The 250,042-nt window shown below is 32.8% G+C and overlaps 6 protein-coding genes and 1 long non-coding RNA gene across 10 annotated transcripts; 3 read left to right on the top strand and 4 right to left on the bottom strand.

Annotated features, from left to right (window-relative positions):
• Positions 1-10,219: 10,219 nt before the first annotated feature.
• Positions 10,220-32,874, bottom strand: LOC127728537 (oxidoreductase NAD-binding domain-containing protein 1-like). Its single transcript, XM_052235984.1, has 7 exons — positions 32,760-32,874; positions 28,284-28,353; positions 25,604-25,710; positions 17,593-17,734; positions 16,441-16,692; positions 14,311-14,398; positions 10,220-10,916 (listed from the first exon to the last, which is right to left on the bottom strand). The coding sequence occupies exons 1-7, from the start codon at positions 32,840-32,842 to the stop codon at positions 10,732-10,734; spliced, it is 927 nt and encodes a 308-aa protein (XP_052091944.1). The 5' UTR covers positions 32,843-32,874; the 3' UTR covers positions 10,220-10,731.
• A 9-nt stretch (positions 32,875-32,883) lies between these two features.
• Positions 32,884-56,152, top strand: LOC127728516 (corepressor interacting with RBPJ 1-like). 2 transcript variants are annotated; one of them, XM_052235926.1, is made up of 12 exons: positions 32,885-33,043; positions 39,519-39,613; positions 40,262-40,343; positions 40,990-41,054; positions 41,707-41,858; positions 44,584-44,690; positions 46,080-46,165; positions 49,097-49,185; positions 49,728-49,838; positions 53,464-53,791; positions 53,885-54,240; positions 55,480-56,152. In XM_052235926.1, the coding sequence occupies exons 1-12, from the start codon at positions 32,972-32,974 to the stop codon at positions 56,049-56,051; spliced, it is 2,115 nt and encodes a 704-aa protein (XP_052091886.1). In that variant the 5' UTR covers positions 32,885-32,971; the 3' UTR covers positions 56,052-56,152. The 2 variants fall into 2 exon arrangements, with proteins under 2 accessions (XP_052091887.1, XP_052091886.1); XM_052235927.1 differs by having other exon boundaries at positions 32,884-33,043; positions 53,464-54,240.
• Positions 56,153-59,327: 3,175 nt separating this feature from the next.
• On the top strand, positions 59,328-232,893 carry LOC127728560 (uncharacterized). Its single transcript, XR_007994180.1, has 2 exons — positions 59,328-59,497; positions 232,559-232,893. It is a non-coding gene; the product is annotated as an uncharacterized LOC127728560 (long non-coding RNA).
• LOC127728507 (splicing factor 3B subunit 1-like) lies at positions 65,312-115,705 on the bottom strand. Of its 2 annotated transcripts, XM_052235892.1 has the most exons (20): positions 115,670-115,705; positions 106,086-106,267; positions 105,687-105,776; positions 105,130-105,247; positions 102,177-102,250; positions 100,664-101,078; positions 90,857-91,317; positions 90,415-90,615; positions 90,031-90,132; positions 89,372-89,638; positions 88,169-88,439; positions 87,047-87,192; positions 85,622-85,768; positions 77,205-77,552; positions 71,786-71,968; positions 70,852-71,030; positions 70,116-70,301; positions 68,294-68,566; positions 67,493-67,709; positions 65,312-66,758 (listed from the first exon to the last, which is right to left on the bottom strand). In XM_052235892.1, exons 1-20 carry the CDS (start codon positions 115,689-115,691, stop codon positions 66,600-66,602), a joined length of 4,041 nt encoding a protein of 1,346 aa, XP_052091852.1. In that variant the 5' UTR covers positions 115,692-115,705; the 3' UTR covers positions 65,312-66,599. The 2 variants fall into 2 exon arrangements, with proteins under 2 accessions (XP_052091852.1, XP_052091853.1); XM_052235893.1 differs by lacking the exons at positions 105,130-105,247; positions 105,687-105,776; positions 106,086-106,267; positions 115,670-115,705 and adding an exon at positions 103,175-105,093.
• LOC127728542 (coenzyme Q-binding protein COQ10 homolog A, mitochondrial-like) lies at positions 122,551-149,863 on the top strand. The gene is made up of 5 exons (XM_052235989.1): positions 122,551-122,668; positions 131,727-131,876; positions 133,958-134,150; positions 143,554-143,655; positions 148,121-149,863. Exons 1-5 carry the CDS (start codon positions 122,583-122,585, stop codon positions 148,283-148,285), a joined length of 696 nt encoding a protein of 231 aa, XP_052091949.1. The 5' UTR covers positions 122,551-122,582; the 3' UTR covers positions 148,286-149,863.
• On the bottom strand, positions 158,129-191,315 carry LOC127728540 (gem-associated protein 2-like). The gene is made up of 8 exons (XM_052235988.1): positions 191,091-191,315; positions 183,720-183,807; positions 181,724-181,816; positions 178,596-178,655; positions 166,968-167,126; positions 164,169-164,237; positions 160,699-160,809; positions 158,129-158,399 (listed from the first exon to the last, which is right to left on the bottom strand). The coding sequence occupies exons 1-8, from the start codon at positions 191,219-191,221 to the stop codon at positions 158,301-158,303; spliced, it is 810 nt and encodes a 269-aa protein (XP_052091948.1). The 5' UTR covers positions 191,222-191,315; the 3' UTR covers positions 158,129-158,300.
• Positions 210,081-241,446, bottom strand: LOC127728543 (ras-related protein Ral-A-like). 2 transcript variants are annotated; one of them, XM_052235991.1, is made up of 5 exons: positions 241,310-241,446; positions 235,296-235,437; positions 231,732-231,940; positions 220,150-220,342; positions 210,081-211,369 (listed from the first exon to the last, which is right to left on the bottom strand). In XM_052235991.1, the coding sequence occupies exons 2-5, from the start codon at positions 235,401-235,403 to the stop codon at positions 211,256-211,258; spliced, it is 624 nt and encodes a 207-aa protein (XP_052091951.1). In that variant the 5' UTR covers positions 235,404-235,437; positions 241,310-241,446; the 3' UTR covers positions 210,081-211,255. The 2 variants fall into 2 exon arrangements, with proteins under 2 accessions (XP_052091951.1, XP_052091950.1); XM_052235990.1 differs by lacking the exon at positions 210,081-211,369 and adding an exon at positions 214,837-215,140.
• Positions 241,447-250,042: the final 8,596 nt, after the last annotated feature.

The following is a 250,042-nucleotide window of genomic DNA, read 5'->3' as shown; positions in this document are numbered from 1 at the left end:
AGGATTGGTTGCTATAAGTATATACAACTTTTGTCTTGCATATGCCTTTATCTTATTCACACCTTCCAAAGATCTGGATAAGTCTTCAAGTTGAGATTTGTTCTTCATTATCTAAACATGATAGATCAATAATACTTGGTATTTGTTGGAAGGAGTATATTTCCATCCAACATATTTCCTATGACTTTGGCCTCAACATACCAATTAATAACACCAACAATCAATCAACAGACCAAATAAGTTTTCAGAACAATGTCTGTTCCTCAGTAACTACTGGTATACATGATAGGTCAACAACTTGGTATGTGGATTTGTTTCAAGAATTATATACTGTAAACCAACCTATTTTTCGCGCATACTTTATTTCGTGTTATCTTTCTAGCCATCTTCACGGTGATTTATTTTTTCGCGATCTACTTATTTCGTTATCATATAAGAGAAGATCCAAGTTTCATATATTCACGACGATTTAAATCTGCATTATTATTCTACTTGCGAAAATAAATCGCTCGCGAAAATTAGTTGGTTTACAGTATTTTTTGGACATTTCTCATTTTCATTCTCCTGAAGTTGGGTTAATTTTTTGGACTTTATGTTCCTCATAACCATAAATTTTAGGTCAACAATGCTATGACCATTACCTGATTTAAGGACAAGGACTTTTCCTCAATAACTACCGGTATACAGTAAATCAACATATGGCATGTGATTGGTTTGAAGTAGTGACCTTCTATCTGTCAAAATACATTGACCTCATGTCCAGTGATCACTCAAGTTTTTGGATTAGGTATAATAAAAAATGTGGTCCATGCCAGCAACCTAATGAAACAAAGATGGCAATATCTAGGGGTAAACAATAGACAAATTTATGTAGAAAAATATGTTTAGCTCTAAATCACCATGAGTCCAGAAAAGTTGTAAATATATTCAAAAGAGACTATGGAATACGCAATTGTCACTGGGCAAACAACCCCTCAACAGATTCCTTAGTTCAAAGACTCATAACTCCTACAAAAATCAACTGATAAAAATTTCTCATGGATATGCACATCTATATACTATGTCCTTATTACCGGTACCTAAAAAGTTTCATAAAATTCTGTTTTGTGGTTTTAAAGGAGTTGCAATAACAAACTGTTGCAGTAGTATTTTTGGCCAAAATTCTAAGTTCAAAGGAGCATAACTCCTGGAAAAAAAAATGAATCAAAATTTCCTGTTGATATGCACATCTACATAGTATGTCCTTATTATCTACAAAGTTTCATGAAATTCTGTTGTGAGATTTCAGAGGAGTTGCGCTGACAAACCGTCGCAGTAGTACATTTAGGCCAAAATTCGAAGTTCAAAGTGGCCACACTCATAAAAAAAAAATTGAATCATATCCTAGTCTCCTGGATTTTCGTCCTATTTAGAATGCATTGTGACGTCAAAATTTCCATTGAAAAAGCATGCATAGTACGAATTCATATGACGTAGAAAACATATGATCTGACCCTAATTTCCTGTCGATATGCACATCTACATACTATGTCCTTATTATCTACAAAGTTTCATGAAATTCTATTGTGAGATTTCATAGGAGTTGCACTGACAAACTGTTGCAGTAGTATATTTAGGCCAAACTTATAAGTTCAAAGGGCATAACTCCTAGAAAAAAGTTGAATCATAATTTCCTGTAGATAAGCTAATCTACATAGTATGTCCTTATTATATACAAAGTTTCATGATATTATGTTGTGTGGTTTTAGAGGAGTTGCAATGACAAGAACAGGAATGACGGACAGATGGATGGGTCAAAAACACATTATGATTGACCATGGAATCATAATTGGGGATCAATTTTTATACGACCGCAAAAAAAAAATTTTGCGGTCGTATATTGGTATGACGTTGGCGTCGTAGTCGTCGTCCGAAGACACATTGGTTTTCGCACTCTAACTTTAGTTTAAGTGAATGGATCTCTATGAAATTTTACCATAAGGTTCAATACCACAAAAGGAAGGTGGGGATTGATTTTGGGGGTAATTGCCCCAAATGTTTAGGAATAAGGGGCCAAAAATAAGCATTTTTGTAACTTCCAGACATAACTTGTGTGTTAGTGTATGGATCTCTCTGGCATTGTACCACAAGGTTCCATATCACAAAGGGAATGCTGGGATTGATTTTGGGAGTAATTGCCTCCAAATTTTAGGAATTAGGGGCCAAAAAGGGGCAAAAAACAAGCATTTTTCTAGTTTCATGACAATAACTTGTGTGTAAGTGTATGGATCTCTCTGACATAGTACCACAAGGTTCCATATATCAAAGGGAAAGCTGGGTTTGAGTTTGGGGGTAATTGCCATAATCGTTTAGGAATTTGGGACCAAAAAGGGCCAAAAAACAAGCATTTTTCTAGTTTCCACACAATAACTTGTGTTCAAGTGTATGGATCTTTATGAAATTGTACAAGGTTCCATATCACAAAGGGAAAGCTGGAATTGAGTTTGGGGGTAATTGCCCAAAATGTTTAGGAATAAGGGGCCAAAAAGGGGCCAAAAATAAGCATTTTTCTAGTTTCCAGACAATAACTTGTGTTCAAGTATATGGATCTCTCTGAAATTGTACTGGAAGGTACCATACCACAAAGGGAATTGATTTTGGGGGTAATTGCCTCAAAATTTTAGGTTTAGCGGCCATAAAGGGGCAAAAAAACAAGCATTTTTCTAGTTTCAGGACAATAACTTGTGTGTAAGTGTATGGATCTTTATGAAATTTTCCATTTTAAATTGGTTATTTCTGATTTATATATAAAAGCAAATAATAATGATATGGTTTGAATAGGAATATTAAAAATTTTTAAGTTCTTAGACCACATTCATGCTGTGTCAGAAACCTATGCTGTGTCAAATATTTAATTACAATCCAAATTCAGTGCTGTATCAAGCTTGAATGTTGTGTCCATACTTGCCCCAACTGTTCAGGGTTCGACCTCTGCGGTCGTATCGAGCTGCGCCCCAGCAGAGCATTTTATTATGTATTTCATAGGTGTAGGTGAATTATGAACTCAAATGACAAATTTCCAATGCAGAATTTGTCGAAATTAATATTTTTTTTTAAGATGTCTTCCATGGAGTCTACCCATCCCCTTTTATCAGGATCAGTGGAATAACAAAAGGTGCATTAAATTTTTTTTATAAAATTCAGTTCAGAAAAAGAACTTGCCTTTAATACCAGCATAAAAATAACAAAAACAATAATACCATATCAAGGAATTAATACATTTTATAATACTGAAATAACCTCAAAGTACCAGTACTAATCCTGCTGAAAACAAATCTGCCATCCTACTCTGTAATATCTGTGGATGTGTTTCTGAGTAGGTTTCATGCAGCAACAAAATCATAGATGTTAACTTAAACTGCCCAATTATTCAACAATAACAGTATAATTATAACCTTAATCTATGAATCTATCAAACCAAAAAGAAAGAATTACAGGACAATTCCTATTCTTTTTTTGCTCTCTTACTGTTACATGCTGAGTGTGAGATACCACTAATTACTAAATTCCTAGCAGTAAAATAAAAAAAATCCTCAATAAATAAAATACTAAAAGCTTTCTAAATAATTTGATAGTTACAAGCTGGTGTGAGATACCACCTTTTATTAAGTTCCTGCAGGTAGAACAATAAACTGTATAAGAATCTCTAGATTTGTGATGAAATTTAGTAAAAGTATTCACCAACTATGATATATATTTTACGTTAATTAAAATCTGGCATGCCACTGCAAACATTCCTACATCTTTTTGCAAGATTTATCACAAAAAAGGAAAAGTTCTCCACAGTGTTTGTCATTATTATGTTTTATTTGGAGAATTTGGTGTTAATGACACAATTGTTTAAAATTTAATCTGTTTTTAAACTTTTTAGGAGCTTAACATATTCTATAAACACATGTTTATTTATGAAGACTTAATGTTGCCCTCTAGATGGCAATTAGTTTTGTTGTTGGGTTGCTGTTTATGTGTGTTCACGTTTCTCTAAAATTTGATGTCTACAGGTAAATAATTTCTTGTTGGAGAAACGTGATTTTTGACATATGTATACATATAGAGTAATATCACCAATGTACATAGGACAGTTTCACTTAATTATAAAATTAACAATCTCTGCAAGGGTTGACATTTATCTACCCTGTAATACTGACCTTATGTTTTATTCAAAATGTCACCAATTATAGAATGTTCTTACTGTAAATCATTAATGTATAGTATTAAGGCGATTAAGATTAACTGCAATTCCTAAATAAGTTCATCAATTTTATATTTGATTCCAGATACAAATGGATCTCCACTATATTTTCTGCAATTTTTAACTGAATTTTCATCAAGTTGTCTAATATTGATTCCTTATTTTAGTGGTTACCATTTTTCATGGATTGATAAAAACTTGCATTTTTGTGGTTATTTAGTTCATGGTTTTCCCAAAGTCTGTAAACAAGCCTACAAAAAATTTACAATTCTTGTAGTTCATATGCAACGACGAAATCCACAAAAATTGGTTTCCCACAGATAATAATGAATCCTGAGTATTTTAAGTGACAGTGTTAATCATGTTTGGTGGTTATTGGGATCATCAGCTGTAATTCATAAAGGTGATTATAAAAGAACCCCAAAAGTTCAGAGTCAACTCATCTGTTCTGTAACTGATTTTGTGCTTTGTGTCTATTGTTTTCAAGTTAGTTGTTTTTGTGCCTCGTACCGATCTTTTGAGCTAAGCCAATTGCTAATGATTTTTATACGTCGTTTACGGGACGTATTATGGTATAGCGTTGTCCATCCGTCGTCAACATGTCGGACAATAACTCAAAAACGCTTTAACCATTTTGCATGAAACTTTGGTGAATTGTTTATATCTATTGACGTGTGCTCCCTTTCAATTTTTATAATTTTTAGGTTTTACATATCCGAGTTATGGGTTTTATTCATTAACAAACAGCTGCGCCATGAGCTCATGATACGCCCGTCGCTTTTTCAAAGATTAAAGTTCAATAACTTCTCAATGTCATATCAGAAATTTATGAAAAAATAAAGGGAGGTTATCTTGATATATATAAACCAGTCAACAAAGTTTCATGAAAACTTCTCAAAGCACTTTAAAGATATTGTCTGAAAACTGGAAAATCACCCATTCTTTATGAATAAATTCCCATAACTCAGACGTAAATATTAGAATTTATAAAAATCGAAAGGGAGCTTACGTCAATAGATATAAACATTTCACCAAATTTTTATGAAAACTGCTGAAAGCATTTTTGAGTTATTGTCCGAAAACTGGAAAAATCCCCTGTTTTTAATGAATAAAACCCCATAACTCGGAAACTTAAAATCTAAAATTTATAAAAAATAAATGGGGAATGTGTCCATGGGACACAGATGATGCCCCCGCTTGCATTTAATGTTATAAAGAGACATAACTCAAAAACTGTACAAGTGAAGCTACCCAAATTTGTACTTGATCTGAGTTTTGTGGTAATAAGCATTGTGTATAAGTTTCATAACATTTGGTTGAGGCAAACTAAAGTTAGAGAACAGAAACGAAAAATTCAGCAATTTTTCCATTTGTAAAGGGCATAACTCTAGAACGGTTAAAGTGACGCCACCAAAATTCAAACTTGATATGTGTTTTGTGGTAATAAGCATTGTGTATAAGTTTCATAACATTTGGTTGAGGCTAACTTAATTTAGCAACCGGAAACGAAAAATTCAGCATTTTTTCTGTTTGTAAAGGGGTATAACTCTAGAACGGTCTAAGTGAAGTCACCAAAATTCAAACTTGATCTGTGTTTTGCGGTAATAAGCATTGTGTATAAGTTTAATAGCATTTGGTTGAGGCAAACTAAAGTTAGAGAACAGAAACGAAAAATTCAGCAATTTTTCCATTCGTAAAGAGGCATAACTCTAGAACAGTTAAAGTGATGCCACCAAAATTCAAACTTGATCTGTGTTTTGTGGTAAAAAGCATTGTGTATAAGTTTCATAACATTTGGCTGAGGCAAACTAAAGTTAGAGAACAGAAATGAAAAATTCAGCAATTTTTCCATTTGTAAAGAGGCATAACTCTAGAACAGTTAAAGTGATGCCACCAAAATTCAAACTTGATCTGTGTTTTGTGGTAAAAAGCATTGTGTATAAGTTTCATAACATTTGGCTGAGGCAAACTAAAGTTAGAGAACGGAAACCAATTTTGGGACGTACGTACGGACGGACAAGGGTAAACTTAATGCCCCTTTAAACAGGCGTATAAAAAAGGGGGAATTTCCAGTTTTCGGACAATAACTCAAAAATGCTTTCAGCAGTTTTCATGAAACTTTGGTGAATTGTTTATATCTATTGACGTAAGCTCCCTTTAGATTTTTATAAATTTTAGATTTTACATTTACGAGTTATGGGATTTTATTCCCAAAAAAGGATGAATTTCCAGTTTTTGAACAATAACTCAAAAGTGCTTTGAGCAGATTTCATGAAACTTTGGTGACTGCTTTATATCTATTAAATAAACCTCCCTTTAGTTTTTTTATAAAGTTCTGATAAGACATTGAGGAGTTATGGATCTTTATTCTTTGAAAAAGTGACTGGCGTATCATGCGCTCATGGCGCTGCTCTTTATCATTGTTTGTTCTTATGTTGTACTGTTACAACACTGTCCCAGGTTAGGGGGAGAGTTGAGCGCTCACATACATGGTTAACCCTGTCAAATTCTTTATGTGCCTGTCCTAAGTCAGGAGCCTGTAGTTCAGTGGTTGTCGTTGGTTCTTGTCTGCCATTTTTTTTAGTAAATTGTTTTGTTAAAAATTAGGCTGTTAGTTTTGTTGTTTGAATTGTTTCACATTTGTTGTCGGTTGCCTATAATTGCTTACATCCACTTCATTTGGACTATGGTGGATAATTGTCTCATTCGCAATCATACAACATCACCTTATTTCTATATTTTGCAGAATTTTTCTCCTTTTTTTTTCTTCAGTTGTTTACAATTTCTCTTTATCCACCAGTATTTTCTCGAAAACTGCAAAAATTGGTAAAAATAATCATTAAACCAAGCAATATCTTGTATAAAGAGTCGACCAAGTAATAACTCCTACAAAGAGTCGACCAAAGATTTCAGCAATATCGACTGATCTGTAGATCTTGTCTTGTGGCTCATTCTTGCTTTTATTGTGAACCAAATGTAAGTTTTCCACATTGTCATCTTCTCTTGGTCAAGGTATTTAAACTTTTGTCAGTTCACTTGTCCCATTGAATAAATACAATAGCTCTTGTTCACTTTGTAGTTTCTTCACTGGGACCTTTTAATTTCTTCTAAGAGAAATCCATTATTCATTGATTAATTTATCTGACCAAAAAACTTATCTTCTTAGTAGATGAAAATACATGTACCACTTCACAAAACTGCATGTGATGTTGTATTTATTCAATATCAATAATATATTTTCAATCTGTTCAATATAAACACTGATCTTATTATAAAAAGTTGATTTCTGACAAAAATTTTAGCATTGTTCCAATCAAATTTGCATTTTTTGTGTATGTGTAGTTATAGAAAACATTTTAGAAGGCCTTAAATTAAACATAGTCACTTTCCTTTTTTTATTTGTCAAAATCCCCCAAAAAAACAAAGTTTAATAGGTACATTATTGAAAATTTTGTCAGAAATCAACTTTTAATGTTTGAATCAGTGTTTATATTGAACAAATTGAAAATTTATTATTGATATTGAATAGATACAATATCACATGCAGTTTTGTGTGTCCTTATTTAGTATTGGTACATGCATTTTCATTATTGAAAGTTAAATTTTTTGTTCAGGTAAATTAATCAATGAGTGATGGATTTCTCTTTAAAGAACTTTAAAGGTCCCAGTGAATAGATTCTAAAGACAACAATAGCTATTGTATTTATTTGATGGGACAAAAGAACTTACAAAAGTTTAAATCGACAGGTTACCTTCAAGTGAATCTGTGGAAAAGTATTTCTTTCGCAATAACAGTTTATCTCTATCTAATGTTGTTTCAAAATAATAGGCAATAACTAAAACAAATCGTTAAAAATCATTATTTGAGGGCAATAACTCCTATAAAAAAACCAACTGACCATTTTGGCCATGTTGTCATATTTGTAAACCTTGTCTTGCTGATCATTAAGTAAGGCGTCGACTGATGATTTCAACCATGCTGACTTATTTGTAGATCTTCTCTTCCTTATAATTTTAGCTATATGAAGATTATATCTATCTATAACAGTTATCAAGATAATAGGCAAAAACGCAAAAAGAAATGGTGAAAATTGTCATTTAAAATAAGGAGTTGACTGGCAATTTGACCATGCTGACTTATTTGTAGATCTCGTCTTGCTGATCATTTGTACTATTAAAAGTTTCTCTCTATCTATTCTAATTTTCAAGACAATAGGCAATAAACTGTTGACACAGAGATATGTCTCACATTTTGTAATTTTGATAGTAAGATTCAAATGCTGAAATTAAAATGGCAATATTTAAACATGTAAACTATGCAAATGATTCAAAGTCAATGAACCATGACAGAAGGTGCAACGCCAAATAAACTCCATGGAAAAAGAAATGCCAATGCTTATAAAACTGCATACCAAATACCATTGACTTATCATAAGTCGTTCCCTTATAACAAACCTTACCACAAACTTTAACTTGTAAACTATTTAAAAATGTTCAAAGTCAATGAACCATGATGAAGGGATGGGGCCATATAATCTTCACCCAAATGAGACTTGCAAATGCCAATACATCTGCATACCTATCATTGACTTAATATTAGTGGTTCATCTTAAACTGTTCTAATCACAATTAAATTTTGACATGTAAACTATGCAAAACAACCAGAGTCAATAGACCATGACTGCAGGTTAGGGGCCAAATAATCTCAATGGAAATGAGATGTGCTAAGGCTGATTAATCAGCATACAGAATATCATTGATTTAACAATAATGGTTCCCCTTAAACTGACCTAATAACAAACTTATACATGTAAACTGAGCAAAAGTTTAAAGTCAATAGACCATGACTGTAGGGAAGGACCAAATAATCTCCATGGAAATGAGATGTGCTGATGCTAATACATCTGCATACAAAATATCATTTACCTACCAATAAAGTTTTCCTTTAAACTGACCTCATCACTAACTTATACATGTAAACTAAGCAAAAGTTCAAGGTCAATAGACCATGACAGAGGGGGTGGGACTAAATAATCTCCATGGAAATGACATGTGCCAATGCTTATACAACTGCATACCAAATATCATTGACTTACCACTAATGGTTCCCCTTAAACTGACCTAAACATAACCTTATCCATGTAAACTAAGCAAACGTTCAAAGTCAATAGACCTAATCACAAACTACTTCATTGTCGATGCTGCAGCTGTTGGAAAAAGCATGCTTGAGTCCTGCTTTTTCGACTTTGTCGACACGTGACAAAAATGGCAGAAATGGTTAAATTTCATCATTTGAGGGCAATAATTCCTTAAAGAAGTCGTCTGACAGTTTTGATTTAAATGAATAGTGGATAGATCTCAACAGTCTGACCATTTCTGCTCAGTAAGATTTTCTATAGCGGTTTTCCAGATAATAGACATAACTTTCATTTTACCACCATGTTCTATTTTTAGCCTTGTCGACCATATTGTATGGCAGACCTGGTCAACAGAGACAATTTATAAACTAGATACCACAATGATGATTGTGGCCAAGTTCGGTTCCAATTGGCCCAGTAGTTTCAGAGAAGATTTTTGTAGAAGTTAATGTAGGACAAAGATTTTTGTAAAAGTTAATGTAGGACAGAGGACAGTTGAGGGACGATGGAAGCCAAATGATGAGAATAACTCACTAAGCCCTTTAAGCCAGGAGAGCTAAAAAGGGTGATTTTTTATTTATTGAGAAATAATTTATCTTAATTGTATAATTAAAGTGGCAGTAATACTTGCTGGTTCATTGGCATAATGTCATTACCTAAAAAATGACCCTTTATTGATGGGTCCCACTAAGCTTTTAACTCTGGAAAATTTCAAGTGAAACCAGTAAAATTATGTTGTGGTCAATAACATTCCATTAAAATTTCATTCAATTTGGTTCAACTGTACACTCTTTAACATCTGGAAATCCCAAAATTAACTCTTTTTTTTTAAAGAAAATAAAGGACCATCACTATAGAACGCTTTATTCAAAATCAGCCAAAACCAATATAAATCTATATTTTGATTTATAATTCAATTCATTTAGTTCATTGGTACTTTCTGTGTCACCAAGAAAACAGAAAATGAACTATATTTAAAAATTAAATGGGCCATAACACAGAAACACTTTATGCGTAATTAACAAAAATAAAAAACTACAATTAGTCATCCATAACATTCAAGCAAGTTTGAATAAACTGGTCAAATGATTTTCTTTAAATCATTCATACTAGCAGACCAACCAACATTTAGTTTGACATGTGGACAACAGTATACCATTATTCATGTTATACATCAATCTCTGCATGGCCTATAGATATGATTTTACTGAGGTCATATAAAATATCTCAATTAAGCCTAGGCATTGGCTGTAAGTTCAAGAACGTGACTAACTTGGGTATCTCATTGACTTAAATTATTTGAAACTTTCATATTTATTCATATATTATGTAACTGCATAAATCCTATATATAAGTTGACAGTTAGGCTGTTTCAGCCGGAATCCACCACTTTTCATATAGTATCGTTTTTTTGTCTAATCCTTGTCCTATCAAAAGTTTTTCCATGTCAGTTATCATTGGTGATGGTCCACATATGTAAGTCTTTGTCTGATGTTCTTTCAACCAATTAAATGATTCTTTTATATCTTCTTTACCAATTCTTCCAGCTGAAATTATTTTCAGATCATAAATTTAAACCATTATCACCTACACTAAAAAAATTACATTGTGCATATGGTCCGAATACACAGTTATCGTCCTTTGATTTTCGTTGTCCACAAATATAGTCCCTAGTGTGGACAGTGTGCTACTTGCCAATTTTTTTTATACCCCTTCCAAATTTATTTCTCCATGTTTTATGCCTCAAATAGCAAGTAGGGGGATGAAATTACAATGTAATAAAATGCTTCGCAGGGCGCAGCTTGATACAACCGCAGAGGTCGAACTCTGAACAGTTGGGGCAAGTATGGACACAACATTCAAGCTTGATACAGCTCTGAATTTGGATTGTGATTAAATATTTGACAAAGCATAGGTTTCTGACACAGAATGAATGTGGTCTAAGAACTTAAAAATTTTAAATTGGACATTCACCTATTATGGTCCAATATCCAAAATCTAAATACATGGTTAGATTCAGCATATCAAAGAACCCCAAGAATTCAATTTTTGATGAAATCAAACAAAGTTTAATTTTGGACCCTTTTGACCTCAATGTGGACAAAGTTGATAATGGGTCCCAAAAATCAAAAATCTAAATACATGGTTAGATTCAGCATATCAAAGAACCCCATATATTCAATTTTTGTTGAAATCAAACAAAGTTTAATTTTGGACCCCGATTTGGACCAACTTGAAAACTGGGCCCATAATCAAAAATCTAAATACATGTTTAGATTCAGCATATCAAAGAATCCTAAGAATTCAATTTTTGTTAAAATCAAACTAAGTTTAATTTTGGACCCTTTGGACCTCAATGTGGACAAAGTTGATAATGGGTCCCAAAAATCAAAAATCTAAATACATGGTTAGATTCAGCATATCAAAGAACCCCATATATTCAATTTTTGTTGAAATCAAACAAAGTTTAATTTTGGACCCCGATTTGGACCAACTTGAAAACTGGGCCCATAATCAAAAATCTAAATACATGTTTAGATTCAGCATATCAAAGAACCCTAAGAATTCAATTTTTGTTAAAATCAAACTAAGTTTAATTTTGGACCCTTTGGACCTTAATGTAGACCAATTTGAAAACGGAACCAAAAATTAAGAATCTAAAAACACGGTTAGATTCAGCATATCAAAGAACCCCAATAATTCAATTTTTGATGAAATCAAACAAAGTTTAATTTTGGACCCTTTGGACCTCAATGTGGACCAATTTAAAAACGGGGCCCAAAATCCAAAAACTTAATACATGGTTAGAATCAGCATATTAAAGAACCCCAAGAATTCAAGAATAAAACCCCATTGAAATTGGTCAAGAAATAAGCAATTTATACGAAGTATCTTCTTTTGCACAATACTGAGCAATTGAATATTTTTTGCTATTGCGCAATACTGTACAGTTGACAATTTCTTGCTATTGCGCAATATTGTGCTATTGGATATTTCTTGTTATTGCACAATACTGTGCACTTGAAGATTTCTTGCTATTGCGCAATACTGTGCAATTGAAGATTTCTTGCTATTGTGCAATACTGTGCAATTGAAAATTTCTTGCTATTGCTCAATACTTATTATATAATAATTTACACATCCTGTTTGGTGTGTATCTCCTACCATATCATTATTATTTGCTTTTAAATATAAAACAGAAATAACCAACTTAAAATGGAAAATTTTAAAAGAAAAAAAAAAAGGAAAAAAAGAAAAAAAAGGAAAAAAAAAAAAATCCCCCCCCCCCAAATTTTGTGAACCCCCTTATCATTCATCACCCCCAAACTCAATCCCAGCCTTCCCTTTGTGGTATGGTACCTTGCAGTACAATTTCAGAGAGATCTATACACTTGAACACAAGTTATTGTCTGGAAACTAGAAAAATGCTTATTTTTGGCCCCTTTTTGGCACCTAATTCCTTAACGTTTTGGGCAATTACCCCCAAACTCAATTCCAGCTTTCCCTTTGTAATATGGAACCTTGAAGTACAATTTCAGAAAGATCCATACACTTACACACAAGTTATTATCATGAAACTAGAAAAATGCTTGTTTTTTGCCCCTTTTTTGGCCCCTAATTCCTAATATTGTGAGGCAATTACCCCCAAAATCAATCCCAGCATTCCCTGTGTGATATGGAACCTTGTGGTACAATATCAGAGAGATCCATACACTTGAACACAAGTTATTGTCTGGAAACTAGAAAAATGCTTATTTTTGGCCCCTTTTTGGCCCCTTATTCCTAAACGTTTTGGGCAATTACCCCCAAACTCAATTCCAGCTTTTCCTTTGTGAAATGGAACCTTGTAGTACAATTTCAGAAAGATCCATACACTTACACACAAGTTATTGTCATGAAACTAGAAAAATGCTTGTTTTTTTCCCCTTTTTTGGCCCCTAATTCCTAATATTTTGAGGCAATTATGCCCAAAATCAATCCCAGCATTCCCTGTGTGATATGGAACCTTGTGGTACAATGTCAGAGAGATCCATACACTAACACACAAGTTATGTCTGGAAGTTACAAAAATGCTTATTTTTGGCCCCTTTTTGGCCCCTAATTCCTTAACTGTTGGTACCATAACCCCCAAAATCAATCCCAACCTTCCTTTTGTGGTATTGAACCTTATGGTAAAATTTCATAGAGATCAATTCACTTAAACTAAAGTTAGAGTGTGAAAACCAATGTGTCTTCGGACGACGCCGGACGACGCCAGATGACGACAACGACGACGACGACGCCAACGTCATACCAATATACGACGGCAAAAATTTTTTGCGGTCGTATAAAAAAAATTGGGTCATGAATTTTAAAGTAAAGTAGTGATTTGGTCCAGCTGAAAAAGGTTAAAAATAAGCACTAAGGAAGCTGTCAAAAGATTTCAAGACCCCCTAAACATAAAATTGTCCATATTTTGAGTTAGAGCCGATGAAGTTTTCTATAATTTTGATATAATATGTCCCAAAAGTAGTACAACACACTGTAAAAATATTATTGAGAAAGCGCAGGTGGGATTTTTTTAATTTTCATTTATTGTCTAAAAGAAATGCACTACGAAATAACTGTGTACTCGGACCATATAGTTCGATGTACATAACTACATTACATCCCATTTTGCTGTAAGGAAATAAGGAGTGAGAGAACACAAGCTCTTTTATTTGTATGTTATATAGCTAAGTCATAAATTATAACTTTTTGAACAAACTTACAGCAAAAGGGGGAATAATTCATTAATTTTGTGTAGGTAATTTAGATGTTTGAGTAATGTACATTTATTGGCTGACTTGTAATGGTGAAGGAAATTAATTGACATCAACTTTACTGAACTAAATAGTAAATGATGCCTTAACAGTCTGCATAATTTAAGAAAAAGTTCAAAAGTCTCCAAGTAAAACTTACCCTTTAAACCATTACTAGACTCTGCCTGAGTCACAAAAAATTTACATTTGATCTCATCATTTGCAGATACTATCTTTTCTATTTGATTCTAAAATAAATATGAAAACAATTTTTTTTACATGTTCTATGAAGAAAACAATCAGACCTAAATCAAAATTTGATAAAAAAAAATACTGTACAATTATACTAGTGAAAATATAGCTTTGGTTATTTTAAAAATGTAAGGACAAGATCTCCAAAAAATCTGTTTTTCCCTTTCATTCTTGTCAGGAATTACTGTGTTAAATTTCGTAAGGTCTGGTCCACTAGTAACAAAGGTTAATGCATGAAAATAAGTGTGCTTATAGAATCAAGATAACAAGGGATCCCAATAAAAAACAATGGTTGTGGAATGAAAACTCAGTACAACAGGACGTCCTGGTCATAAATACATAATATCATATACAAATCTTCCAGAAGATACATTTTACCATCAAAGAAAAGTAACAATGACAAAGTGAGTTCTAATTGGCTTGCCAATTCTGGTTTCAAACAGGCATAATTTTGGATGCACTAAAACAATAAAAATAATGATATTTGCACAACTGACTTGTTTTTCTACAAGCTAAAGAAATTAATTCAAATCAACAAGCTAATTCTTTATAACCCAAACGTTGTTAAACACAGGAGGTATATAAACTGGGCTTTTTGAGAAAGACTATGGCCATTGATAATTTCTGTAAATAAAACTTTTCAAGCTTTACTCTGCAAGTCATGATTTTATAGGGTTGAAAAACTTACTGTTGAATAGCATTAAATTTTGACATAATGTAAAGATACCTGACTTTTGTTGAAGAATGTATGTTGACCTCTAGATGTCTTTTGGTTTTTAATTTTGTTGGGTTGCTGAACTTGCTTTGTCATTTACGTTGTATACCCCATATTCAAATTAATACAACTTAATGAAATAAAATTTTGATGGAATTGAAAATTAATACTTCATTTCATCTAAAGACTTTTATGAAATTAAATTAATAAATCCATGAACATTTATTAACCATTCAGTGCTATCTTAATTTAATCCAGATTGTAACGATTATTGTAACAGATATTATTTTCAACATTGTTCAGGAGAAACAACTGCTACAGGTAACATGACTTTATATATCCTTGATTTCCAACAGAGTAATTTAGGTTTCAACAACTATTTTTTTTAAAACAGCTCTTCATTAAACATAGAATAGATCTCTTGCAAGAAAATTGGCAAACACATTATGGTTTTCAGTTTTAAAGATAATCATTAATGTATAAGTACAAAACAATTCTAAAGTGAAATCTTTCTTTTCAATATGTTCTACAGTTGAGCTAATTTATTGATTATATATATAGATTCTACTAATGCATTAAGTGCGATACGATATTTCTTCACTCAAATTGTTATCTGCAAAAGGATGTGTTTTAAATATCTTTAAATTAAATTGTTGAGAGTGGAGAAATGATGTAATGCACAAGATTCAGTGGTAAAATCTGTTTCTTTAATGATTTTAAGATGATATGTAAAAAATCTTATCGTTCTTTTTCAATGATCTGCATAAAGATGTGTTCTTTCTATGTGACAGTCTGACGTCATCAGGCATGGTTTTCTTTTTATCTTGATGTCATAAAAAGCAAATTCAGAGGAAAGCAAGAAAATGTGAGCTGACAATTGAATTTTGATCAATGAAGAACTTAGATCAAAGGAACCACATGTTGATATATAAAAATAATCAATCAAAAAGTATAAATTTTGCGAAGAATTAGAGAAATATATATATATTTTATTCTTAACTGATTTTAACTTTTCTAGACCAGTTGATTATCATTTTTTATTATCAAGGTTTATTTCAATTGTTCTCAGTTCTTCAATTATTAATTATGTCCTTGCCTTCATGTGACATCACAAAAAAAGTGTCCATGCCTGATGAAATCACATTTTAGAATAATCATTGAAAAGGGATGTAAAAGTTTGCTTACAAATCATCTAAATCTTAACAGAAATAGACTGCACCAAAGCATCTTGTACAGTGCAATCTTTATAATCTAAACAATTAAATTTCAAATATTTAAAACAAAGGTGTTATTCAAAACAATTAAATCTTTTGCAATACATACCTTGCAAATAAGTTCATCTTGTTTAGCGGCACTGTACAACAATAAAACTTTCTGTGGTATCAATTTGTCGCCTTCAAGATTTCCTTTTTTCTTTAAGGTTATTAAATCTCTGACATGGTACAATATACTTAATAGAGGGTTGATACCAATGCCACCAGCAATCAACAAGAGATCATGGGGTGGCTCTGAGACACCAGGGTCATAGTAAATATCTCCACCAACTCTTATATATACTTTGGTTCCTTCATTACACTGAAATAAGTACAATGTAGTATATATATACTAATGCACAACGAGTGCATGATAAGCATGTCCTGATTATTATAAAATATTGATACATATTTGAAAAATATCAATTTTTTCTAAAAGTAAAATCAAATATTACTACATAATACCTGAAGAGGGATATGCATTTGTTAAATATCTGAGTTGAAAAATTCAGGAAGTGAGTAGTAATTTTCCCAAAAGTGAAAATCAACAGACAAATGCTTAAGTTACAACTCTATAGATATTACCTTACATGTTCACCCTTCATTTTGAATATTGACATGATGTGTCACATCTACATGAGAAGTATTGGGAATAATATTTCAATATATGTAGACGAAGTGGCTATCACGGCTACATCTAGATGGACTGACAGACAAAGTGCAATCTTAAAGTTCCCTTTGGCTTTGCTGTTTAGGTATTAAAAAAGTAAACATGCCCTCACATCATCATTTTTTTATAAATCGGTAAAGTTTGAGGTAATTTGCAAAATTCTTATTTGAGTTATAATAGTGCCTGACATGTTAAAGATTGTTATGTTTTTTTTTCAGATTAAAGTCCCATAACTCAGGAAAAAATTGAAAATTGGTAAAAAATATACAGACTCTCAGACCATGAAACTTCCTTTGTTGATGGGTGTTTAAAAATGAACTTAGAATTAATTGTGTGAGTTCATCAAAACAGCAAGCAATAAAGACTAACTGCATTCACATTATGTAAAGATTTGGAATCACGCTGTTCCTACCACTCTCCAAAAATCCATTCAAACATTTGCAACATTCAGTTGCATTTCTTATAAACATAAGTACACTTATAAGTGCAAAACACTTGTGCCAAGGTTTGTTTCTCTCCTAGATACAATGTTGAAATTGAAGTGTGAATTACCTTTGTATGTACCCATAATGCTGGTGGGTGTGTACTGTACTTAACAGCTAAATCAATAGTGCCCTCTCTCTGTAACTGTTCTGGTGATGAATACATAGAAAAACCACCAACAATGTCAACTTCAGGCATAAACATATCAACCCTGTAATTCAAATAACAATTTTACGTTAACAAATGATATGCTGCTCACATATGAAAGGACACAAGTTAATTTGCTATTGCCCATTATTTTATACCTTTGATGGTTGCATGATTTAAAAAAAAATCTCTTGTGAGTGAAATTTAAATGTATATTTTTTTGCATTTACAGTAGATTAAGTAATATAAACCATTATATCTTATTTTAGAAAATTCTCTACATCATAACTGCTAAACACAAACTCAATAATGATGAAACCAAAGCAGTAAAGCTTAGGAAATTAAAAAGTGTAAGATTGAATAAATGAACAATTTAACTTTTTTTAATTTCATTTTAATTTTTGCTATCTTTTACTTTTCTACCCTTTAAACAAGTATTCCCCATTCCAAACTAAAAGACAAATAGAAAGAATCGTCCTGCTTTGTTTCATAAAAAAGAATGGCCAAGGTAGATTTCCAGAGTTCCAAGTGATGAATTTGAAGTCATCAGTTCGAAATTTTTACAAACACCATCACGATTTGATTGACCGTTATGGAATATCTGTTTTACAGATGAAGAAGGATATGTTTCAATTGTCGTAACCACAATAATTTCCTCTTTTCCTTGGATGTGACCTACTGAATTAGACTAAACCCGGATTTGTACTCACATAAGCAACACAACAGGTGCCACATGTGGAGCAGAATCTGCTTACCCTTCTGGAGCACCTGAGATCACCCACGGTTTTTTGGTGGGGTTAATGATGATCAGTTTTTAGTTTTCTATATTGTGTCTTGTAGTTTGTCATTTTTCTTTTTTGCCATAGCATTGTCAGTTCGTTTTCAACTTATGAGTTTGACAACCCTTTTGGTTTCTTCAGTCTCTCTTATATTAAACTTAAGAAAGTAAAAATAAAAATACACATTTCACATTATTTTAAGGGTACAGATATATAATCACGTTAGAGTTTTCAAGAAACTTGACAGTAAAACTATTAGCACCATTAATGCATAAAGGAAACTACATTCTTTAAGCTGAATTGATGACCTCCATTACATACTATGGATTCATTATTTTCATTTGGTACAATTTTCATGGATTTTATAGGAATAGATGAACCCTGAACTTAAATATCTAATTATAAGTTTGCTATATGCTTGTATGCAAACTTTGGCAAAACATAAAAAAAAAAACAGTATCCCCGAAATTACAATTTTTTCTTTAAACCACAAAAATTGGTTCCCACAGAAATAAATTAATCCACAGTATACACTTCAAACAAGAGGCTCTCAAGAGCCTGAATCGCTCACCTGTAATTTTTTACTTAAATCTTTCATCAATGATTATTTTTGCTTTTCAATATATATTAATGAATGGCTTAAAACTTCCATTGATTTCTTCAAAATCAATGAAATGCATTTTACCCCTATGTTTCATTTTAGCCATAGTGGCTTTCTTTCTTGACGTACAAGAAAATAAAATACAAAATTTATACTAGATACTCTGAAACTCATTCAGCCTAAGTTTGGCTGAAATTGATTCATCAGTTTAAAAGGAGAAGATTTTTTAAAGTAAGCAAACTAAATGAACAAATTGTGAAAAATTGATTTTAAAGGGCAATAACTCCTTAAGGGGACAATTGACAATTTTGGTCATCTTATTTGTAGATCTTAATTTGCTGAACATTTTTGCTGTTTACAGTTTATCGTTATCATTAATAATATTCAAGATAATAACCAAAATCTGTAAAAAATTTCCTTAAAATTACCAATTAAGTGGCAGCAATCCAACAATGGGTTGTTAGATTCATCTGAAATTTTAGGGCTGACAGAGCTTGGCCTAATAAACATTTTTACCTCTCATCAGATTAGCTCTTAATGCTTTGGTTTTTGAGATATAAGCTAAAAATTGCATTTTACCCCTACATTCTATTTTTAGCCATGGCGGCCATGTTTTTTTACGAAACAGATAAAACACAAACTTTATTCTAGATACCCTTAGAATCATTCAGCTTAAGTTTGGTTGGAATTGGTTCAGTAGTTTCAGAGAAGATTTTTTAAAGTTAGAAAACATGATAAACAAATTGTGTAAAATTGTCCTTAAAGGGCAATAACTCCTTTAAGGGGACAATTGACAATTTTGATCATATGAACTTATTTGTAGATCTTACCTTGCTGAACATTTTTGCTGTTCACAGTTTATCTTTATCATTAATGATATTCAAGATAATAACCAAAAACTGCAAAATTTCCTTAAAATTACCAATTTAGTGGCAGCAACCCAACAATGGGTTATCAGATTCAACTGAAAATTTCAGGGCTTATAGAACTTCACCTAATGAACACTTTAACCCCATGTCAGATTTGCTCTAAATGCTTTTGTTTTTGAGATATAAGCCAAAAACTGCATTTTACCTCTATGTTCTATTTTTAGCCATGGCGGCCATGTTATTTGACGAAACAGTATATAAAACACAAACTTTATTCTAGATACCCTAAGCATCATTCAGCTTAAGTTTGTTTGGAATTGGTTCAGTAATTTCAGAGGAGAAGATGTTTGAAATAGTTTACACCAGACGGACGACGATGACAGACGACGACGGACGCCAAGTGAAGGCAAAAGCTAAAAACATATGTTAATATCTACTGGGTTATTTTAACTAAATAGCTTTCAACAATATTTTGTATGGGCACTGAAACAATTATTTGGCATTTTGAATAGGCACCAACCTCTTACAATATAGAGCAGGTCAGCAAAACAAGAGGCTCTCAAGAGCCTGAATCGCTCGCCTGTATTTCAGAGGAGAAGATTTTTAAATGTTAGCAAACTTGATGAACAAATAGTGTAAAATTGTCTTTAAAGGGCAATAACTCCTTAAGGGGTCAATTGACAATTTTGGTCATATTAACTTTTTTGTAGATCTTACTTTGCTGAACATTATTGCTGCTTACAGTTTATATATATATCTATAATAACATTCAAAATAATAACAAAAAATAGCAAAATTTTGTTAAAACTACCAATTCGGTGGCAGCAACCCAACAATGGGTAGTTCGATTCGTCTGATAATTTCAGGGCCGATAGATCTTGACCAATTAAACAATTTTACCCCATGTCACATTTGCTCTAAAAGATTTAGTTTTTGAGATATAAGCCAAAAACTGCATTTGACCCTTATGTTCTATTTTAAGCCATGGCGGCCATGTTTGTCGATGGATACAAATTTCGGATACAATTTATAAACAAGATACCCTAAGGAACATTTAGTTAAAGTTTGAAGGTAATTGGCCCAGTAGTTTCAGAGGAGAAGATTTTTAAATGTTGGCAAACTTGATGAACAAATTGTTTAAAATTGTTTTTAAAGGGCAATAACTCCTTAAGGGGTCAATTGACAATTATGGTCATATTAACTTTTTTGTAGATCTTACTTTGCTGAACATTATTGCTTCTTACAGTTTATATATATCTATAATAATATTCAAAATAATAACAAAAAACTGCAAAATTTTGTTAAAACTACCAATTCAGTGGCAGCAACCCAACAATGGGTTGTTCGATTCGTCTGAAAATTTCAGAGCTGATAGATCTTGACCAATTGAACAATTTAAACCCATGTCAGATTTGCTCTAAAAGCTTTAGTTTTTGAGATATAAGCCAAAAACTGCATTTGACCCCTATGTTCTATTTTTAGCCATGGCGGCCATGTTTGTCGATGGATCAAAACTTCGGATACAATTTATAAACTAGATACCCTAAGGAACATTTAGTTAAAGTTTGAAGGTATTTGGCCTAGTAGTTTCAGAGGAGAAGATTTTTGAAATAGTTTACGACAACAGACGACGGACGCCAAGTGATGGCATAAGCTCACATGGGGCCCTTTGGGCCCCGGTGAGCTAAAAAACTAAAAAAAAACGGACAACCAATGTATTAACTCTAAGGGATTAAAAATTGAAACTTTAAAGTAAATTTCCAATTGACACCATGCCTCCCCTCACATTATCATATTTCAAAGTTCTGTGAACTGTGAAATCTGGGTCAAAACCCTAAATTGGCATAATTTAAAAAGTGCATATCATTATAAAATTGTGTACCAAGTTTTAAGTTGATGTGACCAAAACTTAATATTAAACAACCTTCAAAGATAAATCCGATATACCTTAATTCTTATATGGTCTATTAAATCAAAAACTAAGTTTAAGAATGTAAAAAGAGTTGACAATAATAAATTTTTAATTAAAGAACCTTAGTGAGTGCGCTCACATACCCCACGTCCCAAAATTGTCACTGGAGAAATAAAATAACTGTAAGAAAAAAAAATTGTATAAGAAAAAAAAATTGAATCATAATTTCCTGTCGATATGCACATCTACATAGTATGTCCTTATTATCTACAAAGTTTCATGAAATTCTGTTGTGTGGTTTCAGAGGAGTTGCGATGACAAACTGTTGCAGAGGTATATTGAAGCAAATAAGTTCAAAGGGGCGTAACTCCTAGAAAAAAAATTGAATCCTAATATCCTGTCGATATGCACATCTACGTAGTATGTCCTTATTATCTGAAAAGGTTTCATGAAATTCTATTGTGTGGTTTGAGAGATTTGCGATGACAAAAGGTTAACGTAGTATATTGGGCAAATAAGTTCAATGGGGCGTAACTCCTGGAAAAAAAATTGAATCGTAATTTCCTGTCGATATGCACATCTACGTAGTATGTCCTTATTATCTACTAAGTTTCATGAAATTTTGTTGTGTGGTTTCAGAGGAGTTGAGATGACAAACTGTTGCAGTAGTACTAGTACATTAAAGTAAATAAGTTCAAAGGGGCGTAACTCCTGGAAAAAAAATTGAATCATAATTTCCTGTCGATATGCACATCTACGTAGTATGTCCTTATTATCTACAAAGTTTCATGAAATTCTGTTGTGTGGTTTCAGAGGAGTAGCAATGACAAACTGTTGCAGAGGTATATTGAAGCAAATAAGTTCAAAGGGGCGTAACTCCTAGAAAAAAAATTGAATCGTAATTTCCTGTCGATATGCACATCTACGTAGTATGTCCTTATTATCTGAAAAGGTTTCATGAAATTCTATTGTGTGGTTTGAGAGGAGTTGCGATGACAAAAGGTTGCAGTAGTATATTGGGCAAATAAGTTCAAAGGGGCGTAACTCCTGGAAAAAAAATTGAATCGTAATTTCCTGTCGATATGCACATCTACGTAGTATGTCCTTATTATCTACAAAGTTTCATGAAATTTTGTTGTGTGGTTTCAGAGGAGTTGAGATGACAAACTGTTGCAGTAGTACATTAAAGTAAATAAGTTCAAAGGGGCGTAACTCCTAGAAAAAAAATTGAATCGTAATTTCCTGTCGATATGCACAACTACATAGTATGTCCTTATTATCTAAAAAGGTTCGTGAAATTCTGTTGTGTGGTTTGAGAGGAGTTGCGATGACAAGAAACAGGACTGACGGACGGACGGACAGACGGACGGACGGACAGACGGACAGACAGACGGACAGACAGACGGGTCAAAAACATTATACCCTCCGCAACTCGTTGCGTGGGGTATAATTAATTCCCCAATAAACCAAATTAAATGATTTAGAGTTCAACATGTGGTAAAGACACTTGTCTATTGTTAAAGGGGCATTAGCTGTCAAATTCATGTTCACCTATTTGACTCAAATTCTCATATTTGATTTATAACATACTAAAACATATATCCAAGTTATAATAAAATGCTCCGCTGGGGTGCAGCTTGATACGACCGCAGAGGTCGAACCCTGAACAGTTGGGCCAAGTATGGACACAACATTCAAGCTTGATACAGCACTGAATTTGGATTGTAATTAAATATTTGACACAGCATAGGTTTCTGACACAGAATGAAATTGGTCTAAGAACTTAAAAAATTTTAATTTACCTATTCAAACCATATCATTATTATTTGTTTTTATATATAAATCAGAAATAACCAATTCAAAATGGAAAATTTTAAAGAAAATAAAGGAAACCCCCCCCCCCCAAATTTTTTGAACCCCCTTATGATTCATCACCCCAAAACTCAATCCCAGCCTTCCCTTTGTGGTATGGTACCTTGCAGTACAATTTCAGAGAGATCCATACACTTCAACACAAGTTATTGTCTGGAAACTAGAAAAATGCTTGTTTTTTGGCCCCTTTTTGGCCCCAAATTCCTAAAAGTTCAGAGCAATTACCCCCAAACTCAAACCCAGCTTTCCCTTTGTGATATGGAACCTTGCAGTACAATTTCATAAAGATCCATACACTTACACACAAGTTATTGTCCTGAAACTAGAAAAATGCTTGTTTTTTTGCCCTTTTATGGCCCCTAATTACTAAAATTTTGAGGGAACTACCCCCAAAATCAATCCCAGCCTTTCCTTTGTGGTATGGTACCTTGCAGTACAATTTCAGAGAGATCCATACACTTGAACACAAGTTATTGTCTGGAAACTAGAAAAATGCTTATTTTTGGCCCCTTGTTGGCCCCTTATTCCTAAACTTTTTGGGCAATTACCCCCAAACTCAATTCCAGCTTTCCCTTTGTGATATGGAACCTTATAGTACAATTTCATAAAGATCCATACACTTACACACATGTTATACTTATTGTCATGAAACTAGAAAAATGCTTGTTTTTGCCCCTTTTTGGCCCCTAATTCCTAAAATTTGGAGGCAATTACCCCCAAAAACAATCCCAGCATTCCCTTTGTGATATGGAACCTTGTGATACAATGTCAGAGAGATCCATAGACCTACACACAAGTTATTGTCATGAAACTAGAAAAATGCTTGTTTTTGGCCCCTTTTTGGCCCCTAATTCCTAAAATTTGGAGGCAATTACCCCCAAAATCAAATCCCAGCATTCCCTTTGTGATATGGAACCTTGTGGTACAATGTCAGAGAGATCCATACACTTACACACAAGTTATGTCTGGAAGTTAAAAAAATGCTTATTTTTGGCCCCTAATTCCTTAACTGTTGGTACCATAACCCCCAAAATCAATCCCCACCTTCCTTTTGTGGTATTGAACCTTATGGTAAAATTTCATTGAGATCCATTCACTTAAACTAAAGTTAGAGTGCGAAAACTAATGTGTCTTCGGACGATGACGACGACGCCAACGTCATACCAATATACGACCACAAAAATTTTTTTGCAGTCGTATAAAAAGTCTAAAATAAACAATTTGCAATACATGGGCTCGATAATATGTATCAGCATTTCGTGTGCATTTTAGTCTAGACACATCTAGTCAACCAACAAGGTGACCTCCAAAGACTGCCGACGGTCATATAACCCGAAGTAAACATAATTATAGATATAAATAGATAGCAAACTTGTGCAATTGGATTTTTCTAGGTCTGTTTGATTTCATATTATAGGTTACAAATATAAGTTAATCATCGTGTTTACCTGTATAAGAATGATTTTCTGTGGAACGAATCAGTCAATCAAATGGTTTACCCTTGGAATTGTTTCACTTTTAATGTTGACATTCTTTTCCTTTTAATAACTGAACACGCCTAATTCAAGCATAACCCCCCACTCTAGCTAAGGGGTTAAAAAGAAGTCCACATGAATACAGATTCAATGAGGTTGAATAATTCATCAGGGATGTCTCTTTGCTTATTTTGATAAAATGGAACCAAACTTGCTGCTAAAAGCAAATTATTATTTCACTATTTCACTTTCATTAAAGATTGAACAAAAAAAAAATCATACTTTATTTTTTTTATATCTCATAGCTAATGCCCCTTTAAAGACAGTATGTTTCCTTCTATGTGTCATTTCCAGTTTTATTGTTTATGGGTTGTTGTCTCATTAATATACACTAATGGCCTCTTTTACTTCATTTTTAACCTTACCACTGTCCTGCCTTGAATATTAGCCTTTCATCATGAATTTTTAACCTCAGACTTTTTACTGTTGTTGACTCTTGTCTCAGTCCTATGACCGTTGCCAAGGAGGTTATCTGCAAAGAACAATAATGATGTTCAGACTAATGTTCATTTAAAGGTCTACAAATTACATGTAGTTTGTGGTCTATTATATTTTTTTAGTTGTATTCAGGGGTATAAAACCCCCCAAAAAAAACATGATTACTTCCATTCCTACATCGGTTGTCTCTCTTGAAATCTTTATATTGAAATGGGACTCTGCTTATTGTTGAATACCATGTAGTAATTTGTAGATTGTTACATTCTGGTATTTTTGGTTGTTGTGGATTAAATTAATGTATTATGTCACATCGCCTTTTTTGTCTTAAAATTAAATGCATAATAAAATGCTTCCCTGGGCGCAGCTTGATACGACCGCAGAGGTCGAACCCTGAACAGTTGGGGCAAGTATGGACACAACATTCAAGCTTGATACAGCTCTGAATTTGGATTGTGATTAAATATTTGACACAGCATAGGTTTCTGACACAGAAAGAATGTGGTCTAAGAACTTGAATTTTTTTAATTTAACTATTATGGTCCAATGTCCAAAATCAAAATACATGGTTAGATTCAGCATATCAAAGAACCCCATATATTCAATTTTTGTTGAAATCAAACAAAATTTAATTTTGGACCCCAACTTGGACAAACTTGAAAACTGGGCCCATAATCAAAAATCTAAACACATGTTTAGATTCAGCATATCAAAGAACCCCAAGAATTCAATTTTTGTTAAAATCAAACTAAGTTTAATTTTGGACCCTTTGGACCTTAATGTAGACCAATTTAAAAAACAGGACCCAAAATTAAAAATCTAAATACACGTTTAGATTTGGCATATCAAAGAACCCCAATAATTCAATTTTTGATAAAATCAAACAAAGTTTAATTTTGGACCCTTTTGACCTCAATATGAACCAATTTGATAGCGGGGCCCACAAATAAAAAAATTAAATACATGGTTAGATTCAGCATATCAAAGAACCCCATATATTCAATTTTTGTTGAAATCAAACAAAGTTTAATTTTGGACCCCAACTTGGACCAACTTGAAAACTGGGCCCATAATCAAAAATCTAAACACATGTTTAGATTCAGCATATCAAAGAACCCCAAGAATTCAATTTTTGTTAAAATCAAACAAAGACCCTTTGGACCTTAATGTAGACCAATTTGAAAACTGGACCCAAAATTAAAAATCTAAATGCACGGTTAGATTCGGCCTAACAAATAAATAAATGTGGTCAAAGATTTTACAAATCTAATGCGCCATACTGTGCAATTTAAGATTACTTCTTGAAATTTTTCCCCCAAAAAATTCTTTCCCTCAAGATATGGTCAAAATCTCAATTCAAATTTCCAATGGAGTTGGCAACCATAATTACCCATATAAATTTACCATAGTGCTAACTTAATCTATTTTATAATAGAATTTAAAATATAGTGTCAAATCTTTCATATGGATTTTTTTGTAAAAAAAAAAGATGCAACATTTGGAGATATTTTTACTGGTCTTCCTTTTTAAATATGCATTTCTTTAAACATAATTTAAAAGCAGTGTAAGGGAAGTAACCAAAACGTTGTATTTGGATTACCTCCCTTACACTGTTTTAAATTATCTTAATTGTTCATTAACCATTACTTTATACATAATTTAAAAGCAGTGTAAGGGAGGTAATTTCAATGATGTATTTGATTTATCTCCCTTACACTGCTTTAAATTATGTTTTGTACTAAAGTATTTGTCCATTAACCAGAACAACCTTGTTTTCCCCCTTTTTTGCCCCTAATTCCTAAACCGTTTGAGCCATAACCCCACAAAGCAAATCCTAACCATCCCTTTGTGGTATGGAAACTTGTAGTATAATTTCAGAGATTCATACACCGTTCCACAGTTATTGTCTGGAAACTAGAAAATGCTTATTTTTTGCCCCTTTTTGGCCCCTAATTCCTTAACTGTTGGTACCATAACCCCCAAAATCAATCACAACCTTCCTTTTGTGGTATTTAACCTTATGGTAAAATTTCAAAGAGATCCATTCACTTAAACTAAAGTTAGAGTGCGAAAACCAATGTGTCTTCAGACGACGACGCCGGACGACGACAACAAAATTTTTTGCGGTCGTATAAAAATCTGATAATTAATAAAAACTTCATCAAAACTAGTTAAATATTTGTTGGTACATTTTTGTTTTTGGGAGAGGGACCCAAAGCTTTGAGTTTCTTTCAAACAAGAGAATGACTAGAATAAAACAAAACAATCCTTCTTTTTGTGTCATTTAAGGAACATTATGTTAAAAATAATTGGAGTTGTTTAGTTAACACAAATGTAATAAAAATATCAATACATGCATCATAATGCAACCATTTAGTACTGCTGTCATATAAATAAAAAACAAAGCATTTCCAAAAGGAAAAATGGAATAGGAATAGATTATCTGGTCGCCTCATTACTTTATAAACTGTAAAGTCATAATAAAGAACCAATGAGCACAAACTATCAAATACCAAATGGAACATCTATATGCTGATAAGAGAACACTAAGTTATACACCAAAGATGCCTCTAGAATTGTCATTTGATTGATCATGGAACAGAAGTTTACATTATTTCTTCCACTTTCTGCAGTTCTCTCCAAATGGTTGCTCACATCTGTCATTTTTCTTCCAAAATTTCTGAAAAAAATTAATCAGAAAATATATTAGGCATCTTGCAATTGTAAATGTATAGATTGATCTCTTAGATTGGATTCACCCTCCATGTGTTCATTGTACGTGTGAACAACTCCTAGGGTATGGGGTGAGGTTTTTTTTTGCAATTGCATCTAAATCTAAACATGTATAAATTCAGAATCATGAAAGCATCATCTCTCCTTTTACAGAAATGACTATTTTTGCTAGGTGTGTAAAAGACTCAAATCTCAAATTAATTATTCCAAAGATATAGTCATCATTGTCATGATCATCCCATAAATGTCTTAGTTCAACAAAATGAAAATCTGAACTTCAAGTTACAAAAATACAAACCAATAAAATAAACCTGCAGTGATCAGATCATATACAATTATGGCCCGTTGAAAAGGTGAATATCCAAAATTGTCAACACGAGAAGGTTATTTCACTGAGGGTGCAGCCCGAAGTGAAATAACTTTTAAGGGTTGACAATTTGGAATATTCATCGCTTCTAAGGGGCCACAATTGTTTTATTATACCGAACTAACAGTGGAAGGGCATTTTGAATCATTGTAAAAGCACTTACCCTTACTTGAGTCAGTAACTAATACAAGTTGACTTTCAAAAATACATGTAATTTGTGTCTTAGAATTCTCGTATGTACAACAAAGGTAGATTCTTTTTGTAAAATATTGATGGCCCTGAAAAGGACCGTTTTAGAGATATCATCGGCACAAGATGCATGTCAAAAGCCTTATTTCCTCTTCTCTCGATCAATGGGCTTCCTGTAACTTGAACGTTGCCATTTTGTTTATTTACGTCTGTGACGTCATTTTCATGAGTTCAAATCAACAAACTAAAAAGGTTATTCGCCGGTGAATAATAGGGTTATTCAACGCTGGTGTAAATTTTTAGGGTTATTCGTTCTTCCTTGCAATTGAATGAAAATTAACTGAATTATTCCATGTCACGTGATAACGTTTTACCCAATAGAATTGTTTGAAATATATGTAAGGTATAATAATATTACTTATTGCATGACCTGTAGAAGATTAGACCATGGTATTGCTTGAAATCAACCTCATTCTTAGCATTGATGGTTCCTAAAGAAGTTTTAAGAGTTTTAAAACTTGACAGCATTCTTGTTCTACCAGCAATTAACTCTTCCTTTGGAGTAAGTTCCATTTTCAAGGAGGTCATGTGATAGTTTTGGACCTGTTAATATAACTGTTGCTACGTGATGAAATTTATCAATTTATTGGCCCTGTTATAGATTTGAGCTTAGCTGTATTTGCCCTGAGACTGCGCAATACTGTGCAATTGAAGATTTCTTGCTAATACGCAATACTGTGCAATTGAAGATTTCTTGCTATTGCCCAATACTCATTATACTGTGGTATTGTATAATACTGTGCTATTGCGCAATACTGTGCAATTGAAGATTTCATGCTACTGCGCAATATTGGCAATTGAAGATTTCTTACTATTGCGCAATACTGTGCAATTGAAGATTTCATGCTACTGCGCAATATTGGCAATTGAAGATTTCTTACTATTGCGCAATACTGTGCAATTGAAGATTTCTTGCTATTGTGCAATACTGTGCAATTGAAGATTTCTTGCTATTGCACAATACCCAATTTATGGAACCTTGTAGTACAATTTTAGGGAGATCCATACACTTAAACACAAGTTATTGTCTGGAAACTAGAAAAACGCTTGTTTTTGGCCCCTTTTTGGTCACAATAGAAAATGTCAAACACCACAGAGGAAAAAAGCTTGTTATATGATATCACTAGTTCAAGTGTCGCAGATTCTCAGGTCAAGTGTCGCAGACATCCAAATAGCGATAAGATCTATTTTTGGAAAATTTTAGTAAGATTCTGTTGACCTATAGAGATGACTTTTATAGGCCCTAAAGCAATTTTGCTAGCCTGAGCTGCTGGGCCTATGGCTTAGGGTGAAGACTGGTTAGAGTGCGGAAACTGAAATGGGACAGACCGACAGACAGACGGAGAGACAGACGAAAGGATGGTTAAGGGTAACACTCAATGCCGCTGTTGCGTATGGTGGTGGTTAGGGGGGGGGGGGACAAAAACAACTCGACATTGGTTTATAAGTTTCATAACATTTGGTTAGAGTGCAGAAACAGCAAATTTCGCAATTTTCCATTTATAATTATAAAGGGAATAGTGTGCCACCCAAATTCGAACTCAATTTGTGTTTGGTTCATTTTTGTATTCTTCAACATATTGAAGTTCAGATGTATTATGTAGATGTAATAACTATAAGCATTGTATGTATACGTTTCATAACTTCTTCTTCTTCCTTGCTATGGACTGGATTCCTATTAGAATGTTATAAGTCTACTAGACAGAGAATGAGACAGCAATTCTCCTGTAACTATTTACAGATAAAATGTTCCGAAATATATACAATTAAAACTATGTACACTTGGCTGCTGTGTATGGTGTTGATTTCTGAGGTGCACTATTGTTGGATAGTGCACTCTGGAACCCCTCTATTGTTAGAGCTTCTGTTGTAGCTGTTGGGAGGTGGTTCTACTCTTGTATAGTCCGAGGGAAGTATGAGTACTTATATACTCTGTGGTTTGCTGGTGGTTGGTATAGACGTTGTTTGCCTCTAGCATGTCTAGTACATCCATCGTTTGGTCGTAAGATGGAACTGGCATCAATGTCCACTAGCTCATGCTGGATCTTGTAAAGCATAACGAGTCGATGGTTTACTTCGTTTGTTAGCTAGTGGTTCCCATCCTAGTATCTTGATCATAGTTGTAACACATCCTGGTGTTTTGTTAGTGTAGTTATTTGTTACAAACCTAGCGGCCCTCCTTTGTACTTGTTCTAGTTGATTTATGTCCTCAGTGGTATGAGGGTCCCATGCTGCACTTGCATATTCTAGAGTTGGTCTGACCAGAGAGATATAGGATGCATATTTTACTTTCTTACTGCATTCTCTTATGTTACGTCTAAGGAATCCGATGGATTTGAATGCTTTTTTGGCAGTGACGTCTACATGATGTTTCCATTGTAAGTCCTCGCTGAAATTAACTCCTAGATATTTGCTGGTTGGTACAGTTTCGAGATTGTGGCCATGTAATTTTTACATCTAGAAATTGACAATGAGGGTCGGTTGAAAACACAACTTTACGACAAAAGAGATGATTTCAGCTTCCCAATTGTGAACTTTCCATTTCTATGTAGCAACATTCCAGCAGCACCTGCATACGGAGTATATATCTTCCAATTGATATGATATTCCTGGGCTTGTATTTCCTATCATGATTTCCTTGATAGAGGATTGCTGCTCACAAGGAAGCTATTAAAGCAGGAGTTCCAAATGGTGAAGTTGAAATCATCCCTTCGTAAATTTTACGGACGCCATCACAAGTTGTGGTTGACCGTTATGGAATAACCGTTTCACAGATGATATCAGATATGTTCCTTATGTCGTAACTACAATACCCTTCCCTTTTCCTGAATGTGACCTACCGAATTAGACTATTTACCGGATTTGTAATAACATATGCAACACAACGGGTGCCACATGTGGAGCAGGATCTGCTTACCCTTCCGGAACACCTGAGATCACCCCCAGTTTTTGGTGGGGTTCGTGTTGCTTAGTCTTTAGTTTTCTATGTTGTTTCATCTGTACTATTATTTGTCTGTTTGTCTTTTTATTTTTGAAATTGGCGTTGTCAGTTTGTTTTCGATCTATGAGTTTGACTGTCCCTCTTTTGTAGTGTGTCTCTTTTTTAAATTTAATGCTGGTGCTTATGCGAATGACGGTGCATATTTCTGGATGGAATTTCATCTGCCATTTGGTTTCCCAGTCTCCTAGTGCTGAAAGGTCCTGTTGTAATTTGGCTTTTTCCTGGGAATTCTTGATGTGATGGAAAAGAAGGCAGTCGTCGGCGAATAGTTTGACAGTCGAATGTTGAACTGATTCTGGTAAGTCATTTATGAATACTAGGAAGAGTAAGGGGCCTAACACAGTGCCTTGTGGAACCCCTGACAGTACATCTCCCAGTGATGACTTACAGCCCTCAACCAACACTTCACTTGTTGTTTCCGGTTTTCTAAGAAGGAGGTTTTCGTCTCTAATGCCATAGTGGTTCAGTTTGTTAAGTAATCTGCAGTGTGGGACTTTGTCAAAAGCCTTTGCAAAATCGAGTAAGATTACGTCCACTTCAGGCACTTGATCTTTCCCTGATTTCAGTTGTTTGGCAAAATTTTGATTTTTCCCGTTGATATCAGTTGTGTCTCACAAGATCTACGAGCTCTAAATCCATGCTGATTGTCTGTCAAGATGTTATTTTGTTCCAGAAATGTGATGACTGAACTGTGTCTGTGTACTGACAAACGGACATACAGTACAAACTGACCAACCTGTTAAAATGCAATGCTTTCTTTCTTTTCAGGACAAAGGACAGACAGGATGGGATGACTTTGCTAAGTTTGCAGCTGGTCATGACCACATTTGAATAGCAGACGATTTCGTAACACCGGAAGTTTCATTATTTACTTCGGATTCAGTGCAAATCCACTTCCTGTTATCCCCCAAACGTAGCAGAGAAAGGTTTTCGAAAAAAAAAACAGCCATGGGGAAGGGTTTCAATAATTATATGACCAAGAAATTTTTTCATCCATCAAGCAAGGAAAATATCAAAAGGGTAAGATGTTAATAAGTTCACACATACAGTCTTCACACAAAACTTTTTGACATGCAACTTGTTTTTCATAAAATTTCTCTAGATAATATTTTATGACTTGTGCGGCATCTTTTCAGTAAAATGATACTGGTCTTCGCCGTAAGGTTTGTGATTAATCGTGAAAACTGACTATGTTTTATTGTTTTTTTATCAGCTCATGCTGTTGGGTGTTTTGGGGTTGTCAGAATCCCAATTCCTTTTGAAACAATAAAAAAGAAATATTTATAGCGATACACTAACCAAAACATGATTAAGATTTTATCAACACATAAAAAAACATTGTCAGAATCTCACTTTATTTAGAAACAATGAAAAAAAATAATTTATATATATATATATACAAATGTATATATAGAAACTATAACACAAATTTCCAACGTTGTCAGATTCGCACTTTATTTACTAGAAACAATGAAAAAAAATATTTATAACAATACACTAACCATAACATGATTAAAAATTATTCAACACAAAAATAAAATACTGGTCGTCAGAATCTCACTTTATTTAAAAACAATGAAAAAAAAAATATTTATAGCAATACATTTACCATGACACAAAAAAACCTTGTCAGAATCTCACTTTATTTAGAAACAATGAAAAAATATATATTTATAGCAATACACTTACCAAAACTCGTTTACAAATTATTAAACACAAAACCAATAAAAATTGGGCACGAACATGTAGGGTGCGAACGTGTAGGGTGCGAAAGCGAAAGAGAAGCGAACGTGATTGGGCACGAAAGGACCCGGATTCCACTACTGGCACTGCGCAGCAAAAACTTGAGTGCTGTGAGACAGTGCAAGTCCATAACATGATAAATTTACCCCAAATTTATCATGTTATGGACTTGCACTGTCTCACAGCACTCAAGTTTTTGCTGCGCAGTGCCAGTAGTGGAATCCGGGTCCTTTCGTGCCCAATCACGTTCGCTTCTCTTTCGCTTTCGCACCCTACATGTTCGTGCCCAATTTTTATTGGTTTTGTGTTTAATAATTTGTAAACGAGTTTTGGTAAGTGTATTGCTATAAATATATATTTTTTCATTGTTTCTAAATAAAGTGAGATTCTGACAAGGTATTTGTGTCATGGTAAATGTATTGCTATAAATATTTTTTTTTTCATTGTTTTTAAATAAAGTGAGATTCTGACGACCAGTATTTTATTTTTGTGTTGAATAATTTTTAATCATGTTATGGTTAGTGTATTGTTATAAATATTTTTTTTCATTGTTTCTAGTAAATAAAGTGCGAATCTGACAACGTTGGAAATTTGTGTTATAGTTTCTATATATACATTTGTATATATATATATATAAATTATTTTTTTTCATTGTTTCTAAATAAAGTGAGATTCTGACAATGTTTTTTTATGTGTTGATAAAATCTTAATCATGTTTTGGTTAGTGTATCGCTATAAATATTTCTTTTTTATTGTTTCAAAAGGAATTGGGATTCTGACAACGTTTTTTTTCATGTGTTGAATAATTCGTAATCATGTTTTGGATAGTGTATTGCTATAAATATTTTTATTCATTGTTTATGGTCAATTATGGACAAAGTGAGATTCTGACAACGTTTTTTTTTGTGTGTGTTGAATACATCTTATAGCAGTTTTGATCCAGGGCATTTATTTCCATATTAGCAGTAATCATACATAATTAACATTTAATAATTAATCATCAAATCAATTTAAAACAATATTTTATTTAAAAATTCCCGAATTTTTATTTATGAAAATAAAAATATTTTGATATAAACATCTACAAAACATCTAAAAATTTATCAGGTTTTTGAATAAAAAAAAGGGTGCGAACATATGCTGATTTTTTGCCAAAATTACGGGATTTGGACTTTAAAAATTTCATGAAAATAGCAGTTATACAGACTTTCAATCTCAAATTTCCACTCCTGAAAAATGGCTTCAAGCTTATTTCTGAGCGGGGCCATTCGTATCTAGTTTTTATGATTGAACTGTTTTTATTTTGGCCTAATAAAAAAATACTTGTGTTTCCACTAAACCTACAATGTACATACCCTAAATTTTACTGTCTGTCCTTCAGAACACTAAGTCTCACAGGGATCCTCAAAATGGATGCTAGCCATTAAGATTTGTGTGTCTTGAAGACTTATTGAAAATCAACCTTTACAGGACAATATTTAATAGTATTTTATGATGAAATTATGTGCGACTGAGTGGATACTTTTTCACAGCATCTGACACATTTAAATATACCTTTTCTGTGGAAAAGTGGACACTTTTTCACAGGACACTTTTATGGCTCACATAATTACTCCAAGCCTTCATTTCTTCAATAAAAGATATTTATATAAAAAGTTTTAAAGAACAAAAACATTTAGTGATTGCCCTTGGACAAATAAAATATGCACAACATGACAAGGACACTGGAACTCTGTTATTTTATTTTAAGGATAATGATTATATATGTAGGACTCTGAACCGTGATGGTGACACTGAAGTGCGTTTTTGATCACGCTGAAATGCGATGGTGGCATTTTTACGCTATCTTGTTGATAGCTACACCGATGTACGATGGTGATTACGCTGAAGTGCGATGGGTTACATAAACTATATTTTTAGTGTTTTTCATGTTCACATGTGGATTAAGAAGTAAATATGTTTGCTAGAAGCAGCTTTCTTGTTTATTAAGTAAATCATCGTGAATATTTACTGTCATAATTGTAACGTTGTAGCTAGTTTACTTTGGACAAAAAGAAGTCAACATTCATACAATCGTTCCAGCCGCTACATGCAAAGATTTTCTTTCCATTGAAACCAGTGCTTCTTTCAATTACTGAAAATGTGATAGCAGTTTAAAATGCAATATAATAAGTGCCTAATGAACTTATCACCGTATGTGGTTTTTACTGCAACTAAAGAAAATATGGAATGTTTTTGTATATCCAACATGAATACAAGTAAATAAATTCCTAATACTACCAGTAAAGTGAAATAATTAATAAACAGGGGAAATTTAGCCACTCTGTAGCAGATACTTTTTCCAAATATACAGAAGTTATGTTTTTTACGTACTATGGTGCTTGGAAATCTCTAACTACATACGGGTCCGCAGACAGGCTCTCCGTCTTAGGATATTACGGTAAAAGTAGAACTGAGAGCTGAGATCACTATAACACATATAGTAATCACAGATGAGGGGAACACAGTAAAGATAAACTGTTAACGCAGAATGGTGTTCTCATGCAGCAAACTTAAAGTTAGTAAAACTCATTGAGTATGAAACTATAACTAAGGACATATATAGACCATCGCACTTCAGTGTCCCCATTGTACCTCCGAGTCCTACATATATTCCATTGTCATTACTCATTTAGTAACCTTCATAATTTTTTAACACAGGACAAGTAAGAAAAGAATAGATATTCTCAAGAAAAAAAATGTCTTTGTTGATTAAAATTGAACATTGCTTGACAATTACATTCATAATCATTGCAACCCTGTCAATTGAGTCTTAAGAGGATTCTAAGAAATAACAATATAGTTTTTTATTAATTTTTATACGACCGCAAAAAAATTTTGTGGTCGTATATTGGTATGACATTGTCGTCGTCGTCGTCGTCCGGCGTCGTCGTCCGAATACATATTGGTTTTCGCACTCTAACTTTGGTTTAAGTGAATGGATCTTTTTGAAATTTGACCATAAGGTTAAATACCACAAAAGGAAGGTTGGGATTGATTTTGGGGGTTATGGTACCAACAGTTAAGGAATTAGGGGCCAAAAAGGGGCCAAAAATGAGCATTTTCTAGTTTCCAGACAATAACTGTGGAACAGTGTATGGATCTCTCTGAAATTATACTACAAGTTTCCATACCACAAAGGGATGGTTAGGATTTGCTTTGGGGGGTTATGGCTCAAACCGTTTAGGAATTAGGGGCAAAAAAGGGGGAAAAACAAGGTTGTCCTGGTTAATGGACAAATACTTTAGTACAAAACATAATTTAAAGCAGTGTAAGGGAGATAAATCAAATACATCATTGAAATTATCTCCCTTACACTGCTTTTAAATTATGTATAAAGTAATGGTTAATGAACAATAAAGATAATCTAAAACAGTGTAAGGGAGGTAATCCAAATACAACGTTTTGGTTACTTCCCTTACACTGCTTTTAAATTATGTTTAAAGAAATGCATATTTATAAAGGAAGACCAGTAAAAATATCTGCAAATGTTTTCATCTTTTTTTTTTACAAAAAAATCCATATGAAAGATTTGACACTATATTTTTATTAATTCTATTATAAAATAGATTAAGTTAGCACTATGGTAAATTTAAATGGGTAATTATGGTTGCCAACTCCATTGGAAATTTGAATTGAGATTATGACCATATCTTGAGGGAAAGAATTTTTTTGGGGGAAAAAGGGGGGGGGGGATAAAAAGAAATTGTGGGGGGCCAATTTTTTCTCATTTCAGATTTCAGAAATTAAAAAGAATTTTTCTTCAAATATTATTTTTTTTTCAAATTTCAAATATTGAAAAATTTCAAGAAGTAATCTTTAATTGCACAGTATGGCGCATTAGATTTGTAAAATCTTTGATCACATTTATTTATTTGTTATGCCGAATCTAACAGTGTATTTAGATTTTTAATTTTGGGTCCAGTTTTCAAATTGGTCTACATTAATGTCCAAAGGGTCCAAAATTAAACTTTGTTTGATTTTAGCAAAAATTGAATATATGAGGTTCTTTGATATGCTGAATCTAAACATGTATTTAGATTTTTGATTTTTGGCCCAGTTTTCAAGTTGGTCCAAATTGGGGTCCAAAATTAAACTTTGTTTGATTTCAACAAAAATTGAATATATGGGGTTCTTTGATATGCTGAATCTAACCATGTATTTAGATTTTTTATTTGTGGACCCCGTTATCTAATTGGTTCATATTGAGGTCAAAAGGGTCCAAAATTAAACTTTGTTTGATTTCATCTAAAATTGAATTATTGGGGTTCTTTGATATTCCAAATCTAACCGTGTATTTAGGTTTTTAATTTTGGGTCCTGTTTTTTAAATTGGTCTACATTGAGGTCCAAAGGGTCCAAATTAAACTTAGTTTGATTTTAACAAAAATTGAATTCTTGGGGTTCTTTGATATGCTGAATCTAAACATGTGTTTAGATTTTTGATTATGGGCCCAGTTTTCAAGTTGGTCCAAGATAGGGTCCAGTATTTAAACTTTGTTTGATTTCAACAAAAATTGAATATATGGGGTTCTTTGATATGCTGAATCTAAACATGTATTTAGATTTTTGATTATGGGCCCAGTTTTCAAGTTGGTCAAAATTGGGGTCCAAAATTAAACTTTGTTTGATTTCAACAAAAATTGAATATATGAGGTTCTTTGATATGCTGAATCTAACCATGTATTTAGATTTTTTATTTGTAGGCCCCGCTATCAAATTGGTTCATATTGAGGTCAAAAGGGTCCAAAATTAAACTTTGTTTGATTTCATCGAAAATTGAATTATTGGGGTTCTTTGATATTCCAAATCTAACCGTGTTTTTAGATTTTTAATTTGGGTCCCGTTTTTTAAATTGGTCTTCATTGAGGTCCAAAGGGTCCAAAATTAAACTTAGTTTGATTTTAACAAAAATTGAATTCTTGGGGTTGTTTGATATGCTGAATCTAAACATGTGTTTAGATTTTTGATTATGGGCCCAGTTTTCAAGTTGGTCCAAGTTGGGGTCCAAAATTATACTTTTTTTTATTTCAACAAAAATTGAATATATGAGGTTCTTTGATATGCTGAATCTAACCATGAATTTAGAAATTTTATTTGTGGGCCCCGCTATCAAATTGGTTCATATTGAGGTCAAAAGGGTCCAAAATTAAACTTTGTTTGATTTCATCAAAAATTGAATTATTGGGGTTCTTTGATATTCCAAATCTAACCGTGTATTTAGATTTTTAATTTTAAGTCCCGTTTTTTAAATTGGTCTACATTAAGGTCCAAAGGGTCCAAAATTAAACTTAGTTTGATTTTAGCAAAAATTGAATTCTTGGGGTTCTTTGATATGCTGAATCTAAACATGTGTTTAGATTTTTGATTATGGGCCCAGTTTTCAAGTTTGTCCAAGTTGGGGTCCAAAATTAAACTTTGTTTGATTTTAACAAAAATTGAATATATGGGGTTCTTTGATATGCTGAATCTAACCATGTATTTTGATTTTGGACATTGGACCATAATAGGTAAATTAAAAAAATTCAAGTTCTTAGACCACATTCTTTCTGTGTCAGAAACCTATGCTGTGTCAAATATTTAATAACAATCCAAATTCAGAGCTGTATCAAGCTTGAATGTTGTGTCCATACTTGCCCCAACTGTTCAGGGTTCGACCTCTGCGGTCGTATCAAGCTGCGCCCCAGCGAAGCATTTTATTTTTTTTAATATAGGTATGGATGGCTCAACAGAAAACAGAATTTGAAAAGAAGAAACAGGAAGATTTACTTAATCAGTATCAGAAAGAACAAGAAACATATCAAAATAGGTAAAATAACTGCTGTTTAAATATAATAGTATTCATGGGTCTGTCATTCAGGATATTATTTTCAAAGTCAAAAAAGGAAAGAAATTTTTTGTAGAATAATGCAAACTAATTTTTTCAGGCTATTCCAACTGTTAGAAACAAGATGGTGTTTTATTTTACTGTTAATGATGTTTTACCCTAAATCCATTTGATAATCTACATGATATACCCTTCATGTACAATGTATATACTTTTTATCAGTTTAACTTGGATTTCATACATCCCAAATTCTTAATCCCAATAATTTCGAGTGCTCGTACAGTTACATTGCAGAAATGCTTTGTTTCTATTGATATTTCTTTAGATATTGGCATGCTAAGCATAAATCTGATGATTTACCGGTACATGTAGATCAATTTCAGTTGATTTTATACAATAGCAAAAATTACTAAAGTTTTAGGCTGAGGTCAAAATCTTGTCACTATTTAACATTACTTTTGATAAGTTTGTTTCTACTGTTACTTGGCAAATAGATGATGAAGTTTTGTTTGTTTCAGGACCTTTATAATTTCCCTAAAAAACTTTGATTATCAATGATTTAAAAGTGTTTCAAAGGTTTTCTTGATGATGAAAAATTTGCCCTAACAATTTTGTATTTATTTTTGTTAGGGCTTTACTTGGTGATGAAAAGGCAAAGCTTGGTTTAAGTTTTATGTATGATGCCCCACCTGGACTGAAGAAAAAGGAAGATGTAAGAGTTTTTTACACAGTTTTTAAAATGTCCTATTTTATACCATTTTACACTACAAATTATTGAGGTTTATCTTAGCTTGTCAGCATTTTTAAAAGTAGTTTTGACTGAAAGTGTAAACAAACATGAACATCAGACATGAACATATAGGTACATGCAAAAATAGACAATTCAGCAATGTCATGAATGTAGTCAATTTAGATCCATTTGCATATCGGTTTTCCCCAACACCCTTCAAACTATTAACATCACCTTTAAAAAAACATTGAAGAAGATGCTGAAATAGACAATTCAGCAATGTAGTCAATTTAGATCCATTTGCATATCGGTTTTCCCCAACACCCTTCAAACTATATATACATCACCTTTAAAAAAACATTGACCAATGTTTCAGTTAAAAAAAATAGAAAAAATATGACAAAACAATTTATGTATTAAATATATTCATGATTGCCTGTATTATAAGAATGGTTAATGTTTACAACCAGCACCTCAGCTGAGATATTCATGAAATATTTCCTACTTGACATTAAACAAACAAAAATCAAACAACATCAAAGTTACAAGATCATGAAGGCACATTTCATACAAAATTTCAATTTGATCTACCATGAACAAGTTTTCAATGATAAATTTGAATTCACAGGAAAAAGATGTTGAAACAGAGGTTAAGTTTGAATGGCAGAGAAAATATAATGCTCCAAGAGAACAGTAAGTTATTATTTATTGTGTATTTAAATGGTAAACATTAATTTGCTGATTTATTGTCTTGCCTCTAGGAAGTCACAGAGGCAAGACAAAGACTTGTGGTTAATGGCATTACCCTCAACAATTTGTTAAAGCTTGTGATGAGGTCAATCTTTAGGGGAAACCACTAGTGGTGATTCAATGATATTTGTTATGCAGTTGATTTAGCATTGGTACATCTCATTTCCATGGAGATTATTTCACCCCACCCCCTCAGTCATGGTGTATTGACTTTGTGCATTTTATATGTTAAAGTGTGTGGTTAGGTCAGTTTTAAGTGATAATTCAATTGGTATTTAGTATGCAGTTGTATTTGTGTATACCTAAAGTGGAGATATCATCCGTGTTGCTTTTTGATCCTCTGATTTCATTTTCCTGAAATTAGTTGTCTGGCTTCATGTGAACATACTCATTTTCACGTTAATCACTCTTCAACTTCTTATTTACTGTATACTGATTTTGTTTTATATATTATATGATTGTTCATTTTCTTGATAGAATAATGCTAACACAACCAGAATTAATTGATATTAGCTCTTTAATCCATAGGCTGTCAGTGCTGCAACTTTTGTACTTTGTATTCTTTTCAGTACTTACACAAGATTTATTATTACAGGTATGCCAAAAATGATGATGAAATACGTGACCAGCCTTTTGGTATTGAGGTTCGTAATGTTCGCTGTATCAAATGTAGAAAATGGGGCCATGTTAATACAGACAAAATATGTCCACTATTTAATAGAGATTTGACAGCAGAACCACCTCAACGTAAGTTTATTTTGAACTCACTTGGTCCTGAGATGAGCTACTGCCATTACTCGCTATAATCTGTTGTCCAATATTGATTTAATTGTTATCCTTAGAGAGTATATTTGATTGTTATCCTTAGAGCAAGGCTTCCAAAACGGTCATATATTCCGGACATTTGTATAATGTCCGGTAAAAGTCCGGCTGGGCAAAGCATGAAACGGTCATCTACTTTTTAGTTTCAAGGCTTTCTTAAGAGACAGTCATTTTAACATAATTCGCGATCTTTTTGACCCAACCTTTTGCCTTTAACAGCCACACATTTCCAGTCATAAAAGTGACATGATCATTAAGTACTATCAAAACAACCCCTACTTAAATACCTTCTCATTTCAATCAAGGCTAATTAGTTGTCGAACAGCTGAAATTTACCTGTTCAGGTGACAGGTAAACTATTTTGAACCGGACATTGATCGGTCTATTCAAAGTTATTTTCTTACATTTCAGCGGTTTGCATCTAATTAATTTAGTCAAAAAGATTTAAATTATCAGAAATACATTTACAAATATGATTTGATGAAAAAAATAAAAAGGTGAAAATGAAAAATCGTCATAACCACGTTGTTTGAACCAAAGACATGTCTCTGTTTGAACTAGTACACGCAGGTGTGAAATTTAATTATGCATCCTAATTTCTTCAAAAAATGTTAAAATTGTCATTGATACCTTTATCTCACGTTTATTTCGAATATTTTCTTGAAGAAATAACGTAGCAAAGAGAGTATATTTAATTGTTATCCTTAGAGAGTATATTTATTTAATTGTATGTGATACTTCCACTGCAGTCTTTAGTGTAAATAGATGTTAGGGTTGATATTAATTTGTTTAACAGTATGCTACCTATGGTGATCTTTTTAATGTTTTTATCTACATTTACATATATGTTGCTTCTAAGGTGTGGAGGTACTTTGATTTAGCAAGAATGAATGAAATATCATGTTTCCAATAAACATTTAAATTGTCAAACCTGTAATTTCATGTATTTAACTATTAAGAATTTTTCAGTAACAATATTGAAATATAAAATTTGAAAGTTGCATATACTTTTTTGCAATTTTTCATGTCTGGAAAAGTTTTAATTTTACAATTACCAGTACTTTGGTTTTTTATAACCCTGCCTTCTTTCTGAAGTCGTATATAGTGATGGACGAGTTTGTCTGTTCATCCTTCTGTCCCCCTTTTGTATATGCAAATGCTCCTTAGCCTCTTGACCAAATTTAAGGAAACTTTTTATATGATGTTTTTTGCATATCCATTTTTATTTCTTGATCTGAATGTTTTTTGGGGGTACTTGATGTGGACTTAGTCATATTTGCACACTATAATTCACTTTGGTATCAGCTTTTCCTCCTAAACCTTTGAACAGAATTTTATAGAACTTTCTCAGAATCTTAACCAATATGATGCCATTTTGTACCTCCTTATTTATTTGGATATACCCTAGCAAATCATGGACTTTGTGATTGCTTTATGTAGTTGGTTTAAGGGGGGAGGGGTAACATTTTGTTAGCGTTGCTCACAGTACCTCTAGTTTATCCATTGTACTACTATCCCTTAACATCTGTTAATCCTGCTTAAAATCCAAATGGTAATAGAACATAGTTTTTACAGGATATCCAATTACATTTAGATATATCATGATGTAATATGATGTAATATCTGTCCATTCTTGTACAACAGATTTTTTGAAAAATGACTTTTATTTGGTAGTCTTCCAGTAACCTAAATCACTTTTAATTGCTAATCTCCTAGGAGCCTGAATCATTCACCTGTCTAAACTACCCCTTTATAGCTGAAAAGAGTATTAACTTAAGACTTTGATTGAAGTAACAAAATGGTACTCCCTCAAACCCAATTAAATCGCTAACTGTTTCAATTGGTTCACTAGTTTTCCATGGCCTCACTGGCTTTTTTATATGGAGATATTTAAAATTCTTGACCAAGCTGACCCTTTTTTGGCCTCTTAGAGCAACATTGGACTTATCATCAGGATCAAAGTAACAACACACAGTAAATACTTTCTAAAGGACAATCCTGCATGCATACAATAAATTAAGTTTGCTTTTACTGACTTTCGTTAAAAGTAACATGAAGATTATTGGAAGAAAGCTCCCTTTAAGTTTTCACAATTGTCTGAATTGTCATTTTAAAAGTCATGGGACTTAAGTTTTAGAAACAGGGGTGAATACAATTTTACTCTTTATACATGCTTTGAACAATTATTGTCATAATATTTTGATTTGTCTCAAACATTTAAAAAAGTAGTGATTGATATATGATATATAACTCCATAATGTTTAACACAAAAGACATGAAATTTGTAAGTAATATCAAACCAGTTAAGGTAGCCTCTTTTTTTCGTTTTGATGATTTTCCAATTTCTTTTTTCCAGAGTTGTGATTTCAACCATAATGCAACAATGGTGACATGCATATTATTTGCTCATTGCACATTGTTTATTGCAGAATTTTGGACCATTCCTTTATTATGACAATGTTCATTAATCTACTGAGTCTTGTCTCCGTGTCTCAAGGTTTTAGTTTGTCTAATTTTGGAACAACGATTGTTGATTTACTCTTAAAATTGTCTAGTATCTGCTGAAGATATTTGGTTTAAGTATCCTATAAGCTGTATTTGCTTTTGGAATAAAGTTTTATGAATTAGTAATTTAATTATGTTTTTACAGCATCAACAAGTGCAGCAGCTTTAGTAGAAGGGATGAAGGAGGATGGATTTAAATTAAAGCAAAGCATCCTGGGAAGAATGGCTGAAGATCCATCTGCAGAACATGAGGTAATGATAGTAATATTGCATAGTTGATATTTTGGGATGTATCCATCATGACCATGTACATATCAGTTACATGCATACTTACCTGGTAATAGAATATTGTGTAGTAGATAGCTATTATATGTGTGCATGTATATAAAGTATATAGGGCTTTTTTCACAAATATTTTTGATTTGCTTTGTTTGTGGCAAAGCACATTAATTTGACTCAGTGGAAAATGCTATGGTCTGAGAGAAACTGGTCTGGGCATGGCAGTCTAAAGAAGGACTTTCACAATTTTTTTCTGATTTTTTTTTACTTCACTTGCGAGGTAGTCGATATTAAGGCATACTTTAGATTTAAAACACTGTCAGTATCTATATGAGTTGGTTTCCACTTTTTTTGGAAGAATCAGATTTCTACTGAAGAAGGGAAGCCCACCCACCCAGAATTGCCATTTCTCTCTAATTTCAATTTTCTTTCAAAAGTTCGAATTTGGACTCAGATGCACCTTGTACCTGATGAACATAACAGTAAATACATGTAGCCTCAGTTTGATAGGACATGCATGAATTTTGAAATCAATTTCAAACATCTAACCTCTAAAGGTATGGATATGAAATGGAGCCAAAAACAAGATTTGGGGAAGACATCATTATATCACCTCCCCACATAGTAAGGGTCAATAGTTTAAAGACTTCATTTGAACCAATGTTTGAAGACCCTCTAAAAATTCTGTTTTACTTAATTTAAATGATTTCCTTAAATTTATCTTCAAATGATCAAATCTCCAATTAATAATGTATAGTTTTTATTCATAAAAATTGACATGTGTTGATACTTTATTTGAAATTCAAGGAGCCAAAGTTGTATGCAATTTTTTGTTAAAATATGTGACATAGACCATTTACTGCACCTTGACCTTAAACTTGAATGTAAACTCAAAAGTACAGTAATGCATCATCTATTTTATGTCATGATGGCTTTGGCATAGGGGCTGATGTGATGTATTCAAGTCTTGTTTGTACCTTCCTTTAACTACATGTAGTTAAATTTGGATAAATTCTTTTAATTTAATTGTAAGTTTTGCATTTCTGTTGTTTTCTTTTTCAATTTCAGATATTTTCTAAAATGTGGACTTAGTCTATAAACTGTATTTACCTATTATCATACAATTTTCAAAGATATGTCATATTCAAACTGTAAATGAATATTTGAGTGTCTAGTACTACTAATAATCAATTTTATTTACACAATTTAAGAAGATGTATTATTTCTCACAGAAAAGTGATTGTTAAACCAATTACTGTAAAAAAAACATTATACATTGGTATATTTTGTAGATAAAACATTATATATTGGTTATATATTTTGTAGACAAAAAACTTTACATATTGGTTATATATTTTGTAGAAACTGTTAGAAAGTGGAGATGAAGATGACCCTGAGGTTAAGTTTCTGAAGTCACTCAGTGCTAAACAGAAAAAAAAGTTACTTAAGTAAGCATTAATATTGAATAAGGCTTTACAGGTGTTTTGCTAGATATTAAAACTCTCTAATAGAGTTCAGTACAGTTCATTGATAATTTATTAGCATGACCTATATTTAATGCTTAAATTTTTTTTAACCATAGTAGCAAAGCAAACTAAATCACAATCATAATTTTCTTAAAGACAACGCCCAAAAATGAATCAATATTTTGTACTAACATATATTATTTCTAAAATAGACAAAACCTCATTTGTCTGCCATATACCATTCCTACTCGCTTATTAGTCAGAAAATTGGGAGTAAAATTCATAATCCAGAGAGGGGGACCGACTAATAGACGAGATCTAGCGACCAGAGGAAAAATCCAAGCTTGAGAAAAGTGGTCAGGAGTGAATTTCCTGGTCAAAACTACGTTTTTGATTGCCAAACCTACATAAATCAATAAATAAAAAGTTTTTGTTGAAAATAAATGACTACAATACTGTCTTTGTGTTTTATTTGTTCTTTGGTAAACATTTTCTGCAAATTCGTGTTGAAATTCTACTGTTTCCGGTTTGTGTATTGATTTTCATGGTCACATGGTTTTCCTATAAACCCAAAAGAAGAGCCAAGAACCAAAAATGAAAAGGAGATAACAATGTACCAAATATGTGAAAGGATGTTTTCAGCGGAGTTATTGTGATATCATGATATCAATTCAATGCTTATAAATCATATAATAATCAAAAAATAATTTTAAGATTCATTCACAAAATCAAAATATTATTCATTAAAGTGTCTCAGGTAAACAAAAATTACAAAATTGATTGACAAGCCAATATAATCCATTGATAACCCCAATTAAGAGACAAAGAGTTGTATTTACTAAAGGTGTGAAAACTATCAGTGATAGGTAAACAGATGACACTAATGAGTTGGAGTTAGTTATTTTAATATATTGATTAGCTTCACTTAATTTTTTTAATCCTTTAATCATCACAATATAATAAGAATTATGAAGTGTACATGCTCATTTAACACCAAGTTATGTATGCTGTGAAAAATATTTTCATCAAGTGTTGATTGACTTTAAATTTTTCAGGTTCATATTGGTTTATATTCGCTTTTCTCAAACAATAGGTTATTAGTCATACCCTACAAAATCATTGATGCATTATGTAAACAACACATGGCTAATCTAACATTTGAACAGTGAACAAAACAAGAGAAACGAATACATCTTTATTATTAACAGCAATATAAATTATCATGATCAGCATCAACTAAATTCAAACCAAACAAACATTAATGCAGAAATGAATATTATTCCTGGATTTGCATTGGTTTTACCGGCGTTCAGTTACTGTCAGCTGAAAAAAAAATGCCCAAATTTTGTCCGACTTATACGAGGGTCAAGACTAAATCCTTAGAATTTGGAGCTGAAAAGGGCCCCCGACTTATAGTAGGATCGACTATTAGGCGAGTATCTACGGTAGTCTGTATAGTAATGTATCACAAAAAAGTCGCAATCCAGTATTAGAAAACATGTTATTTTCTTAAATTTTCTGTTTAATGTTATTTTTAATGTTGTCACATAATTCCTTGCCTTGGGACTTCTAGTGGTTGTTTTGAATGACATAAATGTATAATGTATTCAACACTTGATTTGAACGACTTTAATCTAAAAGAAAAGACTTGAAACTGTCCTAACACTAAAATCAAAATGAGGAACTTATTATGTTCCTGGCTTCAATTTCATTCTTTGTTAGGAAATCAGAAAAGATTTTTCAAATGCTTTAAGTCAAAAGAAAAAAATTGTACTATGATTTTGATAAAAAAAAATAGGGTGCTCTCTACTTCTTCATGTTCTTCAAGAAAAACACATTTCTGGAAAAAGTAGTCAAAAACTGTGGAATTGACATTTTCTCCTATTTTTTGCTGTTGTGTAATATCCTTAAACCTGCCTGGCCATTTGAATATTTCTACAAAAAAATGGATTATACATGCCAGAATTTCGTAGTTAGTGCATTTTGGTCTTGCATATATTATATAGTTTTTGATTTCATTTAAACATGCTACTTTACCATGGGAATAATTTCAAGTTTTCATTTAATTTGCTGACATCTGTGTATTTTGCATGAATTTTGGTTGCTTGTTTTGTTCAAAATTATGAAAATAATATATATATAATCATGTCGCAATAAGTTGTCTTTGCAACGCATTAATATGTCCTGAAGTACTACATTTTCATATTTGTACACCAAGTCAACAGGGACCTGGTTCTTTTCACAGATAAATTACTGAACGACACCAATTTAATCACTAGGGGCATAATTATACCCCCGCTTTAAAAAAGTGGGGGTATACTGTTTTACCTCTGTCTGTCCGTCCATCCGTCAGTCTGTCCGTCCGTCCCATGATTATTTTTCGTCGCATCTTTCTCAGGAACTTCATTACAAGGAATTCTGAAATTTGATTTCAGGGTTTATATGAGTCAGCTTTACCGTGTGATGTGTTTTCAGATTCATCACTCACCAACTTCCTGTTTACCGAACACTTACATCATTTTACACATGACATCCAAGTTGAAAATTTAAGCACATTTTTCTCAGGAACTACATTACAAGGATTTCTAAAATTTGGTTTCAGGGTTTATATAAGTCAGCTATACGGTGTGATGCGTTTTCAGATTCATCACTCAACAAATTCCTGTTTACCGTCAAGTATTTGGGCGGGGGTATCATCAGTGAGCAGTAGCTCGCAGTTTCACTTGTTTCATTCTGAGTATGAATGAATGGAGATGTTAGATATGCATCAATAAGACACACATTTTCAACTTAGTTTATAGCACCATCAATTACCATAAAGGATTGATTAACTTTTGTTTAAAACGTGAGTGATCTATTTAACGTTTCTGTATTTTGTGGTTTTTGTTCACCTACATAAGATTTTATTTATAGGAAACTGAACAAACTTCAAGAAGGGAAAGAAAAGAAGTCGAAGAAAGACAAAAAGCAGAAAAAGAAAAAGAAGCATAGGTCTTCATCAGGTAATAAAGCAGTCAGTTGCAGAATCACAGCTTAGTTATTTATGTATTCTGTCAGTAAAATGCTGCTGCTTGTGTTTTTTCTAGCAAAAGAATTTAAATAGAATAATGAAACAGAATTTGCAAATGCCATAATTTAAGACTGGGATAAATGAAATTATGTTTAGTCACAATATTTTTCCACAGTTCTCAACCTGTTTTTAAATTCACTTGTGTTGCAATTCAAACAAATTCAACATTCTTGTCTACTTGCTGTCAACAAATGCTCAATTCATTTTGCTGCAGTGTTTCATGCTACAAATTTGTATATCATCAGGTTTAAGCATTTATACATTGTCAAAAGTCAATCAATTTTTATTAGCCAAACAAGTTATCTAGCTTTTGTTTTGCTGTAAAAATTAAATTTAGAATGACCATAACTGTTAATTGGTAAGTGGTCACTCTTCTATTATAAGATACTTAAATATATTGCTTAAAATTGTATGAATATTGATTAGAAAAAATTGAAATAAAATCAGCAAAAAATACCTTATACTCTTCTTTAGGTTCTGAAGATGAAAGCTCAAGAAGAAAAAAGAAGAAACGAAATGAAGAAACTGACAGTGAAAGTAGTAGTGAAGATTCAATGAAGAAAAGAAGAGACCATTCTAGTTCAAGTAAATTTTAAATAAAAAAACTTCAGATAATTTAAATCTTTGTGTTTAGGCTTTTTTGACATATTTTTTGGTAAATTTGAAAATGAGATCTTTACAAATTCACTAAAATTGAAGTAATCTATCAATGAAAGGAGATTTATTGTAGTCATCCATGAGACCAAGCAACCACAATTTTGTTTTTAAAAGCATAAAGTGTCCAACTTAAGTTCCCAAAATACACAAGTCTGTATACCATATTACAATTTTGTCCTGGAAAGAATGTTTAGGCACCCACCAAGGCTATGCCCTTTTAAAGATAGATAAGATTTTTTTTTAAAAATATGACAAAAAAATTTATCTGTAAAAATTTTAAAAAGCAAGCAAGTGGAGTCTTTTAATACGACCGCAAACAAATTTTTGTGGTCGTATATTGGTATGACGTTGGCGTCGTCGTCGATGTCCGAAGACACATTAGTTTTCGCACTCTAACTTGAGTTTAAGTGAATGGATCTCAATGAAATTTTACCATAAGGTTCAATACCACAAAAGGAAGGTAGGGATTGATTTTGGGGGTTATGGTACCAACAGTTAAGGAATTAGGGGCAAAAGGGGGCAAAAATAAGCATTTTTGTAACTTCCAGACATAACTTGTGTGTAAGTGTATGGATCTCTCTGACATTGTACCACAAGGTCCCATATCACAAATGGAATGCTAGGATTGATTTTGGGGGTAATTGCCTCCAAATTTTAGGAATAAGGGGCCAAAAAGGGGCAAAAATAACCATTTTTCTAGTTTCATGACAATAACTTGTGTGTAAGTGTATGGATCTCTCTGACATTTTATCACAAGGTTCCATATCACAAAGGGAATGCTGGGATTGATTTTGGGGGTAATTGCCTCCAAATTTTAGGAATTAGGGGCCAAAAAGGGGCAAAAAACAAGCATTTTTCTAGTTTCATGACAATAACTTGTGTGTAAGTGTATGGATCTTTATGAAATTGTACTACAAGGTTCCATATCACAAAGGGAAAGCTGGAATTGAGTTTGGGGTAATTGCCCAAAAAGTTTAGCAAAAAGGGGCCAAAAATAAGCATTTTTCTAGTTTTCAGACAATAACTTGTGTTCAAGTGTATGGATCTCTCTGAAATTGTACTGCAAGGTACGATACCACAAAGGGAAGGCTTGGATTGATTTAGGGGGTAATTCCCTCAAAATTTTAGTAATTAGGGGCCATAAAAGGGCAAAAAAACAAGCAATTTTCTAGTTTCCAGACAGTAACTTGTGTTCAAGTGTATGGATCTCTCTGAAATTGTACTGCAAGGTACCATACCACAAAGGGAAGGCTGGGATTGAGTTTGGGGGTGATGAATCATAAGGGGGTTCGAAAAATTTCGGGGGGGATTTTTTTTTCTTTAAAATTTTCCATTTTAAATTGGTTATTTCTGATTTATATATAAAAGCAAATAATAATGATATGGTTTGAATAGGTAAATTAAAATTTTTTAAGTTCTTAGACCACTTTCATTCTGTGTCAGAAACCTATGCTGTGTCAAATATTTAATAACAATCCAAATTCAGTGCTGTATCAAGCTTGAATATTGTGTCCATACTTGCCCCAACTGTTCAGGGTTCGACCTCTGCGGTCGTATCAAGCTGCGCCCCAGCGGAGCATTTTATTTACTTGTAAAATCAGTGTCATAATCATCTGTAACTGATCAATAATTTTGGTTACAATAAACAGTGTTTCACTAAAATCAATTAACAAAATTGAATAACTCTGACCTAAGAAAACAGGAGTAACATTTGTGTGTGTTCATTCCCCAATGTATTGCTTTTCAATTGTAAAAGGTATTTGTGTATTTCGGGGTAGGAAATATATTTTTATCCTAATTTTTGTTGTGTCTTTCTTTCTTCAAATCAAAATTCAATAATTTAAAAAAACACTACACTATCCTTTAAAACTTCCTTTTGCCTTCCATATAAAAATCATTAATGACAAATGTTTATAGTGTAAAAGTGTAATGTTGACTCTAAAAAGTAAGTCCATTTATCAGTACAATACAAAAAATATTTTTTTTAAATCAAACTTTTTTCTTCTGATTGATATTGAAGATTAGCTTCTGTCCAAGTTTCATAACAATCCATGAAGGTTTACAAATTTATCGAGTTAAAAATATTTAATCCAAATCTGTATGTAAATGTTAATTGAAAAAAATATAAGTCCATCAAGTTTTATAAAATACTATGAAGGTTTGACAAAGTAATTGATGTCTAACACACTTTAACATCAAACTGTGTCAATATGTAAATTGCAACAAAAAAACTATGTCCTGTTATTCAGTAAAATAGGACACAGCAGACAACAATATAAGGTAGGATCACTATGTCTTTCTACTTCGACATTTTATGTAGCAGGCTCAACAACAAAAAAATCGGTGCACCTTCCAAAATTGAAATATTAAAAGAATATCCCATAAATTGAAATGTTACAAATAAAAACTTTTCAGTAAGAATATTGAAATTGAAATACTATTAATTCAGAAATTATTTTAAAAAATTGTGAATTATGTGACAGGGTGAGTATTGCAAAAATAAGAACTTGCATTGTGACATCTGATACACATATAAGTATGCAGATTTTTCTGAAATCACATTATTTAATCTCACTTTTGCTCTGACATTTTATGTACTGAAAATGTGCTTATCTTTCAAAAAAACTGCAGAAATGCAACTATGCAATATTGCTATATCAAGTTTATGTCGTCCATCACCATACCTCAATGGAATACTTAAGTGAAAAATGCACAAATCTTTCCAACAGTGGTTTTGATCACTCTGATTCAGTTAGAAGGTTGATATTTAATTCATGTTTGTTTCTTCTTTGTTTTTTTGGCTTATGAGTAAGTGAAATATTTTTCAGTTTAAAAAAATTGTTAGACATATCAAATGTATTATCAGTTGTTAAGCTTTGAATATAAATACTCAATGCTAATAAATAACAGATTTTTGTGATTGAGTGAATAAACTCATTATTTAATTAAGACAAATATTTAGATTTAACATTGCTCTGAGTAATGATATAAGTCTTCAGGGAATTGACCTTTGCATTAAGTAATACTGCAAGCTTCCATTCAATTATTTTTTGTTTGAAAAACTGCAAGCTTTTAGTTGACATTATATGGTGTAAATAATTTTTGTGATAGGATTAAAAAGCAGGTTGGGTGGGTTTTAAAAGAATAGTTTTAACATTTTTGATATTATGTAAGTTTTTGTTCTTAATATTGACAGAAGGAATTTCTTTTATTGTTCTTTCTAATCAATTTATATTCCCTTTTCCACATATTTTTAGTTGAGTTTAATTTAAAGGTAAAAAGGATGTACAATAAAAAAAAATTCTGCTATATATGAAACATAATATTTAGTTTAGCTGTTTTTCAGCCTTTGCATAAAAATATAATCTGCATTAGACATTTTACACATATTGATTATAAAAAAATCTTTCATTCTCCTTATTTTGTAAATATCAGTTTTATTTTATGCTAAACAAGAACTTACCAAATACAATGTTTGTTCATTTTACCTAGAAGTGGAAATAAATTGTGATTTTTTTTTTTGGCATCTCAGCAAATTTTGAATTTTCTTCAGACATAAATTTGAAGTCTAAAAGAAGAGATAAAGGCAAAGGAAAGATGAGAAGATACAGCTCCAGTCCTGACAAAAGGTCATCAAGAGAGAGACAAAGAAATTACAAGGACTACAAACAGAACAGTTATAAAAGTTCTAGTGACTCAGACTCAAGTAGTAACACAGGAAGTGATTTTTATGAGCAAAAGTATAATAAACAGCCACATGATTCTAGAAAGAAAGATAGAAGAAATAGATCACCTGATGATAGAACAGATTCAAGAGATAGAGTCAGAGATTCTAAATCAAGTAGAATATCTAAAGAGCAATCACATCATAGATATACAAGGTCAAGAAGTAGGACACCATCCAAAAGTAAATCTAGGAGGAACAGATCTATGTCTAATGAAAGAAGAGAGCAATCACATTATAGATATACAAGGTCAAAAAGTAGGTCACCAGATGAAAATAAGTCTAGGAGAAATAGAGCTATGTCAAATGAAAAAAGAGACCAATCCCATCATAGATATACAAAGTCAAGAAGTAGGTCACCAGATGAAAATAAGTCTAGGAGAAATAGATCTAGGTCAGATGAGAGAAGGTCCTATTCTCGAGAAAGATATGAGTCAAGATCGAAGTACAAAAATGGAGGTCAAAGAAGTAGTTCAAGATCTCCAGATCGTCAACATTCAAGATACAGCACGTATGGTGGAAGGTCATCAGTCAACACCCCACCAGTAAAAGGCTGGTTCTCAACTGCCGAATTAACACCAGGAGCTAAGGATAAAAGATCAAGAAGTAAGACAATTAATAAATAAATTAATGTTTTGAGTTCAATATAGTGTAACATTTCAACAAAAATATTTCAAATGTTCTGTTGAAATAATAAGGGATGATTCTTCTTTATGATCTAAAGTGTTTAAGTACTTAAAGGTCACTACACCACATACACATGTGAAAAATTACAGAATTTAAATTGAAATTTTGAAAACTGAAAACCCATTGTTAAAATGTTAGTTTCATATGAGTGAATCAGTTAAATTAAACTTAAAGTAAGTAATTGAAGGTGAAATTTGGATTATAGAATTCAAAGGAAACTTGATATTTTCTTATTACTACTTTAAGTAAAAAGAAATTCTGTATTTTAGAATGTTTGTATGTTTGTTCTTAAATATAAAGTATCATAATGTTTAAGTAATTCAAATTTCTATGAACTTCCTAATTGTTATTTCCGTCATGTTCTATGTGACATTTAGATGTGTCAATTTATGTGTATTTTACTAACATCTTCATATATATATTATTTACTAATGTTAATGGGGATGGCAGGATAATGTAGTGGTATTTTATGTTTTTTTTCAACTAACAAATGTACAGAGTTCAATAGAATATGAAAATTACTATTGGGTTCACGCCATACTCGGTTAGCTATCAATGATCCTAACTGTGTAAAATGTAAGTCTTATTCAAGTCGGTAACAGAAAGCATAAAGGTAAATAAAATGACGACAGTTGCAGACTTTAGACAAACATGTATGTATATGTAAGCTTGTTTTGGATTTTAATATATAAAAACACCACTCTTATAAAGGTCGGGCACCATTGCATTTACCTTGTCTGTCTATTTTCTCAGGTACTACCTAACAGAATCACTTCATATTTTGCCAGCTTCAGAAATCTTCAGAGTGAGTTGTAAAGTGTGGGTGCTTTTTATGCGGTCGTATAATTTGTATTTGTCAGACACTTTCTTCCTATTTTTGATACTTAAATTATAAGGTGGGGTATGCTTAGCACAAAAATGCTTGCCACTTCTTGCTTGTGATTGCTTAACTCTCACGCTAATGGACAACACTCATTAAAAGCAAATCTGTGCAACTAACTGTAAAAATAAACTCAAATGGACTTTACTCATCAGATTCTAAATCATAAAAAACTACCAAAGAAATAACATGCACAAAAAAAGGTAATCTATAAGAACATACTGAAATCAAGTTTAAAATCCATTTGTACATTAATCATTTTACTATTCTGTTTTCAGCTTCAGTATGGATAGTTGGATCATCTATTGTTTACTGGGCTCATAAGAGGGCATCTCAGCTGAGAGACATCAACCTGGGTGTAAAAACCTCAGAAGCCTGTGTAGAATGGTATGGAACACGAGGAATGAGATGGAATGCACTGTTGCCAAAGTTGATGGAACTTGTACAGTCAAAACCACCCCCAGATGTATTAATATTATATGTTGGTTCAAACGATGTTGGCTATGTCAAACCAATGGACTTGGTCAAAATGATTAAGAATGATTTAGGTACCATTAAAGAAATGTGCCCTGATACTCAGTTGATTTATAATGAAATCCTGTCCAGAATCAACTGGAGAGGTGCTCCAAATAATGAGGATGGCGAGCAACAAAGATTGACTATAAATAAATATGTCAAACCTGCAGTGGAATCCATGGGTGGATTTATGATTCATCATCCAGATATAAGAAATGTAAATCTCGCACTGTACCGTGACGATGGGGTCCATCTCAATGATGTTGGTTATGATATATTTAATGGTAATGTTGCCGACACAGTCAGAGCAGCCCTGTTGAAAATTAAACTTTAAATTAAACAATCATATTATTTATTCAAATATTTTATTTTGAACTTGTGTATTATTATTTTTAGAAAAAAAATGTTTAATGCAATAAAATGAATAGATGTAAAGTTTATAATTTATTGTCTGGCCTGCTGCTAAGCGACACTTAGAAAATCTGTCTCTGTTGTAGACAGTGTCAACAATTGATAAAAGTTGTGATTATTCATGGTCTATTGACTCTGAAAGTTTTGCATAGTTTAAATTTCAGCATGTGCGTTATACTATAGAAATTATATTTAGGCAGTACATGACTGTCAAGAGAAATTATATTCAGACAGGCCATGACTGTGTCAAGTTCATTCTAACGGTTTAAGATGGTCATATTATTGAATACTATTGTCTGTTAGTCTGTCCATCTGTCTGGGCATTTTCTTGATCTTTCCTCAAATTTTCACACTAGCTTTTTACCATGAAGACATTTAGTCATTACCAAGTCCTAAAAAAATTTATCAAGGTAGAAGAGCTAAATAATTGGTATCTTGTATACAGATGGATTCTGCCTGGCATATTTGTTGTCTTTGAAGTAATTTTCTTGGTTCAATCCACCAGAGTCCAAATACCTTTTGGGTCACTGTACGGCCTTCAACACTGAGCAAAACCCATGTATAATCTGCTATAAAAGGTCTAACATGACAATATATATACTATTCAGATGAGATGAGTGCACACACTGAAATGTCTTCCCTGCTTTACTTATGATTTAATTTATGTTGAAAGTCCGTAATATGAAGGTTTTATTTAAAGTATCACATAAACTTAACATTATCAATGATCCATGTAAATGAGGTCAAGGTCAGATGAACCCTGCCAGACAGACATGTACACCTAACTATCATACCATAAACCCCATATAGTTAGCCTATTGCTTATAGTATCTGAGAAACAAACCCAATTACAAAAATAAAATTGAACATTGACCATGAAACTATGAAAATGATGTCAAGGTCAAATGAACCTTGACAGATAACATGTACACCATACAATTAATCCATACACCAAATATAGTTGACATATTGCTTATAGTATCTGAGAAACAGACATAACCATGAAAAATTAACATTGACCAATGAAACATGAAATTGAGATCAAGGTCAGAAGAAACCTGCCAGACAGACGTGTACAATACAACTTACAATCATTTCATATACCAAATATTGTGGCCCTTTTGCATATAGTATCTAAAGAAATAGACTAAAGTCAGATAAAAATATATACATTAACCAATGAGCAATGAAATGAGGTCAATGTCAAATGAAACCCATTCCATATGCAAATAAGATTGACCTTTTGCTTATAGTAACTGTGATAAGAACTTGACTACCTAAACTTAACCTTGATCACTGATCCATGAATTGAGGTAGGATTCAGGTGGACCCTGTCAGACAGACATATATCCTTACAAGGATCCAATATACCAAAAATATATAGATATCCTATTACTCATAAGTGAGTATTTCACATGACAAAAAAAAAAAGTATAATTTTTATTAAAGCAGTCGCTGAACCATCAAAATGAGTTCAAGGACAATGGACATTTGACAGAAGGAAAGTTTGTAACATAAGACATCTGCATACAAGGTATGAAGCATCCAGTCTTCTACCTTCTGAATAACAAATAGTACAAATAGTTTACACCACCATATAGTAATCCCTATGTCTTGCATTCTGCGAAAACCAACACACCTGTGCCAAATAGACATTTCTAAACAAAACTTTTATATATACATATACACTTTACCAAAAGTACCAGTACCTTACAACATCAAGTATGGTTGACAATTAACGTAATTATGAAAACTGGTCAGTTATGTTTATGGTTGACATGGCTTCCTAATGTGGAATTTATAGGTAAGTTATATGGATCTGAGCATTCTATTACTTCTTTTTTAAATAACCTGATGTACATAAAGTATCAATGTATTTGACAAATGATACGAGTTCAAAGCTAGATGACATGCAATACATGTAATTAATATTCATTGCATTGTGTGCTTCTACTTTATATGGAGCTGAGAAGATATATTTACTTATCTTGATTTAAAACCCTTTGCAAGGGAAAAAGTGAAAGATACCATATACATGTATTAAGGGAGCTGCCATTTGATTTTTATTGGGGGCTAGGATGAAAAATTTTGTCCTGTATTTTTTTCTAGTTGTAATCTCTGTCCTGCCTTTTTATTTTTCACTCTATTCGGTCCTGCCTTTTTTTTTTAGTTTATCCTGACTTTTTTTTACATAAATTGTCATCCTGCCTTTTTTTTTTTGCAAAGTGTCTCATCCTGCCTTTTTTTTTACTCAAAACTCCTGTCCTGCCTATTTTTTTCAAATTTCATCCTAGTCCCCCCCCCCCCCCATAAAAATCAAATGGTAGCTCCCTAATTAAAATAAGATCTTGATCTCCATGTATTACCAGAAAAAGGAAAAAGGACAGAACTAAATTTCTACTATTATACATGTATACCAGTGGTATGTCTATTTGTACCACCATTATATTCTCATACATTTGTATTAATATACAGTGATCACTGAGGTTGTGAAATCGAGAAATCAAAACCCAGTTTGTGGCAAGGTGTGTTTGACTCAAATCTTATTTGACAAGAATTGCCAGTTTTCCTGCAGAAGGTTGGTGGTTTACTTCAGGTACTCTGGCTGCCTCCAATAAAAACTTGCTGCCATTATATAGACCAGGCCCTGCTGTCATAAAAATTTCAAGCACGATTATTATAATCAAGACTCAGAAATCAACCAATGAAAATACTGGATTTGATGTTTCAAGTACAAATTTTGTACTCCCAGTACTGATTTAAGTTTTATGACCGACGGCGCTGGTAGATGAAATTGGCATTAAATCCAACCAACTCTTTTTTTTTAAATAAGACATCCTAAGGATGATTGTGATCCAAAGTTGCCTTCCCTTGATTCTGTGATTTCAAAGTAGAAAGAATTTAAAGAAATTGATGGAAATATGCTAATTGACAGTGATAGCTCAGTCTGGCTATTTGGCTTTGGGCCAGATGAGCAAAAAATTTTGGAAATTTTATGTTCATTTCCAAAGAATACTGTAGGCAATCCAATAGACAATTTTACTAATCACTTTATTTAAGGCATGTATGTTTGGTGTAAATTTTGAGGTTTTTCAATGTGTCACTTGCAAAAAGAAGAAATTTTGACTTTAAATGTTGTATCATGAACTAACAGAGTTATGTTTTGGTAAACATATGTTGATTTAAAAAAATTGTGTGTTTTTCCTTTTTTTTATCAGTTTAGATCTTAAAGTTGATGTTTGTCAGACAAAATGGCACAACTGACACCTTATAGGCTATCTGTTTTTTACTACTATGGTTATTGAGTTCTTTGCCATTGTAAAAATGAATAAATTGCTTCACCGAGCGCAGCTGGATACGACCGCAGAGGTCAAACCCTGAACAGTTGGGGCAAGTATGGACACAACATTCAAGCTTGATACAGCACTGAATTTGAATTTTCTTTGGATAAAGAAAAAAAAAGGAAAAATAGGAAAAAAAAATCCCCCCCCCCCAAATTTTTGAACCCCCTTATGATTCATCACCCCCAAACTCAATCCCACCCTTCCTTTTGTGGTATGGCAACTTGCAGTACAATTTCAGAGAGATCCATACACTTGAACACAAATTATTGTCTGGAAACTAGAAAAATGCTTGTTTTTAGGCCCCTTTTTGGCCCCAAATTCCTAATCGTTTACGGCAATTACCCCCAAACTCAAACCCAGCTTTCCCTTTGAACCCTGTAGTACAATTTCATAAAGATCCATACCCTTACACACAAGTTATTGTCCTGAAACTAGAAAAATGCTTGTTTTTTGCCCCTTTTTTGCCCCTAATTCCTCAAATTTTAAGACAATTACCCCCAAAATCAATCCCAGCCTTCCCTTTGTGGTATGGTACCTTGCAGTACAATTTCAGAGAGATCCATACACTTGAACACAAGTTATTGTCCTAAAACTAGAAAAATGCTCCTTTTTTGCCCCTAATTCCTAAAATTTTGAGGCAATTACCCCCAAACTCAATTCCAGCTTTCCCTTTGTGATATGGAACCTTGTAGTACAATTTCATAAAGATCCATACACTTACACACAAGTTATTGTCCTGAAACTAGAAAAATGCTTGTTTTTTTGCCGCTTTTTTGGCCCCTAATTCTTAAAATTTTGAGGCAATTACCCCCAAAATCAATCCCAGCATTCCCTTTGTGATATGGAACCTTGTGGTACAATGTCAGAGAGATCCATACACTAACACACAAGTTATGAATGGTCGTATAAAAATGCTTATTTTTGGCCCCTAATTCCTTAACTGTTGGTACCATAACCCCTAAAATCAATCCCAACCTTCCTTTTGTGGTATTGAACCTTATGGTAAAATTTCATAGTGATCCATTCACTTAAACTAAAGTTAGAGTGCGAAAACCAATGTGTCTTCGGACGACGACGCCTGACAACGACGACGAGGACGACGTCAACGTTATAACCAAAAATGTTTTTGCGGTCGTATAAAAAGTATGAGCCTTTTCAAAATTCAAAATATCCCTAAAGGAAGAGAACTCAATGGTTTGAAATAAAATTTTGAATTTAGATGCAGAAAATTATTAATTAACACCATTTTGATGTTCTTTATTAGAAGTTTTGGAAATTTAGTTGGCATGTCTACTTATTTGTAAAATTAGATATCTAACTTTTTAAGTCACAGCTCCTTTGATATATCAATTTTTTTATTATTTCTAATAAATCAAAATGTAATTTTCTTAAAGGGGCATTAGCTGTCAAAATCTTGTTCACCGATTTGACTCAAATTCTTATATTTGATTTATAACATACTAAAACGTATATCCAAATTACAATAAGTCTGAAATAAACAGTTAAGAATGCATGTGGACTCGATAATATTTATCAGAATTTCATGTGTATTTTAGTCTAGACACCATCTAATTGACTATCAAGATGACCTCCAAAGACTGTCGATGATCACATAAACCCGATATAAACATAAATATAAATAGATAGCTACCTCGTGCAATTGGATTTTTCTATGTCTGTTTGATTTCATGTTATAGGTTAAATAAAATGCTTCGCTGGGCGCAGCTTGATACGACCGCAGAGGTTGAACCCTGAACAGTTGGGGCAAGTATGGACACAACATTCAAGCTTGATACAGCTCTGAATTTGGATTGTGATTAAATATTTGACACAGCATAGGTTTCTGACACAGAAAGAATGTGGTCTAAGAACTTGAATTTTTTTAATTTACCTATTATGGTCCAATGTCCAAAATCAAAATACATGGTTAGATTCAGCATATCAAAGAACCCCATATATTCAATTTTTGTTGAAATCAAACAAAGTTTAATTTTGGACCCCAACTTGGACAAACTTGAAAACTGGTCCCATAATCAAATATCTAAACACATGTTTAGATTCAGCATATGAAAGAACCCCAAGAATTCAATTTTTGTTAAAATCAAACTAAGTTTAATTTTGGACCCTTTGGACCTTAATGTAGACCAATTTAAAAAAACGGGACCCAAAATTAAAAATCTAAAAACACGGTTAGATTTGGCATATCAAAGAACCCCAATAATTCAATTTTTGATGTAATCAAACAAAGTTTAATTTTGGACCCTTTTGACCTCAATATGAACCAATTTGATAGCGAGCCCACAAATAAATAAACTGCTTCGCTGAGTGCAGCTAGATACGCCCGCAGAGGTCCAACCTTGAACAGTTGGGGCAAAAATGGACATAATATTCAAGCTTGATTCAGGTCTGAATATGGATTGTGATTAAATATTTGACATATTATAGGTTTCTGAATAAATGTAGTCAATGATCTTGAAATTGGTTATATGAATTGAATTTATATTCAATTAAAGATTTCTTGCTGTTGTGCAATACTTAGTAAATCTGTTGTCAGACTATAAACAAATAAAGTTCAATTAATTCTCAATGTCATATTAGAAATTTATGAAAATAAAAAGGGAGCTTACATCAATAGATATAAACAATTCACCAAAGTTTCATGAGAATTGATGACAGCATTTTTGAGTTATTGTCTGAAAACTGGAAAATCACCCCTATTTTAATGAATAAAACCCCATAACTCAGAAATGTAAAATGTAAAATTTATAAAATTCTAAAGGGAGATTACATCAAAACATACAAACAATTCACCAAAGTTTCATAAGAATTGCTGAAAGCATTTTTGAGTTTTTGTCCAAAAACTGGAAAATCCCCCCTTTTTTATGAATAAAACCCTGTAACTCGGAAACGTAATATCTAAAATTTATAAAAAATCGAAAGGGAGCTCATGTCAATGGATATAAACATTTCACCACAATTTCTTGCAAGTTGGTGAAAGCATTCTTAACTTATTGTCCGAAAACTAGAAAATCCCCCTTTTTTTAATGAATAAAACCCCATAACTCGGAAACGTGAAATCTAAATTTTATAAAAAAACAAAAGGGAGCTCACGTCAATAGATATAAACAATTCACCAAAGTTTTATGCAAATTGGTTAAAGCATTTTTGAGTTAATGTCCGACATGTTGACAACATACAGACCAACGGACAGACGGACGGACGGACAGATGGACAACGGTATACCATAATACGTCCCGTAAACGGGCGTATAAAAATCTAAATACATGGTAAGATTCAATATATCAAAGAACCCCATATATTCAATTTTTGTTGAAATCAAACCAAGTTTAATTTTGGACCCCAATTTGGACCAACTTGAAAACTGGGCCAAAAATCTGAAATCTAAATACATGTTTAGATTCAGCATATCAAAGAACCCCATATATTCAATTTTTGTTGAAATCAAACAAAGTTTAATTTTGGACCCCAACTTGGACCAACTTTAAAACTGGGCCCATAATCAAAAATCTAAACACATGTTTAGATTCAGCATATCAAAGAACCCCAAAAATTCAATTTTTGTTAAAATCAAACTAAGTTTAATTTTGGACCCTTTGGACCTTAATGTAGACCAATTTAAAAAAGGGACCCAAAATTAAAAATCTAAATACACGGTTAGATTTGGCATATCAAAGAACCCCAATAATTAAATTTTGATGAAATCAAACAAAGTTTAATTTTGGACCCTTTTGACCTCAATATGAACCAATTTGATAGTGGGCCCACAAATAAAAAATCTAAATACATGGTAAGATTCAGCATATCAAAGAACCCCATATATTCAATTTTTGTTGAAATCAAACAAAGTTTAATTTTGGACCCCAATTTGGACCAACTTGAAAACTGGGCCAAAAATCTAAAATCTAACTACATGTTTAGATTTAGCATATCAAAGAACCCAATATATTCAATTTTTGTTGAAATCAAACAAAGTTTAATTTTGGACCCCAACTTGGATCAACTTGAAAACTGGGCCCATAATCAAAAATCTAAACACATGTTTAGATTCAGCATATCAAAGAACCCCAAGAATTCAATTTTTTTTAAAATCAAACTAAGTTTAATTTTGGACCCTTTGGACCTTAATGTAGACCAATTTAAAATACGGGACCCAAAATTAAAAATCTAAATACACAGTTAGATTCAGCATATCAAAGAACCCCAATAATTCAATTTTTGATGAAATCAAACAAAGTTTAATTTTGGACCCTTTTGACCTCAATAAGAACCAATTTGATAGAGGGCCCACAAATAAAAAATCTAAATACATGGTAAGATTCAGCATATCAAAGAACCCCATATATTCAATTTTTGTTGAAATCAAACAAAGTATAATTTTGGACCCCAATTTGGACCAACTTGAAAACTGGGCCAAAAATCAAAAATCTTAATACATGTTTAGATTCAGCATATCAAAGAACCCCATATATTCAATTTTTGTTGAAATCAAACAAAGTTTAATTTTGGACCCTTTGGACCTTAATGTAGACTAATTTGAAAACTGGACCCAAAATTAAAAATCTAAATACATGGTTAGATTCGGCATAACAAATAAATAAATGTGGTCAAAGATTTTACAAATCTAATGCGCCATACTGGTCTTCCTTTATAAATATGCATTTCTTTAAACATAATTTAAAAGCAGTGTAAGGGAAGTAACCAAAACGTTGTATTTGGATTACCTCCCTTACACTGTTTTAAATTATCTTAATTGTTCATTAACCATTACTTCATACATAATTTAAAAGCAGTGTAAGGGAGATAATTTCAATGATGTATTTGATTTATCTCCCTTACACTGCTTTAAGTTATGTTTTGTACTAAAGTATTTGTCCCCCTTTTTTGCCCCTAATTCTTAAACGGTTTGAGCAATAACCCCCAAAGCAAATCCTAACCATCCCTTTGTGGTATGCAAACTTGTAGTATAATTTCAGAGAGATCCATCACCGTTCCACAGTTATTGTCTGGAAACTAGAAAATGCTTATTTTTGGTCCCTTTTTGGCCCCTAATTCCTTAACTGTTGGTACCATAACCCCCAAAATCAATCCCCACCTTCGTTTTGTGGTATTGAACCTTATGGTAAAGTTTCATAGAGATCCATTCACTTAAACTAAAGTTAGAGTGCGAAAACTAATGCGTCTTTGGACGACGACGCCGGACGACGACGCCAACGTCATACCAATATACGACCACAAAAATTTTTTTGCGGTTGTATAAAAAATAAGTTAATTATTGTTTTTACCTGTATAAGAATGATTTTTTGTGGATAGAATCAGTCAACAAAATGGTTCACCTTTGTTTTACTTTCAATGTTGACATTCTTCTCCTTTTAATGGCTGAACACGACTAAAACATGCACAACCAATCTCTAACTAATGGGTTAAATTGAAGATCACATGAATATGGATTAAATGAGGTCAAATTATTTTGACAAAATTGAACCAAATCGCCTGCTAAAAGCGAATTATTATTTCTTTATCTAAATCATATTCTATTTTTTTCATATCTCGTAGCTAATGCCCCTTTAAGATAAAATAATATAAAAACTTTTAATTTAAATGACAGTAGCACAAATAAAATTCGTTTCTGTATCAAAATTTCTTATTTCAGTAAAAAAATATTTGTCATGAATATGTATAAGATTTTTTCCATTGGATAGAAAGAAACAATCAATAAGTTAAATAAAAACCAATCATTTGCAGATAACATTTTTACTATTTTAACATTTTCCACCAACAAGAGACATCTTTGTTAAGAAGTGAGAGATACAACTACGTGCATGTTTTACTTTTTATTTCATGTTACAAAACATGGAATACATATTCTTCATCACATTTCAAAAGACAAAGATAATAAACAGATTACAATGATTTTTAATTATCTTATGATTTTGAACTATAACAGCTTGTTTCTGTATCTGTTGATACTTTCCTCATGACACTGACATGATGGTGATACATGATATGATATTGTAATAGGATACATATGATGAAATTGAACAAGCATCAAAGGTAACAACATGGTCCTTGTAACAGGACATACCTTTTAGTGCCATTAAATCAACAATTGGATGAAATTTATATCAGACAAGATAAAGGTATAATGCAATGACACTGTTACTAAATAAATACAATGTACAATAACACTGTTACTAAATATATACAATGTAGTACAATGACACTGTTACCAAATACATATGCAGTACAATGACAGTGTTGTTAATTATTATTACAAAGTACACAGTACATGGACATTGTACCAAATGTGAACACCATACAATGACAGTGTTATTTAATGTATACACAGTGCAATCACACTGTTACAAAATATATACACATGGCTTACTTCCATATTCTTTTTTTAATAGTTGCCACAAACATTGATGATTTCAGTCCTTTACTGAATTTCATGATAAAATTATTTCCAAATCAAAATAAACTTCAAACTATATGTACTGAAATAATGTCTGATATACATTTATTTTAGCTAATGATTGTTTTGAAAACAGAATGTTTCACATTTCCTTTGAAACAATTTCCAGTTTAATTAATCAAATTATAAATGTTTCACCAGAAAACATCAATAATCTTTCACAAAAATCTATACATGTACACTGGCAAATGTGGTGAAAGAATATTTAAACCTGACCTTGTTTTTGGTCAAATTATCAATGAAAATGTGGAGTGCGTGTGCAAGGAAAGGTTACTTATGTTTGTATTGGTTTTTTTTATGAAAGAAATATGTAAAAATTCATCATTTTGTAAAGAAAGAGAATAAACTGACACAAAACTCTCATCATCTTGCAGTAAAACTGACTTCTAATTTAACGTTTTTGAAAATGAGACCAGATGAAATAAATATTGTAGTTATGCAGAATGTTTACTCAGCACTACAAGGAACTGAGAAGATGAAATATTTATCAAGGTCACACAGAAAAACGATGATTTCTCAGCACTAAATATTTGGTGATATTTAACCTTTCAAATGATGATTTTTAAAGAAGCACGAGCATTACAATATGATAAAACAATTTTACAAGACAGACCACGATAAAAATCTTGTTTGACTATAACACATAATCCAGCTCATATCTGACATAACTGTTTTTCACATCATTAGGTATTCGTGGATAGGATGGAATCATACTGTCCTGTGCACCAATATAAACTGTATTGTACACTTTCCAATAAACATCTCGTACTTTTCTGGCAGGATGAAATAAGCCCTGGAAATAAACAAGAGAAAAAAAAATTGATTATTTTCTTCCCATTATGATGTCTTACTCGTAACAAAGGATATTGTGCTATCAAGACAAAACCAAATACCTTCAGTGAACAATTTACATCCTACACTATGTATAATTCAATGATAGCTTTTACATTTTTACAGGTTACATTTGTTGCTGGGTCTGGCTGATATTTTACATTTATCACAGAAAACTTTGTAATCTGTGTAACTATTTAAGAGTTTCCTTGATATTATTGTGCTACCATGTTTTGCAAGTTTATTTTGAAAACTTTCCGTCAAATTATCAACACAACATCAAATGGTTTGAAGATAGCATTTGACCTAATCACTAAACCTTAACATGTGAGATCAAAATGAGATGGACCCTGTGAGACGGACATGTATCCCTTGCAAAGATTCTATAAACCAAATATAGTTCTATTACTCAAAATATCTGAGAGAAAAAAAATAAGGCATCTATATACAGATGAAACTTATCAAGTGCTACTTACCTCTGAAATATAAAACTTTTTTAATTTATTCTTTTAGTACATATATTTTAAGAAAATAAATAATCCCTACATCAATACTGAAACTCAAAAGCAAATCATCCTGAATATGCATGAAATAATTGTAACTGGATGTTAAGCAAGCAATTATCAATCAATCAAAAGTAAGCATGAACTTCCATTCAAGAAATGTCATCATATTCTAGATATAAACAATAATTACCTGAAGAGCATATTGCAGTATTTTTGCAGCCCCCATTCCTACTCTAAATCCTTCAATGGCTCCCATGAAGGCCTGGACCACATGGGGTGATGTTTCAAATATATTTGGCCATACATAGTTCAATAAATGTACCAAAGCATCCTCACAACCAAACCCATATACACCTAAAGCCATGTGTTGTATGGTAGACATTGTTGTCTGTCTGTGTACCAGATCTCTGCAAAGAGGAAACAGATTATTTTTAAATCATTTCACCCATAGCATTTTTATTTTATTAAATCACATCACTTCCACGGACAGTGATAAAATATTCATCTTAGTGCATTTTGACACATGATTTCCATGATTTGGGAAAATCTAATATTACTTTAAAATAAATGGACTACAAAGATCAATCCAAAAAGGATTTACACTGCCATATTTACTTTGAATATTATTTTTTATCAGATAGTCAACTTAACACTTAACACTTTAATGATTGAAATGTTACAACAGATAACAGGTTTGTAATTTTTCAAATTTGTATATGGTGCATGAAATTAAATTTGGTATCTTGTAATTTTGTATTACCAAGATATTATTATTTTATGAATCTAATTATTTATATATTGATGGAGACATTTTTTCTATTCTCGGCCAAATAGTCTTGACTCTCAATTTTTGAATGCCATTTAATAAACCACTGATATGCAAGTTACCATTATACATGTCAAACCAGAACTTTAAAGTATTTTTTGAGAATATGCTAACCATAATACCTTTCATCAAGGAAATAAAGCAATAATCATCGTATACTCTTACCTGTCCATTAAAGCATCCTCCAACAGGGGTGCAATAGCATAAATATAATCTTTTCCCATCTCGCCAATATATTCAAACATAAATGATAATGATTTTAATACACCATTTTGTACATTGAGTTCAGGTACACGATATTCGTTCATTAGGGCTGGTATAACAGTAAAAGGAGAACATGTCTCTGCTACAATAGCTATAGCCACTGTGGTACACACACGATTCTGTCTTTCCTGTACTTTGAGATTGTTGAGTAATGTGGCCAATACGTCATGAGGACTGAAAAAATAAAGATATAGTAACATTTAAATGAATGAAAGAACCTTAGTGAGCGCGATCACATACCCCACGTCCCCACATTGTCATTGGAGAAATAAAATAAGTGTAGGAAAAAAAAATTGTATCAGAAAAAAAAATTGAATCATAATTTCCTGTCAATATGCACATCTACATAGTATGTCCTTATTATCTACACAGTTTCATGAAATTCTGTTGTGTGGTTTGAGAGGAGTTGCGATGACAAAAGGTTGCAGTAGTATAATGGGCAAATAAGTTCAAAGGGGTGTAACTCCTGGAAAAAAAATTGAATCGTAATTTCCTGTCGATATGCACATCTACATAGTATGTCCTTATTATCTGAAAAGGTTTCATGAAATTCTGTTGTGTGGTTTGAGAGGAGTCGCGATGACAAAAGGTTGCAGTAGTATATTGGGCAAATAAGTTCAAAGGGGTGTAACTCCTGGAAAAAAAATTGAATCGTAATTTCCTGTCGATATGCACATCTACGTAGTATGTCCTTATTATCTGAAAAGGTTTAATGAAATTCTGTTGTGTGGTTTGAGAGGAGTTGCGATGATAAACTGTTGCAGTAGTACATTAAAGTAAATAAGTTCAAAGGGGCGTAACTCCTAGAAAAAGAATTGAATCGTAATTTCCTGTCGATATGCACAACTACATAGTATGTCCTTATTATCTAAAAAGGTTTCGTGAAATTCTGTTGTGTGGTTTGAGAGTTGTGATGACAAGAAACAGGACTGACGGACTGACAGACTGACGGACAGACGGACGGACGGGTCAAAAACATTATACCCTCCGCAACTCGTTGCGTGGGGTATAATTAAGTTGGTTTTCTTTATAGCAATGCTGCAGTGTTCTTCTCCTGACCTTGTATCATCATGGCCTGCAGTGTTTTCCTGATTGTGATCTTTATATAAAGTATTTTATAAACAAAACCTTTTTTATAATCAGTGCAAATTTTCCAGCTGGCCCCATTTTTTTTATATCAATAATGTAATTTTTGCACTGGATTTCCTCCTTAAAATGTGCTCTATATAAATCATTTCAATATGAAAATTATCTTAACAATTATTCCCTTCAAATTTGTATTTATCTTGTTTCTTTTTTGGTTATTTTCTTTGAAATAACCACTCAGGTGAATACTGAAGAAACCAAAACAATGATCTTAACAATAATCAGTTCACAAATGAGAACTCACTTTTTGAACTTCCAAGTACCACCTATAATTAATTTATTGTTCTATTCAATGATAAAAGTGGCTGAATTCCACAGGAAAGAAAAAATTCAGCCGTTCTGATTCACATGTGTTGAAATCATGTTTCTATATGTCAACTGTTTGTGAAGTGAAGGTGACAACTTTTCTTTTATGTCCCCATATAAAGCCCTAAAATTTTACCTAGGTCACAAAAATATCCACATATATTTATATTTTGGTGATCTATTATGTGTGTATTTGATGTAACCTGACCTATTACATAATGCCTAGTTTAAAATAAAATTTTGTTGGTTTTTTAATTCTAAAAGAACCTACCCAATAGCTTTAGCTATGTAACCAAATGTATTGACTGTTGCTCTCCTGATAGCTTTCTTGTGTGCTTTCAGTAATTCCAGTAACTCAAAACAAATCCTCATCCATTCCCTGGCTGATACATATTCTGCTCCTCTATCAGCTATTCTACCTACTAAGTCAATACAATTCTCTTGTACCTTTTCATGTCTGTAATAAAAATGTTCTAATTTAAGAAAGGCTTTCAACAAGGTTGCAGTTAAATATATAAATCTCAAATCATATTATCATGTACATTCTGGGTTTTATTTGGCCCTATTAATTGACTTAATATAACAAAATTGGATGATACTAATACTTCTTCCATTTTTTTTACCTCCTGATATAGGCTCTACAAAAATGTGATAGAATTGGGTAAGTTCTGATGAATCCATTTCATTGTGTCAGATGTCATTTTGAAGTGACTCTATAGTGACATATTTTCAATGTTTTTAAAATTCTAAATCTTTTAGAAAATTTGCTATACAATTTATTTAAGAGTCAATCCAGACCCAAATCTGATATCTTTGAAATGATAATATGAAACAAAACTTATTGTACTTCTTTAACAGACAGTGAAAAATTTTTTATATGAGAAGAATCGTATGAATGGAATATTAACATAAAATTTTCAAGTTTAAGTCTCAATCTGTAAGTTATTAAATGAACTCTTACACAAAATTTTCAAACATAAAATAATCCATTCTAGTTTAAAGTTTACCTGTTTTTCAGAATAGGTGTAAGTCTTGGTAAGAGATCTTTGATGGGTGGTGTCATCTTTGTCATACCAATGACATTGACAATGCCTTTCAGAGCCCCCAGGATACTTCCTAATACCTCTGGATATTCCTCTCCCAAGTATTCATACAATACAACACCTAAATGTCCCATCAATCTTTCCTGTAAAAAAAAAAAGTATTTCATTGATTAAAGTAGTTATACAGATTGTATTTGCTTGACAAAGAATATACTCCTGAAGTTTAACATTTTGCAAAGAAGAATATAAAAGTTACACATTGTTGGCCTCTTAAATAAAAAGTATAGAAACACTTGTATGAACTTAATGTTTCAAATAATTGCCTTCAGATGTTCATGAGGAATGAGTCTCTCAGACTTCTTTAATGTTGCCTTTAACATTTTCTTCAAGGCTATAGATATTGATTTCCTCCTTTTTAGATATAAAGATTTGTAGATATTTCCATTAATATTTAGGTACAAACAACAACTTCATATAAACAGAAATATATTTTGCAAAAGGTTGATGCAAGTTAAATGTTGTTAATTACATTTCTCTACTAAAGTGTCAAGACTATATCATCTTATTCATTTACCAAAAAAAACAAACTTGGATGGACTGAACAGGCAAATAATGGCCTTCATCATATCTCCTCCTTTCTTTTATCTTATTCATGAAAGGAAATACTTAGGAATAATTCTTTAACCAAATAGAAGTACATAAAAAAATATTCAAATAACAAAATGCATGTTCTAATGAAAAGAAGTATATTGTTTATATAAAAGTAAATATTTTTTTTATTTTCTATTAAACAGAACCCTATTTAACTTTACTTCTGTTTTAAGTGATCGTCATCTATAAATTATGAATAGGATCACTGTGTTTTAATTATATTCAATAAATAAATCAAAGTTCTCACCTCCTGACAAGTTTTCATGACTATTGCAATTCTTGAGATGAGATCTGCAGCCTGTTGTCGTACTTTGGCAGACTTGTTGTTAAGACGCCACAGGATTGTACCACAGATCTGAGGGAGATATGGCTTTACACGCTTCCCAAGGGCATTAACCACTGTACCAAACCCATTCAACATCACTACATCCTGTTTGTCAACAACAAAAAAGAAAAATACAGGGTTATTAATTTTATTTATATAAAATATCAAAATACAATTATAAATCAAATATAAAAATAAACTCAAAATAAACCAATTTTCAACAAATGTAAAATCTCCGACAATTAACAAGAAAAAAATGGATCAAAAACTCAAAATGGCTGGGTTGCACAAAATGTCTATAAAATTTACTACACTCCATACTGGGGAGTGTGCTACTTCAATATATGGAGTAAATTCCTTTATTTCATAACAGATCATGCATAACATCAATATATTACATCAATATATAGTTTAAAGAATCTGGGTTTACAGTAGGAAGAGTTCATTACACTAAAAAGATACCAAATTTAACTGCTCAACATCACCATCCTTTAAGTCAGTTTTCTTCGTGCAACCCAGCTTACACATCGCAATAACTTACACAATTTCTTAGTACAATATGAATTCAGTAGTTTATCAAATTTGGTACATCCAAATGAAACAGTAGAGAAATTTCCTACAGGAGAAAATTTAATTGAAAAAAACATGGTTAAGAAGTTTAATTTGTATATTAATAAGGAGGAAATCAGTTGAAAAACATTGTTAAGTAGTTTAATTTGTGAATTATTTAAAATGTACTGACGAGGTAGCACCAATTAAATTTTTAGTTCTTTTATTGCTTTGGTACCAGTTTTTGACAGATAATTTTTCTTTAAAAAAAAATAGTTTTATCATATCCCACAGACAAAATACAAGCATAGCAATTGATTGTATTGCACCCTTAGTTAAATCAAATATAAATATGTTTAACCGTTCAACAATAAAATAAATTTTCTTTAAAAAACTTTAAATCCTGCATTAGATTGATAGTTCTTACTTTTAAAATGTTTTCAAGAAAAAATATAACAATGTAATTTTTCTTGCTCACAACTCTTGTTTCCCTAATTCCTAAAGAACTATAATGTTACATTTTATATACCAAAAGAAATTTTATCTGATAAAAATCACTCTACACCCATTCTCAGTTCTATAGTATGATCTTGATTTCACAACTTTCTGAATTTCTCCATTCTTAAGCTTGAAATATATATTACGTTTACTAGTCCACATATATTTCACATTTAAAATGTCACTTTGTATTGTCTTTTGGATAAATTTATTGATAACACAGAAAATGTTGAGAAGGTGAAAATTTACCTGTAATTAAAAATAAAATGCTTCGCTGGGGCGCAGCTTGATACGACCGCAGAGGTCGAACCCTGAACAGTTGGGGCAAGTATGGACACAAAATTCAAGCTTGATACAGCTATGACTTTGGATTGTCATTAAATATTTGACACAGCATAGGTTTCTGACACAGGATGAATGTGGTGTAAGAACTGGAAAAAATTTAATTTACCTATTATGGTGGAATCTCCATAAACTAAATTGTTTGTTAATTTCAATATATCAAAGAATATGTAGAATTCAATGTTTGATGTAATGTAATAAAGTTGAAATTTGGACCGTTTTTGTTCAATGTGGACCAATTTGGTAACATGTATAAATAATCAAAAATCTAAATACATGGGAGCCCATTTAAATACATCATAAAGGTATTAAAATAGAAAGTGACATCATAGTCATGGCTAAAAATAAACAAAAATCCTTAATCAGCAACATTTAAAGTAATATCTAAAAATAAAATTCCTTTGTAACCATAAAAGCCCATTTAAATACATCATAAAGATATTAAAATAGAAAATGACATCATAGTCATGGCTAAACATAGCAAAAAACCCTTAATCAGCATCATTTAACAGTAATATCTAAAAATGGAAATTACATCATAAAGGTATTAAAATAGAAAATGACATCATAGTCATGGCTAAAAATAAACAAAATCCTTAATCAGCATCAGCAACATTTTATAGTAATATCTAAAAATAAAATTCCTTTGTAACCATAAAAGCCCATTTAAATACATCATAACAGATATTAAAATAGAAAATGACATCATAGTCATGGCTAAACATAGCAAAAACCTTAATCAGCATCATTTAACAGTAATATCTAAAAATAAAAATTTCTTTGCAACCATAAAAGTAAAATAGAAAATGACATCATAATCATAGCTAAAAATAAACAAAAATTTTTTTTATTGGCAAATTTTAAATGGAGTTTATTATACTAAAACAATAAATTTGCAACCATAAACATGATAAAACCCCATTTAAACACATCATAAAAGTATTAAATAATTCAACTACATCATAAGGCTATAAAAATAGAAAATGACTTCATAGTCAAGGCTAAAGGTAAACAAAAAACCTTCATCAGCAAAATTTTATATTGGCAAATTTCCAATGAAGTTTATTACACTAAAATTGTTGGCAAATTTCCAATGCATTTATTAACAATAAAGTTATTGGCAAATTTCCAATTTACATAATTTAAAAGCAGTGTAGATGAGATATTTAAATGAGTTTGAATTACCAACCTTACACTGCTTTTAAATAATGTTCTTTACTCAATTATTTGTCTATTAAAATGGAAACCCTTGTTTTTTAACCTTTTTTCCCCTTATTCCTTAAACATTAGAGCACACTAAAAAAATCCTTATTTTCCACCAATATTTGGCCCCTTATTCATAAATGTTTGAGCAATTAACCCCAAAACTCAATTCCTACTTTCTCTTCGTGATAAAAAATAACTAACTTAAAATGTAAATTTTAAACAAAAAAAAAAGGAAAAAAAAAATTACCCCTTTTTTGACCCCCGCCCCCCTTATGATTCATCACCCCCACCCCCCTTTCCCCCCAAACCAAGCTCAATAACAGCCTTGCCTTTGTGGTATGGTACCTTGTAATACAATTTTAGAGAGATCCATACACTTGAACACAAGTTATCGTCTAGAAACTAAAAAATGCTTATTTTAAACCCCTTTTTAGGCCCCTTATTACTAAACGTTTTGGGCAATTACCACAACACTCAATTCCAGCTTTCCCTTTGTGAAATGGAACCTTGTAGTAAAATTTCAGAAAGATCCATACACTTACACACAAGTAATTGTCATGAAACTAGAAAAATGCTTGTTTTTTGCCCCCTTTTGGCCCCTTATTCCTAAAATTTTGAGGCAATTAACCCCAAAATCAATCCCAGCATTGACCCTTTGTGATATGGAATCTTGTGGTACAATGTCAAAGAGATCCATATGCTAACACACAAGTTATGTCTGGAAGTTACAAAAATGCTTATTTTCGGCCCCTTTTTGGCCCCTAATTCCTTAACTGTTGGTACCATAACCCCCAAAATCAATCCCCACCTTCCTATTGTGGTATTGAACCTTATGGTAAAATTTCATAGAGATCCATTCACTTAAACTAAAGTTAGAGTGCGAAAACCATTGTGTATTCGGACGACGACGCCAGACGACGACGACGACGACGCCAACGTCATACCAATATACGACCTCAAAATTTTTTTGCGGTCGTATAAAAAGCATGCATTACTTGCTATAAGACAATGTATTAAATGTAAAAGTAAAACAAATGGATACACATTTACCCTTTTTGTAAACTTCATATACATTACTGAAGGGTTAATGAGTAAAGAATTTTTCACTTTTTGTGTATGGTAGTGTGTTTTCCAGTTTTTATTTTTAGATGTTGCATTCCAAATAAATGTGGATAGTGTCCACATGTGGACACAGATGATGCCCCCGCTTGCACATCACATAGTTATAAAGGGACATAACTGAAGAACGGTAAAGTGACGCTACCCAAATTTGAACTTGATCTGAGTTTTGTGGTAATTAGTATTGTGTGTAAGTCTCATAACATTTGGTTGAGGCTATCTTAAAAAGAGAACAGAAACTAAAAATTCAGCAAATTTTCTGTTTGTAAACACGCATAACTCTAGAACTGTTGTGTATAAGTTTTATAACATTTGGTTGAGACAAACTAAAGTTAGAGAAAACGAAAAATTAAGCAATTTTTATGTTTATAAAGGGACATAACTCAAGAATGGTAAATGGGTCGCCACCAAATTTCGTACTTAATCTGTATTATGTAGTAATAAGCATTGTGTATAAGTTTCATAACATTTGGTTGAGGCAAACTAAAGTTAGAAAACGGAAACAAATTAATTTATCAGTAGGAAGTAAAATTGAATATTGCATCGTATAAAGCATTCGTTGTAGTTGATTCAACTACCATTATGCACAAAGAAAGATAACTCCAATTTTCAAAGAAGACTTTTGAATATTTTTAGAAATGAACGGTAAAAATTGCTTTAATTTATCAGGGGAAGGCAAAATTAAACATTGCATTGTATAAAGCATTGATTGTAGCTGATTCAACTATAATCATGGACAAAGGAAGATAACTCCAATTTTAATATAAAATGACTTGATATTTAGAAATTATTTTTTTTTTAAATTTAACAATTTTTCCATTTGTAAAGGGCATAACTCTAGAACAGTAGAAGTGACAGCACCAAAATTCGAACTTGATCTGTATATTGTGGTAATAAGCATTGTGTATAAGTTTCATAACATTTGGTTGAGGCAAACTTAAGTTAGAGAACGGAAACGAAAAATTTAGCAATTTTTCCATTTGTAAAGGAGCACAACTCTAGAACGGTAAAAGTGACGCCACCAAAATTCAAACTTGATCTGTATTTAGTGGTAATAAGCAATGTGTATAAGTTTCATAACATTTGGTTGAGGCAAACTAAAGTTAGAGATCGGAAACCAACTTTGGGACGTACGGACGGACGTACAGACGGACAAGGGTAAAACTTAATGCCCCCTCCTCTACGGCGGAGGCATAAAAAATGAATGCAAATATTCTAATAATTTCAGCACAATTCTTCCTCAAACAGTATACTTTTCCATTTTAACTATGATTTTGTCAACCTACTTCTGAATAAAGCTATAATGGAATTAAAGACAGCAAAGGGGTGTTTGGGTACCTTTAAACCTGGTTACCCAAACACAGTTTGTAGTTTTATAAATTCAGCTTAATGTTTCTTATAAGTTTCTGAAGGTTAATGTGGTGAACCATATTTTTTGTGAAACTCCTTTTTGAAATACCATTAGATAAATTTCAGAGACCTCCAAATATGTGAACATGAATTAAATGTTGCAAAGGTGTGAGGAAACATTCAACAGTACGCAAAGTTGTTTTGAAATGTAGACATATATTGGGTCTATTTCAGTACAATTTCTATTCTGGTTTTCTATCAATAAATAATTACATACCTCAGTTGTCTGTTCCTGGAAGGCATACAATATACCATCAATCAACTGTTCTTCTAGACGTGAATCAATATCAGCAGCTCCCAGGTTAGCCATGATTTTTTCAATTGTTTCCATTACCATCTTTCTGTATTGTTCAGCTTCATCTTTTAGGTCGTCTACAACACGACCAACAATTTCTGCTGCTCCAACCTTGTTAGCTATTTCTACTGTGGTATCTACAAGCTGTCTGTAATTCCTTCTATCCAGAGCCATTCTCTGATTCCAAAAATGTTTGAAGAATGGTGGCAGGATTTCTTCTTTAATATACTGTGGTTCTACACCATCAGTTGCACAACACTGTTTCACTACCTATAAATTCAAAACATTTATGACTTATGACAAATAAATGTGGATAGTGTCCACATGTGGACACAGATGATGCCCCCGCTTGCATAGCATATAGTTATAAAGGGACATAACTGAAGAACGGTAAAAGTGACGCTACCCAAATTTGAACTTGATCTGAGTTTTGTGGTAATAAGCATTGTGTGTAAGTCTCATAACATTTGGTTGAGGCTAACTTAAGTAGAGAACAGAAACTAATAAAATGCTCCGCAGGGCGCAGCTTGATACGACCGCAGAGGTCGAACCCTGAACAGTTGGGGCAAGTATGGACACAACATTCAAGCTTGATACAGCTTTGCATTTGGATTGTGATTAAATATTTGACACAGCATAGGTTTCTGACACAGAATGAATGTGGTCTAAGAACTTAATAATTTTTAATTGGACATTCACCTATTATGGTCCAATATCCAAAATCTAAATACATGGTTAGATTCAGCATATCAAAGAACCCCAAGAATTCAATTTTTGATGAAATCAAACAAAGTTTAATTTTGGACCCTTTTGACCTCAATGTGGACAAAGTTGATAACGGGGCCCAAAAATCAAAAATCTAAATACATGGTTAGATTCAGCATATCAAAGAACCCCATATATTCAATTTTTGTTGAAATCAAACAAAGTTTAATTTTGGACCCCGATTTGGACCAACTTGAAAACTGGGCCCATAATCAAAAATCTAAATACATGTTTAGATTCAGCATATCAAAGAACCCTAAGAATTCAATTTTTGTTAAAATCAAACTAAGTTTAATTTTGGACCCTTTGGACCTTAATGTAGACCAATTTGAAAACGGAACCAAAATTTAAGAATCTAAATACACAGTTAGATTCGGCATATCAAAGAACCCCAATAATTCAATTTTTGATGAAATCAAACAAAGTTTAATTTTGGACCCTTTGGACCTCAATGTGGACCAATTTAAAAACGGGGCCCAAAATCCAAAAACTAAATACACGGTTAGATTCAGCATATTAAAAAACCCCATGAAATCAAGAATAAAACCCCATTGAAATTGGTCAAGAAATAAGCAATTTATAGGAAGTATCTTCTTTTGCACAATCCTGTGCTATTAAATATTTCTTGCTATTGCGCAATACTGTACAATTGACAATTTCTTGCTATTGCGCAATATTGTGCTATTGGATATTTCTTGCTATTGCGCAATACTGTGCAATTGAAGATTTCTTGCTATTGCGCAATACTGTGCAATTGAAGATTTCTTGCTATTGTGCAATACTGTGCAATTGAAAATTTCTTGCTATTGCACAATACTTATTATATAATAATTTACACATCCTGTTTGGTGTGTATCTCCTACCATATCATTATTATTTGATTTTAAATATAAATCAGAAATAACCAACTTAAAATGGAAAATTTTAAAAGAAACAAAAAAGGAAAAAAAGAAAAAAAAGGAAAAAAAAATAAATCCCCCCCCAAATTTTTTTGAACCCCCATTATGATTCATCACCCCCAAACTCAATCCCAGCCTTCCCTTTGTGGTATGGTACCTTGCAGTACAATTTCAGAGAGATCCATACACTTGAACACAAGTTATTGTCTGGAAACTAGAAAAAAATGTGTTTTTTGGCCCCTTTTTGGCCCCAAATTCCTAAACATTTAGGGCAATTACCCCCAAACTCAAACCCAGCTTTCCCTTTGTGATATGGAACCTTGTAGTACAATTTCAGAAAGATCCATACACTTACACACAAGTTATTGTCATGAAACTAGAAAAATGCTTGTTTTTTGCCCCTTTTTTGGCCCCTAATTCCTAAAATTTGGAGGCAATTACCCCCAAAATCAATACCAGCATTCCTTTAGTGATATGGAACCTTGTGGTACAATGTCAGAGAGATCCATACACTAACACACAAGTTATGTCTGGAAGTTACAAAAATGCTTATTTTTGGCCCCTTTTTGGCCCCTAATTCCTTTACTGTTATTACCATAACCCCCAAAATCAATCCCAACCTTCCTTTTGTGGTATTGAACCTTGTGGTAAAATTTCATAAAGATCCATTCACTTAAACTAAAGTTAGAGTGCGAAAACCAATGTGTCTTCGGACGACGCCGGACGACGACGATGACGACGACGACGACGCCAACGTCATACCAATATACGACCACAAAAATTTTTTTGCGGTCGTATAAAAATTCAGCAATTTTTCTATTTGTAAACACGCATAACTCTAGAATGGTTGTGTATAAGTTTTATAACATTTGGTTGAGACAAACTAAAGTTAGAGAACGGAAACGAAAAATTCAGCAATTTTTATGTTTATAAAGGGACATAACTCAAGAATGGTTAAAGTGTTCTCACCAAATTTCGTACTTAATCTGTATAATGTAGTAATAAGCATTGTGTTTAAGTTTCATAACATTTGGTTGAGGCCAGGGATGGGCACGATTACTGACAAATGTAATCGATTAATAATCGATTACATGGAGGATTTTTGTGTAATCAATTAATAATCGATTACTTTGATTTTTGTATGTAATCGATTGCAATCGATTACTTTATCAAAAGTAATTACATTACTTTTCGATAACTGTCAATTACATGCTACAAAATTACAAAAAAATAATAAAGTAAGTTAAACACAATATTGTTGCTCAACGTTTGTATAGTGGAAATTTAGAACTTTACCAAAAACAGCATTTAAAGCATTGTTTCCAAATTTTAAGTTGACAGTTGTTTTCTAGATGGATTCTCTTACTGAGGATTAGAAATATTCAAAAATTCTTGAAATTTTGGCTTTCAACATGAATGAGAGATGACATCGCATTGCATCAAACACTTATCTATATTGTAGATTTTTTTCATAAATTTTGCTACCATACTGACTTAAGTTAGCTTTTTGTTTTTTACTAATTAAAAACAGGTATATTTTAACATAGTTAATTACAATGTTGGAATTTTCCTCTGAAAAAAAATGTAAAAAAGGTAGAATAATTAATTAGTTCAGCTAATTTTAAAGATCGAAATTTATAATTATAATGACATGCATGAATTAATCCTTTTGTTTGGATAACCACCCTAATTACAGGTTATAAAACTGCCAATGGAGTACACTTTATAACCTGGGGCAAAATAATGTAAATCTCCTTCTTAATTAGAAATAATTGAAAAGAAAACAAAGTCTGCATCTTATTGATTAGAAGTCTTTGATCATCTGATTAGTAAAGACAAGAAGTTTGTTTAGATTTTTTTAATTCTCTATTCAATTTGTAAACAATATATATTTATAGTGTCAAAATGGGATACATGTATCTATTTCTGAAAAAGAATTTCAATGCATAGCCATTGGTTCATTGTTGTAAGGATTTTGTGTACTTTCTTAATTTTTGTATCATAACATTATAAGGAATCAACTGTGTATCTATTCTAAGCTAAAATTTCAACTCTTATTGAAAATTATGCTTTAAGGAATTTAAATACAAGTAAACTTACTACTTTAATGTAGTACAGAACTTAACTTAAGACTCATTTCTTATTTTAAATCTATTTTCTTATTTCAAATCTATTTTCTTATTTTAATAAAAAAGGTCTTGAATTATTGACAAGCACATAAATTCATTTGTTTCAAAAGCTAGATATAAAGTAAAATTTGGTAGGGGTTCTGGTTGATCATATTGCAGCTTGAGACAAAAGATAGAAATAAGGCAGTTGATAAACTCTTCAGTCATTTTAATACATTCTACTTTTATCTGTACTATACCGTGATGAAAACATACATATTTTCATTTAATATATGTAATATTTCATCAAACTGTTTTACTAAAGTAATCGAAATGTAATCGAAAAGTAATCGATGATTACATCATAATTTTTGCTGTAATCGATTAAATTACGATTACATGTAATCGAAGATGTCTTCAATTACAGATTACTGTCGATTACTGGAAAAAATGTAATCAATTACAATCGATTACAATTACAGATTACGATTACCCCATCCCTGGTTGAGGCAAACTAAAGTTAGAAAACGGACACAAAAAATTTGTACTTGATCTTAGTTTTGTGGTAATGAATATAGTGTTTAGGTTTCATAATGTTTGGTTGGGGCAAACTTAAGTTACAGAATGGAAACTAAAAATTTTGGCAATCTTTCCATTTATAAAGGGGCATAACTCAATAATGGTTAAAGTGACACTACCCAAATTCAACTTGATCTGTGTTTTATCAGTGGAAGTCAAAATTAAACATTGCATTGTATAAAGCATTGATTGTAGTTGATTCAACTATAATCATAGACAAAGGAAGATAACTCCAATTTTAATAAAATGCTCCGCAGGGCGCATCTTGATACGACCGCAGAGGTCGAACCCTGAACAGTTGGTGCAAGTATGGACACAACATTCAAGCTTGATACAGCTTTGCATTTGGATTGTGATTAAATATTTGACACAGCATAGGTTTCTGACACAGAATGAATGTGGTCTAAGAACTTAAAAATTTTAAATTGGACATTCACCTATTATGGTCCAATATCCAAAATCTTAATACATGGTTACATTCAGCATATCAAAGAACCCCAAGAATTCAATTTTTGATGAAATCAAACAAAGTTTAATTTTGGACCCTTCTGACCTCAATGTGGACAAAGTTGATAACGGGGCCCAAAAATCAAAAATCTAAATACATGGTTAGATTCAGCATATCAAAGAACCCCATATATTCAATTTTTGTTGAAATCAAACAAAGTTTAATTTTGGACCCCGATTTGGACCAACTTGAAAACTGGGCCCATAATCAAAAATCTAAATACATGTTTAGATTCAGCATATCAAAGAACCCTAAGAATTCAATTTTTGTTAAAATCAAACTAAGTTTAATTTTAGACCAATTTGAAAACAGAATCAAAAATTAAGAATCTAAATACATGGTTAGATTCGGCATATCAAAGAACCCCAATAATTCAATTTTTGATGAAATCAAACAAAGTTTAATTTTGGACCCTTTGGACCTCAATGTGGACCAATTTAAAAACGGGGCCCAAAATCCAAAAACTAAATACACGGTTAGATTCAGCATATTAAAGAACCCCAAGAATTCAAGAATAAAACCCCATTGAAATTGGTCAAGAAATAAGCAATTTATACGAAGTATCTTCTTTTGCACAATACTGTGCAATTAAATATTTCTTGCTATTGCGCAATACTGTACAATTGACAATTTCTTGCTATTGCGCAATATTGTGCTATTGGATATTTCTTGCTATTGCGCAATACTGTGCAATTGAAGATTTCTTGCTATTGCACAATACTGTGCAATTGAAGATTTCTTGCTATTGTGCAATACTGTGCAATTGAAAATTTCTTGCTATTGCACAATACTTATTATATAATAATTTACACATCCTGTTTGGTGTGCATCTCCTACCATATCATTATTATTTGCTTTTAAATATAAATCAGTAATAACCAACTAAAAATGGAAAATTTTAAAAGAAAAAAAAAAAAAACCCCCCCCCCCCCCCCCCCAATTTTTTGAACCCCCTTATCATTCATCACCCCCAAACTCAATCCCAGCCTTCCCTTTGTGGTATGGTACCTTGCAGTACAATTTCAGAGAGATCCATACACTTGAACACAAGTTATTGTCTGGAAACTAGAAAAATGTGTTTTTTGGCCCCTTTTTGGCCCCAAATTCCTAAACGTTTAGGGCAATAACCCCCAAACTCAAACCCAGCTTTCCCTTTGGGATATGGAACCTTGTAGTACAATTTCAGAAAGATCCATACACTTACACACAAGTAATTGTCCTGAAACTAGAAAAATGCTTGTTTTTTGCCCCTTTTTGGCCCCTAATTCCTAAAATATTGGGGCAATTACCCCCATCATCAATCCCAGCCTTCCCTTTGTGGTATGGTACCTTGCAGTACAATTTCAGAGAGATCCATACACTTGAACACAAGTTATTGTCTGGAAACTAGAAAAATGCTTATTTTTGGCCCCTTTTTGGCACCCAATTCCTAAACGTTTCTGAAATTACCCCCAAACTCAATTCCAGCTTTCCCTTTGTGATATGGAACCTTGTAGTACAATTTCAGAAAGATCCATACACTTACACACAAGTTATTGTCATGAAACTAGAAAAATGCTTGTTTTTTGCCCCTTTTTGGCCCGTAATTCCTAAAATATTGAGGCAATTACCCCCATCATCAATCCCAGCCTTCCCTTTGTGGTATGGTACCTTGCAGTACAATTTCAGAGAGATCCATACACTTGAACACAAGTTATTGTCTGGAAACTAGAAAAATGCTTATTTTTGGCCCCTTTTTGGCCCCCAATTCCTAAACGTTTCGGAAATTACCCCCAAACTCAATTCCAGCTTTCCCTTTGTGATATGGAACCTTGTAGTACAATTTCAGAAAGATCCATACACTTACACACAAGTTATTGTCATGAAACTAGAAAAATGCTTGTTTTTTGCCCCTTTTTTTGCCCCTAATTCCCAAAATTTTGAGGCAATTACCCCCAAAATCAATACCAGCATTCCTTTTGTGATATGGAACCTTGTGGTACAATGTCAGAGAGATCCATACACTAACACACAAGTTATGTCTGGAAGTTACAAAAATGCTTATTTTTGGCCCCTTTTTGGCCCCTTATTCCCTTACAGTTGGTACCATAACCCCTAAAATCAATCCCAACCTTCCTTTTGTGGTATTGAACCTTGTGGTAAAATTTCATAGAGATCCATTCACTTAAACTAAAGTTAGAGTGTGAAAACCAATGTGTCTTCGGATGACGACGACAACGACGACGACGCCGCCAACGTCATACCAATATACGACCACAAAAATTTTTTTGCGGTCGTATAAAAATTACTTGATATTTACAAGAAAATAAAAATTTTGCAATTGTTCCATTTATAAAGGGGCATAACTCTATAACGGTTAAAGTGAGGCCACCAAAATTCAAACTTCATCTGTGTTTTGTGGTAATAAGCATTGTGTATAAGTTTCATATCATTTGGTTGAGGCAAACTTAAGTAAGAGAACCAGAAACTAAAAATTTTGCAATTTTTCCATTTATAAAGGGGCATAACTCTATAACGGTTAAAGTGACGCCACCAAAATTCAAACTTGATCTGTGTTTTGTGGTAATAAGCATTGTGTATAAGTTTCATAACATTTGGTTGAGGCAAACTTAAGTTAGAGATCGGAAACCAAGTTTGGGAGGTATGTACGTACATACGGACAAGGGTAAAACTTAATGCCCCCACCGCTACGGCGGGAGCATAATAAAAAACAGAATAAATAGTACAAAATTTTTTTCAAATTATTCAGGCCTTATAAAAAGTATCAAAATTTATACTTATACATCAATTTCTAGGTCCTAAGAAAGAAGATACAAAAAATGCAGACATTGATATTTCTATGGAGTTGTTTTTCAGTTTCAGCCATAGACAATATGTATATTTAAGAATTGAATGATTCTTTTTATAGTCTTATTGGGATGTAAAAGCATTATCCTAGGCACATTTTGTTTGAAGCATGAAGCGCTTCATTCTAAAAATGTGCACACGATCAACCTTTTACAACCCTATAAAACCATAAAAAGAAGCATTCAATTCTTATAATTACATTTTAATGCTACAACCATGAAATTAAGAGTTATATCAAGCTTTTTGTTTGTTTTCTATGCATTGTTTTAAGATTGTCATGGATAGCATGTGCTGTCATAGCTGTTGTATTTCATTTGGAAATACAATTTGATATTGGAGTGCTTAACAATTGTTGTCAGCCAATCAAAAATTATGGATTCCAATGAAACAAACATGTAATTATTCAATAATAAGGTGAGTATTCATTTTTCTGTCATCTTCATACATTATAATATGTTTGTATGCAGGGAATATTCACCTTTTTCAGAAAAATGTCCATTGTGAAGTGTCTCTTATCAAGAATATACTTTAAAATGTTACAAATCTAAACACATTATATAATATTGAAAAACAGTTTTCTAAAGCTATTCTTGATATTTGCCTGCATTTTACAACTTTCTATTGATGACCTACCTTTAATACAATCTTTTTCATTTCTTCATCAGGAGACTGGAACTCTCTAATCAAGATCAACATCACTTCTCTGGTATAGTAGTTAGCATACTCAGCATCCATTAAGGGGATTAAATATCCAATAGCCTTCAGGAAAGCAGCCAAACCCTACAAATACATGTATGTGATATAACGTGATAAACTGCTAACATAACTGGTACATACAGTTCAAAGGCCTTAGGGACCTGACACAACTATGTACCTTTATTTCAGGTCTGGTCTTCTGAGGTCGATAAGTTTCACCAGGGATTTTTAATTTGTTGGTTTACAGAATTTTAATCTAAAATGTTAAGGGAGGTCTTTTGAGGGAGAAATAGGGGGGAAAACTGATCTTATAAAACACAACATTGAATAAGTTTACATTGTATTTCATCTTTATCTACTTATATTTTGTAATGTTCTGTAACTTTAACAGCCTATGAGAAAGAGTCTGTTTCACCATTGATGACGACATACATTGTGTGTTTGAAACTGCTGATCAAATATGTTTTGAACTAAAATCTTATGGAATGATGTCTGTATAAAATAGCGCATAATTTGAAAATGGGGCATTTTGTGCAAATATATCTGTTAATCAATAAATTAGAAAACTCTCCCTGTGCATCATGTTTTGGGATTTGATTTTTTAGCAAAGTATTTCTAATCAAACATACTTTTCCATTTCATCTGCACCAATAACTTTTTTATAATAAATTACGAGAAACAAAAATTCACAAATGTTTACAATTGTTATTGTATAGAATAAAGAGATGTGGTATGTTTGCCAATGAGACAAATATCCACCAGAGACCAAATGAAGTAGATGTTAGCAACTATGATTGCTGTACAAGAAAATTGATGGGCATAGTATGAATATTTTACTACATATTTTGAACTTCAATGTTTTTTTTCAAAATGTTTTTAGGACTTAGAAATTAATCTTTTAACGCATAAAGGTTAATTCATGTTCATTTTTCTTTGAGGGGATTTCAAAATATACCCAGTAAACCAAAATTAAAAAAAAAATACGATTCATTGGAGTTAAAAATGTATTAAAGAAATGAGATTTTAACAGAACTAATAAAATACTTCTACTTAATTTTTCCTGAAGCCTTGAAAATCGGTACCCAACAAATTAAATTAATATGCAGTATACGTGATATATATTCTTTTTCCTTCAAGATATTTTTCTTCAGTGTTTTCTTCCTTGTCACAATAATCTGTTACATATGTTTTCAAATAAACAGTGTTCTAGTAAATGAACTTTCATTTTCATTTCAGTATAAACAAATGATCCTCAGAAATTGAAATTCAATTAAACAAAGAAACATTTCTTCTTTTCATCTTTGTTAAATCTGATTCTTTACTTCCTCCCTGGCCGGGCTATATATATATCCTGATACTAACCTTTCCTCTGTGTTGCCTGATACCCTTCCACAATGGTTTCAGTACACTATCAAAGGATTCAATACCATAAGGAGTGGCCGCCTCTGCAAGAGCAGCTAAAGCCAAAGCTGTAATGGTTCTCACTTTCTGCTGTTCATCCACTAGACCTAAATATAGTTAAAAAAAAAAAATAATATGAATAATCAAATTACAAATTGTTGGCAACAAAAGTATACATTTTTTTTTATAAAATACTCATCTTAAAAGATTTTTACTTAACAAAAATACAATTCTATTGAGATTTATTCTTGTTTGTTAGAGTGTAAATATAATGACAGTCTAGAACGGTAAACAACACAAGATGTCAAACAATTCCACCATGTCTGAAAGTTTCATGAAATTAAAAATACGAAAAGGACTAAAAAGAACAAATGTCAGCGGAACATAAGAAAAAGTGTAATATGGACCTATTTTACTAGTAATTTTTGGGGCCCTTTATAGCTTGCTGTTCGGTGTGAGCCAAGGCTCCATGTTGAAGACCGTACTTTGACCTATAATGGTTTACTTTTATAAATTTTGACTTGGATGGAGAGTTGTCTCATTGGCACACATATCACATCTTCTTATATCTATTTGACTGTAATCTGACCTACTCCTTAAAGTGCACTGCAATGCCTGTTAAGATGATCAAATATCTTATACTAAAAAAGATAAAAATTTCTGTGTATACTTGAACAAGTGCCATTGAAGCATAAAAAGTAAGTCAAATAGCCATATGCCTGCTTGTTGACCTCCCGAAAGTCAACCATCTTGGTCCATTAGAGAAGGGGTATAATTATATAACTTTCCCTCTTTCTGAGAAATTGGTCTGAATGAACATGCCCTAGTGCACAAAGGCACATGGCAAATGCACTTCATTAGAGCCCAACAATTCAAAGTGGACAAACTACAAAATACAGAAAATTTAATGTTCACTTGTCTATGCCCCTAAAATACACATGTACTGCATGTTCACTTGTCTATGCCCCTAAAATACACATGTACTGCATGTTCACATTCTTCACCTTTATTTTTCAGTATGTAGCACCTTAACGTAATTTGGGGCTCACATGGAGTTAAATAATATATAAAGATTAACCTCACCATGTTCAATAATTTCTACTAAATTTTTTAAGTGTGGCAATATAGCACAACCCATCAAGATGGCAATCTGTTGTACAATTTTAATTCCGGTATGTCTAGCTTGCCAACTCTTCTTACTCTTACATACAGCCTTCAAGAATGGCAGGAGTGATGGTATTCCTAAAGCTGAAGCGACAACAGCAAAGGCTCTAGCTGTGGTATTACGGACATACTCATCCATATTGTCAATATCAGGTCTCATTGTAGAAATCATAGTAGCCAAACCAGCAGCCTGTAAAACACGGTACATTTATTAAAAGTTGACATATCTAAACATTACCATACACTGATCAGTACGATTTTATGTTGTTTTTTTATGTAATGATTAATTTTATGGGCTGTTTTATACAAAATTTATCTTTGAAAAGTCTGGTCCTTGTAATTGAACCAGTTCAGACATGTTACTCCAGTTTTTCATAATCTCAACCTATAAGTAGATTTGGCTAAGTCCATATTTTGATATGAGAATCCACAAAAATCACTCAGATCAAAAGGTCAAATAGCAAAAAGCAACAATGTCCCAAAGATGATTTATCTTAGCAAATTTAGTTGTAATCTGTCAAGCTGTTTTAAAGGAGTTGCAGATAAACAAAGTCTGACACAGACTGCAACATGGACAACACTAGACAACAAGAGATATCTCTGTGTTACTACAGCTTTGCTATGAGGAAACACAACAATACTAGAAGCCCATTCTAATACATACTGGATTCATGGCAAATAAAACAGTTCACATCCAATGTAAGGATACAAAAAGCAAAACAGCAATACTGTAGCACAAAAACATTGCTGATATATTTTCATTTCAGTTTCAAAATGAGGTCATGTTTGGCAATGATTTTGAAGTAATATGAGCCTTGATACATTTGACATATGAAATTTTTACCTTGAAATAACACAAAAGAAACATGCGGAATGAACCTGAACCAAAAACCTTATCAGTTCCTCAATCATATAATATTGGTATAAATAAATCAACATGTTGTGGATCAAAGCTATACAGTATTGTAAGACAGTAGAGGTGAATATATGCTATTGGAATCCTAGTACCATCATGATTTCTTAGTAACAAATTTATAGACACTAAAATATGTGAAAAAAATTGACACAAGTATGGCCAAGAAACTAAGTGGCAATGTATAAAATGTTTTTTTTTGTACCAACCTTTGCTAAATTAGATATGATTTCTCTGCCCTCAACTCTGGCATAATAGTCTTCATCAATCAACAAGGGTTCAATAACAACAAGAATCTTGTGAACATATGGTCTCACCAAATCATCAAGTTTGTACAGGATACGATCAATGACCTTTACCAACAAATGTCTCTCCTGGTCCTCCAATGTAGGAGACATAAGTAAAGGTAATATTTGATTGAACAGGGGACCAGCTCCAAATTCTCTGGCTTTGTCTGTAATCTGTCTTAAAGCAGCCTACAAAATAAAGAACTGTGTAAGTCATAAAACAATATATTTTGGAAACACTTGTCTGAGTCTGAGTATGATAATCGTATTCGAACGTTTTATGACCGTAAGCCCAGATCTGCTTAACCACAGAAAAACTTTACATTATGGAAACATCATATTTTTAAGTTTCTACTAATCAATTTTCTTTATTACATTTTGTATTACCAATTATCATAATGAACACCATACTACTTCATCAAATTATACAGCTATAGCAATGTTTTCTATAATCACTCAAATCATACAGCTATAACAATGATTTCTATAATCACTCAAATTATACAGCTATAACAATGATTTCTATAATCACTCAAATTATACAGCTATAACAATGTTTTCTATAATCTTTGAGTACTAACCTTTCTCATGGGAGGTGTTCCATTTTTTATTTTCAGTAACAGTTTCATGATCTTCCTTTCTTTCTGTTCCTCTGGACTCAGTGTTTCTTCATCAATATCAACCTGTTATGACAAGTACTAATATCAACACATCCATAAATACAATAAATTGCATGCCATTCATAAAAAGATTTTTTGTATTAAGAAACATTTTTGTAACTTGAATAATGACTGATTAATAATGTTATATACCGATGACCATGAATTTCTTTAGTCAGGACAACCTATAACTGGCTATCATACTATTCAGTGCAAAGTTAATAGAATAAACAAGTAAAATATAATGCCTCCTTTCGTTTAAGGGAAGACTTAATTAGGTTTTAATAATAAAGCTATTACACTTACCAGAAGTTTATCAAAGTACTGCATATCATCAGGTTTCATCATAGGCAGGTTACCCTTAGGCTGCATGTCTACAATTTGGACCTTGTTGTCTGGAGTCTGGATACGAAAACCTGTTGGGGTACCTGCTATAGGTGTGGGTGTGGCTAATAACCTTCTGGCTGGAGTTCTGATTGGTACATATCCTGCTGGTGGTTGCAAAACCTACAGTGTAAAAATATACTCAAATTAAATAATATTCACAATTGAAAATAATTATGCAACAAAAGATATTTTCAAAACAATGTCACTTATTATGCTTATTAAAGTTTAAATTTAAATAGATTTATATTATTGAGGATCACCAATAATAAATCATAATATAATTTATGTGTTGCTTTCTTTCGACAGCTGAGCCATCTACTTCAAATTTTCCTGAGAACCCTATTTATACCAATATTTTTACCTTGTATCCTGGTGGCAAAATGGAATCTAATTCATCATCTCCAAGTGGTCTGTTCCTTTCATCTATTTCTCTCTGCCAAGTGAAGGCTTGTAGCTGTTCAGGTGTCATGGACATCAACTGTCCAGGAGAAGGTGTGGCCATGGCCATAGCTTTAGCCCCTATAGGAGTGGCGCCACTGGGAGTGAAACCTGCTGGTGTCTGTCCTCCTGGAGTAAATCCGCTAGGAGTTGATCCACCTGGTGTTGTTCCCCCTGGTGTCATACTAGGAGTAAGTCCACCTGGGGTGTGTCCACCACTTGGAGTGGCACCACCTCCACCACCACCACTTGGTGTGGCACCAGGTGTTTCATCCCAACGAGATCGTCTTTTGCTTGCCCCTGGAGTGGGTGTGTCCTGTATTAAATCTCCACCTCTATCTGTTTTAGGTGTTTCTGCCCATCCACTACCATGTCCAGGGGTTTCTACAAGAAGCAACAATGATTGAATTGTAGAAAAGTTCAGTACATGCCCAAGTCTCACTTCTGCAACTTTGTTGCACACAAGACAAAAACTCACATTTTTACCCTCAAGTTGCAAAAAATATACAGATTAAACTAGGAGAAAATAAAAAATAAGCTGTCACTTGAAAAATCAATTTGGCTATGACATACATGTATATTCTTTTGACATCATAAAGATAAAATGCCAGATTTAAGTAAAAATAGTATAATTTCAATTACATTTTAACTAAATCAATATAAAACACAAGCATCCGTCAGAGGTATTTTTGCAAGTAGGGTAATAATTACAAAGCTGATTTCCTGCTAGAATATCTGTTTGAATAAATTTTGTTTTAAATATTAATAAAAGAACAGAGTTCTTATGTCCCCCATGTTGCACATACTTTATCTGTCCAAGGGCTATAACTAAAAAACTTCTTTTTTTATTCTTTAAAACTTTTTATAAATATTTTAGAGAAAAGAAGGCTTGAGAGCAAATTCATTGCAATTTCCAATAAAATTAATATTCCCAAGGGGCATAACTTTTTTTTAAATATTAAATCAGCACTGATTTTCAAAATTTTCCCAGACATTGCTGATATAAACCTTTGATAATAGATTTGACAACAAGAATGTGTCCATAGTATACAGATGCCCCACTCACACTATCATTTTCTATGTTCAGTGGACTGTGAAATTGGGGTCAAAACTCTAATTTGGCATTAAAATTAGAAAGATCATATCATAGGGAACATCTGTACTAAGTTTCAAGTTGGTGGGACTTCAACTTCATCAAAAACTACCTTGACCAAAAACTTTAACCTGAAGCAGGACAGACGGATGGACGGACGGATGCACAGACCGAAAAGCATAATGCCTCTAGGTGGGGAATAAAAATCAGGCCAAAATTGTACACGAGAGCGCTAACAATGTAATTTTCCATATAATTATTATTTCCTAGGGGTATAACTCTTTTAAAAATAGTTGATCGGCACTGATTTTCGAACTTGTCCATTGAAGACTTGAAGACATTGCTGATATAAACCTATGATATAAGTTTCATAAAAATCTAGAAAGAATTGTACACATGAGAGCGCTAACAATGCAGTTCTCCATATAATTAAAATTTCCAAGGGGCATAAAAATAGTTGCTAGACACTGATTTTTAAATTTGTCCGAGACATTGCTTATATAAACCTATGATATGAGTTTTATACAAATCTGGCTAGAATCGAACACGTGAGAGCGCTAACAAGACCGGACGGACAGATGCACATATAGACGGATGACTGTTTTTCTACGTCCCTGCAACAGTCGCGTGGGGAAAAAAACAACTACTGCAGTGACTTTCAATGATAACTGACAACTTTCAAAACATAAAATTTTAGAAGAACAAGAAATGATTGTAACAGGATGCTGTTACGAAGTCTCCCAAACGAAGCTCCCATAATTCGTAATTCCCAGGGTCGCCTGACATTGGGCAACGTCCAGTGAAAATTGGTTTGGTCCAGTCTAGTTATATGCATTAGTGATGCCTGGGGACTAACCCTGTATACCATTCAAATCATCTTGGCATGACAAACCAGAATATATATGGTTTAGGGTGGGGATCTCGACCATTTACAAGATACTAGAACATTGGGGGTGGGGGGAACACCTGGGGACTGACCCTAAACGTCATTCAAATGTTCGTTACATGACGAACAGGAATATATATGGTTTAGGGGTGGGGATCTCAACCATTTACAAGATATTAGAACATTGGGGGTGGGGGGAACCCCTGGGGACTGACCGTTTACGTCATTCAAATGTTCGAGACATGACAAATAGGAATATATATGGTTTAGGGGTGGGGATCTCAACCATTTACAAGATATTAGAACTTTCTCAAATGGCAGGGGGTCGGGATGACCCCTGGGGACTAACCCTGTATATCATTCAAACCATCTTAGCATGACAAACCAGAATATATATGGTTTAGGGGTGGGGTTTTGACCACTTACAAGATATTAGAACTTTCTTAAATGGCAGGGGGTGGGGGGTGACCCCTGGGGACTCACCCTGTATTTCATTTGATGTGCTCTATCGTGACAAACCAGAATATATATGGTTTAGGGGTGGGGATCTCGACCATTTACAAGATATTAGAACTTTCTCAAATGGCAGGGGGTCGGGATGACCCCTGGGGACTAACCGTGTATATCATTCAAACCATCTTAGCATGACAAACCAGAATATATATGGTTTAGGGGTGGGGATCTTGACCACTTACAAGATATTAGAACTTTTTTAAATGGCATGGGGTGGGGTGCCCCCTGGGGTCTAACCCTGTATTTCATTTGATGTGCTTTATAATGACAAACCAGAATATATATGGTTTAGGGGTGGGGATCTCGACCATTTACAAGATATTAGAACTTTCTCAAATGGCAGGGGGTCTGGATGACCCCTGGGGACTAACCCTGTATATCATTCAAACCATCTTACCATGACAAACCAAAATATATATGGTTTAGGGGTGGGGATCTTGACCACTTACAAGGTATTAGAACTTTCTTAAATGGCAGGGGGTGGGGGTGACCCCTAGGGACTAACCCTGTATTTCATTTAATGGGCTTTATCATTTAGAACATTTTCAATTAAAAAGATTGTGTTTATCACAAACGGTTTTCAATTTATAATCATTTGAAAATTTTAAAAAATAAAATCCCATAGGGTTCTATAGTAAAACCCTCTTTTCTTTTTGCCCCTCAAAGTACCCCTTTATAAACCCCATTGCACAAACAAAACCCTGATTGCACAACTAGACATGTTAGTCTAACATATTGTGAAACCCTAAGTTAAATCTGACAAGCGGTTTTGGAGAACGGGTGCGGACAAGTTCAAATTTAAAAGCGGCGGAAGAGGAAGAAGAAGAAGAAGAAGAATAATAATAATAATAAGAACTGAGCAAAAACAAAAAGTAATCTCAAACTTCGTTTGGGAGACTTAATAAAACTTATTTGAAAGAAACAGAAACAAACAACCATAATATCATATTTCTGAAACACCATTACAGTATCACAAGTGAGTGTATTCTTTTTGAAACAGGTATTTTTTAATGGAACTTTGTCCTGGAATTATCTTACAGTGTTCACTTTCAAGTACTGCTACACTTATACCCAAATTTCAACTGTTTCAACAGTTGGTGTTCATGAAAACAATTGATCAAATTGAATCTTTTTCAAATTTTTTTTTAAAACACATCCAAATAGAATAAAATGCTCCGCAGGGCACAGCTTGATACGACCGCAGAGGTCGAACCCTGAACAGTTGGGGCAAGTATGGACACAACATTCAAGCTTGATACAGCTCTGAATTTGGATTGTGATTAAATATTTGACACAGCATAGCTTTCTGACACAGAATGAATGTGGTCTAAGAACTTAAAAATTTTAAATTGGACATTCACCTATTATGGTCCAATATCCAAAATCTAAATACATGGTTAGATTCAGCATATCAAAGAACCCCAAGAATTCAATTTTTGATGAAATCAAACAAAGTTTAATTTTGGACCCTTTTGACCTCAATGTGGACAAAGTTGATAACGGGGCCCAAAAATCAAAAATCTAAATACATGGTTAGATTCAGCATATCAAAGAACCCCATATATTCAATTTTTGTTGAAATCAAATAAAGTTTAATTTTGGACCCCGATTTGGACCAACTTGAAAACTGGGCCCATAATCAATCAAAGCACTGTAAGCGCTGTAGGCAGTTAACCAAAAACCAAGGCAAACATAATTATGAAAACTGTGGCTATGTTGCTTCATTTTTTTTAAGATTTAAAAGAACAAACATTAAACATTCATATATTGTGCATTTATGTTCATTTAATGAATTAATTATTAAGGCAAATAATTCATATTTTATCAAGGTTTTCAAAAGCAACGCATATATCAAGTATATTTTTAATGGTCATGTGTCTGCAGTGGTACAAGTTCGAAATGATTGCAGTTGTTCTAGTTGATAGTTAACGTTGGTATTAGTTGACTGTTAGTAGTTCAAGTTGACTTAGTACGAGCTTGTAATAGTATGCATGGACTTGCTTCCCTGGAAAGAAAACTGAGTTTGCGTTCTACAGTGCAAAAGTTATGAGACACAAATCAGACAAATGTTTACTACTACGGGGATCAAAGGTGAGGTCTGACTGACCTGCCCATAGTAAATGTAAATGACCCCCGCCTTCACCCCAAGTCCATGATGTCTAAGTTTGGAATAAAATGACAAGTGATTATAATAAAGTTGGTCAAACACTCTTGGGCTTGAAAGATATGTTTTCTTTAAAATGAGCCATATTAAAATGAAATTTTTTATAGAACTAGAAATTATTCAAAACATAATTAAGGTAAATTCTTTAAACCTACTCATTTTTTGCACCAATAAAATTTTATAATAAACAAGAAATAATTGTAACAGAATGCTGTTACGAAGTCTCCCAAACAAAGCTGCCAAAATTATTCATTCCCATGGTCGCCTGACATTGGGCAAAGTCTAGTACACATTGATTAGGTCTAGTAAAGTGATATGCATATGTGATGCCTATGAGATTGACCTTGTATGTCATTCAAATCTGTTTGAAATGACGAACAGGAATGAATATGGTTTAGGAGTTGGTATCTCAAACTTTTACAAGTTCTTAAAACACACACAAGAGGGGATGGGGTGACCTTAGGGACTAACCCTATATTTCATTTGATTTTTTATGTTGTCCCATACATGAATATATATATGGTTTAGGGGTGGGGATCTCGACCGTTATCAAGTTTTCAAACAGGAGGGGGTGGGGTGACCCCAGAGACTTCCCCTATATTTCATTTGATTTGTTATATTGCCAAATACATGAGTATATATGGTTTAGGGGTGGGGATCTCATCTGTTTCCAAGTTATCAAACAGGAGGGGGTAGGGTGAACCTTAGGACTCTCCCTATATTTCATTTGATAAGTTCTGCTGTCCCATACATGAATATATATTGTTTAATTTAGAGGTCGGGATCTCGACTGTTTCCAAGTTCTCAAACAGGAGGGGTGGGGTGACTGCAGGGACTCCCCTATATTTCATTTGATTTGTTATATAGTCCCATACATGAGAATATATGGTTTCGGGGTGAGGATCTCGATCGTTTCCAAGTTCTCAAACAGGATGGTTTACAGTGACCATAGGAGCTGCCCCTATATTTCATTTGATTTGTTATATTGTCCCATACATGAATATATATGGTTTAGGGTGGGGATCTCGACCGTTTTCAAATTCTCAAACAGGAAGGGGTAGAGTGGCCCCAAGCACTCAACCTATATTTCATATGATTTGTTATATTGTCCCATACATGAATATATATGGTTAAGGGGTGGATCTCGACCGTTTCCAAGTTCTCAAACAGGAGGGGTGGGGTGACCCCCAAGGACTCCCCTATATTTCATTTCATTTGTTATATTGTCACATACATGAATATGTATGGTTTATGGGATCATTATTTTTTTGTATGCTCCAATGAACAAATTATGTCTTTAAGAGAAAGATATATACCTACATATTACACACAAAATCCTTCCCAATTGAAACTTACTGGTCTATTATCACACTGTAACGTGCCACTGCTAACAAAAGTGTGCATGTTTCTAAGACATATTGAAAAAATATTTTCATAATACAAAGCATGTTACAATAACTTCATATCCACGTTGCAATTAAGAATTTTGCAAACAAATCAACCAACTATGGTTTATTTCAATTTTATTGTATGATATCACTTATTTATTTATAGTGTGTCTTGCTTGTAAATGTATAAGTATATATGTAATTGTTAATGTATAATTGTTATCCTCTTGTAGCACCATACGTGTGCTTAAGTTTAAATAAATTGTCTTGTCTTGTCTTGGGATCTTGACCGTTTCCAAATTCTCAAACAGGAGGGTGGGGTGACCGCAGGGACTCCCTCTATATATCATTTGATTTATTATATTGTCCCATACATGAATATATTTGGTTTAGGGGTGGGGATCTCGACCATTTCAAAGTTCCCAAACAGGAGGGTTGGGGTGACCCCAGGGACTCCCCTGTATTTCATTTGATTAGTTATATTGTCCCATACATGAATATATATGGATTAGGGGTGGGGATCTCATCCGTTTCAAAGTTATCAAACAGGAGGGGGTAGAGTGACCCAAAGGATTCCACCTATATATCATATGATTTGCTTACATTCAGGTATCATAAAATCTAGTTGCACTATTTGCGAAAACAAAGTAAGAAACTTCCAGCTATGTTAACCTGAGACTACTATAACTACTGTGTTATAGTAGTCTCAGTGTTAACTGACCCTTCAAAATTGAGAAAAAAATTGCAGTAATATGTTTACACTTTAAAAGCATCTTACATGCATTATCAACATTTATCACTGATAAAGAAGATTTATACTGTCACCAGGAACATATATATTGTTAGATATACTGTTCCCAGCTGTCACATTGTATTGGATTTTGACATTAAAATTTGTCAAAAAGTAATTTTGAGTTTCTGTATCAAATATTTTTTGCTTTTTCTTTCTTTTACATATATCTTTTGGTTTCCATTTCTAGTGTTTATATTTATTTACCATGCATAGATGTATTTTGTCACCTGCCTGAAATTTTTTTTTGTAGTTGATCTCCAAAACCCGGAATTACCCTTATCCGCTTCCGGAATCGGACCCGATATTGTAATTGTCTACACGGCATCCATTGTTTTTCAATGTTGTTTTTGTCAGTCAGATACGATTTTACTCGAATTTACACATTACTTGTAGGCGATTATCTGTATAAAGCTAGCGGTTGAACAAAATGAACATCGCTGTCATGAATAATAAAGATGAAAATACGTTTTGAGATCGTTTATTTAGAGACTTTGGTAAAAAGGTTTGCAAAGTTATTTCTTAATTTTCTTTCAAGTGAAAGGTCCGTCGGGCGTAGCTAGTAACCAAGTCGAGAGTCCGATTGCAAAAGTGGAAGGTCGCGGACCTCGGACCACCGCTAATTTGAATCCCTGCCTCCAAATTGAAAAGATACGAAAATTTCGTCTTCTAATTTGAAATTGCCGCCAACAGCATGAACAGTGGAACTTATTAATAGACTACTGACGTAGTTGTAACACGTATTGACGACAAACAATATTCCTACGACTTTTGCCATTTGGGAAATCTAAACTACTTGTCTTTAAAGATTTTCGGCGATTAAATATTTCATACAATTGTTCTTTGACATCTTAGCCAAAAGCACAGGGGATAATAAACTACATAAGGATTCCTAATGTGCTCTACTTCCTATGTGCAACTTCAAAACTTTTGGGTGGTTCGACGATCATTTAAGGTTTTTTCTGGTCATATTTTTGTAATCCAGAATTAAAAGTATGAAAAAACTATTCAATTAGTTATAAATAACATTATATCCAGCTAGATAATAACAATGGCACGTATTTCAGCATTTATTGGGTAGAACACAAATCTAGGGTGCTCGCATAAGGCAGCTTAACTGCCTAAAAATCTAAAAATACATGTTTAGATTCAGCATATCAAAGAACCCTAAAAATTCAATTTTTGTTAAAATCAAACTAAGTTTAATTTTGGACCCTTTGGACCTTAATGTAGACCAATTTGAAAACGGAACCAAAAATTAAGAATCTAAATACACGGTTAGATTGGGCATATCAAACAACCCCAATAATTCAATTTTTGATGAAATCAAACAAAGTTAAATTTTGGATCCTTTGGACCTCAATGTGGACCAATTAAAAAACGGGTCCCAAAATCCAAAAACTTAATACACAGTTAGATTCAGCATATTAAAGAACCCCAAGAATTCAAGAATAAAACCCCATTGAAATTGATCAAGAAATAAGCAATTTATACGAAGTATCTTCTTTTGCACAATACTGTGCAATTGAATATTTCTTGATATTGCGCAATACTGTACAATTGAAAATTTCTTGCTATTGCGCAATATTGTGCTATTGGATATTTCTTGCTATTGCGCAATACTGTGCAATTGAAGATTTCTTGCTATTGCGCAATACTGTGCAATTGAAGATTTCTTGCTATTGTGCAATACTGTGCTATTGAAAATTTCTTGCTATTGCACAATACTTATTATATAATAATTTACACATCCTGTTTGGTGTGTATCTCCTACCATATCATTATTATTTGCTTTTAAATATAAATCAGAAATAACCAACTTAAAATGGAAAATTTTAAAAGAAAAAAAAAAGGAAAAAAAGAAAAGAAAAAAAATCCCCCCCCAAATTTTTTGAACCCCCTTATGATTCATCACCCCCAAACTCAATCCCAGCCTTCCCTTGTTGGTATGGTACCTTGCAGTACAATTTCAGAGAGATCCATACACTTGAACACAAGTTATTGTCTGGAAACTAGAAAAATGCTTATTTTTGGCCCCCAATTCCTAAACGTTTCGGGCAATTACCCCCAAACTCAATTCCAGCTTTCCCTTTGTGATATGGAACCTTGTAGAACAATTTCAGAAATATCCAAACACTTACACACAAGTTATTGTCATGAAACTAGAAAAATGCTTGTTTTTTGTCCCTTTTTTGGCCCCTTATTCCTAAAATTTGGAGGCAATTACCCCCAAAATCAATTACAGCCTTCCCTTTGTGATATGGAACCTTGTGGTACAATGTCAGAGAGATCCATACACTTACACACAAGTTATTGTCTGGAAGTTACAAAAATGCTTATTTTTGGCCCCTTTTTGGCCCCTAATTCCTTAACTGTTGGTACCATAACCCCCAAAATCAATCCCAGCCTTCCTTTCGTGGTATTGAACCTTATGGTAAAATTTCATGGAGATCCATTCACTTAAACTAAAGTTAGAGTGTGAAAACCAATGTGTCTTCGGACGACGCCAGACGACGACGACGACGACGACGACTACGTCATACCAATATACAACCAAAAAAATTTTAATTTTTGCGGTCGTATAAAAATTAAAATGGCCTAAGTGTCCATATGGCTCAAAAGTTAAATGCAGCACCACCAAAATAACCCAAAAATATGTTTGTACAAAATTTATTGTACCCTTTATTCCCTCTGAAATGTGCCCAGCCCTTTCAATTTCTAGCACTGAGATATGCCTCCATCTTACATTGTACAAAGTCAGGAAATACATTTTGGTTCATTTCCTAAATACAAAAAAGATATCAATGTGGTGTTTTGCCATTTTTCTTTGAAATATTCATTTGTCACCTTAAAATTTTAGAGAATGAATGAATGTTTACAATATATGTCAACTTACCTCTTTCAGTTCTTGGTGTTTCATCCCATCTGTTTCTTCTAGCACTAGGTGTGGTGTTATGTCCAGGGGTACTGTCTCCACGACCTGGGGTGGTGGCACCTGGCGTAGCATGACCAGGTGTAGTGTCCCAAACTCTGGTACTCTGTCCAGGTGTTGCACCTGGGGTATCTGAACCTTTGGGCCTTCCAGGAGTTTCATCCCATCTTGTGTTAGATGGTGTGGCAGCCTCTTCCCAGCCACTCTTGCTTTTCTTGGCTGGAGTATCATCAGCAGACTGATCCCATCTTCTCTTCTTTTTCTCTGCCTGTGCTGCTGCTTGTTGGACTTTCTGTGATGAAGCATCACCTGCAGATCCATTAACAGCTTTCAGTCCTCCATCTTTGGCCTTTTCTTGCATTTGTTTCTCCAGAAGTTTCTACAAATTATAAATTCAAACTTAGAAAACTAATGCTCTTAATTTTAAAAAAAGTATCTGTTTTGTGATGTTCAATTAAAACAATTTGTACTTTTCCTGTTGATTTGAAAAAAAAAAATTGGAATGAAACTTTTTAAAACATAATAATTAAATGGACATATGACCAATTTCCTTAATTTCAAATTTTCTTCCATCTGTCTTTGTCATAAGCTTTTCTTCCTCGGGTAGAAGTGTTGGAAACCTAGCAAATTACTTCTACATCAGTTGTCAAATTATCTGACATTTTCCAGGTAAATGGAACCAACCCTGTCGAAAACTTTTGCAATTAACAATTTTAAAATAGCTCATACAATTTTTGAAACAAAAGCCAAAATTTCTAAAATTTTTAAAGTAGACATAGTAGCTTGTCATGCTTAACCTTGTTTATGCCACATTTTTACAGCAAGATGGTACTGAGAATAAAATCGTGTGTTACTCCTGATTGTATGATACAGTTTTGGAATTATTTCTAATTGAAAGCTTATCCATTTAGGTTTAAAAAATCCAGAAAACTAGATTTATATTTCACAAAGTGTAGAAAACATAATCAATTTATTTAGGAAAGAGCCTGTAAAAAATTGCCTTTCCAATTGACTGAAAAAATTAGACATTTTTTTTCAACTGCATTTTAGATTAACTTTAGCCACATGACTTTATATTTTGTTTCAGATGTAATACAACACCGACATTTCTCGTAACTGAAACTGCTACCCATTTCTTCTAGTTTGTGTATTCTTCAAGAAATAGAATATGGATCACGACTGATAATCTATGGAAAATATATATTACAAATAATTACTCTCTTGTAACAAGAACACTTGTCCAAAGATAAAGCAGACTTTGATTTCAATCCATTGAAAAGTTTGAGAGAAGATTTTTAAATGAAGAGTTTACGGACAGCAGACGACAGTAGGACAGAGGCAAAGTGATGGCAATAGCTGTCATGGTTCTAAATGGCAGGTCAGCTGAAAAGAAATTTGTCTATCAGGACCATTACTGGCCTTAAAAAGGGACAATTAACATAAACTGTTTCAATATTAATCCCTAAATCATCATTACCTTTTCTCTATCCAACTGTTGACTGACCATGACTTTAGAGAATGTTCTAGCGTTCATATCTGGAGTTTTCCCACCTGTAAAATATAAAAAGAAATGTCACGACATGAGCCGTGACATACAACAAATTAGTAAAATAAATTAGTTATTCAAGTTAAGTATTTTAAACTTACGTTTTCACTTAAGAGAGTCACAAAAATATCTTAAACACAGTGACAAAATGAACAACCTATAACTTGTTTCAAACCAGGTATCTTAATATTTAACTAACAAAAAAAAAACAATGAGAAATCTGAATATTTTCTAAACAATTATTAAGTCTGGAAAGACTGACGACACCCTAAATACCACCCACATAATTTTATGGGTAATTTGCTTGTCACCTATTGTTATAATCTAACCCCAAAAGTTGTAGGCTGTTCAGGTACTGCAATGATAACAGATACTTATTGATATGAAACTTAGCAAAAGTGAAGTTAGCAACTTATATATTACTATACTTTTCATATGAAATGACATAAAATAAAACTAACAAAAACATAAAATGATGAAAGTACATAACTTTGATAACATTTTGCAACTGATTTCCTTATAAATTTCACCTTATTAAAACTATAAAGTCTCTTATTAAAAAAATTTCAGATTGTCAAATCTTGGTAATGAATGTTTTTTAGTATTTATCCTTGAAAATAAGTCTGATTTCTGACATCACAAACTAAACTTAATAAACAAATTATGATGACAAAAAATTATAGTGCAAAATAAAAATATTTGAAAATAAATCTTTATAAATTTTTGACAGTTGACTTCATAAAAAATATTTTTTAAAATACGGCATTTTATATAAAATATATAGTAATATTTCAATTATTAACCATGTTAACTAAATCCTTTAAATTTTGGTTTGCAATTCATCGTGTTTTTTCATGTTATCATTACAGCAATATTTGTCAGGTGCAGATTCAGATTACACATTTTAGCCTTTTTCTACTCATACGTACGCTTTACATCTTCTTAGTTCAATCACCATGGAAACCTGCTTCCAATAAGCCTAAAATTAGTCTCATATTAATATAGTATGACTTTCTAACACACAATATGTACACACAATTTTGGGCTTTCTCTTAAAATAAAAAAATAGGACATGTGCAGTTTGTTTTCCTTATCAGTCCCTAATTCTACAAAACAAATTCTTTTAGTTCAAAACCATATAACATGTATAACTTACATGATTTTTTTTTTCAGAATTGAGTGTAAAAAAATTAAGTAGAAAACTATCCAGATTATTCAAATTAGGAAGGTTTCGTTATCTCATTTCTTATTAAATTTTATCAAAGATCTTTTATAAAAAAAAAAAATAGAATTTTGAATGTTAAATCATTAAGATTATGTTGAATTGTATAACTTGAGGTGTAACAACCTCATTTTAACATGGATGTCTGTGAACAGGCAGCTCCACACTGATTCTCTGGCGCTAGAAAGGAAAGATAACTTAGATTAGAATCTTTTCGACTCTTGTAACTTACAGATAACTATTGTGTGTTACAGAAATATGTCATGTATCAACAAACAATTGTATAACATAATCATGTCAATGTCATATTACAGTAAGGGAGGGTTTTTCTTCAGGGGGATAGAAGTAGAAACAATAATCAATTCTTTCGTAAACAATAAAATGAACTAGGAAAAAATCCTGAAAGATTGCTTCCTCTACTCCTTAGGTACTGTCAGTGTGATAGAGAATAATTCAAAATAAATCTTTTAAAGATCAATTCACTATTATTTTGGAAACAGATGAACCAGGTAAAGAAAACTTGAATACAGCCCCTTTCCTTTCTTTTATATAATCACTACCCTCATGACACTAGACAAATGACAGTCAAAGGGATCTTTTTGGAAGGTTTATTTTTAAACTCTCATAATCTATTTTATAAAATCCATTTTGCTATTAAGATATATCTAAGGGACATAAGATATACCCAGAGCAGATACATTTTTTTTTAAAGACTTTACAGTTAATTAAGTAACATAGAAATGTAATTTTCTTAATTCTCACTACTTTTTTTATCATCATAGCACATATTATGTGATGATTCAGTTGAAAGGCAATGTTTCTGCCTGTTGTAGGATTATCAAACTCTTTTACTGCAAATTATCGATATACTTCCAATGAAACTGAAATATGCTGATAAATCAATTGGACATATACTAAACGGAAATATACGTCCAACACCAGAAATTGATCATTTCTTTAAGTAAAACAAATTTCTGATATCTTGTTACTATGTTTTACAGAAAATTAACAAAAACCTTTAAAACCTTTTTTAAAGTGATCCTTACATGTACATCTTAATACCACATTAAACAAATAATTAGGATAATGTGCAAGAATATCCTTGCCTCAGTTAACAAGATAATACCTTTCACAAAGTGTTGACAATTCTAAGCATGCACATAAGTATAAACAACTGATATTGATTTTATAAAAAAAAAGGAAAGAAACCAACATTCCAATTGTAAGTGCTTCTACTAAAAAGGTGCATTGTTTTATATTTCTTCTTTTTGAATTTTCAAAATAAAACTTTATTTTCTGAATTAAAATTCCATAAAAAAATAAAAATTGAAGTATGAAATGTATAAATTCAAAAAATATCCTTTCTATGAATAATAATTTTTTTTAGGATTGTTGGTTCATTCTATTCAAATTATCATAGCAAATATGTCCAGTAATTTTTCCAGATAGCATTTACAACAAATCACCTATGAACTAGTTCATTTTGAAACTTTTTAATTCTAAAAAATTGGTATTTTTGATATATTATATATGTAGCCATCTTTTTAATTCATACAACCAAAACTTTCCATAATGAACATGATGAAGTTCATGTGTTATCTTATGTAAATGCTTGATAACCCTAACATTATTAATATAGCAGTGATATAGAAAGACACGCACCGTCAGCAAAAGGATCATAACGTGGAGGAGAGATAATTCTTTGTCGCATCCTAGCTCGATATTCTCCTTCTCTATCTGCAATCTTAGGGGCACGGTGTTCCGCCATAGGATCAAAGTCCTGAAAGTAAAGATAAACTTGTTTTAAAATGTAATTTTTAATGTGTATAGTAAAAAAATAACAGAACTCAAATGTACATACTATAAAGGTGCATAATTTTCATAAATTTTGTGTTTATATATCATTTAATATGCAGTGAATGTGATAATATACCATTAATAATCCTATTGCTTAATGTTTTCTTCAATATAAATGAATAATCGGTAGAAATGCTATTTCACCTCTTCAACTTTATCAGATGTGGGGTTTACAAAATAATAAACATTTGACTCAAATTCATCCATTATTGAAATACAATACACTGTTGTTTATTTCAAAAGTACAATAAGAATATCTATTCATATGAGAAAGTCCTAACTATGGACTGTACTATAAACTAGGGTGTCTTTTTGTCTTCTCTGTGCTTCCTATGTGGCAATAGTATTTTTGAAATTTTTACCTTATCATTAACTGTGTCATTTAGAAAATTTAATGGAGCTGTATATGAAGAGCCTCGCTTTGGATATCCTGCACCAATATCATCATCATCCTGCAAATACAAAAAGTATAATAAGACAACTTTCAAGTAGAGAAAATCAAACTGCTATTAAAAAGTTACACACTTTTAGCTCCTTGACATCATAAAATTAATTTGATATCTGCTTAGGAAAATTCTACCTTAATCCTTTTAAAATTATGCACACGAACATCCATACAAAGCTGTACATTCATCAATTTGTTTAATAAAAAGTACTTGTTGTTTAAAAGCTCTAAAACGTTTACTTATAAAAACCATATAACCAACTTTTAATAAAACTGTTTTATATTCAAACATTTTGAAGAAAAACATATTACTTACATCTAATTCTTCATTTGGAGCAATTGATGTGACATATCCTTCAAACTTCCCATGTGCACTGTAAATATCTGTATCATAATGACCTTCTGCTCCCAAACCAACTTTATTTGTCTCTTCTTCTTCTCCTCCATCCTGTAGCTTCTTTTTCTTTTGTTGAAGATTTCTGACTTGTTCCTCAATTTCTGAAATAAATGTCACAATTTTATTTTTAATATTTTGTATCTTAACTCGACAGTTAAAACTTGAGCAGGGTTCTCAATTGATATTTTCAGGGGGATTTCTGGGACTTATCACTTTTTATTTGAATATTAAATAAAATGCTCCGCAGGGCGCAGCTTGATACGACCGCAGAGGTCGAACCCTGAACAGTTGGGGCAAGTATGGACACAACATTCAAGCTTGATACAGCTCTGAATTTGGATTGTGATTAAATATTTGACACAGCATAGGTTTCTGACACAGAATGAATGTGGTCTAAGAACTTAAAAATTTTAAATTGGACATTCACCTATTATGGTCCAATATCCAAAATCTAAATACATGGTTAGATTCAGCATATCAAAGAACCCCAAGAATTCAATTTTTGATGAAATCAAACAAAGTTTAATTTTGGACCCTTTTGACCTCAATGTGGACAAAGTTGATATCGGGCCCAAAAATCAAAAATCTAAATACATGGTTAGATTCAGCATATCAAAGAACCCCATATATTCAATTTTTGTTGAAATCAAACAAAGTTTAATTTTGGACCAGATTTGGACCAACTTGAAAACTGGGCCCATAATCAAAAATCTAAATACATGTTTAGATTCAGCATATCAAAGAACCCTAAAAATTCAATTTTTGTTAAAATCAAACTAAGTTTAAATTTGGACCCTTTGGACCTTAATGTAGACCAATTTGAAAATGGAACCAAAAATTAAGAATCTAAATACACGGTTAGATTCGGCATATCAAAGAACCCCAATAATTCAATTTTTGATGAAATCAAACAAAGTTTAATTTTGGACCCTTTGGACCTCAATGTGGACCAATTTAAAAAACGGGGCCCAAATACAAAAACTAAATACACGGTTAGATTCAGCATATTAAAGAACCCCAAGTATTCAAGAATAAAACCCCATTGAAATTGATCAAGAAATAAGCAATTTATACGAAGTATCTTCTTTTGCACAATACTGTGCAATTGAATATTTCTTGCTATTGCGCAATACTGTACAATTGACAATTTCTTGCTATTGCGCAATATTGTGCTATTTGGATATTTCTTGCTATTGCGCAATACTGTGCAATTGAAGATTTCTTGCTATTGCGCAATACTGTGCAATTGAAGATTTCTTGCTATTGTGCAATACTGTGCAATTGAAAATTTCTTGCTATTGCACAATACTTATTATATAATAATTTACACATCCTGTTTGGTGTGTATCTCCTACCATATCATTATTATATGCTTTTAAATATAAATCAGAAATAACCAACTTAAAATGGAAAATTTTAAAAGAAAAAAAATAAACTGCTTCGCTGAGCGCAGCTGGATACGCCCGCAGAGGTCCAACCCTGAACAGTTGGGGCAAAAATGGATACAATATTCAAGCTTGATACAGGTCTGAATTTGGATTGTAATTAAATATTTGACATATTACAGGTTTTTGAATAAATGTAGTCAAAGAACTTGAAATTGGTTATATGAATTGAATTTATATTCAATTAAAGATTTCTTGCTGTTGTGCAATACACTGTGCTGTTGCGCAATACTTAGTAAATCTGTTGTCAGACTATAAACAAATAAAGTTCAATTAATTCTCAATGTCATATTAGAAATTTATGAAAATCAAAAGGGAGCTTACATCAATAGATATAAACAATTCACCAAAGTTTCATGCGAATTGCTGACAGCATTTTTGAGTTATTGTCCGAAAACTGGAAAATCCCCCCTTTTTTAATGAATAAAACCCCATAACTCAGAAATGTAAAATGTAAAATTTATAAAATTCTAAAGGGAGCTTACTTAAATAGATATAAACAATTCACCATAGTTTCATAAGAACTGCTGTAAGCATTTTTGAGTTTTTGTCAGAAAACTGGAAAATCCCCCTTTTTTATGAATAAAACCCTGTAACTTGGAAACGTAAAATCTAAAATTTATAAAAATTCAAAGGGAGCTCATGTCAATAGATATAAACAATTCACCACAATTTCTTGAAAGTTGGTGAAAGCATTCTTGAGTTATTGTCCGAAAACTGGAAAATCCCCCTTTTTTTAATGAATAAAACCCCATAAGTCAGAAACATAAAATTTTAAATTTATAAAAAACGAAAGGGAGCTCACGTCAATAGATATAAACAATTCACCAAAGTTTTATGCAAATTGGTTAAAGCGTTTTTGAGTTAGTGTCCGACATGTTGACGACGGACAGACAGACGGACGGACGGACAGACGGACAGAGGTATACCATAATACGTCCCGTAAACGGGCGTATAAAAAGGAAAAAAAGAAAAATCCCCACCCCCAAATGATTCATCACCCCCAAACTCAATCCCAGCCTTCCCTTTGTGGTATGGTACCTTGCAGTACAATTTCAGAGAGATCCATACACTTGAACACAAGTTATTGTCTGGAAACTAGAAAAGTGCTTATTTTTGGCCCCTTTTTGGCCCCCAATTCCTAAACATTTCGGGCAATTACCCCCAAACTCAATTCCAGCTTTCCCTTTGTGATATGGAACCTTGTAGTACAATTTCAGAAATATCCAAACACTTACACACAAGTTATAGTCATGAAACTAGAAAAATGCTTGTTTTTTGCCCCTTTTTTGGTCCCTAATTCCTAAAATTTTGAGGCAATTACCCCCAAAATCAATTACAGCCTTCTCTTTGTGATATGGAACCTTGTGGTACAATGTCAGAGAGATCCATACAGTTACACACAAGTTATTGTCTGGAAGTTACAAAAAAGCTTATTTTTGGCCCCTTATTCCTTAACTGTTGGTACCATAACCCCCAAAATCAATCCCAACTTTCCTTTCGTGGTATTGAACCTTATGGTAAAATTTCATGGAGATCCATTCACTTAAACTAAAGTTAGAGTGCGAAAACCAATGTGTCTTCGGACAACGCCGGAGCCAACGTCATACCAATATACGACCAAAAAATTTTTAATTTTTGCGGTCGTATAAAAATGAGTCTAAGAGACAAATGCAATTTAACATACAGTTCAGCTTTTATATTAATAGACTAAATTGCAATTAAATAAAACTGAATTTTCAACTAGGAGAAACTAGGTCATGAGGAACAATTACCTAAAATAAACCCGAGCAGACAGGTAATTTACAATGACATATCCCTCAAATTTACTAAATTCTTTTAAAGATAAGATTTTGTTTTGAAATTTGGTTGTCCTTGTAGAATTCCTATTACAAATGGAATATCACATCCTCATGATTACAATTATATGGATTATAGAGCCAAATATTTAGGTACATCTGAAAAAACTTATTCTTGGAAGTTGTCAATTTACACAGTAGTAAGATCTTTGAGAACCGTTTTTATTTGTACTGCAATGTAAAATGAGTTTTTCATAAATAACATAACTAACAAGTGAATCTGTGAGCTACTGTTCACTAATGATACCCCCGCCCCACTAAAAGTATAAGATAAACAGGAAGTTGTTGAGTGATGAATCTGAAAACACATCACACGGTATAGCTGACTCATATAAACCCTGAAACCAAATTTCAGAAATCCTTGTAATGTAGTTCCTGAGAAAGATGTGATGAAAAATATTCATGGGACGGACGGATGGACTGAAGGACAGACAGAGGTAAAACAGTATACCCCCACTTTTTTAAAGTGGGGGTTTAATTATGTATTGCTACACAGTCATGCTTTTCTCAGACTGGTAAAGATGTCTTTGCACTAAATCTGTTGGATGTGTACTGATTAATAGTTAATTCTGTGAGAACATGATTTATTTATTACTTGAAATTTGCTTTGAACTAACTTTCAGTACAGCAGTAGCTCTGAGTACTCTTACATCAGTACTGTTGTCTTAATAGTTGTTTTTTGAGCTTTGTGCCAATTTGATGTTATATCAAGGTGTAAAGGTACATGTATACCATGAATTAAAGGGTGTGAATCTACCACTTTCTTTTATAATGGAATAAAAGACTGGAACTCATTACCAGAAATAGTTAAAAGTTGCTCAAAGAAATATAATTTAAAAGTACAAGTGAAAAAATTTTTGATGGATAAATTTAAATCCATCTTTATTAGTGAATTCGTTTTTTTTTTAAATTTACTGAGGCTTTGACCATTTATCTGTGATAATTTTTAATGGTTTGTGTTATTTTTTATGTGTCAACCTTTGGTGTGAACTGGTAGTCTCTTCTTAAAAGGACCCCACTGGAAATAAGTTTCAATAACTTTTGTGGGCCATCCTAGGGTATTAGGCTGCAGTGATAATCAAGTCTATATAATTTCAAAATATCATGACAATTTTCATAATTTTATTTTTCAAATTATAATTTTCAGTACACATGTAAATCATTTAGTGTTTGTAACTATTCATGCCTAGTGCTATATCTATATGTCATTTTAATTTATTTTTGTCTGTCAAATTCATGTCTTTTATCTTGAATAAATATATATATATATATATATATATTATATATAGATTGCCTAACAATGTAATTTTAACACACTATTTAGTATGTAAATATAAGAATGTTTAAAATATTTACAAAATGATGAAAATAAACGCAATATTTCGCTAGACTAACTAGCTTTATCAAGCGTGCATCTATCCAGGTGAAATCGGATGTAGATGATAAGAAACTTTTGCAGCTCAATGTATATGTTGCACTTGAATTTAGCTGCCTTGAAAATAATACATAATTTGGATGAAGTTCAAGATTTTTACAAAATTGGTAGTTGAAGTTAGCAACGTCCATTGGCCAATATTACAGGATAAAAAAGGCCGATGCTGTGTACTAAATTATTCTTTATCTTTCCTGTATCTTTTCTCATCTTTTTCGTTAAGACCATCAGGTTCTAAAGTGTGGAGTTGGTGGATCCAAAAATTTTCTCTTCTCCTTCTCGCCGTGGTGTCCCACTCGGTGTTGACTTCTATGATTTGGAAGGTAACATTATCAAAAGAATGTTTCGTTGAACGAAGATGTCTTGTGAGAGGACAGTTTTTGTTGGTTTTGTACCATGAACGATGGTTATTGAGCCGAATATTAAATTTGTCCATTGTTTCTCCCACATACTGAATGCCACATGTGTCACATGTTAATATATAAATTGAGTTCTCCGTTTTACAGTTGGAATTTGAGTAGATGGTATAATTTTGTTAAGTAACGGAGCTGATGAAAGAACTGCTTGTATTGGCAGCTTTACAACACAAGCAGTTCCTTCGACCACATTGTTTGTAGCAACCGGGAGATGGAGTAGGCTGCTTTGCTAATACAGATGTCACTAATTTGTCACGGATTATTATCTTCAGTAGCACGCATTTCACAAATGTTTGTGTAATCCATTCAAATCTATCGCTATCTTTACAACATGGATAGCGCACTGCATTTCAAGAAATTAAGATCTTTAACTAAAAAGAAACTACAAACTGAACATCATTTATCAAACTTAAAAAAATATATTCAAAGTAGAACTGTACCAAAAGGTTTAAACATCAAAGTGAGTCCCCAGGCACCGGGACATAAATCCAAAAGATTCATGAGCCGTTGGAATGAAATTCTGTTTAACTGTTCAATCCAGCTACTTCAACTGTTACTTTCTTTTACAACCACAAATTACAAACAAATTGTAAATGAAATATCAGATATCATCAACAATAGTAACATTTCACGTGACGATTTACCAATAATTAAACGTCGCCTCGCAGATATTGAAAAAATTGAACTATCCAAACATAAAGAAAAACAAAGGAATAAATTTCAAAGAGATAAAATTCACACTGTCTATTTAAATCAGGATATGAATGATATCAATACAACAAACCATAAGGTCCCTAGAAAAAGAAAATTCAAAAGACGGAAACAAAAAACTGAAAGCATTGTTGTAAATTTGTCATCTAAAGAACTTACACGTGCTGAAGAATCTCTTTTAAGTAAAGGTTTAAACTTCTGTCCTATCCCATCAAATGTAAATAACTTTCAGCTAGACGAGGACTTAGACCAATTCGCTAGACGTTTACGCTTGAAAGATTTTTTCTACAATAGGGGCAAGAAAAACCTTGAAGAAGCTGGATTAACAGATTCAGATACTGACACCAATGAAGAAGTCACGCCCATCCCAAAATTTAAGAAAAAAAGTTCATGGAAACCACCTAAGAGTAAAAATGATAACTTGGAGTCATTCATTAACTACGTGAGGTCTGATATAAAGTCCTGTATAACAAATACAAGAAATTATAATTTATCCAAGTCAGAAAGCATTGCTTTGAAAGCGTTAAAAGATCAAGAGGATATCGTAATAAAACCTGCCGACAAAGGGGGCGCTGTGGTTGTCATGAATAAAACAGATTACATAGCAGAGGGAAATCGCCAACTTTCAAACTCCATTTTTTATAAACAATTAACCACAGATCCAACACTAAATAATATTCGAAGGATCAACACCATCCTTCAAGAGATGTTCGACAAAAAGCATATAGACAATGACACCTTTGATTATCTCCGACCTCTTGAGAACGAAGCAAAGGCCGGAAGATTCTATATGTTGCCTAAAATACATAAAACGGGCAATCCAGGTCGACCAATTGTTTCAGCAAATAGTCATCCAACTGAAAAGATATCAGAATTTTTAGACCATCATCTAAGACCTCATGTGAAAGAACTACCCTCTTACATCCAAGATACGACTGATTATCTAAAGAAAATGGAAAGCCTCAATCCTCTACCAAGCAATACTATACTTGCATCCATGGACGTGTCTTCTTTATATACCAACATCCCACAAGACGAAGGAATATCAGCGTGTGAAGAGGTATGGAACACTCGTAGTGAAAAAAATCCTCCAACTGAGTGCCTTGTTACACTTCTGAAACTAGTGCTAGAGAACAACAACTTCTCTTTCAATGAAAAACATTATCTCCAGATAGACGGTACTAGTATGGGCACAAAAATGGCCCCGTCATATGCCAACATATTTATGGGCCAACTTGAAAAATGCCTCTTGGCTAGTGCTCCATACCAGCCCTTATCATGGTTCCGATTCATTGACGATATTGATTTCAAATGGACAGATTCACAAGAACATCTTAATGAATTTCTAGGACACTGTAACTCTTTCCACCATTCAATAAAATTTACATATGAATCATCTATGGAGAAAATAAACTTCCTCGACACTACGAGTTACATCAAGAACGGAACCATTATAACGGACCTTCATACCAAACAAACGGACAAACATCAATTCCTTTCTCCTAAAAGTTGCCATCCTAAACACTGATCCCGTGGCATCCCATTCAGCCAGGCGTTGCGAATCAAGAGAATATGCTCTACTGAAAATACGCAAAATGCTAGACTTGGACAACTACGTAAACATCTAGTTGTTCGAGGATACAATAACAACATCATTGATAGCGCTTTCGAAAGAGCAAACAAAACTAGTCGCCAAGAACTTCTAGAGTACAAAGATAAGAATAAAGCAGCTAACAGAACACCCCTTGTACTCACTTACCATCCTGATTTTAAAAATGTGTCTTCCATAGTTCAGAAGCATTGGAAAATTATAGAAAATGATTCAAATCTTAAAAAAGTATTTTCCTCACGTCCAGTCATGGCCTTCAGAAGACCTAAAAACATCCGTGACAAATTAGTGACATCTGTATTAGCAAAGCAGCCTACTCCATCTCCCGGTTGCTACAAACAATGTGGTCGAAGGAACTGCTTGTGTTGTAAAGCTGCCAATACAAGCAGTTCTTTCATCAGCTCCGTTACTAAACAAAATTATACCATCTACTCAAATTCCAACTGTAAAACGGAGAACTCAATTTATATATTAACATGTGACACATGTGGCATTCAGTATGTGGGAGAAACAATGGACAAATTTAATATTCGGCTCAATAACCATCGTTCATGGTACAAAACCAACAAAAACTGTCCTCTCACAAGACATCTTCGTTCAACGAAACATTCTTTTGATAATGTTACCTTCCAAATCATAGAAGTCAACACCGAGTGGGACACCACGGCGAGAAGGAGAAGAGAAAATTTTTGGATCCACCAACTCCACACTTTAGAACCTGATGGTCTTAACGAAAAAGATGAGAAAAGATACAGGAAAGATAAAGAATAATTTAGTACACAGCATCGGACTTTTTTATCCTGTAATATTGGCCAATGGACGTTGCTAACTTCAACTACCAATTTTGTAAAAATCTTGAACTTCATCCAAATTATGTATTATTTTCAAGGCAGCTAAATTCAAGTGCAACATATACATTGAGCTGCAAAAGTTTCTTATCATCTACATCCGATTTCACCTGGATAGATGCACGCTTGATAAAGCTAGTTAGTCTAGCGAAATATTGCGTTTATTTTCATCATTTTGTAAATATTTTAAACATTCTTATATTTACATACTAAATAGTGTGTTAAAATTACATTGTTAGGCAATCTATAATTTTATTTGTGTAATTGAATTAATCTCTGTACTGATTAATCCACACTCCCATAGATTTGTATGTCATGTGCTGCTATTTATAGGCACTTATATATATATATATATATATATATATATGTTGTTTGTGCTGTATTTAGACCCCTCTACCAACAAATGTGTTTTGCATGCACACGTATAAAAATTGCGGTTTTTATCCAACGCAATCATAGGTTTGAACGTTGCTTTCAATTTAGACTTGTATATATATATATATATATATATTGTATATATATGTAATTTTATTTTCAGAGACAAGTGCCTGCCTTTGTGTCCTCATATTACAACAGATTCACACCTGGCAATAATATGACTATGTTAAATGACATTCTTTTTCAGAACAAACTTCTGTCTAAACACATGATGCATACATTAATATAAAAAATAGTGTGGCCGAATCGACTATGGCAGAACTGGTACTGCGGCCGAAACGACCTATGACCCAACTGGTTGTGTGGCCGAAACGTCTTGACAGCCCTGGCCCCTGATGTATATAAAGAGAGCACCTGTTCTACATATGAAAATATGGTTCCTCTACAAAGGGGGTTTAAAGATAAGTTAGATTAGATGTTGGGCAGTGCATTGTCTGAAGGTGAAGTTTCTCTCTAATTTCAAAAATAGAGCTAATATTATTTGATAGGGGTTCGATGGCAACCATTAGGAAAAAACTGCTAAGAACTCTGATTCCCAATAAGTGATTAGTTTAATATTGTATGACAAAAATTTGAAAATACAATCTTGAACCCTAATAACACGTGTTCCTTTAGGTTTTAACACTAAGCCATTTGTATGTCGATATTTATTTAGTTTCTAAATTAAATTCAAATGTCATATTGCTACATTTGTGGTTGTTTCATATATGTTTTTGTCGAAAAAGTGAAGAAATTGCATGAAAACCTTCTCTTGTTGTTGCAGCCATTTTGCTGGAGTCGATCTTTGAATAAACGGAAGATTTCAATTTACAAATCATGTGACTACGTGAAATGTCGGCCTGTAACATACTCGGTCTATAACAAACTCTGCCTTCAGGCTGGGACTATTATACTAACATCCCAGCTTCAGGATTCACATGTAAAATGAAGTAAAAAACTCGACCAATGTTTCGAAGATTTTGTTTTCTGTTGAGTTTTTCATGAGACTATTACGCTAACTATATTAGTCCTAGCAAGGATTTGTATAGTAAGAACTTCTTACCAGAGACATATATGTCTCTGTTCTTACTATACAAATCCTTGGTCCTAGGTTTTTTACTGTTTTTTTTTACATTGTTTGTGTTTTACTTGATTTTTTAAAACAACATTATATCTGGGACTACTCCAGAGACGTATATATGTCTCTGATTGATCTATTGGTCCTAGTTTATATATAAAGAATTTACGAAGTAATCATTAACATTTTTGAGAGAAATGTACAAAAAAAATATACTTAGATGTTAAACAGTTTTTATATTGAATTTGGGGGAATTAAAATAGAGGCTTCGAGAATAAATTAGAAAGAGTGTCGACAGGTCGTGACTTTTTTCATTGACGATATTGGTGTGGAACCGAAAAAAGACGATGATTATTGTGTTCTGTTATCATTCTTAATGCGTGATAATTTCATTTGGATCTGAAGGTAAACATTTTGATTGGATCAGAATTTTATCTTAAATCTGGGACTTAAATTAGTCTTAAATTTACAGTTTCAGAGGGCGTTTTTCATAGATAAAGGAGATGAATAGTTAATCATTTATAGTAGATGTCATTAAGGGAAAATTTGTCAAATGGGCGCAGTTTATTCTGGGCAAATGTAACCTATTATTTCAAAAATGAAGTGGCGTAAAAGTAACATTGACGCAAATACATCGTAGCACAAATGAATTCGTTTTTCACTGGAGATATAGTGTCCGATGGAGATCGTTTTCGAGTGTAGATCAGGTTTTTTCGAATATATTACATGCGATCAGATAAATTTACTGCTATTTCGCGTATATACTAGTTTTATTCATGACTGTTCATCTTATTCTGATTACTAAACATGTTTTGAGCACAAACGACGCACAATTTCCTTGTAGTTCACTAACATTTCAGTGTTTTACATTGTCCGTGTTTTTTCAAGAGAAACACTTAAAACGTCTGGGTTTTTAAACAAATGGTCCGGGTTTTTCAAAGAAAATGTGAATAAGAAAGAAGGCATTCTTGGGCTTAAAAACTAACTTTTTCTAGTTTGTAACTGTAATTTAGCGAAGGGCAATATTATATATTCCTAATAAGTAACAAAACATATTACTATGTTGATCAAATTTAACACTTTTCAATTTAATGATAATTTTCTGTGTCTGAAATCATTTTACTATAACCTTGCAGTATTAAGATATATTAGAAATTACTGGATTCTTTGTAAAACTGTCTTTAGGACCGAGAACAGGGATCTCATAATCTTTTCAATATCATTTCATGCTACAATATTTTTTTACAGTAAATGATAGTTTATGATTTATATATATTATAGCGGTGAAAATAGGAGTTTTAAAAATAGGGTTGAGAAAACAAAGGGACAGAAGTTATAAATTTGGTAAAACGCAATTAACACAAATATTCTTCTACTGAGAGAGACCTGGGACCAGTCAAGCCCCTCCCATTCCCCAAAATACACTTAATCCACCCCTGTACTATTTCCTATTGACAAAAACATTTGAATTGAACGGAATATATAATTAACAATGAAATAAATAATCTATAAACTTTAATATGAGCCCTTTGAAATAATAATAAGAAAAAATGTGTATAGAATGGCGTACACCTCGTGTATTTAATTCATGTTTTTCACAGAGTTCCGTAGAAATATATTGGTAATTGTTATGTCTAGATAGAGATCCGTATTTTTAATTCTTTTAAAGCACTGCTTACAGATGGAAATTAAGCGCTATCATGGTGTTTTATTGCTGTGTGGCCAATTATAACATACGCTTGGACATTCTCCTAGCTCATCACAGTATAGTAGCATTTGAAAATTGTTCTTGTTTACCATTCATAGAACGATCAAACAAATTATCATCCAGACAAATAGTAAATGAAACATCCAGGATGTATTTTCTGTTAAAAAATACACATACCCGCTTGACACATACAATATACGTACGTCTCAATCCAACATTGTACTGCTTGATACTATAGTCTTGGAAAACATGATTTATTTATTAGTTGTAACTGGCTTTGAACTAGCTTTCAGTAACCGCGAGTACTCTTATATCGATACTTTGACAGTTGTATCTATTGTTTTTGTTGGTTGGTTTGTCTGTGCTTCGTATCGATCTATTGAGTAAAAATCCATTTGTAACTGATTTTTACAGTTTGTTCTTTTTTGTGCTGTAACACTACTGTCCAAAGTTAGGGGAATGGTTGAGGGCTTACAAACATGTTTAACCCCGCCACAATCTTTATATGCCTGTCCCAAGTCAAGAGCATGTAATTCAGTGGTTGTCGTTGGTTCATGTCCGTCATATTTTTTTTTTTTCGTACTTTGTATTGTATAACTTAGGTCGTTAGTTTTCTCGTTTTAAATGTTTTTAATTTCTTTTCTTGTTTGGGTCTGTTAGAGCTGACTTTAAGGTATAGGGTTTTCTCATTGTTGAAGGCCGTACGGTGACCTATATCTACTTTTTCTTCGTCATTTGAACTCTTGTGGATAGTTGTCTCATTGACATTTTCCTTTTCTTAATATATTTGTCTGTGCTCACATTAATATTGTTTACAACACGAATATTTACTGTATGATATCCATATTTGGTTGAATCGACATCGATATACGTATGTTTGGATCGATACAACATGTGTTCCTGGGCGTTGACTTGTTGGATAGTTCCACCATATTTACCTGAGCGTGGATATGTTTGATATATCCAGATATACCAATGCCGTTGTCCATGCATAAGATGTGGCAAACAATAATATATCTAAATATGCGATGCTTTTCACGAGTGTACGTGTTACGTACTACAGTATCATCAAACTGGTTAAATGCATTGGTCTCGTTCTTTGAAAAGTAATATATTTGAACCTTTTCATTGTTTTTTAAACGTAATCGCACTGACATATAGCATTTTAAGCCATTGAAATTTTGTTTTGACTAGCAGGTCGAACAACTGATGTTCTTAAACCCTGCTGACTGCCATTGGCGATTGCCAAAATAAACGGATCACAAGATGTAACAAAACAGATCTTATTATAAAATTATTACCAAACAGAAAAAAATAAACTTGCGGAAAAGATGGTATACCGCAAACACGAGGTGCAAAAATTTGTACACCATATCCGGATTTCGACAATTAATGTCTCTTCAGTGATGTTAGGAATCGAAACGGTATTTGGAAGGCCATATATTTTACCTCAATTTAGGATAGACTCTTGAATTTTGAAAGAGTCAAAATAGGATGAACGGATCATATAAACCCGAAGGCAAATATAATACAAGCCCAAACGAAAAAATAAAAACAAGTCTAAATTGAAAACAACATTCAAACCTATGATTGCGTTGGATAAAAACCACAATTTTTATACGTGTGCATGCAAAACAAATTTGTTGGTAGAGGGGTCTAAATACAGCACAAACAACATTTTCCAAAAGACCAAATGAGTGAAAAAGTATATTTTAACAAAACGCATTTGACTAGCAGGTCGAACAACTGATGTTCTTAAACCCTGATGACTGCCATTGGCGATTGCCAAATAAACGGATCACAAGATGTAACAAAACAGATCTTATTATTAAATTATTACCAAACAGAAAAAAATAAACTTGCGGAAAAGATGGTATACCGCAAACATGAGGTGCAAAAATTTGTACACCATATCCGGATTTCGACAATTAATGTCTCTTCAGTGATGTTAGGAATCGAAACGGTATTTGGAAGGCCATATATTTTACCTCAATTTAGGATAGACTCTTGAATTTGAAAGAGTCAAAATAGGATGAACGGATCATATAAACCCGAAGGCAAATATAATACAAGCCCAAACGAAAGTCTAAATTGAAAACAACATTCAAACCTATGATTGCGTTGGATAAAAACCGCAATTTTTATACGTGTGCATGCAAAACAAATTTGTTGGTAGAGGGGTCTAAATACAGCACAAACAACATTTTTCCAAAAGACCAAATGAGTGAAAAAGTATATTTTAACAAACTGCATTTGACTAGCAGGTCGAACAACAAATGTTCTTAAACCCTGCTGACTGCCATTGGCACGGATCACCGATGTAAAAAATGGATCTTAATTATAAATTTAATACTAAACAGAAAACAACAAACTTGCGGAAAAGATGGTATACCGCAAACAAAAGGTGCAAAGGTTATATATATATATATATATATATACAAGTCTGAACATGTGACAACTTTAAGACAGACATTCTCCATCGGATAACACGTGGTTATACAGGGTTAACACAATAATATAGAAAATATATATAATTCGTCTCAAATTTAGCCCAACAATGTTAGATCTTCAAATATGCGTTAGTAAAGTTTTGTTCTTCCCTCAACGGGATTCGAACCCTTGCTTCTGTGACATCGTGGCAACACCGCCTGCACCGTGTCGGCCAGCACCCTAGACCACTCGACGACCTAGGCTACATGCACCATATGTATGTGGTAAAACTAATATATTCAGTGAGCTCACCAGGACGCACATGCCTCATACAAGCAAGGACTTTCTGTCACTGAATCCAAGTTTAAAAAAACAACCTTCATATATTTGATCATACAATTAAACCTTTTCTTTTATATAGTTCAGAAATTTGGGGATATGTTAACCCTTTAAAAAATATATTAAAATCTATGACTACAACTGTAGATCAGGCTTATCTAAGCTTCTTTTAGAAAACTACATATTAAATTTTGTAAACATTTACTTAGCGTTGGCAAAAGGGCAACAAATTTTCCACTCTTTCTGAACTAGGTAGATTCCCTCTGCATATTTACACTGCAAAGTCTATGATAAGATACTGGCATAGGCTTGAAAATGTGGGTTAATTTTTTCCATTACTAAAAGATGCCTATTTAGAGTAAAAAATTCCGTCATGGTATGGATCCTTATACTTCTTTCTAAAGAATATTAAAGGGGTTGACAGTTGAGCTTCTGCAAGCAATTATAGCTTTAAATTTTTATACAAAAAATATCTGTACCAGTGCTATGAGGATCAGTGGAGACTCCAAATGCACAATTGTGCTGATGGAAAGCTCTGTAGCTACAGCACTTTCAAGACCAATTTTGGTCTTGAAAGTTATCTTATTTTATTGCGATCCCCTGAGCGGAGGAGAAGTTTTTCTCGATTGCCGCTTTTTCGTTACATAGACTTAGAATTGAACAAGGTCGATATTATGGTATTTCTCGACAAAACCGAGTATGTCTCAGGTGCACCTCAAATGAAATTGATGATGAAAAATATTTTTTTTATTTTCATACACATCATCTTTAACTAGGAGAAATTACATGTACTCCAAGATTAACTCGCTCTTTCTTAACTTTAAGTACTTGAGTCCTAGCCAGAAACTAATCTTATTTAAACTAAGTTATATATCCAATAAATTGCCAATTTATTAAAAGCACTTTTTGATGTTGGGGTGTGCCTGAGAAGGAGATATTACACTTGTAAACGTATATATATATTTATTTATATGTGTGTGTTGTTCATTCATGTCAAACTTTTTTTTTGTTCGTTGTATGTATACTACATTATTGTTTTATGTAGTTGTTTAAATAATGTCATATTGTAATATGCTATTCGTGAGCCCATTTAATGCAAAATAAAACTTCTTCTTCTTCTTCTTCTTCTTCTTCTTCTTCTTCTCCTTGAAAGAAAACATCTTTTTCCACATCCTTCTTAAATTATTTTTCGAGAAATTTAGACTCAAACAAGTTTATCTAAACTTGATAAATCACATGTCCGCAAGAAAAGACGAATTGTCGTTGCCTTATAGTATCATAAGCTGTTAATGGTTTTCATTTTTTTTCCGAAACAGCCTCTCTTGGTGTAATAGATTTCACACTGAGTATGAGAAAATGGTGCGAATATAATTTGAAATGGATTGGGGATAAATGATTCATAGTGAAAACTGACGAACATAGTATACGAATACAAATACGGAAGCTTTATTTTGAGTCGATTTACAATTATAAACTAGTAAGAATACAAACATACGCTCTTGAGAGCTTTTTACCGAAAAATAAATAACATTTATACATGAGGGTCGTAATGGGGGTACCTTCATGACGAATAACGGTAAATAATCTTGCCAAATGACGTTAACGGTAAGTTTAGGTGCCTGACGATAAAATGAACCTTTTCTTTATGACGATAATAAAAATCAACTGATTTTGACGAATCACGTTAAATTCTTTCCTAAAATAACGGTAACGGTTAATTATTTCATACCTCTGACGAATCACGATAAGGATATTTTGACGAATCACGATAAAAATTTTAACCAATTTGAGGCAAACGGTAGCCGAAAATGACCGTTTGACGCCTGACGGTAAAGGGCATTCCTACCCTCATACATAATTATACAAATTTAAGCAAAACTGTAATTTAAAGCACAAATAGAATTATTAAAAAGCACAAACGAATTTTTAATCTTAATGCAAAATTAAGAATATAAAATTTGAATGAACAGCACTATGACTTACTTATCTAGCAATGAAATTGGCAACGAAATAGATAACTCCAGCGCTACTTGCGCTCGAGTAATCAATCCTTTATTCAACAAAACGTTACCCGACGAATAAAAACCGGAAGTTATTGCAAATGGTCAAGGTCATTAATTATGAATGGCAACTTTACGAAACCTGACTCGACCAGGGACAATAATTTGCCGTGTATTTAGGCAAATTAAGAGAGAAAGTAATTTAGATAGGTATGTCAATTAAAATAATATCTACACAGATAACTTTTTTTAAGTTATGCAGTAGAACGAATTGTATCAGATAAACTAAAACTGATATTCACTATACTTTGATTTTTGACTTTGTATAGGCTATACATGTAGCTCACTCCAGCTGTTCTCAGTATCTTGATGTAAACACATATACCCCTTTACAAATTGATTTTAATCACAATTTTCCTATTCTAAAACTGTATACATGATTGTGTTATTTTATCTTATGTAATTTCCTTTTTTTTGTGCCTCAAAATATAAAAATCGTAAATCATTACCAGCACACCAGTATATATCATGTTATACATGTATATAATCTTTAGGTACTTTAAAAAATACTGAATCCTGGTGAAGGAGATGAAGAATTGCTCGTACCACATGTGTTAATGTGGTTTGTCAAATAAAGTTTCATATCATCATTATCACAGATATTAGAAATAAGTTCAATTGAAGTTTATGATTTTAAATAAAACTGAACCAGTCTGTGATACTAAGTGTTTATCTACAAATGTTTACTGTACCTGTCAACTGACCTGTATTTTGCGGGTGTGACCCATGAATTAACCAGCTCACCTGAGATTTGTAAATTACCCTCCTGGGTCATCAAATAACCAAAGATTTCTCTATCTGTCCTGTACTCTAGTTCCTTGAGACTTAAGTTCTTATTGAACAATTTTTGCTCTGAAGTACTTTAAAATTTGATGTTCAATTTGAGCTTAGTTTTTATTTAATTTTTGACAAACTAAATCATGTATTCAAATGATTGCTTAAATTAATTAGTTGCTAATCAGTCAAACATTGAAGACAACTAAATAAAAACTAATCTATGTCCATTACTTGTTTATGTATGGGGTGTACTGGTAAATCAAATCCACCAATTAACCCTTGCTAGTTACTGTTTTTATGCAGGGTTTTTAATTAGAGTTTGTTTTTACATTAATTACTCTTTTTGCCACTTTTATGACCCTTAATACATGTAATATGCCTGTTATAGAGAAAACTGTCCAGCCAAAGATTAAGTTTAAACCTTTAAATTTTTTATTCTCACCTGCGTAATGTGTTGCGGGGGACATGGAAATACCGGCCGTCCGTCCGTCCCGTCTTGTTAGTGCTCTCACAGGTACAATTCTTGCCAGACTTTTATAAAACATATACTATATATTGGTTAATATCAGCAATATCTCGGACAAGTTTTATAATGGTGGCCGATCGACTTTTTTTTAAAGTGTTATGCCCTTGAAAATATTAAATTTATGGAAAATGGCCTTGTTAGCGCTCTCACAGGTACAATTCTTGCCAGATTTTTATAAAACTTATACTATAGGTTAATATCAGCAATATCTCGGACAAGTTCTATAATGGTGGACGATCGACTGTTTTGATACGACCACAAACAATTTTCCGTTTGTATATTGGTATCACGTCGTCGTCTGAAGACATTTGGTTTCCAGACAGTAACTTTAGTATTAGTAAATAGAAATCTATGAAATTTAAACACAAGGTTTATAACCACAAAAGGAAGGTTGGGATTGATTTTCGGGGTTATGGTCCCAACAGTTTAGGAATTAGGGGCCAAAAACAGGCCCAAAATAAGCATTTTTCTAGTTTCCAGACAATAACTTGTGGAACGGTGTATGGATCTCTCTGAAATTATACCACAAGTTTCCATACCACAGAGGGATTGTTAGGATTTGCTTTGGGGGGTTATGGCTAAAACCGTTTAGGAATTAGGGGCAAAAAAGGGGGAAAACAAGTGTGTCCTGGTTAATGGACAAATGCTTTAGTACAAAACATAATCTAAAGCAGTGTAAGGGAGGTAATTCAAATACATCATTTGAATTACCTCCCTTACACTGCTTTTAAATTATGTATAAAGTAATGGTTAATGAACAATTAAGACAATTTAAAAGCAGTGTAAGGGAGGTAATCCAAATACAACGTTTTGATTACCTCCCTTACACTGCTTTTAAATTATGTTTAAAAAAATGCATATTTATAAAGAAAGACCAGTAAAAATATCTGCAAATGTTTTATCTTTTTTTTTTTTTACAAAAAAATCCATATGAAAGATTTGACACTATCATTTAAATTCTATTATAAAATAGATTAAGTTAGCACTATGGTAAATTTAAATGGGTAATTATAGTTGCAAACTCCATTGGAAATTTGAATTGAGATTATGACCATATCTTGAGGGAAAGAATTTACTTGGGGGGAAAAAGGGGGGGGGGGTAAAAAGAAATTGTGGGGGGTCAATTTTTTCTCATTTTCAGATTTCAGAAATTAAAAAGAAAAATTCTTCAAATATTATTTTTTTTGCCAAAAAAAGTGTGTGTGTGTGTGTGTGTGGGGGGGGGGGGGGGGGGGGGGGGTTAATACGCAACAGCATAGTGTATTGCAGAAAAGCAACAAAAAAAGGGGGGGTCAATTTTTTAATTTTTTTTGTGGGTGGAGGGGGGGTCAATTCGCAACAGCAAAGTGTATTGCACAAAAGCAAAAAATTTAATATAAATTCAAATCATATAACCAATTCTAAGTTCTTTGACTACAGTTATTCTGTGTCAGAAACCTTTTATGTGTCAAATATTTAATTACAATCCAAATTCAGACCTGTATCAAGCGCGAATATTGTGTCCATTTTTGCCCCAACTGTTCAGGGTTGGACCTCTGCGGTCGTATCCAGCTGGGCTCGGCGAAGCAATTTATTCCTTTTTGTTTGAATTGTGTAACATTTTGTCATGTCAGACCCTTTCATAGTTGACTATACGGTATGGGTTTTGCTCATTGTTGAAGGCTCCACAGTGATCTATAGCTGATTAAATCCATGTCATTTAGACTCTGTTGGATTGTTGTCTCATTGGCAAGCATACCACATCTTAAAATTTTAAACAGTAGATATGGTAGATCCTTCCATTGTATAGTAATCAGGGAATGTATCTACAGAATAACAATAAGGAGATATGGCATAATTACAAATCAGACAACTATAGTAAGCTATAAAGATCCGAGTGGTGTGGTATATAAATATAAGAACAACCTGCAAAAATCAGTTGAAAAAATCTTGACTTATCAAATAATTATCATAACTTTGCCAAACTTCTTCAAATTAATCAGACATAGACAGAAGCTTTTTATGCCCTGGCTGTAGCAGACTAAGTGTTACCCTTGTTTGTCCCGTAGGTCCGTACCCAAAATTGGTTCCCGTTCTCGAACTTTAGTTTTCCTCAACCAAATGTTAAAAAACTTATACAAAATGCTTATTACCACAAAACACAGATCAAGTTCGAAATTGGGTGGCTTCACTTTTACCGTTCATGAGTTATGCCCCTTTATAAACATAAAAATTGCTGAATTTTTTGTTTCCGTTCATTAACTTTAGTTTGCCTCAACCAAATGTTATGAAACTTATACACAATGCTTATTACCACAAAACACGATCAAGTATGAAATTAGGTGGCGTCATTTTTAATGTTCTAGAGTTATGCCCTTTAATAAATGGAAAAATTTGCTAAATCTGTTGTTTCTGTTCTCTAACTTTAGATTGCCTCAGTCAAATGTTATGAAATAAATATACAATGCTTATAATCATAAAACGGTCTTAACTATGTGAATCCTGCATCTGTATGTGGAAGTTGACTCATTCATATTTACAAGCGGGGGTATCTGTGGCTCTTAGACACATTCTCCATTTGTTTATGATTAAGAGATAATTGCTGAAGCAAAATTTAGATTTTTTTCCCTTCATTTTTATACGACCGCAAAAACATTTTGCGGTCGTATATTGGTATGACGTTGTCGTCGTCGTCGTCCGAAGGCACATTGGTTTCGCACTCTAACTTTAGTTTAAGTGAATGGATCTCTATGAAATTTAACCATAAGGTTCAGTACCACAAAAGGAAGGTTGGGATTGATTTTGGGGTTCATGGTACCAACAGTTAAGCAAAAAGGGGCCAAAAATAAGCATTTTTGTAGCTTCCAGATATAACTTGTGTGTTAGTGTATGGATCTCTCTGACATTGTACCACAAGGTTCCATATCACAAAGGGAATGCTGGGATTGATTTTGGGGATAATTGCCTCAAAATTTTAGGAATTAGGGGCCAAAAAAGGGACAAAAAACAAGCATTTTTCTAGTTTCATGACAATAACTTGTGTGTAAGTGTATGGATCTTTCTGAAATTGTACTACAAGGTTCCATATCACAAAGGAAAAGCTGGAATTGAGTTTGGGGGTAATTGCCTTAAACATTTAGGAATAAGGGGCCAAAAATAAGCATTTTTCTAGTTTCCAGATAATAACTTGTGTTCAAGTGTATGGATCTCTCTGAAATTGTACTGCAAGGTACCATACCACAAAGGGAAGGCTGGGATTGATTTTGGGGGTAATTGCCTTAAAATTTTAGGAATTAGGGGCCAAAAAGGGGCAAAAAACAAGCATTTTTCTAGTTTCAGGACAATAACTTGTGTGTAAGTGTATGGATCTTTATGAAATTGTACTACAAGGTTCCATGTCACAAAGGGAAAGCTGGGTTTGTGTTTGGGGGTAATTGCCCTAAACGTTTAGGAATTTGGGGCCAAAAAGGGGCCAAAAAACAAGCATTTTTCTAGTTTCCAGACAATAACTTGTGTTCAAGTGTATGGATCTCTCTGAAATTGTACATGTGAACCTCCCAACGGGTGTACAATAATCCTGTTTTCAGGGGTCTCCCCCCGACCTCCCGTTGAAGCCAAAAAAACTCATGTATGAAATATTTCATGAATGAAAAATTTCAGCCCAACATATCTGGTGTAACTGACATTACCTGAAGTTATATTTTACCTGTAAATCAAATAACATGCATAATTACATGGCTTCACTTGTCACCTTGGGTGTCAAACATACTGGTAATCAGCGATTTTTACCTCAGGCTAACTGCCGTTCACGTTGTGTAATAAAACTTTGTGTATTTAAAATGAATGTTGGGTTACTTCCCTTGATTTATCCTGTTTTAAGTTACTTTCCTTTAAATAATGTAAATTTTTAAAAGAATATAAATAAAATATAAATTGAACAAAATAATCATAAAAGGATGGTAATTAAATGATTTTAAATGTCTTAGGACAAATAAAAAAATAATAATTTGAAAATTATTTGAGGGTTCTATACTTCCTTTCAAGGCTTAAATTGAAATTTATATAATAACTATGACCCATGATTAGAGTTTGACATCAGAGTCACGTCTCAGTCATTACAACTGAACGGACGTGCTGGGTCAGCTCTCCTTTACCCGCTATCTTCGATGAGGGTTTACTGTTAGATGGATCAACGACTTACTACTTTCGATGACAGAAACCAATCCAGCGCTGTACAGACTACGTTAGGCTATAATCCGCATAGGGCTAATTCCCGCGTCAACATACACTCCAAAACCCATTATGGATGGGGGAGTGGTATGCCGAGTGACGTCCGAGGGCTGTATCCTAGGTGTTAGATGATGGACCACCATTTCACTGTCTCACGACTTTGGTCCTGATAATGCTTCCTGTCATCGTTAATACTACGTCCGAGACTCATCTACTAGTACTCCATCATCGAGGTTAGCGGGCTGCCAAGCTGACCAATCTGGCCCTGAAAGCAGCCGTTGTGAAGACATAACATCAAAATAGTCAACAAAAGAAAAACCAAAACAACTCACAAAACCAAGATGGCGGCCTACCAAAATGGCGTCCTCCACCTGTTCCTGACCGATGGCACAAAATTATTTAAACGCTCACCAAACGCCTTCGGGCACCGAGCCAACCGTGCGAGGGATGTATATCCAGTCAAGGTCGTTAAAACTTCCATTTGTTTAGAGTTTGAATGTGTTACTTATCATGCATTAAAAATCAACTTGCATAAAGATATATAAAAAAGATCTACTTGCAGATAGATAAGCAATTGTTCTGATTGCAATGAATAATGGTAAAAAAGATATGACCCAAAAAATTTAAAGAACATACTAAAAAAGAAGAATGTTAGATTGAACAAGTTGAAAGTTTTAAAAGATAGAGAAAATTTATAAGTACAAGGGTACTATAAGCATACAGTGATATTGTTTGCCACAAATTACAGCCGAAATTCGGCTTTTTCCCCTAGAGAAAATTCCCAATTACTAAAAAAAATGGCTTAAAATTCCTCCCAAAAAGTTTTACATTTTCCCCAAACAGTGATGGCATTGGTAGTAATGTTTGTAAATATCGTATTCATGTTATTATTTTGATATTAGAAAGCACTTTTGAGATCCGGTTTTCTGATAAGAATCATCATGGTGTTTGTAACACATGTGGGTTTCAATGCATTAAGTACCATCATTGCTTCTGTTTCTTTCCCCTCTCCGAAAAGTACCTTTCAGGTTGAAAATGTCTGACAACCAAAATATGCATGAAAAAATAGTACAAAAAAGACAGCAAAGGCCAGCAAAAAATCGGAGATGTGTTTAGAATAAAATATACAAATTTCCCAATTTCATTAAAAAATATGCATTTTTCCCAATAAAAAACGGTAGAGGTAGTTTTGAAAAAAGACAACAATATCACTGGCATAATACATTCGGATGGAAAGTTGAAGAAAACACACTTTAACAGACAATTTCTACAGCACACGGTAACATTTACAACAGAATTTATGTCGATTAAAAACCTCCTGATCTGAGTCCTAATCTCCTGACCTAAATTCCCCAAACTCCTGATCTTAGTTTCACAGTCCATCACATGTATGTACAGTACTGCAAGGTACCATACCACAAAGGGAAGGCTGGGTTTGAGTTTGGGGGTGATGAATCATAAGGGGGTTCAAAAAATTTGGGGGGGGGGAGATTTTTTTCATTTTTTTTCTTTAAAATTTTCCATTTTAAATTGGATATTTCTGATTTATATATAAAAGCAAATAATAATGATATGGTTTGAATAGATAAATTAAAATTTTTTAAGTTCTTAGAGAATAGACCACATTCATTCTGTGTCAGAAACCTATGCTGTGTCAAATATTTAATTACAATCCAAATTCAGTGCTGTATCAAGCTTGAATGTTGTGTCCATACTTGCCCCAACTGTTCAGGGTTCAACCTCTGTGGTCGTATCAAGCTACGCCCCAGTGGAGCATTATATTTAATATATTTTTTTCTGTATTTTACTTTTAAAATGGACTAAGATTTTAGCAGTTAACAGTTCACTTTTACACTGACAGCAGCAATCAGAAGTGAAACTCATGGTCCCACAAAACCTTTAACAAATATTTTAGGTTTACTTTGCTTAATATCTTAACAGCATCTGTTTCAATTTAAATCACACTAAATCTCCTTATTTTATATTTATGATCATTATTGGCTCTTTTGCTAATAGTTTTTTATACGACCGAAAAAAAAATTTGGTGGTCGTATATTGGTATGACGTTGGCGTCGTCGTCGTCAGAAGACGCATTAGTTTTTGCACTCTAACTTTAGTTTAAGTGAATAGATCTCTATGAAATTTTACCATAAGGTTCAATACCATAAAAGGAAGGTGGGGATTGATTTTGGGGGTTATGGTACCAACAGTTAAGGAATTAGGGGCCAAAAATAAGTATTTTCTAGTTTAAAGACAATAACTGTGGAACGGTGTATGGATCTCTCTGAAATTATACTACAAGTTTCCATACCCCAAAGGGATGGTTAGGATTTGCTTTGGGGGGTTATTGCTCAAACCGTTTAAGAATTAGGGGCAAAAAAGGGGAAAAACAAGGTTGTCCTCATTAATGGACAAATACTTTAGTACAAAACATAATTTAAAGCAGTGTAAGGGAGATAAATCAAATACATCATTGAAATTATCTCCCTTACACTGCTTTTAAATTATGTATAAAGTAATGGTTAATGAACAATTAAGATAATTTAAAACAGTGAAAGGGAGGTAATCCAAATACGTTTTGGTTACTTCCCTTACACTGCTTTTAAATTATGTTTAAAGAAATGCATATTTATAAAGGAAGACCAGTATGGCGCATTAGATTTGTAAAATCTTTGACCACATTTTTTTATTTGTTATGCCGAATCTAACCGTGTATTTAGATTTTTAATTTTGGGTCCAGTTTTCAAATTGGTCTACATTAAGGTCCAAAGGGTCCAAAATTAAACTTTGTTTGATTTTAACAAAAATTGAATTCTTGGGGTTCTTTGATATGCTGAATCTAAACATGTATTTAGATTTTTGATTTTTGGCCCAGTTTTCAAGTTGGTCCAAATTGGGGTCCAAAATTAAACTTTGTTTGATTTCAACAAAAATTGAATATATGGGGTTCTTTGATATGCTGAATCTAACCATGTATTTAGATTTTTTATTTGTGGACCCTGCTATCAAATTGGTTCATATTGAGGTCAAAAGGGTCCAAAATTAAACTTTGTTTGATTTCATCAAAAATTGAATTATTGGGGTTCTTCGATATTTCAAATCTAACCGTGTATTTAGATTTTTAATTTTGGGTCCCGTTTTTTAAATTGGTCTACATTAAGGTCCAAAGGGTCCAAAATTAAACTTAGTTTGATTTTAGCAAAAATTGAATTCTTGGGGTACTTTGATATGCTGAATCTAAACATGTGTTTAGATTTTTGATTATGGGCCCAGTTTCCAAGTTTGTCCAAGTTGGGGTCCAAAATTAAACTTTGTTTGATTTCAACAAAAATTGAATATATGGGGTTCTTTGATATGCTGAATCTAACCATGTATTTTGATTTTGGACATTGGACCATAATAGGTAAATTAAAAAAAATTGAAGTTCTTAGACCACATTCTTTCTGTGTCAGAAACCTATGCTGTGTCAAATATTTAATCACAATCCAAATTCAGAGCTGTATCAAGCTTTAATGTTGTGTCCATACTTGCCCCAACTGTTCAGGGTTCGACCTCTGCGGTCGTATCAAGCTGCGCCCAGCAAAGCATTTTATTTTTTCAGTGTGAAAAGGTAGATAAATGAAATTTATATGTCTATAAAAAGTATAAAAAGTTTCTATTTTTACTTATTGGCTCAATGAGTATATTTTTTTGTAGAACTGCAGTATTAGCCTGCTATCCAACAATACCATGTTTCAGTCATGATGATATATGCCTCACACAACAAAGATGGTTGTTTCAACTACCAAAGTTACCAGGCACCGCCACTAACAAGAGAAAAGACTATTCAGAGAGGAGACTGCTAGGGTAAAACAATAAAACCATTAAAAATGTCACTGATACAACAAAAAAAACATACACACAAGTTTTGACACATCAGAACTCAGCTAATATGATCATTATGGTGAATTATGCAACACATCATCATTTTATAAATTGGTTACCTTTAAAGCTGAAATTCTTTTAAACGACACATATTAACACTTTTACTTTTTACATGTCATGCATTTTATATGCTGTTAACCTTTAACAATTAACTTGCTAACAGTTGATATTAAAAGTGCTGTCAAAATGAAAATGAGGCAAACATACTTTTAGTAAGGGGAGAAAGCATAGTGAAGAATTTTGTAGAATTTGACTGTAGAGAACAATTGAAAAATACTCTTACTTGTAAGGACACTTTTAGGGAAATATTGTAGCCTTAAACAATAAGGTCATTTTGACCTACACTTTTTGCTCCATGGACTTAAAGTACTGTTAACTTTTTATTTTGGCATAGCACAAGGTCATGCGTTTCTAAGACTGTTTATGACATCTTTACACTAAAACCCTTGGGTGTGGATTGATTGATGCTTTAGTCTCAGAGAATATGATTTATTTATTAGTTGTAATTGGGTTTAAACTAGAGACTCTTATATTGGTGCTTTGTGTCTATTGTTTTTATGTCAGTTGTTTTTGTGTCTCGTACCATTCTTTTGAGTCAAGTCAATTGCACCTGATTTTTTCAGTTTGTTCTTTTGTCATGTTTGTTGTGTTGTTACACCACTGTCCGAGGTTAGGGGAGGATTGAGTGCTCACAAACATGTATGTCTGTGATATTTGCTTTTCTTAAATTGTTTTGTTATAAATCAGGCCGTGAGTTTTATCCTTTGAATATTTTGGGCATTTTTCACCTCAAGGCCTTTTTGTAGCCGACTAAACAGTATGGGTTTTTCTCATTGTTGAATTCAGGCTGTACAGTTGCCTAAAATTGCTGTTTATCCACTTCATTTGAACTCTGGTGGATAGTTGTCGCATTCGCAATCCTACCAACCTCATTTTTAACTGGATTTCTGAAGGAAAATATCAGTTATTAGTTTGGTGATGTATGTGGGCATTGATGATTCAATAACTTGAAAAGGCTTTGACAAAATCTTCAAATTTAAATATGTTGTTTCCTGTGACTAAATGAAGGTCAAGTTCGATTATCATGATTTTAGCTTATATCATTTTTGAGTTGTAGACCTTTAAGTAGGGAAAAGTGATACTTACAGCATTGTCCGTGCAATAACTTGAAAACGCTTTTACTAAATCTTTTCAAATTTAAATATGTTGTTTTCTGTGACTAAATGAAGGTCAAGTTCGATTTTCATGATTTTAGCTTTTATTTTTGTTGAGTTGTAGACCTTTAAGTAGCAAAAAGTGATACTTACAGCATTGTCCGTGCTATAACTTGAAAACTCTTGAACGAAATCTTTTCAAATTTAGATATGTTGTTTCCTGTGACTAAATTGAAGGTCAAGTTCGATTTTCACCATTTTAACTTTTATCGTTGTTGAGTTGTAGACCTTACAGTAGCGAAAGTGATACTTAGATTGATTTTGGCTTTTCCATTTCTGAATGCTACAAAAATTCATTTATGTTTTTTACTTGATCCTGTTTGGGGGTCCAGATTTGCAAATATCATTTCATGCAGGAAATCCGGTTTGGTGTCAATCTGACAAAGTCTTGTTGTATTTATGCTGATGATGAGTTTACCTTTTGGTTGTTATAAAAGATAGGGGAAACCAGTAAAGGATAACAGCATTCAAATAAAACACACATACAAAGGAAAAATATCTTTTATTTTGAAAATTTCACTGTAAAGTATGATGTGTAGAAATAAAGAGAATATATATTACTGTGTAACATCAGAAATTTATGCATGCATTTATTTTTGTGATTATTGAATCATAGACAAAAATGCAAGATCAATCATTATGATTTCTTGCAATACTTAGCAATGCTTTAAAAATTTGATATGCACTTTTTACATTTTTGCATAACCAAATCTGATGCAATTTTCACAATAATAAAAACATCTAAAAAATCTGAACTTCCAGTCTAATAATTGTCATTATATTTTAAAGGTATTCCATGGAACAGATGTATGAGATTGTTGCTGATGTTGAAAAGTATACAGAATTTGTTCCTTGGTGTACCCAGTCAACTGTATTCAACATTAAACCAGGAAGTTTTAAATGTAAGATGGAAGTAGGGTTTCCTCCTTTGAGTGAAAGATACACTTCCTGTGTTACAGTTGCTAAACCAAACCTTGTGAAGGTTAGTACATGTATTGTGGTACCAGACATAGGAACGAAATAAATGATACTATTTTATACATAACAAAAGCATTCAAATAATATATGCAATGTTGTTCTTTAATAAGAAGTTATAAGGCATTTTTATCTGGTTGTCTTTTTTGTGTGTCTTGTACCAAAACACAGACTTTACCATATTTACAAATGAGAATAGGCATCTTGTACCTGCATCTCCTTCTAATTCATCTTAGCTTATAATTTGTCATCTGTTTCAAACCCAAGATAATGTTACATTGTACCTTACACTTTTGATATAATGAAAATGACATTATTATACTATAGTAACAATATTTTAGTCAGTTTAAATCTTTGGTTTTTGAAAGGGATTAATAAGGCACTTGCAGTCGTCAAGGTTCATAGAACTCAATTTGAAGATTCAAAATAAGTAGTTGGACAAAGGCCTCAAATTTCTAAGGTATGCATTCTTATAATGTGAGTATATAAATTGTCCTTCAGTTTTGTTTGTTTCTTGGTTTGTCAATATTTACAAGTTGTGATCCAATTAGTTTATACCACTTTTGTTGTCTTTTCTGCCCAACACTGTCATGACTGTCCAAGCCAATTTCCTTTTGCAAATTTTTTAAGGAAATGATTGAATTGTCACTTTTTTAGGGCTGACCTTTGAAATACTTTTTATACAACCGCAAAATTTTTTTTGAGTTTGTATAATGCTATCATGTTGTCATCATCAGCGTCCGAAGACACATTTGGTTTCCGGACAATAACTTTAGTTTAAGTGAATGGATCTCTATGAAATTTTACCAGAAGGTTCAATACCACAAAAGAAAGGTTGGGGTTGATTTTGGGGGTTATGGTACCAACAGTTTAGGAATAAGAGGTCAAAAACAAGCATTTTTGTAGTTTCCGGAAAATAACTTGTGTGTGAGTGTATGGATCTCTCTGAAATTGTACCACAAGGTTCCATTTCACAAAGGGAAGGCAGGGATTGAGTTTGGGGGTAATTGCCCCAAATGTTCAGGAATTAGGGGCAAAAAAGGGGTCAAAAACAAAATGTTTTCTATTTCCAGAAAATAACTTGTGTTTATGTGTATGGATCTCTCTGAAACTGTACTACAAGGTTCCATACCACAAAGGGAAGGCTGGGATTGAGTTTGGGGGTAATTACTCCAAGGGAGGGGGGGTTCATACTTTTTTTCTTCAAGATTTTTCGTAATTTCAAATTTTTTCCAAAATTTTTTTTAGGGGGATTTTTTTTTCATAATTTTTATACGACCGCAAAAAAATTTTGTGGTCGTATATTGGTATGACGTTGGCGTCGTCGTCGTCGTCGTCCGAAGACACATTGGTTTTCGCACTCTAACTTTAGTTTAAGTGAATGGATCTTTTTGAAATTTGACCATAAGGTTCAATACCACAAAAGGAAGGTGGGGATTGATTTTGGGGGTTATGGTACCAACAGTTAAGGAATTAGGGGCCAAAAAGGGGCCAAAAATAAGCATTTTCTAGTTTCCAGACAATAACTGTGGAACGGTGTATGGATCTCTCTGAAATTATACTACAAGTTTCCATACCACAAAGGGATGGTTAGGATTTGCTTTGGGGGGTTATGGCTCAAACCGTTTAGGAATTAGGGGCAAAAAAGGGGGAAAAACAGGGTTGTCCTGGTTAATGGACAAATACTATAGTACAAAACATAATTTAAAGCAGTGTAAGGGAGATAAATCAAATACATCATTGAAATTATCTCCCTTACACTGCTTTTAAATTATGTATAAAGTAATGGTTAATGAACAATAAAGACAATTTAAAACAGTGTAAGGAGGTAATCCAAATACAACATTTTGGTTACTTCCCTTACACTGCTTTTAAATTATGTTTAAAGAAATGCATATTTATAAAGGAAGACCAGTAAAAATATCTGCAAATGTTGCATCTTTTTTTTTTACAAAAAAATCCATATGAAAGATTTGACACTATATTTTTAATTCTATTATAAAATAGATTAAGTTAGCACTATGGTTAATTTAAATGGGTAATTATGGTTGCCAACTCCATTGGAAATTTGAATTAAGATTATGACCATATCTTGAGGGAAAGAATTTTTGGGGGGAAAAAAGGGGGGGGGGGATAAAAAGAAATTGTGGAGGGTCAATTTTTTCTTATTTCAGATTTCAGAAATTAAAAAGAATTATTCTTCAAAAATTATTTTTTTTTCAAATTTCAAATATTGAAAAATTTCAAGAAGTCTTTAATTGCACAGTATGGCGCATTAGATTTGTAAAATCTTTGATCACATTTATTTATTTGTTATGCCGAATCTAACAGTGTATTTAGATTTCCAATTTTGGGTCCAGTTTTCAAATTGGTCTACATTAAGGTCCAAAGGGTCCAAAATTAAACTTTGTTTGATTTTAGCAAAAATTGAATATATGAGGTTCTTTGATATGCTGAATCTAAACATGTATTTAGATTTTTGATTTTTGGCCCAGTTTTCAAGTTGGTCCAAATTGGGGTCCAAAATTAAACTTTGTTCGATTTCAACAAAAATTGAATATATGGGGTTCTTTGATATGCTGAATCTAACCATGTATTTAGATTTTATATTTGTGGACCCCGTTATCAAATTGGTTCATATTGAGGTCAAAAGGGTCCAAAATTAAACTTTGTTTGATTTCATCAAAAATTGAATTATTTGGGTTCTTTGATATTTCAAATCTAACCGTGTATTTAGATTTTTAATTTTGGGTCCTGTTTTTTAAATTGGTCTACATTAAGGTCCAAAGGGTCCAAAATGAAACTTAGTTTGATTTTAACAAAAATTGAATTCTTGGGGTTCTTTGATATGCTGAATCTAAACATGTGTTTAGATTTTTTATTATGGGCCCAGTTTTCAAGTTGGTCCAAATTGGGGTCCAAAATTAAACTTTGTTTGATTTCAACAAAAATTGAATATATGAGGTTCTTTGATATGCTGAATCTAACCATGTATTTAGATTTTCTATTTGTAGGCCCAGCTTTCAAATTGGTTCATATTGAGGTCAAAAGGGTCCAAAATTAAACTTTGTTTGATTTCATCAAAAATTGAATTATTGGGGTTCTTTGATATGCCAAATCTAACCGTGTTTTTAGATTTTTAATTTGGGTCCCGTTTTTTAAATTGGTCTTCATTGAGGTCCAAAGGGTCCAAAATTAAACTTAGTTTGATTTTAACAAAAATTGAATTCTTGGGGTTCTTTGATATGCTGAATCTAAACATGTGTTTAGATTTTTGATTATGGGCCCAGTTTTCAAGTTGGTCCAAGTTGGGGTCCAAAATTAAACTTTTTTTGATTTCAACAAAAATTGAATATATGGGGTTCTTTGATATGCTGAATCTAACCATGAATTTAGATTTTTTATTTGTGGGCCCCGCTATCAAATTGGTTCATATTGAGGTCAAAAGGGTCCAAAATTAAACTTTGTTTGATTTCATCAAAAATTGAATTATTGGGGTTCTTTGATATTCCAAATCTAACCGTGTATTTAGATTTTTAATTTTAAGTCCCGTTTTTTAAATTGGTCTACATTAAGGTCCAAAGGGTCCAAAATTAAACTTAGTTTGATTTTAGCAAAAATTGAAATCATGGGGTTCTTTGATATGCTGAATCTTAACATGTGTTTAGATTTTTTGATTATGGGCCCAGTTTTCAAGTTTGTCCAAGTTGGGGTCCAAAATTAAACTTTGTTTGATTTTAACAAAAATTGAATATATGGGGTTCTTTGATATGCTGAATCTAACCATGTATTTTGATTTTGGACATTGGACCATAATAGGTAAATTAAAAAAATTCAAGTTATTAGACCACATTCTTTCTGTGTCAGAAACCTATGCTGTGTCAAATATTTAATAACAATCCAAATTCAGAGCTGTATCAAGCTTGAATGTTGTGTCCATATTTGCCCCAACTGTTCAGGATTCGACCTCTGCGGTCGTATCAAGCTGCGCCCCAGCGAAGCATTTTATTTGATTTTTTTTTCCTAAATATTTTCCATTTTTACATTGATTATTTCTGATTTATATATAAAAGCAACAAATACTGATATGGCAGGAGATACACACCAAACAGAGTGTAAATTATTATATATAACAGATTAACTAAGTATTGTGCAGTAGCACAGTATTACACAATAGCACAGTATTGTGCAATTGCAAGAAATCTTCAATTGCACAGCATTGCGCAATAGCAAGAAATCTTCAATTGCACAGTATTGTGCAATAGCAAGAAATCTTCAATAGCACAGTATTGCGCAATAGCAAGAAATCTTCAATTGCACAGTATTGCGCAATAGCAAGAAATCTTAAATTGCACAGTCTTGCGCAATAGCAAGAAATCTTCAATAGCACAGTATTGCGCAATAGCAAGAAATCTTCAATTGCACAGTATTGTGCAATAGCAAGAAATCTTCAATTGCACAGTATTGCGCAATAGCAAGAAATCTTCAATTGAAAATAAATACAAATCTTTTAACCAATTTCAATGGGATTAATTTAAAGTCTTTAATTTTTGGGGGTTCTAACCTTGTATTACTATTTTGGATATTGGGCCCCATTTTTAAATTGGTCTACATTGAGGTCAAAAGGGTCCAAAATTAAACTTGGTTTGATTTCATCAAAAACTGAATTATTGCTGCTCTATGATATGCTGAATCTTATTGTGCATTTAGATTTTTTTTTGGGGCTCTGTTTGCAAATTAGTCCATATTAAGGTTTGTAGGCTACAAAATTAAACTTTGTTTGATTTCAACTAAAATTAAATTTTTGGTGTTTTTTTATATGCTGAATCTAACCATGTTGTTAGCTTTTGGATTTCAGACCATACTAGGTAAATTAAATGTCCCATTTCAATTTTTTAAGATCTTTGACCACATTTATTTTGTGTCAGAAACCTATATTATGTCAATAATTTGATTACAATCCAAATTCAGACAGTATCAAGCTTGAATATTGTGTCCAAACTTGCCCCAACTGTTCAGGGTTCGACCTCTGCGGTTGTATAAGGCTGCGCTCAGCGAAGCATTTTATTAATCTCAAATATGGTTGAATCAATTGGAAAAAATTGACATATATATGCTCTTTTGAAGGCCAGTAAAAAGTGTTGTTACTTTCATACTGATTGGAAATTTAAAAAGGTGGAGGTCAAAGTTTACATTAAAACTATACAAGAAGAAACAGTAGACTTTGATGTGTGGCATATGTGGCACTAAATGGTCAGAAAGAGGTTTAAATGGTTCAAATTTTAAAAGGAAATGGAAGAACCATTTAAATCAAACTGTACAGATTATGTTCCTGAATTTAAAATGGTGCATGGTCATGCGTTTTTATACGACCGCAAAAAAATTTTTGTGGTCGTATATTGGTACTGTAAATTCAGAAATTATTGCTATGTTTTTATTATTGCGAAAAATTGGACAGGGTTATAATCGCAATAATTTAAACTCGCATTTTGAAATTTTTTATATGAATAAAACAGGATTTTTCTCAATATTGCAAAAATTGAAATCGTATTTTAGTCTAAAATGACAAAATCGCAATAATAAATGCACGCAATAATTTCTGAATTTACAGTATGACGTTGGCGTCGTCGTCGACGTCCGAAGACACATTGGTTTTCGCACTCTAACTTTAGTTTAAGTGAATGGATCTCTATGAAATTTTACCACAAGGTTCAATACCACAAAAGGAAGGTTGGGATTGATTTTGAGGGTTATGGTACCAACAGTTAAGGAATTAGGGGCCAATAATAAGCATTTTTGTAACTTCCAGACATAACTTGTGTGTTAGTGTATGGATCTCTCTGACATTGTACCACAAGGTTCCATATCTCTAAAGGAATGCTGGGATTGATTTTGGGGGTAATTGCTTCAAAATTTTAGGAATTAGGGGCCAAAAAAGGGGCAAAAAACAAGCATTTTACTAGTTTCATGACAATAACTTGTGTGTAAGTGTATGGATCTTTCTGAAATTGTACTACAACGATCCATATCACAAAGGGAAAGCTGGAATCGAGTTTGGGGGTAATTGCCCTAAACGTTTAGGAATAAGGTGTCTAAAGGGGGCCAAAAATAAGCATTTTTCTAGTTTCCAGACAATAACTTGTGTTCAAGTGTATGGATCTCTCTGAAATTGTACTGCAAGGTACCATAGCACTAAAGGAAATGCTGGGAACGATATTGGGGGTAATTGCCTCAAAATTTTAGGAATAAGGGGCCAAAAAGGGGCAAAAAAACAAGCATTTTTCTAGTTTCAGGACAATAACTTGTGTGTAAGTGTATGGATCTTTCTGAAATTGTACAACAAGGTTCCATATCACAAAGGGAAAGCTGGGTTAGAGTTTGGGGGTAATTGCCCTAAACGTTTAGGAATTTGGGGCCAAAAAGGGGCAAAAAAACAAGCATTTTTCTAGTTTCCAGACAATAACTTGTGTATGGATCTCTCTGAAATTGTACTGCAAGGTACCATACCACAAAGGGAAGGCTGGGATTGAGTTTGGAGGTGATGAATCATAAGGGGGTTCAAAACATTGGGGGGGGGGATTTTTTTTTCCCTTTTTTTCCTTTTTTTTCTTTAAAATTTTCCATTTTAAATTGGTTATTTCTGATTTATATATATAAGCAAATGATAATGATATGGATTGAATTGGTAAATTAAAATTTTTTAAGTTCTTAGACCACATTCATTCTGTGTCAGAAACCTATGCTGTGTTAAATATTTAATCACAATCCAAATTCAGTGCTGTATCAAGCTTGAATGTTGTGTCCATACTTGCCCTAACTGTTCAGGGTTCGACCTCTGCGGTCGTATCAAGCTGCGCCCAGCGGAGCATTTTATTCAGACTGTTTATGACGTCTTTACACAAATCCGTTGAATGTGTACTGATTGATCCTTTGGTCTGGGAGAAAATGATTTATTTATTAGTTGTAATTGGCTTTAAACTAGATTTCAGTAACTACAAGTACTCTTATATTGGTGTTTTGTGCAAGTTGTTTTTGTGCTTTATTTGAGGGAAGGTAGAAGACCTGGACGCTTCATACCTACTATGCAGATGTCTTATGGTACAAAGTTTCTGTCTGTCATATGATTATTGTCCTTGATCTCATTCTCATGGTATAGCAACTGCTTAAAAGAATTTTTATAGTTTTTATAGGACCGCAAACTTTTTTGTGGTCGTATATTGGTATGACGTTGGCGTCGTCGTCGTCTGAAGACATATTGGTTTTCGCACAATAACTTTAGTTTAAGTGAATGGATCTCTTTGAAATTTTACCATAAGGTTCAATACCACAAAAGGAAGGTTGGGATTAATTTTGGGGGTTATGGTACCAACAGTTAAGGAATTAGGGGCCAAAAATAAGCATTTTTGTAACTTCCAGACAATAACTTGTGTTTAAGTGTATGGATCTCTCTGAAATTATACCACAAGTTTCCATACCACAAAGGGATGGTTAGGATTGGCTGTGGGGGGTTATGGCTCAAACCGTTTAGGAATTAGGGGCAAAAAAGGGGAAAAAACAAGGGTTTCCTGGTAAATGGACAATTTAAAAGCAATGTAAGGGAGGTAGTCCAAAAACAAAACTGTACAAAGTTGTACAATGTTGGATTACCTCCCTTACACTGCTTTTAAATTATCTATTTAAGACTTTTATGATGTATTTAAATTGGTAATTATGGTTGCAAACTCCATTGGAAATTTGAATTGAGATTATGACCATATCTTGAGGGAAAGAATTTTTTTTTGGAAAAGGGGGAGGGGGGTAAAAAAGAAATTGTGGGAAATTTTTTTTTTTTGGGGGGGGGGGGGGGTCAATATGTAACAGCATAGTGCATTTTACAAAAGCAAAAAAAGGGGGGATAAATTTTTGTTTTTTTTTTGGTGGGGGGAGATAAATTTGCAACAGCATAGTGTATTGCACAAATGCAAAAAATTGATTATGAATTCAAATCATATAACCAATTCTAAGTTCTTTGACTACAGTTATTTGGTGTAAGAAACCTATTATGTGTCATATATTTAATTACAATCCAAATTCAGACCTGTATCAAGCGCAAATATTGTGTCCATTTTCGCCCCAACTGTTCAGGGTTGGACCTCTGCAGTCGTATCCAGCTGCGCTCAGCAAAGCATTTCATTTTTCAGTCGTCACGATAAACTTTTGAATCTACAGGCCTGTAGCTGAATTTAACGAAAATTTTAGTTAGATTCTGTTGGCCTGTTGAGATGATTTTTACAGGCCCGACAGCATTTTTACAATCCTGGGCTAGTGGGCCTGTGGTTGAGCGCAAAGACTGCTCACTTATTATGAGTAAAGAGGATTACTATATAGGGTATATGGGATCCTTACAAGGTCTACATGTCCATCAGACAGGTTCACCTGACCTTGACATTATTTAATGGATCAGTGATCAAGGTTAAGTTTTTGTGGTCAAGTCTGTATTTCAGATACATTCACTATAAGCAATAGGTCAACTTTATTTGGATAATGGAATGATTGTAAGGTGTACATTTCAGACTGGCAGGTATGACCTGATTTTCTTGGTCAATTGGTCAATGTTAAGTTTTTGCGGCTTGGTCTTTTTCTCGGATAGTATAAGCAATAGATCAGCTATATTTGGTGTATGGTATGATTGTAAGCTGTGCATGTGAGTCTGGCAGGTTTCATCTGACCTTGAACTTTTTTTATTGATCAACAATTTTTCAAAGGTTGTGATAAGGTCGGTTTAAGAGGAACTACTAATGGTAAGTCAATGATATTTGGTATACAGTTGTATTAGTGTTGGCACATCTTATATCCATGGAGATTATTTGGCATGGCCCCCTCAGTCTTGGTCTATTAACTTTGAAATTTTTGCTTAGTTTGCATGTTAAAGTTTGATTACTGTAAATTCAGAAATTATTGCGATGTTTTTATTTATGCAAATAATGCAACTGAATGAGTTACGCATTAATAAGAACTCGCATTCTTATATCTGATATATATAATTGTTTGCAGATTTTCCTGAAATCGCAATAATTAATCTCACATTTTAGTCCATTCTACAAAATTGGCAGTAATAAATGCATGCAGTAATTTTTGAATCTACAGTAGGTCAGTTTAAGATGAGCCACTAATGGTAAGTCAATGATATTTGGTATGCAGTTGCATTTGCTTAAGTAAATCTCATTTCTAGGAAAATGTTTATTAGTTAATTGATGATCGACTGTGAAACCATTTATTTTCAGTCTTACCTGTGCAGATGGTAGACTGCTATTCACAAATATTTAAACTGTTTACATGAAATATATGCCACTGGACGTTAAGCAACCAACAATCAATTAAACTGTTTAACCATTCATATTTATGTATTGATGGTAACCTTTTTGTTTCAGTCTGAGTGTACTGATGGTAGACTGTTTAATCATTTACTAACAACATGGCAGTTTAGTCCGGGTGTAGCTGATATCCCTAATACCTGTGTCCTAGATTTTTCTGTAAGTATAATAGCTGAATCTGTTGTTTAAAATGATTCTTTGGTAACTGTTTTTTTAGGGTGAAGTAATTTAGTAAAACAATCTTGATAAAAACAATTGACTAAAATTAATGGAAAAACCTCAGCCTCCTTCCAGGATTTACTGAATTTAGATTGAAAAGACATGCAGTAGATAGACAGAATCACAAGAATTAGGTGGATTTGTGTTTTATTTGCCATTAAAAATTTTGGAATGTTTCAGCACTGAACAAGTGAAAGAAAGTTTCACTTCTTCATGTCCAAAATTCTTAATTAATGGGGTAAAAAATATAGCATAGGTAGCAATACACAGTTAAGAATTTGGTTTCACATTTTTGGCCCTGTGAAAATTTCAAATATAAAAGTTATTGTGCAATTCATTTCATTGTGAAAGAAAATATTCAATGGGTCAAGTGAACTGATAAAAGTTGAAATCGACAGATAAACTGCTAATGATTCTTTGGAAAATTTTTATTAGAAAATGACGCAGTCAATTTTCTTTTACCATTGACCAGACTTCCAATCCGCATTCGGAACTCGGTTCCGTATTTTACATACTTAAAGTGAATGTTCGTATGCTCATACATTGGTAAAAGAAAGACAACTCCAGCGTTGCAAATGTACATTTTAAAATAACAGATGGTGTTGTCTCCCTTCAACATGTCTTGTTGTGTACAAATGGCGGTCATTAACCTTCGTGACCGTCGGACAATTTTCAATCATCTTGTTGGAAATACAACTGGAACAGACTTAAATTTGTAATTTTCATTCTTTAATTTCTTAACCTGTCAACTTGCACGATTCAGGCGTGAAATACTCGATTTTGACCCCTTGTCACGATTGCACGATTTTGTTAAATTCTTCTGTTCCCAATTTCGAACTTTCTCAAACTTTTCCCAAGGGAGACAACTGTGATCAGCCAATCAAAATCGTTGTTTCTCCTGAACTTTGGGTATTGTAAACTGCAGATGTGCTAAATTTTGAACTTGTCAGGAACTCAGCATATTGTAGAAATCGTGATCATGGCAGACCAATTTTCAATTACAAGAAGGTTCTTACACAGCTTAAGAAGTAAATCATGACTGGTTGACAAAGTTCAAAGATGCAGATCAACCATAAACATAATAAACAGTAGCTAATGGACAAATTTTACACTTATGGTAACAGATCATACATGTTGTCATTCTTGAAATTAAATTACCAAATCCATTAAAGTACAATGTTCTATCTTTTAATTTTCACAAGGAATCAGATATATTTCCTTCTTTGTGAATATTTTTATATTTGAAAAGTCAACAATCACTTTAATATTCCTGTGACCAATAATCTGATAATCCACCTTTAAGGTTCATCTAATATACACCAACAAAAATGGCTGTGTTTACACCATGAAATTTTCTCTGAATGCAGACAAAACTGTGTAATTCTAATAGTTTTAAATCCACGCAGCACCTGGCCACAACTCCTCTTTTTCCTGTGGTACATGAAAACAATAAACCGGTTTGGTACATTGTTGAGGTCTGAAAGTGACTTATAACTTGCCAACAGCCACATTATTTGGACTCTGGTAGATAGTACTTCAGACTGTTATCTCATTGGCAATCACCTCCCATCTCCTTATTTTATTACGGGTCAATTATTTGAAATAAATGACTACGGTACTAAACATTAAATCATTTGAAAAAAATAATTTTGCAATAATTTATGTTGTCATTTTAAGATTTCAGTGTAAGCTTGATTACTACAGGCTCTTCACAATGAAATTAAGTTGTATAAATGGTGTCACATTGTTTGTAATTGTGAAACTAGTATAACAATACTATTGTCTAAATCTACAGAAATTGATCACGTTTAGGTAACTGAAATAACAATGTGATTATGTCACTAGGTCACCTGTAACTTATCTCTTGAATAAGGACTATGTTTGGTATAAGAGCTTTCTTACTACAGGCTCTTCATAATCATTTTGTTAAATAATTCTACAAATAAGGGAAACAAATTCACATATTACTTTGAATATTGTAGATTGTTCAGGTAGTCTTGAGCTATTTCTTTGTACAGCAGAACAACTAGTAGTTATTTTCACTTCACACACATATATATATATATATCTTGACAAACAAATAAAAACGCTATAGATTGTGGAAACAATTCATATCTATTCTATCAATTACCCTACCTACCATAAACTGAACGCCTAAGATTCAGTAGGTAAATTAAGTAAAAATCAAGACTTGCATCAAAAATATCCTAATATGAGAGACAATGGCGTCATTTTTACTTAGAGCTTTCAGCTCTTTGATTTCTTTTGCAATAAGATGGCTTTAAGTGATATAGCTATATTGTAATGTTTACTTACATTTTGTTTGGCCAAAAACTTTGTGATACAATTTTACACAAATATGAGCTGAAAAGAACCCTTTTTTTTTTTTTTTTTTTAAATATTTTGAAAGTTAAATGTCAGTAGTTTCATAAGGTATCACTCCAAGGAATGGAAATTCTACTTTGGGTCAAATTTTGGGGATAAGTTTGACATTTTCAAACCCATTTTTATACGGCTGTTTACGGGACGTATTATGGTATACCGTTGACCGTCTGTCCGTCCGTCGTCAACATGTTGGACATTAACTCAAAAACGCTTTAATCAATATGCATGAAACTTTGGTGAATTGTTTATATCTATTGACGTGAGCTCCCTTTTGTTTTTTATAAATTTCGGATTTACCGTTTCCGAGTTTGGGGTTTTATTCATTAAAAAAGGGGAGATTTTCCAGTTTGTGGACAATAACTCAAAAACAATTTCACCAATTTGCAAGAAACTTTGGTGAATTGTTTATTTCTATCGACATGAGCTCCCTTTTGATTTTTATAAATTTTAGACCATACATTTCTGATTTAAGGGGTTTTATTCATTACAAAAAGGGTGATTTTCCAGTTTTCTGACAATAACTCAAAAATGCTTTCAGCATTTTTTATGAAACTTTGGTGAATTGAATTGTTTATATCTATTCAGTATTGATGTGAGCTCCCTTTAGAATTTTATAAATTTTAGATTTTACATTTCCAAGTTATGGGGTTTTATTCATTAAAATAGGGGGGGGGGGATTTTCCAGTTTGTGGACAATAACTCAAAAACAATTTCACCAATTTGCAAGAAACTTTGGTGAATTGTTTATTTCTATCGACATGAGCTCCCTTTTGATTTTTATAAATTTTAGACCATACATTTCTGATTTAAGGGGTTTTATTCACTTCAAAAAGGGGGATTTTCCAGTTCATAAAAAAAGGATTGATTTTCAAGTTTTTGGACAATATCCTTAAAGTGCTTAGAGCAGTTTTCATTAAAATTTGATGACTGATTTATATCTATTAAGATAACCTCCCTTTAGTTTTTTTTATAAATTTCTGATATAACATTGAGAAGTTATTGTTTGTTTATAGTCTGACAACAGATTTACTAAGTATTGCGCAACAGCACAGTGTATTGCACAACAGCAAGAAATCTTTAATTGAATATAAATTCAATTCATATAACAAATTTCAAATTCTTTGACTACATTTATTCAGAAACCTATAATAAGTCAAATATTTAATTACAATCCAAATTCTGACCTGTATCAAGCTTGAATATTGTGTCCATTTTTGCCCCAACTGTTCAGGGTTGGACCTCTGCGGGCGTATCCAGCTGCTCTCAGCGAAGCAGTTTATTTCTGTATCCTTAGAAATAAATGCAGAATGTTGCCTTTAATACACAAAAAAGAAATTATATTTCAATACTTAACTTTTGGAAATCAAATCTATCGAAGATACTGATGATTTCATACATATTGCATGACACAAACAGTAGCTTAATTTGTTAGAAAATCAGGAAAAAAATATCAATTAAAATTTATTTTATTTCCTAACTGTATATTGCTGCCATAGCCAAACATTTTAATATTGGTCTGTTATCTTCAAATGTAATATCTTTTAAACAAGAGTCCATTTTTTCCTTGAATGCAGATGGCAATGAAGATCAAGTTAAAGCAACAACAAAAGTTATGTTCTAATGGAAATCTCAGTAATATTTACCAAAGTATAGATAATATAAAATTATGAAAGAAAATATTATATGGGTTTGGGAAAATATGTTAGGGATGAGGTACTAGCTACAACTTTAAAAAGAAAAGACCTTTTATAATATCCTGGAGATAACCCAATGACATGTGAAACAACTAAGTTTATTTACTACAATGAACTAAGTTTTTAACATGCAAGATGTTGAAATTTAAATGCCTGGAAAAAATCGGAAATCGATTCTGCATTTATTAGTAATAATATTGTCATATTGATTCAAATTATGTACATTTTTAGGTGTCAGTTGTATTAAAAGAAGTTTGTAGCTTTTTAGACATGTTTGTACAAATTTCTCTGTTTCTTATCCTTATAATGAATTTACTCTTTTGCAGGTTTCATTTGAGTTTAGACATGCTCTGCACTCTCAGTTATCTTCAGTTTTCTTTGATACAGTTGTGAAAGAGATGGTGAACTCTTTTCTTATACGAGCTAAGCAAAAATATGGAGCTCCATCTATACGAGCACAAAAACCCAAAATCCTACTCTACAATAGTTGATAAAGGCTGAACTTAGATATAACCTGGAATGATATGACAAATAATACCAGTGAATGCCAAGCACTTGTGATACTTGTATTTGTTGTTGTTCGTACTACAATATTTTAATATTGGATTAAAGGAAAACATGATTAAAATATTTAGTGATATGACATTATATAGATATTGATTGAAATTTTGTAATTTTTGAAAACAGATTGACCCTGCTTTTTAACACATTAATGTAAAGAGGTTAATTATTGCGGAGTTGATTTAAAAATAATCTAGCCTGGTTTTATTTTTGGTATTTTTCTTGTTCTTGATTCTGTTCTTCCATGAAGAACAAATTTACACAAGGGGATACTTTCCAGATGTAATCACAAAATTAGCAAGAATAAATCCTTAGCAACTATACAATATTAAAACAAACATTTTCCTTAAGAGTCAAAAAAGCATTTAGAAAGTTTTATGGGCTTGTGTCTTTGAACAAAGGAATTTGCCACTTGTTTTTAAAAGGAACGTGAGATCATTCATGTCTTTGTCTGATTTTGGAGAAAAATACTTCCTAAATTATTATTATTTAATATCCAGGTATTTAACATTTGTGTGATCATCTTGTTAGAAATCTGCCAAAGAATCAAGCTTTGATGTTCACATGATGAAAAATCCATTCTTGTTTTTTTCTGACTATACAATAAAATGCAACATTTAGTTTTGGGATATTGCATGAAATATTCATTGTAAATCAATGAGTAAGGGGGGGGGGGGTTAGAGCTCAATTATTATTATCCAATTAATATTTTATAGAAAAAAAATATCTATTTTAATACCAAGCATACAGTAAAAACTGACATTTTTTTTTTAATGACGCAGCATCAAAATGGTTTATTTGACAGGTTTAAGGATATAATATATTGCATTTTTGTTCTAAATGTATATACAGTAAACATTACCTATTGTAACTAATTATTAGAACTATTATTATGACATTCTTTAATGGAATGGTCAGGATTTTATTTTTATATTTAGGAGGTTATGTTGAAAAAAAATTAATACCTGATTTCTGAAGATCTTTTTACAGTAACAAAACTATTTTTCCACTTTTCAGATATGCATTTGCTAGAGAAAGATGTTAATTTTTCAGTTTTCCTTGATTTATTTTGTACCTTTAAAGGAAACTTAAGAATATGTCTGAAATAATAAGGTGTGAAATTACATTTTATTTTACCATTCAGATAACAATTCATTGCTACAGAACACAAAACAAGTAATGACTATGTATCTTGAAGAGATGTAACCTGTTTGGTGTTTATTATATGATGAATACATTAATGAAATGTATAATTAAAACTAACCTAAGCAACTGCATGATGACTGTGTCCTGGCTTTAAGTATTAAAATTGGAAAGAAAATGAATTTAGATATTGCTTATAACTTTATTTATTTTTATTTATTTAGAAAACTGTCATTGGTGCTTTGAAATAAGTTATATACTGTAATTTTTTTTCATTTCAATTTTCTATGTATCAGTATAATAGTATCAGCAGCTTTGTTTTTTTTAAGTTTTATTAAATGTAATAAACTGTATAGCAACTGAGAGATTTATTGATTGTTATACATTGCATGTCAGTTATTTTACCTCAACTTACTAAAATAGCCAGGATGAGCTATTGCCATAGCTTGCTATCAGTAGTCCTTTCTGCTAAAAACAATTATCCCTGCTGGATTAATTTATTGCTATCAATAGTACTTTCTCCTGAGAAATTATTGTCTTTTTTTTGGCCTTCCCTTTGATATACATCATGCTTTTTTTAATCCTGTGCACAAAGAAGTGGTTGGCTTATTGTTTAACTGTTTGTGGTACATATGTACGTCTGTATAAGATAAGGAGATGTAGTATGATTGCCAATGAGACAATTCAACAGAGTCTGTAAAATAAGGAGATGTAGTATGATTGCCAATAAGACAATTCAACAGAGTCTGTATAAAATAAGGAGATGTAGTATGATTGCCAATGAGACAATTCAACAGAGTCTGTATAAAATAAGGAGATGTAGTATGATTGCCAATGAGACAATTCAACAGTCTGTATAGAATAAGGAGATGTAGTATGATTGCCAATGAGACAATTCAACAGTCTGTATAGAATAAGGAGATGTAGTATGATTGTCAATGAGACAATTCAACAGTCTGTATAGAATAAGGAGATGTAGTATGATTGCCAATGAGACAATTCAACAGACTCTCTATAAAATAAGGAGATGTAGTATGATTGCCAATAAGACAATTCAACAGAGTCTGTATGAAATACAGAGATGTAGTATGATTGCCAATGAGACAATTCAACAGAGTCTGTATAAGATAAGGAGATGTAGTATGATTGCCAATGAGACAATTCAACAGTCTATAGAATAAGGAGATGTAGTATGATTGTCAATGAGACAATTCAACAGTCTGTATAGAATAAGGAGATGTAGTATGATTGTCAATGAGACAATTCAACAGTCTGTATAGAATAAGGAGATGTAGTATGATTGTCAATGAGACAATTCAACAGTCTGTATAGAATAAGGAGATGTAGTATGATTGCCAATGAGACAATTCAACAGAATCCAAATGAACCTATTCCAGGATAATCTCACCAACAACAAATTTCACAAATCTTGCAACTTAGGATTGAGTTAATGGTAAAGATATTGATTGAACCATAGGCATGATAGGTATAGGAAGTTTGAAATTTGCACGAATATTTTTTAGCCATAGCAGCCATGTTGGATGAATTGGCAGGAACAAAAACAGAAACGTAATGCAAGAAACCCTGAAGATGATTTACTCCCATGGTTTCAGAGAAGATTTTTATACGACCGCAAAAATTAAAAATTTTTTGGTCGTATATTGGTATGACGTTGGCGTCGTCGTCGTCGTCGTTGTCGTCGTCGTCGTCGTCCGGCGTCGTCTGGCGTCGTCCGAAGACACACTGGTTTTCGCACTCTAACTTTAGTTTAAGTGAATGGATTTCTATGAAATTTCACCATAAGGTTCAATACCACAAAAGGAAGGTTGGGATTGATTTTGGGGGTTATGGTACCAACAGTTAAGGAATTAGGGGCCAAAAAGGGGCCAAAAATAAGCATTTTTGTAACTTCCAGACAATAACTTGTGTGTAAGTGTATGGATCTCTCTGACATTGTACCACAAGGTTCCATATCACAAAGGGGAGGCTGTAATTGATTTTGGGGGTAATTGCCTCAAAATTTAAGGAATTAGGGGCCAAAAAAGGGGCTAAAAACAAGCATTTTTCTAGTTTCATGACAATAACTTGTGTGTAAGTGTTTGGATATTTCTGAAATTGTACTACAAGGTTCCATATCACAAAGGGAAAGCTGGAATTGAGTTTGGGGGTAATTGCCTGAAACGTTTAGGAATTGGGGGGCCAAAAAGGGGCCAAAAATAAGCATTTTTTCTAGTTTCCAGACAATAACTTGTGTTCAAGTGTATGGATCTCTCTGAAATTGTACTGCAAGGTACCATACCACAAAGGGAAGGCTGGGATTGAGTTTGGGGGTGATGAATCATAAGGGGTTCAAAAAATTTGGGGGGGGGGGGATTTTTTTTTTTTTTTTTTTTCTTTTTTTCCTTTTTTTTTTCTTTTAAAATTTTCCATTTTAAGGTGGTTATTTCTGATTTATATTTAAAAGCAAATAATAATGATATGGTAGGAGATACACACCAAACAGGATGTGTAAATTATTATATAATAAGTATTGTGCAATAGCAAGAAATTTTCAATTGCACAGTATTGCACAATAGCAAGAAATCTTCAATTGCACAGTATTGCGCAATAGCAAGAAATCTTCAATTTAACAGTATTGCGCAATAGCAAGAAATATCCAATAGCACAATATTGCGCAATAGCAAGAAATTGTCAATTGTACAGTATTGCGCAATAGCAAGAAATATTCAATTGCACAGTATTGTGCAAAAGAAGATACTTCGTATAAATTGCTTATTTCTTGATCAATTTCAATGGGGTTTTATTCTTGAATTCTTGGGGTTCTTTAATATGCTGAATCTAACCGTGTATTAAGTTTTTGGATTTTGGGCCCCGTTTTTAAATTGGTCCACATTGAGGTCCAAAGGGTCCAAAATTTAACTTTGTTTGATTTCATCAAAAATTGAATTATTGGGGTTCTTTGATATGCCGAATCTAACCGTGTATTTAGATTCTTAATTTTTGGTTCCGTTTTCAAATTGGTCTACATTAAGGTCCAAAGGGTCCAAAATTAAACTTAGTTTGATTTTAATAAAAATTGAATTTTTGGGGTTCTTTGATATGCTGAATCTAAACATGTATTTAGATTTTTGATTATGTGCCCAGTTTTCAAGTTGGTCCAAATCGGGGTCCAAAATTAAACTTTGTTTGATTTCAACAAAAATTGAATATATGGGGTTCTTTGATATGCTGAATCTAACCATGTATTTAGATTTTTGATTTTTGGGCCCCGTTATCAACTTTGTCCACATTGAGGTCCAAAGGGTCCAAAATTAAACTTAGTTTGATTTTAACAAAAATTGAATTCTTGGGGTTCTTTGATATGCTGAATCTAAACATGTGTTTAGATTTTTGATTATGGGCCCAGTTTTTAAGTTTGTCCAAGTTGGGGTCCAAAATTAAACTTTGTTTGTTTTCAACAAAAATTGAATATATGGGGTTCTTTGATATGCTGAATCTAACCATGAATTTAGATTTTTTATTTGTGGGCCCCGCTATCAAATTGGTTCATATTGAGGTCAAAAGGGTCCAAAATTAAACTTTGTTTGATTTCATCAAAAATTGAATTATTGGGGTTCTTTGATATTCCAAATCTAACCGTGTATTTAGATTTTTAATTTTAAGTCCCGTTTTTTAAATTGGTCTACATTAAGGTCCAAAGGGTCCAAAATTAAACTTAGTTTGATTTTAGCAAAAATTGAATTCTTGGGGTTATTTGATATGCTGAATCTAAACATGTGTTTAGATTTTTGATTATGGGCCCAGTTTTCAAGTTTGTCGAAGTTGGGGTCCAAAATTAAATTTTGTTTGATTTTAACAAAAATTGAATATATGGGGTTCTTTGATATGCTGAATCTAACCATGTATTTTGATTTTGGACATTGGACCATAATAGGTAAATTAAAAAAAATTCAAGTTCTTAGACCACATTCTTTCTGTGTCAGAAACCTATGCTGTGTCAAATATTTAATAACAATCCATATTCAGAGCTGTATCAAGCTTGAATGTTGTGTCCATACTTGCCCCAACTGTTCAGGGTTCGACCTCTGCGGTCGTATCAAGCTGCGCCCTGCGGAGCATTTTATTTAAAAATGTATTTCTAGTTGTCTAGTAATCAGTGAAATCTTTTGAACAAACAAGCATAGGAAGTTAAAACTGTAATCACATGTCACATTATAAATACAAACTTTACCAATAGTGTAGAAATTGAATGTGACCCCTGAATGCATTTTCTCAAATATTCTGCTTTGAGTGTTCCTTATGAAGGTAAATCCAGAAAAGCGCTTCGGACACATTAAATTTATAATGTGTTGTTATCATTTTTTACAGCACTGAGTCAATACCTCTGCTTGTGGACTAACAGTCCCCGAGGGTATCATCAGCGTAGTAGTCAGTACTTTGGTACTGACATGATTTATAACAAACTTTCTAAAATTGCCGGTTTATCAATTTTGAAATTAATAAAAAAAACTAAGGTTTCAACTCCCTCAAGCAAAGTTGGTCTTAGATGGATTTGGCTATTTTTAAGGTCCTTTTTGGTTTATAGCTCTTCAACGTTTTCAGTCCTTATACATCCTTGGATTTCAAATATTCGGCTTTGAGTGTTCCTGTTGAAGGTAAATCCAGAAAAGTGCTTTGGACGCATGAAATTTATAACGTGTTGTTTTCATTTTTTTCCTCAAGGGGTCCAACAGGCTGTTTGATTTTTGGTAAAATATATTAATCTAATAAACTACCTTAATTCCACTGATCAAGCTTAAAAAGGGACTTTTAAAACTCTAAAAAATAGTTCAATCAACCTGTCCCAACTGAACAACCTGGAAAGTGGTTATCTTTTTATATAATTTTTTTGTCGTTGTAATGACAGATTTTCAGTAATGTCTGATAAATGTATTTACAACTTGTACACAGTCTGAGATCTTGAGAGCTTGATGTGCGGTACATGTATAAGCACTTCTCCAATGTTGGAGACCATGTAAACCCCTAGTATAGAGTCTGGGATCTTTAGAGCTTGATGTGTGGTACATGTATAGGCACTTGTCCATTGTTGGAGACTATGTATACCTCCAGTAAAGATTCTGGGATCTATAGAGCTTGATGTGTGGTAAATGTATAAGCACTTCTCCAATGTTGGAGACCATGTAAACCCCTAGTAAAGTCTGGGATATTAAGGGCTTGATATGGTGTACATGTATACGCACTTGTCCATTGTTGGAGAATATGTATACCCCTAGTACAGTCTGGAATCTATAGAGCTTGATGTGTGGTACATGTATAAACACTTGTCAATTGTTGGAGACTATGTATACCCCTAGTCCAGTCTGGGATCTTTAGAGCTTGATGTGTGGTACATGTATAAACACTTGTCCATTCTTGTAGACTATGTTGACCCCTACAAAAGAATCAGGACAATTTAGAGCTTGGTGTGTAGTACATGTCCATTGTTGAAGACTGAAGACTCCTAGTAAAGAGTCTTGGTTCTTTAGAATTTGATGTGTGGTACATGTATAAACACTTGTCCAATGTTGGAGACTATGTATACCCCTAGTACAGAGTCTTGGATCTTTAAAGCTTGATGTGTGGTACATGTATAAGCACATGTCCCATGTTGTAGACTATGTATACCCCAAGTACAGAGTCTTGGATCTTTAAGCTTGATGTGTGGTACCTGTATAAACACTTGTCCAATGTTGGAGACTATGAATATCCCTAGTAGAGTCTGGGATCTTTAGAGCTTGATGTGTGGTACATGTGTAAGCACTTGTCCATTGTTGAAGACTGTAGACCCCTAGTTCAGAGTCTTGGATCCCTAGAGCTTGATGTGTGGTACATGTATAAGCACATGTCTAATGTTGGAGACTATGTATACCCCTAGTACAGAGTCTTGGATCTTTAAAGCGTGATGTGTGGTACATGTATATGCACTTGTCCAATGTTGGAGATTATGTATACCCTTAGTACAGTCTTGGATCTTTAAAGCTTGATGTGTAGTACATGTATAGGCACATGTCCAATGTTGGAGACTACTAGTATTGTATACCCCTAGTACAGTCTTGGGATCTTTAGAGCTTGATGTGTGGTACATGTATAAGCACATGTCCAATGTTGGAGACTTTGTATACTCCTAGTACAGGGTCTTGCATATTTATAGCTTGATGTGTGGTACATGTAAAAGCACATGTCCAATGTTGTAGACTAAGTATACCCTAGTACAGAGACTGGGATCTTTAAAGCATGATGTGTGGTACATGTATAAACACTTGTCCAATGTTGTAGACTATGTATACCCTAGTACAGAGTCTGGGATCTTTAAAGCTTGATGTGTGGTACATGTATAAACACTTGTCCAATGTTTTAGACTATGTATACCCTAGTACAGAGTCTGGGATCTTTAAAGCTTAATGTGTGGTACATGTATAAACACTTGTCCAATGTTGTAGACTATGTATACCCCTAGTAGAATCTGGGATCTTTAGAGCTTGATGTGTGGTACATGTGTAAGCACTTGTCCATTGTTGAAGACTGTAGACCTCTAGTACAGAGTCTTGGATCTTTAGAGCTTGATGTGTGGTACATGTATAAGCACATGTCCAATGTTGGAGACTATGTATACCCCTAGTACAGTCTGGATTCTTTAGAGCCTAAGGTTTGGTACATGTGTAAGCACATGTCCATTAATGAAGACTATGTAGACCCCTAGTACAGAGTCTTGGATCTTTAGAGCTTGATGTGAGGCACATGTATAAGCACTTGTCCAATGTTGGAGACTATGTATACCCCTAGTAGTCAGGATTTTTTTAGAGCCTAATGTTTGGTACATGTGTAAGCATATGTCCATTTTTGAAGACTATGTAGACCCGAAGATGTCAGTTGGTTTCTTTTTTGTTGAGTTGCTGGCTTGTTGACATCCTATAACTGTTCTTTTGTTCTGATTTAAACATTTTCCTGTTTGTAATTTTTTTGTGAATTACTAGTATTATTGATCTTTGATGCACACTAGTATTTTATTACGGATAGTAACCCCTGGAAACAGGTACAGCCAATAACTTATCCCATGATATGATTGATCTTATTAGTTTTGGTCACAGCATAATAGCCACAAATTGGATCTGAGAAATGTAACAAGAAAAGAGCTGTCAAATTGACAGCAAACTGGTAGTTCTGTATTTTGAAGACAGTGTCAGGCTTGTTTTGACCTGCCACATTCTGTGCCTATTTTCAAATCTATCAAGGATAATAACTCCTGAACAGTAAAAGTGAAAATCATCAACTTGAAAATGACCTCCATGTTGTCATCAGTAACAATATATTAAAATTTGAAAAGCATTTGTTGAAAGTTTCATAAGTTTTTGCACAGAAACAACATAAGGTGTTATATCCCAATATATTAAGGACAATTAAAGAACTTTTGTGAGCACACTCACATACCCCATACCCCCACATTGTCACTGGGCAAACAAAATCCAACCAGATGTCTAAGTTCGAAGTTTAAAGTCAACTGATAAAAATTTCTTGTGTATATGCACATCTACATATTATGTCCTAAATAACTACAATGTTTCATGAAAATCTGTTGTATGGTTTCAGAAGAGTTGCACTAACAAACTGTTGCAGTAATATATTAAGGCCAACGTTCTTAAATCAAAGGGGCATTGCTCCTAGAAAAAATCATAATTTCCTGTCCATATGCACATCTAAATAGTATGTCCTAATTATCTACAAAGTTTCATAAAATTCTGGTGTGTGGTTTCAGAGAAGTTGCAATGACAAACTGTTGCAGTAGGGGAATTACTCCTAGAAAAACAATTGAATTTTAATTTCCTGCTGATATGCACATCTCCATAGTATGTCCTCATTATCTACAAAGTTTCATGAAATTCTGTTGTGGGGTTTCAGAGGAGTTGCAATGACAAGAATAAGTCTGACGGACGGACGGAATCATCAATATCAAACTTGACCTCAATTTTGCCATCAGTAACAACATATTAAAATATGAAATGCATTAGTTGAAGAATGGTTCATAAGTTATTGCAAGGAAACTGTTGGAATCCGCCAACCGTACTTAACCAAATTAATAACTGGACTTTTCAGAAAACCCAGTTTAAAAGCAACAACTGATCTTTTACATAATCTCATCTCTTTTATGGTTTAATAAGATGTATAAAATCATATTATGAGTTTTAGCTCCTTCTCATTACACCTCAATTCCTTAAGTGATAATGATTTGTTGGGACCCAACAAAAATTTTTTTTTTGTTGGTGAAAATGAACCTTTCCAGTAAAGCTCTTGTATTTAAAAAGTATAAGCAAACCAAAATTTATAATTACTGTAAATTCAGAAATTATTGCGAGGTTTTTATTAATGCGAATAGTGCGACTGGGATAGTATCGCAATAATTCAAATTCGCATTCTGATATCTGATATATGCCTCTGTATGCAGATTTTCCTGAAATCGCAATAATTAATCTCGCATTATTGTCAATTCTTCATAAATCGCAATAATAAATGCACGCAAAAATTTCCGAATTTACAGTATATATTTCTAGTTTTTAATCAATTATGAGGGCTGGTGTTGAGGAAATATTCACATCTAGTTCATGATATTCTTTATTAGATAAATCATTTATTTATTCTCCTGTGACGAAGAAATACCACAGTTTATATGACTATCAACTTTCTGTAATTTTTCCATCAGACAGCTTAAACCTGGTACAAACGTACAATCATTTGTTGCAAATTTCTGTACAGCATTAAAAGAATTCTTCAGGTTCCTGAATCAGCTAAGTCAATTTGGTCAAAATATCTAGCCACTATGCATATAAATAAGTTTAATGGTGCTAGTCGTGGATCATCGGAATTTTCCTACAAAGAAATAAATTGTATACTGTAAATTCAGAAATTATTGCGATGTTTTTATTATTGCGAAAAATGCGAAAGGGTTATAATCACAATAATTTAAACTCGCACTTTGAAATTTTTTATATAAATCAAACAGAATTTTTCTCAATATCGCAAAAATTAAAATCGCATTTTAGTCTAAAATGACAAAATCGTAATAATAAATGCACGCAATAATTTCTGAATTTACAGTACTTTTATATATAATTAAAACAAAATAATTATTCATAAAATTTTTTTTTGCTATATGATGGTAAATGGTGATACTGTAGTGGTTCAATACAATTATATTGACCTCATAAATAGTTGTATCAAATTCATTTCTTTTTTATCATTTTTTACATTGTTATCTGTAACTGTTGCCAACTATTCATCCATCAATATCATAAAACAAAGTTTTGAAAATATCAGAAGCATTATTGGTACATAATATCAGTTGTGACCAGTAGAACACGCTAATGGTATAGTCTTTTTGATAGGAGTACACGAAGTATGAATAAAAAGAGCTATATGAGTCATGAACCCAACAGCAAAAATAACCAAAAAACTATAGAGGGCAACATACAGTCTCCACCAATTGACAAGTGTCTATACAATATGTTAATCTTGATATCATCCGGTCTATAAAAGTTGTGAATAAAATAAACGGAAATAACCAAAGATCTGCCATCAACACCAAATTCCCCAACAAAAAAATCAGCAACATTTTATGTCGCGAGAGCGAGACATATCAAACCTAGATTCCTTTGTCGTCAATGGTGTCAACACTTAGGTTCCATCTGTGGTTAAAGTTTTTTTTAGACATAAATAACTTTGTCAAACCTCATGGAATTTTATGACAATTAGACAGAAGCTTTTTCATGAACAAAACACAGTATTCAGAGCAAAATAATGAAAATATATACCGGTATTTCCATTTTTCCGTATTTTACTGATAAATGTTCATGGACTTTGGTTTTTTTTACAGGTTACATTTAGATACAATCTAAGGTAAAAGTTTTTCTACCATCAATAATTTGTCAAACCCTCAGGGAATTTTACATAAATTGGACAGCAGCTTTTTTTATGATTAAAAGATATTTTCCAGAGCAAAATAATGAACATATAGTTTTTCTATTTTCCGAATTTTTCTGATTAAAGGACTGTTTTTAGAGTTCATTACACATCAGTTTCTTTGTCAAACCTTCAAAGAATTTTATGAAACTTTGGCAGAAACTTTATTTTGATTAAGAGATAATGTCTGAAGCAAAATTTTGAAAATGTTTTTTTTTTCATTTTTCTGTATTTTACTGAAAGATGGACTTAGTTTTTTGCAGTTAACATTTACAGACAGTCTGAGGTTACATTGTTTTTGGCATGATAAATTTGTAATTCCTCATGGATAGTTATGAAACTTTGACAGAAACTTATCTTCAAGATCAAGAAATAGCATCAAAAGAAAGAGGTTTTTTAAAATTTTCATTCTGTTTTTTACTGATAAATGGACTCACTTCTTACAGTCAACATTACTCTTTCACACTGATAGCAGAAATCCAAGGCAAGACACAAGATTCCATGGACAAATTTACTTAAATTCTTTGTGCAACATGACGATCTGATGAGTCGAGCCATTTCCAATTGATTTTTACATTTTGTTCTTATGTCGTGCTATTACACAATTTTCCCAGGGTAGGGTAAGGTTTTAGCACTCACAAACATTCTAAACCCTGCCACACACTATTTGTGCCTGTCCAAGTCAGGAACATGTAATTCAGTTGTTGTCTTTTGTTGCTGTCTGTCATATTTGTATTTCGTTAATTGTTTTGTCATAAATCAGGCTTGTTTTTTTTATATTTATACATATAAATGTTCAAAAATAAAAATAGAATGTCTGAATCTTATATGATCAAGTGTTTTTCTTTGATTAAAGTGTAGATTTCGCAAAATTTAAAAAGGTTTAGGAAGATGATTGTTAATGGTTGTTTAATGTCCAGTTACAAATATAACAGGCATATTCAGGAAGTGATGACAATAGTTCAACTGGACAACTGGGTCAGGTGAACTAAAAATGGTTGACATGTGATTTTGAAAATTTATACTACATGCATTACAAAGAATAAATAAAATCTCTCCAACAATTATCTCAAAAGACTGATTGTCTGATTACATGTTTATTGTTTCTTAGAATATTTAAATTTTAAATCGAGACTATATAAAAATTGTATTGTGTGTGTGTTCAGGTATTTTTCTCTCCATCTTCCATTTATACAAAATTACTACTTACAAGTGAAGCTCTAAGATTGGAACAAGACCTGGCTAGAGTTCTTAGGGTTGAACAAGCTTCTGGAGAAAGTGGTTTCTCCAAACAAACTAACAAAGAATAAAACCAACTTCCCTGAAATTACAAAGGAAATTATTTGCATTTAAAATATTAATAACTATTTCATATTGCACTTAAAAATCATCAAACACTTACCCATCCATACTGAATAAAAAGAGACTCGGAGCAACCCAATTATACAAACAACAACATCCAGAGGTCAACATTATTATCATCTATTTTAATTTTTTATGGGGGGAAGGGGAGGGGAGAAGAACATATTTTAGAAAAGAGAATAAAATTGAGAATGGAAATGGGGAATGTGTCAAAGAGACAACAACCCGACCATAGAGCAGACAACAGCCGAAGGCCACCAATGGGTCTTCAATGCAGCGAGAAACTCCCACACCCGAAGGCATCCTTCAGCTGGCCCCTAAACAAATATGTATAAAAGTTCAGTGATAATGGACATCATACTAAACTCCAAATTATACACAGGAAACTAAAATTAATAAACTGCTTCGCTGAGAGCAGCTGGATACGCCCGCAGAGGTCCAACCCTGAACAGTTGGGGCAAAATGGACACAATATTCAAGCTTGATACAGGTCTGAATTTGGATTGTATTAAATATTTGACATATTATAGGTTTCTGAATAAACGTAGTCAAAGAACTTGAAATTGGTTATGTGAATTGAATTTATATTCAATTAAAGATTTCTTGCTATTGTGCAATACTTAGTAAATCTGTTGTCAGACTGTTAACAAATAAAGTTCAATTAATTCTCAATGTCATATTAGAAATTTATGAAAATGTAAAGGGAGCTTACATCAATAGATATAAACAATTCACTTAAGTTTCATGAGAATTGCTGACAGCATTTTTGAGTTATTGTCCGAAAACTGGAAAATCCCCCCTTTTTTAATGAATAAAACCCCATAACTCAGAAATGTAAGATTTATAAAATTCTAAACGGAGCTTACATCAATAGATATTAACAATTCACCAAAGTTCCATACGAACTGCTGATAGCATTTTTGATTTTTTGTCGGAAAACTGGAAAATCCCCCTTTTTTTATGAATAAAACCCTGTAACTCGGAAACGTAAAATCTAAAATATATAAAAATTAAAAGGGAGCTCATGTCAATAGATATAAACAATTCACCACAATTTCTTGCAAGTTGGTGAAAGCATTCTTGAGTTATTGTCCGAAAATTGGAAAACCCCCCTTTTTTTAATGAATAAAACCCCATAACTCGGAAACGTAAAATCTAAAATTTATAAAAAACAAAAGGGAGCTCACGTCAATAGATATAAACAATTCACGAAAGTTTTATGCAAATTGGTTAAAGCGTTTTTGAGTTAATGTCCGACATGTTGACGACGGACGGACAGACGGACGGACGGACAGACGGACAGACGGACGGACGGACAGACGGACAGACGGACAAGGGTATACCATAATACGTCCCGTAAACGGGCGTATAAAAATGATACAAGAGTAACAAAGGCCAGAGGCTCCTGACTTGGGACAGGCGCAAAAATGCAGAGGGTTAAACATGTTTTTTGAAATCTCAACCATCCTCCTATACCTCTAGCCAATGTAGAATAAACAAACGCACAACAGCACGCACAGTAAAACTCAGTATAAGTGAAGTCTGAGTCCGATGTCAGAATAGGAAACAAAAGAAAATAAACAAAATGACAATAATACATAAATAACAACAGACTACTAGCAGATACTGACATGCCAGCTCAAGACCTCAATTAAACTGATTAAAAGATTATGTCTTCATCATATGAATAGAAACCTTCTTGCATTCATTTAAATTGGAAACTGTGGAATCTTAAAGTCAAATAAATGGGGAATGTGTCCATGGGACACAGATGATGCCCCCGCTTGCATATAACGTTATAAAGGGACATAACTCAAGAACTGTAAAAGTGACGCTACCCAATATTTTGTACTTGGTTTGAGGTTTGTGGTAATAAGCATTGTATAGAAGTTTCATAACATTTAGTTGAGGCAAACTTAAGTTAGAGAACGGAAACGAAAAATTCAGCAATTTATCCATTTGTAAAGGGGCATAACTCTAGAACATTAAAAGAAACGCCACCAAAATTCGAACTTGATCTGTGTTTTGTGGTAATTAGCATTGCGCATAAGTTTCATAACATTTGGTTGAGGCAAACTAAAGTTAGAGAACAGAAACAAATATTTTAGCATTTTTTCCATTTGTAAAGGGCCATAACTCTAAACCCGTAAAAGTGACGCCACCACATTTCAAAATTGATCTGTGTTTTGTGGTAATAAGCATTGTGTATAAGTTTCATAACATTTGGTTGAGGCAAACTAAAGTTAGAGAATGGAATCGAAAAATTCAGCAATTTTTCCATTGGTAAAGGGGTAAAACTCTAGGACGGTAAAAGTGATGCCACCAAAATTCAAACTTGATCTGTGTTTTGTGGTAATAAGCATTGTGTATAAGTTATATTATATTTGATTGAGGCAAACTAAAGTTAGAGAACAGAAACCAATTTTGGGACGTACGTACATTCGTACGGACTAAGGTTAAACTTAATGCCCCCTCAGCTACGGCGGGGGTATAAAAAGTTTGTAAGCTTCCATTCTTTTTGTTCCATTTTGAAAACTTTTGGGAGATAGTAGTGATACATCTGATATAAAATAAAGACTTGTGTATTGGTCTCTTATAAAGGAAATAGGCCTATGTGTGTATGTTTGTGCCAACCATTTTTAAACACATCCTATGCTTTGAAGTAAAACAGATTATTTCAATTCTGTTTCACAGAAATGCTTAAAAAGCATTGATGACACTGCCTATTACAAACACTATACTGAATTTGAGAGTTATCTTCCTTCCAAGTCTACTCTCTTAAAGATTCCAGTAAAATTGCACTGTTATATGTGCATTTCTTCAAACCAGTATTTAAACAAGTGAACATGAATATAATAACTGACCACCTGAACTGAAATGGAATTTAACCAATGATTGTTTTTTGTTTGCTTAAAGTCCAGTGGCATATTTTTCATGCATATCAGGACGAGTCGAACTTAACAATAAATCCAATAAATATGCTCTGCAAGGTGGGTTGACTAGAGTATGTTGGACAAGGGCAGAAACCTGGCTTACAACAAGCCCTCCACGGACCCTTCAAACATTTGTTGCGTGGGTCCTTTAACATGCAAAGAGTGTGTCATTTTCCCTATGCACAGCATTCGATTTAATTCCCCCATTATAACTAGAAATTGCTATGTAATTATACATCCAACACAGACAATCACAACACCCGAGCATCTGTTTTACTGCAGGAGAGGAAAAGTTCTGGTGACTAATTCTTAACCTCATTCAATCCTTGGGGTAAAGTCAGGAACTAAATTTTATGTTATAATTCATGAATTGAACATCATTTACCTGTTTGTCAGAAAATCCTGTAGCCTCAAACCAGTTAATGTGATATTCTAATACTTTAATAACAGCAGGCTTGAAAAGAAAAATAAAAACATTACAAATACCCCAGTAAATCTACTATACGAACTTATGGCTGTTCCATTAAAACATACATGGTACCCAGGGAAGGCACTTTAAAAATGGGGTAACCACCTATGGAGGCAAATTAAAATTTCACTTACATTTCCATTATGCAAAAACATAAATGACAACCATCCATAGTTGAAATTTGGAAGTGCCTTCCCTGGGTCCAATGTATGTTTTTATGGAACAACCCTTACTGATTTTGTTATGTAGACCATAGTTGAAAGTGAGATAAATACATGCTATCCCATTGTGAGCAGTGCTGTAAATAAGTTCTGATATATTTCAGAAGATAGCACAGCTAGATCATCCATATTTTGTATATCCTGGTAGATGTCTTATGCTCTCAAGTTTCTGTTCTGTTGCCCCGGACTTTTTTCATGAAGCAATACAAATGTAAAGTTTCGTCAAGTTTTCACAATAACCACAAATTGCACCAGTACGTGATTGTCGATAAAATCTAATAGTAGACCAAGAGTTTATTGTCCATGGATCAGTTTGGTCATGGATTGACAATACTGTGTCCTAAATTTAGATACAGTAAATGGCATGCCGCTAGATAGAGCATCCCCTATATTCATTATATAAATGGAATTAATATATTGACCTTTCAATTCTCAAGGTTGGGTTAAAATTTCCTAGACTATTGTAACAATACTTAAATAGTGACATACAATTTGTAATTTAAATGGTTTCAATGTTTTTCAGGTCTTCAAAAGCTTGCAATATATGCAAGCTCTTGACTGAACTCTTCTGCAATGCAACATATTTCTTGACAAAATAACTTCCATTTCTGTACAAACGTCAAACATCTTAATGAACAGTGTATATGTTTATGACTGACTAGTTGATCAATTAATTTTTTATTTTGATCCATCACCATGACAATGGTTAAATTTTAGAGCATTGAAGCATACTTTCTGTTTGAATGACCCAGGCATGATGGAGTAAGGAATACAACAGCTACCACTTATAATTTTGTGGTGATGACATTCCCATGTGTGCTGAGATAATTTTATTCCTCCAAAAAGAAACAAAATGTGACTGATAAATTGTGTTTTTAATCATTGGAATCATGTTAATGCTATTAAAGTGGATACATATTTACAACTTGGATAATGTTTAGGTAACTTTACTTTCTTTACTCCTGATTGTCGTTATTAAAAATTAACTTTAGAGCCCATTGAACAAATACGAGTAAAATTAAAAACCAATTGTTCAGAGAACAATTGAAGGTCTTTCCACAAAAAAAAAGGTATTTTAATATGAAAATAGTAAAATTCGTTTTAAAATGTCATTTCCAGCTTCAAATGATAGCTTATTGTACGCTGATTCCAAAAATATATGGTTTCTATACAATATTTTTTAAATAAGGGAGATAATTTGTTACTTCCGGTTTGAAAAATGTTACTTCCGGTATTATTCAAACGTTTAATTGACACTGATACCAAAAATATCTGGTTCTATAAACTTTTACATTAAAAATATCTAGTTCTATAAACTTTTACATTAATTAAGTACAAAAAAAAGCTACTTCCGGTTTACACAAGGTCACTTCCGGTTGGCTTTTCTAAGGTTAAATGACTTGAAACCTAATGCAAAAAGTCCCATGGATTTATCATGTATACATATGAGGTAAAAGCAAAGGTCAAAATCTAGAACGTCAATTTAACCTATGACCTTGAGCTCAATTTCAAGGTCATCAACCAAGGACCTAAAATCAAAAGACCCTAGATCTTAATTACATTTGGTTCATGAGTTATATCACCATATGCATATTTTTAAATAAAAGAGGGGAGAAAACTCTAATTTGATGTAAGCGTACCCTTTAAACCGATATGTATGTGTTACGACATGTCGCAACTAACAATTAAGTAAAAATATGTTGTCGATATCTTATATCGTGTTTGAAAAGAGGTGAAAATAAGCCAAAATCCAAATTTAAAAATGACCTTGACCTTGACCCTATTTTCTTTTTTTTGGACCAAGGACCTCAAATCAAAAGACCCTAGGTCCCTATCACTTATGGTTTACCAATTACAATTACATTTCACTTATTTTAAATACAGAAGGGGAAATAACTCTCATATGGAGTTTCTGGACCGCTTCGGTCAAAATTATTCTTAAGATCCTGAGGATATAACGAACAAATTGGAGACATAAATTTGTCATAGACTTTTAAGGTTGCGAAGGAGATGCGTAGACAAGAAAAACAGTGTTTGGGGAGATAACTCTTACAATAAAAAGTATTCGGCTAAACAGGGTCAGTTTCAAAATCGCAATAACTGTTCGATATCATACACAAAAAATCTAAGCGACATCTTGCAAAACAAAAAAGCACCGTTAGAAAAAAGTGGCGGAAGAAGAAAACCAATAGGTCTTTCCACAGAAAAGTGGAAAGACCTAATTACATGTTCATCAGTACAATTATATTGAAGATGACAATTATGGGTTCATGGCTATCACTATACTAATTTATGTCCCTTTTTCATCTGTTCAATAATGACAATTATCTAGACAATAACATTAACCTGATTTATGGCTATCATTATACTAAGTTATGTCCCTTTTTCATCTGTACAATTATCCAGACAATAACATTTTCCTGATCCATGGCCATCATTATACTGAGTTATGTCCCTTTTTAATCTGTACAATTATCTAGACAATATCATTTACCTGATCCATGGCCATCATTATACTAAGCAAAGGTAAAGTCCCTTGTCTGTCTGTACAATTATCACTTTCATTTTCTTTTATCTCATGTGGAACAGATCCTGGTGGTTGTAAACGTCCAAAACAAAGACGACACCAACCTTCAACATCATTTGCTAATGGCTGCAAAAATTATTTTTAAATTGAATGATCTGTTTTTATATACAAATAAATGTGTATAAATGAACTTGTAAATACAGTCGACTCTTGTTATCTCTAAGTTGCCATACCAGAGAAATATTTCGAGATACCCGTAGTTCCACTCAAAGGAATATGGGAAGTTTGACAGACCAAAGGACACAACTCTTGCTTAGCTTGGTAAGGCTAACATAAATCTAGATAAATATGGTTAGGGCATAGATATTCTGGTCTGAGATTGATGTATCTGTATGTAATAGTCTTTTTTTTTATTTCTTTGTACAGTGACAAATTTTTCCTGTGGTTTTTAGCCGTGAAAGTAATTTTCAATCGACCTAAGCGTGATTTAAAGTGGTCAAATTGTTCATTTAGACCTAGACTTATCACCTGTTTGTACTAACATGAGAAACACAATGGGTGCCTCATGTGGAGCAGGATCTGCTTACCCTTCTGGAATACCTGAGATCACCCCAAGTTTTTGGTGGGGTTTGTGTTGCTCAGTCTTTGGTTTTCTATGTTGTATTTTGTGAATGTTGTTTGTCTGTTTGTCTTCTTTCTTTTTTAGTCATGGCGTTGTCAGTTTATTTTTGACTTTTAAGTTTGAATGTCCCTTTGGTATCCTTCGCCTCTTTTTTTTTTTCATTCTCGCATATATAAGAGATTTTAGAAATTTAGATTTCTTTTCATTTTCTTTTATTTCAAACTTTTCTGCAAGAGAAAATACAAAAAGATTAAAGACGCCGATTGATAGTTTTGAGTTGACCACTAAGTCTTAATCTCTACTTTATGCACAACCAAGCTCATTAATGTATGATTACAGTTAATTTTTTTTTTAATTTTAAATACTGTTTCATAAAGTATAACAATATATCACTAATTATTTATCATGGTGATCAAAGATAATCTAAGGTAAACATTCATGAATCAATAAAGTGGTCATTGACCTGAAATTTAATTACATGTATATTGTCAGATGAACTCTTCAATCCATTTAAATCCCAGAGGTGTAGTTTTGATATATGTGTATTAGAATGAGCTAAATAATGCAAATTGAATTATTTTGTTAACCTTGGGACAGTAAATTTGGTTCAAGTCAACCCAAATTTCAACTCATTAGGAGTAGAAATACATATATTTATATGTAACAAAGTTTGGAACAATGGGAAAACTTCGACTCATTCAAAATTTCGAGTCAACCGAATCGAGACAAGCATTAACATACTAAACATATATCACTCATAGCCATCCCAAACTCCATTTCCGGGACAACTTTTTTTCTGGTATGCATATCATTAATTAATATGGTTGACTCTATGACAATTACCGTATAGCGGGTTATTTTCGCGGGGTGTTTATTTTTCGCTTATTTTGGCGGATAAATGAAAATCGCGAAAATAATTTACGTGAAAATTTATGCATACGTTCTGTAATTCTTACAGCTAAAGCGTTTTGTAAAGGATCTATTTTTTCCGGTCGGCAGATCAATAACAGTATAGGTTAATTTTATCAACATAAATGCCAAAGGGCATTGTACATACATGTGTTTTATAAAATGACTGTCAGGTGTGTTTATCTTTATCAATTAGTGTCAAATAGATTACGAGTGTAAGGTACTCTTGATAATTTTATAACCTAATTTGTAAGTACATCAAAGGTCAATTTCGTAACTAAACAACCGTAAAATTTAAAGAAGAGTGTATACCTGTGACAAATATCCAAGTTACCAGTATTCTATTGATTAACTGTATCAGAATATAATCAATAAATTATATAAGACGTCATTCTGATAAAAAAATTAATTAACCATAACAATAGACACTTGCTTCTCAATTTTAACAAGTTTTTATCTGCAACAATTTCAGTATCCGCCAAAATATTTAATTGGGATTTAAGAATCCACCAAAATAAAAACTGCCAAAATTTTGCATATACATTTTTGTACTTTGTTGCCTGTAAATCGCAAAATTTAACACCCGCAAAAATAACCCGCTATACGGTATGTGAAAATTTTTCGAAAACAAAACATTTTGTTCTCTCTTTCTTACAGTTTAAATCTAGTAATAAAAACAACCAGTAAATCAATCAACGCTACTCATGTGCAATCATTCTGTGAAGTGTCAAAGGTTCTGGGTTGAAAACTGTAGCAGGAGTAGATTACACAAAACTGACATCATCTTTTGTAAATTGTTGCAGAATAAAAGAGAAAAAAATTCCTCAAACTATTCCATATTACGAGGTGCACAACTTCAACATGAGGGCAATCGGTTTGTGAAGTTTCGGGGATCTTGGTTGAAAACTGTAGGAGTAGATTACACAAAAAAGGTATCATCTTTTGTATGTTTAGTAAATTTTGCAAAATAACAGAAAAAATTCCCCATACAATTATATAATACAAGGTGTATACTTCAACAGGTTGGCAATCTGTCTATGAGGTTTTACGGATCTGGGTTGAAAAATGTAGAGTTGATTACATAAAACTGGTACCATCTTTTGTCAATTTTGTTAGAAAATAACTAAATAATGAAAAAAATTCCTCCAACAATTCCATAATAGCAGGTGCCCAACAAGTTTCACGGATCTGAGATAAACACCGTGACTGTAGGTGGAGTTCATAACACAAAGCTGGTACTATCTTTTGTAAATTTTGCTGGAAAAATTGGAAAACATTCCTCAAAATAAATGGAAATAAAAGGAGTTTGTGTCCATGGGACACAGATGATGCCCCCAATTGCATATAACGTTAACAAGAGTGCACACGCTGAAATGTCTCGCCTACTATACTGACCATTGATTTTATGTTGATAGTCCTACATATAAAGTTTTACTACAAGTATCACATTAACATTTATGATCCAAGAAAATGAGGTCAAGGTCAGATAAACCAAGCCGGAAATACATGTACACCTTTAATACAATCCCTCCATACACAGAACATAGATGACCTATTGCTTATAGTATAAAAGAAACAGACCAAACCATGGAAATTCTATATTGACCAATGAACCATGAAAATAAAGTAAAGGTCATTTGAACCCTGCCAGACAGACATGCACACATTAAAATCATTCCAAATATAGTTGACCTATTGCTTAAGGTATCTAAGAAAAAAAGTTAACCAGGAAAACTGAACATTGACCAATCAACCATGAAAATGAGGTGAAGGTCAGATGATACCTGCCAGACAGACAAATACACCTTACAATCATTCCATACACCAAATATAGTTGACCTATTGCTTAAAGTGTAAGAAAAACAGACTGCAAAACACAAAAACTTAACATAAGCAATGAACCATGAAAATGAGGTCAAGGTCAAATAAAACCTGCCAGACTGACATGTACATCATTAAATATTTCCATACACAATATATAGTTGACCTACTGCATACAGTATTAGGAAAACAGACCAAAACACAAAAACTTAACATTGAGTAATGAACCATGAAAATGAGGTCAAGGTCAAATAAAACATGCCAGACTGACATGTACATCGTAAAATATTCCCATACACCAAATATAGTTGACCTACTGCATACAGTATTAGAAAAACAGACCAAAACACAAAAACTTAACATTGAGTAATGAACCGTGAAAATGAGGTCAAGGTCCAATAAAACTTGCCAGACTGACATGAACATCGTAAAATATTTCCATACACCAAATATAGTTGACCTACTGCATACAGTATTAGGAAAACAGACCAAAACACAAAAACTTAACATTTAGTAATGAACCATGAAAATGAGGTCAAGGTCAAATAAAACATGCCAGACTGACATGTACATCTTAAATATTTCCATACACCAAATACAGTTGACCTATAGCATACAGTATTAGAAAAACAGACCAAAACACAAAAACTAAACTATGACCACTGAACCATGAAAATGAGGTCAAGGTCAGATGACACCTGCCAGTTGGACATGTACACCTTACTATCATTACATACACCAAATATAGTAGACCTATTGCTTATAGTATCTCAGATATGGACTTGACCACGAAAACTTAACCTTGTTCACTGATCCATGAAATGAGGTCGAGGTCAAGTGAAAACTGTCTGACGGGCATGAGGACCTTGCAAGGTATGCACATACCAAATATAGTTATCCTATTACTTATAATAAGAGAGAATTTAACATTCCAAAAAATCTGAACTTTTTTTTCAAGTAGTCACTGAACCATGAAAATGAGGTCAAGGACATTGGACATGTGACTGACGGAAACTTCGTAACATGAGGCATCTATATACAAAGTACGAAGCATCCAGGTCTTCCACCTTCTAAAATATAAAGCTTTTAAGAAGTGAGCTAACGCCGCCGCCGGATCACTATCCCTATGTCGAGCTTTCTGCGACAAAAGTCACAGGCTCGACAAAAAGGGACATAACTAGAGAACTGAAAAAGTGATGCCACCCAAATTTGAACTTGATCTGTATTTTATGGTAATAAGCATTGTGTATAAGTTTCATAACATTTGGTTGTAGAGGCAAACTAGAGTAAGGAAATGGAAACCAATTTTGGGACATTCGTACAGACTGACAGACTGACGGACAGATTGACAAGGGTAACACTTAATGGGAAAGTCCGCGATTTTTTACTTATCATCTAAATATGTTCATCTTAACATAAAAAACACATTCACAAAGTTTTAAATTTATATTCTTTCTAATAACGGAGAAAATCAAGTATTTGTAACTTTTTTGGTTGACCTACGTCACTGGGTTGTGACGTTTTAACCCGATTTGTTGAATCATGGGAAAAAATAAAATCTGTTAAAGTCTTACTTGCTTATCAGAATTTTACATAATTAAAAGCGCACAGATGACCGTTGGTCGTAGTTAATAACCACAATATAAGAATGAAAGAAAATGAATATGTGTGTACCGTTTTGTATTGATTGAATAAAACTTCCTATATGAAGTTATCTAAATATAAATAATTTCGAATTAATTTCATAAATTATTGAGATTTTTTCATAAAATATCTATAGAACATTTTTACTGATATTGAACTGAAAATATTTTAAGTTTTATTTACCGTTATAACTTTGATAACCATTTCAATGCAAAATATTTGTGAACAGAGTGTGTATATTATTTTGTAAAGTCATTGTTTATTTCTCGATTTGAGGAGAATATGTTTGAACTTTACCTTGCAGCAATTTAGCCTCAGGCGTACACAGGTGTGAATATTGTCATTTTGAATGGATTAACAGAAAGAGTATAGCGTGTTTAATATACCCAGAAGAAATACCCGATGACAATAGAGAAACAATAATTAAATTGTATAAATTAATTGAAAATTAACATTCAACTTTTTAATTCCGGAAGTGTTACAATATTAAAATGGAACAATTTTCGGTTACGTTCTATGCAATTAGCATAAAGTTAAGATATGAAGTTAAAAGAATAGTACTTTTAATCTTAAAAATTAAATGTTACATTTCCAAATTAATAATCATTGCACATCTGATTAATTTACTTTACCGGAATTCTTTAACTTGTATTTAAATCTGGCGATGTTTAAATGCTAACAATCGTAAAACTATCGCAATTTTAAAGTTTTTAATTGAAAAAATACAACAGTACAACATGCATGATTTTTTTTAATTTTCTTATTAACATTTCATTCTTACATAATTAAATTCATTTGACAATCACTTAGACAAATTATTTGTGAAAAGAATACCAATTATCGTTTATTTCATTAATGAATATACATACATTATAAATCTAAGCTAATACATTAATTTGTTTGAGGATTTTTTTTTAGGATAGCCGTCATTAATCCAAATTAGTAATACAGTTGTTGTAATTAAAGGCATATCTTAGTAATGTATTACTGATATTGACGATTTTAGAACAGTTCGTCCCAACCTCGTTGTTCTTGAAACAATCTTTACTAGTATACTTGTAGGTGTAATACCACCAAATCATAGTACGTCACATCCGGTTGCATACGAAAATAGGTCGAAAAAAAATATTCCCTTGAACTTGACAGTTGTAGGTAATTGATCCTACATTTCATTGCAGTAAAACATTTCTGGGTCATAAACATATATCTTGGGTATTTCAAAGCACCATTATTTTTTTATTTGGGGTTTCTATAGAATATTTTGGAAACTTGAGGTTACATGGTTACTAAAGCTTGTATACAGGTTAAAAAAGGGGGAAAATTTGATTGGTTAACTTCCAGTGATGGTTATTTTCTTATATGCAATGAAATGTTATGTGAAATTTTTTCTATAGTACTGGACAGGATCAAACTTTACTCATGCCAAGTATTTCTTTATTTGAAACAAAGATAAATTCTGCACAATTTTTTGAAAAGTGCAAATTTAACAAAGACTAATAGGGGAAAATCAATGGTGGTATTACACCTAATATAGGAAGCTGTACATGCACCTTTGACCTTGTGAGTACTCTCATGTGTTAAAATTTCTTGCTATTTAAGTGAAATATTACTAATAATGAAATATTCTGAGTGGATTGAGTCTCCAAAACACATTTTATGAGAAAATTTCCTTGAAATAGGACTTTACCATGAATATTAGTTGACAGAATAAGCCATACTTAGAGTTTTGGGGAGCTTTTTCTCCTTTTTTCTTATATTCTGCTATACTAGAAATTTTTTCCTAAGAAATACTTTAATAAATATATAGTTTTAAGTAAATGAAATTATTTTTAAAGCAGTAACAACAAATTATTCACCAAAAGAGAAGCTTTTTATGTCCCTCTCTGGAACGCGGCGTAAATTTAAGTTTTACGTAAGGACTTATTGAAACCTCCTTGGAGACAGTAAACTTTTATACGGATAGTTCATTCAGCTTGAATACTTCAATTAATCATTTATTACAACATTTCTACCATAAATGAGTGAAAGTTACCCCAAAATTTTTATTTATTGGCCTATAAAGTAGAAATTTTGAGGAAATGAGAGGTATAAATGGATCAAAAGAGACCTTATAAGGAAGACAAAGAGGTCCATTGGTAGTATTTATCATCCTAAAGTCATCTTTTGTATCATATTCAACTGTTTGTAGGCAGATGAGATAAATATTTGATCATTTATTGGTCCACACTATATTCTATCATGATGCGGCTTGGTTTGGATTTTTCGAAGAAATTTTGCTCGAATCGCTGCAGATGTCGTCTTACATTATACTAGATTTTTCTCAAACTATTGAACTGATTATGACAAAACTTGACAGGAATGCTTGAAATAACCAGTATAACAAAGGAAAAAAGTCACATTCAGTTTATTTAACAAAAAAGTCTTCTTTAGGTGTAATACCACCAAATCATAGTACGTCACATCCGGTTGCATACGAAAATAGGTCGAAAAAAAATATTCCCTTGAACTTGACAGTTGTAGGTAATTGATCCTACATTTCATTGCAGTAAAACATTTCTGGGTCATAAACATATATCTTGGGTATTTCAAAGCACCATTATTTTTTTATTTGGGGTTTCTATAGAATATTTTGGAAACTTGAGGTTACATGGTTACTAAAGCTTGTATACAGGTTAAAAAAGGGGGAAAATTTGATTGGTTAACTTCCAGTGATGGTTATTTTCTTATATGCAATGAAATGTTATGTGAAATTTTTTCTATAGTACTGGACAGGATCAAACTTTACTCATGCCAAGTATTTCTTTATTTGAAACAAAGATAAATTCTGCACAATTTTTTGAAAAGTGCAAATTTAACAAAGACTAATAGGGGAAAATCAATGGTGGTATTACACCTTGTAAGTTTCCTGACGTATAAGCCCCATTGAGGATGAGCTCCAGAGATAGCAGACTAGTAGCGTATTTGTTTGTTGGGGCAGGAGAGGCCATGCAACCACTTGTACAGATAAACAAGCTTATGTTGTCAACACTATCAGAAAGAGTTCCCATCGTCAGATGTGGTATATGAAGGTTCCAAGAATGAACTATTGACATGTCTGACTCTGAACAGTTAGTAAACGGACTTAACAATGATCTATAGACATCGACCGCTTGTTCTCCTATTATGTTTGGGTGTTAACCATCGATGTTTACAGCAATATTTAATGAATAAGATGATGATGGTAGAAAGAACTATGAGCGTCATGTGGCAAATATTACATGCATGTCGGACCATGAGTTGTCAATCTGTATGAAAAGATTTCCAATACAACCATATTGAGTAGGAATTTTTACATCCTATACTCTCGTACTAGTATTACAGGGTTCTTGTGTCGTTTAACTCAGACACACATCTTTTACTTTAAGATGTATGAAAGGTTCTAAATATATATATATATCTTAAATGTAACAATAATCAAACGCCTATAGGCAATCAAATGGTATGAAGATTTTATACAGATTTATTCTTATTTACACAATCATTAACAAACTAAATAAATTTAACAAAGTAACACCGTGACACTACGATATAACAAATGGGAATTTATAACAATAACTATTTCGCTTTTCGTCAATCATTCTCTATATTGTTCTCTATTCGGTTATTTTTTTTTCACTATGCCACTGTATCTCCGCTCCTTTTTCCCCTGTCATCCTTCTCCTTATAAAGATAGGGACATTAGACATAGAAGAGGCTCTCTTATCTTCAATGAATTAATATTGATAGTGACTATAAGTGCTGCATTACTTTATATATCTGCATGTTTGCCAATCGACAAAAGCTTGTATTTGCGTGAAGAATTTTTTTTCTTCAAAAATATGGTCCAGAATCATGACAAAACAATATTCATTTCCCAAAAATGTTCAAAGGTCATGTTTTTAATTTTTTTTCAAACTTATTATCAGCAAAAAATAGAGGATAATATTATTATCAGAACATCATTCATTAAAAGGTGAAATTATAATTTCAAACACACACAAGATAAACAACGTTAGACACAAATATATGGTTCAATAAATGTTACCTGTGCACACCGGGTACCTCAATAAAGAGGCCATGCATGAACCTGTATTGTATAACTGTGTAATACGAATTTTTTGTTGACAGGATGTCACTGGAATACCCAGGACGTGTATCTAATACCTAACTGAATGTGTCGCTCTGACACGACATCTATCAATAATTCTGACATAACTATTATCAATTCGGGAGGAAGCCAAAATATATATATAATAAGATAACGTAAATAAAATTTAAAAAGAAAAAAAACCCTATAAATTATTCACCGAACACACCAGATAGAGTCACACATTTAACTGTTAAGCTAAGTGTCTTTATAAGTGACCGTTTCGAATTGATCCCGTATCAATTTGATATAATTTAAAGATTAGTAAAAAAAAAACACTTTTAATAAAAAAATTGAGATGTCCGATATTTACATATTTACATATCTATAACCTGGGAATATCATACTATATCAACATATTATGTCCCAGCTAAAACCTCTTCCTAACATTGCTCCTTGTCAATAGCCATTAAATATCATAATTAAAAAAATGTTATTTTATATCGTATAACTTTATTAATTGAAAAATTATCTTGTCTAAATACGGAACTATTCTTTATACAAATCAATGCACTTTATATAAAAGAGGCATACTAATGAATCTTCTGTAAATCAGTGATTGTTACAAGAACACTGCATTTGTCTTTTTTATAATTGAAACTGTTCTTCCTCATCAAATCTATATTTTTTTTATTCAACGAGATCTTATCATATAAGGATTTGATAACTATAGCTATCAGAACTGCTAGGTTATGTTGTTATTAAAAAAGGATAATTAGCATCGAATCTCCCTCGAAACAATATTGTTCAAAATGGTCTTCACACACCAACTTGTGCTTGCTATAGATGCAACTATTTGCTGTTAGTTTAAGGTTGTACAACCATGTCTGATACAATTCTTTCTTTTTTGTGGGATTGGGAAAACTATGTAGACTTTTGTCATAACCTTGTCTGACAGAACAACCGTACACTTGACAAGACATTTTGACACTGAATAACCGTCTACGATAATCCCCAATTGATGATGGGAGTTTTTAACACACGGTCGGTAAATCCCCGATTCATTTTGTTCTTTGTGGTTTATAGATATCACGTGACTTTTTAGATCGAACATGCCGACAAGATGGCGATATGTCGAGAACTGATAGTGAATTTCAAAAATCGATTTTGATCTCTTTACGTAGAGAATAAAAGTTTTTTATTCATGAACATGTGGTTTTTTATGCTTAAAGAACAAAATATCAATTTTTCATTTTTTTGCGGAGTTTCCCTTTAATACCCCCTTCGCCTAGCGGTTGGGGCATAAAAATCAATAATAGTAGGTGCACAGCTTCATCATCTGGGCATTCTTTCTGAAGAGTTTCAGGGATCAGTATGATTAGGGTTGAAAACTGTACGAGTTGATTACACAAACATGTATATTGTACCCACTTTTCAGCAGTCTTCTTCCAATCTGCCCAATTTGGCCCAGTAGTTAAAATAAAAGCAGGTCACCCCATGGTAGTCTTACAATAGTTACTGAAGACCCCTTATCATTATTTAAATTAGTTTTCAAGTTGTGACCTTTTGAAATTGTTTTTTTACAATTTTCCAATAGACTTCTATAGTAAACCCCTATGTTCTTTTTTTATCCATGGCGGCCATGTTGGTTGTAGACGGGTCATTGGATACATTTTTCAATCAAGATACACTATTGAAAATTGTGGTTAAGTTTAATTCTATTTGGCCCAGTAAATTAAGTGGAGAAGATTTTTGTAAAAGATTACAAAACTTTACGAAAAATTGACTATAAAGGTCAATAACTCCTTAAGGGGACAATTGACAATTTTGGTCATATTGACTTACTTGTAGATCGTACTTTGCTGAACATTATTGCTGTTTACAGTTTATCACTATCTATAATAATGATTAAGATAATAACCAAAAACTGCAAAATTTCCTAAAAATTTCCAATTCAGGGGCAGCAACCCAACAACTGGTTTTCTGATTCGTCTGAAAATTTCAGTGCAGATAGATCTTAACCTGATGAACATTTTTACCTGTTCAGATTTGCTCTAAATGCTTTAGTTTCATAAGCCAAAAACTGCATTTTACCCCTATATTCTATTTTTAGACATGTCGGCCATGTTGGTTGGCAGGCGGGGTCATCAGACACATTTTTTAAACTAGATACCCTAGTTATGATTGTGGCCAAGTTTGGTTAAATTTGGCCCAGTAGTTTCAGAGGAGAGGATTTTTGTAAAAGTTAGCAGACGACGGACGCCAGACAACGGACGCCAAGTGATGAGAAAAGCTCACATGGCCCATTGGGCCAGGTGAGCTAAAAAGGAATGTAAAATAAATATATACATAATATTAAATGAAACACAAGTATATGGAGGAAAAAACAATACACAGTAGTGTATGAATGAATGCTTGAACTTACTGTTCTGATATGATATCCAATTAGGCTGTCTGCCCGAAATGTTCAGGACAATTGACTAAATAAACTTACCACATTTTCAATTTTTAAAGATTTATTCTTTTTACGTAATGCTTTCTGTCTAGCATAACTCTGAAGAAAAAAAAATATTTATGAATAATAACATTTTTTCAAGGTAAAAAATGTTAATTATTGTCCAGCTGAACAATACAATTCTCTGTTATTGAAAAATATTAATATCATCAGATAATATAATAATATAATTAGAAAATTCTTTAGTCACTTTACATACATGTAGAACCATGGCCATTCTGCTTTTGTTCAGAAAATTAGCAAATAATTAGATGAATGTGCAATTAAAAACTTTAATAAATCAAGTTATTTACTGTAAGTAAAAACATGCTTAAGTCAAAGACAAATTATAAGTAAATATTCTATGTAAACTAAAATTATTTCTGAAGTTTGTTGCTGTTCTTTGTGTTTGACGAAATCTGCCTTTGTAGTAACATTATCTTTAAAAACCTAGACATTCTTAACAAAATGTTTTTGATTTCTAGTAAAACCTGTTAGGGCTTATAAAACCATTCATTGGAAAGATTTGACATTTGAAATTGATTAAGAAATAATTCATGGGGGCTTGATATATCGTGATTTTACCACGGGTTGGCCCTTTATGACAAATATTTTACCCTGAGCGATAGCGAGGGGTAAAATATCGGCATAAAGGGACAACCCGTGGTAAAATCACGATATATTCAAGCCCCCATGAATTATTTCGATTCTAATAGGACAAATACGGCAATTGTTTTGGATCGAAGCGCTCTAGATGAAGGCATTATTTGCCGTTCCCATAAATAAACGCACTATTAAATTGACGTAAAAGACCGGAGCAAACTGAATAAATGACATGCTTAAACTATTTCCAATAAAATATTTAGATAGGTTTGGATGAATCTAAATGATAATTGTACTTATATGTCTTATATGTATACAAAAAATGGCTTATATAACACATTTTTGCATCGTTTGTTTAAGTTTCCTTGTTGTGATGATTTTCGGTTTCACAAGCGTGTATTTTCCCGTAAAATGCTTATATTCTTACGTCATCGTTCTATGACGTCGGGTAGCTCATTCATAAAAAAACATATGACGCGGGAGTACGATTGGAACAGCCCAAACAATATATTCATATTTTACCACGGGTGTGTACTCAAAGCGTTTGAAAAACGTCATGTTAGAATACATTAATAACATATCACACAAATATAAAGAAGTAAAGGAGTGAGTCCCATGATTTTAAATGTTAAATTAAAATGCTCCGCTGGGCGCAGCTTGATACGACCACAGAGGTCGAACCTTGAACAGTTGGGGCAAGTATGGACACAACATTCAAGCTTGATACAGCACTGAATTTGGATTGTGATTAAATATTTGACACAGCATAGGTTTCTGACACTGAATGAATGTGGTCTCAAGAACTTAAATTTTTTTAATTTACCTATTCAAACCATATCATTATTATTTGCTTTTATATATAAATCAGAAATAACCAATTTAAAATTGAAAATTTTACAGAAAAAAAAAAAGAAAAAAAGGAAAAAAAAATCCCTTCCCCAAATTTTTTGAACCCACTTATGATTCATCACCCCCAAACTCAATCCCAGCCTTCCCTTTGTGGTATGGTACCTTGCAGTACAATTTCAGAGAGATCCATTCACTTGAACACAAGTTATTGTCTGGAAACTAGAAAAATTATAGTTTTTAGGCCCCTTTTTGGCCCCAAATTCCAGTACAATTTCATAAAGATCTATACACTTACACACAAGTTATTGTCCTGAAACTAGAAAAATGCTTGTATTTTGCCCCTTTTTGGCCCCTAATTCCTAAAATTTTGAGGCAATTACCCCCAAAATCAATCCAAGCCTTCACTTTGTGGTATGGTACCTTGCAGTAAAATTTCAGAGAGATCCATTCACTTGAACACAAGTTATTGTCTGGAAACTAGAAAAATGCTTATTTTTGGCCCCTTTTTGGCCCCTTATTCCTAAACGTTTTGGGCAATTACCCCCAAACTCAATTCAAGCTTTCCCTTTGTGATATGGAACCTTGTAGAACAATTTCAGAAAGATCCATACACTTACACACAAGTTATTGTCCTGAAACTAGATAAAAATGCTTGTTTTTTACCCCTTTTTGGCCCCTAATTCCTATAAATTTTGAGGCAATTACCCCAAAAATCAATTCCAGCCTTCCTTTTGTGGTATGGTACCTTGCAGTACAATTTCAGAGAGATCCATACACTTGAACACAAGTTATTGTCTGGAAACTAGAATAATGCTTATTTATTGCCCCTTTTTGGCCCCTAATTCCTAAACATTTTGGGCAATTACCCCCAAAACTCAATTCCAGATTTCCCTTTGTGATATGGAACCTTGTAGTACAATTTCATAAAGATCCATACACTTACACACACAAGTAATTGTCATGAAACTAGAAAAATGCTTGTTTTTTGCCCCTTTTTTGGCCCCTAATTCCTAAAATTTTGAGGCAATTACCCCCAAAATAAATCCCAGCATTACCTTTGTGATATGGAACCTTGTGGTACAATGTCAGAGAGATCCATACACTAACACACAAGTTATGTCTGGAAGTTACAAAAATGCTTATTTTTGGCCCCTTTTTCCTTAACTGGTGGTACCATGACCCCAAAAATCAATCCAAACCTTCTTTTTGTGGTATTGAACCTTATGGTAAAATTTCATAGAGATCCATTCACTTAAACTAAAGTTAGAGTGCGAAAACCAATGCGTCTTCGGACGACGACAACGCCAACGTCATACCAAAAAAAATTTTTTGCGGTCTATAAAAACAAAATTCAGATAATTCTACATTTATAAAAGATAGATAAAACTTGTGAAAAATTGTGTTATCTAACTATTTCAATTATAGTGCTCTTCCTTGATATGTGTAAATAATATTTTATAACTACTTTCATTAATATTGTATTTTGGTTTTTTATTGAAATTTTTTTTTTTTTTAAACTTGTAAATTACATAGTAGTTATAAAAGATGGGATAGTATGCATTACACTAAATGGCTTACCACATCATGCCATTCAATTGATTTAATAATTTCACAAATATAATAAATTACTTAATATTCTAACAATGATTTATACAGGTAAAATTATAAACAAATACTTGTCTGAACTCTGCAAAATCGGCTATTTGAGTTCTTTGCCACTCTAAGTCTGGAGCAAAACCTTTAGGAGCAGGGTGACAGCCTCTAGTATCCTGAAACACAATTTATAATTCATATATGCTTGAAAAAAACAACAGACATGAAACTCCATTACTAGTATCAAAATTTTCCAACACTATCTGTTAGTAGGTTATATGTTCTGTAAATGGTTTGCAAAACAGATTCTGTGAGTACTCTCAGATCTGTACTTTGTGCCTTTTGTTTTGTGATGGATGTAATAATACCCTGCCACATCTAGTCTGTGTTTTTGTTAGATGTTTTTCAGCATTGTATCGATCTGATAAGTTAAACCCTTTTCAACTGATTATTATAGTTTGTTCTTATGTTGTACTGTTACACAACTGTCCGAGGTTAGGGAAGGGTTGGCACCTTCAAAAATATTAAACACCACCACATTCTTTATGTGCCTGTCCCAAGTCACGAGCCTTTACTTCAGTGGTTGTTGTTATTTCAGTTCTGTCATATTTTTTTTTCGTAAATTGTTTTGTTATAAATTAGGCTGTTAGTTTTCTCAATTGAATTGTTTCATATTTTTCATGTCTGGGCCTTTTTAAAGCCGACTATACAGTATGAGTTTTTCTCATTGTTAAAGGCCAAACGGTTGCCTATAATTGCTTACATCCACTTCTTTTGAACTTTGGTGGATAGTTGTCTGTTTCGCAATCATATCACATCTCATTATTTTTATATTTTATGTTTTTTGACAGACCTAAGGCAGAATTATGAGTTTTTGATTGCATTATTAAAAATCACTACAATATTTGATCCTGTTAAACATAATTTTTCCAGATTTTTTTAGAAAACAAAGAGAAGATATTTTGTTTAAGAAATGGAAAATAATCTCAACCAATAAATTTGAACCCTCTACCTCTTTCTTCACTAATTTTGTAAATATTAGAGACAAGACCTGAATAAAGGCCAAAGCACTTTTCATGTTATTAATTAATTAAATCAAAACAGTTTTTGGTAAAATTGGATTCTTTTAATAATTTTATTGCTAAACGGGCAGATCTTGCAATTTATAAAAGGGGAGGGTTTGGGTTCTACCCATGAAAGAATTAGTAGGCACCCTTATTTTCACAGAGTTTCTACATGAAAAAAAAATAATTAAAAGATGGAGATTTTGGTCCGAACGAAAGAACACCCCTCTGTGATATTATAGAAACCCCAATCCTGAATTACTATTAACAATATGATTAAAAGAATGTTTGAAAAATAAGTTAAAAAATATAGTTCTGTTTCCTACCTCCCGACCTATCCTAACACATTTAATGTAAATTATTTATGCTTTGGTCCAGCACCATTAAAACCTAGACTATTTGGTCAAGCATAGTTACAATCATCAGAAAATTTTCATTTATCATGTTTATAGTTCATGACAAGTATTTTTCAAAAATAACTTACTTATAGTATATGAATATTTTGTTTGGCCTTGAAGAGATTTTCATTTTCATGACATTTTCCACGCTCATTTACTTGCACTGGATATCAAAGCTCCTTAAACAAATGATTGTTATGCATTTATGCATCGATACATACTTATTACATAAGAAACCTAGTCCAAGTTAAAAAGAACTTTAAACTATAGCTGGTAGAGAAATTTCACAGTGCCACCTATTTTCAAGATTCAAATTAAATGCTTTTTTATATTTCTTTTAAGATCTATGCAGAAAATCTTCAATATTCAGATACTTTTAAAATAAATCATCTTAGAACAACAAGCAGAAAGATGCTTTAAACACATATGCTGCCAATCTTTCCCCAATATAAAAGAAAAGATAAGCCATATATAAACAAGTAATACAACATTTATTTTGTTTATTAATAACAGCTTTTTAGTTAAATTGTTTGCTAGGCTATTTTTGTAGGAAGGTGAACTTTTTGACAGCCTCGATCAAATAAAAGTTTATTAACGAGTGTAGAACACCAACTTACATGTCTGACATTGACGGTCTGTTTATTTGTAAAAATGCTAGTATCTATATCAGCTACTACAACTTTTGGACAGTCATTTGCTTCTCTCCTAAATATAAAATGAAAGCTGCATTAATAATAGTACATCTGTCTGAAGTCAAAGCCTTCATTTTTATATTAATTATTAATAAATTAAAGTTTATTACTGCATAAACGTGACAATCCCTCACTCACAAACAAACTGAATAAAAGCTGGTGTCAATTTTTGTATTGAAAGGTTAGAATTTATACATTCATAAACTTTTATGTCTCCATATATGTATGCTATCTTAATAATTCCTTGTCAAAACAGCTAAATCTTTCTTGCATTCACTCATAACCTCAACATACACAAGAATATGAATAAAACCGAAATATTCATTTTTTTATCAGATTACCTGTTTACAATGATGAAAACACTTTCCAACCTGTAATCTCAGGTAAGGAATATCTACTGAGCTGTCTAGATCTGCCATCAAATTGACTGCTAAGGTGACAATGTATTAAATTTTGGCTCTTTCCGAAATATAATAGCAATAGGTTATTAACCCGTATTACTTCAAATATTGAAAAAATATGCCGGTATACTTTCTGTTTTATAGAGAAAATAAAATAAAAACAAACACTGTTCTGAACATTTAATCACAGTTTCAATTAAACTATTGGTTCTCACTTTTAATTGAGTTTGTGGTGCTCAATCTTTATTTATTTTTAGTAAGGTTTTTTTAACTGTTTTTTTCAAGTTTTTTGGGGGGAGCTGTAATGTGTTTATCCTTTAACTGATAATTTTTTATTGCCCCTAGGTATCTTTTTTTTAAAAAACTAGAAATGTACAATTACAATTTAACCAGTGTCTTGCAAAAGAATTACATGAATCATATATTGATTGATTGATGTTTAACGCTACTTTCAGCACTATTGTGCTATTTCGTGGCAGTCAGTTTGTATTTGTAAAGGAAGCCAAAGTGCCAGGAGAGACCATCGACCTTCAGTAGGAAAACTTGACAATCCTAGTCAATTAAGATTGTAGTTGAGTGCACCTGCCATATGCAGGATTCGAACTCAAAACTTCAGTGTTGACAGGCTAGTGATATAGTAGTAACACTACTTAGACCACTCGGCCACCGAGGCCCCTACATGTACAACAAATGTACATGTATTTTTCAACTTTATATATAATAACTTAATAAAAGTTTTTCAAAAGTTCAAATTACTTAAATTTTCTCACGCTGACGATTATATACATGTTCATGATATATAGAGTATTTTAAAAATGTTTCAAATCAAATGTGCACAGAAAAGCCAAAACCATAAAACTTTACTAGGGCATTCATTCATAAAATCAAAACTGGAAACTCATCTGTTATTACTTGCTTAAATGGTATTACAGTGGGGTATTACAATCAAGCTCAAAAAGCTTCAACAACATGGCGGAAAACTTCTTTTTAGTTTCAGTATTTTGGGATATTTTTCCTAAATGAAGCATATCATTTCCTGCAAATTTGTATTAGATTGCACAGAAAGGAGCATACGATCATATACATCGGATTACCAAAAAGTATAATGATAAGTAAAACAAACATTAATCAATAAGTTTCGGGAGCTCATCAGGTAGCACCTGTATCATATTAATTATTATCATGATTATATGACGAGGAAGTCCTCAATAACAGTAGAAAAATCAATATACTAATGAACTCAAAATTATTTTTTGCTTGCGCATTACCCTGTTGTTGTCCATATCACAATAAAAATAAAACCTCCCTAATATCAAACAAGAGTGCACACGCTGAAATGTCTCGCCTACTTTACTGACCATTGATTTTATGTTGATAGTCCTAAATATAAAGTTTTACTACAAGTATCACACTAACATTTATGATTCAAGAAAGTGAGGTCAAGGTCAGATAAAACAAGCCGGAAATACATGTACTCCTGTAATCATTTCATTCCATACACCGAATATAGATGACCTATTGCTTGCAGTTATGAAGAAACAGACCAAACCATGGAAATTTCATATTGACCAATGAACCATGAAAATGAGGTCAAGGTCAGATGAACCCTGCCAGACAGACATGCACACCTTAAAATCATATCATGCATCAAATATAGTTGACCTATTGCCTATAGTATCTAAGAAACAAAGTGAGCCAGGAAAACTGAACATTAACCAATGAACCATGAAAATGAGGTGAAGGTCAGATGATACCTGCCAGACAGACATATGTCATATACACACCTTACAATCATTCCATACACCAAATATAGTTGACCTATTGCTTAAAGTTTTAGAAAAACAGACCAAAACACAAAAACTTAACATTGAGCAATGAACCATGAAAATGAAGTCAAGGTCAAATAAAACCTACAAGACTGACATGTACATCATAAAATATTACCATACACCAAATACAATTGACCTATTGCAGAAAGTATTAGAAAAACAGACAAAAAAAAAAAAAAAAACTTAACATTGAGCAATGAACCAGAAAAATGAGGTCAAGGTCAAATAAGACTGACATGTACATCGTAAAATATTTCCATACACCAAATATAGTTGACCTATTGCATACAGTATTAGAAAAACAGACCAAAACACAATAAAATGCTCCGCTGGGGCGCAGCTTGATACGACCGCAAAGGTCAAACTCTGAACAGTTGGGGCAAGTATGGACACAACATTCAAGCTTGATACAGCACTGAATTTGGATTGTAATTAAATATTTGACACAGCATAGGTTTCTGACACAGAATGAAAGTGGTCTAAGAACTTAAAATTTTTTAATTTACCTATTCAAACCATATCATTATTATTTGCTTTTATATATAAATCAGAAATAACCAATTTAAAATGGAAAATTTTAAAGAAAAAAAAGGAACCCCCCCCCCCCCCCAAATTTTTTGAACCCCCTTATGATTCATCACCCCCATACTCAATCCCAGCCTTCCCTTTGTGGTGTGGTACCTTGCAGTACAATGTCAGAGAGATCCATACACTTGAACACAAGTTATTGTCTGGAAACTAGAAAAATGCTTGTTTTTTGGCCCCTTTTTGGCCCCAAATTCCTAAACGTTTAGGGCAATTACCCCCAAACTCAATTCCAGCTTTCCTTTTGTAATATTGAACCTTGTAGTACAATTTCAGAGAGATCCATACACTTGATCACAAGTTAATGTCTGGAAACTAGAAAAATGCTTATTTTTGGCCCCTTTTTGGCCTCTTTTTCCTAAAATTTTTGGGCAATTACCCCCAAACTCAATTCCAGCTTTCCCTTTGTGATATGGAACCTTGTAGTACAATTTCAGAAAGATCCATACACTTACACACAAGTTATTGTCATGAAACTAGAAAAATGTTTGTTTTTGCCCATTTTTGGCCCCTAATTCCTAAAATTTGGAGGCAATTACCCCCAAAATCTCCCAGCATTCCCTTTGTGATATGGAACCTTGTGATAAAATGTCAGAGAGATCCATAGACTTACACACAAGTTATTGTCATGAAACTAGGAAAATGCTTGTTTTTTGCCCCTTTTTGGCCCTTAATTCCTAAAATTTGGAGGCAATTACCCCCAAAATCAATCCCAGCATTTCCTTTGTGATATGGAACCCTGTGGTTCAATGTCAGAGAGATCCATACACTTACACACAAGTTATGTCTGGAAGTTACAAAAATGCTTATTTTTGGCCCCTAATTCCTTAACTGTTGGTACCATAACCCCCAAAATCAATCCCCACTTTCCTTTTGTGGTATTGAACCTTATGGTAAAATTTCATTGAGATCCATTCACTTAAACTAAAGTGAGAGTGCGAAAACTAATGTGTCTTCGGACGACGACGAAGCCGACGACGACGCCAACGTCATACCAATATACGACCACAAAAATTTTTTTGTGGTCGTATAAAAACTGAACTTTAACCACTGGACCATGAAAATGAGGTCAAGGTCAGATGACACCTGCCAGTTGGACATGTACACCTTACAATCATTACATACACTAAATATAGTAGACCTATTGCTTATTATTATCTGAGATATGGACTTGACCACGCAAACTTAACCTTGTTCACTGAATCATGAAATAAGTCGAGGTCAAGTGAAAATTGTCTGACAGGCATGAGGACCTTGTAAGGTACACACATACTAAATATAGTTATCCTATTACTCAAAATAAGAGAGAAATTAACATTACAAAAAATCTTAACTTTTTTTTCAAGTAGTCACTGAACCATGAAAATGAGGTCAAGGACAATGGAAAACAGAGGGAAACTTCATATCATAAGGCATCTATATACAAAGTATGAAGCATCCAGGTCTTCTACCTTCTGAAATATTAAGCTTTTAAGAAGTTAGTTAACGCCGCCACCGCCGGATCACTATATATATATCCCTATGTTGAGGCTCGACAAAAATTACATCATCAACATACAAATTTTGATAAATTCAAACTTAAAGGAGCATTATCCGTCAAATTCATGTTCACTTATTTGACTCAAATTCTCATATTTGATTTATAACCTTCTAAAACGTATATCAAACTTACAAAAAGTCTAAAATGAACAATTAACCATGCATGGACTCGATAATATGTATCCACATTTCATGTGTATTTTAGTCTAGACATCATCTAATTAACCATCCAGATGACCTCTGAACATGCTGAAGACGGGTGACGGTCATATAACCCAATAAAACATAAATATAAATAGTGAGTGCATGAAATTGTATTATTCTAGCTATAGGTCTGTTTGATTTCTTCATACAGGTTAAACAAATATGTTAATCATCGTTTTTACCTGTATAAGAATGAATTTTTGTGGATTGAATCAGTCAACCAAATGGTTTACCCTTGTTTCACTTTCAATGTTGACATTCTTTTCCTTTTAATAGCTGAACACGCCTAGTTCATGCGTAACCCATCTCTAGCTAAGGGGTTAAATAGAAGGTCACATGAATATGGTTTCAATGAGGTGGAATTATTCACTTGCAAGTGAATAACTCATCAGCGGTGTTTCTTACCTCATTAAGACAACATTGAACCAAACTGGATGCTAAAAGCGAATTATTATTTCACTTTCATTAATGATTGAACAAAAAATAAATCATATTTCAATTTTTTTTATATCTCATAGCTAATTGCCCCTTTAAGGTTTTCATTCCTACAGGTGTCAAAATGAAAATGTTGGGGAAAAGGTTTTTAGAAATACCAAATAGGTAATAATTGATTGTTGGGGTTCCCACAGGGTACCCCCCTCAGGTCGCAAGGTCGCTTTTAAATTGGTCGCAAGGTCACTAGGTCGTTTTTAGGGGAAATGTAAAGGTCGCAGGTCGTTTTTTTCCAAGGTAGAGGTTGGAAGTCGTTTTTATATTTAAAGGATACATTTAAGTCATTGTTGTGTCGATTCTTATTTACCTGATTAAACCTTTTAGTTTTAAATTAGATATTTGGACATTTTGCTATGCCCTTGGGTTCGGTTGTTCTTGTTTTGTTTGAGGCCATCCAGAGTTGTTTGAGGCCATCCAGAGATGGCTGTCTGTAAGTGGGAAGTTCCTGATCTATTGAAGTTAGTGTCGTCAGCTCTAGATTTATTTTTGTGTGGCATTTAATGATCAATATGTGATGTCTTCGTGCCATTACCCCATATCCGTTTTTTTCCATATTGAGACCAAAACAGGACTTGAACTTTTCAATTTTTCAGAAAGTAGTTTCAAGCAAACATTCAGTATTTCACTAATCCAACACAATATTCATATTGAGCAAGTCCCCAGAACTCTTATAAAATCAACGGAGATTAGAGCTGGATTTACCTACTGAGATACTTTGAACAGGATCATATATAGACTGATGGCAACAAGGAAATGTTTTGAAGACAGGGGTGTCCCGCACGGCGCTTATTTCCATTTTCGTTGGAACTCCCCAATTTTACACAGTTGTTAGTCCATATCATGATGAATAAAGAGTACGGTACAAAATTTAATGAGATTCGACTTGAAACTTTTTAATAAATCATCTTGAACGCAAAGGTAAACCAAAGTGTAACTGACGAACGAACAGATGGATGAACAGACCGAAAAACTATATTTACCGCAACAATGTTGTCAGGACATAAAACATGAAACTGATCATCAGCCTTACTTGGATACATTTGTCTCTTTGGAGCACACATAGAGACGCTAGTAGCTAGTGCCCTATGCGCTAGTGATGACCATCGCCCATAGTGTTCATAGTGTATTTGAAGCAATAACCCAGACCAACTTAAATCTTTTTTAAGAAACAAAAATGGTTCAATAATGATCATAACTTGACAATTTGATAGTTTATCAGGCTCTAGAAACAAACAAACAAACAGACTTCTAACCGACTATAGATACAAAAAGGGTCACAAATAGTTCAAAATTGATTATTTGAAAACTGCATGTTGATTTAAGATGAAAATCGAACTTAACTTGTACTTTATAGTGCTAAACAATTGGGAACAAATGAAATAAATCTTTGATCCGTTCTAAAGTTTTCATTTGGGTAACCACCATGGGACGGTCAGACAGATGGAAGTATGGAGGGATACCCAACCATGTAAAACTTCTCTACTGCGTGTAGTGGAGTATAATAAAGTAGACAAAAGTGTGACAGATGGCCGGAAAAACAGTATGGCTGACCATGGTTGGTGGGACCAACAGTCAGCAGTTTATGTTTAATAACAGTCATGTGATTTGGGCATTTTATTTTATCAGATCTACCGTCCTAATCGGTCATGACGCCAGCCAATTGTTCTTCCCGATCTAGTTCCACTGGTGGAAAAAACGTAGTTCTCCGACACAATTCTCTGAGGAACAACTCGATCAAAATGGCAAGGTCGTTTTTTTCCAAATTTTACAGGTCGCAGGTCGCTCTTAAAAGCCCGGGGGTCACAGGTCGTTTTTGACCCTGCGGGAGCCTCATTGTTAGTTGCTTAACATCCAGTGACAAATATTTCATGCAAGTTCAGGACGAGGTAATAATTGAAGTGAACTGTATTGATTGACATTGACAATAGAGGGACAATAGATATCTGACAACAATAGGTGATTTGAATTGTGTCACTGAGTGAAGCAAGTGAAACTCGAGTGTTTGTTAATTCTATCATCTTCTACGTGGATGAAAAAGGTGCACAGCAAAATCCAGGAAAGTTTTTACTTTCTAAAAACATAAAATGTATTTGAATTATATTTATCTAGTGTATGCTATGTCTTAAAACTATTACAGATGCACAGGTTTGTCTGAACTCACTCAGAGTACATTTTTAGATGTAAACACAGCCATTTAGGCCATACGGTCCAGATGGACCTACAAATGAACAATTGGATTCACAAACCGAACACGACGCAAGTATTCATTTCCTGTAGTGGGTGGGATATCCAAATCAAAATCATCCAATCCGCCATCGTCGACGATAAGTGCCGCTTCTTGTAACCTGTCCCTGTCAGATTCTTCACTTCCATTCATTATTGGTATTTCTCTTAATTTCGAACGTTTGGCAATTTTTTTCCCTCGGTGTTAAACAATTACTTAATCTCGTCCTCAAGAATTTCGTATTAAAATACGCATAAATGCTCCAGATCTAATTTATTTCTAATTTCAATAATATCGGTCAACACGTGTGTTTTTTTCCGGAAAATAAAATTATGAAGCTAGTGTCGGCATATACACTAGATAGTTGGGAAATATCCTGCAAATGCCAAATAAAGATATCTAATACGTCACTTTCAGGGAGCCAATCGGAGATGCAGATACTTATGCATTATGGTGAAGCTGTAATTAAGATGGCGACGGTCCTGCATCTCGAAACCCCTGTGTTTTTAAGCGGTGCCAAGTCAGAAGAAGGAGAACAATTAGGTATTTTAGTGGCAGAGGAAACTTACAGTGATGTTTTTTTTTAATTGGATTTCTCTAAAAAGCCCTTACAAAAGTTATTTGCATAGTTTTATACCGTCGCCTACTGAAGTTATCTACGGCTACAGATACCCCAAACAATGACATAAATGAATTGAAGAAATATAAGAAAAGACTAGGATAAGGCATAAAAAGATCGCGCGACAATAAATAGGATTTGCCTTTTAAAGAGGCTGTACCGCTCCCACAGCTGTACATGACTTTTAACTTAATATGATTAACTTCACTATGATTAATAGTAATAATACGTAACCCAGGGATCATTATTTGCTTTTCAAAATGAATTACTGAACCAATCGTGATTTGAACCTGTGACCCATTGCACAGAAGAAAGTCGCTGCTCTACCAACTCAGCTAAACGAGTAATCCACAAGCACATGGTTAAGTATTGACAAGGTGAGACTAAGGGGAAGGGGTAATGCCATGAAGTGGCGTGAGGGCTCCACTTTTGTGGTCTAAAATGAACACGTTGAGGGATCCTATGCAATCATTCTTTTATTCTTCCCATTGTGATTTCCTTGGTCGCCATGTTGGATGTACACACTATATTTATAATGATCTTTATGAACTTACCTGCTTTCTGTAAATCATTTTTAAGTTATAAAATACACTTATAATATAATATCATTTAATAATCAATGTTTAAAAGTCATCAATATGTGCTAATATTAAAATTTCAAGTGTTATTCGGATAATAACAGTGTTATTTGGTCATTCGAGGTACCGAAGGGGAAGCACGGCTACACTCCCCCGCGTCAACATACCTAATGACATACGGGCAATATCAACAACACTTACTCTGGCTGTAGGTTTTACTTTTAAACACCCTTGGTTTTTGTCGAGCCTTCGACTTTTGTCGAAAAAGCGAGACATAGCGATCCTACATTCCGTTGGCGGCGGCGGCGGCGTCCACAAATATTCACTCTGTGGTTAAAGTTTTTGAAATTTTAATAACTTTCTTAAACTATCCTGGATTTCTACCAAACTTGGACAGAAGCTTGTTTATGATCATAAGATAGTATCCAGAATTAAATTTTGTAAAAAAAAAAATCCTGTTTTTCCGTATTTTACTTATAAATGGACTTAGTTTTTCTGCCAGGAAACATTACATTCACTCTGTGGTTAAAGTTTTTAAAATTTTAATAACTTTCTTAAACTATCCTGGATTTCTACCAAACTTGGACAGAAGCTTGTTTATGATCATATGATAGTATCCAGAAGTAAATTTGTAAAAAACAAAATTCCATTTTTTCCGTATTTAACTTATAAATGGACTTAGTTTTTCTGCCAGTTAACATTACATTCACTCTGTGGTTAAAGTTTTTAAAATTTTAATAACTTTCTTAAACTATCCTGGATTTGTACCAAACTTGGTTAGAAGCTTGTTTATGATCAAAAGCTAGTATCTTGAAGGAAATTTTAAAAAATTTTGTACCTGTTTATCAGTATTTTATTTATAAATGGACTTAGTTTTTCTTCCAGTTAACATTACATACAGTCTGCAGTTAAAGATTTAAAACATTTATTAGATTCATAAACTATCCTGGATTTTTACCAAATTGGGACAGAAGCTTCTTACAATCAAAAGATTGTATCGAAAGTAATATTGTTATTATTTTTTTTTCTCATTTTTGTTGAGCCTGCGATTAACAGCAAAAGTAGGCGAGACACTGGGTTCCGCGGAACCCTTACGAATTTTTTAGTTAGACACCGATTGTAACCGGAAAGCATGATTTGTCTGATAAAGTAAATTACTGATTCAGCCTTGATTTGAACCTAAAACCCCTGGCATAGTAAGCCACTGCTATACAAACTGAGTTAAGTAAGCATAACTAATGGAGGGCAGTTATATATATCTTCTATGTAACTTGTAAGATGACAGTGTTCTCGAAAATCGTCGGTCCTGACTGCCAAAAATCAGCCAGGACCGAAAATTGCATGTGTAGTGGCAGTCCTGATGACCGACAATATTTTGGTGGTTGTTCACTTTTGTTTTCACATCTTTTCGGTATTCAGATAGCTTTTGAACTGGTTGCTAATGTAAACAAACTTTTAACTGTATAGGTCAAAATTACGGTACTACTTTTGAAAAAGAACCAGTCGTCGGTTTCTTTGGTATCACAATGAACAAATGTACTTTTATTTTTTTCAAAGGCAGAGCCTGCATTTAAAAACCTGAATTAAAATGCCAGGGAGACCATTTAAAAAATATCATAGAAAATCAAATGTTAATTTCTAACAAGTTATTTGTCAGACATGCAAGATAGTGATAGACAAATACAAATATGCTTTCATCTATTCTTATACACAATCTATTAAATACCGTGTCAAAAGGTCTCTTTCCTGTATCAGAAGAAGGTACTGGTAGTCTCACCACTTCTGCATAGGTCATCTTGGGTGACAAAGATTCTACATCAGGTACCTGTACGTGAGATAAGGTTGCAGTCACGGATGTAACACACTTTTGTCTCTCTGCTAAATAGTTCTCTATAGTCATCTTCAAAATAAAAGCTCCATTTCTATTTACATGAAGTCCGTCCCTTCCAAGATGAACAGCAGGTTTAAAGAGCTGTGCATAATCAATAAAAAAACATCTACTGTAACCACAAGTTAAAGACTGTATACCAGCATTCAACTTAAAGACATCTCTCTGCAGTCTTGGCAATGCTGACATGTTCCAATAACTACTCTCATAGTGGTTTACTGCACGGGGAAGTATGCCACAAATACCTATTTGCAACGATTTAAATTTCAGCAGCAAATTCTCTATCAGGAATCTATAAGATCTAAAGACAAAATAAGAAACTTGTACATGAGGCAAATAATATTCATCATATTCATTATAGTAAATAAGATTATTCAACCTATTGTTTATAATTAAAAGGAAAGCTATACCTGCCAAATTCATTACCATTAGAAACTAGGTAATTTTATATTATATATAACAAATGTTTCTTTGAAATCAATAATAATCAGCCAATCAAATTACATGATTTGTCAAAGATCTCAAATAATTATCGGTTACCGTTATTTTGGGCAAGAATTTAATGTGTTCGGCCAAATTCATTCATTTTTTTTTATCACAAAACATGTAAATTTTATCGTAATCATGGTAACGCACCAAAAACATCATTTGGCAAGAATTTTTAACATTGTTCATCATGAAGGTCCCCTATTACGAACCTCATGATTGCTTACATACACTACATTTGAACTTTGGTGGATAGTCATCTAATGGGAAATTATACCTCATCTCTTTTATTTTTATATAGTATCAGCAAACAGGTTTACAATACACCAATCTCGAGTTGTTTTTTAATGAATGAGCAACACTGGTTGACTCGGGGTCAATCGGCATAAATTATGTCATTGAACAATCCGTTTTTACTGTGACGTAATAACATAACCATACACCTTATCGATATTTGGAAATCTGCGCCAGTCGGCCTGAGAATCTGCGCCGCTTTAACTTTTGATGTCATACAACAATCACTTTTCCATTGTGGTGTCAAAATTTCACGGGAACCTTTGTGATGTCCAGTAATGGCGGACAAATAGCGATTAGATGTATTGTTACATACTAAAGGGGATTTTAAGGGAAGTGCACAAATCGAAAGTTGACTACCGGTATAAATTTTTGTATTTGTTTTTTTTAAACCTCCTTACCTCAAAGTTGATTCAACATCACCAAATACATCATTCGAACCTAGATGCAGAACAATCTGGTCCGGGTTTTCTGTCTTCATGGCACTCATCAGTTGGGAATAGAATACTTTCCGGTCATTCTGTACTTTGGCACCAGGTATGCACAGTGTTCTAACTGGGTATTCAAACATTGGTACAAGCTGCTTCAGGTTGGAATCCCCTGCAATTAAAACGCTTCTCAAAACTTTATTAAGGTTAGTGTTAAACATTTCTATAATATAAGTATGAAACAATATCGATCAAATATGTTAAAAAATTTAAATACTACAAAATTCCTTCAACTGCAGGCAAATACAAAACACTAAGACGTAACAGTCAAAAGGACTATATTCTGTGTCAATAAAAAACTTAGCTGGCTACTTTATGTCTCGTTTTATGTACAACAATTATTTACAAATATATACAAATCTATTTTCAGAAATAATTTTGGTTTTGGTACCAAAAGATTTAGACAGAAAAATACGCTATCGTCGTAGTTTTCTTGCTAGTTTGTCTCAAAAATACGATGCCGTATAAAAGAGGAAATATATATATACACAGACTCTCAATATCTATTCAGATATATTATCAAAATGTCGACAAAATATAGCTTTTTCTTTATCGCAGTGGTAAGAAATGTGGAAGATGGACGCTATAGGATGCAGCATTGGATGATGGGAGTTTGAGAGCACCATGTATCCTTTTAGCAGCCAATGAAAACCGCCGTCGCAACTTAACCTAATTTAAATATTAATTTGGGCATATGCAGAATATTTCCCATCCGACCTCTGATATGAACACACTAACAGAGAAAACTTTACATGTGCTCTGATGAGCTCTTTACCTACTGTCATAAAAAAAAATCATACAGCTTCATGCAAATACTAATTAATAAAAATAATAAAAGACATGCGAATAAGAATAAGAATAAGAATATTTTATTTCCAATTAAAGGGCCCTATCATGAAAGAGCTTTCATCACATTACATACAAATATAATGAAAGCAGAATTATTTTTGATTTCTCGGAACCTCCAGGGCCAATGCCCATGCGACAAACACCTCTATGTGCATTGAATGGGGGAACCACCGATCACTGGAATATCATAAAATACGAACAAACTAAAAAACATACCGTGATACATTTGTTAATCAAGCAATGGCATTTAATAGCAGCTTTATGTAATGAATGCATAAACTGAAACTCAGAGCAAAAGGCCAGAAATAAAAAGGAAGAAATTTCAGCTATGAGGTAGCACTAGATAGAAACGACATGAACTACAATTAAATTTTGATCCCCACACCAGGAATTTATATAAATCCTAAATAAGTCAAAACCTGGTCTCAATAGGAAGGGAATTCAATACTTCAAGTCTTCTGCGTCAAATATAAAAGATCTTTTACCATAATTTGAGGTTCTTGTTCTAGGTACCTCAGCAGTGTTCACATGCCTAAAATAAGGAGTTTGGTGGGTCGTGTTTAACTAACTCCTCACTGCACTCAACATCTAGCAGCTTCTCTGGTAGTTATTTTTCTATTCCGCGGTCGTCCGCCCCAATGAAACTTAATTATGACAAAATTAGAATGTTTGAAATCTAGATGAGTTTCTGATATCAAGAAATCGAATTCTTTATATATTAAAAAGGGAATTTTTGTTTTATATCAAAAAATCTTTTGTAGTACTATAAACAAAATTCGAATTTTTTATATCAGGAATCCTTTTTTTTATATCAAATAATTCTCGATAACAAGAAGAACAAAAATGATACAAAAATATCAGGGAATAAAGTGGAACGGCGCCCCATACAAATTCGATAAGAAAAGAGCCACACATTTGATAATTGTAGGGGGGAAATCAGTCTGATTAAAATCAGCCCCGGATATTTTAATGAGTAGGAAATTGAAGACAATAAAGTAAGCACAATAAATTGAGTTGATTTACGATCCCAGGTGCGGGAATTTCTCTCTGCCTGCTTGAAGACCCGTTGGTGGCCTTATGCTGTTTTCTGCTCTTTGGTCGGATTATGGTCTCTTTGACACATTCCCCGTTTCCATTCTCTATTCTGCATTGCAAATCATACCACTTTTTTTAGTTTGGTATTAATCTGTTGGTCGAAGAATCATATGTGTTGTATCAGAGACATATAATACAATATATGTCTTTGGTTGTATATACAATTTGTAATTGAAACCATTCATCTTTATAAAGTTAGAATAAAGCGATGCGGTATTTTAATACTTGTGTATATTGCAATTGAATCGACTTTCCAAGATTATAAACAAAATGTTGTCCATGTAAATGTCAAGTTTTAAAAACAATTCAACAGACATTTATCAAACTAGTTAAACCGGCTTCAACTTATTTTTTACATTTCCTGTCAAACGTCAACTAGCTGCCTGGATAGAATAGCGGTTTATTCTCGATTGTCCCACTTTTTTCAATTTTAGATTGTCCCACAACAAATATAAAGTTCTGACTGCCCCATGTTATTTTTTATTATGTTAAATGTTCTTAAATAAACAATGTAATTGTTATTTGTTTCGCAATGTCAAATTAAAATTGATTTTTGCATGTACATATTAGTAGTTGATATCAATTTTATAAAATTATAAATGTAAATATGAATTGTTGAATAAATCATCAGTTATAATGCACTTTTAAAAAATATAAAAAAACTTAAAAAATATAATAAATATATATATATAGACAACTAAACTTTTAGTTTACTTTTTAGACCTTAAGATTTTGTTTTATATTGTGTTGTCTTTATTCTATTACATTTATTAGTCTACTATTAACTAATTTCTATAGTTAAAATGTCATTGATAATTTCACTTTTCGGTAAACGTGGTTAAAGATCTGGCGCTCAAAAGGACTATACTTTGGCGCTACAACGTCCGATTTTTTTTCCGTCGCTTAAATGTCCTGTTAATGCGCTAGAATGCCCTCCACCGGTTTATTTAACATTTTATAAGTTACATTGATTTTAAATGACCTGTTATTATCTGATACACAACATGCACAAATAAGTTACCAATCTAATTAAAATATAGATCTCGGATTTCGTTAAACCACGTATGTAGTATAACGTAGTATAACGAAATCCGAGATCTATATTTTAATTAGATTGATAAGTTACTATCAAAACAATTCCCGATTGTCCAACATTTAAGGAAGTTCGCTACTCAGTTTCAAAATAACAAGATTTTCATAACACTAGTATATATTGATATGGGATTAATAAAGGAACAAAAAGAGCAAAAATAAAATATAGGTCAATGTGCTTGTTTTCGAGATATTAGCCATTGAAATTTTGGCGGGAAAATATTCTCTCTTGATTTTTCATAGCTTTATCATTGACAAGTTAAAGTTCTCAAAAACTATTAAAAAGTAACAAAGATTTTATAAGACTTTTACAGATGGCTTATAATTATACATGTAAAAGATTTATAAAAAGAAAAATGGGGGTTAGTGGGCAAAATTTTTTAAGGCATTCAAATGGATAAAACCAGAGGATTCCGAAAATCTGACAAAAAATCCAAAACATGACAAGCGAACATCCTTAAACTTTCGAATTGTCCCAAAAAATCGGGAAGACGCCATTATAAAACCGTAAACACGTGAAGAAGCGGACTAACTGTGCACCACTTATTGCGGACCTGTTTCTGTATTGTTATGAGTTACAATTTATGACTAAAATCAGCAAAGACCCATAGAAACAACATCTGATACAAAAATTTAATAACACTTTTAGATATTTGGATGATATATTGGCTCTCAATAATGACGACTTCAGTATGTACACTAAAGAGATTTATCCTGCTGAACTGATAGTTAATTTGATATTGTTTTTTTTTCAATGATTTTCATTAAAATTTCACTGAAATGTTTATTGGAATTCCTTTTCTTTTCTCTTTTTTTAAAGTTGTATGGAACTTTTATTTGTAAATGAATGAAATAAAATTTAAAAACAACTATAAGTTTGTAAGATTAGCATAAAATTGAGAATGGAAATGGGGAAATGGTCAAAGAGACAACAGCCCGCCCAAAGAGCAGATACAGCCTAAGGCCACCAATGGGTCTTCAACACAGCGAGAAAATCCCGCACCCGGAGGCGGGCTACAGCTGGCCCCTAAACAAAAATGTGTACTAGTTCAGTGAAAATGGACGTCACAATAAACTCCGAAACATATAAATGAACTAAAATTTAAAAAAAACATACAAGACTAACAAAGGCCAGAGGCCTGACTTGGGACAGGCGCAAAAATGCGGCGGAGTTAAACATGCTTTGTGAGATCTCAACCCTCCCCTATACCTCTAGCCAATGTAGAATAAACAAACAAACAGCAATACGCACAGTAAAACTCAGTTTAAAAGAAGTCCGAGTCCGATGCCAGAATAGATAACAGAAGAAACTAAGCAAAATGACAATGATACATAAATTAATAAAGGACTACTAGCAGTTACTGACATGCCAGCTCCAGACCTCAATTAAACCGATTGAAAGATATGTCTTCATCATATGAAAATCAAGCACAATCCCTCCCGTTAGGGGTTTAGTATCATACCATCATGAAATATATGAGAAGAACATAACCCGTATCATGCCAACAGCTGGTTTTAGAATAAATGTGTTTATTTCCGATGCAAAGACCCTATGAGTGAATCAATATGAATTCCAAAATATGCCATCTTTAATGACCTGACAATAGTATAGTAATTATATCCCTTCTGAATAAGTCTGTTTAATTAAATGTTTGGTTTACTTTGAGGTGAATGACGACATGTTTGTGCTTTTTATAGAATATTACCATAAAAGATTGGATGTGAAATACCTGAACGTATAAGATGTCTGCATAATGATTTATATTTTTACGAATGATGTCCTTGTACCGGCGCGGATGATAAAATTTAGTAAATGTTTTGACTAGTTTGTGATATCAAATATTAAAGTCAAATACGTTGTTACATACACGAGCGAATCGAACAAGTTATATATATAAACACCATTAGATGGTGACAAGGAAACGTCACCATCTAAAAATGGATAATTAACAACAGGAAAAGAATAAAATGCTCCGCAGGGCGCAGCTTGATACGACCGCAGAGGTCGAACCCTGAACAGTTAGGGCAAGTATGGACACAACATTCAAGCTTGATACAGCTTTGCATTTGGATTGTGATTAAATATTTGACACAGCATAGGCTTCTGACACAGAATGAATGTGGTCTAAGAACTTAAAAATTTTAAATTGGACATTCAACTATTATGGTCCAATATCCAAAATCTAAATACATGGTTAGATTCAGCATATCAAAGAACCCCAAGAATTCAATTTTTGATGAAATCAAACAAAGTTTAATTTTGGACCCTTTTGACCTCAATGTGGACAAAGTTGATAACGCGGCCCAAAAATCAAAAATCTAAATACATGGTTAGATTCGGCATATCAAAGAACCCCCTATATTCAATTTTTGTTGAAATCAAACAAAGTTTAATTTTGGACCCCGATTTGGACCAACTTGAAAACTGGGCCCATAATCAAAAATCTAAATACATGTTTAGATTCAGCATATCAAAGAACCCTAAGAATTCAATTTTTGTTAAAATCAAACTAAGTTTAATTTTGGACCCTTTGGACCTTAATGTAGACCAATTTGAAAACGGAACCAAAAATTAAGAATCTAAATACATGGTTAGATTCGGCATATCAATTCAATTTTTGATGAAATCAAACACAGTTTAATTTTGGACCCTTTGGACCTCAATGTGGACCAATTTAAAAACGGGGCCCAAAATCCAAAAACTAAATACACGGTTAGATTCAGCATATTAAAGAAACCCAAGAATTCAAGAATAAAACCCCATTGAAATTGGTCAAGAAATAAGCAATTTATACGAAGTATCTTCTTTTGCACAATACTGTGCAATTAAATATTTCTTGCTATTGCGCAATACTGTACAATTGACAATTTCTTGCTATTGTGCAATATTGTGCTATTGGATATTTCTTGCTATTGCGCAATACTGTGCAATTGAAGATTTCTTGTTATTGCGCAATACTGTGCAATTGAAGATTTCTTGCTATTGTGCAATACTGCGCAATTGAAAATTTCTTGCTATTGCACAATACTTATTATATAATAATTTACACATCCTGTTTGGTGTGCATCTCCTACCATATCATTATTATTTGCTTTTAAATATAAATCAGAAATAACCAACTTAAAATGGAAAATTTTAAAAGGAAAAAAAAGGAAAAAAAAAAAAATCCCCCCCCCCCCCAAATTTTTTGAACCCCCTTATGATTCATCACCCCCAAACTCAATCCCAGCCTTCCCTTTGTGGAATGGTACCTTGCAGTACAATTTCAGAGAGATCCATACACTTGAACACAAGTTATTGTCTGGAAACTAGAAAAATGTGTTTTTAAGACCCCTTTTTGGCCCCAAATTCCTAAACGTTTAGGGCAATTACCCCCAAACTCAAACGCAGCTTTCCCTTTGTGATATGGAACCTTGTAGTACAATTTCAGAAAGATCCATACACTTACACACAAGTTATTGTCCTGAAACTAGAAAAATGCTTGTTTTTTGCCCCTTTTTGGCCCCTAATTCCTAAAATATTGAGGCAATTACCCCCATCATCAATCCCAGCCTTCCCTTTGTGGTATGGTACCTTGCAGTACAATTTCAGAGAGATCCATACACTTGAACACAAGTTATTGTCTGGAAACTAGAAAAATGCTTATTTTTGGCCCCTTTTTTGCCCCCAATTCCTAAATGTTTCGGCAATTACCCCCAAACTCAATTCCAGCTTTCCCTTTGTGATATGGAACCTTGTAGAACAATTTCAGAAAGATCCATACACTTACACACAAGTTATTGTCCTGAAACTAGAAAAATGCTTGTTTTTTGCCCCTCTTTTGGCCCCTAATTCCTAAAATTTTGAGGCAATTACCCCCAAAATCAATCCCAGCATTCCTTTTGTGATATGGAACCTTGTGGTACAATGTCAGAGAGATCCATACACTAACACACAAGTTATGTCTGGAAGTTACAAAAATGCTTATTTTTTGGCCCCTTTTTGGCCCCTAATTCCTTTACTGTTGGTACCATAACCCCCAAAATCAATCTCAACCTTCCTTTTGTGGTATTGAACCTTGTGGTAAAATTTCATAGAGATCCATTCACTTAAACTAAAGTTAGAGTGCGAAAACCAATGTGTCTTCGGACGACGCCAGACGACGACGACGACGACGACGACGCCAACGTCATACCAATATACGACCACACAAATTTTATTGCGGTCGTATAAAAATCATCTCTTTTAGCGTAAATTTTGGTATCAAGCTTCCCGTTAAAGATATAGATATCAAGATCCAGGAAAGGGCAGTGTTCATTGTTAGTATTAGCTTTATTTAAAGTCCTATTGTTGTCAGTACCGTGACTTTATTTCCTGACGTTTTCCTGTGATTTTATTCCTACATCCCATACAATATAGACTAGAGTAAATTAGATATCTCATTAACTTTATAAGATTAAACTCTTAAACTTTAAATGATACCAGAGGCGGATTAAGCAATGTATACGATATCTCATATAGTCCAGCAGAGTGAGATAGCTCAAGGAATTGAATATCTAAGATTTACAATTTTGGGTAAATAATAAAGAAAAAATATAAGATATCTTAATGACCCCCCTTAATTAGCACAGCTCCTTGAATGCATTACCGAAATCACAAAAAAAACAAACTTGAAACGAAAAACAAACAGATCTACTTATTCTAAATTTTTCCAAAACATTTGACACGGTTTCCTACAGTCTACTTCATTAACTACACCATAATGGGATCAGAAGTAACTCAAACAGGTTGATAAATGAATTTCTCACAAACAGACTACTTGGTCGAGGGCGAAACATCTAACAGAAAGAAAGTAAAATCTAGTGTATTTTGCCTCAATGGTCAGTTTTAGGACTTTATCTATTTCTTTATTACATCAACGACCTACTACAAGGTCTTCAGTCAACTGCAAGACTTTTTGCGGACGATTCTTATTGCTCATTTGATCATTTCCTCAGATAACTGCCATAAAATCCAAGAAGGCCAACTTGGCAAAATGGAAAAAAAATGTTGGAAAATGGAGTTCCATAATGGCAATGCACACGTCCTCACAGTCACAAAAACGAAAATCACAATTAAGTAGAATAAAAGTCTGAAGCAGAAAACTTCAACTAAATACCTGGACTGTACCATCGCAAATGGTATAGATTGGAGAGAACACATAAGCAACATCACAGGTAGAACCAGCAGAAGTCTTGGTTTCCTACATCCAAACCTCCACACCAGCCACGAACCAACCAAAGTGCTTAATTGCTTATCAAACATAATTATTCCCACAAATGAATATGCCACGACACTATTGATTGAAGACAATGGTCCTTCTTCGTAAACACAGTCAAAGACGGGAACAAAATACCCTGAAATGGAATTATAGATGTCCTGGATTTTTTCAAGAAGTCCCTAGTTATTTATAGATATTCTGATATCGAATTATGGAAGTCCTGGAATATTTCAGGATGTCCATAATTGTTTATGGATGTCTTGAAATCGATTTATGGAGCTCCTTAAATACAACAATTTTTAACAAAATCCACACCTCATATATGTCTATCATTCTGTAACATTCGCAAACAAGAAAAAAAGCTTTCATGTCGATCCGTCCCAAGTCAATTCAGCCCAAGTCGATCCGGCCCCATATTTAAAGTCAATCTGTCCCCAATATAATAATACTTATAAGGAATAAAAATAAAAGGTCGACGGTAAAAAAGTGGGCCTTTGACGAATATTTAATATTAAATTTTCATAAGATGAGACATTTATTTGAATATTTTTTTTGAATTTATATTACGATTTCATATAGAAAAAAATTATTTTTTTATAAAATATTTGAATTCAAATCTATTTATCACCTTAATTGAATACGGATGATTATGCAGTATAAAACAATTATGTTGATTATGTTTTCATTACAAGTTTTCAAGACTATTGAGTATGCATAATTATAATAAAACATATATAACAGAATTTAGTACCATCAACATTAATCAGCAGTAATTCGCATTTTTTCAATTGACTGCGATTTTAACAAGTCTTTCAACTGATCAAGGATTTGTATAGTGAGACCTCACTATACAAATCCTTGAACTGATGTAATAAAATAACAAATCGTTACATACAAAACTGTACAAGCCGATCCCCAAGCTGATGTATACAAACGTTTTTTTTTTGTTTAAAGTTATTAAAACTTCTCAAATTGAGAAATGTTGTTTGATTTGCCGAATCCTTCCTATAAAAAAGGAGACAGGATGGGTTGTTCTTTTAATTTTTTATTCATATCAGTGTGAGCTGTATTTTGAACTGTCAATCTCGTGAACACTCATTATGGAATTACCAAATGATTTGAAAGTGCTTTTAGCCACCATGAAGATAGAAGGAAAAGAACCATTTATCCTGATTCAAATATGTCACATAATCCTCCAAAGTTAATATATATTATTCATTATTTTAATATGGGGCCGGATCAACATGGGCCGGATCGACTTGGGGCCAGATCGGTTTGGGGTCGCAACGACCTGATACCGAAAAAAAACCTGTCCCCTTTTAGGAACATTGTCCATGATTGTCTTTGGTTAACTTATACATGTATCATGTTTGTTTTTTTTTTGTCATTTGGAGACTTGTGCTAATGGCAGATCTTTGAGAGTCTCAATTTATTCATATCTATAGACTTAGGCCATTTTGATCTTTACAGATTGTGTCAACACCTATGTATTGCTGAAGACTATATTTTGTCATGTAGATGTCTTGTTTTATTTATGTCATTGTGTTACCAACTCATATACATTTTTGTACTACACATTTAGTTATAATAAATGCACAAGTCAAATGTTAGAGGTATATGGATATAATTTCAAAGTTAATGCAATGAAATTATATGAACAACTACCTTACCTACTCCTGGAGAACAAATGTATTAAGTTTGATACACTAAATATAGGATACATGGTGCCTATAAGAGCATGAGGAATGGAGGATTGAAAGATTATAATATCACTGTCAACAACTTTGCTGCAAGGGATATTAAATTTTCAGTTTTAATAACAATATAGACCATCTATAATTCTAAAATAACGAGTTCCAATTTGTTAGCTGGCATGACGTAAAGACAACAATTCAAAAAATTCAACTGTATATATAACTAATATAGGACAATGATGTTGATTAAAAATTACACCATTCCAGCTCTTTTGTTTTCCACATAATATTTCTTTCCTACAAGATGGGTAAGCCAGAAAATTAAATTTTGAATTGATAGTATGATGATTAAAGGAAAGAAAAATGAAACAATATTTTGTACCACTAATTAAAAATTGTTAAATCTGCATCATGTTGGTCAAGTTTAGACTCAGAACCTAGACCTTAGCTTGACCTTTATAGTTTTTTAAAAACAATATATGTCATTCTCTCCTGACAATGATTACTCAAATCTAGCTTTTAAAAATTTATGTAAAGTATTTTATATAGTTCTTCAATTAGTCTCTTAAAATTTCAAATAGAATGGCACTTGTATGAGCAAATACCGTTTTACTGTTAGACTATGTTTTACATAAGTATGTGAATGCTTATGTTATACAAGTGGTGAGACTTTAATAAAATATTGAATCCTTCAATCTTATTTAGTTTCATGAAGATTGGTGAAGGAACTGATTAATGTATATGATAATGAGAAAGTTAGTGGTTACCCAGGGATTGACATACAGGAACATTGCATGACAGAAGTTTTTACTTTGTCCCCAGCTGTAACTATGATGTGAGGGGTTTTAAAATCAACACCAAGGCTACAAGAGTTTCAATTTATTAAATAAAGATGCAATTAAATACATAACATAAGTATTAAAGAGAAAGACAGAAGCAGAATTCATCAGACAATATAAATATCAGAAGAATGCCAATCATCAACTATATTTTGTTAACATTTAGCAGTAATCATAAGGGACACTGTATTCATGTCATTCATCCTTTTTCTGCTAATTTGAAACTTACTTCTCATTTACAGATCATATGTATACAGATCAAGATTTGATTACATTCAATAACTATACTGCATTTCAAATATATCTTATTACAAATTCAATTAATAACTATTGCACAAATACATGGGTTTGATTTTTTAGGGTTTATTTTCATGGTATCCATTCCTTCTTTTTGTATAAATATAACATGAGCACACATTCTTTGAATATCTTTGTTTACTTAGTTTTTGTTGAAATAAGTACTTCTGAAAATGTTAAGATGCACAAAATCATTTTTGTCATGAAAATCTTGAATCAATTACCAGTAATGAATTGTATAATTAACACAAAGCAATAGTGATTACCTACTGTTTTAAGCACTGACATTAAGTCATGCAAGAGTATTTTATATACATTACAATAAGGAACTTCTATAAGTATAAATTTACTATGTTATAGAAGCTGTATTTACAACTGTGTAACCTAACTAGGTACATATTTACTCTATCTAGAATAATAATTACTAGTTATGTACACATATAATGATTTGTACAAGGAACATTACATATATCAAATGGAGAAATTGCATAATGGATCTTTCATCTAAATCCTCTCTCATGTTTATAAAGTCTCTAATTAAAAGAAGAAAAGATTTTGTGAAAAATTAATTCCCATAACAAAACAAAGTACAAAGTACTATTCATACATACTGTGAATTCATATATTTTCATGGGTACCAGGTTTGAAGAAAATTGTATTTTCATGGATATTTGATTTTGTGGATTTGCTTACATCTGTGTACAAGCCTATAAAAAAATGTGTACTTCATTGTTCACCTATACTCACCAAATGTAAGGAAATTGATATCCCACGAATAATAATACATCCACAGTACATAGGTTTATATATCATTTGGTTTTCTTTTATTTTTGAAAATGGTTTAGCTTCATTAGAATTACCATTTTTACTTCACATATACATATATAATTAGTACAGAGAGTTATGTGCTTCCTCCTGATCAAACTTCAGTGATACACCTACTCAAAAATTACACTCTTATCCTGATAGTGTAGAAAATAATATTAAAAATATTTTGTTTGATTAATGTTTCAATGACTGAAATGTGAGTCTTTCAGGGAAAACCGAGAATTTTCCCTTTTCAATTGTTGACTTAAAAAATATATTTTCCATATAATTGTATTGTTGGATTGCAGTTATGTTACAATTAAACCCATATCATTTATCAAAATCACAATAATATATTAAAAGATGGTGAAAAATATTATTGCAATTTTTGAAAGATAAAATTCATGTTGTTCATGAAGAAAAATTCTTTCTTTTCATATGATCATTAATTACTTGTGTAATGTACAGATCATCTCAACTTACAATGTCTTATAACACAAAGATGTGCCACAGGTACTGTCTACGGTCTATTATGGAATTACTTGTTTTGTGTTCCCTTTTTCCAAATAATATACATCAGAATCTGTATTCAAATTTATAAGAATATTAATATAATAAATACAAGACAAGCACTTTAAGTTACATTGCGCAGGATTAAGTTTCAAACTTTTGTTCCACCTATTCACATACAATTACTAGATAACATAAAGACAAATGGAGAAATATGTTTCTAACATTATATAAAATATCATTACATTGAAAACAAGACAATACATTACACAGACTAGTATAACAAATTGCATGAAGCAATATTTAAAAAATGTTTAAAACTTTTATTTAAATAAATAACATTTCCTGAAAATTGCAGTTTGTTCAATTTCAGTTATACTGTTTTAAATTATGAATTCATAATCTAATAATATATATAATCAGAAAAAGGTAAAATGTTGGTTTGGCATACAGAAATGAAAGATTAAAATCACCAAAATGGTCCTACATAAAATGTCTTGATTGTTCCCATAAACAATTTGGTGGGAATAAAAACTTGACATACAATGATAACATATTTATGATATTAAAAAGTAATGATAACATTGTAATATAATATATTTTTCTGATTAAAAATTACTGAAATTTATAAATAAACAAAATTATTAGTACAAATATTTATATTACTAAATATTAGTTTACCCCAAAACAATTGCTCAATACAGACTAAATGTAGAATATTCCAGATAAACTGAGTGAGTAATACTTTTCAAGGCATGGATTCCTTTATACAATTCTTATCATCATTAAAGGGATAGTAGCTACGATTTTGACAAAATTATGACCAAGTTTTAAAGCTGCTAAAATCAAAGATATGTACTTTAAATTAACAATAAGATCGGTGGAATGTTTATATAAAGTACAGAAGTGTTAATAATTGATAATTAATATCGTGTAGCGTGCATTTTCATCTCATTAATTATGCATCGGGTTTACTTCCCGAACTTTGCCGACACAGCGAGTGCGATGACCAAGATATAAATAAATATGAACATGTGCTTTTGTTTTCTTACGTATTTGACAATTTCTTTAGATTAAACGTACATATTTGAAACCATTTATCAAATTATGTAAACAACAAAATATACCAAATGCCTGCATATTATTCGAACCCAAGGTTCTCCAACAATGGCGATATTATACACTTGTTTTATATTTGTATGACAAAACAATGCCGATAACGTATACACGTGTTTGTGAATTGAATTGGGGCCTTCATGCAAGGTACACCGAAAGAATAATATTAAATTGTAAGAAGTTGATTTTTAATGTCTTCTAAGTTGTGAGATCACTGCTCTTAAATTTATAAAAATATTTTGGACAATAATGATTTGAATACGTCGCGATTTATTTTCATGTGATCTGGATTCGAAAAGTTCAGAAATGTTTTTTACATTTCGCAAACCGTCGTAATGTCGACTGCTTATATAATGACTTTATCTGCGTGACGGATGTTGTAAATGATTTTAATGACCGATCTCATCGCCGTTATTTATTTTCAATTTACAATAACTTGTCTGCACCTCTTTACTGTTTCTTTTTCTCGCAGAAACTGTAAACACACGTTCCATTTCCGCGATAACATTCCTCTGTTCGACATTTTCCCTTCGAGGGACAACTTGCGATTGCGCATTGGGAACTGCGGAGTTAAGGTCAACACAGGTCATATGAATAAGGGTTGGCTTAACTTCGAATTTTTGTCTATAGATAAGAATTAAATTTAGGTGTAAAACGTTAAAAAGCTTCTAAATGCTAATTGGAAAGTAAACAGTGATGGTTTTATTCATTCTAAATAAACCTTTTGTACAAAATCCGGCATATAGATTAGAAAAATAATTTTAATGAAAATCGTAGCTACTATCCGTTTAACTATTAAAAAATCATGTTTTTATTAAGTCATAGATTTTTCAATTTTTAAATACATGTACATTTAAGATAAAAGCAAAGAGATCTGCCGAGAAGATACATTAAGTTTCATAATACTAAATGATTGTAAAACAAAGGCTTGATTTAAATGTTCTAATATCCATCAATTCTACAGCAATGCTGACATTTTCCTCATTCAGTTTCTCAATGAAGCACTTAACAGTACTTTATGATCAAAGCATTTACAAATAGTCATTTTCAGTATATAATATTGAATATGTAGGAAAATGGAAAACAATAATAAATGAGATTCTATTCAAGATACATAAAAGAGATTCTATTCAAGATACATAAAAGGAAAAGTTAAACAAAAGTATGGCTTGTGTTTGACAAAATGTCACACTAAACATGTCAGTATAAATCATCTGGTTTCTCTTGGTAACTCAAAATTCAATAAAAAAACATTTATTCACAGAAATAATCATAGGAACACCGTAGTTTTGAAATGTAATATATACAAACATTTCAGTAACATTTTATTTTATTTTTTTTACACCCAAGTACAATCAAGCATGGGTTTAACTTGACTAAAAACATGAAAATTGATAAAAAAAACAACAAAATTCTCAAGATATTTTTAAGATCCAAATGCTACTTAATTTTGGATATTTGCAATATTTATGTTAATAATTGACAAAATTTATCACTATTCAAACTTACTTTATATTTTAGAATTAATGAATTTTGTTAAATTTTCAATTTTAATAATGATTGGCCAAGTTTGTTTCAAAACTAGGCAAGTGTTTTAAGAGAAACAGGCTTATATCTTCTTATTTTATGTTATTTAGAATCTTTGAGATTAAAGACAAAAGACCCAAAATGATGAGAAATGTTTACTGTAAACATCAGCAAGGTGAGGTAAAATACCAGGAAAATATTTGATTTTAACCAAAACTTTATAAGGCCCTACATAACCAGTGTTATATAATAGAAAACCAATATCAAATATGCACAACATTCATATCAATATGAAGAATTACAACAGAAATACAACAGAAACTTATAGATTTTTAAAGCAGTTATGCTATGGTCAAAATATAAAGACAAGAAAAGCACACAAAGTTGAATTTAAATTTGATATTTAAGTAGCTATGTTTTCCATGAAAGTCATTTTTTTAAACCTAAAAACAATGTTCAAAACTGTTATAGATGTATGGAATAAACACTTTGAAATAAATACAGGTGTACAAGTTTTGACTACAAATGTGACTTTAAATGAAATAATCAGCATAAAGACATACAAACCATATATTTTTTTTGCAATCAATATTTTATTTATGGCATTTTAGAACTGATATGACACCATCAGCTAAATAATTCAGAAGACTTTTCTGAAGCCATTGACACAATGTTTTTATAAACACTGAGAGCAGTAACATTTAGATCAAGCCTGACTAAAATAATACAATGTCATGTTTAAAAGGCATTTTATGTTCATATATTTGTTCATAAAATTGTACATTTTCTCTTGGATTTTTCTTTTTTTCTGATCTTTCCATTGTTTTGTTTACTAGCTTCCATCTTTCTTGACCTTATTTCCCTCATTAGATCATAAAATACCTGAAATTACAAGAAAATGCAAAAATAACCAATTAAACAAGAAAGATGTGATCAATTATTGTCAATGTGTAATTCATGTTTCACTCATCAAAAATTCAGTTTTACAAATCAGTATTCAGTGGTTATGGCTTGTTGTTGTATATCATATTTGTTTTTCGTTCATTGTTTTGTATATAAAACAGGTCGTTAATTTTCTCGTTTGAATTGCTTTAAATCTGTCATTTTTGGGCCTTTAATAGCTGACTATGCCGTATGGGTTTTGCTCATTGTTGAAGGCCATACAGTGACCTATAGTTGTTAACTTCTAAAGTCATTTGGTCTCTGGTGTAGAGTTGTCTCATTGGCAATCATATCACATCTTCTTATTTTCATATTAAGTTGAACGGGGGAAAACTTCTTTTTTAGTTTGTCAACCACTAAGTAAAATAATATGTTTTCAAAGCATCATAACAGAACTCTTGGGGTCAAAGACCATAAATAATTGTTTTGCAAATGTCATTAGATTTTAGGTAGTTCAAAATAATTCCCAGTATTCAAAATTAGTTCAACCTATCTTAGGTTTTTCCCCCAATTTTTGTTAAAAAATCGTGCCTTTGACCTATCTTCCCTAACAACTAATAGTGCGGGAAATACGGTATAAATAATTACCAGATGATTTTTTTTTTATATAACAGCACAACTAGTTATTCCTCTGATGAAAAACAACAAAAAATAGTTTGTTATTTCTCAGTCTCATGAAATATTTGTCTCATATACATCCACAACATTAAGTCAAAAAAGCTAGACCAATTGTCTAATAAAAATCAAGACTTTAAAGTCCATGAAAAACTGTTTGGTCAAATTTTTGCTAAATATTTACTTTTTGAATTACTGTATGTCATAGAAGAATATACATCACTGAACTATGAGAATTGTTTTACAATTTCCTGTCAGATTTCTACTGCATACAATGGAATTGACTCATATATGGTAGTACGTGAAAGTTTTCCCTCAATGATTTATCTGTCATATACTTGATGTTACCCATACACATATCACAGAAATCAATAAAATATATATTACTAGGTCATCAAACTTGTTTTAAATTAATGAATAGTTTGTTTAATCAGTTTTAAACAATGAAAATGAGGCTAAGAACCACAGAAATATGCCAAAAGGAAAACTTCAAACCATAATGCATTTGTATACAAGATATGAAGTACTTAAGTCTTTTACCTACTGAAATTAAAAAAAAATATGCTACTGCCACCAGATTAGCATATGTATGTTGAGGAACAAAACTGTAACCTCCAAAAAGCCTGCATATTGCTCACCTGGTATCTATACATAAAAACATATGTATATGTAAGATTTAAAAAATAAGCATGGTGCTTTTGCAGTACAAATTTGTTACCAGTTATCTTTAAAAACTCCAGAAATAAAAGATGCTTTCATAAACCATGAAATTTGAAACCCATGAGGAAAAGTACTTCCACACATTATCAGCATCTAGTGGGGACAGAGTGTGACTCATATTCTGATGATGACATAATGCAAGGTGAGCTAAGCAAAGTGCTTGTGAGCATTGACAGTAAAGATTGCTTTCATTTTGCAATGTGAACTTAAAATTAAACATTGAATAAGCTAATTGGAACACATTTGAATTGGAGTTATCTTCCTTTGATCATAATTATAGATGAAAGTCAACTTTATTGGAACAGATAGACTTATACATCATCCACAGCTTCTGTAATTATGCTCCCTCTATTATAGTAGAGGGGCATTCATGTCCATCCCATATCAGGTTAAAGTCCTTAATTAAAGTAGTTTACCATGAAGTTGTAGGCACAGTACAAATTTAGTCAAATGTGTTTTTATGGAAAATTTTAGATTTAATTAAAACACTACTTTCAAGACAAACATTATAAAGCTTACATACATCAATAAAATTTATTTTACAAATAGAAATTTCCATTAAAACAATAAAAAAGAAAAGAAGAGTTCCAATGTCCCCCGCGTTGCACATATTCTATCTGTCCAAGGGCAATAACTTAAAAAATTTTGTTTTTTTAAATTTCTTGGAGAAATGAAGGCTTGAGAGCAAATGCAATGCAATTTCTAAAATAAATAATGTTTCCAAGGGGCATAACTCTTTTAAAAATAATGGATATGCACTGATTTGTGAACTTGTCCAAGATATTGCTGAAATACATGTAAACCTATGATACAAGTTTCAAAAAAATCTGGCAAGCATTGTACATGTGAAAGCGCTAACAATGCAATTTTCCATATAATTAATATTTCCAAGGACCATAACTCTTTTAAAAATAATTGATATTGCTGATATTAACCTATAGACTAGTATAAGTTTTATCAAAATCTGGCAAGATTTGTACATGTGAGAGCCCTTACAAGGCCATTTTCCAAGGGCATAACTCTTTTAAAAAAAGTCGATCAACCACCATTATAGAACTTGTCCGAGATATTGTACCCGTGAGAGCGCTAACAAGACCGGATGGACGGACGCTCGGTATTTCTATGTCCCCTGCAAAAGCGTGCACGGGGGGACCAAAAAATGATTACAGCTCTGAAAAAATGTTTAAAATTTTGGCCATTTTAGCTTGTTATTCAGCTGAATTCAGGGCCATAACTCATGAATATCCTTAAATTGCCTATTGCTGTACATGTTAATTTAGTGTACTAAAATGGCATAATCAAAGGATGAAAAGACAGATGCCAGTAACATAAAATCCACTGTCATGACTGTTAAAGAGCAAGGTAGGGTGTGAGATATAAGATAATCATGATAATATATAAATAGATATGAATAAAAGATCATGATGTACGGTATACATCAATGAGATGGCAACCTAAAACAAAATAAGACATGCATATATTTCTATTTTGTGATGAAAATAATAAAATGGTGTATGGTTGACAAGTACACAGGAAAACAAAGGATACCAGTATTATTATAATTGCATAATTATTGTGTGCATTATAAGGTCTGTGTAATAAGTAGTACATATAAAATTACACATTGTGACTAATAAGCAATTTAATGGATGTCATACATATATCTTCTGAAATTAAACCTAATAAATATACAAGTTAGTGTGTGCATCTCAATTTCCTATGTGATATTGGCAATTGAACAGTTAGACGTGTAATTTTATCAGTAACAGCCAAATTTACACATAGCTCATTTATAATGGTAGATACGGTAAAGTTTTGACCACAATCTTCGGTTAACTGAACTGGAACATTTCTCTGTTTACTCTGCATGCAAAAGGTGCATGGTAAAATATGTGGAATGGTGTGTTTTCAAGCAAACGGATGTTGCTGGGGAAAAAATGAAATGCTGTCAGCTAAATAATTGGGATGGTAGGATTAATGGAAATTAAAAAATAACAAACCTTAATTTTGATAACTGGTGGTCAGTACATTAACATTTTGTGTTTACAATTGAAAAAGACCAAACAAAAATATAAAATAAAATAGAACCTTTATTTTTGATTGCAATACATGTATGTGAAATTTGTGTTTACAATATTCTCAAGCTTAGCAAAATGTCAATGTTTTTTTGTTGTTTTTTTTGGGGCATTTTTATTGAAGAATGCAACATTTCTGCTGATTTTTAATTTCTTTTTGCTCATCTGTATCAGCTTTAAGTTTTGGAACATTTGAAGATTTCAGAGAAGCAGATTTCTTGTAAGATAATGTATTTGACTTTCCACCAGCTCGTGGGTTCAACTTAGCTTTGTTCATGATGCGCAATAAATCATAAAAAGCCTGCAAACAAAAAAAATCAATGAAGAAATTAGCACAGAGATGCTTTACTAAATGTTAGTTAAGAAAACAGTTAATGTGTTTTCAGTCTCCTGTCATAGAATAATTCACAGGACAGAGGGAAATTGGCTTGGATATTTGTATTCACATATTCATGTATTGATAAAAAGCACTAGAACCAAACTTCCTGTTTCATTTTTTTAAAAGTTTTTAAATGTACTGTAATTTCAATCAATTTATGAAATAGTAAACTATAAATACTACATCTAATAAAAATAAACTGTTGACACAGAGTTTGTCTCAGTTTATAATTTTGATATAATTTTGATAATAAAATGTTGAAATTTACATAGAACTACTTTAACATGTAATTCATTTATGCAAAATACTCAAGTGAATGAACCATGACTGAAGGTACAGGGCCACATAATTTCTGAGATACAAGATATGTCAATGCTAATACAACTGCATACTAAATATCATTGACATATCATAAGTGCTTTCCCTTAAACTGACCTAATCACAAACTTTAACATGTAAACTATGCAAAAGTTTAAAAGTCAATAGACCATAACTGAGGGGGCAGTGCCAAATAATCTCCACAGAAATAAGATGTGCCAATGCTTATACAACTGCATACCATATATCATTGATTTATCATTAGTGGTTCCCCTTAAATTGATCTAATCACAAATGATAATTCAGACACTACTTTTTAAAGCAATATTTCTTATATGATTTACAGAGCAGTTTTTCTTATGGCTCAATGGACTTCTGGATAAAGGTGATAAATAAATAATGTTCATTGTGTGTTTTGCATTTTTGATGATTATAAATCATTACATTCATTTACAGTTTGAATCATGACTAAAATATTTCAACTGATTTCTATTCTGTACAGAAATGATTAAATCTAAAATCAAATTTTAAATTTAAGCATTGAAAAAGATCATGCTTTGCTGCACTGTTCATTAAGTATCTGTAGGAAATCTACTCCAAAGTACAGGGGCCAATATTACATTGTAAGAAGGCATGATTTCTGTATCAGTATATAAGTACACCGAGCAGGCTAAAAGCAATCTTGGATACAGTGCCCAGTATTATTTGGCCCCTTTTTGGTCTTTAATTCCTAAACAGTTAGGACAATGACCCCTAAAATCAATCCCAACCTTCCTTTTGAGGTATGGAACCTTGTGGTACAATTTCATAGAGATCCATACATTTATACACAAGTTACTGTCCTGAAACTAGAAAAATGCTTGTTTTTGGTCCCTTTTTGGTCCCTAATTCCTAAACAGTTAGAAAAAATACCCCTAAAATCAATCCTTTTCAGGTATGGAACCTTGTGGCACAATTTCATAGAGATCCATACACTTATAATTAAGTTATTGTCTGGAAACCAAATGTCTTTGAATGACGTTATACCATTATATGACCGCAAAAGTTTTGTGGTGTATAAAAACAGCTTCTATTAATATTTTTACAATCCAATTACTTTGCAGTTGCTAATTTTACATTTCTCAAAAGAAACCTGCAGCTGCATGAATAAAATTTGACATGAAATCAATGTTGTATATATATATTATACACCCTGTTTAATTAGTGATTATACAACCTATAACATCAGTGATCATAGAGTGCTGATATCAGTAAACTGAGGATGATAGAAACACCCTGTGCAGAGTTTATCTATAAACTTCATTGGAAGCAGATGTTTAAACAAACATTAATAATAACAAAAAATTCTATCAAATACCTAAATATTTGCTGAAATTCATCCATAATTATGTTTTTTTCTGTCTCTATGTTCTATACATTCTGCTTTATAACACAATTAATCTAGTCTATCACTACTATCAATTCCAAATTATAAATTTCGCCACATTAAAAGGTAGCCCATTTCATCTTAAACAAATCAAAAACCAGAAATTGCATTCAAATGTCTTTAGTATGCAAAAACAGAGATGAGGAGTATACATCAATAAGGCAAAAACTAAAAATCACAAAACATCAAAAGACAAGAGTTCAACAACTGTCTGCAACAATATACCGGTACAAATTTCTTTATAATTTGTCAGCAAGCTCATAATAAGTTTAGAAACTAGAGGCTCTCAAGAGCCTGTGTCGCTCACCTGATTCTACTTTGGTTTTGGAAATCATGTGAGGCCAAATTTGGTTTAATATTGGCCCTGTAATTTAATAAAAAATCCTGGTGGCCATCTTGAACAGTAAATCAGCAACAAAGTAACAACACTTCATCAGCACCTCATAAGAAACATTTATGCCATGTTTGGCTTCATTCCATTCAGTGCACCTCTAGAAGAAGCATTTGTATGTATTTCCAATAGGGTCTTATGTTAAAGGAAGTCCCCTGCTGGCAGCCATCGTGGATGAAGGATCAGCTTCAAAGTAACAACACTTAGTCAGCACCTCATAAGGATCATTCATGCATGTTTGGTTTCAATCCATTCAGTCAGTGGTTCTCTAAAAGAAGACATTTGTATGTATTGTCCATAGGGTCCTTTGTTAAACACTGTCCCCAGCTGGTGGCCATCTTGGATGATGGATCGGCTTCAAAGTAACAACACTTGGTCAGCACTTCATAAGGAACATTCATGCCATGTTTGGTTTCATTCCATTCAGTGGTTCTCTAAAAGAAGACATTTGTATGTATTTCCCATAGGGTCCTTTGTTAAACCAAGTCCCCCCGCTGACGGCCATCTTGTATGATGGATCAGCTTCAAAGTAACAACACTTGGTCAGCACCTCAAAAGGAACATTCATGCCATGTTTGGTTTCATTCCATTCAGTGGTTCTTTAAAAGAAGACATTTGTATGTATTTCCCATAGGGTCCTATGTTAAACTAAGTCCCCCGCTGGCGGCCATCTTGGATGATGGATCGGCTTCAAAGTAACAACACTTGCTCAGCACCTCATAAGGAACATTCATGCCATGTTCGGTTTCATTCCATTCAGTGGTTCTCTAAAAGAAGACATTTGTAAATATTTCCAATAGGGTCCTATGTTAAAGGAAGTCCCCCGCAGATTCAATCTTGGATTATGGATCGGCTTCAAAGTAACAACACTTGGTCAGCACCTCATAAGGAACATTCATGCCATGTTTGGTTTCATTCCATTCAGTGGTTCTCTAAAAGAAGACATTTGTATGTATTTCCCATAGGGTCCTATGTTAAAGGAAGTCCCCCGCAAGCGGCTATCTTGGATTATGGATCGGCTTCAAAGTAACAACACTTGGTCAGCACCTCATAAGGAACATTCATGCCATGTTTGGTTTCATTCCATTCAGTGGTTCTCTAAAAGAAGACATTTGTATGTATTTCCCATAGGGTCCTATGTTAAACTAAGTCCCCCACTGGCGGCCATCTTGGATGATGGATCGGCTTCAAAGTAACAACACTTGGTCATCACCTCATAAGGAACATTCATGCCATGTTTGGTTCCATTCCATTCAGTGGTTCTCTAGAAGAAGTTCAAAATGTAAAAAGTTAATGACGACGAAGACGACAGACGCCAAGTGATGAGAAAAGCTCACTTGGCCCTTTGGCCCAGGTGAGCTAAAAAAGGAGGGTACTACTTTGGGAAATATTGGCCCTACAATCAAATGTATCTTAATAAATTACTACACATTTGGCTTAAAAAGTATCCTTTTCATGTTTTATATATCCATGAAATGAAAATTGAATTCAGTATCATGGCAAAATCAAACAAAATTCTGATGTTTTACAAATACATATTCCAAAATAATATAGAGTACAATGATTGTCTTGCATGAATTGTGTTTTGTTCTTATCTGTTTGCTAGCAAAAATTATTTTGTGCAAAACATGTTCTATGTTACTTTAATCAATTGCAAAACTACCCTGAAATTTGCTTTTTTTTAGCCCAAAGTAACAAATCTTTATTATGACTGCATTTTAATGATGTCACAATGAAAAAGAGTCATCATGCCATATCTATAGCTAACAGCTACATTTTCTGAAAGCTTTAATTCTGAAGTTAAAAAAATTGTGATTAATAATAGTAATTACACAATTTTGGTTTTCAGAGACTATGTAAGATCTGCCGTCAACACCATACTTCCAAATGGACATCATTAAGTCATAACTAAAAACAACTGCTGATGAGGCTTTCCATTTGGGACAGGCACATAAACATTTGGCAGGGTTAAACTATTTTATTTAAGAACTCAACCCTTTCCCTTTTTAGCAAGATCATTAAAATAAAAATTTGAAAGGGTTCCACAGAAACCAGTGTCTCGCCTACTTTCGCTGTTAGTCACAGGCTCAACAAAAACGGGGAAAAAGTTATTAAAAATTTTCCTCTAGATACTATCTTTTGATTTTATGAAGCTTCTATTCAAGTTTGGTAAAAATCCAGGATGGTTTATGAATCTAATAAATGTTTTAAAAACTTTAACTGCAGACTGTATGTAATGTTAACTGGAAGAAAAACTAAGTCCATTTATAAGTAATATACAGAAAAACAGGAAATAAATTTTTACAAAATTTCCTTCTAGATACTAGCTTATGATCATTAACAAGCTTTTCTCCAAGTTTGGTACAAATCCAGGATAGTTTAAGAAAGTTATTAAAATTTTAAAAACTTTAACCACAGAGTGAATGTAATGTTAACTGGCAGAAAAAATAAGTCCATTTATAAGTAAAATACGGATAAACAGGATTTTTTTTTTACAAAATTTACTTCTGGATACTATCTTATGATCATAAACAAGCTTCTGTCCAAGTTTGGTACAAATCCAGGATAGTTTAAGAAAGTTATTAAAATTTCAAAAACTTTAACCACAGAGTGAATATTTGTGGACGCCGACGACGGAATGTATGATCGCTACTGATATTCCCTTATCTTTTTGATAGACAAAAAATACTCTCTAAATGGAAGTATGTTTTAATGGCATATTATATTCATTCTATCAAATGTATCTAGTATCTATCTGTTATTAACAGGGTTAATATTTGATCTAAAATTTATTACCTTATCTACATTAGCCCTGGTTTTAGCCGAAGTTTCTACATATGGAACTTTCCATTGTTGTGATCGTTGTTGGGCTTCCTCAACAGGAACTTGTCGTTTTTCTTCTAGATCAGCTTTGTTCCCAACCAACAGAAAAGGAATGCTGTCGTCACTTTTATCACTATTCACATTTTTAACACGTAAAATTTGCTCCCTAAAAATTGAAAACTATTTATTTAAAATTAGCCTGATTCATACATAAATAGAGGTAAAAAAAAGTGCATACTATTTGTGTAGGGTAGCCCTATACACAATGAATTACTTCTTGTAGAGCATTTGTTTGTATAACATTTTGGGCATAAATTAAAATAAGTAAATTTATCTATAATCTGTAAACTATGATGAATCATTATCAGTTGCATAGCTTCTATTATGTGTCTGAGGCAGTTCTCAAGATCTTTGATATATAAATAAGCAAAACTTTAATTCTTGTAGGTAAGCAAGGGTCAGTTGAACCCTGACCAAAGGACATGTACACCTTACAATCATTCCATAAACCAAATATAGTTGACCTATTGCTTAAAGCATCTGAGTAACAAACTGAACCAGGAAAACTTAATTGTTGATCACTGATCTATTTAATAATGTCAAGGTGAAGTGAACCCTGTCTGACAGACATGTAGACCTTTCAATGATTTTATATTCTTAATATAATTATCCTTTTACTCATAATTGAGATAAACTGTTATCACAGAGATATGTCTCACCTTTTTGTAATTTTGATAATGCAAATGTTGAATTTAAAATAGCAATACTTTATAAACATGTAAGTTATGCAAATATTCAAAGTCGATGAACCATGACTGAAGGTACATGGCTAAACAATCTCCATGGAATGAGATGTGCCAATGCTAATACAACTGCATACCAAATACCATTGACTTATTATAAGTCGTTCCCTTTAAACAAACCTAAACACAAACATTAACTTGTAAACTGTGTAAAAGTTTCAAAGTCAATGAACCATGATCAGGGGTGGGGCTATATAATCTCCATGGAAACGATACTTGCAAATGCCAATACATTTGCATAACAAATATCATTGACTTAACATTAGCAGTTCATCTTAAACTGATCTAATCACCAACTAATACATGTAAACTAAGCAAAAGTTTCAAAGTCAATAGACCATGACTGAGGGGGCAGGGCCAAATATTCTCCATGGAAATGAGATGTGCTAATGCTTATACAACTGAACACCAATTAACCAATTAACATTGGCCTACCACTAATGGTTCCCCTTGAACTGACCTAATCACAAACTAATACATGTTAACTTAGCAAAATTTTCAAAGTCTATAGACCATGACTAAGGGGGCAGAGCCAAATATTATAATCTCCATGGAAATAAGATATGCCAATGCTTATACAACTGCATACCAAATATCATTGACCTACCACTAGTGGTTCCCCATAAATTGACCTAATCACAAACTAATACATGTAAACTATGAAAAGTTTCAAAGTCAATAGACCTTGACTGAGGGGGCGGGGCCAAATAATCTCCATGGTAATGAGATGTGCCAATGCTAATACAACTGCATACCAAATATCATTGACCTACCACTAGTGGTTCACCATGAACTAGACCTAATCACAAACTAATACATTGTTGACGCCACCGACGCCGGAAACAGCATACCTATGTCTTGCTTTTTGACTCCGTCAAGGCAAGACAAAAATCACTTATTAAGGTAGTCCCTGAACCATGAATATAGGTCAAGGATAAGTGACATATAAAAGTTGGAAACTTCAGAACATGATAACCTTATTCAAGATATGAAATAATGTATCCAGGTCTTCTACCTCCCTAAATATAAAGCTTTATACTAATAGTTTACACAGCTGCTGCCGGATTGGCATTTCTATGTCTCTCAGTCTAAGACTTTCTTCACAGGCCTTACAATGAATCAGTTTGAAGTTGCATCATTTGTCACATTTGAGTTTTTTTTTATTTATTTGTGTATACAATAACAACTCTACTGTTGAATCAGCTTTTTCATAGGAATCTTGCAGGTTAAAATGAAGTAATTATTTATATAGGCGACAATGGTAGCCTTTTTAGGTTCTGCGTTTTCGCTGTGAAAGATCTGTTGAAAAACTGTCAAATTCTGAATTTTTAACACCTTTGGGTGTGAATAAAACTGCAAAACACATATGGTGCCGCAGCTTTTTTGATAGAAAAACTGCATTTTTTAAGGGTACTCTATGGGAATTTTCAAAATAGTATGAATGAAGAACACCCTTGCTTAATTTTGCAAAGAAAATTTGGCTCATCACAGAGAGTTTCCTCCAAATTTCTCGCTATTTCTACACCAATAACCAACATTCATTTCTCACTATTTCAATTTTGTTTTCTAATAAACAGGGCAGCAGAAAATAAATTTACTTCTACCTATTATCTTGGATGTAAAAACTAGGTGGCACCAGTAATCTTTAATTACTTCCTTTTAACCTGCAATTGTTTGCTTTAATTTTCATTAAAATGTTATTTCATCATTCCATTAATTTGTTTCACACTTGTTTTTCAAATCTTTAAAACTACATTAACCAAAGAACTACTTTAATTTATCTAAAATCTGTAAACTATGATGAATCATTATCAGTTGCATAGCTTCTATTATATCTCTGAAGCAACTGCCTCACAAGATCACATATATAAATAAGCAAAACTTTAATTCTTGCAGGTACACAAGCCAAACAAAATTCTGATCCCTATTACCAGGACTCTTCTCCTGAAATGATTTTTCTCACTAGAAATAAGAGTTTTACTATATTACTCACAAGTATAAAACCATATATAAAATACAATGACAATATTAAACTGAACATGTTTTGTGGAACTTATGACTACCGGTACTAAACATTCATGTACCAAATCCTATCGAATAATTAGAAACTTTCAGATGAGAACACATGTAGAGAATTAACATAAATATCTAACATCTATATAGCAGGTGGGTAAACATCAGAATTTCAAGATAAGAACAAGCAATGTAATTTTTACACATCGACTTTCTTACTTAATATAATTCATAAACATAAACAGTCTTTCTCCTAAATAAATGGTCCTTGAAGGAGGAATATCATTGTGACCTTCATATCTTGTCATTAAATTCCCTTCTTTAGTATACATTGTTGTAAAAAACAAAGTATGAAGTAAAAGAGTTATTAAACTGTCAATGAAATTGCAATAATAGCAAAAAGCTTCAATCCTTTCAAAATTACGTTTGTTTTGTTGAAAAATGAAAATGATGATATAACCTGGACACAGCTTTTTTCAAACATCTTGAAGTTCAGTAACTACTTGAAAGAAGCTGTATACTTTATTCAGCATGGACCACAAAAACCAGGTCATGGAAAATGGGCATATGCCAAACTGAACTTCAGAATACAAGGCATCTGTATAATACAAGATATGATGTGTCCAGGTCTTTTACAACATACAAAGCTTCAATACAAATAGTTTACAGTCATTACTGCTGTATTTGACTTCCTATGTCTCTCATTCTGCAACTTTTGTCACAGGAAAGACAAATATCCATTAGATTACCTTTTTTCATACCAATTACCTAAATGTGATATGACCCCCCACATTGTATTAAAGAACATTCTGAGCCAGTTTTTAAAAGTGCTAGTTCACAAGGTTATAGTCTGCAGCAACCAAGACACAATATTTTGACCTGAGGCTAACCAGGAAGACACACAATATTTTGAACTCAAGCTAACCAGTTTTTGCTCTTACTCCTAAATGCTAGTCTACTTGCATAATGAATATCAGCAAGTACCAATTTTTATTTTTGATTTGACTGGCTATTGAACCAGCAATCTCACAAACAAGGCAGATATTTTGTGCTGCTCCACAAAACAATCAAGGCTGATATTTCGTACTGCTTCACATTTTCTTTCAAAATGAAAACATATAAATCTGTATGTCAAACTTGTTTTGTTTTAGGCCTGTGTTATTATATAAATTTGATTTCCTATATAAAAACTTATTTCCTCATTACATGCTTGAAGGAAATGAATATTGATAAGAAATCCTTTATGCATAGTGCACAACAACAAAAATAGTAACATTTTATTATCAAAACATAGGCTTTCTATCCTTTTTCAATATAGCAAAAGTACTATTTGATCAGCTTACATGTAAAACATCCTTGGCCAAAGGCCATATGTTCAGACACTGAATAAGCTTCATCAACATGTATACCTTTATGGAACTCCAAAATTTATTAAAAGATAATTATATGAAATAAAATGCTTCGCTGAGCGCAGCTGGATACGACCGCAGAGGTCCAACCCTGAACAGTTGGGGCAAAAATGGACACAATATTCGCGCTTGATATAGGTCTGAATTTGGATTGTAAATAGATAATTGACACATAACAGAATAACTGTAGTTCAAAGTACTTAGAATTGGTTGTATGATTTGAATTTATATTCAATTTTTTGCTTTTGTGCAATACACTATGCTGTTTCGAATTGACCCCCCCCCCCCCCAAAAAAAAAATGTATCCCCCTTTTTTTTTGCTTTTGTGCAATACACTATGATGTTGCATATTGACCCCCCCCCCCCCCCCTCAAATTTTTTTTTTCACCCAACCCCTTTTTTTTTTTGCAAAAAAAAATATTATTTGAAGAAATTTTCTTTTTAATTTCTGAAATCTGTAATGAGAAAAAAAAAAGTGTTCCCCCCTCACCTTTTTCCAAAAAAAAATTCTTTCCCTCAAGATATGGTCATTATCTCAATTCAAATTTCCAATGGAGTTTGCAACCATAATTACCCATTTAAATACATCATAAAAGTCTTAAAATAGAAAATGACATACATAATCATGTCTAAAAATAATATATCTTTAATCAGCATTTTTATTAGTAACTTCTAAAAATAAATTGAAAGCTTATCACCTCAAGACAATACAAAATTTCTTTATACATAATTTTAAAGCAGTGTAAGGGAGGTAATCCAAATTTAACATTGTACTTAAAAGTGATTGTCCATTAACAAGAAAACCCTTGTTTTTAAACGAATTGAGCCATTACCCCCCAAAGCCAATCCTAACCATCCCTTTGTGGTATGGAAACTTGTTGTACAATTTCAGAGAGATCCATTCACCGTTCCACAAGTTATTGTCTAAAAACTAGAAAAATGCTTATTTGGGCCCCTTTTTTTGTCCCTCATTCCTAAACTGTTAGGACCATAACCCCCAAAATCAATCCCAACCTTCCTTTTGTGGTTATAAACCTTGTGTTTAAATTTCATAGCTTTCTATTTACTAATACTAAAGTTATTGTCCGGAAACCAGGTGTCTTCGGACGACGACGACAACAATGTTGACGACGACCTGATACCAATATACGACCACAAAAAATTTTTGCAGTCGTATAAAAACAATTTTTAATAAAACAATAATAAGTACAATTTTTTTCATTTTACATTTTCCATTGAAATGAGGTTAAATATGTTGAATAATATTGTTACTTACATATAGATTATTTCATGAAAAATTCATAAGAGGATCCACGGAACCCTTTGTCGACTACGATTGCTGCTGTCAGTGTTAAAGTATAATGTTGACTTAAAAAGTGAGTCCATTTATCAGTAAAATAAAGATTTTTAAAAAAAATCAAACTTTTTCTTTAGATGCTATTTTTTGGTCTTGAAGATGAGCTTCTGTACAAGTTTCATAACAATCCATGAAGGTTTACAAATTTATCATGTAAATTTTTTTCTATCCCAGACTGTCTTTAAATGTAAACTGTAAAAAATGAAGCCCATCTATCAGAAAAATACTAAAAATGAAAAAAATATATTTTCAAAGGTTTGCTTCAGACAGTATCTCTTAATCGTTAAAAAGCTACTGTCAAAGTTTCATAAAACTCTATGAACGTTTGACAAAGTAATTGATGTGTAACAAACTTTAACCCCAGACTGCATCTACTTGTTAACTTTAAAATAAAATGCTACGCTGGGCGCAGCTTGATACGACCGCAGAGGTCGAACCCTGAACAGTTGGGGCAAGTATGGACACAACATTCAAGCTTGATACAGCACTGAATTTGGATTGTGATTCAATATTTGACACAGCATAGGTTTCTGACACAGAATGAATGAGGTCTAAGAACTTAAAAATTTTAATTAACCTATTCAAACCATATCATTATTATTTGTTTTTATATATAAATCAGAAATAACCAATTTAAAATGGAAAACTTTAAAAGAAAAAATAGGAAAAATGGGGAAAAAAATCCCCCCCCCCATATTTTGAACCCCCTTATGATTCATCTACCCCAAAATCAATCCCAGCCTTCCCTTTGTGGTATGGTACCCTGCAGTACAATTTCAGAGAGATCCATACACTTGAACACAAGTTATTGTCTGGAAACTAGAAAAATGCTTGTTTTTTGGCCCCTTTTTGGCCCCAAATCCCTAAACGTTTAGGGCAATTACCCCCAAACTCAAACCCAGCTTTCCCTTTGTGATATAAAACCTTTGTAGTACAATTTCAAAAAGATCCATACACTTACACACAAGTTATTGTCCTGAAACTAGAACTAGAGGCTCTCAAGAGCCTGTGTCGCTCACCTGATTCTACTTTGGTTTTGGAAATCATGTAAAAATAGATTAAAATCATAACAGATACCCTAATAATGAGTGAGGCCAAATTTGGTTTAATATTGGTCCTGTAATTTAATAAAAAAAATCCTGGTGGCCATCTTGAACAGTAAATCGGCAACAAAGTAGCAACACTTAATCAGCACCTCATAAGAAACATTTATGCCATGTTTTGGTTTCATTCCATTCAGTGCACCTCTAGAAGAAGCATTTGTATGTATTTCCCATAGGGTCTTATGTTAAAGGAAGTCCCCCCATTGGTGGCCATCATGGATGAAGGATCAGCTTCAAAGTAACAACACTTGGTCAGCACCTCAAAAGAAACATGCATGCCATGTTTGGTTTCATTCCATTCAATGGTTCTCTAAAAGAAAACATTTGTACGTATTTCTCATAGGGTCCTATGTTAAACTAAGTCCTCCGCTGACGGCCATCTTAGATTATGGATCGGCTTCATAGTAACAACACTTAGTCAGCACCTCATAAGGAACATTCATGCCATGTTTGGTTTCATTGCATTCAGTGGTTCTCTAAAAGAAGACATTTGTATGTATTTCCCATAGGGTCCTATGTTAAACTAAGTCCCCCGCTGGCTGCCATCTTGGATAATGGATCAGCTTCAAAGTAACAACACTTGGTCAGCACCTCATAAGGAACATTCATGCCATGTTTGGTTTCATTCCATTCAGTGGTTCTCTAAAAGAAGACGTTTGTATGTATTTCCCATAGGGTCCTATGTTAAACTAAGTCCCCCGCTGGCGGCCATCTTGGATTATGGATTGATTTCAAAGTAACAACACTCGGTCAGCACCTCATAAGAAACATTCATGCCATGTTTGGTTTCATTCCATTCAGTGGTTCTCTAAGAGAAGACCTTTGTATGTATTTCCAATAGGGTCCCATGTAAAACTTAGTCCCCCGCTGGCGGCCATCTTGGATTATGGATCGGCTTCAAAGTAACAACACTCGGTCAGCACCTCATAAGGAACATTCATGCCATGTTTGGTTTCATTCAATTCAGTGGTTCTCTAAAAGAAGACATTTGTATGTATTTCCCATAGGGTCCCATGTTAAACTAAGTCTCCCACTGGCGGCCATCTTGGATTATGGATCGGCTTCAAAGTAACAACACTCGGTCAGCACCTCATAAGGAACATTCATGCCATGTTTGGTTTCTTTCCATTCAGTGGTTCTCTAAAAGAAGACCTTTGTATGTATTTCCCATAGGGTCCCATGTTAAACTAAGTCCCCCGCTGGAGGCCATCTTGGATTATGGATCGGCTTCAAAGTAACAACACTCGGTCAGCACCTCATAAGGAACATTCATACCATGTTTAGTTTCATTCCATTCAGTGGTTCTCTAAAAGAAGACATTTGTATGTATTTCCCATAGGGTCCCATGTTAAACTAAGTCCCCCGCTGGCAGCCATCTTGGATTATGGATTGGCTTCAAAGTAACAACACTCGGTCAGCACCTCATAAGGAACATTCATACCATGTTTGGTTTCATTCCATTCAGTGGTTCTCTAAAAGAAGACCTTTGTATGTATTTCCCATAGGGTCCCATGTTAAACTAAGTCCCCCGCTGGCGGCCATCTTGGATTTTGGATTGGCTTCAAAGTAACAACACTCGGTCAGCACCTCATAAGAAACATTCATGCCATGTTTGGTTTCATTCCATTCAGTGGTTCTCTAAAAGAAGGCATTTGTATGTATTTCCCATAGGGTCCTATATTAAACTAAGTCCACAGCTGGCGGCCATCTTGGATGATGGATCCGCTACAAAGTAACAACACTTGGTCAGCACCTCATAAGGAACATTCATGCCATGTTTGGTTTCATTCCATTCAGTGGTTCTCTAAAAGAAGACATTTGTATGTATTTCCCATAGGGTCCTATGTTAAACTAAGTCCCCCGCTGGCGTCCATCTTGGATGATGGATCGGCTTCAAAGTAACAAAACTCGGTCAGCACCTCATAAGAAACATTCATGCCATGTTTGGTTTCATTCCATTCAGTGGTTCTCTAAAAGAAGACATTTGTATGTATTTCCCATAGGGTCCAATGTTAAACTAAGTCCACCGCTGGCGGCCATCTTTGATGATGGATCCGCTACAAAGTAACAACACTTGGTCAGCACCTCATAAGGAACATTCATGCCATGTTTGGTTTCATTCCATTCAGTGGTTCTCTAAAAGAAGTCATTTGTATGCATTTCCCATAGGGTCCTATGTTAAACTAAGTCCCCCGCTGGCAGCCATCTTGGATTATGGATTGGCTTCAAAGTAACAACACTCGGTCAGCACCTCATAAGGAACATTCATACCATGTTTAGTTTCATTCCATTCAGTGGTTCTCTAAAAGAAGACATTTGTATGTATTTCCCATAGGGTCCCATGTTAAACTAAGTCCCCCGCTGGCAGCCATCTTGGATTATGGATTGGCTTCAAAGTAACAACACTCGGTCAGCACCTCATAAGGAACATTCATACCATGTTTGGTTTCATTCCATTCAGTGGTTCTCTAAAAGAAGACCTTTGTATGTATTTCCCATAGGGTCCCATGTTAAACTAAGTCCCCCGCTGGCGGCCATCTTGGATTATGGATTGGCTTCAAAGTAACAACACTCGGTCAGCACCTCATAAGAAACATTCATGCCATGTTTGGTTTCATTCCATTCAGTGGTTCTCTAAAAGAAGGCATTTGTATGTATTTCCCATAGGGTCCTATGTTAAACTAAGTCCACAGCTGGCGGCCATCTTGGATGATGGATCCGCTACAAAGTAACAACACTTGGTCAGCACCTCATAAGGAACATTCATGCCATGTTTGGTTTCATTCCATTCAGTGGTTCTCTAAAAGAAGACATTTGTATGTATTTCCCATAGGGTCCTATGTTAAACTAAGTCCCCCGCTGGCGTCCATCTTGGATGATGGATCGGCTTCAAAGTAACAAAACTCGGTCAGCACCTCATAAGAAACATTCATGCCATGTTTGGTTTCATTCCATTCAGTGGTTCTCTAAAAGAAGACATTTGTATGTATTTCCCATAGGGTCCAATGTTAAACTAAGTCCACCGCTGGCGGCCATCTTTGATGATGGATCCGCTACAAAGTAACAACACTTGGTCAGCACCTCATAAGGAACATTCATGCCATGTTTGGTTTCATTCCATTCAGTGGTTCTCTAAAAGAAGTCATTTGTATGCATTTCCCATAGGGTCCTATGTTAAACTAAGTCCCCCGCTGGCGGCCATCTTGGATGATGGATCGGCTACAAAGTAACAACACTTGGTCAGCACCTCATAAGGAACATTCATGCCATGTTTGGTTTCATTCCATTCAGCGGATCTCTAGAAGAAGTTCAAAATGTAAAAAGTTAACGCCGACGACGGACGCCAAGTGATGAGAAAAGCTCACTTGGCCCTTCGGGCCAGGTGAGCTAAAAATGCTTGTTTTTTGCCCCTTTTTGGTCCCTAATTCCTCAAATTTTGAGGCAATTATCCCCAAAATGATACCAGCCTTCCCTTTGTGGTATGGTACCTTGCAGTACAATTTCAGAGAGGTCCATACACTTGAACACAAGTTATTGTCTGGAAACTAGAAAAAGGCTTGTTTTTTGGCCCCTTTTTGGCTCCAAATTCCTAAACGTTTAGGGCAATTACGCCCAAACTCAAACCCAGCTTTCCTTTTGTGATATGGAACCTTGTAGTAAAATTTCATAAAGATCCATACACTTACACACAAGTTATTGTCCTGAAACTAGAAAAATGCTTCTTTTTGGCCTCTTTTTGGCCCCTTATTCCTAAAATTTTGGGGCAATTACCCCCAAAATCAATCCCAGCCTTCCCTTTGTGGTATGGTGTCTTGCAGTACAATTTCAGAGAGATCCATACACTTGAACACAAGTTATTTTCTGGAAACTAGAAAAATGCTTATTTTTGGCCCCTTTTTCCTAAACGTTTTGGGCAATTACCCCCAAACTCAATTCCAGCTTTCCCTTTGTGATATGGAACCTTGTAGTACAATTTCAGAAAGATCCATAGACTTACACACAAGTTATTGTCATGAAACTAGAAAAATGCTTGTTTTTTGCCCCTTTTTATGCCCCTAATTCCTAAAAATTTTGAGGTAATTACCCCCAAAAATCAATCCCAGCATTCCCTTTGTGATATGGAACCTTGTGGTACAATGTCAGAGAGATCCATATCCTAACACACAAGTTATGACTGGAAGTTACAAAAATGCTTATTTTTGGCCCCTTTTTCCTAAACGTTTTGGCCAATTACCCCCAAACTCAATTCCAGCTTTCCCTTTGTGATATGGAACCTTTGGTACAATTTCAGAAAGATCCATAGACTTACACACAAGTTATTGTCATGAAACTAGAAAAATGCTTGTTTTTTGCCCCCTTTTATGCCCCTAATCCCTAAAAATTTTGAGGTAATTACCCCCAAAAATCAATCCCAGCATTCCCTTTGTGATATGGAACCTTGTGGTACAATGTCAGAGAGATCCATATCCTAACACACAAGTTATGACTGGAAGTTACAAAAATGCTTATTTTTGGCCCCTTTTTCCTTAACTGTTGGTACCATAACACCCAAAATCAATCCCAACCTTCCTTTTGTGTTATTGAACCTTATGGTAAAATTTCAAAGAGATCCATTCACTTTTAAAAACTAAAGTTAGAGTGCGAAAACCAATGTGTCTTCGGACGACAACGACGACGCCAACGTCATACCAATATACAACCGCAAAATTTTTTGCGGCCGTATAAAAAGGTACAAAAGTAATAGTGAACATTATCATTGTAAACTATTATTAGCTTCTTTGAAAAATTCTTCAACTACGTCAAAACTTAAATCAGATCAAGACTTGTAAGATATTGAATGAATTCAAAGGAAATGTTATATGATACCAACCTAAATTCAGCTGTAGCTTGAAAGGATTCTTGTTCTGTTATAGAAAATACACATAAAAATCCTTCACCACTACGAAAATAATTGTCCCGGATTGCAGCATAATCCTCTTGTCCAGCAGTATCTAAAATGTCTATCTGAACTTCCTCACCATCTAATACAACTTTCTTCCTGTAGGAATCAGCTTTTGTTGGTTCATAATCCTCTACAAACTAAATGGAAAATATACAATTGACCAATAATAAAAGCATCATGGGTGCAAAATCCAAATAATTATATTTATAGATCTTATCTTTTGGGAAAATTAACAATTTACTGAAAATTTATGTCAAATGATGAAAAACCAATTTTATCCTGCTGTAAACAATTTTTTTACCACATGACCTTAAAATTATTAAGGTTCTTTTTCATCCCAAGGCACATTTATCCACAAAAGATTGGTAAAGATCTTATTTATAACTCAAAAGATGTTGCCCAGAATGTAAACTTTTCCAACATTTCAGTCTATTCATAGAATTGGTGATGTTGACCTTTGACCTACTGACCCAAATACCAAAGGGCTCTTGTTCTTTTCTGGAGGCATTTCTAAGCAAAGTTTGGCGAAGGTTGAACATATACATAGTTCATAAGTCAGAGAAACCAAAATTTTGCCCAATTTCGATCTATCAATTACTGCAGTGACCTTGACCATTGACCTTAAAATTAACAGGGGATTCATCACACCATGGGACATTTTTAAACCAAAGGAGGAGGTATGATAAGAGCCATTATTTGGCTCCTGAAATTGCAATAAACTGCTTCGCCGAGCACAGCTGGATACGACCGCAGAGGTCCAACCCTGAACAGTTGGGGCAAACATGGACACAATATTCAAGCTTGATACAGGTCTGAATTTGGAATGTAATTAAATATTTGACACATTATAGGTTTCTGACACAGAATAAATGTGTCAAAGAACTTGAAATTGGTTGTATGATTTGAATTTATATTCAATTGAAGATTTCTTGCTGTTGTGCAATACACTGTGCTGTTGCGCAATACTTAGTAAATCTGTTTTCAGACTATATACAAAGAATTAGCAAAATAAATTGTGACCCCCAATTTTTTTCTTTAGAAAACTGACAAATTCTTAAATCTTGAGGGAAAAAAAATTGCCCCCCCCCCCTCCAAAATTTTTTTTTTTTTATCCCCCCCAAATTTTTTTTACCCCTCTCCAAAAAAAATAACATATGAAGAGAATTTTCTTTTGAGGACAAAAAATTGCCCCCCCCCCCCCTTCCAAAAAAATTAATTTTGAAGAAATTTCTTTTTTTAAAATGTGGTACAAATTAAGAGACATCAATACACCTAAACACAAGTTATTGTTTGAAAACTAGAAAAATGCTTGTTTTAGACCCCTTTTGGCCCCTAATTCCTAAACGGTTGGGACCATCACCCCCAAACACATTCCCGACCTTCCTTTTGTGGTATTGAACCATTTGTTTAAATTTCATAGAGATCCATACACTTAAACTAAAGTTATTGTCCAGAAACCAAATGTCTTTGGACGACGCTGATGCCAACGTGATACCAATATAAATTTTGCAGTCGTATAAAAATAGTAAACTTATTTTAGCATAAAAGAACAGGTCAATATAATCTGGTAACATTAATTCACAAAGGTCAGTTGTGATATCAAAATGACATCATAAACATGTCAAATTCAAGGTATCGTACCTTGAATTTGACATACAAAATTAAAATGTTTTTTTCAAGCATACAATGTACCTGTAGTTTTTGTATGCAACGATTACGCAAAAAGATATTTTACACTACTTAACATCTTTGTAAAATACATTTCGCAGCAAAATATCTTTGGGTAAAGCTGTTGGTCATATCTTAATACTAATGACAAAATCTCTAAATGAGGCTATTTTGGTAGTTTTTGCAAATGTATGAAGTTTGATGCACTGATGCCATTGTGTGGCCGTGAGACAAAATTCAATAAAATGAATACTGATATTCGACAGAATAAGTCGTATGAATTGTATCTGAAGGACAATGAAGGATGTTATTTAATAGATTTATAATACTTTTTTTTTTATTTTCAAATTTAAGGGGCAAAAAAGTGGCCTATCATACCTTTTCCTATGATAAATACATATTTACAGTTCAAATGATGTGTCCATAAACAATAAAATGCTGCGCTGGGCACAGCTTGATACGACCGCAGATGTCGAACCCTGAACAGTTGGGGCAAATATGGACACAACTTTCAAGCTTGATACAGCACTGAATTTGGATTGTGATTAAATATTTGACACAGCATAGGTTTCTGACACAGAATGAATGTGGTCTAAGAACTTTAAATTTTTTAATTAACCTATTCAAACCATATATATCATTATCATTTGCTTTTATATTTAAATCAGAAATAACCAATTTAAAATGGAAAATTTTAAAGAAAAAAAAGGAAAAGGGAAAAAAAAATCCCCCCCCCCAATATTTTGAACCCCCTTATGATTCATCACCCCCAGACTAAATCCCAGCCTTCCCTTTGTGGTTTGGTACCTTGCAGTACAATTTCAGAGAGATCCATACACTTGAACACAAGTAATTGTCTGGAAACTAGAAAAATGCTTGTTTTTTGGCCTCAAATTCCTAAACGTTTAGGGCAATTACCCCCAATCTCAAACCCAGCTTTCCCTTTGTGATATGGAACCTTGTGGTACAATTTCATAAAGATCCATACACTTACACACAAGTTATTGTCCTGAAACTAGAAAAATGCTTGTTTTTTGCCCCTTTTTGGCCCCTTATTCCTCAAATTTTGAGGCAATTACCCCCAAAATTAATCCCAGCCTTCCCTTTGTGGTATGGTACCTTGCAGTACAATTTCAGAGAGATCCTTAACTTGAACACAAGTTATTCTCTGGAAACTAGAAAAATGCTTATTTTTGGCCCCTTATTCCTAAATGTTTTGGGCAATTACCCCCAAACTCAATTCCAGCTTTCCCTTTGTGATATGGAACCTTGTACTTCAATTTCAGAAAGATCCATACACTTACACACAAGTTATTGTCATGAAACTAGAAAAATGCTTGTTTTTTGCCCCTTTTTTGGCCCCTAATTCCTAAAATTTTGAGGCAATAACCCCCAAAATCAATCCCAGCATTCCCTTTGTGATATGGAACCTTGTGGTACAATGTCAGAGAGATCCATACACTAACACACAAGTTATGTCTGGAAGTTACAAAAAATGCTTATTTTTGACCCCTAATTCCTTAACTGTTGGTACCATAACCCCCAAAATCAATCCCAACCTTCCTTTTGTGGTATTGAACCTTATGGTAAAATTTCATAGAGATCCATTAACTTAAACTTAAGTTATAGTGCGAAAACCAATGTGTCTTCGGGTGACGACATCTACATTTTTGTAATTTACTGTAAAAATGCTTATAGTTATCAATCAATATATCAATAAAACTTTTTGCATACAAATTTCTGAAATTTTTTAAAAACTTTGTCATGAACAATCTCAGGAACAATCAATCCAAAAAAAATGATCAGACAACAGTATTGACTTACCTCATCATACATAAACTGTAATGTTAATGCTGATTTTCCTACCCCTCCACTGCCAACCATTATCACTTTATGTATAACTGCTGGCTGCTGAGCCTTTGCCTTTGACATGATGTCTTTTTTCTTATTTCCCAAGAATATACAGCTACACATGGTAAATAAAGTGTAAACAATTATTTTCTGTTTAGGTCCTATTAATAGGCATGCAAAGGAATTAAAAATTACTTGATTACTCATATAATGACATATCTTCTATTTTTAGACAACATCAAAATCAATACAGGTATCAGCTAATACAAACATGGAAGATATGAACTTAAAAATGATGATTTTTAAGTTAATATTTATTAATGTCATAAATCTAAAATTTTCATGATTTTCAGGGAGAACCTTGCTGAATAATATACAATTATGGCCCGTTGAAAAGGTGAATATCCAAAATTGTCAACACGAGAAGGTTATTTCACTGAGGGCGCAGCCCGAAGTGAAATAACTTTTAAGGGTTGACAATTTTGGATATTCATCGCTTCTAAGGGGCCACAATTGTTTTATTATACCGAACTAACAGTGGAAGGGCATTTTGAATCATTGTAAAAGCACTTACCCTTACTTGAGTCAGTAACAAACACAAGTTGACGTTCAAAAATACATGTAATATGTGTCTTAGAATTCTTGTATGTACAACAAAGGTAGATTCTTTTTGTAAAATATTGATGGCCCTGAAAAGGACCGTTATTAGAGATATCATCGGCACAAGATGCACGTCAAAAGCCTTATTTCCTGTTCTCTCAATTAATGGGCTTCCTGTAACTTGAACGTTGCCATTTTGTTTATTTACGTCTGTGACGTCATTTTCATGAGTACAAATCAACAAACTAAAAAGGTTATTCGCCGGTGAATAATAGGGTTATTCAACGCTGGTGTAAATTTTTAGGGTTATTCGTTCTTCCTTGCAATTGAATGAAAATTAACTGAATTATTCCATGTCACGTGATAACGTTTTACCCAATAGAATTGTTTGAAATATATGTAAGGTATAATAACAGAAATTATTTAACATTTAATACACTTCATTCTTGCCCTGCTATCTTCGATCTTTAACTGTTGGTTTTAGGATTTTTCATAATTTTACCATGTCAATTTAATCAGTTCCACTATTATTTGTCATATTTGCATGCCATGATAATGTAAAGAGGCAGATATTGAATATTCTTAGGAATAAATAGGATGTTTCAATGTAATGAAATACAAATCTCATTTGGTTAAGTGCTAAAGGTTAGTTCAAGTAAAATTTTTCATCCATTTAACATATTTAAAATTGCAATGCAGATAATGCTATAGGGAAATGTCCCCCACAGCTGTTTAGTAACAAGGAATAAATGTGTGTGTACTGTATAGCAGATTACAATACATATCCTGTGTTCTAGCTTTACTTTCAAGGATTGTTTTACTTTCTGTTCTGGTAATTATTACCGGTACATCAGACAATGAAATGTCAGCCTTCAAATTTTTAAGGTGTATATATATTAAATCTGACTAAAGTTAACAGAAAGTAGAATGGAGTTTTTCAGATCTCTGAAAGCAAAATTAAAGCTTGAACACATAATCTGTATTCTAATCAGATTGTATACAACAGGAATATAGATTATATTATAAAGTGCACATGTATTTCAACAAGTATTTGTTGGTTTTTGTGCTTCTAAAAACTCCTCTCACTCTTTTAAGTTGCTAATTCTTAAAAAATAAACTGTTGACACAGAGATATGTCTCGGCTATTGGCATAAAATTCAGAAAAAGACAATCTGATCATCAGATGGACAGCAACATTGCTAACTAATTCAAAGTCGCTGGACCAACTAGTGGGTAGGGCCTCAAAATGGTTGACAAACTGAGATGTACAGACAGCAATGTAACTTTATAGAAAATATTGTCTATTGTAAGTAGTTCATATCAAACTAACTTAATCATAAAACTTAACATTGAAAATTGTTAATTGATTGAAAGTCACTGGACCATGACCTAGTGGGCAGGGCCTTAAAGTAGTCGTCAAACTGATAATAATAGTGATATGTATTGATAGTAATGCATTGAACTTTATAGAAAATATCATTGATCTATCACATGTAGTTCATATCAAACTAACTTAAGCAGAAAACTTATCATTGAAAATGGCTAATTAATTCAGTCACTGGACCATGGCCTAGAGGGCAGGGCCTCACAATAGTCATAAAACTGATATGTACTGATAGTAATGCAATTTCATACAAAATATCATTGATCTATCACAAGTAGTTCCTATCAATCTAACTTAAGCAGAAAACTTAAAACATTTAAAATTGCTAATTAATCTAAAGTCACTGGACCATGGCCTAGGGGGAAGGTCCTCAAAATTGTCTTCAAACTGATACATGTATGTATTGATAGTAATGCATCTTCATACAAAATATCAATGATCTATCATAGTTAGTTCCTATCAAAATAACTTTAGCAGAAAACTTAACAATTGTCACTGTCACCAGAAAAGCAATCCCTATGTCTCTCTGTCGCAGGCGAGACAAAAATCATTCTAACATAAAGATAATGATGCATTCACAATGTGTCATCATTCAGTTGGCCAAACATGGTGTCATTGTGGTACAATATTCTAAAACAAAGAGTGCACACACTGAAATGTCTCGCCTGTTTTACTTATCATTAGTCTGTAATATGAAGGTTTTGCTAAAAGTATCACTATATAAATAACACATACAATGTACATGTAGCTGCGAGGGTGATAGAGCAGATTGTTAGCCCGGTCAAGGTCAGATGAAACCTGCCAGTCGGACATGTACACCATACAATCATTCCATACACCAAGTATAGTTGACCTAAAGGTTATAGTATCTGAGATACGAACCTGACTACAAAAAGCTCACCTTGTTCACTGATCCATGGAATCAGGTCGAGGTCAAATGAAAACTGTTTGACAGGCATGAGGACCTTGCAAGGTACACACATACCAAATATAGCTATCCTATTACTCATAATAAGAGAGAAATTAACATTACAAATAAACTGCTTCGCTGAGTGCAGATGAATACGCCTGCAGAGGTCCAACCCTGAACAATTGGGGCAAAAATGGCCACAATATTCAAGCTTGATACAGGTCTGAATTTGGATTGTAGTTAAATATTTGACATATTATAGGTTTCTGAATAAATGTAGTAAAAAAACTTGAAATTGGTTATATGAATTGAATTTACATGTATATTCAATTAAAGATTTCTTGCTGTTGTACAATACACTATGCTGTTGCGCAATACTTAGGACAATGTAGATCTGTTGTCAGAGTTGAGACTATAAACAAATAAAATTTATAAAATTCTAAAGGGAGCTTACATCAATAGATATAAACAATTCACCAAAGTTTCATAAGAATAGCTGAAAGCATTTTTGAGTTATTGTCTGAAAACTAGAAAATCCCCCCTTTTTAATGAATAAAACCCCATAACTCGGAAATGTAAAATCTAAAATTTATAAAATTCTAAAGGGAGCTTACATCAATAGATATCAACAATTCATCAAAGTTTCATGAGAACTGTTGAAAGCATTTTTGAGTTATTGTCCGAAAACTGGAAAATCCCCCTTTTTTTATGAATAAAACCCTGTAACTTGGAAATGTAAAGTCTAAAATTTATAAAAATCAAAAGGGAGCACATGTCAATAGATATAAACAATAAACCAAAATTTCTTGCAAGTTGGTGAAAGCATTGTTTGGGTTTAGTGGTAGTACTTCGCTTTTGTGAATTATAGAAAGACGTGTGTATATTTCAAACTCTGTTTACTATACTGACTGGAGACATTATGAATACAAAAGCGTAATAATAATATGACGTTACAATACGTTACGTTAACAATTAGAGTTGTATAAGTAAGTGTCTCTGTATTGCGGTTAATTCGTAATACTCCGGCCGCAGGAAAGTGAAAAAGAAAAGCTTAAATAAAATCGAAATTTCAAACATTCGCATTAAATTTAAATCACTTTAAAGTCCATGTAGTAAAACAAATAACTTCTTTAAAGTTCATATATAAAGAAATTAAATTTACTGAACAGTCACTAAATCACAAACATGAAATTACAATGTCCATTTGTCTTCCTTTGATCGACGAAATTTGGTAGCCTTTACGATTTGCACATGTTCATTAGAAACTTCAAGTCAATGAGTATATTTGATCAATCGGACGATTAGTAAATCCGTTTTTTCCTTGATCGGTTACTACATAATTTCTGTATTTCTGGTTCCCTGCTCAGTCTACTGATAATTCTCGATGTTCTGTTCTTAGTTACGTTATAGTTCCTAGGTAGATCAGGCAAATTCTCTTTACATGGAAATTTTGATATATAGTAATTGTCGTGATATGCTATAGTTGACTCGTATGTCTTGTAGTAGTGTTCGTCCTTTTCTGTAGATGCAGCAGGCTCGACTCCCATAGACTCCTACTTCCAAAATTGCTCCAGATCTTCCCCTTCCTTCATGTGTTTTACTAATACATTAAACGTAGCAGCTGGTGCTGTTGATTTTTCTATTGTTGGCATTGGTCCAGACAATAAATATCCCAGTTTTGACTTTACAGCAGTAGGACCCATTCCTCGTAGTATCTCGTTTTTGACGATGTCCCAGTAGTAATCTGCTCCAATCATCATAGATATTTCAAAATGTTTCTCCTCACTTACAGGATGGGCTAATTGTATACCTTGTAAATATGGCAACTTTAACGCTTCGTAATGGGTACGATTTGATAGCGGTGCGGCGATTGTTGGTACTATGAGTACTTCCATTGATAATTTACCTTCATGTATAGTCTTCAAATGAACAACAGCTTTTTCTAGGTTTCTTACATTACGATTAGTTTCTCCAAAGGCAGCAAGACTGAGTGTACTCATTCCACAGGGTTTTAATTGTAACTGTTTTGCTAGATCATCCGTGATAATAAAAGATTGTTGTGAGCCTTAGTCTAAAAGAATATTTGTTACAGTGGAATTATTACCTACTAAAACTTGTGATACAGCTGTTTTCAACATGTTTCTACTTCATCATTCATAGCATTTACGGCTGTGCTGGTTTGTCTTGTTGTTTGGTTCTCTGTGTGTTGTTTGTTATAACATAAGCTAGTGTGATGTTTTCTGTTGCATTTACGACATGTATATTTAGACATACACTTACATGTACCAGAGATATAAAAGCTGCATTTCTTATATTTTTCCTGCACTCTCTTAGGTTTCATCTAAGAAATCAGATGAATTTGGATTTTTGGCAGTGATGTCATCATGATTTTTCCATTGTAAGTCCTCACTGAAATTTACTCCTAGCTATTTACTGGTTGATACAGTTCTGAGTGTATTGCAATGTAATTTGTAGTATGTTTCTCTTTTGAATTTAATGCAACTTAAAAACACGTTTCTAAATTTATTTATTTCAAATAATTAATAGTAAGATTTCTTGCTGCTAAATTTGGATCATGTAACTAAATTAGTCTTATTGTCGCTTATCATGCTTATTTAGTCTTCTTAAGACTTAACGCTGGCTGTTGCTAATAAGTGAGACCCCCACAAATGGGTAGTTTCATGAGGATCTTCCCCAACCTGTATTAGCTGTTATGCTATGTATAGTTGTCAATTGGTTAGTTTTAAAACGTCCACATCATGCTTGCAACTGCTGTACACTAAGATGTTTCAGTAAAAGGGATTAAATGAAAAGGGTGTGTCAAAAAATTACACTTAATATTATAAAAATAAGATTATGGTGTGTATTCATTCATAAACGCATGTGTGTTATTTAATTTAGTATCAATTTGAGTGATAGTAACGCCAAATATGATTTAAATGACAGCATGTGTCGAATCTTGTAGCGGTCTAAGACCTGAAAATAATTTACAATTTTGGCCACAAACTGAAACCCGGTGAAATTATGTCATTTTTGACAGGTACTTCGTCTCCGCCTTAGTCACATTGTTTTTGTAAATTATATAAACCTTACCGTTATCTGATAGTTGCACAATTAACCTGTACAATAGACACAAATATTAAAATCAAGCCATAAACACAAGTTTGTAAACATTTAAATTTCTCCAGCAAAGTGGAAATGGTTCAGTTTTGTTGCATTGTGGGTTCTCATTTCGGTACATATATTTTACGAAACAACGAAGAAATATTAACGACACGAATAAAAGTTGAAGAGAGGTAACTCGTGTTGAAACTATACACTAAGAGACAAGAAATAGCCTTTCAAAATAATAATAATAAATTCTTTATTTTCAGAAGGTTACATAGTTAACAAAACAGTTAATCCGCCCCGTGGCCTTCTAATCTACATACAAGAATACACAATTTTTAAAAGATAGTAATACAGATCAATACATAAAGTTAAACAAAAGGGTAATAAACGGCAAAAACATAACTAACACTGCATACAAGAGCACATATAAGGTACAGGTAAACAATTACAATTTACTTAAATAAAAAAGTATACTTGTAGTAAAACTGTTACATTAAAACTGCGAAAAATTCTATTCTTGTATTTTCAAGAGATAAGCTTGACATTTTGTTTTAAAAACATTTATACTTTTTACTTTCTTTCACTTGAAGTCTTTAAGATTTAAGATTTATTGTAAAAGCAACGCTCAGACACATAAATGTGTAACATGAGGTAAATATACAATAAAAAACATGATTTATAATACAATGGTAACATTCAAAAACAAAAACAAATAAAAATTCATACAAATCAATATATATATATATAGATTAGACCGTTGGTTTTTCCGTTTGAATGGTTTTACACTAGTAATTTTTTGGGGCCCTTTATAGCTTGCTGTTCGGTGTGAGCCAATGCTCCGTGTTGAAGGCCGTACCTTGACCTATAATGGTTTTCTTTTATAAATTGAAACTTGGATGGAGAGTTGTCTCATTGGCACTCATACCACATCTTCCTATATCTATATATCACAATAAGTTATTTGGCTTTCTAATAAAAGATGACACCTGTCTATATAAATTAACATTGCAATAAGATAACATAACAGATAATTTCTGTTTGCTTGGATGCTTCGTATAATACTAGGGATATGTTTTTCTCTAAAAATAACCAGTTGGTGAGACTTGCATATAAAAAGATAGTGAAATTCTTCTCCTACATTTTCTTTACATATGTGACATTTTCGGTCCTCCGCCGGAATATTATACCAACGCCCAGTTTCAATTGGAATTTTTAAATTAGACGTTCTTAATTTTGTCATCCAGATTCTTGCATTTTGCCGGGATTTTTATTAAATAATTTTCAAAACCAAAATAATTTTTATAACTAGTGTAAAATACACCTCGGGTAGATAATTGAACATCTTGATGCCATTTTTGTATATACTGGTCTTGTAAAACCTGTTTTATCAGATGTTTGTAGTCAGTACTATCTTGATTGACAAACACATATCCTAGTCCTGTATCATTAAATATTGATTCTATAAAATTCAGCCATTTGAATGACTGACCGCTATTTTGCTTCAAACTTATTAATAATCTAAACATATTACTACTTAATTTTTCACCATGCATTATACTTCTCCAAAATGATGTCATTCTTATTTTAACTTTTATTTCTAATGGAAATCTGCCTAATTCTCCATATACCATATAGTTAGGCGTTGAAGATCTTACTCTTAAAATACGTTTACAAAAATTTAAGTGAATTTGTTCTAAAATTTTCAAGCTGTAAAACTAATGGGATGACTTGATTTCTAATACTTTTATACAAGCTGTATAATGCTTTTTGTGCTTGATTAACCAATTTTTTCTTCGCTTCTGTAAAAGTACCATTACATTTGAATATGAGCCCAATATATGAGAATGTATCGACTATTTCTATATTTTTGCCCTGTAATTTAAATTCAAATTTTCGTCGCACTTTGCCTTTGCTAAATACCATACTTTTTGTTTTTGTAACATTTACTTCCAGTTTCCATAATTCACAGTAATTCTGAAAAATATTTAGTGCATTTTGAATACTTTCTGCTGAATCCGTAAAAATGACGGTATCATCAGCGTACAGTATGGCGAACAGTTTCATAATTGAATTTAACTCATTTTGACATTTTTCTTTAACTATCTCAAGGGGACATCCGCCTAAATCACTAAAGAACTGTTCTATGTCATTTAAAAAAATGGAAAAGAGAAAGGGAGATAGATTTTCACCCTGTCTAACACCAGTAAGACAGGGAAAATATTCTGACTGTTGGTTGTTGTATATTTAACACATGATTTAATATTATTATACATATTAAAATAACAGTAAAAATTTTCCCTTTTATACCACTGTTCTGTAGTTTTTTCCACAAGCCACTTCTCCATACAGTGTCGAATACAAAGTCAACGGCAAGGAATTCCACAACAAGGTTCCAGAACACACAAATGTTCTTTTACCATTATTAGTTTCACATCGTTGAACAAATACATTATTTTGGGAAGATGATCTTAATGCGTATTTATTAACAACTGAGTGACAACTTCAAAATAGTTCAGATAAACTTGAATATGCAGGTGCTAAATTATTCATACACTTATAAACCATCACTATCATAAAATATTTAATTCTATTATAAATGATATGCCATCCTAACTTTTAAACATAACTGATGAATAGATATCAAAACCTGCATTTAAAATCATTCTTGCTGCCTTCTTTTGTAACTTGTATAATTTGTAAATATTAGTTTTTTGAAGCATTTCCGGACATACGGTACAGCAGTAGTCCAAAATTGAAAGTATATATCCATTATAATATAGATTGAGAACACTTACTGGAAGATATGCTTTTAATCGGCCCATAAGATGCAGTCTGCTTACAATTACTGCACAAAGTTTGTCAATTTGATTTTCCCACGAAAGAGATTTGTCAATATGGATTCCTAGCAGTTCTTGATTATGAACGACGTCTATTATGCGTTCATCATCAAATTTGATACTTAATTCTGTTTCAAAAACATTTTGTCTATTAGAACGAATTAACATGACCTTAGTCTTATCTCTATTCAATATCATATCATTATCATTACACCAATTCGTAACATTACAGATCATTACAAAAATCTACATTCATAAATGCATTTAAATCTGTTACTGATGGAGATGACTTATATTATGTTTTATCATATACTTGTAGAAAATAATGGTATATTGTACCCTTGATAAAACTAATTTATACATATATCTATTCGATAAATTTGAAGAATTGTCTTAGCCGTGTGATTTGACTTTTGTTATCAATTGTATATATCAACTGTTTCCGGTTTATATCGACTGCTTCCGGTTATTATCGCATGCCTTGCCTTTCTTTAACGTTATCGCATTTAGCATTTCGACGTCATTCTGCAAATTCCGGAAAATAAACCTCAGTGGTACATTTAAGTGAAAAAGATAGCCAAGTAGAATAACAGACTGAGGAATATTAGGAAACAGGAAAATATATTATTAAAAAACGCAAAACAAATAATACAATAAATGAATTTTATAAAGTTTTAAAAAGTTTTCATGTCTTTATGGCTTTTGCTGAAGTATATGATAAAAAGAACATAACATGTCATTTTTCATATCAGACCCCTTATCAGCCCATGGTCAAAATCATCCCTCGAGCCTGTCGGCTCTCGGGCTGATAAGGGGTCTGATATGAAAAATGCCATGTTGTAATCTATATGTATCATCAGCATAAAGTTCAGAAGAAACATTTTCAATCATAAGAGATAAATCATTGATAAATATTATAAAAAGTAAAGGTCCTAGTATGGAACCCTGTGGAACTCCTGACTGAACTTCTCTGAAATGAGATTCAATATCATTGGTCATTACCTTTTGAAAAGCTTGTCTGACTTGAGCATCTATCTACAGTGAAAAGTGCGTTAATATAAGAAGAAAGAGCAAGATCAGGTCAAGATTAGGACTACAATTAAGGAGGAACTGATTGTCTATCGGGACATAATATATATTGACTTTGTATACTATTCCCAGCACAGAGTATGGAATCTAAAACTGCAAACAAGGGCAGCGAGATTAATTTTAGATACAGATCCTTTATTATCTTCACTCGCGGCCCCTTATTTAAAGCAATTTGGTGGATAACAATTGAAAATAGAATTAAATACAACAAATATTTACTTCAATATAAATGTGCGCGTATGGAAGCACCAATGTGCCTAGTTCAAAAGTTTAAAATGAAATCATATAATAATCCTTACTCCTTGAGAGTTGTTACTCAGGGTAATCTGATCGTCCCTAAGCTAAAAGCTGAGCTGTTTAAAAAATATTTTGTTTATTCTGGATCAGTGATATAGAATGGACTACCACACAAAATGCGTAAAGCCCAAAACAATTTTACTTTTAAACAAAGTATCAAGAAGTACTTGACACAGTCTTGATAAGATTATGTTTTCTACAATGTATTATCATCAAGTTTGATTTGTATATTTTTGATTTTTTTTTTTTATATTTTTTATAATAAATGCACCTCTTGAACAGTTTTATCTCTTATCATGTTTATAATAAAACATTGAACTATTTGACTGTAAATTAACTATGTGTGAATATCTGTTTTTGATTGTATTGTAATTTGTATGTGAGGGCCTCGGAGAAGATTAGTTTGTTGTAACTAACTGTGTTTGCCCTCTTTAAATGAAAAAAATATTATCATTATTATTATTATTATCTATCTATTGCTACTCTGAATAGAATATGGAATCGCGGAAAATATAAAATCACGGTAAAATTGTGAAATTTGCTGCAAATGTAGACATCCTTTCAAATTCATTCGTTAATCTTATTGTGATTGCAGTTGTTGAGTTCATACTCTGTGATGTGAATAGTATACTAAATCAATAAATACAGTATGTCCCATCTCTGTGTAAACTAGCCTTGGACTATTATACTAAAAGTATAGTTAGTATAATAGCCCCAGTACAAACCCTGTAGCATAACAGTTTGAAATACATTAATGCATTATTTAATCTGTTTACTTTCACGAGCACCTGATATCACCCTTAGTTTTTGGTTGGGTTTGTGTTGCTCAGTCTTTAGTTTTCTATGTTGTGTTTTGTGTACTGTTGTTGGTCATTTTTTTTCCTTTTTAGCTATGGCGTTGTCAGTTTATTTCCGACTTATGAGTTATAATGTCCCTTTGGTATCATTCGCCTCCACTGCTTTTCACCAAAATCCCGAAATTAACTCTATGAATGCAGAATACAGAAATAGGCACACGAAAAAGTGTTCAGACTTTTCTAACACAAACAAACAAAAAATAACAAATTATATATGTCTGATGAAAAAAACTAACCCAAAGGAAAACCAAAACACGTATGCATTGGTACTAAATCTTAAATTCATATGATACTTCAAATTGGAAAAAAAGTTGAATATGTATTACATACTTGGATGGCTAAGTTTTATTATAAAACTAGTGTGCGTGGACTTTCTTGTAAAAGACTGAAATACTTTATGTTATCAAAATCTTCAGAAATGTACTGCTATTGAATTACTGTCTTTCCGTACTCTTAATTCGTCAATATTCTTCCGTATGCAGTGACCTTATCTACGAGACCTCTCGTTAGAACTTCGGCCATCGCCAGGGGCGGATCCAGGATTTTGGAAAGGGGGGGCGTAGTAATAAAATTTTTTGTACCTTTTTTTGGCTAAAAAACATAAAATAAGTGTAAAATGCATTTTATAGTTAAAGTGTAGGGGTTGGACATTTTTGGTGCCGTATTCTCTCCACCAATTGTCTATTATGAAATGATTGGATGGATCCAAAGCTATGTACTAATTAATATATTTGATGTGGGATTTGTCAGTAAAAAATGGACATGGAAAATTATCGTTTGTTGTATGGTTAGTTAGCATAACCTCACAGATTTCTTGTTGTAAACAAGATATACGGCTATTCAATGAAATTTACAATACGACCGACACGAAGAAAGACAATCAAGCAATTATCATCCAAATGTTTGGTTGAAATGTTTTACCCAACAAGGGAAGTGAGGGGTTCCAAATCAACCAAAGGCTACGAATTAGTCGGAAATGACAATGAAGTTGTGAATGACGGTCGACACATGGAGACATATAGGCCACACCCAGCAGGCAGGTTGCAGTCGGGCCTTGAAAAAGTATTCAGTATATCAGTTCGGCGAAACAGACATTCCGGTCAGATATCGGTTTCACATGCAACCCCCCCCCCCCCCCCCCCCAAAAATAATATATTACACTAAATACGAGCGAAAAATATCTTTATAAGTAAAGAATTGTCGCATAAAAATTAAATACACGGGAAAAGGCAAAGTTCACGAAGTCTAGTCTGATTAATCATTTTACAAAAAAAAAAAAAAAAAAGTGCAAGCAAAGGGGGGGCGTACGCCCTCTACGCCCCCCTCTGGATCCGCCACTGATCGCCCAGCGCAAAAACCGTAATGAAAGAATGTAAACAAACGTGCACTCGAAGGTAAATATAGTAATAAATGATTAACAAATGGGAACGCATGGAAATATAAAAACAATCAACATAGCACTATCAATTCACTTTTTACACGTGCTCCATGATTCTGTGTTGATTTTTTTTATCAATGTCACAATCCGGTAAACTTCGGCAACAAACTCGAAAGTTAAATAGTTTGCGATCAACAATCACTTAATGAAATATTATTTGTCGATAATACGGTTTAGATTCGTTATAAATATTTACAAAAAAAACGTGCATATAGGACTTTAATACTTTAATATATATGCATGCATTGGTTCAATAATTTTGTTTAAAGTATAATTACAAGAAACTCGTTTCATGACTTTAACCATAAGGAGAAAAAGGGTTAAAACGTGGGTGATTTGAAAATTACTTCCTTTCAAAGATTTATATTTCCACGTGTTATCATAAATCGGTCACATAAGGCATTATCAGAATATATTGTATACATGGGACATAATATATTGACAGTATACTATTCCCAGATTGTTGGAGGCCGTACTGTGACCTATAGTTGCAAACTTCTACGTCATTCGGTTTCTTGTGTTGTCTCATTGGCAATTATACCACATCTTCTTATTTCTATATCAAAGAATTATATCAATTAAATATTTAGCTTCTTTGCAGAGAGCATTCCGAACTTTGAAAAGTTCCATTCGTCAGGGAGATCTTTGAAAGGTTCCATTCGTCAGGGAGATAATTTTTGTTCACCAGATCTCCCCTTAATTCAGAGCTTGACATTGAATGTATATAAACACTCGTTTCTTACCTAACACAGTATGACGACTTTCTGTTATCTTTCGGGTTGTTTATTGGTAGTCGGGTTGTTGTCATCGGGATTAATTAAATTATGAAATTCTTCTCATTTTAAGCATTGTAGACATTAAATAAGTTTAGTAATGTTGATTCGTTTCAAGTGCTTAATAAGTTGCATTGAAACTGATTTTTCTGGTAGATTTCTTATACATATATAAAGAAACTAGAAAATTGTCAGCTGCAGAGTTAGATAAGCATACCCATGTTGTTGTTTTTTTTTATACGTATGCACAGATTAACTGTTTAACTTGATCATATCTATTTAAACTACATAATTTAAAGAGATGTGGTATGATTGCCACTGAGATAACCGTATACATTCAACAAAATTCAAATGGCGTGGATTTAAGCATTTACAGACCACCGTACAGCTTTCAAAAAATGAAAAAAAAACATACCATATAGTCAGGCTCTAACATGAACAAATTGATTTTTTACTTGATTTAAAATTTCATTAAAAAAAGGTCAAGCCAAGTCAATTAGAATATTAAATACTTAAAAAAGAAAACATACCCCCTCCCCCTTTTCCCCCGCAAAAAATGTTTTATTTGGTATATCATATGTTTAATAATGCAATTTTTTTTAACATAGCTGATTATTACAAAGACTGAAAACTAAAATGTGCGTCCTTGATATTACTTACACTGTAAAAATCGGCTTAAAAAATAAACACTGTTTGTTAAGAATTAAAGTGGTTAGGAATAAAACACTAATGTATAAGCTAAACACGATCCTAAACACATTGTCATCCTAAACATGTTTAGACCAAAACGTGTAAAAAAAAACGGTGCACAAAAGATGTGTTTAGAATTGTGTTTAGGATCTAGTAGTGCTTTTTATGCCGAAATCCTTATAGTGTTTGCATGTGCTAATGTTTTGATGTTTGATATATATGCTATTTATGTTCGGACAATTTGTCAAAAGTTCATGAGGGCTTGTGTTTTATTGTTTTATCCATTCCGAATCAACATAAAGTTTTATTATTTTAATATCTCTTATGTTCGAATGTTTCTATAATTATAATAATTATAATCATAATATTTGTTTTATTTCAAGAGGGTAACTCAAGTAGTAAACACACTATTCTCCCTCGAGTCACTCACACTCCACTCACAATGTATCAGACAAAAATTATATACATAAGCAAGACAGCAATAAGAATGAATAAGAATAAGAATATTTATTATTCCAATCAAGAGCCCTTGATGGGCAGCATGACATGTACACATAAAACAATACATCATGATTTGTAAATTATAAAATATAAATTATACAGAAGAAATTGTTAATAGTAAATACATTCATTTGATAATTCCTGAATTTTACCAAGAAATTTCAGAGTTAGCATTCTAATCGCTTTCCTTTGTATGTTATCCAATGATTTCAAATCAAATCTTATTTTCTAAA

Source organism: Mytilus californianus, unplaced genomic scaffold (genome assembly GCF_021869535.1).
Source record: "Mytilus californianus isolate M0D057914Y unplaced genomic scaffold, xbMytCali1.0.p SCAF_2, whole genome shotgun sequence".
Taxonomy (NCBI): Eukaryota; Metazoa; Mollusca; class Bivalvia; order Mytilida; family Mytilidae; genus Mytilus; species Mytilus californianus.
The sequence above is the reverse complement of the archived record's forward strand: the minus strand, read 5'-3'. Positions and strand labels throughout refer to the sequence as shown.

Excerpts from the sequence above, each read along its gene's own strand:
- LOC127728537 (XM_052235984.1), bottom strand. The coding sequence starts at position 32,842 with ATGACCAGCTGCAAACTTAGCAAAGTCATCCCATCCTGTCTGTCCTTT. Across the intron at positions 25,711-28,283 it reads CAGAAAGTGGAAGAAATAAT|ATAACCTCCTTGGCAACGGT; the intron begins GTAAACTTCTGT and ends TGTTCTTTGCAG. Across the intron at positions 10,917-14,310 it reads GTCTAGTAATGGTTTAAAGG|CTGGAAGAATTGGTAAAGAA; the intron begins GTAAGTTTTACT and ends AAATAATTTCAG.
- LOC127728516 (XM_052235927.1), top strand. The coding sequence starts at position 32,972 with ATGGGGAAGGGTTTCAATAATTATATGACCAAGAAATTTTTTCATCCA. Across the intron at positions 39,614-40,261 it reads CAAGAAACATATCAAAATAG|GGCTTTACTTGGTGATGAAA; the intron begins GTAAAATAACTG and ends TATTTTTGTTAG. Across the intron at positions 49,839-53,463 it reads AAGAGACCATTCTAGTTCAA|ACATAAATTTGAAGTCTAAA; the intron begins GTAAATTTTAAA and ends AATTTTCTTCAG.
- LOC127728507 (XM_052235892.1), bottom strand. The coding sequence starts at position 115,691 with ATGGCTGCAACAACAAGAGAAG. Across the intron at positions 90,133-90,414 it reads AGTACTTTGATAAACTTCTG|GTTGATATTGATGAAGAAAC; the intron begins GTAAGTGTAATA and ends TTGTCATAACAG. Across the intron at positions 67,710-68,293 it reads GAGGATGCTTTAATGGACAG|AGATCTGGTACACAGACAGA; the intron begins GTAAGAGTATAC and ends TCCTCTTTGCAG.
- LOC127728542 (XM_052235989.1), top strand. The coding sequence starts at position 122,583 with ATGGCAACTTTACGAAACCTGACTCGACCAGGGACAATAATTTGCCGT. Across the intron at positions 122,669-131,726 it reads AGAGAAAGTAATTTAGATAG|AACTGCAGTATTAGCCTGCT; the intron begins GTATGTCAATTA and ends ATTTTTTTGTAG. Across the intron at positions 143,656-148,120 it reads CCTGTGTCCTAGATTTTTCT|GTTTCATTTGAGTTTAGACA; the intron begins GTAAGTATAATA and ends ACTCTTTTGCAG.
- LOC127728540 (XM_052235988.1), bottom strand. The coding sequence starts at position 191,221 with ATGAATGGAAGTGAAGAATCTGACAGGGACAGGTTACAAGAAGCGGCA. Across the intron at positions 183,808-191,090 it reads GAATACTTGCGTCGTGTTCG|GAGAGAAGCAAATGACTGTC; the intron begins GTTTGTGAATCC and ends TTTTATATTTAG. Across the intron at positions 167,127-178,595 it reads CTTTAAAAATTGAAAATGTG|CCATTAGCAAATGATGTTGA; the intron begins GTAAGTTTATTT and ends TAATTTTTGCAG.
- LOC127728543 (XM_052235990.1), bottom strand. The coding sequence starts at position 235,403 with ATGTCAAAGGCAAAGGCTCAGCAGCCAGCAGTTATACATAAAGTGATA. Across the intron at positions 231,941-235,295 it reads TACAGTTTATGTATGATGAG|TTTGTAGAGGATTATGAACC; the intron begins GTAAGTCAATAC and ends TTTTCCATTTAG. Across the intron at positions 220,343-231,731 it reads CAAGCTACAGCTGAATTTAG|GGAGCAAATTTTACGTGTTA; the intron begins GTTGGTATCATA and ends TTCAATTTTTAG.